Source organism: Petromyzon marinus, chromosome 18 (assembly GCF_048934315.1).
Source record: "Petromyzon marinus isolate PM22_M1 ecotype Great Lakes invasive population chromosome 18, UKy_Petmar_22M1.pri1.0, whole genome shotgun sequence".
In the NCBI taxonomy this organism is placed as follows: Eukaryota; Metazoa; Chordata; class Hyperoartia; order Petromyzontiformes; family Petromyzontidae; genus Petromyzon; species Petromyzon marinus.
Window position 1 is genome coordinate 2,112,467 of NC_133684.1, and position 288,358 is coordinate 2,400,824.

Sequence of the window (288,358 nt, forward strand, 5' to 3'; positions counted from 1 at the left end):
ATGCCAGGAGTAAACATTTAATCTGTAATGGTCGCTGGAATTTTAGAAATGCCACATCTTTCCAGGCTTAAGAACAGGCTGGCGCAAATGTGTTTGCCATGCCAACGTACGACAACGTACGGCATGCATTTTTGATTTTTCTTCTTTGTTTTGTTTTTAACGAGCTTAAATATTTCATCTCGTTATTTAAACCGTGAGAGTGGGAGGTTGGCAGTGGGGTGGGTGGGGTGTAGATGATGATGATAGATGGAGGCCGCAGAAGGCCAGCTCTATCAAACTCCACCCACATCGACTCCGTATATGGTCTCTCGCATCTGACTCCGGGAGGAGCCCGGACGGTAGAGGGCACTTGACAGAGGCAAAACAGAAGCACTGGTGTGGTACAACGCGAACGCGCCGACCCACGCGTGCTTCGCCCGCTCGCCAGACACCCACATACAACAACCGCCCAGCCCAGCCCTGCCTCTCACAACTCCAATGCCGTGATTGAGAACTGGGTGCGCGCCACACACTCACTGATCGTATGCGCGCCAGAACGAGAGGCGTCAGTTTTTTTATCTCTCTCTCTCTCCGTCTCTTTAAACCGCGGCCGCGGCGTTTGCGCTCGTAGACCCAAGCGCCAAGGCTCCGCCGTTCATTCCCACGGGCGGATTTTGGAGCGTTTACGCTGAAGGGCGCGGCAGGGCAGATGGGCTCCAGTGAATCTGCACTTCTGGAGGGAGGCACCTTGGAGGAGCTGGCCAACGTTCTGGGCAAGCCCACAACTCTCGCGGAGAGCCTGCTGAGTGCCGCTGAGAGTGCCGAGCGCTCCACGGGGGTTCTGTCAATTTCAGAACTCGGCCAACAACTTCATCACCATCATCAGCAGCAGCAACAGCAGCGGCAGGATGACGAGGAGGAGAGGTGCGTGGGCACGACCAGACGTCCAGGGGGAGACGAGCACGGCGACGCCGTGCAGCAGGTGGTGCATCTCATGAAGACGGAGCAGCGAGAGGACGACGAGGACGACGCGGACCGAGAGCAGCAGCACCACGACGAATGCGGCGGAGTCCCGGGCTCCTCGTCCATCAGCACCCCGTCCACCTACAGCAACGCCGCCTCCACCTACACACCCATGTCCAGCAGCACTCCGCTGGCCACGACCTCCAGCCTGCCGGCGATGGTGCGGCCGTGGAAGCTGGCGGAATATGACCACCACCACCACCAACAACAACAGCAGCACGTTCTTCATCAACACCTCCAGCAGCAGCATCACCACCACCACCACCGTCAGGAGGACGATCAGGAAGAGACGCAGAGCCAGGAGAACGGGGGCCAGCAGCAGCAGCTGCTCGGGAACCAGGGATTGTCCGGACAGCAAGACGCGGGTGGCCACGATGTGCCCGGCGCTTGCTCGGAGAGGCGCTACAAGAGCGAGCCGCTCTCCGTGTTCGTGCCCTCGGCAGGAGGCTACGGACCCCCCCCGGGGCCCAGCTCCGGGGCTGGGTCGGGACCCGGTCCTGGGTCGTTGGGCTCCCCGGACACGTGGTTCCCGCCGCTGATGGTCAACAGGGAGTCACACTACTCCCTCTTCGCCCCGCAGAGGAGTCGCATCGCAGAGGAGTTCTACCACCCGCAGGGCGCGCATCCCTTCCCGGGACTTGGCCGGTGGGTGATCTTTCACTTTCGTTAAGTTGGCGTGGGTCGGAGGACGCGCGCACACACACACACGTGCAGCGCGCGCGCGCAGGTAAATAAGAACAATCGAAGTGGTTTACAGGATGTCAGACGACGACAACATCAACAACAACATCAACAACAACAACAACATCAACAACAACAGCAACAGGCGTGATGTTGCCGCGTTCGCTGCGGGGCACCGTGACAAATCGAATCATAACCCAATGCCGTAAACAACACCGTGGCCTTGAACGGAATGTCTATAAGAGTACCGTGTGTAATAGGCTGAGCTTCGTCCATCTGGTTTTTTTCATAGCACGAGAGATAGCTTTTGTGTGTTGAGCTTTTGTTAATCTCATCGTGGCTTGAAGGGAATTATTGACCAATGGTCAAGAATGATTACGGATCGCGTCTCGGAGGCGGCACGCCTGTGGAGGAGATGGAGCGATAAAACGAGCGGCCTGCGAAAGGGCTGTGTCGGGATAATTACGCCGCAATATCGTTTAGATGTGGCGACGGTTTTTGGGGAAGCCTTTAATCCAGCAGTGGATTGACCATGGCTGATGATGATGATGAAGGGACGGGGTTGGGGGGAGATGCGACTGTCGGCGATGACAACCTTGAGCCATGACGCACGCGGACAAGCCACGTGTCATCATCGACTTGCGGAGCTGCATAGACGTGTGTGTGGGAGCGGTGGCGCAGTGGTTAGCGCGCTGCGCTCACGGAGAAAGAGGGCCACGTGAGCGGGCGAGTGATCTCCTCCCCGAGAACTGATGCAGCGATCGGCGCTGGGGAGACAAAGGCGGTCGGGCGAGATGATGACATCTGCTCATGCGCCCTTCCGCCCTTTAATATGGGCTCGCAAATATAACTTGTTGGCCCAACAGTTTTAAGGCTACACTGGATTTAAAAATAAGTCTGTAATTGTACATGGTTGAATAATATAGTTGGGCAAAGGTTCAAAAGAAAGGTCTACGATCGTTTTTGTTAAAACTAGGTGAGGGGTTGTTTATTTAAAGTCAGATACTAACTTTATTTAGGACGAGGTGACAGCTCATATGGAACCTGGTGAGAGGATTGTTTAGAAGAAAATGAAAACTCATTTGCATGGAGACCTTTGTCCAGTGTAATTCTTTTCACACTTGCTCCCTATTAAATGGAAACTAATCAGACAATGTTTTTTTTTCTTCATGTAACCTGCCACTGGAATGTTTTTTTATTGGGGTATACAATTACATATAAGTGCTGCCGTATTCAATTTGTACAGAATTTATTTTTGTTAACTATCAATTACGTGATTTAGTGGATTAGAGTACCGTGCCGCGATGAATATTGACAATAAAAATAATGGAACCGTTTTATTTCGGGGGGGGGGGGGGGAGGAAGGATAATTGCATTTGGAAAATTGTATCGCACAACCAGAGCCGTACTGTTTTGTTTTGTTTGGTGACGTTAGAAATCTCGTGAGCGACGCATGAGCCCACCGGTGACTTGACCCAGCCGTAGTTCGGTTCGGCCCCAGTCGGCCGCCCTGGTTATTGCGGCTGGTGTGTGAATACGGGATTTCTGCTGCACGGCGGTGGATGTTAACGTTCCGTTACGTGGCTGCGTCGTTGGTCCCAACATTTTCCAAAATGTAAACATTGTATTCGCACATTACCCTGTCGCAATTTCACAAAGTAGATTGCTCCACCCTGGCAGAATATATACGTCTAAAACATTGTGCCTTCGTGACAACCCAGCGCCATGAGAATGGGGCGAATATCAAATGTACTAAATTCTTGTAATTAAAAGTGTGTGATGTTGACTGGGTGGATGACATAGGCAAGAGACCATACAGATTCCTGTGATTTCCTGTTCCAATGAGCATTGAGGCATCGCTCATCAGCTTTACAGCTTAGGAAATTCTGCATTGTCGTGACAGGGGTCAGTTCACCCATAGGATAGCCACTGTTGACTTTCCTTACAGGGATACACATTCTACTGACCGACGGAGGGAGTCAACCCCTCAATAGGATTTGAACTCGCAATCTTCCCGTTTGCTCGACCGCTAAGCCACCTGGCCCGATATATAAATGTGTCTTATGCACTGTCCTATGATCCCAAAGACCCAGGTATAAATCCTTGCCACGCACAGTATATCAGATTTCCCTGGCATCCCCTAGGTTGACTAAAATAGCGACCATGACTACCTAGCATGGACATCTACACCAGCACTGGTCGTGTGCTGGTACTGGCAATGCCACTCTCTCTCTCTGGGTCTCCGATAGCCGCGTACTACGAACAGAGTTTGCCTAAATTGTCCGACTGAGAGTGCGATCTTTGTCTAATTATATAATATGTGGAGATAAAGTCTGTTGTTTTGTTTTCAGTAAAACGTATTTCCAGACCATCAGCAAATTTTCTGTATGTAACTCGACCTGTTTTTACTATCGTATATTTTGATCGTAGGTATATACATAGCCGTGGCCGCTGGTTGCTGCCTTTTTCTGCGATTATCATTTAATGTAAATTTCGTCATACTCTGGGATGGGGAGAGTGGTTATTGGGAGGGTTGTACGTGGATGAGAGCCAGAAAAGTGTTTACAGAGAAGGACGCTAAGGCACGCATCAGCGTGACATGAGGATTGTACATTAGTTTTGTAATAGTCCAACCAAAATTGGGATTTGGAGGGCGGATGGAGGAGCGGCCCAGCAGTTAACACGCTGCACTCTGAACCCTGATATCCACGGCCAGTAATATTTCGACTTGCAGAGCCACCCACTGCCTTGACCGTCCCGTACTAACCAACCAGTGTGGGCAAGTGGAGGTCAACCCCCCCCCCCCCCCCCCCATTGCCAACATGGTTAGGGAAGGCCTTCAAGGCATCGTGCTATTAACAGAGGGGCTGGAGCTTAACTATTGGTTCATCAATTGACGTGTGTGTACCAAATGTCGTAGAAAGAAAAGTCAGTGACATTAGGGGTGGTGTTCTTAGGAAACAAAACAATCTGATGGTATTCAAGTGAGTTAACAGTTTAATTTCAGTAACGCGCATTATAACCCAACCGACCCTTCAAATGCCTACGTGTGTGACGGTGCAATATTTATTTTTTCGCCCATGCGGTGTTCGCACACTCACTCTTTAACGGCAGCGGCACGGACTCTTTAATAATAATAATAAAATACAAAATACTGTACAGAGCGAAGGCAGTTGAATGTCGTTGTTATTGCTGTTGCTTTGTAAACGGAAGGCCGAGTTGGTATGTGTGTGTGTGTGTGCCCGCATCCGTATCAGCGCGCTCGGAGGATTTCCTCCGCTGTCGTTCTTCCAACTTTGACTGCGGTGGGCACTTGCCCGAAGCTTGCGCGTAAGCCGGTGGACGCTCCACCGCCGCAGCCTCTGCTCGTTGTGCCGATGGCGCCACTCTCTTCCTTCCCCGTCGCTGCGAGATACATTCGCGCACACAAAGTCCGCACGTATTTAGATGCGAGCCATTGCCAAGGGGTCGTGTTGCAGTCCACCGTAGGGGCCGAGGGGGCAGGCGGCGTCCTCAAAAAATGGCGTTTATGTGAAACTTTTACACGGAGCGCAAATATTGCGATAGCCGAGCCGTATCCAGAGCTTTCTGGCAAAGGGGAAACATAACAACACTGGGCAGCATATGCCACAGAGGCGGGGATGTCAGAACTTTGTGTTCGTACAGAACTCCCCCCCACCCACCCACCACCCTCGCTTATCTCGAAATCCAGTGGGGAACTTTTGTGGAGCACGTGTGAAACGCGTGGACATTTTTAAGGGGCCACTGGCGTTCGACCAGGACCGTGCATGCATACAGCTTTTCGTTAAAACGACGCGGAGACAACGTTGTGCAAAGGGCCCACTCGGCCGTTGTGCATTGTGCACTAACCGTCGGCAGTTCCTGAAGGACTGCATTGCGGCCCTCTTGCCTGGGGGTCACCATCGAAATTAGTCTGAGTCAATGCGACCGGCTGACATTCAGCGGCAAAAGACCGAGTGGCAACTCGACCGGCTCTGTCTTTATTAGGACTCATCAGTACGGTAGGGTCACCAGTGCTTACTGCTGCAAAGTGTCTGCCTCTGGGAATCATAGATGCAGAGTCTCTACTTTCGACACGAGGCCGAGTATGCATCAGAAAGCGAATAATTCCAAGACAAATATCCTCTATGGCTTCCTACTATCAACACCAGACTATAGAATTTGCAGCTTTGCCTTTCGTAATAATATGGAAAGACTGGAATTGGTTTGATTTAAATTTCCTTTGATCCTGGAAAGGCAGAGAGATCTAGAACTGAAATCATAAGTTAATGCGTGCTACCTGTGTGCAGTGCTCCGTTCAATCATGTTTCTTAAATTATGTTGACGCTTTGGGGAATTGCTATATGTTTGTGCGGGGCGCCATACAAAGAAATACGCGACGATGATAATTAATTCACCGAGCCACTGGTCCAACCTGTACCTTCACTTCACTCCACTGACCTTACCGACCATTGTTGTGAAGTATAATTAATCTAACAACCCCATCTGACATGCCACTGCTCCAGAGACCCTCATCCAGTGGGCCTGCCCATGCCATGTCGAGTGAACCCGAGAGGATATTTGCTCCGCTCGTCCACGTTGAGCCAGGCGCATTTCATCCGTACATCCTCCGCCTTTCGCAGGAGGCCGTGAGAGCACATTGGGAAGCCGATTCTACGAGAGATTCATAAACACACCTCAACCATAAACGTAATTCGATGAGCAGATAATAGTCAACGGTGATGGGCAAAATATTTGCATGTATCAAGTACACACCTGCATGCAGCAATATTCCGTATTCAACTCATCCAATAGTTGTGCCTACTGCGCGTGTAAGAAAAACCCAGCGTTCGCTTGGGCAATTTTGTAAACAAATAGAGCCCTGTGTTTGGGGAGGTAATTCCGCGTAATGTGAGTCGTCTTTCAGAGGATGTGCCGGGCTGGCTCTCCGAGCCTGCCAGACGTGAGCTACCACACACGCGAGTGTGTCTGCAGTAAAATGTTAAAATGCTCTCTCCACCGTTAAAAGATCCCAGGAGAGGACTACCGAGTGGCGGTCGGTGTCTTCCCGAGATTAACTGCTCGCAAAAACGTTGCGAATCCCCAAGGGTGCAGTAGCAGATGAGTCCTGCACTGTGAACTAATGTTTGTCTTGCGTACAATGAGGATATTAATTGTTACTGCTAAGCATGTGCGCATTGTAATTCACATGCACATGCTGATGTGGGGGTCAGTGGTTAGCGCACTGCACCATGAATACAGCGAACAGGAGTTTGATCCCGGCCACGGCTAATATCAATGGTGAGTCATATCGGAACCATTCCTGGCTCTCTCCCCCGCCTCACCAACCCACAGTGTCCATTGTTTGTAAAGTATAGTAACAAAAAATCCCTGCCTGACATAGTGTGGGAAAGACTTAATCCAATAATGGATTGACAAAAGTACGTCAATAGATATTTGTTAATTTAGCTTTTGTGGTGTGGGAAGAAGTGGTGCAATGGCTAACTCGCTGTTCTACAGCACCGGTTATCCTAAGTTCAGTTCCTGGCCATGGCTAACATCGGTGGAGCATGACATCGGAATCAGACCCGAGTGCCCGATTTGCCAACCCGCACCTAGCAGCGTGGTGAAGTATGGTCAAACAATCCCCATGGCTGGCCCGATGTCGGGAGGCCTTCATCCAGTGGTAGATTTGACAAAGTCCCGTAAATTATTATCATTATACTAAAGCGAATAATGATGCAAAATGAATATATTGCATTGTCTGTCTGAGATACCATTCTTTACGATTCCTTACTGTAGTTTAAAAAACGTAACATGCATTTTTTTCAGCGTGCACTTTGAATGGATCCTGACATTCCAATTATCTTCTATGGACTTGATAAATGAACTAGCCTCCCCAAACGGTTAAACAAGCTCTTAATTGAAAGCCACTAATCCATATTTTCCTTATTTCACCAAGGAACTCTTGGCTACGCACATCACTGCTTGGTTATTTAGCACAGCAGGCCACTGTGACATTAATTATACTTGCACAGAGTTGAAACATTTTCTTTTCAGACGATTTTTTTGCTCTGCGGAGGAATGGCAAGCAGAGGAAATTGATTTCACATTCCAGTGAGTGGAGTGCACCAATGTCGCGTGGGATCGAGTCTTATCCGTCTTTGGGTCGTCATTGCTGACATTTCAGCAACCGTTGGCGTCGTTTCCAGCCTCACGCGGTTTTCTGCCGCACTTGCCATGGATGGTACACTTTATAAGCTTTGTTTTTCTGTCATCGTCAGAGTGGGTTTCACCGTCACCGGAACGATATCTACGAATCTAAAATTGTACTAAAAACGTGCAGAAAAAAACTGAAGAAAACCACCCAAATATATATCTCTTTTTCGCATCTTGATTTCCTGCGTTTATTAAAGTTAAGAGGCGACACCACAATTTGATCACTCCACGAATCGCCACAACTTAGGGAATCAAGATTCACTTCAGCAATCAATACTGTGGATGGATATCACGGTGCCACGCAGAATCCCTAGAGGCGGCCGGGTCCGTGTGAATTAACGACGCACGACGGCAGACGCGAATCGCAGACGCGCGACCTGGCGTCCCACGTGCTGGAGGCCCAAGAATCGAATTGAATCGATGCATTATCATATACATAGCATTAGTAATTTATAATTCACAGCCTCCTCTGTTAAAACCCAACGCCTCTCCGACGCCGTGGCGGCCATTGGGTTTATTTGGCCACACATCACCACGCTGTTGGTCTTCCATTGGTAAAAGTGGAGGGTGGGATGGCGTTGGAGTGAGGGGGGCAACGGGCAGGAACAATTGGGACATCATCCGCCACTGATGTTAGCCGGGAAGTCGAACTCTGCTTGGCGAGTTTGCATCGCAGTGCGTTAACCGCTGCGCCGGCGTCCCTCCCCCCCCCGCACCCCCGGATTCATCGTCTCCCGCTTATTATTATTTAAGCAACAACATATTTTTTTATTTAAAGCTTTCGTGACTGCAGGGATTCATATTCGTGGTTCTTTCGGTAAAGTCATGTAGAAGGGAAACAATTAAATAAAAAAATATATAAAACAATAAAATTCTCACGACGTTTCGACTGCAACGCAAGCAATCATCATCAGGTGTGAAAACCACGACAAGAAAATTTGAAAAAGTGGCGGTTATTTTTTTACGTTAGCACCACGGAGAGCGATTTGACAGTTTGTTCAGATGGACGAGTCCATCTATGTTCGGAAAAGAGAAGGGGGGAGACGAAAAATAATGGATGCGATCTGAAAGCCACCGTAAGTGTGAACAATCAATTAAGACCCGAAATGGTTTATCATATCCTTCCAATGATTGCTAAGCCTGAATCCATCTTCTCGATTGAAATTGTCTCTGTGTTTGTATATGTGGATAGCCCCATGAACGAATCTCTCATGGTAGCCAGATGGCTTGCAAAGAACCTCTGTCTTGGAGAAGTCAATGTCATGTGAACCTACTGAATTATAACAGTGATCTGCCACGGCCGAGGTGTTGGTCCTACCGTGTTTCAGGTCTGCTTTGTGTTCACGAATGCGGTCCGAGACATGTCGTTTGGTTTCTCCAATGTAATTTTCTGGCTTAGCAATCATTGGAAGGATTTGATAAACCATTTCGGGTCTTAATTGATTGTTCACGCTTAAGGTGACTTTCAGACCGCATCCATTATTTTCGCCTCCCCCCTCCTCTTTTCCGAACATAGATGGGCTCGTCCACCTGAATAACTTCCAAATCGCTCTCCGTGGTGCTAACGTTAAAAAAACGCCAATTATTTCAAGTTTTCTTGCTGTGGTTTTCACACCTGATGATGATTGCTTGTGTTGCAGTCGAAACGTCATGATAATTTTATTGTTTTATATATATTTTAATTATTTTATTGTTTCCCTTCTACGTGACTTTACCGAAAGAACCAAGAATAACAGCATATTTGTTTATTCTACCAAATTTAACCCAAGCTATGGTACTAACATCGATATGGCATGCATGCCAATAAATAAGTCTTTGTGTTTTATATTCTGTTGGAGGGTGGCGGTGCTCGTCAGCTGCTTGGCTACAAATAGCAATGCACACGCAAAGTACCATATTTTTTATATATTTTTTGTCGATTGACTCGACAAAAGCTATGATGAGAACCGTTGCAAATGCATTTCGGTGGGTTTAAGTAACTCGCCATCGATTTTCAGTGGCATTTGCTTCATCAGCAACGTACGATGAATACATATTTGGCTATCGCTCGGTCTAGGGCACTGTAATGAGTCCTTGTCTGTCGGCGGAGGCAACTTCGGTCAGTAGCAGCTCCCCCGATGCCACCGAGTGCAACGATGCCTTCATGATCCGCGCGGCACTGCCGTGGCGAAACCGAGATGAAGCACAGATGCCTCGTTGAACTTTTGTTGACGCCTCGCGCGGTTCGATTGGATCCCCGTGGCTGCTCGCAATGGCTCTGGCAGAAGGGAACATCCAGCGGATTACAGCAATCACATTTTCAAAGATATCGCCCCGTGCTCAATACAGTGAAAAGACTTTCTGAATTGAGGTCAAATACATAATTTGGATTTTTTGTGTAAAGATCGAAACAATTTTAAAGGATCTATTGTCTGAAAATCAGACACGTATGATGTGCTGCTACAATGTGCCTTGATACAATTCTCCTCAGAGCAGCTGCCATAAACCCGCACTGGTCACATCTATTTAATTTTTTTTTGGCCCTCAGGATATTCCATTTGGAAATGCGGTGTTAAGCTTTGACCGTGTTCATAGGATTCAACGTTACTTTATCCATCTTGTGCTGCCCTCGCTGACAGTACATCACATTGATGCGGAGGCTGGGGGTGGAAATATCTGCTCAAAGTTCATTGTTGGTACATGATTGCGGCTGTTCAATGTTGCCTGCAGCTCTCCAGGCCCTGCTGCGGCCTTTTGAAATGATGGACATTGGCACGGTATCAGATGTTTATTTTAGCGGCCCGTCAACGCTTTTTCACCTGCAGAAAGCTGCCAGAAAGTCGTGCCGAATGAAATTCAAATTCTCACTCGAGTCTCGAACTGTTTCGTCTTGCCCGTCATGTTTGTAATAAGTAGGACCTCTAAATTTTGATTTAAAGCTTTCGTGACTGCAGGGATTCATATTCGTGGTTCTTTCGGTGACTTTACCGAAAGAACCACGGATAAGTAGGACCTCGTATACATTTTTGCGTGGGATGAGGTTTTTATTTTTTTGGGTGCGTCACCGCACACCCGCGGGAAATTCCACGGCAACGGAATTACAGCACGGGCCCAAAAACTTCGCCATCGCAAAAATGTAATTTGTGAGCTTCATTTGCACTTTAATGGCCCTCTAATTACTCTTACGCAGCACGCCGGTGCAGTGCATAAACGAACGCATGTCACCGGCGTGACAGACGTCCCCGTCTTCATTTCGTTACCGCAGCATTGCCCCCACAGACCTGTTGTCGTGCCGTCAGTCTGTGGCCTCTCTCCCCACAGATTCATCCAGCCCCTTCCCTCCCTGCGTTGTTCTTCTAATCCATGAATGGCCTCTGAATTATCTTCCGCCTGCCTTCGTCAGCTTCTCGTGCATTCTCTCCGTCTTTACTCCGTAGTTTACTTTGTCCGTCGCTGTCCCGCAGATAATTCTCTCTCGTCTCTCTTCACGGGCTCTTCTCACGACATCGCCCGAGCCATCCGCCCCCCCCTCCCCACCTTGATTTATGTGGATGTAACATCGGCGATCCCCTGACCATTATTTCTTCGCCGTTCGTACTGAGAGACTTTAAACATATAGGATATCTACTGACCGTAGATGTTTACTGTAAAACAGCTGAGAGTGAATAAACAGGCCTCGTGGGCTACCAGCGCAGTGCGAGTGGAGAGTTCATTTGAGCCATTTGGTTCGGCAAGAGATAAAAGTTATTGAAAGTACAACGAGCTAAAAAAAAAATCCATACTCATAACGAGACGATAAGACACGTCACGATGCATCTACGCATAATTTGAATTGATTAGAGCACTCATGATACGTGTATCGAATCACGATTGCTGGAATCCCCTATTTACAGCGTATGCCAATGCCATACCAATGTTGGACACCGGACAAAGAGTGGAAGGATAGCAGTGAGATGGGGAGACAGTATGAGGCAATGTACCGCACACAAGAGGAAGAGGAAACGAGAAACGCAGCGCCAACTCAACATTGCATTCAGGACAGATACGGTGCACAAGATGCACAGGGTGCCCGCGGGAGAAACCAAATTAACTAGACCGTGCGAATGGAAGACACAAGTACGGAGAACAACACAATCACAGACAACAACACAACACAAGTACAGACAACAACACAACACAATCACAGACAACAACACAACACAGACAACAACACAAGTACAGACAACAACACAACAGTACTAATGGTATGGCAGGAATAAGGCGACAACAGAAAACCCCACGACGTTTCTGAATCGCAATTGGCGACGCTTCCGTGATTATTAATCGCGCGCTTGGGGCGCGAGGTGTTGTTGTGCATCGTGACAATGGTGACGCGCCACAATGTGTGTGTACAATGTGTGTGTACAATGTGTGTGTGCACACCACAATGTGTGTGTACGCACACACATGTGTGTGTGTACACACACATGTGTGTACGTACACACATGTGTGTGTACACCACAATGTGCGTGTACAATGTGTGTGTGTACGCACACATGTGTGTGTACACAATGTGTGTGTACACAATGTGTGTGTACAATGTGTGTGTGTACACACACATGTGTGTGTACTGTGGTGTACACACACATATGTGTGTGTACACCACAGTGTGTGTACACCACAATGTGTGTGTACAATGTGTGTGTGTACACACACATGTGTGTGTACACCACAATGTGTGTGTACACCACAATGTGTGTGTACACCACAATGTGTGTACACTACAATGTGTGTGTACACAATGTGTGTGTACACTACAATGTGTGTGTACACCACAATGTGTGTGTACACCACAAGCACCACAATGTGTGTACACCACAATGTGTGTGTACAACACAATGTATGTGTACACCACAAACACCACAATGTGTGTACACCACAATGTGTGTGTACAACACAATGTGTGTGTAAACCACAAACACCACAATGTGTGTACACACAATGTGTGTGTACACCACAATGTGTGTGTACACCACAATGTGTGTGTACACAATGTGTGTGCACAATGTGTGTGTACACCACAATGTGTGTACACCACAATGTATGTGTACACACAATGTGTGTGTACAATGTGTGTGTACACCACAATGTGTGTGTACACCACAATGTGTGTGTGCACAATGTGTGTGTATACACTAAGCAGACTCAAGTCTGCTTATTACTTGGATTGGAGACTTGCTTTTGATGATCACCTATTGCTGAGTTGGACAGGAGATGGTAGTACAGGAATGGATTTTTGAATCCATCGGTGGTGAGTACGTTTTCTCCACATACTGTGGCTTCCTCCATTACAACGCCCAACTGAGAATGGGAAGCTCCTTTTCACAGATGACCTGTCGGGACAGGTCAGAACTTCACCACAACGAACAGTGCAAAAACACGGCGGGAGTCAAAATGGAAACGGCCAAACATCATAATTATTTCGGCTTAAAACTTTCGTGACTGCATGAATTCATATTCTTTGGTTCTTTCGGTAAAGTCACGTAGATAGAAGAAAATAATAATAATAAATAAAGTGAGTAAATAAAAATGAAATAATTAGCAAAGAAACAGGAACCAAAAAAACCCACGACGTTGCGATCGCCACACAAGCCATCGTCATCAGGGGAAAATAAATGAATGCAGGATGCTGCCGAGAAAGAGCATTGAGACTCCACGTTTCCCGGGCAAGTGAATAAACGGAGGCATTTATTGCCATTATTATTTAAAACATTGAGTATACGCACAGGGAGGGGAGAGTGAATGCGAGCACTGTGCCTCACGTTGGGTGGCCTGCAGGGAGGAGAGGCAGCAGTGAGCAGGGTGGCCGTGGTTCTGTAGCATTGAAAATCGACAACTAAAATGTTGCGCTGACGTCGTCTGTGGAAGAATAATCACGATTTTTTTAATTGCGGTGTGGACGCAATGGCAGACATTGCTCTGGGCAGGAAGTTCTGTGAGCTGCCGCGTTTTCCCTACGCAATTAGTCAAAGTATTTTTACGCTGTTGTGCCAGTCTTTATATCTATTGGCATCCAAAATGCGGACATCATCTTCGGAGGAGTGTCACTTATTGGCACTTTATGGCACCTCGCCACGCTCTTCGATCTCGACGTAATATCTTTTGAAACGTGAAGTCGATTTGGGGATGGTTGCAACGCTGCCTCTCTGCAAACTGTCTCCGTAACTCTTTCAAGAAAAACCGCAGCTGTACATTTTACAATTGTCTCTTTGTTTTTTATCATTTTACTTTGAGCAAATCTTCTCCATCGTGAAGGCTGCGATTGTAGTGGGAGGTGCCCTTAATGTAATGGTTTAACATTTTAAAGATTGTTTTTTTTTTGCTTCATCTTTGCGTGATTTAAAATGCGCCGTGAGTGTTCTCGCTCTGGGCCATTTCATCATCAGGTCCTGCACTTTGAATGATTAAATTAGATTCATAACTCTGTACTCTTACACGTAATATAGTTTTTGTTTTGAATTTAAAAGCTATTAAATGTCTTCGCTGTTGTACTAAAAAAAAAAAACATTTTAAATGTTTGTTTTGTTTCTCTTTTGGAATACATTGTTCGTTACATTGCTCATCGCCATCATTGTGATGGTCATCTTAATGACATCCTTCCGGTGTTGGTAAATCGAGTACCACTTGGTGAGGCTGCATCACACAGCAGAAAGTCAATGTCGGTAGTTCTGTGAATATGCTCCTCCCCACCATAGAAATGTGGAATTTGCCCCATTAACCACTAGCGTACGACTGTCAATGGGGATCGATCTATGCATTGTTCCACTGCTAATAGGAATAATTTACGTGCAATCTATGAAAAAATATCAACATCATCATCAGCCTTGGGCACAATGTATGCATTTTTTTACGTAAATGTTACATTTATTCTAATACAGGGAATACAACTGCATACAGTGGACAGAAACAAAATACAAACGATCTGAATGAGACAGTACAACTTAATAACAAATGGATTTCAGAAACTACTTTTTCATCCGAAATCACGCGAGTTTATCGCACACCGCGGGTGGTGCTGCTGCTGCTTCCCGCTGCTGGGGGAGGGTGACGTTATACGTGGCTGGGAGGGACGAGTGATTCTTTTTTATTTCGGAAGGTGAGCCTCGAAGGACACACTCAACATCCTGTCATGTAACAAAAATATATGTATTATAAGCGGGACATTTCTGGTTGCAAGACAGCGTGCAATTAACACGAACGTGACGTCTTAATAATTAACATTATTGTGGATGAGCGTTATTAATTAGATGTGCTTTCAAATGTTACTTAAATAAGTCCGCGCTGGCAGATGTCTTTAGCGTTCGTCGGCGGGGCAAGTCCAGGTTTTGAGAGAGGCCCTGTCGCCCTATGTAAAACTAGTTATAAGAATGGAAATAAAACAGGCGTTAAGATGTTAAAGCACCAAACTGAAACCTTTTTGCAAAGAACCATGTCTGCATTAACCACAGATACTTGTGGTGAAAATACAAACAATAAACATGCTATGGCAGTATATCCATCGTCTTTGAAACTGATTGGTCCGCACCAGAGACAGCTTTCTTTAGAGGCTAGTCTCAAACAGTGTTAGACCAGAGGACGCCAAAAGGCGAACAGCACAAAGACAATGCACTATCAGGGTAATGAGGGGTCGGGGTTAGCAGCTACATCATGGGACCTCCTTTGCCAGTGTCAAAATATAAGGATAGGTTTTCCCCTTTTTTGCCATGTGAACAAGGTGTTCCTGAAATCACATAAATAGCCATTAGTTTAGACACGAATCCCGGTGTCAATCCATGCGATATTTTACAAGCGACAAGTACGAATCTAAATTCTACATGCTGATATATTTCCAACCGACACAAGGCTTGCGACAGAGGAAGAACAATAAAGCTTATTTTAGTTCCGGCTGCTGCTGAACAATGGCTGTGGTGTTTTAAAAAGATGCGTAACCTTTCCTTTCATTATGCAAACCGTCAAGACATGGGTGTGCATGAAAGTGCACAACATTTCCCTGGGGAATAAAAATGGGATATTGATACGTTTTAAACTGATACATCTCCCTTTTAATTATAATTTTATTTTTATTATCATTAACATATACTTTAAGCAATTAAGGGTCAGTATCCCAAAGTTATCATCTTATTATTTGTCGTCGTAATTGTCATCGCCATTATTGATATCATCAGTCATCATCAGTGTAATAGTTGACATCCACATTGTCCTCATCATCATTATCAGTCATCGTCATGGTTGTCATAAGTGTTATACATAATGAGGATCATCAGCAGCTGCATTATCATGGTCACTGTCGTAATTGTCATCGTAATCAGCGTCATTGTCATCATCATCATCAGCCAGCTGCGGCTTTTATGCCAGCACTGATGCTTCATAAATATGCACGAGATGAGAATTGTGAATTGTCAAGGTCAGCGTAACTTGCGGGATAAACCAGTTCTTAAATTTCATCATTAACAAAAAGAGAGAGATGCATCCTCGCCACAGTCTGCGCTGTTTATTCGTTTCCGTCGCGTTTGCCGAGTTTCCCCGTCCTTTGGGACGTCCTCGTTGGTATTCAGCGGAGAGAGAGAGGTCGCTCCGAATTATTTACGCAAAAAAAAAGTGTCGTCGGCTCAAATTACTGCGAAACAGTCGCATCCACGTTCAAACATATCGATTGTAGAGTTGGTAAACGTATCAAAACCTCGTGGAAAAAAATATTTATACAGTTTTTTTTTTCATTGGCATTAACTCATGCAAATCTGCTTCAGGGCTGACTATTTTAGGATGACCAGGCGGATGTTACCTTTCCTCCGTATTCAAATTGCTGCCATACAGTGGTGTGAGTGCTCAAATATATCAATTGCAGAATTTGCAAAAAATAACAAAAATCTTTAATTTGCTATTTTTTTTTTCCATTGACGTTAACTCACGCGAATCTGATTTCGCGGCTGACTATTTATCTATCCCCGCCCGCATCATCAGGCGGATATTACCATCCCTCCGGATCCATCGGGATGCTGCTGCAGTGGCGTAACGGTTCGCACACTGGCATTGGAATCCAGAGGTCGCCTGTTTGATTCCATCTCAACAGTTGAAACAGTGGGGGGGGGAAGTTTCTTAAATGCCTCCGCCTCCGTGTCCACCCAGCGGTAAAAAAACCCCCAAAAAATGAGTTCTCCATAATGGTGCCAAATGACAGGTTACGCGTCGTGGGGTAATGGGTGGGGTACTTCCACTCCTTGCAAGACACCCGGCCAGTATGGGAGGGGAGAAAAAAAATTCCCTCTGGAGGAGCTCTTTGTCGAGCTCCCTCGAGTGAAGGCACTTCTGCCAGCAGTGGCGTGAGCCAGCAATTGCAGGGCTCCACTTTGCCTATATTTATAATACGACTTTTTATACCGTTGGTTGTCAATTGGGGCTTATAGCTCGAGAACCAAGAGTAGCCCAAGGGTGAGCCATGAAGAAAACATCAGCAAAGAGATGTGTATTTGTTTTTGTTGGGGGGGGGGGGAGGGGTGAGCACGACCTAACCTACAGTGTGGAAGATGAAACGACACGTTTCACCGCGTGACGTCAGCGTTTTGCGAACACTCTCGAATTGAAATATCAGTTTAACACGGAGCAGGCTTTAGTGACCAGTATAATTCATAATAGAGGTTTTTGGGTTAGATCGCGTAAGTATCAATGTCTCATAACCCTCCACCACCCCAAACAGCGAGTAAGGTTTGTCACGTAAACAAAACGTGCCAATTAATTTCTACGTAAGCCCACCACCGGTGTGTTGGAGAGTAGAATAATACATCCACAATATTTACAATTTGAGTACGAAATTTCGCCGGTAATTAGTAACTATTTGTCACGTTTTGTTTACGTAACAAACCTTGCTGGCTGTGTCGGGCGGTTGAGGGTTACGACACATTAATACTGACGCAATATAACCCAAAAGCCTTTATTATTTTTTATTAATTTAAATGTTTCAAATCACTGTCGTTACGCCATCGCTTAACGGAAAACAGTTTTCATCGCTGTACCACTTTCGGCGCTTTGAAATGCACGTTTGTTTATTTCTCCCATCGTTTCCCATTTTTAAAACACGAACCAAAAATAGTCCCGAGTGTGGGTCCCCTGTTTACACGGCGGCCTTCCTGTGTACTCTACAGTAGGCTGCCGTGGCAAACCGGTGCCCCCCCGAAGACACACAGCCAAAGGCCAGCCTTCATAATGTTACTTTAAACGCCAAGTGAAAAAGATGCGTGAGAAACCATTGAGATGGGGAATATCTCTTGCAGCCAGGGGTCGAATGATGTGGACGAAGGCTCTCGAGACACCGAGAGCTGGGTATAAAAATAAACGTTCATCTACAGCGACACATCTGAGACGGCTGCTATGCTTATCCAGATGAGACTCATATTTTTCTACTTATCTCAACGCTGATAAAAAAAAGTATTTGCCAATGTTTCATTCATTACTCCTCGCTATTGTATAACATATCTATCTATTGTCAGCTTTCAGGGGGAACATGCTGATAGACCATCATTACATTAATCCATTTTATATTCACTCCTGGACTAAAGGCCATGCTCTCGTGATCCCTCACAGTCCTGAGATGCCACAGAGCCACCTCGCTTCTCCGCGTGAGCTGATTTCATCGCTCCTTCTCTGTGACCATTGCCCTCTCAAGCCCGTTCCGTCCTCTGGCTGCCATTCTGTCACCAGTTCCGTCCATCGACCGTCATCCCCTCTAGAAACGCGTGCCACCCAAGCCCATTTAGTTTCACCACTGTCACCACGATGTCTTTCATTTGTAATTTTTTTTCCTGATCCACGTGTTCCTCTTACCGTCTCTCAGTGTAATTGGCAGCATACAATAGTCCGTGCCTATTTGAGTTCTCTTCAGCTTCTCTACTTATGTCACGGTAGTAGATAATACACACTGATTGAAAATGTTCTTCTTTAGGTACTCTGATATGTTTGCTTTTTTCCATCGTGTTCAGTTTTTGTTCAAAAGTACCGTACTCCAAACGGCTCGGTTCAACTTTTTTATTTAACCATATTGCTTTTGATCTGCAGTTATTAATTCTCATATACGGCATACATCGATATACAATGCAATCGTCCAATCTCTTACAACCCAATACAAAATACGTTTTTAATTATTAAGACGTTTATAATTATGGAACTGCTACACTGAGATTCATGAAAATGTTTTATAACTAAATGCAACAGAGGAAGAGTCGGGTGTTTGTGGTGATACGGGATGCATTTATTTTCATTGGGATTGGAGAAATGAAGGCGCAGAGATACACCATGACAATATTAACCATCTCAGATTAATTATTGGGCTACACAGTCCTTTTCATAAGCGATGGCAATGAACTACAGGTGGTGGATTGAAGGTCCTCGGAAAGAAGAAGGAGGGGCCTGCGTGGTGAGGCTGAAAATAAATGGGAGCAAAATGAAACTCCTTTAAAACAACATTCTTTGGGTGTTTCGGTAAAGTCGCGTAGATAGGTTCAAAGAAAATAACAGAAAACTACAACGTATCGATCGCAACACAAGCGGTCGTCTTTAGGAAAGGGGGTTAACCTCTTAAGGCAAACTGTTTATAAAGGTTTGAAATGGGCGTAGCCCAAATGTCAGCAGCATGTGCGGGGCAGCTAATGTTAATGTAAGTGATGGTAGTAATGGGCAACGGCGTCGCTGCTGGTGGGTTTCCACCAATTAAAGGGCTGCCAAGTAATCATTGCACCTCGCTTTACACACTCACACTGTTGACGGTGGAGGTTGCTGCTAGAGGTGATGGTACTCGTAGAGGGCCATGCCGGCACTGGTGGTGAGCTGCCACTAGTAAAGGGCTACTGCTCGTGGTGATGATAGTAGTGGGCAGCGATGGTCCTGGTGGTGGGCTTCCATCAATTAAAGGGCTGCCATGTCTGAAATGGAAACACTACAGCCAGTTATGACTTAAACTGGTTGATAACGTCCTTCCAGTGATCGCTGAGTTTGTACCCATCTTCTCGGTTGAAATTGTGTCTGTGTCTGTATATATGGATGGCTTCATGAACTAATCTTTGTTGATAGCCAGTGGGTTTGCAAAGTACCTTCGTCTTAGAGAAATCAGTTTCGTGTTAGCCCACCGCATTAAAACAATGATCAGCCATGGCCGAGGTATCCTTTACAACAAGTCCGCTGGACAAAAGGATTATTTGGAGGGACACAACTTACAATGAATCTTGATTTGAAGTTTTCGTGACTGCAGAATTCTATAATCTTTGGTTCTTTTGGTAAAGTCACGTAGTTAGATTTGTTTTATTTTATTTTATTTCTAACCGCTTGTGCTGAGATCGAAACGTCGTGATTTGTTTTATCTTATTTTTAACTACGTGACTTTACCAAAAGAACCAAAGAACTTGCAATGAGTTATGAACTAAGGAATGATGACTTTCTTACCGAGTGAAATTAAGTATTCCATTGTGCCACTTCCATTAAGCACATGAGCACACATTGACGGTAACAGTAATAGTTTAAAGAAAAGTAATTAGGCTCTGATGGGGCTCTTGCTTTTGTGATCGCACGGACAAGTTGGTAGATTGCGCTTTATTACTTCAGCAAGACCTGGCCACACTTGCATATCGTATTCAGTGTTGACGCCGCAGTAAGAGACACATTTCATCCGCGGAACCAGACGGCACAAGGCAGTGTTCCATCCTTAAACGCGTTCCCCGTTCTAGTCACGTGACGATTCACCAGTTAAAATCGCTTTGTACGCTCTGGCTGCGCCCGTCGAGTCGCGTGCGTAAGGATCCATTCTCGTCGAATCCTAAACCTCGTATGTAATGGGTTCACGTGGCCCGATGCAGCCCACTGGAGATGGCTGCATTCGACACAATAGAAAACAAAGAATTTGATTCGTTTATTGACCTGTGCACCTACCCCCCCTCCCCCCCGGCATGTTTGTGATGTTGGGGTGGGGGAGGTTGAACTGCGTGCACCGATCCTGCCATGAGGTGCAGTACCCTCGCCGTGCTTCACGCGTGTCCAGCACCCACGGGGGTTCAGAAATCTCACACTCTGCAACACGATTAGAGTGTGTACAGCTCTACCGATGCACTGGCTTCTGACGATGCTGGACGTTGACAAGAGACGGCGTGGCAGCAGAGTATTAGGCGTGAAGAAATTTGCCACGGCTCCTGGTTGCCGTGAAATTTGGAGTTGGGGCGCCACGGTGGCGAGATGTTAACTACCTCGCCTGGTATACAGGAGGTGGTGCTGTCGATCCCGACCCTGACGCCTGCTGTATATTTGGAGTTTGCACGTCCTCCCCGTGGTCGCGTTGATTTTTCTCCGGATCCTCCGGTTTTTCCCTCCGCATTTCGAAACATCGCACGTTTAGAGTATTTGGCTGTTATAAATTTCCACATGATATAAGCCACGTCGTTGAGCTTTCATTTGTGGCCAGGTGCAGTCTGAAAAAGGGCTATGTAGCCATGTGGGCTTTACCCGGTAAAATAAAAATACTTGAGTTTTTTTTATATGGCTTATTCTTTTTGGTGAATGTAGCTCCTCCAGTGGCATGCACCAGTCACAGACAACATACAGAGAGAAAGTGAATCGTTTCTCATACCACTCGACGCATTTATCGTGCGCGAGTAGTTAGAATGGACTCGCATGGTTGGATCGTTGCGTCGTTATAAATCTGCCTAGTTTGAGCGGTGGTTGTGGAGTAATTAACAGCACAGTGGTAAGAGTGGGGTTCAGGGGGGCTTGGTCTCGATCAAACACAAACACGGTCGATAAGGACGTGTTTGTCGCTTGGTTGCGCGGAAGGAGGCGAGGACGTGTTTTCGTCTTTTTTGTTGTTGTAAATAAGTGGTCACCGAGTCAGAGCGAGCAGCAAATCTCAATGGCGTCGGCGTGTGCGTGTCAAAGGCGCGAATGACCGTGAGGTGTCATATTTTAGATTTTGCTTTCTTTCTTCGTGAGCCAATCTGCAAACGGCCAATCGAGAGTTCACCGCATTTACAAAGTGCTAAATAGATATACGGAATTAGAATTTATCTCTGTCAAGCGCAGTGCCACTTGGGGAATTCATCCCTCGTGCAGTAAATGGGATCAGATTCTTTCTCTTGTCTGTATCACCAAACGCAGTTAAACTTTAGTGCTATCAATTGCTATTAAAGGCCATAAAACATTAATTATGTGATAACCTTTTTAAATAAGTAGGTTATCGTTTAATTTACTTTTATTTGCCGGAGGTATAAATCAGTGCACCTGACGTTTTACAAACTCAGGTGGAGCTGATTTCTGGTTAGGCCCCCATAGACCGTCGCGTCCTTTGGAATGTGCAGGGCCCACCGAGTTGAAGCGAGGCGTCTGAACCGAATGAAGCCGCATAGGCAATGTGCCACGTTGTGTTGGCTTAAGGCACTCAACATCACGGCGCCCTGACACCGTGTAGTTGTACGGGTCATGTGACCCGTGTGTTCGGGCCGTATCATGTTAAGTCATTAGGCGCAGATGTCTTTGGGGGCTTGGCTATATACAGCACTTGACTACATTTTATTAAATGCGCTCAGCACTTAGTTTAGTCAGATTTCTGCTTATGCAGCTAATAATGATGAGAATAAAATATATATCTGTAATCAAAAGTACGTAGAAATGCATGTGTTTTTCAATTACGTTTCGGAGTCAAAATGTGGGAACACTTGGTCCTCTGAACACAAGGAAGGCCCCACTCTTTTAATGAGAATACAAATATTTAATCTGCCTTATAAACTGCTCTTGTTAGGACGACCCACCCCAGGGATGAGGCCCGGGGGTAAAGGTGCTGCTGTTGCTGCTGCCTCGAGGAGAACCGCAGCAGCACGTGGCAGCTCCTAGTGGGCTGGTGCTGTCTTAACGACGCTTCTGAGTTTAAAAATTTTGTATTTAATATAAACACCCATCGCTTAATAAACGGCGGCGCTGACCTACCATGCCGTGACCTATAGTGAGGGAAAAAAAAGTATTTGATCCCCTGCTGATTTTGTACGTTTGCCCACTGACAAAGAAATTATTAGTCTATAATTTTAACGGTAGGTTTATTTGATCAGTGAGAGACAAAATAACAACAAAAAAATCCAGAACAACGTATTTCACCCCTCTGCAAAACATGACTTAGTACTTGGTGGCAAAACCCTTGTTGGCAATCACAGAGGTCAGACGTTTCTTGTAGTTGGCCACCAGGTTTGCACACATCTCAGGAGGGATTTTGTCCCACTCCTCTTTGCAGATCTTCTCGAAGTCATTAAGATTTCGAGGCTGACGTTTGGCAACTCGAACCTTCAGCTCCCTTCACGGATTTTCTATGGGATTAAGGTCTGGAGACTGGCTAGGTCACTCCAGGAACTTAATGTGCTTCTTCTTGAGCCACTCCTTTGTTGCCTTGGCCGTGTGTTTTGGGTCATTGTCATGCTGGAATACCCATCCACGACCCATTTTCAACGCCCTGGCTGAGGGAAGGAGGTTCTCACCCAAGATTTGACGGTACATGGCCCCGTCCATCGTCCCTTTGATGCGGTGAAGTTGTCCTGTCCCCTTAGCAGAAAAACACCCCCAAAGCATAATGTTTTCACCTCCATGTTTGACGGTGGGAATGGTGTTCTTGGGGTCATAGGCAGCATTCCTCCTCCTCCAAACACGGCGAGTTGAGTTGATGCCAAAGAGCTCCATTTTGGTCTCATCTGACCACAACACTTTCACCCAGTTGTCCTCTGAATCATTCAGATGTTCATTGGCAATCTTCAGACGGGCATGTATATGTGCTTTCTTGAGCAGGGGGACCTTGCGGGCGCTGCGGGATTTCAGTCCTTCACGGCGTAGTGTGTTACCAATTGTTTTCTTGGTGACTATGGTCCCAGCTGCCTTGAGATAATTGACAAGATCCTCCCGTGTAGTTCTGGGCTTATTCCTCACCGTTCTCATGATCATTGCAACTCCACGAGGTGAGATCTTGCATGGAGCCACAGGCCGAGGGAGATTGACAGTTATTTTGTGTTTCTTCCATTTGCTAATAATCGCACCAACTGTTGTCACCTTCTCACCAAGCTGCTTGGCAATGGTCTTGTAGCCCATTCCAGCCTTGTGTAGGTCTACAATCTTGTTCCTGACATCCTTGGAGAGCTCTTTGGTCTTTGCCATGGTGGAGAGTTTGGATTCTGATTGATTGATTGCTTCTGTGGACAGGTGTCTTTTATACAGATACCAAGCTGAGATTAGGAGCACTCCCTTTAAGAGTGTGCTCCTAATCTCAGCTCGTTACCTGTATAAAAGACACCTGGGAGCCAGAAATCTTTCTGATTTAGCGGGGGTCAAATACTTATTTCCCTCATTGAAATGCAAATCAATTTATAAAATTTTTGACATGCGTTTTTCTGGATTTTTTTGTTGTTATTCTGTCTCTCACTGTTCAAATGAACCTTCCATTAAAATTATAGACTGATCATTGCTTTGTCAGTGGGCAAACGTACAAAATCAGCAGGGGATCAAATATTTTTTTTCCCTCACTGTAGTTTCGAAAGTCTACTTTACAAATGTGTGCCGTCATGGGTCTGTGATGTGGATTTTAAAGATGTAAACATTTGCTCGCAAGATGTTTCTTTCCAAAGTCTCACTATTGTACCCTATTGTTTTTTACATAAATTATGCATTACTTCTGTGTTATTGTGTACCATGTAATGCACCGATTTATAATTGCCTTCAATAGAAAAGTTACCCATGTGTGCTCTTAAAAACACACACTTTGCTTCGGTTATTCCGCGCTCTCCAATTAACGCTGTATATTGTGCTACCCGTTATACGAGCTGTCACAATCAACTGTGCGCCCATTTAAAAAAGAAATTATGGTTGTTTCTCAGCAATATATATATATATATTTTTAGTATTATTTTGTCAATTCATGACTGAATAATAGGCCTCTTAACGCCACTGTGTCACTCATGGTCATCGTTTGGCCAAACTTCGCCGCACTGGCCGACACGAGTTGGTGAAGAGAAGCCCTGGGCCGAATCGGATATCGCTTAATGCTAACGTCAGCCGTGGCTGGGAAATGAACTCGGGTCGCCGGACTCCTTGCGTAATGGCGCTTAGATAGCAATTATTGAGATTTGAGCCAAGCCTCCGTTTACTTGCTCCACATTAGACCTCCCCGGTATGTATGGCTGCTTTCTCTGTCACAAGGGCAACAAAAGCTTTGCATGGAGTCAATAAGTCGGCGTCACCCATTTGATTATACAGTCGGGCTCCCTTTGTGGCACCAGACAAAAGCATCTCTGGAAATTAATGTTGATACGGCTGCGCGCCTTACATGGGGATCGTGTCTGCTGTGTTGGGGGAACTCAGCCAGCAAACTATTGCTTCCTGGATTCGAGCCACGGGTCTGTCTGGCGCGAAAAAGTATAAATCTGTGCGGTAGGTTTTATGGTCTCATCATGATCCGCAATATAAAAACTAAATAAATATATATATACACGATGCAATATATATATTTTTGAAAACCCCATCCGAGATTGAAATTTGTAATAAATAAAAATCGGGCTTAATTATTCACAAACGTCTTCTTGGTTCTTTCGGTAAAATCACGTAGAAGGGAAATAATAAAATAATAACAATGAAACATAATAAAATAAAATTCTCACGACGTTTCGGCCACAACACAAGTAGCCTTCCTCAGCTGAAGAGACAGAACTGTCGGGAAGACAGCGCTCCAATGAACCCTGCTAAGCTTTGCAGCATCTTTTAAGCTGGGTGGGAGGAGCAGAGCGCCTTGACAAAGGAGTTTACATATCAACAGAAAAATTTAGCATTGAAGTAGCTGTGTTAAAGTGTTGGATTCGCAGGACGTTAAAGTCAGAAATTAGCATGTAACTGGGAGATTAGCTTGATGTTAGTGTGAGGGATTAGCATGTAACTGGTCACGGAAGTAGCTATGTTAAAGTCAGAGTTTACATATCAACAGAGGCATTTAGCATATTGACGCTAAATAACTGCAACTACCCACCTATCATACAATAAACCGATGTGAAAGAACTAAATATAAACTACATCAATATAATCAATGCACTCAATATATTCTCCAATAAGCTGAGCTATTAACATAAAGTAACTGGGTATACACTACACTATATAATGAATACCATATAGTAAACTGATAAAAAACTAAAATATAAACTATATCAATATTATAAATAAACTCAATATATTCTCCAATCAGCTGAGCTACTCACAATAACTCATTATACATTACAATTCTATGTTGAAAAAAGTGTCGGTTTCTTTTTTCCTCAACGTTACATGCTAATCCCTCACACTACCATCATGCTAATCTCCCAGTTACATGATAATTTCTGACTTTAACATCCTGCTAATATCTCACATTAACACAGCTACTTCAATGCTAAATTCTTCTGTTGATATGTAAACTCCTTTGTCAAGGCGCTCTGCTCCTCCCACCCAGCTTAAAAGACGCTGCCAAGCTTGGCAGTGTTCAATGGAGCGCTGTCTTCCCGACAGTTCTGTTTCTTCACCTGAGGAAGGCTACTTGTGTTGTGGCCGAAACGTCGTGAGAATTTTATTTTATTATGTTTTATTTTTATTATTTTATTATTTCCCTTCTACGTGACTTTACCTAAAGAACCAAGAAGCTGAATCCCTGCAGTCACAAAAAGCTTTAAATCAAAATTTATTCACAAACGGTTTAGAGGGCCTGCAAATGTACATGTTCGCAGAGCCAAGGAGCGTTTTTTTTTTAATTCTGTAGAACTTGGTATGAAAAGCTATGTTGAATGAGGCATTGGGAAAAGCGTGGCGGTTTCTCATTACAAAGCTGCACCCGGCAAGGATGGCACGGTGCATCGCTGCTAGTGGATGTCTTTGGCGGTAGAATCACAAAAACATTTGATAAGGTAAAAAAAAATGTTGTTCCCGCTATTTCCTGTTTTTTGCCAACCTGAAGTCTCAACCGACCTGTGTGCCTCTCTGAATAAAACACAGTCCGGGTCATATGTTAAATTAAGTAGGGCCAGACACTTCAGATGAGGGAATTTAGCAGTTGGCCCCTTCGTGAGGCGTTTATAGCAATGCTCGCGATGTTTATGCATTAACTCCACATCTCATTCATTGACAATAATCTGCCCACAGCATTGGCTCGTATTACAAACGTTGTCTCATTGTTTGCCGAGCGAAAAAGTGGGACAGAAAAGCTAGCATTCTAATGTGTCTTTGAATAAACATATTTAAAAAAATAGGAATATTAAATACCAATTGTTACATTCGCTCAAATGGAATTGTTAATATTATCATTAGCCCGAGGGCCTTATAGATCTGAACTAGCTCTAGCTTTAAAACTAATTTCTTTAGAACTACTTTTTGTGGTAAGTTTGTTGTTTTTTCCCCGCACCTCCGATTAACACTCTTGGCTATGCACGGTGCAAAAGAAGTTCTACATACATACAAGATATATGTCGATACATTTTATGTATTTCACCAGGAAGGGCCCAATGAGCTGTTAGGCTTTATTTCACGGGCATCCTGCGATGGTAGAGATGTTGTACAGTGCAGATCTTTGTTACAATCATGGTCACATAGGTTGCGATACAAACCGCAAGTATCGGTACGTGCTTTACGTATTAGAGAGGGGCACCGATACCGGGCAGGCACTCGGCGAGAGGCCAGACAAAATGCGCTCGTTTCACCAAACCCGCACTCACCAGCTTGGTGAAGTATGGTGAAGTATTCGCCCGCCCGTGACCAACTGCCAAAACCATGGCCCGCATTTCCAGTTCCCAGCTCTGGATCCATCAGCCACTAGGGGTAATTCTTGACGTTTCTTCGCGTTAAACCTTTATGAGAGCTTCGCAAAATGTGCTGGCCATCTCACGGGAAATTAACTCACCCTTGGTTAACTTAATTTCAAACTGGAAACAGCGTCGATTGAATAGTCTGTTTGAAGCAACGCGATGTTGTCACCAGTTCCCCTCTTTTCATGTTTGCTTTAAATGTCTAATGCTGATCTTTATTTTTCATGTTAAATTTATTTGAAGTAAATATTTAATGCAATGTAAATGCACTTGAATTTAATTTACAAATATGAATATGTTACGTAGTTTGCAGCTTTAGCCTTTCGGGATTTCAAAATGGAGTGGAACTCTCTTATGCCGTGCTCTGTGATGGAGTGACTCGATAATTTTATTCAAAATGTGGTTGTTTGTTTTCTGGCTGCTCAGAGCCCACCAAAACAGAATTTGCCTTTTGTGCAACATTGCTGGGATGTTGTTGCACCTCTGGGAAGCTGGCTGGGTTCAAATACCTGACAAACCTTGGAATGTTTTTTTTTAAGCTTTCCAACTAAGGTTGAAAGCATTCATGCTTTAGCTCCGTCTGTCCATCTGGACGTGGGGAGGGGCCCAAGACAACTCTTTTAAAGGTAACCCACTATCAATGGCATCTCAGTCTCATGTTGTACTGCTATTAGGGACTTACCCGACATAAAACTGGCCACATTGTTTTCAAGGGTTGCCCAAAATGTCGGCACATAATCCAGTACTAGATACATTCAAAATGGCAAAGGAAGATTTTTATATTTTAGCTGACTGGCCTGGTGTCCTTATTTGAGATGCTAAGGTTTATTGAGGTTAAGAGCGAGAGACAAGGCCAGGCCATATCGGAGGGCAGTGCAGAAACATCCACTGTTGTACTGTATTTCTATGCTCCCACATCAATACTCCCTACCTTCACCAACCCACACTGACCAGCATGGTGAAGTATGGTCAAATGACCCGCACAGTGGGGGGGAGGCCCTCATCCAGCAGTTAATTGACACACGATCTGTCTACGAACATAGCGAGAGAGAGAGAGAGGGGCTTCAACAAAGTAAAGAGGGTGAGTGCTTCCCCACGCTGTACGGATTGTGTGGGTTAATGCGCCACAGTGGAGAGATGTTAACCACCTCGCCTGGTATGCAGGAGGTTGTGCTGTTGATCCCGACCCTGACGCCTGTATATATGTAATTTGCACGTTCTCCCCGTGGCCGCGTGGATTTTTTTCCGGGTCCTCCGTTTTTTCCCATGATTAAAAAAAATGAGTATTGGGCTGCTATACATTTCCACACGATGAGTCACTTAATTGGACTATAATTTGTGCCCAAGTCGCTTCTGAAAAGAGCTGTTTCGCTCAGTGGGCCTTACTTGTAAAACAACAATTTTAGGAAAAAAATTACATAGTGCATCTGGGTGAAGGTGGCAGAAACATCGATGTGGCAGCATAGAGTACAGATCAGCAACACATTATTTTCCTGTCCTCTTCTGCTCACAGAAGCCTATAACAACCCTTCTGTGCACCGTCATCGCCCATCCGAGCACCATTGAGACTCAGCACTGTTTAGCTTCTGAGATGTTATGACATCGGGCCCATTCCAGGTGATTTGGTCATATGTAACCAGTGCTGACAGCACATTGACAAAAAAGTGTAGGGACAGTGCGTGCATTTAAAAAAAAGAACACGTAAAAGTGAGTTTTTTCACCAAATTCTGCTCAATCCCAGCTTGGAGAATTAAAATACGTCAGATTCGAATGTTACACGACAAACAGTGTCGTAGCAGAGTGTGTGAGAAAATGCAAGCCTTTCCTGCGTAACGGATAAAAGGTCCACTTCGTTGATGTCTTTGGGGAGAGCCCTGTGAAATATCCCTTCTGCTGCTGTTCACAGACATGGAGCATGGTGTTCTGCAAGATTTGCAAATGGATACCAACATCTCATTACCTAATGCCTATAGCAGAATTGTAATAAATTGAAAAGAAATATAAAAAAACAGCAATGGGATCATTATTTGTTATTTAAGATACGGCATAGCCGGAAAATGAGAATCTCCGGTAATGTTTCTTAAATATTCTCTATAAATGTGATCTTCAGTAATAGTGCATGAAATGCTTTCAATTCACGTGAATGGGGGCCATTTAGAATGTTCACAATAAGTAGCGGCAAAAGGCATTACGATTTATTTTATGGCCTCCTTTATTATTATTATTTTCCCGTGCACATCACCAAAAAAGTGGTCTCAACTGTGCACTTTAATTGGGAGTATTAATGCGGCTTGAGGTATGTGTTGTCAAGACCATTTTTTTTCTCTTCCACCCCCCCACCCCCAACTGTGAACTTGCCTTACTAATACGCGACGCACATCGTTAAAACAATTCCTCAGCAGTGCACGGTAAAAAAAAATAACGTTATCGACGATAAAATATGTTCCGCTCGCGGTGTAAACGGCTGATTTAAAAAGATAGAGTTATTTTTTTCCCTTCTTCTTGCCGGAGGCGTGGTGTTGAAAGTCATCCGTTCGTTTCTCAGCTGTTGACGTTCAGTGGGAACGATGTGAATGGCAAAACTGCCGTTAATGTCAATGTGATGCGACGTTCATATGGAGAGGAGTCACCCAACCCTGCTCTTCAAAAGCAGTGTGACTTTGAGTCTCATTACCGACCGTGATAAAATCCAAGCTGTGGATAATCCGCTGGGGGGGGGGCTTTGAAATCATTCATAATTAATTGACTTCCATAAATTCTACGCACTAATCCATAGTATGGTTTTCAGATAAGGAGAAACATTTCGGTCGAATTACAGGCGCACTGGACACTGTCCTGGTGTAATGATTCACTCGCGCGACTCGCAATCCAGACTTCGCCGGTTCGGTTCCTTCTCCTAGCGCGGCGGCCGCAATGACGGGGCAAGTTGCTTCAATTCCCCTGCCTCTGTCCACCCGGCAGTGCAAATGGGCGCTCTGCAGTTAGTGTGTGAGCAGGTCACGTGTGGCGGGGTAAAACGTGGGCGCTTCCGTGACTTCTAAGACGTCTCGTCAGCTTGGAATAGTCGGCCGAATGTCCTATCGAGAGGTTCTCTCGGAGCGCCTGCTATTTGGGAGCCCTCCCGCCAGCAGTCACCACAAGAAATCGCAGGGCTTCACTTGACCAGTAGGCCCACCGAAATATTTTCCCTTCTGTTTCCCTCCCTTCCTCCAAGCCATCAGGTCCTCTTCCTGGCGCTCGGCAATCCTTTGAAAATACTTGGGTCAGTTGCAATGAATAGCAGGAAAAAAAGATATAGACTTGTGTGCGATTTAAGCAATGTCATGCACACTCTACTGGAATCCCCAAAAAGTGCAGTAACTACACTCCAGTCTCACTGCGTCACCCGACCCCAACTCAACGAGGTGAATCCTTGCATTTCAAAACTTTTTTTGTAGCGCCCCTGGGAACCTTATTTCACAACAGGGCCAAATAATTGCCGAGCATGTCTGCGTGATTTCTACTCCCGACGTGTTCCGTCGGGAGAGATCAGCTCTCTTGCAAAAACCATCGGCATGCCACGGTCTCCTGCTGCCCCCACCACTTCCACCCCCTGCCCCCCGACTCCTCGCCAGTCTCGCCCATCGCTTTCACTCCTAAATATAAAATCAACGCCTGTGGCTATTGCTCTGTTTCCAGAAGCCACTTTTCGCCTCGTCCCTTTCCCACCCGTGTCACATGACCCATCTCTCATTTATGAAAGAGTTACGTTGAGAAGGCATTTGTTCGTCGGTTCAAAGCGAAGAGACTTTGTGGGGAGTGCCTCTGTGTGGGGAATCGGTGCTTCAACCACCATTCTCTGCATTGCAGATTCTTCTCCACATTTGCATTCTCGAAAAAAATAATAATAATACCGCTTTATTTACTCTAAAAAGTTTAGCTGAATCTGAACTCGTTTTTTTTCTTAATTCAGAAAGTTTCTGCATCAGTACGATTGGCCATTTTTTTCTTCTAATTACGTATCTTACGGTGCAACTGGGCTTTGGCTCATTCCTGTCTCAACTTGGCTTGACATCCGTAATGATACCACGTTCCCACCGGTCATGAGGAGACAAAGGCAAGCCAGACATGCGGCCTCTTTCTCCATTTATCGCTCTGTCTGCCTTGCACATTACAACCGATGTCCACTCACAACATGTGCCTTGATGGTTTAATTAGACTAAAAGGAAAGTCATACTCTTAGTTCTTTCGGTAAAGTCACGTTGAAGGGAAACAATAAAATAATGAAATATATTTTATTATTACTGCAGTCACGAAAGCTTTAAATCAAAATTTAAAAGGAAAGTCCTTGTGTTCGGTTTTGTAAATGCCAAATATATTTGAGAGAGCTCATTGATGGACGACATTTATTTAACCTATTCAATCCTGACGAGCGTTTATGCACGTGTACGCACGAGCGTGTCCACGTGTGAGTGTGTGGGAATGTACGCGTGTGCCAGTGGGGAGCCGTGGCGCAGCCGTTCATGCACTGCAACTGTGAACCCAGCAACTTGAGTTTGATTCCTTGCAACGGCTAACATCAGCAGCAGACGGTGTCAGAACTTGTCCTGGGACGGCCCTAGGTTGACTTAGCCTCAATTTAGTAACCTGGTTCATTGTATAAACATCAGTACTGGGGAGACAACAGTCTATATGCTGTATATAAAGAAGATTTTTGTATTTGTTCGTACGTGTTTGTGCAGCTTGTAAAATGGTTGACGCTATAAATGTGGATGTCTGTGGACAAGATACATATAATGTGCAGCATAAGATACAATTATGAACATTTTATAGGCGCGATTGTGAGTCGTGAGTAAACACGTGCACAGGATAACTCCTCGTATCCTTAGTGATACAGGGGAACACAGTATTGAGGATACTATTATCTGCGGGGTTATCCGCGACCTCACATCTGGTTATCCGTGTGGTAAAGAAAATATTGATAACCCCGCGGATAACAGGGAAAATGTCCACAAGACTACTTTTGTTTCCTGAAAATTTGCGAGTATTATTGATCCGGGTTGCTATGCATTGTGGGTATAATTGTGGATAATCGGAATAAAAAGGGCCGCAGATAATAGGAGATTTCGCGGGCCATACGGCTGCCGTGGATAGTAGGAGACGCAGGTAATGGGAATACAATCTGGCCCACGGGGAAGAGAGGGGAGGCGTTCCGATCTTGCAGTGCGTCGTTACAGGTTTCACGCAGGCTTTCCATTGGCGGTGTTACGCACTCGCACGGATGACTTCTGTCCATTGCGTGCGCGTCTTTGCCATGTGGCGGGAGGCTACGAACGGTGTGGTGTTGCGGTTTGCTTTTTTTGGAGCCCGTTTAGAAAAACACTTAAAGGTGTTTTTTGCTTTTACAAATCGTGTATGCTAGGACAAAAATCCAGAGTATAAATAAATAGGGTCCCGCACATTGCACGTACAAAAATACAACGTGAAGACACAACAACACTGAAAATCATTCATTGCGTTACAGGATTTCAGCAGGAACACCTCTGCCAGCATCAAATGGAGCCAAGCGCAGGGGCACTAACAAATACGTCTGCCCTTCCAAACACCCAACGCGTGACTTGGTTTCCTAATTCCTAATTTGATGTTTGGACAGAAGTAAAATAAAATAAACTACTATCGCCGGCAAATGTTGGCATAACCGTTGCCTCATTCGCCTGGACTCTGCCGCACAGCTTAAGTAGAGCGCTGCTGCTGCTGCTGCCCTCACGGATTAAACGGTCGATTTCTTTGCCTTTGGCCAAATTGAAAATGGGTTGGACGGAGAGTAATGGGGATGTCCCAGTGCAGGTCAAGGAGGAGAGAAGTGGAAATAGACCAATCCCAGAAAAGGCAAAACATGTGGATTGGGCACATTCTCACCGGTGAGAAGAGCTCAACAATCCAAGTTCTGGAAGGAGGGATGATAGGCCAGTTCAGTGGCCAATAAACAGATCCAGAAAGACGATACTTGATGATTTGAAGGAAGGGGAGCGCTGGGTGGCGGTGAGGACTAGAGAGGGAAGAGATAATGAAATACTTATTTTCATGGGTGATACTGAGTCAGTGCTGTAAATGCCACATTCCGATGACCAGAATCACTCGAATCATATCGCAACCACTGTTGGCCTCCTACCAAGAGATTGGTCAGCACATTAATCTCAGTGCCCCTCTACGGAAGGGTGACGACAATGATGATGGATCCGCGTCGAATACAGCCCGGGTTTACACTCACAAGTGCATTTTTGACATGGAGGGGACATTTTGTCTTCTTGGCATTGAATGTAATAGTAGTAATAATTGCTATAAAGTAAGGCAATTATTATTTATAGCTGCTCGGTTCCTCTGTCTTGCATGATGGAAAACCACGTAAAACCATTTATTCGCTCTATCATTTTTCATGGCACAAAAGTATTGTGCCATGGTATCAACGTGCAGTGTGTAATGCCATTAATTTGCACGTGCTCCTGGCTCTCGTGGGCCTTGGTGTGGGATGGGATGCGCCTGCAATAGCGGACTCATGCAGATGATCATACGCAGAGCATGCTCTCAAAGTGACGCGCTGGCGAGCAGCCGTGCCACACAGCGGACGTGCCCGCACACACTCAGTCGTGCCACATGAACTCACACACGCACACACTCAGTCGTGCCACATGAACTCACACACGCACACACTCAGTCGTGCCACATGAACTCACACACGCACACACTCAGTCGTGCCACATGAACTCACACACGCACACACGCACACACTCAGTCGTGCCACATGAACTCACACACGCACACACTCAGTCGTGCCACATGAACTCGCTTTCACACACACGCACACACTCAGTCGTGCCACATGAACTCGCTCTCACACACACGCACACACTCAGTCGTGCCACATGAACTTGCTCTCACACACGCACACACTCAGTCGTGCCACACAAAGACAAAGTGACGCGCTTGCCAGCAGTCGTTTCACACGCACACACACACACGCACACACTCGCGCACACGCACACACACACACACGCGCACACACACACGCGCACACACACACGCACATACACGCACACACACGCACACACGCACACAAGCACACACGCACACACACGCACACACACACGCACACACTTGCACTCGCTCGCACAAAACAAAGACAAAGATCCCCGTGTAGTCCGGGCCGCCGGATTTGCAGCGCAGCTCTCCGTCCGCTGCACCACCGCTCCCCGCGCTCGCTCACACGCACACACAGTCGTGGCACGCACACTCACACGCACACACACACACAGTCGTGCCACGCACACTCACACGCACACACACACACAGTCGTGCCACGCGCACTCACACGCACACACACACACACAGTCGTGCCACGCACACTCACACGTACACACAGTCGTGCCACGCACACTCACGCATGCACACACGCGCACACTCTACGCATGCACACACACGCGCACTCACACACGCGCACACGCGCACTCACACACGCGCACTCACACACACGCACGCACAAGCGCACTCACACACACACACGCACTCACACGCGCGCACACACACGCACACACACGCGCACTCACACACTCCGATCTGCCCTCGCCTCCACCGTCAGGGACGGAGTCTCAAGACAGCCGGATCCCAATTACATTGCCCCTACCACAAATCTGGGGTGGGGGGGAGCAGTGCGAGGCGCATCTCATAGAGAAGAAGTTTCCAGTGGGACTGTCAAGACTCGCGCTTTGTGTTGCGCTTGTGAGCACACTGCGTACACACAAAGACAAAGATCCCCGTGTAGCCTGAACAGACTGTTGGGGCAAGTGCTGTTAGCGAGCACCTCAAGAAGGCCGGCACGGCACACGAGGGGGTGGGTGGCCAACGCCACGCCCGGCAGCCTTTGCCTCCCCCGTGGCGATGTTTACACACCGCACCAGGTACTAATTTGAGGCTGAGTCGACCTAGGGGAGGTCCATGACCGGTTCAGATAATCGTCACCGGTGTTGGCTGTAAGCGGGAATGGAACTATGGTGGCCGGGTTCTTAGACCGCATGCTAAGCGCTACGCTACGTCACTATTACTCCCCACAAGACAAAGATCCCCCATATAGCCTAAACAGACTGTTGGGGCAAGTGCTGTTAGCGAGCATATATACACACACACACATATACACACACTCGCAGTGCAATTATTCCTTTGACCAAATAATTGTATTACATGAAGGAAATTATTTTCTTACCGACTGGAGCTATGCTCTGTGCTGTGCGTGTCGTATATATTGCGCTGTGCGTGCGCGCGCGTGTGTATATAATACGGAGCAATCAAAATGTTGTGAGAAGAAAAGCATGCACTGGCTCACCCTCGTTAACGTAGCTTAGTTTTGTATATGGCTCTGTGTATTGCAATACACTTATGGCAAAGTCGTGTACGCAGTAAGTAATTAGTCTCCACATTAAATGCAAGGAAATAACTTAGGCAACTCATCTCGAAAACTTATTTTTAACCTTCTCTTACCCATTGTATGTGTTGTACGTGAGCTGCAATTTACATTGTGTGTATATATGTGTGTATATACACATATATACACACAAAGACAGTGATCCCATGAATACCCATTACAGACCTCTGAGATATTTGCTGTGTAAGCGAGCACCTATAAAGGGCCCCATAGAACAAGGTGATGGTGTGGTCAGCGCCATGGCAGGCCACCTTTGTTGGCCCAGTGCAGACGTTTCGAGGCTACACCAGGTGCTCATTTAAGGCGAGGTCAACCTGGGAGAGGCACAACACGGGGGCTAGATGCCACTTGCCACTGATGTCTGCCATGACATGGAATCTGACCGAGGTCGCCGGGTCTATCGCTCACCTTGCTGGCTGCCGCAGCATCGTGCACACATGCAACAACAACAACCACCGCCATTCATCAGTGAATGGTGGGGACGTCACCACGGCGCTTGTGCCAGGCTATGTGTACTTTAAGGAACATGAAGTGTTCCTCTGGCAGGATGTCATGGGACAGATCCAAAATGCCCTGAGTTGACTGAGATGACTTGCCGATGCACCACCTGTGCCCCCCTACTGTGCTAACTTTCCTGAGTTTTAACTGCTCAGCGCTCCGCTCGTTGTTGTGCGCACGCACACATGTTCTTGTAGTGCAGTTTGTGTGTTCATGGGAGTGGTGGCATAGTTGTTAGGGCATATCGCTACGTTGCCGGCGACCTGAATATGATTCCCAGCCACACCTAAAATCAGTGGCAGGTGATATCTGACACCCGTCCTGGCACCTCACCCTCACTTCTGCAACCTACACTGACCAGCGTAGTGAAGTATGGATAAATAATGTCCATGAACAACACGATTGGGGCACCATGGTGGCAAGATATTCACTACCTTGCCTGGTATACAGGAACCCATGGGTTCATCCCAAGCCTGACGCCTGCTGTATATGCAGAGTTTGCATGTCTCGCTCCGCGTGGTCGTGTGGATTTTTCTCCGAGTCAACATCACACGTTTCGAGTATTTGTCTGACACAATCAATCATTTGTGGCCAGGTCGCTTCTGAAAAAGAGCTATATAGTTCAGTGGACCTGGTAAAGTTAAAATGTTTTAGTTTAGATTGTTGAATGACGAAGGGCTGCAATGTATTATTGTTAGTTTTGCGATTATGTGAAGTAAATGGACTCGGATGTTTTCATCTTTGTTTATGTAAAGGTTTTGTGCGTACCTTTGATGTGACCAATGCGACCCACGAAGCCCAGAATTTTGACATGGTTAGATCTTGGTTCTTTCGGTAAAGTCACGTTGAAGGGAAACAATAAAATAAAAATAAAATATATATTTTATTATTTTATTGTTTCCCTTCAACGTGACTTTACCGAAAGAACCAAGACTATGAATCACTGCAGTCACGAAAGCTTTAAATCAAAATGGTTAGATCTCTCCCAGATCCAGTCGAGCCCTAGGACTGGTATTTTATTGGCAGAGTATAATAATCCGAAACACACGCTCACCATACGGACTGCATAAATAACATTTCATATCAAAGTCGTTTTCGGTACTGCTTGGGCAACCTCGGAACGTTTGAAATAATCACGAATTATTATTATTATTCTAATTTTAGCCAATATCAAAAATGCCTCGGATCCCTATTCGCCCGAGCAGGTGAAGAACACCTGAGTCTGAAACTGAGGAATGAGCGAAGGGAAGTTCTTCACCCAGATCTTGGGCCCCCTCGTGAATGCCACTCCAGAGACGCTGAGTTTACTCGATGGAACTTGAAATGAGACTCCCCCCCCTCCCTCCCTCCTCTCCCTCTTTCCCGCTTCCTTCCCCGAAGAGAAGGGATCTGACGCACCACGCACCACGTAACGCTACGGTCCTACACGTCCACGTTGGTTGTCTGTCCGAGCCGCCTATCTCCCGAGGCACCACTCACCTGTCGTGGAGTTGTACACCCCCCACCCCCCACCCCGTGGTGGGATCAATAAAAAATATTTACAACAACGAAAAATACCTCCGAAGTGACAGTAACAGCTGAACGGGAGCCACGATATTAAACTTGGTGTCCTGTGAGAGGAGTCCGCGGCATGTTAAGTGATCGACTGGGCCGCATGTATCACACTGGGCAATAAAACAAAGCATTAATTTCATCTCTAGCGTGATCAGAACACTTGTTTTGTATAAAGTTTATGGATTCATCACGTGGCCAAAGCATGATTTTAAAACTGTAAAACGCATTAACTTTCAAAATAGACTGCATGGAGTCTGTTAAGTTTGCCAGATATTGCTTGTTAAAGAGATGATCATATGTTTGTGGACTCATTTAATAGCATATAATTATTTATGCATTCCACATGGTGAGTGAGAGTTGTGGATTAGTAAGTTGTTCAAAAATTTGTAAGGTATGATTTCGGGTGTTTTACAAGTGCCAAAGTGAAACGTGTGAAATGTGCTCAATCTTATAAGGGCCTCCGTCCTCTAAGTTGACATGCCAGGCCTCTACTTTGAGCATTGTAATTGTCTGTATTTGCTGTCATGCAGCATTCAAACCGACAACACCCGTGCATTCCCAGGCAGTCTCACAGCCAAGTAGCGACCAGGCTCAAACATGCTTAGCTTTACCAGAGCTGATGAGATTGGATATTTTACTTTCGGACGGAGACCAGAGCAGCTGAAAGAAAACCCATGACTGTGATCAAAATAACTTACAAAATTAAATCCACACTGGGAAAAAAAAAAATCGGCAACATATTTTTGCTGCACTTGCTACAGCTTGGCGGATGGCACCCGGAGTGCCACAGTCTCTGCGCGACGCACTGGGTTGCCTACGTGGGGTGTGAAAGAAGTTCAACACAGAATCAGAATCGCAATATTTCTTTATACTGGAGGAATCTGATGAGCCATAAAGCTCTTTTTCACACATGTCCAGTTGGGGAAGGTCAGAATGTTACACCAACAAACAATTGAAAAACCACAGTAAGAGTGCAAACTATAGGAAAGGTAAAGAAATCACTCGTAAAATATAACGAGAAAAGAATATTGTTTTAAAAAGGGGGTAAAAACCCATCTGACGCATTCTTGTTCTGCTACCTGTGCCCTGGTTGTATTCCAGCAACAGCTACGAAGGGCTCATGGGGCAACCCGTTCCGGGTGGCCATGGCAACCAGAAGATCTGCGTGATCTGCTGCGACGAGGCTTCCGGCTGCCACTACGGCGTCATCACCTGCGGCAGCTGCAAGGTGTTCTTCAAGCGCGCCTCCGAAGGTGCGCTCACGCACCTCCTCTCGCGCAACTGCTGCACGGTTTGCCGTTGTACATCGCTCGTCGCGCGGAGCGTCGTCCGAGGGGCCGGTTTGTAATACCTAAGCAAATAAATCCAGAAAATGGACACTGCTGAAAAATCAACAAATTGTGTTTGAGGTGACATTCATGAGCATTAACGCTCCTGAAAGGAGTTGGCCAAACATCCCAACATAGGACCGCGGACCTTGGAAAAATTTTGGCTCTGGCTCTGGCTGCCTTCCCGCTTGTCCGTGGATCCCCACGCCTCCATTCAAAAACCTGTTCGCATTACAGATTCTACCGCTTTTTGAGATGAAAATTGCACGAATGACGGGATATGAAAATAATCCATTGTTAGTATTGAATTTCATTTCAAATATTTCTTTGCGACATATGTTCCTGATGTGGCTCGGAATAATATTTCGGAGAGTGGGAGTACAGAACCACTCTGCAGGGCTCATTTGGCTTCTTATTTCATGCGCCCAGAGAGGCCGCTCACCATTCTCCCCCCTCCTGACCCCCCCCCCCCCACCCCCACCTCAAGGTTTAAAGAATTGAGTGCTCAGCATTAACTTATTTCTCGGTTAATAGGTCTGGGGCTCTGAAATTACATTCCAAACTTCAAAACCCCTGATATTGCAGCTTATATACATTGTGAACATTTAACAAAGTAATGAACAATAATTAAGACATTCACCGCGAGATGAGAGCCTACCCCATGCTGTGTCGCTCATGGGGGTTGTTTTGGCTATATTTCACCATGCTGGTCAATGCACGGGGGCCCAAGAGTGGTTTAGCTATTGTTTGCTACCGATGTTATCTGTCGTCGGGAATGAAACTCAGGTCGCCAAGTTCATAGCACGGTGTGCTTTACAGTGATGACCTAATGGGATAAGATTGGGGGGTTGGATGGGATGGAGAGCAGTAGAGCTGTCTTTGGGCAGATAGTTCAAGATGATGACTGTGTGTGTGTGTGTTTTGTGTGTCAGTGTGATGCCCAAATTTGAATAAAATCCCACAGTCACTAAATTATTAAAGCTTCCTTCCTTGAATGCTCGTACCTGCGGTGAGCTTGAAGGAATCTTACAGGGAAGATGTCACGGTGCATCTCTTGGCATGTGGCTGATGATGATGTGAATCATTAAAGGATAATTGGATTAATTGTAATTTAGTATCCTAGGACATACGGTATCTTTCAGTGGATATGTCATCCGTTCTGTTGCCTCAAGGCTATGAGCAGATGTTCGCCTGTCCGCTTGCACCACGTGATTAAAAGAAGCGCCAGCCGGGACATCAGCCAACACAAAACTTGCGTAAAGCACTTTACTGGGCTGAAACTAAACATGTGATTTAAAGAAATATGCTCAATTTTAAGCGTCACGGGATCACAGTGTTATCTTGTTTTACAAGCGCGAGGGCATCACCGGTCTGGCATCAACTCACGAAGTTGTACAGCCCGTTCACCTGTGAAATGAAAAAAAAACAGCTATAACTTTGTGATGATGCTCGCAATCGATGATCAAGTTGTCTCACCCGGCATTGACATCTCGCACACACACGATGGAATAGGGCTCAATTTCCTTGTAGTGAGTGTCTCTGAACAATGATGTCGGCGTGTCTAGTTTAATAAAAACAAATTTTACGTGGCTGTTTTTGTGCAATTTTACAAACTGCAGTAGGGCCAGAGTGCGTGTCTCGTGAAAGAGTGTTTTTAGGCGCTGGTGGTTATGGAGAAAGCTAGGAGCCCACTTCACAGCGTTAAATTCACAACCCATGAAGCTGTAAAAATCACACACACTTACTTTTTATGATCTCTCACATTTTGTATCCCTCTCTGTAAGCACACACGCACAATGGACTGCCTTGGAATGCGGCGAGCGATGATGATACCAATTGTGAAAGGGAAGTGGCTGTAAGCATGCTATCATAATCATTGCGTGGTACACAACTTACAAGGCAGATTGCCCTGGTGTTTTATAACGCTTTTGCTGAACCAGAGTAAAGAGGCCACACAGCTGGGGTGGTGGTGGTGGTCATGAGGCCACCCATTTGCTGGTGGGGCAGTCCCAGAGAAAGTGGAGCGCCTGTCAGCACTGTGTTTCACACGGAGCGCGAGTCCCGCTCTCGTCAGCCCCCCTTTGTACCTGCCGTGCTCGGCGAGTGAAGCCCCGGTGGGCGTAGGGCAAGGCAGTGCAACCCCGAGAACTTCGCCACTAAGATAATTAATCGAGCATACGCCAACCATTTCGTAACACCTCGTCCAAGGGCACTCTACCGTCTAAAACGAATTGTAAAATCTTCAAAACGACAAGTGTTAATTAAACGCAAGCTTTGGAAAGGGGAGAACGTGTATTTAAAACTACAGATTGATACATTATGAAGCAAGCTTAATAGCATTTAAAAAATGTAGGATAAAAATTAAATGCTTATGCATGATGTGCTTTTAAAACATAGACGGTCCGTCCGACTGGCGAGCGAGTTCCATGGTGCGCTGGTGACGGCAGCGTGTGTGCATGCCTTCATCCAGCAGTGGATTGACCACGTCTGATGATGATGATGATGACATTGAAACAGAGTGCTCTTGTTATTGAAATGTTGGTATCCGATATCAAAATAATTAAGGAACCCAGTGAACTGTGCAGATATATGAAGAAGAAAACAATTCCCAGCATCAAAACAAAAATTGCCATTGTTATTATTGCCTCGTGATGTACTGGGACACACGTGCTTGCACAATTTATCTACGAAAATTGCACGATGTGATTGTTTTAATGTTCACAATGCAACTTGTCTTTATGGACGACACGTTTGCCACGGGGCGCGGGGAGGGGGTGGTGACACAGTGGCCAGAGAAGCGCTTCACTATGCGACTGGTTGATCACATTCATACCCCCCCCGCCCCCCAAGGCGAGCGGCGCGAGTGGCGAGTGAACACCAGAGCCTGTCCTGTGCCACCCCCTTTCACTCGCACCCACGGCTGCACGCTGGCCAGAGTGGGGAGGTATGGTCGCAAAGCGACAAAAGATTGGAGAGTAGTGCTGGTGGAAACGAGGCGATGCAAATGGCACCTCCGCCTCCTCACCTGCTCATCGTGTTGCAGCGCGCCACTCGTTTCCCGCCATTCGCCAATCGATGAATTGCCCCGATTTTATTACGTTTTGGGATTCGTATATATGTTAATGTCGCGTTTGGACTGCATTGCTTTGCGTTGAGAGTCTGGTATGTCCACTGTGTGTACGGGTACACCTTGTTAGTTTCATTATCCCTAATGCGGCATGCGGATTTCATTTACATTTGCGGTTGCGTTAATTGGAACGAACGTAAGGTATTTGATTCTCACTGGCGTGATTATACACGTCTTAACACGAGGGCAAGCATTGATTTTAGTAATTGCATCGAAGCGTCGTCCCGTGCCTCCTCTGGACGTGCAGCTGACTGGGTCACGATTCAGTCCCAGCGCTACCTCCGTTGTTGTCCATTATTCACGGCCTTCTTCCTGTTGCCCCCTTTAGTTGCTTGTCATTTTGCACAGGTTTGTTCACCAAGTTCGGCTAAATGTAACATTCGTAAATCATTTACATATCATCATCATGACCATCATCATCTTAAATAGCAGCCACAGCCATGATATCGATCCACTGCTGGATGATGGCCTTCCCGATCCATTTATGCAAGGCACGTGAAAAGTATATTTTTTACTCTTTGGTTTTATTCGGTCATTTTTTTGTTAATCATGAATGTATATTCTGCATAAATCGAGAGTCATGCTATCAGCATAATAATAACAATACGAACGATTTTCTTTTTGCTATTGGGCCCTCCTATATACCTCTGCGGCATCTCGGAGTGCTTAACATCACATCTCATCTCGACAAATTTGAAAAGGGGACTCCCCCAAGTGGCAGCTGTCCCTGTGGGCACAAGGTGACCCAGGACGTGGCCTCCAAACGGGCTGCAGTCTGCCAGTAGGGGGGCGATTATTGCCGCCGTGTGTATAATCCACACCGAGTAATTTTGCGGAATGATTTTTTTGACAAATGTGGACCGCGGACGGTGCAAGAAACGAATGTTCGTCGTAGAGGCGTGGGCCGTGCTGACGTAACGAGCAACCTGCCGTACGGCTCGCGAATCGCCTGAGGAGGAGCGGGGTGGGTGGGTGAGCATCTTCGTAGAATTCCCGGCAATGTTGACTCGGCGATTGAAAAAGGGTGGCTGACTTTTAAAATGCCTGCAGGCTACGGAAGGGCCGCTCGGAAGTATTTTCCTCAAGGTCCCTTGAACTGTGCCGAGGGCAGCTGGGAGAGGACTGGGGAGATGAGAGCAGAGCCAAGAGAACAGAATGTGATGGCTGTGGATGGTGGAGCACTTTTCACGCGTTGGCTTCGCGATGGTGTGGTGAGGCTTTTTTTTTGTTTCTGTGTTTGGATTGGCGTCATGTGGGTTTGAGATCATGGCACCATGACCCAGGGGTTCTTGCATTCCATGTGCTAACAACCTGTTAATCCCAACATGGCAGTAAATTTTGGTGACATTTTTTCTCCTATTTATTACGACTATGATTGTTATTCCTCCTTGGATTTACATTTTCTTGCGGCTTTTATGTGGGCACTGCTTTGTGCAACCAACTTACAGTAAATGTGTTGTGATTTTTTGCTAAAGGTTTAAAACTTTATTTATTTATATCTGAACTGGTCTGCCATTATATTAGTTTAATGTCTTAAGCATATGTGTATGCTTAAAAATGTTACGATGATGATGATGATCTGCCTTGTCAGTTGGCAACTAATACATGACTTTAATCATTGCAGTGGCAACTGATTCAATGAGTTTAACGAATTGAGTCGTTTTTATTTCCTTTAATTCCCAGGATCCTGTGTCATCCCTTCGCTGCCTTATCCCCCTTGATTAATGTGCAGCTCTCGCCCACAAAGCAACACTTGCCAGCGTTTTATTTACAACAATAATTTAGCACCGTCGGAAATTGCCGCCAATAATATTATAGCGCGAGGCTATCTCGAGCGTCTTCCGTTTTCACTGACGAGCGTAGTCTGCAGTAGGGGGCAACGCTCCTTTGTGGTTTTACCCAATTCGGTAATTTGTGAATTATTAACTGAAACATATTTTTGCGAGCGATCGTTTGAAGTTCGACTGTGGTTCTGGCACACATGGCCTACTCTGTTTTTTTTAGACGAATGCCACGCAATCTTTAACGGCCTCTGTGAAGCGCCCTCGGAGTGCTTAACATCGCATCTCAGATTGACAAATTTTAAAGGGGGATTCCCCCAAGTGGCAGCTGTCCCTGTGGGCACAAAGTGACCGTGGTGCCACCACACATGGCCTACTGTTTCTATAGACTAACGCCACGCAATCTTCAACGGCCGCTGTGAAGCGGACGGCGCACATTAATTGTAATTTGTACCCGCGGCATTAACCAGGGTGGCTTGCTGGGCTCGCACCGTGACCCCTACGCCTCGAGCCTAGGGGTCACGCCTCAACCGCGATGCCACCCGCGTCTCTGCTTGCGACGCCAGGAGTTAAATGATGCGACGTGTGGCTTTAACTCGCGGTTAATTTCAGTGCCACAGATGTCCCTCGTCTGGCATGTGACTGCTATCAGATCTCTTCAGGCGTTGATCTTTGGCTCTTCTTGCTGCGGTCGGTGGCTGTCTGAAGGGATGCTATGTTCTTGGGAATTGTGAAATGGCCTTGGAGACAAAGGTTCACTGCCACTCTCACTAACCCCAGGTCTGCGAGCTTGGAGCATCATTAGCGTTTGTCTGCCATAGGAGATGTCATGTCCGTGTGTTTGAGTGTGACAAAGCTCACAGGGAAGAGTTTTCACTCCGTGCTGTTGTCATGGCCTAATTTGCCAGTGGATTTGCCTATTAAAACAAGGTTTCCCAGTAAACATTTTATTTTGGAAGATCACAGTAATTTGGAAATGTTTTTTTTCTTTTCGATATGGACGCTGAACGTGCGTTTAAATGATACACAGCATCGGAAAATATCTATCACACGATACATCTTACATAGTACTGTACAGCACCATAAACTCTGCAAAATGAGTTAAAAGTCTGGCCACAGATAATATCGGTCGTAAGTTCGTTCGTTTCTCGGTCCGCGTGTCCTGGTGAGTGTCGCAGCATGTTGAGTAGTGGCGGTCCACACCTCCCGTTCCCTGGCGAGAGAACGCCTTGTATTGTGGGAGAAAAACATACGGCAAGTGGTAACATTTCCCTCTCATATGCGAAGGCTACATCAAATAATGTCCATCCGGATAGTTTTCTGTACACAGACAGGGTACCCAGCGAGTTTCCCTGATTTTTGTAGGAGGCGAATTGAAGAAGTTGAGGGTGCAGTATTGGTGAAAGACTGCAGTGGCTCCACAGCAGTCTGTATTTTGTGATCGTCCTGGAGGTTGTGGCTGGTTTATATATCTAGTACACACACGAGTGGTTTTCTGCACGTTTCATTCGATTTATCTAAACATTGCACCCGGATAATCCCTTGAGATGGAACATCGCATTTGCAAGGGTGTTCAGGGTATCGTAACGCACAGTATAACAATACGACCGCCCTGGTTTAATTTATGGACCCTTTTCAGTCCACTGCTGAATGAAGCCTTCTTCATTCCGTGTTGTTGGTCGGGTTGCACGATCATACTTCATGCTGCTCAGTACCAGGTCAGATATCATTCACTCTGACATAAGCCATGGCAGGGAATTGAACTTTGGGTTCATGGTGCAGTCCACCCATTTATACGATATCTTGAAAGTTGAGTACTATATTAGAAAAAAACGTTACCTGGCTGGCACGTGGCCAAGGAAGCGTTCTGGGTGGTGATGTTACCGCGCACATCTGCGGCGTGATGACGTTCCAGCGTGCTTACGTCACATCTCCTTCCACCCACCCTCCCTCCCTCCACCCACCCTTTTTCCACCCACCCACCCTCCCTCCACCCTCCCTCCACCCAACTCCCCTCCTTCCACCCACCTCCCCCTCCTTCCACCCCTCCCTCCACCCACCCCCCCTCCCTCCACCCACCCCCCCTCCCTCCACCCACCCATCCTCCTTCCACCCACCCCCCTCCCTCCACCCACCCTCCCACCCTCCACCCTCCCTCCCTCCACCCTCCCTCCACCCAGGACGTGTTGGAGTCCAACGCACGTGCGACACGGAGGGAGATAGGGGGGGAGGAAGGGATGGAGGGCAGGTGACAGGAGAGTGAGCAACGGGGAGAGAGATGGGGGAGGGAAGTGGGTGAGATAGAGTGGGGATGGGGAGGGATGCAGAGGAATGAAGAGGTTGGAGATGGGGCAGAGGAATATAGAAACAGACAACGTGAGAAAGCGAGGTAAATTGGGATATACAGGGACGAGGAGGCAAGAGAACCGTGGTGAGAGACGGCTCCATATAATATTACAAATTTTGCTGGCTGGGATGGACACATTGTCACGTCTGAAGGACGTGCGAGTTGCGAGTTTTCTTTAAACAAATAAAAAACGCGACTCTACTCGAGGAATGATTGAAGTGGTGACGATAAATACATATTTTAAACATTAATTACACATAGAATGCGCACATACACGTAAACCAAATGTGAAACTAATAACCTGTCATTCATAATGACTAGCATCCACGTGCAGCGCCTGTGGTTTGTAAATCACCTTGGGACAACACCAGCACCACAATAGCTGTGCAGGAGAGCACACAGACACATCGATATTTATTTCATGGCTTTGAGGAGGCCCTCGGGATGAAACTTTGATGAATTTGACGTGGCATGGCGCAGTTTGGTCTCTCTCACAGCCGCTGTCCCCGTGTTGACAACTTGGGTCTTTGGACGTGGGGAAATGGTGCGGTCGTTCTCAAGTGCTCTGGCCATGAAACCCCGGGGTGGCACTTCAGCTTCCGCAGAAGGTCAACCCCAACTGGAGATAAACACTCGAAACTGCGAGCCCCCTTAGGGGGCGGGAGGAATGGTGACCAATGCTGCCCAGCCAGCCAGCCAGCCCATCTTGCCATTCCGTGAATTGTTCGGATTCACGATGGGTCGTGCTTTTGACCGTAGAATCGATTTTATTTGTGGTCTCGTTCGTGCTGTGTTCCTCGTTTGCTCTCCTCTGAATTACCCGAGACATTTGTTCCATTGGAGCAAATGTAATATTTGCATCTTCAATTTCGTGAATTGTCAATACACCATTCTATCGCGTGCTGCTCGATGATTGTCGTGAGCATGATGAGTATCAGTTTTAATCGATAGATCATTTCATGCCTCGCGGCCACATAACGCTGCTAGCGTCCACTCACCCAGTGTTGGTGGAGCATTTAATTAAGGACAGGGAGTGGTGGGACTTGGCATAAATAAATAAAGCAATAGCTTAGGGCCCCAAGTAGCTCAAGGGGGGTCGTAAAATATGATGTACCAGATGTCAGCTGGAATACAAAGCCTAATTACCATTAAAGCATATTCTTGGTTTTTTCGGTAAAGTCACGTAGAAGGGAAAGAATAAAATAATGAAAATAAAATAATATAATAAAATTATCACGACGTTTCGGCCACAACGCAAGCAGCCGTGAGAATTATATTATCTTGTGTTTTCTTTTTATTATTTTATTATTTCCCTTCTACGTGACTTTACCAAAAGAACCAATAATATGATTTCCTGCAGTCACGAAACGCTTTAAATTTAAATTTAACATTAGAGCAATTAACAGAAAAATTGCGAATTTATTTATTTCGTCTCTTTGGACCTCTCTTCTCTTTTGTCTCAATTTATCTTATCTCCTTACGTCTCTCTATCTCTTGTCTATCTCTATTCAGTCATCTCACTGGGGACTTTATGAATTGACAGGGGGGTGTGGGGGGGTAGAGGCGGTGGGGGCACCCAAAATAGTGTCTGTGTAGGGCCCCCAATGGGCCAGCACTCCCGATTAATAGAGGCAGAGGCCCTTCCAAATCATTTCAGTTCAGCCACCACTTTCACTTTTAAAGGGAGCCTGCACAACGCAGCGTCTGGTCTCCCCCGCCGTTCTGCTCATATTTTACACATCGCTCTCTGCACTTGTGGATGTAGTCTAATGCAATGGAAACAATAATAATTCTCAGTCATCTTTATTAAATAGATTGTTCATTTTCAAGAGTTATTTTAATGAAGCATTTAAAAATAAAGATTAATGACAAAAAAATGTTCCGGAATTGATTAGTGTAATTTTCTCTTATTTTGAGTTGCATCAGTGATGATCGATGTCTCATTTTTCGATCCACCCTCCCTGTCTTACTTGACCGGTATTAAGATGGTGCTTGTGCCACGCGATAGCACAAGCTCTGTCTCATTGGTCTTCCACAGTCAGGTGATTAGAGGGGGTGTCTAGTCATGTTACGTTAGTTATGTCGCGTGATTGGCCACCGACACCTTTATAATACAAATTGTTTAAAAAACTAAACTTTTAATTTTACCAGGTAAGGCCCACTGAGCTATATGGCTCCTTTTCTGAAGCGACCTGGCCACAAATGATAGCTCAACGAAGTGGCTTATCACGTGGAATTGTATAGCCAATACCCTAAACACATGTTTCTAAATATGGAGAGCTAATCCAGAGGACCCAGAGAAAAATTCACGCGACCAGGAGGAGAACATCCAAACTCCAAATGTATATGGGCGTCAGGGTTGGGATCAAACCCACGACCGCCCGTAATTAACATCTCCCCACCACGGTTAGTGCACAGGGATGTAACCTAATACCGGTTTCCACTGGAGCCAATGCTTGGCTATGACTAGAGTACAGGTGGTTTCCCACTGGCTATTTTATGAACCGAATCGGAACCAAACCGTGATACGTTGGACTCGCAAAACATCTCAATCTGGCTCGGGGCCAAGCAGGGCCAGGGGCAGCGCCGAATAATTTCGCCACTGCACGTGACATTAGTCCGTGTAACCTGTCAGCAAGCGGTCACTTACCGCGTCGTCGCAGGTGTCTTAACTTGTCCGTTTGCGTGTGACTTTAACAGCATGACTCTCTTTTGCAGAGGAAAAACATTCTGACTCCTCCTGAGCCGTGCTGGGTTAGCATGGCCCCAGCCCGGCCCGGTTGTACAGTGGAAAATAGGTTTTAGGTACCTTTGATGAAGACTGCAAGGTGGGCGTGTTTTGCACTGCAGCCCGGCGGTCAAATACGCGTTGAGGGAAAAAAAAACCCTTGAATGTCTCAGATGGCTCCTCCGCTTCTGTTTGTACTCGGCAGCAGCGTTTTAATGTGAATTTACTTACTCAAGCAGCGAGCCCAAAGACCATGGGGTCACGTTGTCTCCAACGCGATACTATCCCTTCCTCTGCCCCTCCACTTCCCCTGCCTGATCTCTTGCCGCATCAGTGACTGCGCCACACACGGCAACTCGATATTCTCCCTTAAGAAAAGCAACTCCTGGTCTCCCGTGAGCTCTTTAAGAATCACTTCCCAAGGAAATCAAGCGAGCTATCTGCCTGACCCATCTGGATATTGTATCAGGGTAACAGCAAACTATCTCAACGTAGGTTATTCGATGTAGCCTTCGCAAGTTGGACGGCTTTGTTATCGCTTATTTTTATGGGACAATGCAGTGTATTCTGCCAGCAGATAGAGTATTAAAACTTTATAGATATTTTTTGCAGTCCCTTAGTCAAACCAACTGATTCATGAAGGCCCTCTCGCCCGAGCCGTGCCTCTCGTGAGGGTTGATTGACCATACTTCACCTCGCTGGTCAGATTGGCGACGTCAGGTGGAGGGTGGGGGACGGAGTGGGTGCGGGAGGGGGGGGCATGCGGTTGGGGTTATGGAGGGTACCCATTCGGGTGTCGCTCGTGTCGCTCGTCGCCGGATGCGAAGCCGTGGTAATCGAACTTCAATAACTCGTCGTGCTCCTTGGGCGTTGGTGAATTGGCAACGCTGGGTATTAATAAACACACGGGGCAGGGTACCCCTCACTGCTCTGCCATTGTCCCGTAACCCACATAAAATATTAAGGAGAGCCGAGAATTGTTGTCGTGTTATTAGATTACAGAGTGAGAGGGCCAAAACATTTGTGCCAGTCGGGATGGGAAAACGAAAAAAAAGGCCCGAATCAACATCCTCCTAACAGAATTCAAAAACGTAACTCGCTTTCGACTGCACGCACAGCGTGTAATTCTTGCTGATGCGCGTATCGCTTGGGAGTTTTTGTGCACTGTTTATTTCAGCGGCGTAGGTTTCACGGGCGAGATGCGTGCGTGCGTGCGTGCGCGCGCGATCCCTGCCCGCAAAACGTCCCTCAGGACCGTCGCGTCGCCGCGACGGGGGCGTTGTGGCGGCCGCCGCTGCGCTGTCCGCCTGCGCGTGTTTGGCGTGGCCCGCGTGCGCGCTTGCGCCGGTCTCGGCGCCTCGCGGCAGCCGGGCTCGGGCTTCTTCGTCCACGCGGCGCCTCGAGGCGGCGCTTTCCGATGGGGCCCGGCGGCTCCGGGGCTAGCGTCCCACGTCAGAGCGCAGGGCAGTCACCCAAGATCAAAGCAGCCGCAAAAGTCATCTTCTTCCGTGCGGCTCGAAGCAACAGTGACGATGGCTGCCCGAGTCCTGGGCTGGTGATCCGACGCATCGCTCCAGTGGAGAAGAGCGGTGCCGCCAGAGTACGGTCGCTTTGGGTGCCGATAGGCGAGGTGTGCGCCACGGCTTGAATCTATTGACACGGTCGCGATGACTCCTGTTGGTTATCATCCCAGCGTTTACTGGGGAGGTGGGTGCCCCTGCCATGCCGTGTGTGGATGCGGCGCAGAGTGGAGCATGTTCATCTTCTGTGCGGTCCGTTTGGTGGTTCAAGTTCAGTCACCGTGAATTAAAGGTTGAAAAAAGAGAATGCCTACATTTATTTTATTTGAATTCAGCCTCGGCTAAACCTGTGTGCGCCATCCATTACGGTACCAACTCGTAAAGCCCACACTGGCGTTGTGTGATAGATGGCTACTGAAGTGGCTGGGAGTTGTCCTGTGATTCAATCTTCCCTCGTGAATCACTCATATGACTTGATGCCGTGGCGAGGGAAGGAGATCCAGAGGGGACGTTTCTTCACCTCTGCAATTGACTCTTTGAGCACGGTTGTTGTGGAAATGGCATTAAAATCCTCAGTACATTTGCATGAAGTGGCTTTTCATTGAATGTGTCATTTCCACACGTGACCCGGTTTTGCATGCCTACAGGTTAAGAGATGGACACGCAATGCCGATAATCATTTTAATTCATATTTTGTCCAAATAAAATAAGCATTTCAAAATATCGCATGGCATAAGCGTATAAACATAAACATCACATGTATTCAAGAACAATACACGTTATGTATTAGCCCAATTCACAATTCACCTTGACTAGCTCAAAGCTAGGATCAGTTCACACATTGGTCTGTGACAAATAAAAAAAACTAACTCAATTATTCTGGTCACATATCGACTGCATAAAGGTCAGCAAATGTGACACATTACTAAGGGGGGCAGTGGATGCGATGCCCACAATTTCTGGCGTTGAAAACACTGGCCTGAGGTTAGCTTGCCGAAAGTGTATCTCGTTGATTAATGGATCTTGCTCCTTAAGTGAAGTGTACAGGACATTGACATATATTTATGCCCACAAATTAAATAAAAAAAATCTTCCTGGAGGCTCAGGCTTGTATATACTGGCATGCAAGCAGTTAGGTAAACCAAAAAACAATAAAAAAATACCATTATTGCGAGTGTTTGTTTTAAATTCATCGTTTAGCACAATTGGTCCGGCGGAGGTTGGATTCGTGCCGCGTCTGACGTCCTCACAAAAGCTTTTGCGGCCTATTGCTCTCACGACGGACGCACTGGCGGGCACGTGATGGTGCGGTGACGCCGACGATTTTTTTTAATGCCATCTCACACCAGATGTAAAGTTAAAAAAATATTTCCATTTGGACACAAAAATCAAGGCCGAGTTGAGCTGAAGTAGTAACTAATTGGCACGTTTTGTTTACGTGACAAACCTCACTAATTGGCTGTGTCAGGGTGGTGGCGGGTTTAACGACGCGTTTTTTTTCACGCGACCTAACCCAAACAAAAACCTTTGTTAGGGTCATCTGACTGGTGCAGTGGAGAAAGCCACATTGGACCCATATTTTAAAGGTTAGCTTCTTGGTCCAAATCCTCACTTTCACACCCAGTGCCCCGAGCTCATTTTCTCATAGAATGTGCCACGGAGAGCCATCCCTATGATTACACTGTGTAACAAAAAAATTGTTCCTGGGTAGTAAGTGTTATTTCCTAATTGCTTATGCCTCAAAAGTACATTAAACGGCTGTTTATTATTCCCCACAAACTAAGCTTTTTTGACCAGGACAGTGACATTTTCAAATTTAACTATTTTCAATGACAAAACGTGGTGTGCATTTGTGTCATTCCTTAACATAAAGTCCTGGTTTGTGGGGAATGATAGCCATTTTCTATACTTTTTTAGGCATAAGCAATTAAAAAAATAACACTTAGTACCCAGCAACAAGAAATGGTGTTACATAGTGTTACCAATCGCATAAAAGTGATGCCATCAGCAGCCAGAGACTCTTCGAGATACAGTTTATTTTACATTTTTTTACGACAGAGTAGGGAAGCTCTGCGATTGTTCCCTGGTGATGTCCACAGCTGTTGATAATCACACCAACGGATCCCAAACAACGGGGAACCAAACAAATGGGCCCATATTTGTGTACGTGCCAACGTCGTGGGGACCTTTCTGTTGACTGTGAACGCTTGAACTGGGGGACAAGTCATGTTAGAATCGGTCCTGCAATGCGAGACCAAGGAATGCATTGCTGCAATCGTGACTGATCAACTTCAAACCTATTGCAACATTTCGAAATTTGACTCAGAGCATTTGGACAGCCATAGCATAAAAGTTTCGCTCTCAACAGACATCTTGCCTAGAACGTTAGCCGTGCAGCCTCCTCCTGTGAGGCTATCTTCCAGTAAAACTGTCCTCGTTAAGCTCCCGCAGTCACTGTGGGTCGTACCTCCGGCATTCACGCGAGAAATCTCGCCTCATGGCGATGGTGGACGGCGCTTCAGATCCCTTGTAGGTCGAAGGTGCATCCTAAGTAAACTAAACTATTTTTTTAATTTCACCAGGTAAAGTCCCCTGAGCTACAAAGCTCTTTTTCAGAAAGCCACCTGGCCACAAATGATAACTGAAATAAGTGGCTTTTCCTGTGGAAATTTGTAGCCGCCAAATACTCTGAACGCATTTTTATGCTAAATGTGGAGGGCAAAACCCGAGGACCCGGAGACAGATTCACGCGACCACGGGGAGAACATGTCCAAATATACAGCAGCAGCAGCAGTCGTCTGGGCAGGAATACGAACCCACGACCTCCTGTATACCAGGCGAGGTAGTTAACATCTCCTAGCCACCGCGACGCCTATGTGGATGTCCGCGACAGGGCTTGTGGACGACTGTGTTCCCCAGGGCCGGAGTGAGACCAGTTTGAGGGCTGATGAAAAACACCACAAAACGCCAGATTTTCATCTTTTGACAATTTTTTTTTTATAACGACCCCACCTTGAGTCTTGACTTAAAGCTATCGTGACTGCAGAAATTCATATTCTTTGGTTCTTTCGGTAAAGTCACGTAGATAGCTTCATATTAATAATACGAGACTTTACCGAAAGACCCAAAGAATATGGACCCCACCTTGGCAGCGTTCCCCATTATCTGTAACGGAGACATTTGTCATTTTTGCCAAAAAATCGGATGAAAGGGCAAACTTTAGAACAGTGTAGATGGAGCCAAACAATTTCACATTGACCTACTTTTTATACAGAAATACACCTTATATTTCACAAATTTTATTGAAAAAAACTCGCCCTATACTAGTGACTCAAGGCTTGCCTTTCACCCATGTGGCTGTTGTGCCTGAACTTACTCGAAGCTATTAATTACTGAGAGGCACACAAGATAAATGTGCGGTATACATTAACATAACAATTAGGACCCTCCAGAAAAATAGTTACGAAGCCTCTGCGAGGATTCCGTGGTTAAATATTAAAATGTATTTTTTTTGCAGAATTATACAGGAAGCGGTCAAAACTGTTCAAAGGCATGCACAGATGTAGCTCATTAAAGCGATTACTATTCGTTGTTTCAGCCTGTGCTCATTCACTGTTGAATTGATTGTGCTGTAGTGTTCGGTGCGGTAAGCGCAATGGCTGGGAGTGGCGCTGCTTCGCGATCGGGGGAAAGATTTGAGTTAAAATCCTGGCAGGGGTTCGACCCAGCTTTGCATTGGAATTTTGTTTGCGAGAATTCAGCAAGGGGTTTCCTGTGAATGTATTGACCACTGCCATGGGAATGTGGAATTTCCGCCACTGGGTGAGGGCTTTAAACAGGTGATGAGTATCACCATTTATAAGAATAGGTTTTACCCTTTCTGGCAATAAAACAGTTGTGTTAAGATGTTACAGCAACAAACTGAAACCGTTTTCAAGGAATCATGTTCGCATCAACCACATATACTTGTGGTGAAGATGCAAACAAAAACACGTGCACTGGTAGTAAGTATGTCCTGATAGTGGCATTGTCTTTGTGCTGTTCATCTTTTGTCGTCCTCTGGTCTAACACTGTTTGAGACTAGGCTCTAAAGAAAGCTGTCTCTGCTGTGGACCATTAAGTTTCAAAGACAATGCATATACTATCAGAGCATGCTTTTTTGTTTGCATCTTCACCACAAGTATCTGTGGTTGATGCGAACATAATTCCTTGCAAACGGTTTCAGTTTGTTGTTGTAACATCTTAACACCTGCCAGAAAGGGTGAAACCTATTTTTATATTTTTATAGTGGCAAGGGAGGTCCCATGCAGTATCGCCATTTGCTTGTTTGTGTGAGGAACCACTTTGACTTTCATTAAATATAAGCAGAGCTCTGTTTTGTGTCACCGTAATGAAAAAAATGTATTGTTTAGTCCAGTCAGCCTATTGACTTTCCAGACCAATATTATCAAGCAGCATTTGTTTCAGCACGTAAACTCTGAATTGGTTTCGACTTTCTGGATCTCATCACCATAGTTCTGGCTTGTGAAACACATTCTGATAGATTCTAGATATTATTGGCAAGAGCGTTCTGTATATAATATGGCATGCATTCGATACAAAAATGTGTTTGTTTATGCATTTATTAATGAAGTTGCTGTTAAAAAAATATACAAGGCTAACATTAGCTTATTGTGAATTTCAAAAAAAGTATGCAAACCTAAGAATATTCTTTAAATGCCCCTCATGCAAAGTCAAATTGCTATGCAGATGACAGATTCTTCACGAGTTCACAATGTGCACATATGTGTGGGCGTTCGTGTCTGTGGCATAGGTCAAAACAACTATCTGTGCGCGGGGCGAAACGATTGCATCATCGACAAGATCAGAAGAAAGAACTGCCCCGCCTGTCGCCTCCGCAAGTGTTGCCAGGCGGGAATGGTGCTGGGAGGTACGACATCTTTATTGTTACTACTATCATCATCATCATCAACAGCCGTGATCAATCCACTGCTGGCTGAAGGCTTCCCCACGTCATCCCCATCCCTCACCGTCTTGCGATTCCACAAATCCATTGCCACTTCAGCGCATGAGCCCAATATAAATCGCTCATATCTCCGCTGTGGTCGTCCTTATCTTATATTAATTTATACAGCGCCTCGACCGAGGCGCTGAACAAAGAATTGACTATTTGTACAGCAGAGTTGTGTGATGAGATGAGTCGATGAGAAGGATGGTAGTACACGTGTGTACGTGGAACTTCTTTTTCACCGTACATAGCCAACTGCACTAATCAGAGGTGCGGGGGAAGCACAGCAACCTAAAGACAAAAATCAGTTCTAAAGGAATTCGTTTTCAACCTAGATTTAATAACCACCGTCTTTGTTCGATGGTTAGAAAAAAAGCCGCTGCTGCTGCTGCGAGGATGACCACCGGAATTTGCGTGACGGTGGTTCATGCTCGTTTGACGAATATGATTACGTGTGAAATAAACGACGATGAGAGTGACAATGAGCGGTTAACGACGAGTGAGTGTGATGAATGGGTAGGGAAGTTGGGAAGTGGGATGGACTTAGTGATGGGAACGGCGAAGTCTAAGGGGCTTTCCTTCCTCTGGCTACCCTTCCCCCCTCTCTCACCTATATAACCTCTTGCCACGGCAGCTCTCTCGCCGACTACAGCATTTTTTCTTGCTGTGGTTGTTCCACCTGATGAGGATTGCTTGTGTTGCGATCGGAACGTCGTGATTTGTTTTATTTTATTTCTACCTACGTGACTTTACCGAAAGAACCAAAGTGTAATACCTACAGTACGTATGTCAAACTTCTTCCGCACCGTACGTAGCCAACCGTGCTAAACGGAGTTGCGGGGGCAAGGACAACAAAATAAACACACAAAAAACTAGATTTACAAAGTGGATAGCTCCAGTGGCTTCCTAGTAAATGCAGAGTGCTTACCACAAATAATTTGCTCGAATCAATGCTTGTTCAGGGATATTGCTGCAATATGCACGGTATTTTGTGAGTGTGCCAAAAGGAGCGTCACGACATAAGGGTATGAGTGCTCTCTGTGACTGTCGCAGTGGCAAAGCATTCGCTAAATAAATGAATAAGGGTGAGAACTGCGCGAAGGATTTTGAAATGACAGAACCGCACTTGAAACGTCCTCGTGAGAGACACCATTTCGCGATGAACAAGAACCTCTCAAATGAGTTATTTAATGAGTTGTCGCTTGCCCACGACAGAACGTGTCCTGTGTGGGGGCATCAGGTGCGTGTTAATCGGCGGCTTCAATCCTTCGTCGGAGGGCCAACGTGCCTGTTCACGCAACAGCTTCGCGAGAGATTCAAGCTCTCGGAGCTATTAATAAGCAGCAAGGTAACTGAACACTTTGTGAACTCAAGGCATAGCCACAAGTGTGACCATGTGTGTCCTTACTCTTTGGGAGATAAAAGTGGGGGGAGGGGGAGGGTCAGGCATGGTACCAACCACACCCCCTCCCTTGGGCAGCCTTGGCCTTGATAGTCGCTCACTCGAACAACTTTCCAAAACAGTTCATTTTGTTAGCTGGCTAAATGTATAGGTGTTCGTGTGTGTTCGTGTTGGGGAGCGGTAGTGTAGCGGTTAGCGCGCTGCGATAGAAACCTGGCGACCCGAGTTCGATCCCTGATTATCTGAACCGGTCCTGGACCTCCCCTAGATCGACTCAGCTTCAAATGAGTACCTGGTGCGGTGTGCAAATTTCGCTACTGGGGAGACAAAGGCGGCCGGGCGTGGTGTTGGCCACCCACCCCTTCGTGTGCCGTGCCGGCCTGTATAGGTGCTCGCTCACAGCACTTGCCCCAACAGTCTGTTAAGGCAACACGGGGGATCTTTGTTCTTTGTTGTGTGCGAGTTTATGTGTGAGTCTTTGTGAGTACGTGAGCGAGATAGACTGTGTGTGTGTATGAGCGAGTGTGTGAGAGTTTGTGTTGAGTTCGTGCGCGAGTGTGTGAATGTGTGAGCTTGTGTGAGAGAGGGACTTTGGGAGTGTGTGCGTCTGGGGAGCGGTACCCGAGCAATCTGCGTTCGATTCCGGCTCACGGCTAACACCAGTGGCGATTATCTGAACCGGTCCTGGGCATCCCCTAGGTCGACTCAGCCTCAAATGAGTACCTGGTGTGGTGTATAAAAATATCGCCACTCGGCAGACAAAGGCGTTCGGGCGTGGTTCTGGCCACGCACCCCCTCGTGTGCCGTGCCGGCCTTCGTAGGTGCTCCTCACTATTAAACGTATGCCCTCGGGGTGCCCCTTGATAGGAAGGGGGAGCACACTGATTAAAACGACTACCAGAGCATCTCCTTCCTCAGTGTGCTGGCAAGGTCGTGGCAATGATCATCTTGCGAGGCATGTTGAGGAGAGTGTGTCCGTGAGGGCGTGTGCATCTGTGTGTGTGTGTGCATGCGTCTGTGAGGAGCGGTAGTGTAGCGGTTAGCACTGGGCTATTAACCTGCCGAGCCGAGTTCGATTCTGAACTGGGCCTTGGGCTTCCCCGCGGTCGGCTCATCCTCAAATGAGTACCTGGCGCGGTGTATAAACTCCCAACTCGGGAGACAAAGGCGGCCGGGTGTGGTGCTGGCCACCCACCCCTTCAAGAACCTTGCTTCAGACGGGCTCGTTAACAGCATTTACCCCAATAGTCTGTTAAGGCTATACAGGGGGTCTTTGCGAGAGTGTTTCTCTATGTGAATGCATGCGTGAGTGTGCGTCTGTGTGAGAGCGTGCGTGCGCCCATGTTGTTTCACGCGGTGCGATGCTTAGCTCTGCACCAACGCGCTGACACTCTTGAATCGTAATGCGTGCCCACTTTTGCTTTGCGAATGCCACCAACATAATTCAATTGGCATTTCCGTAAATTGAAATGAAATTACGGGGGCTCGGGCAGAAGACGTAAATCCCACTCGTACAAATAAACAAAAAAAACGCATCCGATGCTCAGCGACTGTATCATTAAGATGAATGTGACCGTGAAACAGCGAGCCCCACTGCTCTGCATTGTCATTGGAGCCTGCAGAGGTTGAGACTACTTTGAATGTATTTGTGTTGGTTATTGGGGGTGTGTGGGCTCATGCTGGGTCATGTAGCCCGCATGCCCAGCAACCGCATGCCTTAACAGCTTTTGTTCGGCCGAATGGACGGGGCTAAATTGGCGCAGCACGGGCTAGAGAGGTGATGGAGTGATGTGGTACAAGAGGACGTGGAGCTGAGTGGACTTGCCGATGATTGGTACCAGCGGTGTTAAGATCTGCCTTTGTGGAGGAGGCTCGTGAAGGACGCTACTGGGCAGTTGGAGGCAGTCGCCCTCCAGCAATAACGGAGGGCGGAGGAGCGACGCTCACAACAATGAGCGGAGCGCCAGCCGGCTAAAACACAGAAAGTTGGTGCAGTAGGGGGCACAGGTGGTGCATCGGTCAGTCATCTCAGTCGACGCATGGCACCTGGGTCTGTCCCGTGACCTCCTGCCAGTGGGCGTTCGACACTTCACATGGCCTTAAAGTGCATATGGCCTGGCACAATCGCCGTGGTGACGTCACCGCCACTAAGTGGCGAATGGCGGTTGTTGTTGTTTTGGGCTCATGCACTGCACTAGAAACCAGCCAACAACCTGGATTCACTTTCCCATCGTGGGTAAAAAAAAAGCATCTCATCCCACCCTGGGCTTCCCCTCGGTCGACTCAGCCATCAATGAGTACCGGCTGACGTGCGTGAACTCCAGCACTGGGGTGACAAAGGCTGTGGCGCTGGTCACATTGTCCCTTGTGTGCCATGCTTGCCTTAAGAGCTTGTTCTATAAAAGCACTTGTCCTAAAAGTCTCCAAGACCGTATGGGGATTTTTGTCTTTGTATTTTTTTTTGACAATTGCCATCTGTAGCATCGGAATATGTCTTGTGACCTCCTTATCAACAAACCCCAACTGCTCTGTCTCCCTGTGGTACACCCAGCCTGGCGCAGATGCTGTTGCAGATACCACCAGCACTTCGTGATAAATCGCCGGTTGTATGTGTGTGGCTGAGGAGTAGTGCTGTAGGTCAAAATCAGCCTTAAATGAGTGCCTGCTACGATCTTCATGGGTGCTCGCGAACAGCACCCGTGTAGGCCATCTCGGGGGATCTTTCGTCATTGTAGCGGTTAGGCCAATTTGCATTGATCCTGGTGATGGCCGATTGGCAAGACGTGTTTGGTGGGGTAGAGTGTGGGCATTCCCACCTCTTCCGAGAAGTAAACGCCCAAGAGAGGCTCTCTGGAGGGGCTCTCTGGAGGTGCTCTCCAGAGCTCCCTCGAGTGGAGGCCGTTCCATCAGCAGTGCCGTGAGGCAGAGATTTCATAGTTTCATTTATTTATTTGGTATAGCCCTGTGAGCCATTCGGCTCTTGAATCGGGTGCAACTGCAACAAACAAAAAAAACATAAACAAGAAAACATCTTAAAGTGACTTTGTGCAAACAGAAAATCCAGGAAAAAACATCAAAATATTCACAGGGTTTGTGAAAATTTAAAGATTTGGATCTGAGGCTGCTCTGGACACAAACTGGTATTCCCGCACGTTGACTCGGCATAATCCAGGTACCTGGTGCATCGTGTCCACTATTATATTGAGGAGAATGTTTTTTTCTTCACGTGATAATTTCACCTTGGAGTTTATACATGCTTCATTTTTTATGTTCATTGGGGGGAGACCACATCATTAATAATGCGACCTGTTGAAACGACGCACACCGCAATAGCATCGCGTTCGCATCATTAATATCCTGCCTTTTGTATTGAGCCATTCATTGTCTTCTTTATACGCTCGACTTGTGGCCAATGAAGACAGGCCTCCATCGTGGCACGTCAGATCGGTCGGATCTGTGTATTCTTTGTTTTTTGGTTATGGATACAGGCAGGTGGTCCTGAAGTTGGCATTTTAAATGACAATGTGATGATAAAAAATATATATTCGTTAGCACAGACATGGATTAATAGTATGGAACTACCTGTTGAGGAAACATATGCAACTAAATGCATGTTAAAGAAATGTGAAGAATGGTGGCGCAGTGGTTAGCACACGACATTCTGGACGAACCTGGCGATCTGAATTCGAGTCCCGGCCACGGCTAACATCAGTGGCGAGTGAGATCTGGACCGGTACTCGGCACCCCCCCACCACCTCCCAACGTTTCACCAACTCACAATGACCATCGTGGTGAAGTATGGTCACACGACGATGATGCCACCCTGCACATTCAAGCAATGACGTTAACACCCACATATTTGCATTCAGCTAAGAACAACTTAGCTGTGCTCTCCGAATGTTGAAATATACAACATAAAACAATTTAGCACCTCAGTAGTATGAAGTATACAACACTGGGAAATATAAATGTCTTTAAATGTAAGCGTGCCATCTTTATGAACCAATATTTCATAATGAACACGATGAGTGCATTAAATCCCTGTAGTTTGTTTAATTGACATCACCGTTAGCCGTGGTCGGTCCACTGCTCAGTGACTTTCTCACCACGCCGTTGCCACCCGCCACAGTCCTGCGACACCGCAATTCATCTCACTCCTGCTCATGAACTTACTTCTTTGCTCCACCTCTGCTGGTGATTGCCCTCGTGGGTGCAATCACTATCGTGTCACCAGGTCTCATCAATCAGGCATCCCTCTCTGTTTGCCATGATGCGTCCTGCCCAATCTTCACGTAGTGCCCTTAGCAAAACTCTCAATACATTCGTCAATGACACTGCCATAAAAGGTGACGTTTTGGGCAAATGGTCCTTCTTTAAAGCATCTTCATTTTATGTGCTGTGAAGACGGGCCATTGCCCAGCATGTAACCGATTGTATATTTTTCCTTTTGTGTTGAGGTATTTGTTACTTGTTGTTGTGCACCCACTGCCAATGCAGCATCGCCAAGTTATTTGTTGACTCTTAAAATATTGTCATGATGTGTAGCTGTTTTACGCTACCATTGTAAAGACGATGAAAGGCCATTTATTTTATTGTGTAAAATTTTTTTTGACAGGTTGAGGCCAAACCACCACAAATAGATTTCCAATAGAAACTTGATTGCAATGTGGCCACGGTTAAAGAAGAAAGAAAAAGCAAATCCAATAAAACGTTGAGAAAGGTAAATTGGCGTACACTCTCATGCAAAGCGATATGGGCATTTACAAGTAAACGCAATTATATTGGCGTGTGTGCCGCTTACCGGCAGCACTTTCGGAAAAAAAAACCACCAAGAATTTTTAAGCCTAAACTCAATTTGTCACTTGTGATCATCAGCAAACTGGGCTGCCAAAATGTAAAATACAGACGGATCTTACGCCGTGTATTTTGTCTATCGTTTGTTCTTTGTCTACAAAAGGAATGTAATAAAATAATCGCAAAATAACACCTTCACATATCCATCCCTCCGTCCACCACACGGCCTTCTGGGAGCGCATCGTTCCAGCAGCTTCGGTTCAATGCAAGCAAACGCTGGACTGGTTTCGACCTTCGGCAACTCGTCAGCAGTCGAGCTTGCTTGTACTAATGCTGGTGAGACTGCCAGATGTTATCGGCAGGGATCGACTCTTTAATATATGGGTCATTGCAAGTGATTTGTAGTTTTTCCCCTCCCAAAAACATTACCATAATTACTTGTGTAATTTTATCATTAAAACTCATGTCGGTTGGGAAGCAACAGGATAGACTTTTGAGCTTGTGCTAAGTCACCCCTGTCCACACTGTTTATGCGAATTTATGCACGGGGTGTTAAAGTAAAGTTGTATATCGTCCATAATTGATCAACCACAGTGCGAGTGTTTGGCATCTGGTTTGCCTGGCGGGTGAGTTTGTGGCAGAGATGTGAGATTTATTGAGCGTGAGTGGTTGGCAGGACATATTTGCAGAAATCTTTAAAGTCTTTGGTGAAGCAAAAATCCAAACAAAGGCGTCACAATTATTTATGCTAATGCCCCGAGCACCTGAAACAATGTGCGTCTTGGCTATTAACTTCAAGCACTCTGTTATTTTGCTACACAGAAGCCTGCCTTGGGTTTGGAATCCGCCAGCTGAACCAGTGCTGAACTAAGCACTTTGTGAAGCATGGCTTTTGGCAAAGATGGGGCCCAGGGGAGTCTTAAAGCACAATGAAACACTGTAGTCCATACCAGGAGAAGACTGTATTCAAATCGCATGGCCGATATGGACAAATGCATTCAATTTCAAGTTCAGGTTCCATTTTTTTATCGCCTTATTGAATTATTTGGGGATCTGCACGGCGCAGAGCTTTGGCTGCGTGTCTGCTGGACGGCCACTGGCGGACGCTGCAGAAGGGTGATTGAGCCTCGCGGCGAGCCCAAGGCATTTGGAGCGGTGTGGGGGCTAATCGCTGCCACTGCGTGCACTCTGCCAGCGGTCAGGATTGGACTTAGGGTTCGCAACATGTGGGTTAGGGTTAAAATTAGAATTTGTATCACGATTAAGGTTGCGATAAATGCCGATGTTCGAGAGTTGTGGTTAAATTTAGAGATTTAACGAGCTACGTTTGAGGTCATTGAAATGGAACTGTAAAAGGTTGTAGCTTGGTCGAGTTCGTGTCATTGTTTTGGTTACAATTAGCGTCAGGTTGCATATGGGGTTCACGTGGACTTTAGCGTTTGCCATTATTGTTCAGAGCCATTGCCTATTGATTGCTGGAAGAAGGCCTCGTGTATATACACGCGTATGTTGAACTTCTTTTGCACCGTGCGTAGCCAACCGTGCTAATTGGAGGTGCTCTCCCTTCGCCGTTGCCATCTCCTTCATGGCGTCGTTACCTCGTGCCACTGACTCCGTCTCCGCGGTGGTCGCAGGAGGAGCGCGCGTCGATCAGGGGACGCATGCAACTCGAGGGATATCACATTGACATTGAAGCAAAGGAAATGGGGGTGGGCAGATCGCATCAAAGCACGTTCGGACCCGCCCCGGCTGGACATCCGTGACCAAGAGCTTCGTAGCTCAGCGGATTCCTCTTGCAGTCTAAGTAAATATTCAGATTCCGACAAGACTGGTGGCAGTGGCGGCCAAGGGAGAGAACGCGAACGAGGGTACGGCCACCGTGGAGATGGAGTTGTGAGGCCCGGTGTACTTGCAGGCATCGGACGGATATGGAAACGGCGTTTGAAGATGGCACGAGGAGGACTTAATCCAGCAGTGGATAGACAATGGATGATGATGCGAAGCAGCGGCGGATCCACGGGATGGCGGTGAGGGCGGTGAGGGCAATCGCCCCCCCGCCTGCCCCTTCCCCCTTGAGACTCTGAGCACTGATATTTAATTGATATTCGCCATAGATAATACATTGAATGTTTTGTTGCCGTATGAATATAGGGCATTGCTTGAAAATTTGGGACTGCCGCCCCTTGGGGAGTTCCTAGATCCGCCTCTGGTGCTCGACGCACATGCTGTTACAAATTTTTCTGTTTTATTTACACGCACCCCGAGTCCAACTTTGCCAACTTTGTAACATTCCTCGTGCAGCTATTAAATATTTTCCAGCAGTTGCCATTGGTTGTTTATTAGCAGGACTGTGTGGTCACAAAGTCCCGGGATTTCAGTTAGGGCCCACTTGACTTTGTTAGATGACTAAGTTTAGAGCTTGTGTGTTAAGGCAAGATTTGAGTTTGGGCTAATTGTTAGATTTGATGTGAGCATTTAATTTTGGGAGGTAAGGTCGGGATTTGGATTGGAGGTATTTTTTTTTGAGTTCTGACGCCTAAAGATAAACCTATAAATAAATTTTAGTTTGGCTTTTATAACTGCAAATTGTGTTTACGTTTGGAACGTTCACGTGGCCCAGCGGAAGCGCATTCACCACTCGTTACGGAGCCGCATGGTTCAAATGCCGCGGCCGCCCTGATTAATACTACGGGTGTGTTTACCGTGAAAGAAAACGTCGTCTGATTCTCAGTGGACGGTTAAGGTCCTGCGATGTCAGTGCGCAAGATTAGGCTGCTGTGTGCCAGTGTCATACTCTAAAATTTGGTAGATATTTAAAAAATTACCGGCAATTTACTCAATTGTAATTTTCGTCGCAATGATCCCCCCCACTCCCGCTACAAAATCATAGCAGGATCCTCTTCAAAATGAGCGCTGAGACTCGGTGAGGCTTTCTTGAGCTAATAATCAATATGAACGTTCAATCTACAACTCTGGTAACGGTTACAATTTGGATAACTGTTAGGGTTAATGGTTATGGTAATTATGGGGGGGGCGGTACCCTTGGGGTTAGCAAGCTCAGTGACACTGCATGACATTGGGAAAGCTCTTATAAGTGCTCATCGTTACAGTAATAGATGTTATTAGTGGCAACGGCTACGTATGGTAGTTGTGACAGTGCCAGCAATAATTATAATTCTACTGACTGCGTGTGTCCAGCTAGGCCTCATCCAACAAGCGAGCACACGAAAAGTTCTTCTCCGTTTTCTCTCGCTAAGTCTTCCCAACCGTCAGCATTCCACACACGTCTGGCCCGTACTCGTGAGCCTCATCGCCATCCCGTCTTTGAACGCTGAAAATCTGACAGCATAATGAAATTATGACATCGTCTGTGATGTAAAAAAAAAAAAACCCATAACAACAACAACAAAAGCCTTCGAAACAAAACCAAAAAAGTCAAGCGGTAAATGAAGCTGTGAATACAAAAACATTCACAAATAAATAACTAAATAAATAATCGTAACGTTAGCGCGTCGTTGCCAGCACGGAGCCACAGTTACCGCATACTTTGTGCGGAGCGGCTGGGGCAGTTTGACCTGCATGAGAGTCATGCAATGGAAAGTACACTGTGTACCAAAGGCAATGATACAAGCCCCACTCACTTAACGGGTGGATAATGATCGGATAACACACGCACACGCACGCAGGGACACACACGTGGATGCATGGGCACGTTGTTGTGTGCAGTCGAGTATCCTTAAGATGTCATGGGCAATGGATGGTGACAGCTCCTGTGATGTCTATTAATACCGCAATCCTGAAAAAAAAGGCATGTATATTTAATACATTCAGCAGAAAAGGATTTCACATGTATGTGAAAAGGTGTTGTGTGTTTTTTCACATGTATGTGAAAAGGTGTGTTGTTTTTCTCACGCCACGTGCTTGCTGCTGTCATTGGCAGTGTGGATTGTTTTTGCTACTGCTGAATTTGCGTTGGGTTAGTTTTAATTAAAAAGTAAACAAGGGAGATTCGGAGCAAATTGTTATAATTGGGGTGCTTGTCCTCATAGTGGGCATTCTGAAAAATAAAAAACGTACATAGGGTAGAATAGAAAATAGGTGATACATCACAAGAAAGGAGATTACTGGATAATGAAAACATAGAATTCCCTGATTTTACAAAAAATGTAAAAACGCATCCAGACGTTGCGTTTTATAACACAAATCATTTTTCGACGAAAAATAATAAACGGAGACAGCCTAATGTGTTTCAGATGTATTGTTATTGTGAGCGCTTTATGTTCCATTCTTTTTTGTAAAACATTTCAAATTTTCGCAAAATGTAGAACGGGATTCACAAAGTAAACACGCAAACACAACGTGCGATGCTCCCTTGATCAGCCCCGCGTTGCCGTGTCTCTTATTAACTCGCTTACATTCACAACGGGCTACAGGAAAGCATTTGGCTTGCAATCGCTTGCTCTTTGCACGAACAAACACATTACGTTCTTAAAAATATCTAGTTAAATTTTATTGCCCGGATGATTTGTTGTTGTTTTTTTGCACGTGCGAGTAAAGGGGGGGGGGGGGAACTGTCAGTTTCGTGTTTTGCGGACACTTCCACGACCTCGGAACACCCGGGTTCGATCCCTGACCGAGTGCAGCTTCCGTTGCGATCCACATCTCGGTGGCCCCTCCTGAGTTGGCCGAGTCAAACACGAGCTGCTGATGTGACGGTCGTGTCGCTGTGAGCACCGCCACGGCGTCGTGTGGAAGGCCATCCTTCAAGGATGCTCAGCAACGCCACCTGCCCGTATTGTTCCGTTTCTTTATAGAACGCATACCAGAATTCGAATATGCAAATTTATGAAGATTATGAAAATGCGAAATCTTAATGGGTACGTTGAAATGTGGCTACGTGTGGCTTTACTTCACGAGCGAGTTATTTATTTAGGGTCAGCCCTGCAGCCACTGTGTGTGTACATGTGTATGTATGTCTCCATTCTTGTTTATTTTATAAAATTATTAATTTAACTATCTTGTCATGTAAGAGCGTGAATTCCGAATCCAAGTTCGCGAGTCCCAACGCATGAAGGTGAAAATGGCGATGGTGATGGTCGTGATGGTTAGTTTGGTGATGTTCATAAATTGATGGTCACCCTTATTGCCAGATCTGTATTTTAAAATAATGTTATGCTCTGCCACAAACCTACGAGCTTAGGTACCTAAGTTAAGTTCCTGGATATGGCTAATTATATCAGTAGCCATTGATATCCCAGCTGGTCTTGGGTGTCGCCCATCACCAAAACACTCACTGACAAGCGCGATGAAGTATGGTCAAACAACTCCCATGGCCAATACTGTGTTAAGGCCTTCAGTCAGCAGTTGATATGTTAAAGGGCTGTAATTTATCATTCTTAAAAAGTGAACTGTATCTTATTTTTAGGATGAATTTATTTATTTGACGTAAAAAAATGCACAAAAATAGCGGTAGATTTAACGGGTCATTTGGATACAGCTCCTAACGGTCCCGAGGTGTGGGAAACAAGCCGTGGAAGAACTGGTGTCTTATATGGCGAGTGCAGCACTCTCCGCTTTGCCGTGCAGAGATGCGTTTCCTGAGATCGTTATACTGCTATGTAGTGAAAAACTAGGCTCTTGGCAAAGGCGTCTATTCGTAAATGGATACAAATTTCTACAGTTCAATTAACGACCGCCTTTAACATTGTGGTTAAAAGCTCGTAAATAGAGGCATATGGGGTCTGATTGACAAATCGATAATCGACACAAACCTACAAAAAATCATTTTTTTTTTGGCGCTGGCCTTGTGCGATGTCTCTCGCCAAATAGTAGGGTAATATCACGAAGACAACGTGTTTTGGTTGGCCAGTTGACCAAAACGTAAATCCTGGCTCTTTTTATAATGACTGCGACGTTTTAACTCTCATAAAATTGGCTCAGGTATGATCTGAGTAATAGCACACCCAATCTGTGTAACCAAGAGTGTCCCTTTCAAATTGGAGGCATTCCTTGAAACTGGAATAAAATGTTCGACTTTGACGTCCGCAGGCGCGTCCTCATCCCAGGCGATGTTGGGGGTCTCTCGTGTGTCAGGCACCCTTGGAAGAAATTGAATACACTCGAGTATTTTTAGCAGCGGGCCAACATTATTATATAATTAACACACTCACGTGGGTTAGCTTTCAGAAAGCGTGTATCTTCTTCCCATTGTCGTCATGGGTTTCGTGTGTTTTTACGTTGTCGCTAATATCACCTGCGTCACGTGGCACGATAACACAAAACACATTAAAGCACAGAGCCAAGTAGAGAGAGAGAGAGAGAGAAAAAAAATCACAATGTCAACTTTTTTTTCTACGTCGGTGCCACCATCCCGCAGGGGGTCCTTCCTCCTCATTCTTCCGTTGAGTGGCAAAAAAAAAACTCGATGGCAGTTTTTGCAGCCTTAGTCATCCTTACCAATGATGACATCACAATGTTGTGTACGATGCCAAAAGAGGAAAAGACTACGAAATAAAGCGGGGAAATTGTTGTTGTTGTTGTTGTTGTGGTAAAGTTAGCGATACTGGCGTGGTGTAACGCTTCGTATGCTGGGCTTGCAATCCAGAGGTCACCGGTTCGATACAATGCCCCGGTGTGGCAGTTGAAACAATGGAGCAAACTACAACTAAACCTTTTATTTTACCAGGTAAGGCCCACCGAGCTATGTAGCTCTTTTTCAGAAGTGACTTGGCCACAAATAATAGCTCAGCGATGTGGCTTATCTTGCGGACATGCACATCTGATTAGCACAGTTGGCCACGTATGGTGCGAAATAAGTTCTACAAACATACATAAGAGCCACTCTCAGGGGGCAGCTACCTCCTCCAGCATTTGATGATCTGCGGCTGAAGAAGGGTCAACCTCCCCTTGCCCCGTTACGCCTTTGGGGTTGAGGGGTTTCCCCTTCCTCGAAGAAATGCTCAGCAAATCGGCAGATCGTTTGGAGTCGGGGAACAGATTTCTATTCTTCTCCTTCAGGTTGTTAATTGCAACGGTTACTGCAAGTTCCTCAACACGCATGTTGATTCTTAATGGGAGGGGCACCCCGAGAAAAATACACGCGACTACCGGGAGCACAGGCGTCAGGGTCGGGATCGAACCCACGACCTCCTGCATACCATGCGAGATTGTTAACATCTCCTAGCCACCGTGATAATGATGAGAGAGAGACACGCAAACTCCAAACATACAGCAGCAGCAGGCGTCAGGGTCGGGATCGAATCCACGACCTCCTGCAGACCAGGCGAGATTGTTAACATCTAGCCACCGCGGTGCCCCGAGCAAGTTTATTCAATCCACCACCTCCGCCTCTGTCCACCCAGCAGTATAAATGGGTACTCCACGGTTAGTCAATCGGCAGGTTGCGTGTAGCGTATATGTGCGTGCGTACGTTGAACTTATTTCATACCGTACGTAGCCAGCGTGAAAGAGTAGGCCAAAGTACCTTCAAGATGGGGTGCTTTAGAACGTCCTCTGTTGGAGGCCCTTCCATTCCATCGGCAGTGGCAAGCAATTGCTGGGCTCCACGTTTACCATTGCCGTCTTAAAAGTTACAAGTTCACTATAATTGGCCTAAAGTTCTTAAGAGAGAGAGAGAGAGCAGCCTTTGTTTTAGTTAGCGCTTTGATCTTTAATAAATAAATCTCTTGTTGCGATTTTTAAAATTCCATCTCACCACCAGTGCGTGAATTGTTGTGTTAATTGCACTGCAGAGTAGCATTTGTATTTCTGAAATGCATTTTATATGCATGCGTAATTTCCCATTACTTTAATACGTTCAAATTGTTTTCATTTGTATTACAATTACAGCGAAAGGAAGGTAACACTCCTGCTGCCTGTGTGAGATATGTTATTAAAACTTGAGCTGTTTTACAGAATTTCAATTCAAACCAGGTATTGGAATAATACATCTTTGCCCTCGAATGGTTAAAAATTTACAGCACCTCATCAGCTCCCAAGAAGTGAGTGTCGCGCTCGCATTGAAGGAACACACACTCGAGTCGAACACATGCAGCGGAGAGGCTACTTTAATCATTGCAAGAGATGCTCTTTAAAAAAGGAAATGCAGATAAAACGCTCGCTTGTTAGGATTTTACATTTACAGCCATCGTGAAGCAGTCTCAAGTCTCGTCAATTACGGTGCCCTTTTCATCACTAATTCCATGGGCTTTGTACTCTGAATTCGTAAAAAAAATGGTATCTTCATGCCATTAAAACTAAATTTACAATACTTCTTTTTCTGCTTGCAGCACGCTTAATGGCAGAAAAGAACCATCCTGTACCATTCCCCAGGACCTAAGCAGTCTTGTTTACAGATGTTGGAGCAGATTAATCATCCATCATAACTATATTCATCTTAAAAATGAAGGCATGGTGCATTTCCTCATCAGTTGTGTTTTCACCAGTAAATGCTTTTCATTACATTTTAAAAGCACTTGAGGGTTGCTTTGCTTTTCCACAGCTGATATAAAAATATATATAACTGCGGAACTATCAATCTTGATGCAGTGCTCGTAAATGTTTAATGCACTCAACATTAATAACAATCAGTCAAGTCTTCATCATCATCATCATCGGCAGCCGTGGGCTATTCACCGACGGGCAGAGGTCTCCTCCCCGACTTGTCTCAATCTCTCGGTATCTTGGGACGTAGCGATGATCCGCTGAGCACCGAAGGATGAGATGATTCCACTGCTCCGTCTCCGCAAGGCGATCGTTACATTGGATTTTTCCTCTCTCGCGTTTTGCCTTGAGCACATCTCTGCATTTTCATCAAGTTATTTAATCACGTCGTATAGTTGGTTTAATTAAAAACGTTAATAAAAAAAAGCAGTCAGCTAAGCCTTTATTTTACCAGGTAATTGCCGATTGAGAAAATAAGTGTTTTTCATTTGTAAAATGGTAGTAAAATGTACGAGCGAAGCACGTATCAACAAACGTTGCGTTTTATTTTTCAAGGAAGACAGCTGATGTTAACAATAATTAAAACTACTATCTTTCATAGCAATAATACCTACTATAATCGCCCAGGAATGTCTGTCCTTAACGCTCGTGACGCCACTCCACATCGACCAGCCCCCATAATTAATATTCATGAGCAGGTGACGTCATCCAAATGGACACCCCCCACCCCTAATTAATAATCATGAGCGGGTGACGTCACTCATAAAGGAGTACTCACCCCCCCTCACTAATAATCATGCGCAAGTGACGTCACTCCACACTGAACAACCCACTTCATGAATAATCATGAGCAGGTGACGTCCTCCAAATGGGCACCGCCTCCATTATCATTACCTACGATAATGAGCCAAGAATGTCTGTGTGCAACGCTCGTGACGTCACTCCACGTCGACCAGCCCCCCTCATTAATAATCATGAGCAGGCTACGTCACTCCACATGGAGCACTCTCCCCCCTCATTAATAATCATGAGTAGGTGACGTCACTCCACATCGAACAGCCCCCCTCATGAATAATCTATATAAGGTGACGTCCTCCAAATGGGCACCCCCCCCACCATTAATATTAATTAGCGGCTGACGTCACTCCACATGAGGGGGGGGGGGGCGAGGCGCCTCCTCCCCCCTCCTCGGCGTCAACTCACAACCCTCACTACAAAGGCAGAACCCTCACGTCACGTGGTCTCCGTAACGCTGTTGTTGAGACAAATATATAAAAAAAAGGACGTCATGATGACAAGGGATTATTACCTTTACATGAAATAGGTCTGTGTCACCCTTACAAATTGCACACGCATTGATGCAATGAATATATCACGTCGCGGTCTGATTTTCACTTTTTTAGATTTACTGCAATACACCCGTCCTTGGATGGGCCAAAGGCTAGCAAAAATAATCATTTACAGCCCTAAAACAATTCACTGCTGGATGAAGATCTCTGAATGCCTTGTCGGTCAAGGGAGATCTTGGGCCGTACTTCCACCGTGCCTGTCAGTTCGTCTTGGTGAAAGAGAAAGCGTGGGCGGGGAAGGGGCCGGTTGATATCACTCGCCACTGATGTTAGCCGTGGCTGAGAATCGAAGGCAAGTGGCTCGGGCAGTAATTAATCATCGGGTTCGTGATAGCAGCCTGGGTTGCCTGCGGGGGGGGGGGGGGGGTGGAAGCTGGGAGCTCTCTCACGCCGCTCTGGAAGAGACCTGTCCAGAGAAAAGGTGTCCGGGAAGCGACTTTATTGTGATTGGGCTTGGCTGGGGCGGTTTTGAGTGTGCGCGGGCGGTAGTCCAACAGAAGCCCTGGGTGGGATGCGTTAACCCGACGTGCCCAAGGGCTTTTTCTTTCCACGCTAGCTTGTTTGCCCGTCCTAGGACGGAAGCTTTAATATTTACGAAAAAAAAATTAGCAGGGTATAATTGTATCTTGTGTTAATTTAATGGCGGTGATTCTTGCACGAAAGTATGTCATCAAACACGTCACTGCAGTTCACTGTAGCACTGTATATAACTGACCTTCAATTTGTTCAAATTCACTGCTCTGATACTTTATTCTCTTCTGCTTTCGGTCGCTGGGGTTGAAATAATTTGGAAATCGAAACAATATCTGGAAAATCACCGAGAAATGTCTATTTTACCATAATGTAGAAGCATAAATTATAATTACCTTTTGTCTCAAGTGCTGAAGAAGTAAATAAAGACACCAAATCCACTTTGTTGCTGTGTAGAATTATTTATTAGATTCACTTTCCATAAAGAAACGTCAAACTTAAAGCGAATTTGCAAAAAAAATATTTCTGCTCGACCTTCTTCCGCGTGAATGTAAAAATCCACCCGCTCATGAATATTAATGATGGGGTGGGGGGTGTGGCATGTGGAGTGACGTCACGCGCGTTACACACAAACAGACATTCTTGGCTCATTATAGTCGTAATTCGTTGTGTTGTTGGTCTCTCCTTGGGTAGAGAGCACTGCCGTTCAGCTTGAATGACTCGAGTTGATGTTTTTGACAAACCACCGCTGCGAGGGCCTTCATCTTCTTCTTCTTTCGTGTGGCTGCTGATGTAGACGCGACAGCTACAATTTCACGTTCAGGTGCTTCGATGTCCACGTCCTGCGTAAAGGAGTGTATCATCGCTGCGATGCCTCCTTCGTTTTTGTGGATCGGCCGTTGCGTCATTGTGTGTTGTACGGTCTGTTCTGGGTCGCCACAGTTTTATAATTTTCCATTTGCGCATCAGGTATCGTCATAATGGTGAGCGCAGGTTGGATTAAAGAAGGTGAGTAGAGACGTGGGAGCATAGTACAATACAACAGTGCCTTTTGATGCACTCGCGTCTGCTGTCCACAACGTAGCGCCGCAGTTGCCCACAGCGCCCCGTTATGCATGGCTCAAGGTGACACCGAATAGACCCGCTCAGCAAATCGGTGGTTTCGGTTTTCTGTGCCTTTTTTTGTCGAACACTTAAAGTCTGCACCGCATTTAAAATAAAAGTTGTTGTCGGTTTTCCATTTTTTTGGCGTGAAAATTAAAATTGTTTCCCTGATGGTAGAGCCCCATTTCTTTACAGCAGTAAAGGTGGTAGGTTTCAGAGAATGACACGTTTTATTGCAGAGCCTGAAGTGCTTTACAAAGCCCAAGTTCTTTAATAGACTCTCCAGGCGTTGTAATGTGTTGGCAGAACAGGAAATGAATTTGGCTTCTGAAACTAATTATTCTCACAGTGTCTAAATGCATGGAGGTTTTAACTTGTAATTTATTTATTGATTATTAATAATCTTCCTTTCTGTGTACAGTACGGTTTTTAATATATATCTAATGTCCCAGCGAGCAAGTGAGCATGCAGTGAAAACTAAATTTTATTTTTTTACAAGGATAGTAATTGTGCATCTTGATAAAAACGAATTTAGGCCACGAGATGCAATTGCACACTATACCCCACCCATGTATTGTGCTTTCCTGCCAAGGTTGAAAGTGTTTGCTCTGTCTGTCTGTCTGTACCTGGTGCGGGCAGGAGTGTGGGGATGCACGATAACTCTCTTAAGTATGACCCGATACGAATATAAATTTACTCAAAGGGCGTGTGGCTATCGGGGACTTACCTGATGATAACGCTCTAAAGTATGACCTGATACGAATAGAAATTTACTCAAAGGGCATGTGGCTATCGGGGACTTACCTGATGATAACTCTCTTAAGTTTGACCCGATACGAATAGAAATTTACTCAAAGGTCGTGTGGCTATCGGGGACTTACCTGATGAGAACTCTCTTAAGTTTGACCCGATACGAATATAAATGTACTCAAAGGTCGTGTGGCTATCGGGGACTTACCTGATGATAACTCTCTTAAGTATGACCCGATACGAATAGAAATGTACTCAAAGGGCGTGTGGCTATCGGGGACTTACCTGATGATAACTCTCTTAAGTTTGACCCGATACGAATAGAAATTTACTCAAAGGTCGTGTGGCTATCGGGGACTTACCTGATGATAACTCTCTTAAGTTTGACCCGATACGAATAGAAATTTACTCAAAGGGCGTGTGGCTATCGGGGACTTACCTGATGATAACTCTCTTAAGCATGACCCGATACGAATAGAAATTTACTCAAAGGGCGTGTGGCTATCGGGGACTTACCTCATAGGAATTCGGGAAAATTGGTGAAAGGGTTGCGGAAAGTATCGAGAGGCAACCCAGCAGTACAGGACCCATCTCAGCATCCCGTGCAGCCTCGCAGGCAAAACCGCCGCCATCCGAGCTCCTTGGTCTCATCGTGGCCTACGGAATTTCTGCTTCCTGCACATCTGAGGCGAGTGCTGGCGCTCCTATCGCTAGTCGTATACTCCCAAGGGCAAAGGTTCGGACAGAGTTGCGGATGCCATGCATATGCATGAGTTTTCTCCCTTGTTTCTAATAGTGAAGGTCTTTAGGAGTCAGTGGGAGAGTGAATTAGCGATGTGGTAGCATAGCGGTTAAACCAAGCGGTCCGAGTTCAATTTCAGCTCATGGCCAAAAGCTGGTATGATGTGTGAGCAATGCCGCTATGGAGACAAGGGTGGCCAGGTGTGGTGCTAAACAGCACCTGCCCCAACGGTCTGCTCAGGCTATACGGTGGATCTTTGTCTTTGTGTTTGAATAATGTGTGCATATTGCCGAGGCAGTGCATAGCTCTCATTGTAATGCAGCGATGTATGAACAACGGTGACACGTAATATGAAGTGAAGGTGGGATCAAAGAATTAAGCGTCTTAGTACAAAGTCCAAAGTTTTGTCATCGACTCCAGCAGGCTTTGTAATGTGTTGGCAGCAGACGGAGGAAATGAAATTTTCCCTTTGAAAACAATCCTTTTCTCAATGTTTAAACAAATGAAAATTCTGATTATTATTTACCGAGCCATTCACTAATAATCTGTTTTGCCAAGCTGTTGCCTTTAACTTGCCTGGCTATGTGCGGAGTGTTTTTTATTATTATTATAAACAAATGAATAATTATCTTTACAATGAAGTATGTGAACGAAGCTAAATTGTTTGTTCGTTCATAGGATGGGCGGTAGTTGTGGATCGGTGTCAAACGTGGGCCGTGGCACTGCAGACTCTGCCCACCTCGTCCCGTGTACTCAAATACACGACGCTCTTTTGGAGTGCTCGCAGAGTGCCCCCATATGTCGGTGATGCAGCACGCGACGGTCGTGTCGAAGTGCAGCAGCACGCCAACACCACTGCACTGCTGTCCAAGAAGAGCGAAGCATTTGCGTTTCAGCCAGAGGCAACAAAATATTTGTATTTATATTTTGCATTTTTTTTTTAAATGTAACCCGGCGGTGATGGTGCACGTCTGGTAATCAGGCACCGTGGCGGCAGCAGCGAGGGTTGGTGTATCACCGCACAGATGTGAAACTCACTACCCCTGGGCATCGGTGAGGTGCCTTACTCTGGCTCACCAGGAGAAGTGGACTAATCGCCATCAGTTTCCATCTGTACGAGGATGGATCACTGTCGCCTCACAGACGTGGGTATTGTCCAGGTGCTCCAGCTTACTCCCACATATATAAATAATCATGAATTGGCTGAAAACATGAAAAAAATGAAAGACCAATGCAGGACCCTCCTGAAAAACGAATTGTACAACTCAGTGTGGCTTTCCTAGGTAAATAAGTAAAATAAAGAAAAATATATAACTGTATTAAAAATGCAAGATGCAGTTTGGTACGCAAGAGCACGCACCGGTGTTTAATGTTTGAAGCAGACTTTCTTTTTTAACGGGCTTGGAACTTCGCTTCGGTTTGATCAAGCTGCCATGAGGCTTGGTCTGAATGTAGTTCCGAAGGAAGTGTTTAATCACAATATGCTTACACATCTCATGTTTTCTCACATTGAGGCAATATGAGAAACTCGCGTGCTTTTTGGGCAATTGTGGAATTGCGAAACTAAAACAGGGAACAAATCTTAGACGCCGAGTTTGTTTTGATCGACGACTGTGGAGTACGCAGCCTAATAGTCACCGCAGGTGCTGCCCATAAAATTTTATTTGGAGAAAATAAGCACCGCAGCACGCGCGCATTTACGAATTTGTTATTTGAAAATAGAATCTTCTGGTTAGCCGAGACGTCTCCTTCAGTGTTATCAACTTGCTTCTCCGCCACCACACACTGTTGGGCCACATCATCCTTGCTTATAGATCATTACAAAAAATGCACCCATACGCTTCATCGGCGTGCCCAGTCCCGAAACTCGGGCCCTGCTATTTTACATGAATGTACGCATCGGTTAACAAGGACGCTCAAGAGCGCATGCTAAGGGTGCTGCGTATGAATGGGTGCAAAGGACGACGACGTGGCTTTTGAAAATGAATTTCCTTCACCAGGTGAGAGGTTCATTGCTCAAGACGCAGTATGGACCTTTGGGACGTAAGTTCAAGTTAATTTGTTTAATCAAGTGCAAACTCAGGAGTACAACATCTCATCTGCCAGAGTGGCTTGGCTGGGTCAACAAAATAACAAAAAGCTAAAATTAGTCAAATAGAGTACGGCAAATACAGCATGTAGCAATCGGGGCAAAAGGGACAGTGTCAAAAGAGAAACTAAAAACATTGCACAAACATAGACCAATGTGAAATAATTGCCTTCCCTGTAGCATCGCTCAGCTACGGTAGATTATTTTTGGACTGCAATTTAGTTACAGAAACATGAAACAGGTTGAAGGTGACGATTGTACTAATATGTAAACAAGGATATATAATGATGGCAAATGCAATTGCAAGGGAAGTTATCACACAAAGAGGCTTTATGTGAAGGTTGCGCAACGTATGTGCGGCTACGTATTCTCAAGCCAACCGGCTACCATGAGAGATTCGTTCATGAGGCCATCCACATATACAAGCACAGAGACAATTTTAACCGAGAAGATGGATTCTGGCTTAGTAACCATTGGAAAGATGTTTTAAACCGTTTCGGTTCTTAATTAATTGCATTTTACGGTGACCTTCAGACCACAGCTCTTTTTTACGACTTTGTTTCCATTCTTCGTGGTGACTTTACCGAAAGAACCAAGAAGATTAATCCCTGCAGTCACGAAAGCTTTAAATCGAAATCTTAGGGTGGTCAAAAGCAGGTGTATAGGTTGTCTGTGTTTAATTCTTCACAAAGGCCATCATTGAGGGTATCCGGCTGCCGCCTGATGATGCTAGTTGTAATTAATATCTGGCGAAACGTCGTACTCGGATTGTAAATGTTGTGGATTTACTCTCAAACAGACCGGCGTGCTGTACTAGTAACGAATTGGCATGTTCTATTTACGTGACAAACCTTACTAATTAGCTGTCATGGTGTTGGCGGGTTTAACGACACATTTATATTTATGCGATCCTACCCAAAAAAAACCTGTAATATCGATGATATTGGTTGCGAAAGCCTCCTCCGTGTTTAATTGAGGGGATATCTGAAGTGACAACTCCTGCTACTGGGGGCCTGCGAAATGCACCACAAGAGATCAATAAACATTGATACTCGACCGCAAATCATCATCATAACGATTCATTGAATTGCTAAGCTGGGGAGACGGGGGGGGGATTCTCCGGGCCTCATTATGTGGAGTTTGTAAAGCACACACACACACACAGATATATATCTGTGTGTGTGTTGTGCCTCACTCTCCTCGGGCTGTAAAGTTTGAAGTCCGAGAGTGCTCTAAACACAAGTTGTGCTTCCTCGAATCCTTGAAAAGGAAAGCGGTTGTTGCTGCGATTCTTTCTTCCTCTTCGCCTCACAAATTAAATAGTTTAAGGTCATTGCACCAAGGATGTTCTCTTAACGATGAATAACTTAAGTAGCGGGAATGAGTCATCACGGAACAATGTAAGTTTTTGTTCAACAACTTCGGGAGCAACAACAGCAGCGACCCTTTCAGTAACCATAACCATCTCTCTTTACTGAATCTACTGCCCTTGACTAAGCTCACATTACATGCAGGCGAATTAACTTCGGTGGGAAATTGCACTCGGGCAAGACTTAGGGCTTTCCAGCACCCCTCGCCCTGCCTCCTCCCACTGCTTACACCCACGAGGAAATTACCAAATAAAGTTGGCATCAATGAATCGTGAAATGAATGGAAACAGTTTGCGGCACGCGCTCCTCGGGCAACGCAAGGGTTAATTCCACAGCTGCCATATTGTGCTTCACTATTTGCATCCCTGGGTCATTTTGATCCCGACTTTATGAACGTAAAAATCAAATAAACTCTCTTTCGGAGGCCCGTTCCAATTTTTTTTTCCACGTCTAAACCCTCTACCGCTCTGTTTAATTTGTACTCGTCGTTGTCATCGGCTTCTTCCAGCCACTCGAGTGGAGAATGTGCGGGTTTATTTCATTGCAGACGTGTTTTTGAGAAGCTAGCGGGGGAAAGCCGACGCCGTCTGTGTGCTCAGCCATTGCCTACTCCGATCAGCCAAACTGTTTATATTGTAAAGGCATCATTTGTGAAATGAAAATAACTCGTCTTTTCATTACATTTTTTGCCGTTTATTTACCTCCGTAAGTTGTCTGATATAAAACAAAAAGATCCAGTCACAGTTTCATAGACTGCCCGGGAAAGAGAGTAGCACTTATTAGGGCCGGCACCGCTAACACACGCGACTGTGGTTTTTGCCAACACGACACGCGGCCACGTTTTCCCCCCCAGTGCCGATGTTGGCCACACACCGCAGCGCTCGGCATTCATTTCGGGCTGAGTTGACCTTGGGGAGGCGCAGGGCCCGTTTCAGATGCTGCTTGTCGCTGTCGTATTTACATGGTCAGCAATATGTCATTTGTGTAATTTATTTATACAGAAAAACAGCGTCGAGTGTAAAAATTCGTTGTGCAGGAGCGTCCTGCATTGAGTCATTGGGCCGGTTCCTTTTAAAGATGTATTTTTTTTGGATGTGGGAGGAAACTGGAGTAATAAGTCATAATTCACAGTCCTTTGTCAATCCACTGCTGGATGATGGTCTCCACACGCTGTGTCACTTTTAGGGGCTGTTTGACGATTCTTCGTCGTGCTCGTCAGCGCATGTTGGCACAATGGGTGGTGAGCAGAACCGGCTGATATATCATTCGCCGCTGATGTTAGTTGTGGCCAGGAATTAATCACAAGTTTGACGGATTCCATGCGCGGTTCGCCAACCACTGTACCACCCAACCACCACTGCTTTTATTATTTTTTTGTGTTTAGTTTGTTGTCCTTCCCCCGCACCTACAATTAGCACCGTTGACTTTGCACAGTGGGAAAGAAGTTCAACATGCATGCGTACGTACACACGCCAAAACTCTGGCATCCAGAGAAAACCTACTCGTGCAAGGGGGATACAGCTGAAAGGTCCGCACAGATTGGTTCACGAAACCACTCGCTGGTACCGCCATCTCCCAGCCACCGTGCAGACTCAACCTCGTGAGCGCGGGATCATGGGTGCACTCCACCACATCCCGATGTTTAACCTGGGTCACTGGAATTAAAATTACGTGTAATAACCAATGTGCCACCACTCCCTGTCTAATTTGTACCCAAAAGACACACACAACACATACGCGCCACCATATGCATATAAGGTTGTAAAAAAAACGGATTATTGTAATGATTGTTACATTAGTCACTGTGCTTCTTCAAACATCATCAAACCAGGAACACGGCTCAATAAACTCGCACTTGCACATTTCAAGTGCTGCAATATATTCCAGATTGCTTGACCAGATGGTGGGTTTTTCTTGTTCCAAACTTTATGATCAGTGATTTATGAACAGTCTGAGAGGCACTGTTGTGGTTGTAAAATCTTAAAGTCTGATCTCTATCTCTTAAAGGAAACGCATTTCACATCTCAATCACAGGGTTTGGTAAACATCTCACTGCCATTAAAAAGCAAAGTTTTACAAAGCCAGCCGGGCACACGTACGTGCATTAGACATTGAGGCATTCAGGTGGCCTCTTGCCCTGGTGTTTTCCAGCAATCGTCTGCTTGTTGAGGCAGATGATGTCCAGGGAAATCTGTAAGCCTCCCCCTGACATTAAAGGTACCGGTTTTTTTCAGTTGTATAATAATCCACGGCTCAATGGACATTGTAGTTGCGTGCAGCTCTTCCACTCTATGTCCCCATAATGCATCCTGGTCTTTGTTGTATGTTGGAGGTGGAAACCCTGACGTGCATCCACATACTCACACATGCATGCACATACTCACACATGCATCCACATACTCACACATGCATCCACATACTCACACATGCATCCACATACTCACACACGCATCCACATACACATGCATCCACATACTCACACATGCATCCACATAATCGCATGTGCATTCACATACTCACACATGCATCCACATACTCACACATGCATCCACATACTCACACACGCATCCACATACACATGCATCCACATACTCACACACGCATCCACATACACATGCATCCACATACTCACACACGCATCCACATACTCACACATGCATCCACATACTCACACATGCATCCACATACTCAAACACGCATCCAAATACACATGCATCCACATACTCACACATGCATGCACATACTCACACATGCATCCACATACTCACACACGCATCCACATACTCACACATGCATCCACATACTCACACATGCATCCACATAATCGCATGTGCATTTACATACTCACACATGCATCCACATACACGTGCATCCACATACTCACACATGCATCCACATACTCACACACGCATCCACATATTCACACATGCATGCACATACTCACACGTACATCCACTTACTCACACATGCATGCACATACTCACACATGCATCCACATACTCACACACGCATCCACATAATCACACATACATGCACATACTCACACATGCATCCACATAATCGCATGTGCATTCACATACTCACATATGCATCCACATACTCACACACGCATCCACATACACATGCATCCACATACTCACACACGCATCCACATACTCACACATGCATCCACATACTCACACATGCATGCACATAATCACATGTGCATGCACATACTCACACCTACATGCACATACTCACACATGCATCCACATACTCACACATGCATCCACATACTCACACATGCATCCGCATACTCACACGTGCATCCACATACTCACACATTCATCCACATACTCATACATGCATCCACATAATCACATGTGCATCCACATACTCACACATGCATCCACATACTCACACATGCATGCACATAATCACACGTGCATGCACATACTCACACATTCATCCACATACTCACACATGCATCCACATACTCACACGTGCATCCACATACTCACACGTGCATCCACATACTCACACGTGCATCCACATACTCACACATGCATCCACATACTCACACGTGCATGCACATACTCACACATGCATCCACATACTCACACGTGCATCCACATACTCACACATGCATCCACATACTCACACGTCCATCCACATACTCACACATGCATCCACATACTCACACGTGCATCCACATACTCACACATGCATCCACATACTCACACGTGCATCCACATACTCATGCATGCATGCACATTCGAGTTGGATGGTTACTACAGAGATCCGATGGGAATAATCTCAGATTCCTACGATTCCGACCTCCACAAATAAGCTTAATAATTTAATGAGCACTTCTATTGGTTCATTTGAATGGGATTGTAAAAGGGAGGTTACCATGTAAGATTTGTTCCGTATAATAATGGCACTCGATTGTGAACCCGACTTTGATAAGCTTCTGTGATGCTCAGCTAAGCAAAGCATTTACCGATTCCATTTGGCAAAATTCGGCAAAATTAGCTCTTCTGACCAATGCCGGGCAGGCAGAATAGCCGATTGAAATGCTTAGCCGATGCCTGGGTTGCAGAATTCACCCAATTCCACGCTAATTGTGGTGTGCATTTGGGCATGAGTGGACACTGTCATGGAGGCTGGCCCAGGCACGGCCCTTTGCCCACCGCCATGTCTGGCCTGGACGCACGGAGCGGCCAAATGTATCGCCAAGGATGCATATAGACACGTAGCTACCCCCGCGTATATGCTCAGCTATAGCCAAGGATACATTCGGACACGTAGCTGCCTCATGTTTCTGCTAGGCTAAAGCCAAAGATACATAGAGATACATAGTTACCCCCATTTATATGCTTGGCAATAGTCGAGGATGCATATAGACACGTAGCTGACCCGTGCATATGTTACGCTATAGTCAAGGATACATACAGACACATAGGTGTCCTGTAAATTGCAAGGCTATCGCCAAGGATATATATGTAGCAGCCCGTGTATATGTTAGGCATATAAGCGAAGGATACCTATACACATGGTTGCCTTGTATATATGCTAGGCTATGCACTGAGTTGCTCCATGTGTATGCTACATTTAGCTGGAATCGAGATAGAATTTGAATATTTATGCGATACATTTTAGTGGCGATTCCACTAGGCCGGCCTGGCTTTATGAGCCCTCCGTTCTTGTCTGAAAACTACACTGGCCACTCACACAGCCCAGCCCCTCCACGATTCCACAATTCTACCCATCCAATTATCCCACTTGCAAATGTGTTTCTAAGAATGAAATTGCAATTCTGTCCGAGGAATTGTGATAATCGCCCTAATCATATAGAGGGGTCTGTTTTGCAATCTTAGAGAAGAGAAGGCCATGATTGTGGATGAAGAACCCCAGAGATTTGTGTGGTACAACAGGCCAGGTAACTTCCACATAGGAGCCAATGAAAACATAATGCTTAATGATTGTTCTTAATGATCCTGAGCAGATAATTAGGGTCTCTAAAAATGCAAAGAATAATCCAAAGCCCTGGCCTCTTGATGGTATCATAGGCCTTGTCCAAATCAATGAAGCAAAGCTGTATGTCTTGTTGATATACTAGGTGCCTAAACACAAATATCCCCTGTATATACTTTAACAGACTGTTGGGGAAAGTGCTGTTAGCGAGCACATATGAAGGCTCGCACAGCACACGAGGGGTGGGTGGACAGCAACACCCACCAGCTGCCTTTGTCTCCCAAGTTGTGATGTTTACACATCACACCAGGTACTCATTTGAGGCTGAGTTGACCTAGGGAAGGCCCAGGACCGATTCAGATAATCGTCAACGGTGTCGGTGGCTGTGAGCGGGAATTGAGCTCAGGTCACTGGGTTCGTACCGCAGTATGCTAACCACTACACCACCATACCCCTATAATTGGTGCCCAAATACATACGCACACACGCACACACACGTAAACGCATAAGCGTGCACATAAATAGACAAACTCGGATCATGCACAGACGTTGTTTATGGGGCCATAATCTGATAGACGCTCATGCTGATAGCCCGTCCAAAGTTACTGACCTGGATGGCCCAGAAGATAATATTCAGGCTTGAGATGCTATGTAAACATAAATAGTCAATTGTGTATGCATTCTTCACCTATATTTGCCATGGTTTTACTTTCTTTCGCACAATATCATACAAGGTCAGTTCACCGCTGATGTTTATTCTAAACGTGCGATTGTCATTAATTACTTGCATGTGTTCTGATTTGCATGGATTAATTATCGAAAACGTAAATACATGCATATGACGCAAGTGCGAACACGTAATTAAATGAAAGCATTAATTTTGTTTCGCATATAAATAGGTCGCATATAATCACCTGGCATAAAGGAGCAGACAGCATAACAAAGTCCCATTCTAATCAATGATCTGAATCAGAAAAGTCCATTATATCTCTTCGCCCAGCATAACGTGCACAAGTGGCGATCGACACGCATCTACAGAATTCAGTAGCATGGCGAATGCGCTAGTTTACTCTATCAAGATTTTTTGCTCTCTTTAAGGCTCATCTGCTCATAATTTTAGCGCTGGCCGACCCGTGTGGCTTTTGGGATTCTTCGCAAGGAAACATGCTGTCCATATGAACATGCAGGTAAGCACGCCTTGCTTTGCATCCAGATAACGGCGCACGTGAACACAAGGTCAAAGACAAAGAAGCGTGTTTGTGTGATCGTTTGAAACCGGCGAGCCAAGTATCTGAACATGCTCTGGACCTCATTTGGTTCCATTTGGCTTTACAGTGAGTCCCGTACATGGTGAGGTGCGTAAACATCAGCGCTGGAGAGACATGTGATGCTGTCCTCACCCAGCACCCTCTGATGCACAAGTGCCAGCCTTAATAGGTGCTCCCTTACAGTCCTGACCTCAAGCAGTCTACATGGGCTAAACGTCGGAAATATATTTTTTATCGACCTAAAAGGACGCTTGTGCCCCTTCCCCGTGCTCGTACGCTTAAAAAATGATGTCATTTAACATGGGCCATCGCACAAGCAGGCCCTGCCACCGTGAGTTGGGTTGTTTGCTAACCTTGTGTTTGGGACAGGGCAGTGATCCTCCATTAGATTTTGTGTTAAAGTGGGAAGGTCGCTTCCTCAAACTCTCCACCGAGGTTTCAGTGTACAACATCCTTTCGTACAACAAATCGTCTAATTTCCCCTTGAAGAGAAACATTGTGTCTTTATTTTACTTACGTTTTTCTACATTTGCATCTTGTCAGAATAAGATTTTGTTTATATATACACCAGATATTCACAGACACTACAAATATTTCCATACATTTAGCTCCACGGACTCCCGTTGCTCGTGCTCTCCGCAAGCGCCAATTAATACCGCCGCTACGCACAAAGAGTTAGCGCCACTCAATACCACACGCGTCCCGCTTGCCCTAAGTCTCCTCGTTGCTGCAGTTGACCACGCTAGGCTGGTACACATTTTAGGCTGAGTCACCATAGGTGAGGTGCCATGCCCAGAAGTCTTTTGCTGCTGACGTTGCGCATTCATGGTAATAAATCACTGGCCACTCAGTCGGCTATTGCATCACGCTCAATTGGGGACAAATTACTTGGTTTGCCGGTGATGGGGATAATACAGGGCGCTTGCAGTTAATGTTCGAGTCTTAAATGTCGATTGAAAACTCATTTCTTTAGAACTGCTTTCCTTGTGTTTAGTTTGTGGTCATTCCCCCGCACCACCGATCAGCACGGTTGGCTACGCACGGTATGAAAGGCGTTCAACATACGTACGCTACATACGAGTCGAATCGAACAACGTCTGGATGAACCGAAGAATGAAATAGCCCTCGCGATGAGGTGACGTGACACCAGAGAAACGGATTGTGCGTCGCACACCACGTGGTTCCGACGTATTCGTTATGTTTGAATGTCAAAGGCGCTCAGTTTGAGAGACCACCACGCTGTGAATCCGTGATAAAACAACTTTACCGCACGGGGACTTTTCCATTGCCCTGTATTGTTGTCAGTGTTTATCGCAAGACTTAAAGAATATTCAGACTTTCGTCTGAGCTATCCCTGCTTTCTGAGTGAAAGCAGTTAACCTGTGGGCCACATTTTGTGGGAGCCTTTATTTTTTATTCAGATTCCCCCCACCCCACGTAAAAAGCATTCGACTTACGGATGTACCAAATTGAAGCTTTCTGTTCTTTGTGGAACAAATAAAAAAAGTCTGTCACTCATTCACTCGGTGACTCGCACGTACTGAGCACATTAATGTCATCCACTTCGTGGAGGTATCTTCTCTACTGAAATAATTTGAGAGGAGAGACGGCAGTTTCTGAGCCAGGTCGATAAAACTGTTCACGCGCTTGCTAGCGTGAAGACTTTATTGTACCGAGTCTCATCCCTCTAATCCTCCACGTGTCCGCTTTGAGGTGTGCGAGCTTCCCAATGGTACTCTCGGTGCTCGCTGCTCGCCAACGCCTTGAGTCGAATTGTTTCAAACGCTTCTTTCATGTGCTGTTGAAGATCACGCAAAGCTTTTGTTGTTCGGGGGTTGTTTTTGGCAAGCATTTTTGTATTCTTAGCTCACAAACGTTTGTGTTATGGTCGAAACGTCGTGAGAATTTTTATTGTCTTATATATATTTTATTATTTTATTGTTTCCCTTCAACGTGACTTTACCGAAAGAGCTTAGAATATGAATTACTGCAGTCACGAAATTTTTAAATCAAAAGCATGTTTGTCTTTCACAAAACCCCAAACATTCAATCGTGTGGTTCACACTGCTGTCCATTTATACACATTAAAAAAAAATGGACCATACCTTAATGAACCGCCTACAATATCATGACAGTGTTATGTCATTTCCTGTGGCTAAATCACTTGGAGTGTGGCCGATCTCTCCAGAAAGCTAAGCAGGCTTTTTCTTTAAATGCTGGGATGAGCGACCGCCGTGCATAAAGCAGGCAGGTGTTGGCTGCCGCTGCGTCTTAGTGGCGCGCGATGCTGCCTCGTCCACGCTTCCGCCGCGCCTTCGCTAACCCGGGCAGATCGGCACGGCCCCGTGTCCGGCAGTAGATGGACGCACTGGACCGAGAGCTTCGCACACCGGCGAGAATGCGGTCGGAGGAGAGTTTGACGACGTCTCCGCCAGCTCACGCCCGCTCGTGTCAAGCGACGCCGGCGTCATCGCCACCGCCGCTAATGCGACCGAGGGGGAGGGCGACTTCCGTTCTCTCATTACAACCGTGTGGGGCGTTGGACTGCGCTGACAGAAAATTCCTTTTGGTGTGAAATCTTGGGCGTCTTAGACTGCAAGGGAGAAGTTGAGTTAATTATGCTTAAAAGTGTTGATAACGGCCTAATTTATTGTGCTAATTAACTGTCTTTATTATGATACATTGTTGCTCTCTTTGGCGCTTTTACAGATGCTTGAAAATATTGCATCACAGCTTACAAAGTGTCAGGGCTACAGCTTGGGAGCTATGCCAATCGCATGTCTGCGAGAGCATTTGTACTTATTAACCAATTCACCGCTTTCATAATTAAAAAAAACATGTTGTGATACTGTATGAGCAATGTGATGCATCAGCACGCATGACAATACACTTAACACATTCATTCATGAACGCCGCTCTGAAAGGAGTACAAATCGTGCAATCGTTGACATTTAGGGCAATTGCCTTCCTTCAAAGCACGTCATCACCTTCATCGGCAAATGCAGACGTAGCAACACTAAACCAATAACACCATGAGTAGGAGCACTGCTACAATATCCGTGCTGTTCAACGCACAGCAAAAATCCCACACGACGCCCATCCTGCACTGCCGGTGACGGCTCAAGCTGGCAATTACTTTTAATAGATCGAGCGTTAAATGCTGTCGAGCTGTCAACCTGTAAACATCTCATCGGCGTGGTTTCCCCGCACTGTGACCGAGGCTTGTGGAATTGAGTGGCACCTTTGTTGTGCTTGGATGCTGAAAGCAAACGTGGAAAATTTCCAATGGAAAAAGAGAGCGCAGGGAGCGATGATGTACGACATCGTTGCAATGTCGATGCAAGGGGTGCCATGGTGGCTAGGAGATGTTAACTACCTCGCCTGGTATACAGGAGGGCGTGGGTTCGATCCCGACCCTGACGCCTGCTGCTGTATATTTGGAGTTTGCGCGTTCTCCCCTTGGTCGCGTGGATTTTTCTCCGGGTCCTACGTTTTTTCCCTCCACGTTTAGAATCGACGTCACACGGTCAGAGTATTTGGCTGCTTTAGATTTCCACATGATAAGCCACTTCGTTGAGCTTTCATTTGTGGCCAGGTTGCTTCTGAAAAAGAGCTATATAGCTCAGTGGGCGTTAGCTGGTAACATACATGTAGTTTTAGTTTTAAGTAGAGGTTAGAAAGCCCTGAGATTGAGCTTGCTCGCCTCAAGGGAGGGAATTCATAGTCAAGTCCATTTTATTTTGCCTTACACACGTGGCGACTTTCTGGCACAAATATGTCGCTCAAAGAGCCATCACATTAATACTCAAACATAAGCATCGACATTCTATGCAATTATTTAAAAATATATATATACGATACAATTATATATATACACACAGAGCATAGTTGAGAGGCATGATAAACAAAAGTTGCAAAAAAAGAGACATTTGTGGCCTAAGCGTCTGCCCAGTGCTCACACTTACTGCTGGCATTGGCCTCCTGGAGAGGCAGTTCTAGAGGGTCATTGTAGATGGTATTTGGTCTACTCTTCCATGCTGGTCAAACATCTGGGAAGAGGTGGGAGTACTGCCGCTTTACCCCACCTCACGCGACTTGCCCATGGACGAGGGTGTGGTGTGCACCCATTGTTTGTTTGTGTTTAGTTGGCTACGTACGGTGCAAAATAAGTTCAACGTGCGTGCACGCGTTAAACTGCTGGGTTGGACGAAGGCAAGGGGTGGATTTAAGAAGTTGCACCAGCGTTTTAACTGCCATGCTGAGAGATTAAATTGGTGAACTCTGAAAAAGCAAGTCCGGTGTGCTCACCTTAACGCCACAACAGCGTACTAAATAATGTTGAGTTGCTTTATTCAGTGAGTAAGAGAAAATAGTATTCTGATAAAAGTTTGGCACATGTGAGGATCTATTAAATTAGAGCTGGAGCATTTTTGGCCCAGACGCTCTTGTAGAGGTAGGGTGCGAGTCTCGGGGCTGTCCGACAGAAAGGTGCACCTACATGAACGAGAGAGACAAAATATATATGTGGAAGTTAAGCTCACGTGAATTTGGGGAACACTGCTTTGGCCCCCTCCGTTCACGTCAATACGGTAACGGCTGCCACACCCTTCAGAGCAAAGCGGAGACTCGGCGCAGCACAGACGATGTGAAGGTGGCACTGAACAGCGACAGCACGACGTGCGGTGCATTGTGGGATCCGCCGTATTACATTGATGGCAGTTGGCACGTGCCGGGGAAACCTGAAACGAGTGTCGGCAGTGGGGGTGCGCTCGTTTGTTTGACTGGATGGATGGGGGTTTCACTCGTGCATGGCTGTTATTGACGATTTATTTTATTTAAAGGGACAAAATAGGGGCTGCCCCGCTGCCACAGATTGATGGCATATTGATAATGAGATAAAATCGCACCCGGAGGTGGGTGGATGGTATAAGGGTCAGAGCACTGAACCGACACCGTTTAGTGGCTGGGTTTGAATGCAGGTCTCGGTGATTGAGCCGATTTGGATAAATCCCATCAGTGAGAATTACAAAACATTGGTTTGGCCGCCATGTGACAGACATTTGTTTGTCGCAGGGCATGTTGGGAAAGTGCCAACTGCAGTAAGTGGGCCTGTCTCTGACACGGAGTCATGCACTGCTGTCGGAGAGTTCCAAAGGGACACTTGGTCCCACGACATGGCACCGACGGCACAAGTGGAATACAACTGTGAAAAAGAAACAAAATATTTTTAAAAAATGTTACCCCCATATATTTTTTTTAAGGGGACAATGAAATCAGTTGACGTGCAGGTGCTATCGGTAGATTGTTACTGTACATCGCCGGATAGGGAGAGATGGTGACAACTTGTGTGGACGCCTTTCAGCCAGCAGTGGATTGACCCCGGCTGACGATGCTAATACATTGGGTTGCTTGTGTGTTGGGATGTACCTGAAATGCAGAGCCGAAAGAGGTGTGGGGTGGGATGACCCTCGTGACCCTTACCGTACCGTGCCATCCCCCCCGCCCCTTCACCCCCCACAGCGCACCGCTCAAAGAGGATGCGGATGAAGACGAGTGGCGGGGACGACGCTGCACGGCGCGGCGACGGCGGCGCCGGCTCCTCAACGCAGGCGTTAGTGCAGTGGGACCCGTCGGTGCGCGACGGGCGCCTCACGCCCTCCTCCTCCTCTTCCTCCTCCGGCCCCAGCGGAAGCAGCCTTTTCGGCAGCAACGTTTCGGGGCTCTCCTACTCGCCTTCCATCCTCTCGATCCTGCAGCTCATCGAGCCCGAGGTGGTGTACGCCGGGTTCGATAACAGCCGCCCCATGACGGCCAACTACCTGCTCACGAGCCTCAACCGGCTATGCGAGAGGCAGCTGGTGCCCGTCGTCAAGTGGGCCAAGGTGCTGCCCGGTACGTGGGGGGAAGGGGGGGGGGAGGAGGAGGGGGTAGAGGACATCTGCCGCACATTTGCTGTGCAGTCGTTTGTGTAATTTGTCTCATTTGCGCATTGCTGTTCGTGCTCCGTTGGTGTTCGGTGTTAACTCGGCGTCGCGGAAACTGCGATGTCACGTTCCCATCTCTTGCGCTTTTCCTCATCCAGGGGGCTAATATTGGCGGGGTTGAATAGTTTTGCCCCACTATGTAACCAAGAGAAAAGTGTGGCGGTTTATCCTGTGCGTTTCCCACTCCCGTGTGGCATGAGGACATTTTTAAGGTGAAGTTCTCATCTGGGTTTTGCAAATTTTCGTGAGATTTTACGTAAAAAATAAAACAATGGCGGTCACCCCACTTGCGGCAGTAGGGGATGACGATACCTTTTTTTTTGGAATATTGTGCTGAAAATGAGCAATCGGCAAGGTTGAGAATGATAACCCTTAGTGTCAGCAAGCATGCATAAAGAAGCTTTTTTTTTAAATAGTAATTTTAAAACTGTCGATGCAGTTGCTCACTCGGAGATGCCTGGGGGTGTTTTTGCAGCCACAAAAATTAGCCGCTGAAATATATGTGCAGTAATTATCTTGTTCCCACCACACCATCATGGTTTCATTGGCGAATCATCGTTTTGGAGATAGGTTCAGTGTCTGCTGGCCCTAATCCCCTCCCTGCATATGGAATTAAGAACCAGGTAACATCTTGATTCATACTCTTTGGGTCTTTTGGTAAAGTCACGTAAGTAGAAATAATAGATCACGACGTTTCGATCGCAACACGAGCAATCGTCTTCACCTGAACTTGACCAAAAGACCCAGGTAACAGTTTTCACCATGTAAAAAATAAAACGTGTCAGCATTTCAGTCGGTCACACAGTGGGTCTTCTGAGCACAGTGGGATTTCCTTGAAGCCGGGGGAAACACTGTGGACCGGTTTTGACTTTGGTGCCTCGTGAACAAAATGCTGCTGCTGGGCTGCTTGAAGTTAAAGGCAAAAAGGGGCCTCTTTTTTCCCATGAAGTGATGAAGGAGAAACCGGTTTGGCTGTTTTAACAAATCCCACTGGAAAACATTTGGACGATTGGCTATTGGACGAAAAATATTGTTTTATTTCATTTTATTATTGTATTCATTTCCCACCTTTTCATCTTGGCAGCACATAATACATGAGCTCCGTTTCTGTCTGTTATTATTTGTGACCTTTTTTACCTGCTTGTCACTTTTCTTCTCATTCACTTTATTTCCTTGGCCCAGTTGCATCTCTCAACAGCGCCATGAGTGAGCGTCACGTTTTCGAGACGAAGTATCCGTTCTTAACCTTTGCAGAGCAGCACGCCGTCCATTGTGTTTGAGAAGAGCCCGTGGAAGCGGATATCACCGATTGTCTCAGATCCAATATTAGCCACACATCACAAATGTTTGTCACATGGCCTTCAAACTGATATGCTTTTGATCATTCTCAGAGCTGGAATTTAGCGAAATTAAGTGAAAATCAAAGTTTCACTCCTTTGTTCATTGATGACCATTCTGAAATCACTAACTTACTCCATTGAGAAGCCGGTTTAATTTTAGGTGCTCTGCTCCTTGAACTGACCAGCCACCTCAGTGCATTGCTGTTGTAGCATGTTGTGTCATCCAATGCTCATAAAGTGATTGCGCTAAGGTACCTGATCTCAGACATAAGCATTGTCTGTAATGAGATTATTTTAGTTAGTTAATTTCACCATTATTTTTATTTGGTTTATTCAGCTTTGGTAACCTCAATACATGCAAAAATGTAATATTGTTTTACTTCCATCAATTGAGAGACCTGGTCGCTAATCTGCCAAAGTCATAGAATTTTAATTATGCTGCGCCGATAATTACTTCACAAAATGTAAGGCTGTCATTTGCGTTGGCAATTTGCGGTACGGCTGCCACATCAGCAAGCCGGCACTTATCACCAAAGAGCCGTGTCAGCACGCCCCGTGCTTTGTGTCCTAAAGAAAAGATTTACATAAAATGAGCACGGAAGACTAATGAATAAAATAATCTGCAGCGTACACTAACTCTTACACAAAATGGCCAGATCCCCCCCGCCCCCCCCCCCCCGTGGAAGGGGTGTCTTCCTGAATCTCACACCGATTATTTCCGTAAACGCTCGAAAAATGTACAATGCCACTTTTAGGTTGCGTTCACCGAATTGCGCTTAGCCCAGATTTTCTCTTTGAATGGCACAGCGAGAAATCACTCGATTGCTGGTGTGGCTGGTCGTGGTTATTGCTGCTCCGTGGGCCACCTATTTATTTGATTTTACCAGGTAAGGCCCACTGAGCTATGTAGCTCTTCTTTCAGAAGCGACCTGGCCACAAATGATAGCTCAACGAAGTGGCCAATCATGTAGAAAGTTACAGCAGCCATACTCTGAATGCATGTTTCTAAATCTGGAGGGAAAAACCGGAGAGAAATCCAAGTGACCACGGGGAGAACATGCAAACTCCAAATTTACAGTCATCAGGGTTGGGATAAAACCCACAATGTCCTGCATACCAGGCGAGATAGTTAACATCTCGCCACCCCTTATGTGCACGGCTGTGCTTGGCAACAGACTGGCCGAGGCAAGAGACAGGACAGCCGTATTGACGCATCATACATTGTGACCCCCTATGTCACACACGGAATGCTGCTGCAATGATATAATAATGAGCTCACTGGACTGGGTGATAACCAGGAATGTCCACCCAACAGTATAAATGTGTGGATACTTAAATATTTTCCAAGACATCTTGCCAGTGTGGAAGAGTGTCCGCCAACGTCCCTCCTGTGAGGAGCTCGCTAGACCTCCCTCCAGTGCAGACTCTTCCCGCGAGCAATGGCATCAGCAAGACATTTCAGAGCTGCGCATTTTAAGAAAGTCACATAAAGCGTTGTTTTATGGGGCAGGTTTCGTCCACTCCATCTTTATCGTAAATGTATCGGTATCGATCGTGATTTACCATCAGAAAGCGGAGCAACTGAATGTTCTTAACAATGGTGATGACTCTGGTTACCCCTATACACACTGACATGAGCCAACACGACGTTGAGGCTCGATGGCGAAGTGCTTCCTGATTAGATAGGCCCTGTGTAGAAGTTGCACAGTGCAGTGTGTGCAGCTTACTGCCGAAGCATCGAAACAAGAAGTACATATTTCACCCACATTTCAATTTACCTCGTCCATAATCGATTGGAGAATGACAGTGAATGATGCGCCATGGAGGATTGGAAAGCGGCTGTAAGGGTGGGTTTGGGATCGAGACTGAGATCGGATCCTCACCACCTGTGTAACTAGGCAGTGAGATGCCCAGAATATGAAACCGAGACATTCTGGGATGGCCTCTGAGTAGAGGGGCGGGCATCGCGTAGGCATCTAAATGCTGGCCCATCCCACCGGCCTGAGCGAGGGCCCATGTGGGGGAGGATTGTTCTCTCTTTCTGGGACCAAAGTTATCCTCCATCGAGCAAAGTTTGTGGTCCGTAGCACGAAGGCTGCACTCGTTAACCGCGCGCGCCTTAACGGAGCGACAGGGCGTGAAGAGCCACAGCACACAATAACAAACAGTAGCAGGTTGACCAAATTAAACACACACAACTGCGGGTGTATGATTAAATGCGTGTCTTATGGGATTGATTGGCATTTCTGAGAGCCGTTAAAAATTCACAAATTGCAGTTTTAGATTTGTTTTATTTGTTGCTGAATTAATATTTTTCAGAATTAACTGAAATGTTTCTATTGTAAAATGGGATGAAATAAGAAATATAATAATCATAATTTATAGCGCTTTGTCAATTCAGTTCTGGATAAATGCGTCTCCATGCCTTTCGGTCCTGAATCCCATTTGACCATATATAAAATGTATATGCTTACATATTAAAATATTAACATTTATACAATTTTTATATTTCATCTTGCTGGGTCAGTGTGGCTTGGAGAGGATTCAGTGAGGCGCCCGGCATCAGTTCAGATATCGGTCTCCACCGATATTGTCTACAGCCGGGATTCACACTCAGACGGTCAGGTCCATAGCTCAGTGTGCTAACCACTGCGCCACCATTCCACCCCGTAAATTAAGATCAACGATCTTCCCGTTTATGCCTGGATGTTATTGTAGGCTACCTGTGATGCATGCAGCTTACAGCTGGGCACAGGGCACTAAGTTACAGAAATCCATTTAACAAACAATCATCCGTCTGTACACGTATTACGGAGAGGTACTCTTTGACCTAAAGTCCCTTAACAATAAAATAACCAATTACATGCATGTTGTATGAGTAATTACTCCGCTGAACCATAAGGAACAGCAGTATGAAGTAGGTGATGAACATTGGCTTAGAAGAGGGAAAAAATAACTGGAATGCCAACGTAACTAAGTAAATGAGCCATTCACATATTTTTCATATTGGCCACGCCAGCTGTTACCAATACGAGTAATGAGAATTGCACTGAACATCATGAATAATTGACATCTGGCTCACGCCGCCTTTACTCCTGACACCTGTCGCACACACTCGATGGAAAACTCGAATGGTTTGTCCTGGAAAATGGGTGGAGAGATCAGGTTGACCCAGATGAGTTCACAAACTAACGGGACCCGTGGCCACTCTGGCATTCAGCGATGGGTTTTCACGAATGTACATTCCGTTGATGCCACTCTCCATTAATATGTCAGTGACATCAATTCATCGTGCAGTTTGTTATTCACGGTCGCTTGAGAGTACACGGAAGCAATACGTCTCTCGCTGCTGGCCGCGAGAAAATTGCAATAAAAATTTTGTAAACAAAATAACAGAATATCTATGCTTATGTCAGCACCACATCTCAAATAAGGAAAACAAAAACAGGCATGTGAACACACAGTTTTGTTTCATGCACGTATAAAAGGTAGCATTCATCATAGGATTTAAAATCTTGACAGGGCAGGATGCTGGGAATAGTTGTCAGATCTCGAAGAAAACTGCAAACCGAAAAATCAAACAGTTGGCTATTTTGTTCTGATGAGTCCCAATAACGATGAAACTAGTAAAAAGTTGTCTTTCATCTTCTGCTGCAAAAATGAAAGTGCTACATTCCCGGCTCTCTTAAGCCTGGCGGTCATCGCATGGTTGTGTGCAGAATATGTTCAGGGGAGTCACTATCAATTGGTCATCCTTTCGTTACGGCCTGCTGGGATTCCCGTCATGTTTTGCTGTTGAATACAGCACCTTTACTTTCATCTCATATTTTGTCGACAAGTACTCGAGGTACGTGTCCCGTGGCTATCCCATACGAGTTTGAATGTCCTTTAATAAGAAAAAGGGATGTTTTTTTTGTCTTTTTCCCACCAATTGTATTCCAATTGTGCTCTTGGAATCATGAGATAAAATAATAATATAAATCAATATGGAACGCTCACAGAGCAACACATTATACCCATAGTATTGATTGTAAAATGTGTATAATGCCTTGAAGGTCAACCAAAGACAAACATGCAAAGGTCTCCCGTATACCCTACATATGGCGTGCTATTAACAAGCACCAATTAAATCTGGCGGCACGGTAGCACGCGGGTGATTTGGCCAGCACCACGCCCGGCAGCCTCTGCCCCCCACAGTGCTGATGTGTACACACAGCACCATTCGCTTATTTAAGGCTGAGTCAGCCTAGAAGGAGGCCCAGGAGTGGTTCAGATATTCATCACCGATGTTGATCAATCCACACGTCCACAAACACAATGTCCCCCCCCCCTCCCCGCCACCATGAAAACATGGATATCACACAAACAACACAACCATCATGAGTGCAGACAGGTTTCTATTTAGGAGGTGTGTCATGAAACAAGAGTGTGTGGTGATACGTGTGCGATGTTGTGCTGTTGGTCTCCGCCCGCAGGTTTTAAGGAGCTGCACATTGACGACCAGATGACGCTGATTCAGTACTCATGGATGGGCCTTATGGCCTTTGCCATGGGCTGGAGGTCCTACAAGCTCGCCAATGGGCAGATGCTCTACTTCGCTCCCGACCTCATCTTCAACGAGTAAGTGTTGCCACACTCCAACGGCAGCTGGCCGTTGCCACCTAGTAGGTCTCTATTAGCCAGTTAGTGCTAGCTCACCGGTGCTACCTAGTAGGTCTCTATTAGCCAGCTAGTGCTAGCTCACCGGTGCTACCTAGTAGGTCTCTATTAGCCAGCTAGTGCTAGCTCACCGGTGCTACCTATTAGGTCTCTATTAGCCAGCTAATGCTAGCTCACCGGTGCTACTTAGTAGGCCTCTATTAGCCAGCTAGTCCTTGCTCACCGATGCTACCTATTAGGCCTCTATTAGTCAGCTAGTGCTAGCTCACCGGTGCTACCTAGTAGGCCTCTATTAGTCAGCAAGTCCTAACTCACCAGTGCTACCTAGTAGGCCTCTATTAGCCAGCTAGTCCTAGCTCACCGGTGCTACCTAGTAGGCCTCTATTAGCCAGCAAGTCCTAGCTCACCGGTGCTACCTAGTAGGCCTCTATTAGCCAGCAAGTCCTAACTCACCAGTGCTACCTAGTAGGCCTCTATTAGCCAGCTAGTCCTAGCTCACCGGTGCTACCTAGTAGGCCTCTATTAGCCAGCAAGTCCTAGCTCACCGGTGCTACCTAGTAGGCCTCTATTAGCCAGCTAGTCCTTGCTCACCGATGCTACCTACTAGGCCTCTATTAGTCAGCTAGTGCTAGCTCACCGGTACTACCTAGTAGGCCTCTATTAGCCAGCTAGTCCTAGCTCATTAGTGCTACATAGTAGGCCTCTATTAGCCAGCAAGTCCTAGCTCACCGGTGCTACCTAGTAGGCCTCTATTAGCCAGAGAGTCCTTGCTCACCGACGCTACCTACTAGGCCTCTATTAGCCAGCTAGTCCTGGCTCACCAGTGCTACCTAGTAGGCCTCTATTAGCCAGCTAGTCCTTGCTCACTGGTGCTGCTTAGTAGGCCTGAAATGATTCTCCTCCTGATGATTATTTTAATTTTGAAGATTTGGAGGTCCCACATCTTTTTTTAAAGATTATTTTAATTTGGTGCTTTGTCAAATGCCTAGACATTGAACATTAACTGTACATTAATTGAAAATCATGGTTTCCCACATACACGATCTAACGCCTCTTTTTGTAAGTGTAAGTGTCGCTACAACCTCGACAGCTGATGCAAACTCCTATGGATGCATGATTCTTCCTATAGTTCTCTTAAAACAACTATCACAGGGCAGATGACTCTAGATGAGAATTTACTACTTTAATGAGCCAAGAATGTCTGTGTGTCCCACGCGTGACGTCACTCCATGCTGGCCAGCCCTCCTCATTAATAATCATGAACAGGTGACGTCCCCCACATGGACCCCCCCCCCCCCCATTAATAATCATGAGCAGGTGACGTCACTCCACATCGAACAACCCCCCACATTAATGATCATGAAAAGGTGATGTTGTCAAAATGGACACCCCCCCCGCCATTAATATTAATTAGCGGGTGACGTCACTCCACATGGGGGGGGGGGGGGCGAGGCGCCTCCTCCCCCCTCCACGGCGTCAACTCACAACCCTCACTACAAAGGCAGAACCCTCACGTCACGCGATCTCAGTAACGCTGTTGTTGAGACATAGAAGTAAAAAGGACGTCATGATGAACACGGGATTACGGGATTTATAACCTTTAAATAAAATAAGTCTGTGTCACCGTGGCTTTACAAAGTGCACACGAATTGATGCATTGAATATCACGTCGCGGTCTGCTTTTTGCTTGCAAGTTTCAGATTTACTGAAATACACCCATCCTTGGACGGGCAAAAGGCTAGTTTGTGTAATATGCGATTGCAACAGTTAATAATCGATTGGTTTTGGCAGTTAATTGATGGTTGAGTAAAGGGAATAAGCTTTTATAGTGGATAATTAAACATCTTTAGACTTGATTTTTCATGTTTATAGTTTTCCTAAGGTCATGTTTTTTTTTCATTATTTAACTCTAACACCTTTCCCCAGGACTTACATTTTTTTCATTATTTTACTTGGAACTATTTTTATCGTACAGTATATTTTTATTGCTGGTTTGCTGCCATTTTTAGTCATTCTATTAATTTTTGTTTTCTAGAACGTCCAATTTTCGGGTCTCCATCACAAACAGATATTTTGTCGGACCTACGTTCAGCTTTGTGAAAATAAACAATTAATGTGTTCATTCACTCGTTGAGATTAACGGCCTGAGTTATGAAATTAATAATGGGATCACAGGAGAGAAAAGTAATTGGATGAATTCATGGGTTAATGGCGCTGTTAACGACTCGCTCAGAGAAAAGGTCTCAGACGGACTGATTTAGCAACACGGATGTAATGATAATACCATCTGGAATTGGATGACGCTCATGCGCATGCCAGCCATGCGTTTATAGTATCGACACAATCATTGCTAAACACTCGAACGTCTTGACAGTCACTGGGCGCCCTTTCCCGTGAGCACGTTTGTACCGCCACAGTTGTTGCTCGTTGGACGCGAGCGACGTTCACAGGGGACATCAGCGAGGGCCACTTTGAGCATCGCAGACAGACACGCTCACCTCGCCCCCCGTCCCCCCCGAGTATTCAAATCGGCCGTCAAAAAATATAATGTGTTTTGTGAGTCAACCGACTGTCTCTCGCACTTTAAAAGCGTAACACAGCCAATGTGGAGGGTTGATGAAGGGAAGATTTTTTTTCCATTGGCGCGTCACTGACATGTAGCACCCACATCAGGTGGTTCAATCTCCTCCCTTATATAAAAAGAAAAACTTTCACAAGTGTTTGTCGAAACAGGCAGTACAAGACGTCCTGATCATTTACAGGGGGAAAAGAGTGATTCATTATATTCGCGAAAGGGATTAAATGTTCACCGTACACAGTTATAACATCGGCTGCGGCTCCGTTGCCTTAGGTCAGATCAACGAGACATCAACCGCCGACTTGATTGGCACCGAGTTGCGCACCTCGGCCGAGCCCCCGTGCCACATTCACCCCAAGACATCTAAGGCCACCTTTTTAATTCGTTTGGCACCGCCAAATAAACTTTGACGCGACGCTGCCCGGAGATTACCGTGAAAAAAAAAAACGCGTGCACACTGTGGGTTTGCGCAGGGCGGTTGAAATTGTTGGGCAGATGTGGACTTTTATTATCGCCGACTGTGACGCAATTCTGTGAAACCGCGGGCGTGAGGCCCAACTCTTTTATTTTTTTGCAAGTTTTATGATTATGATTATTCACGATTGTGTTTACTCGTGCGACAGCATCATTGTTTCCACTGGCGGCTTCGTCGGTTTTCTGGCCATTCCCTTTTACTGCAGTTTGCATCGTAATATTAACAACAACAAAAGTGTCATTGCGTAGTATGGAGCGGCGGTTTTGTTTAAAAAATATATATAACGTAACATAGTCATGTAGCGAGCGTGCCTATTAAATTGTTAATGTGCAGGTCTTGGCAGAAATACCACTGTTTCCTGAAGCAGCAGTATTAAAATTGTACTTGTGTATGTGTGTATATATGTGTGAAGCGCTATGTGAACATCTCAAAAATTAACACAAGTTTGTAATTATTTGGAGGGAAATGACATTTAGCTCCTGGTAATTTTCCATTTGTTTCTGTGCCTTCGCTGGTTGCCAAGCAGCATGTGAATTAAAATGATGAACATTTTTTTTTTCATTTAGGTCACCGTGACACACACATGTGCACGAACCCTAATCTCCTCCAAAATCTCATTTAGTGGCCTTTTTTAGGAACATGGCTTAGAAGTCCACAACTTAAACAATTTACACAGCACGACTGAGCGGCTATCCATCCATCCATCTCTTGACATCCCCATAACTCAAGAGTTCATGCCCGTGACAGATGTCATCTTCAGCGTTGCCCGTGGAAAGTTTAATCCCGAAATCTGACATTGTCCCACCGACCGATTGACTTCCTCGTCCCCTATTCTCTTCCATGGGCAACTTGCAGAATCATCATAACCCCCAAAAAAAGAAACCTGTTATGGAGAATCATCTTCGTCATACTTCCAGCTGTTACCCTATTAGGATGCGTCCTGCATACGCCACCTCATCACACAACACATTAACTGTTGCTTCTTATCATCCTCACTCAGCATGTCCTTCATTATTCTTCTGATCACACCAGCTTACTCTTTGCATTATTCTGCATTATTCTGTAACTATGTACTATATATTGGGGGGGGGGGGGGGGGGCTAGGAAGATTGGGATCAATTGCAAAACAAAATTAGAAAGCAAACACAATGACTCGTGGAGTCGTTTATCTCCGTCGCTCTTTCCTAGAGTCACTGCCACTATCCTTTATTCAAACAGCCCAATGAGGTCTGATTGTTTCTCTTGCAAACTTACATCTGGGTCACCAAGGAGCTGCCAAGCTCTCTTGGAAGTTTGTCGAGGAGCTTGGCGGACGGTCAACCATTGGCATGTGGGCTACAACGCGGCACACAATGGACTGCTCTTGCCAGTCGACGTAAAGGGGACTTTTAAACACGCCCTTGATGGTAAACAGCTCTCACTTTCGTAATTTCGAACAAATGACCGTCGAACTGCAGCTTACTCCGGGCACACCCCGGTTGTCTCCCACCACGTGAAGCCAAGCACTCGTTAGTGGAATTGGCCAAGCATTCCATGAATTCAAGAAACAGCCCCCTCCCCCCCTCCCGGCCCCAGCCCTGAAATAAACGTCCTGAGACTTAGTGAGGCTCTCCTGGGCAAATGAAGGAATTAAGGAATCCATTGAATGATGCTTTGTTGGCAAGTATATTGAATATCAAGGTCATTGATCCCGCTGTGGATATTTACAACCTGGGGAGGCAAGTCCCAAGCAGCGGCGAGCTCTACTCACACGTTAACCCCATCAAGGCAGTGTACTGCTTGTGTGACCTTACTGCTGATGCGTGCACATCGTGCCGCTCCGCAACCGAATCTCCCTCACACCTACTCACAATGCTTGCGCCAGTTTCTAGGAATTAGGAACAACCAAGAGTTGGCGGATAAAAATTTGAGCCGTGTGTGTGTGTGTGCATGTAATTTTGATGACGCACTTATCCCCCTTTTAGTGTTAATATAGAGCCGCAAATTAACGGATTTGTGATGAGAAAAAAAATAATTGGGTTTTTTTTTAGCAGCTGCTGCATGCGCCGCGTATTAGCACGGTTGGCTACGTATGGTGCGAAAGAAGTCCCAACATATGTACGTACATTTCAAGCTTTTGCCACTGCTCTCCACTAAGGCGGATCCACGCACGCGGTATCGCTGCAATCCATAACGCATCTGCCATTGTCTTGGATTTGTTGAAGGACCTTAACATGCAACTATGACATCATCTATGCGAACTGTTGCTTCCATGCCGTACAAAATAAGAAGACTCATAGCGGAGGCACCAGTGCTCATGAAGGTTCGCCTTTTACTGCGCACGCCTCACGCTCGGACGATACGCTCGGGCCTTTTTCCATCACGTCCCACTGCGGTAACCCGAAACCCAAGAGGCAGGACTGCACAATGCAGCCGTCATGTCGTGTACTCGGGTACGTCTGGCCGGCGGCAAGGGTCTTAAACCGCGAGGCTGTGCGGACCAGGCGGTTTAACCCGCGCGGATGAAGTGGCACGTATAATGGCCGTGTGTGTTTTATAATGGCCGTGTGAGCCAGCCAGCGGGAACGGCCAGCAGCGATTAAACACGTGGGTCGCGCGGAAAGGTCACAGCGCTTCCCCGTGTTCGTGGTGGCTTGGCTGGACAAAACGTGATGCGCGTGGCTTTTGGTTGCAATTTTGCGGAGGCATCTCGGCGATTGCGGCGACGGGGTTGCTTCCGGAAGCAACCCCGTCGGCCGCGTGACACCATTTCGTCGGGACGGCACACCCGCTCCGCTCCTCCTCGGTTGCGCTGCCACGCGGTTTGAACGCGAGCGATCCATGCCCTTAATTCCGAACGCGCCGACGCGCGCGCCGCGTGCTCGCCCCGTGTTCCTCGTGCGAGCTCTCGCAAAATGTTGCCCCAATCGGGGGGGAGCGCGCGCTATGCCTTTTTTTTTCTTCTTAATTGCGCGTTGCCGCCGTGCCGCAAATATTGAAATAATTACAGCACGCCGTGCCGGGCATGCCGCCGAGGCCTCCCGGCCCCCCCCCCCCCCACGGGGGGCGGGGAGGCTGCCACGTGGCGCGGACCCCGGGTTACGGTTCCTTGGCGTCGGGCGAGAGCCGTTATAAATTGCAACATTTTCAAACGGGGTGCAAGCATCCGGGTCGACGTGACTTTTGGACGTTGGCTCACAGCACGCTCTCTCGCTCTCTCTCGCTCTCACTCGCCCGCCGGGGTCTGGCCACGCGGATCCTGGCGCGGAATCCCACCGGGACAATCTTTGGCAAAAAAAAAAAACCTGAAGCGGGGGGGGGGGAGGGCGGGCAGTCGTTCGGAAGCTAATAACAAAGCGAGTATATAAATTAGTAATTAAATAGTCAAATGAATAAAGGAACAAGCATCTTTGGAAAATGCATTGTAGTCGCTGCTTTAGATTTACTATGCTGCCCTTGGCTGTGGCGCGCACCACGTGAGCTTCCACAAGAGCTGCGGTAGAGATTTGGTAAAAAAAAAATGTTTACCGTGGGAGGCCCCCAATGTGAGGGGGATCTTCCTTCCACATCTGGGGGAAGGAACAGCGAATGGCATTTACTTTATATTATATCTCACAAAAATTGGGATGGGGGGGGGGGTCTCTCAATTCCCCCTCCCCTCCCCAATGTTGTCATCAGCACCTCGTCATGAGATGCAGAATCCATTCTGAAGTTTTGCAGAGCACTGTTCCGAGAGTGGCTACGGGAAGAGACTTTTTTCACATTAATCCTCCTGAAAACATTTAAAGTGACATGTTTTTTTCTCTCATATCCTTTACACAGTCGGTGGCAAATTTTCCCCACACGCCCTGCTATGAGATCGTTTGTTGCATGACGTTCAAAAATAGAATTTAGCTAAATTATACCGAATATAATGTTATGGTTTTTGTGTGTGCAATCAAGGACGACTGGGCTGAGAGAGTGAACTCGCTATACTCGAGAACCCAGAGTCACAGTGGTACGAGCTTTAGGGCTCTAATTTCTGAGACACCCAGCCACTTGGTAATTTCCTTCATGCAGGCATAACACAGCACTTGGGTTCAGTGTTTATTCTTGTACTTTAACAAAACATTGACTTCATAGGCTCCGACACGGGGAGATGAATATCGACATTGTGCACGGGCCGGGAGAGGGCGTCTCCACGCCGTTGCAGGTCATGGGGATTATTTGACCTTACTTCACCAGGCTGCTCCAGTGTGTGTTAGAATCCGAGGGCATGGGCGTAGAAGCATAGAGGTACAAGGCAACCATGGATTTTCGCTGCACTGCCCTCTGCTGCCCACCACATGGGATGCCCCTTAGCATCCGAGATATGACGATATTCAGCGCATCCTGGCGATTTTTTTCTCTCTCTCTTCGGCGAAGCTCACCACCACCATCACCACCACCACCACGAGACACTTCAAACCGTGCATTGAACGGCGCAGTACGCGCGGCAGTTTAACGCCACGCGTATCGCGCATGACACCCTCGCCGCATCAAGCAGCCCCTTCCGTAAATAACCGTTTTGCGCGAGCCTCCTTTTATAACGTTCGTCACCCCTGCTGCCCATTGCCAGGTGAGGTGAGGTGCTGTCGAGAAACCGGGAGGAATCCTGCGCCCACAGCGGTTGGCACCGCTGTGTGTGTGTGTGCGCACATCCATCCTGAGAGGGCGCAGCCTGGGATTCCCGCTCGAACGAGTGGCATGATCTATTATAGGCCCCTAAAACGCAGCCAGGCGCTCACAGTGCTCTGTAAAGGTAATGGAAGAGTTGCCCCTACAGCCGTGTATTCAATTACAGTAACTGCATTTGCTGGCGAGGGGAATTTCAGAGAGCCCCAGTGCATGTCAGTGGATCGTAGAGTGCCCTCTGGGTGAGTGACCCATTTCCAAGAATAAAAATAGAATTTTTAATGAAGAGGTAAGTAACCCAAGACACACGTTTTGCAAAAAAATGAACGTTTCAAGTAAGCTCTCGCTTGTTTTACAATTGGTTCATGCCGTCATTCATGTGGTTTTCCCCGTATCCATTTCCTTTAACCACTGTCGCATGCGGAACAATTAATATCGTGGGCGTTGTTTGGATTGCGCGTTTATAGTTGTTATTGCACAATAGCCATGTGGTTGTTTGTGTGAGGACGAGCACACACTTACTGCAGTGTAGGATGCTGCTTTTCTCGAGATATCTCATCGCTAAAATATGCCTGTTACTGTATATTAACGTTTTTTTTGTAACTACCTTCATTAGCTTAGCCTGGCAACAATTACACTGAGATTTCCCAGAATTAATGGCCAATCCTGCCAATAGGGCAGCGTGGGACTTCCCCCAATCAATAGACCTTAGCCCTGTCACCTAAATACTTTGCCATCCAACAGGGAATTTCCTGGCTGGTTGTATTTGTCGTGATTAGGGACACATCAAGCTCAGGCACTCTAATTTATCCTGGAATTTGTGAAGTAAAGTGACTATGCTGAGACCACCAAATCGTGCTGCTGGTCTGAGAAGCCCTTGCAGATTCCAGAGTACGAGCCTGACGATTTCTCATCTCATCCAGATTGAGTTTGCGTGTCTCAGAGGTGCTGACTGGGCACACGTTCATGCTACCCATGAGCCCCATAAACCTCCTGCTGCTGCAAAAATGTAAACTATTTCCAATCTGCCCAACTCATGCTTTTGCGATTTAGTTTTTGTTTGTATTTTACTTCATTCCTATTGCGTGTACTCATCATGTGTGCGTGGTTGCCTCGTGTCACGTCGTCTTGAAATGCGCCTGTATTTGGACACTTTGCAAATTCAGATTTGTATTTTATTATGCAGAGCTGCACTCTCTCAATTCCACTTTTGCACCGCTGGGTAGACGCTGCTCATTTGCCGTATTCGAGGACACAAAACACCTCCGTGTCGCCTGGCTCCACCTAAGGGGAAGTCTCGTGTCACCCCGACCTTGCAAATACCATTTGGTCTCCAGGCAACCTTGCATTCCTGCACTTTCCACGAGCAGTGTCGCTCTCGAACGAAAACCGCACGCTGTCTCTCCAACGCTGTGGATGCTGGTGAGGCTGAAAGTCCATCCGTGCCACGTGGGCTTGTGCCAGACCACACACTGGAATATGATCGCGCGTGAGGCTCTCCGACGTGTTCTCGGGCTGTGCAACGTGAACGCACGTCGGAGGGTTATACAGTGCAGCCACAAAAGCCCTGGCATTACCATTTTGCTTATTATTCCTACAACCAAATCACGCTGAACACGCCCGATCTTGTCAGATCTCCGGGGTTAAGCGGGATGATCCTGGTTTGTCGTTGAACGGGAGACCGCCTGGCAATATCAGGTGTTGGAGGTTTGGGCTGCGAGGTGGCCAGGAGATGGTGGTACGGCAATGGATTCTTGAATCCATCTGTGCTGTGCTCTGAGTGTTATCCTCCTCCCATGTGAACTCCCAAGGATCTGCCAAACATCCCAATGGACAGTCCTGCAGAAAAAGTAGCCTGGCACTCAGTGAGGCGTTCCTGTGTAAGATAAAAAAAAATAGTTTAGTCCAACACAAGGTGATTTTCTGCTGCATTATAAAAAAAGAGATTGATTCAGTCGACCACTTTAATCCATTAGCTGTAGCCTTGAGGGAAGCGGCGCACATCTGTTGATTTCTTCGGTGATTAAATGCGGGGGAGTTGGGGCCCATGGTGGAGAGAACAGCCATGCTGCCATCCGCACAGCGTTTCTCTTCCCCTCGTGGTTGCCCCTCTCTCTCTCTATGCTTGACCTTAACATCCTTGCCTCTTAGGTCACTGAGGCACGTGCACTCGCCCCAAACTCTCGAGCGAGCCACAGATGGATTTAATACGCGGCCGCACGCCTATCCTTGCCGTTTGTCTGTGTTTGTTGCAGTTGCATGCTTAATGATGATAATAATGTTAACCGTGCAACGATTCACCCACACAGTGATTTGATGAATTGTCAAGATTTGGGGTCACGATTTGATGCAAATGATTTTGTAAATTTTTTTGGTCTTGTTTTTGCCGTCTCGTTCGCATTGTCTCTCTCGTGTGTAAAGTCTCATTCTCTGCTTTAGCCTAAACCTCGCATTGGCATATAATTTCAAAATAATTATAATAATGTGTAAATAATCCATCCCGCGCGTACGATTCGATGTGTGCGTCTTGAGCGTAATGATAAATTACAATGGCTTGATATATCATTGCGTGGCTAATGCTTATGAAAGGTTGGTGCATGTGCATTCGCCACGTTGCTGTGTAGGTATCAAAATTTGGGGAGACACAAGAAACCGGGTGAAAGTCTCAGCCACAACATCTTCCCAATTGCCAGTCTACAGCCTTCATAGGTGCATGCTGACAGCACTTGCCCATCCGTCTCTCTAAGGCTGCACAGGGGAGCTTTGTCGTATGTGTTTTTCCTTTGGCATATCGCAGCACCCATGGCCATTTTTCAACAGCATTTTTTCCCCGGGAATCTGCTGCCATGTTCAGGGAGGGGTGTGTGTGTGGAGTGGTGGTGTAGCAGTTCGCATACAGCTCTAGAAACCCTGCGACCTGAATTCAATTCCCGGCCAAGGCTAACATCAGTGGCAGGGTCCTGGGCTTTCCCGAAGTTGGACTCAGCCTTAATAGGTGGTCACTCATCGCACTTGCCCTCAGGATGTTGAATGCTATACAGAGAATCTCTGTCTTTGCATCTTGTCTTTGTGTGCATTCACAGGCAGCGCATGCAGCAGTCGGCCATGTACGAGCTGTGCTTGGGCATGCAGCAGGTGTTCAAACAGTTTGGCCTCCTGCAGGTGACACAGGAAGAGTTCCTCTGCATGAAGGCGATCATGCTCCTCAACACAGGTGAGGGAACCTGGGGGCCATCTGCTGGCGGCACTCAATCGATGAGGAGTCTGGGACAATCGTCAGGCTCCTGGGATGAATAACGGGCATATAAGCACGTGCCATTACCTCCATCCTGTCAGGGTGCCATCGTTTGCACATCTCAGCTTTAGGCATGTCCGATGAATCACGAAAAGCCACGATGAGAACGTCGGGCATCGTAGGTGCAATGCTTGAAGCGTTTTTCTTTTTTTATGAAATATGCGACGGAAGGGTTATTCCATTGTGTGTTAGTAGACATCCAAAGATCAAAGAGATCTTCTGACCAAATGAGCATCGATGCATCGGTGCTCATCATCCTGCAGTGTACAGCCCTGCAGGAGCCAGTGGTAGAAATTCCTCATGTTCATGATGGTGGGTGGTGGAGGTGGGGGCGTCTACCCATAGGACAGCCACAGTTGACTCCCGCGCACAGATTTAGGGATGATGGGCTGAGTCGGGCCACGATGAGGATTTGAACTCGCAACCTCGCGAATTGCGAGCCGCTCGCTCTACAGCTAAGAAACCATTCTGCGTACTACACATTGCATTCCCGTGCGTTGAATGTACGTTATACACTACGTAACCGTATTATGGCGCATTTAAAACAGTACCAGAAACATTCCGCTCACGTCACGGATATCCCGAAGTTGCAAATCTCATTTGGCGGGCGATGCCACGTCACGATGCCAGCCAGCGTGCACACCACAATGACGTTGATTTAGTTGTCGTTTTCCTGGCACGCCGTAGCGCTCCATCACTCTGGCCGGCAACGCGCGCCGGCGCATCGCGTGGCCACCGCTTGTCACGTGCCCAGAGTTGCTGAGGCTGTGTAGCCGTGCGAGTGGTTGGTGGTGGTTGGTGGTGGTTGTGGTGGTTGGTGGTAAGTGGTGGCGGTGGTGGTAGGTGGTTGGTGGTGGTGGGTGGTGGTGGTTGTTGGTGGTTGGTGGTGGTGTTGGTGGTGGTTGGTGGTGTTGGTGGTGGTTGATGGTGGGTGACGGTTAGTGGTGGTGGTAGGTGGTGGTGGTAGCTGGTTGGTGGTGGTGGGTGGCGTTGGTGGTGGTTGGTGGTGAATGACGGTTGGTAGTGGTTGTTGGTGGTGGTAGGTTGTTGGTGGTGGGTGCCGGTTGGTAGTGGTGGTGGTGGTTAGTGGTTGGTGGTGGTGGGTGGTGGTGGTTAGTGGTTAGTGGTTGGTGGTGGTGAGTGGTGGTGGTTGGTGGTGGTAGGTAGTTTATTAGTGGTTGCTGGTGGTTATTGGTGGTTGGTGGTGGGTGGCGGTTGGTGGTGGTTGGTGGTGGTAGGTGGTTGGTGGTAGGTGGTTGGTGGTGGTGGTGGTAGGTGGTTGGTGGTGGTGGGTGGTGGTTGGTGGTTTTGGTGGTGGTTGGTGGTGGGTGACGGTTTGTGGTGGTGGTTGGTGGTGGTTGGTGGTGGTTGGTGGTGGTTGGTGGTGGTTGGTGGTGTGAGTGGTGATGTTGGTGGTAGATGGCGGTTGGTGGTTTGTGGTTGGTGGTAGTTGGTGATGTTGGTGGTGGGTGGTGGGTGGTGGTTGGTGGTGGTGGTGGTGGTTGGTAGTTGGTAGTTGGTGGTGGTAGGTGGTTGGTAGTGGTTGGTGGTGGTTGGTGGTGGTGGTTAGTGGTTGGTGGTGGTGGTTAGTGGTTGGTGGTGATGGTTAGTGGTTGGTGGTGGTTAGTGGTGGTTAGTAGTTGGTGGTGGTGGTTGGTGGTGGCGCAGATGGCTCAACGTGACGCGGCGCCCGTCCTGTGACGCAGTCCCCCAGGAGGGCCTCAAGACGCAGGCGTTCTTCAACGAGATGCGCATGAACTACATCCGAGAGCTCAACAAGGTGGTCATCAGCAAGAATAACACGGCCGACGGCTGGAAGAGATTCTACCAGCTCACCAAGATGCTCGACTCCATGCATGACGTAAGGGGTCGGTTTTGGAGTCGTGTTCGTTTTTTTCTACTCGTGCATCTCTCTGCGAGTGCGCACACGTCTGTGTGTTTGTGCGTCTGTGTGTTTGTGCGTCTGTGTGTTTGTGCGTCTGTGTGTTTGTGCGTCTGTGTGTTTGTGCGTCTGTGTGTTTGTGCGTCTGTGTGTTTGTGCGTCTGTGTGTTTGTGCGTCTGTGTGTTTGTGCGTCTGTGTGTTTGTGCGTCTGTGTGTTTGTGCGTCTGTGTGTTTGTGCGTCTGTGTGTTTGTGCGTCTGTGTGTTTGTGCGTCTGTGTGTTTGTGCGTCTGTGTGTTTGTGCGTCTGTGTGTTTGTGCGTCTGTGTGTTTGTGCGTCTGTGTGTTTGTGCGTCTGTGTGTTTGTGCGTCTGTGTGTTTGTGCGTCTGTGTGTTTGTGCATCTGTGTGTTTGTGCGTCTGTGTGTTTGTGCGTCTGTGTGTTTGTGCGTCTGTGTGTTTGTGCGTCTGTGTGTTTGTGCGTCTGTGTGTTTGTGCGTCTGTGTGTTTGTGCGTCTGTGTGTTTGTGCGTCTGTGTGTTTGTGCGTCTGTGTGTTTGTGCGTCTGTGTGTTTGTGCGTCTGTGTGTTTGTGCGTCTGTGTGTTTGTGCGTCTGTGTGTTTGTGCGTCTGTGTGTTTGTGCGTCTGTGTGTTTGTGCGTCTGTGTGTTTGTGCGTCTGTGTGTTTGTGCGTCTGTGTGTTTGTGCGTCTGTGTGTTTGTGCGTCTGTGTGTTTGCGTGCGTGTGTATCGGGGAGTGGTGGTATAGTGGTTAGCACACTGCGTGATAAACTTGGCGATCCGAGTTTGAATCCAGCTCATGACCAATAAAAGTGACAGCAAACATTTGAACCGGTCCTGGGCCTCCCCTCGGTTGACTTAACTTCAATATGAATGTCTGGAGCGGGATGTTTAAATATCAGAACTGAGGAGACAATGGTGTGGTGTTGGCCACCCACCCGCTCGTGTGCCATGCCGGCCTTCTTAGGTGCTCGCTAACAGCACTTGTTCCAACAGTCTGTTAAGGCTATACGGGGGATCTTTGTCTTTTTGCATGTGTGTGCCGGTGTGTGTGTGTGTGTGTGTTGTCCAGAAAAAACAACCCCCTACCTCCTCGTTGGTGCCGGACCGCCATTCCCCATATGGCATTTGTAACCACCACAGCGGCCAAATGGGGGCTCTGGATGGAGGTGAGGGGCTGGTAACCCCTCCACCTTCAATTAATTACCACAAAACCACATCTAAAATATCTAATTAAGCTTGTGCCGGAGCCCCCGAGGGGACAGGCGTCTATGACGTCTCCTGGCCAAACCCCATTTGGCAGAGCCAGGAGATTGATTCTCTACCCTCGGGGCTCCTCCAGAAACAACGAAAAACCACTGCGGGTGGCCATGTGGAATGTTAGAACGTTCACTTCAGAGGAGAGGCTGCCACTCCTTTGTCGGAAGCTGGACCGGTACCGCCTGGATCTCTGTGGTAATCAGGAGGTCTGGTGGACCGGCTCTTGCTCCTGCCACCATGAGGGGTGGACAGTCCTCTACTCAGGGCAGGAGACTGCCAAACAACAGGGAGTGGCTCTTCTTCTGAACATAATAATGAAGGGGGCGTGGGAACATGGCGGTGAGGTGTGGGAAGCGGTAAGCCCCAGGCTACTTTGGGCTCGCCGTCCCATCAACCGGAGCCAAGGAGTGGTGGTCGTGGTTACTTATGCCTCCACCGAAGACGAACATCCATGGAGGGATGCAGGCAAGGCCAATGAGTCAGATTCCTTCTATGACCTCCTGTAACAAGTGCTAGCTAAAGTGACCCCTCGGGATAGAGTCATCTTGTTGGGCGACTTCAATGCCCGAGTTGGTCATGATGCTGGCACCTGGTCTGGAGTGATTGGAAGGCATGGGCCAGATCAGCTCAATAACAACGGTAGGAGGCTGCTAGATTTTGTGCAGCCCATGGGCTTGTAATTACCAACACGCTGTTCTGGCATCAGCGCATCCACACAACATCATGGATGCATGCAGGGTCCAAGCAAGAACATCTGCTGGACTACATAGTGACGGAACAGCGCATGCGAGCCCATCTCCTTGACACCAGGACCTACTGTGGAGCTGATCTGCCCACTGACCATCGACTTGTCATCTGTAAGATGTGCCTGCCATTCTTCCACTCCGGTGGTGGGTGTACACCCAGGACCCCATTCAAACCCAAGGTGGCCTGGTCTCAGCTAGCTGATTAAAGTTACAAGCGGAAATGTCATCATTGCTTGCGGCTGGGGTTGGCATCGTCCCCCACTACAGATGTCGAGGGGAAAAGGGCGAGGTTTAGGACTGTGGCTCATGCAGCTGCAATGGCTGCTTTGGGTACGCGGTCCAGACCTCCCCAGAGACCCTGGCTGACAGAGGAGGTGTTCAGGCTGGCTGAGAAAAAGCGCAGGCCCACTCTCATTGTCTACAGCATCCCACGTCAAAGAATGAGGAGGCTTACCGCAGCCTTCGCTCAGAGGTTCGGAGAGCCGTGAGGTGCTGCAAGGATGGTTGGTGGTCGCGGGTTGCTGAGGACATGGAGTCTGCCTCAATGGCCCGCGATCACAAATCGCTGTTTAACGCCATCTAAAAAGTAACTTGCAGCTCCACACCTATTACCATCATTAGGGGAAAGAATGGTGATCCAATCTCCGACCCCCAGGAACAGGTTTACAGATTTTCTGAGTATTTCTGTGATGTTCTAGGGAAGAAAAACTCCTCAGCCTGGAAAACATCGTGGGACAAAGTGGGGATGACCCTGTTGAGGCTGCGGTGTCTCAAATATTGGAAGAAGAAGTCACCCCCTGTGAGTGGCTGGCTGAGGTGCCAGCTGTTGAGGAAGTACTGAAGGCGATCCAGAGACTGAGACCAGGAAAGGCACCGGGCAGAGATGATCTCCAAAGTGAAATGCTGAGGGAGGGTGGCGTTTGTGCACAGACTGCCCTACATGACATTATAACAACAGTCTGGACCACTGGACAGATTCCACACGGATTGTTACAGTACAGGGGTATCTCCCTCCTCAGTGTGTCGGGAATGGTCCTGGCAAGGATTATTCAACATCGCCTTGCCAGGCACGCTGAGGAGAGGCTTGCGGAGCCACAATGCGGTTTCAGGAAAGGGCGGTCCAGCACAGATGCCATATTTTCTGTCCGTCTGCTACAGCAGAGGTGTAGGGAATTCCAACAAAACCTACATCTCTGCTTTATTGACTTGGTAAAGGTGTATGATACCATCAGTAGGCCTGGGCTCTGGGTCATTCTTCATGCTTTCGGAGTCCCTGACCCTCTGCTCACAATCATTATGGACCTTCATGATGGTGCGTGGGCCCGGGTAAAACTACGTGGCTGGGAGTCGGAGCCATTGGAGTGTGACAGGGATGTCCTCTGGCTCCCACATTATTTAACATATTTTTCGACCACGTAGTTCGGGAAGCCTTCAATGGCTGTACCGGGGGAATTTCCATCTGGTACAGATACAATGGGAGGCTGATCGATGCCCGGATGCGGTCAAGGGATGGCTCCTTATTGGTAAACCACGTTATGTATGCCGATGATCTTGTAATTGCTGCTCACTCGGAGGAGTTGGAGGCGCTGCTGCTGAACCTGGAGCGTGCCACTAAGAGATGGCGCCTTACCATCAGCCCCACCAAAACTAAGCACCTGCCCGGGTATTTTGAACCATTGGACACTCTACCCCCACAACTCCCAATTGGTGATGGGGCAGTTGTGGAGAGAATGGAGAGTTTCCCATACCTGGGCAGTGTGCTCATGATCGGCTCCGGTTTGACAGCAGAGGTCTCACTCCGAATCAGTCGTGCGGCAATATCTTTTCATCGGTTACATAACGCTGTGTGGAAGCTACCTGGTCTGTCGCTCCGCACGAAGCTTCAGGTCTTCTGGGCCACGGTCATTCCCTCCCTTCTCTACGCTTGCTAAACGTGGACCCCGCTAATGGGAAATCTTTTCTGGTTAGAAACATTTCGGCTGTCCTGCCTACGATTCATTCTGGGTTTAACCAGGTTGGATTGTGTGAGGAGCTCACAAATCCTTGAAAGATCTGGACAAAGTCCCATCAGTGAGCTCTTTCGGCAGGCAAGGCTGCGTTGGCTGGGTCATGTCGTCCGCATGCCCAGCCACCGCATTCTTAAACAGCTTTTGTTCGGCCGGATAGAGGGGGCTAAACGGGTGCGGCACGGGCTAGAGACGAAATGGAGTGATGTGGTATAGGAGGATGTGGAGCTGAGTGGACTTGCCGATGACTGGTACCAGCAGTGTCAAGATTGGCCTCTGTGGAGGATGTTCGTGAAGGACGCTACTGGACAGTTGGAGGCAGTCGCCCTCCAACAACAACGGAGGGCAGAGGAGCGACGCTCACAACAACAAGTGGAGCGCCGGGTGGCTAAAGCACAGCAAGTTGGCACAGTAGGGGGCACAGGTGGTGCATCAGCCAGTCATCTCAGTCAGTCGACCCGTGGTACCTGGATCCGTCCCATGACCTCCTGCCAGCAGGCATTCGACACTTCACGTGGCCTCAACGTGCACATAGCCTGGCACAAGCGTCGTGCTGACGTCACCGCCACTTAGTGTTGAATGGCGGTTGTTGTTGTGTGTGTGTTGGTCTCTGTGTGAGTGGGGTCATGGTTAGTGCACTGCACTACAAACTCAGCGACCTGAGTTCAATTCCTGGCTATGACTAGCATCAGTGGCATGTGATAATGGGGTCTCTGTGTGTGTGTGTATATATATGTGTGTGTATATATGTGTGTGTATATGTTGTGAACAAGGTGCAGCACTGTCGTTGCTCATTAGAAAGCGTCTGCAAATACCTAAGGATGATGGTTCCACATTCATCAGCCCAAAAAATGCTGCAAAACACGGATCCTGGGCATTGTTTTGAAAACATTTGTACGTGGAATGTCTAAAAACACAAGCAAGGACGTAAGGCTTTAATGGAATTCAACAACATCCTTCAGCGCCTCTGATTCACCACTTAATCTGATCCTGCCCGCTGGATGCTCTTGTCCACCAAACTTTCATGGGCATTTCAATGGTCTATAAAACGCGCATTGAAACCCCCGCGCAATTGCTTGCAGAACGAGCTCATGCAATATGCTTTCTCTCGATCCCGTGGCAATCGCAGCAGGGCTACGAATCGGCAGCCGCCACTCGTCAATGTGATTGTTGTCGCGCTCTTCCTTTCAAATCCTTTCTGAAAACAATTTGCAGATTTCATTTAGGGGTCCTTAAATGGTCATTTCATCATTGTGAATTTGCCCACCAATTGCGCCACTGTCCATTATGGGTCGTCTTGGATGTGGGTATCTTATTAGAGTTCAGTTTGTTCCATTGGTAATGTTTAATCGGTGATTGATGCACAATTCATTTGTTATTAATTGCATCAATTCAATTTAGCCACCCTTTCCCAAGCTCGTTTATTTTTGCCCAGATATTTTTCATTCACAGCGAATTGGATCAAATTAGATTTCTATGCCGAAAAGGGAACTCAACGCACATCGCACCTCCGATTAGCACGGTTGGCTATGTACGGTGCGAAATAAGTTAATTGTACAACTTGCTGCGTCAATTCAGGCATCTTAACGAATGACCATAGCCTCCCCCGACTTGCCCTCACTGTTAGATGAATCGCCATCGCTCCAGGTTCATTGTTCAATGCAAAATATCTTATTTTCTTTCCCGTTTTTTCTTGTCCCATTTATATTGTCTGTCTCGTCTGCTTTTGTCTCATCGGTCATATCTCATTCGCTTCCATCAGTCCAAGTACAGTGTTACTGTGTAGGTATATCATTTGCATGAATGGTAGTTTGTCGATTCTTACACACACAATTTAATGCATGGATTGTGGGCTTATGAATTGAATGTATACAATTAAGCATCACGGGCCAAATAATATACACATACATGAATATACACATACATATTCAAACTTCAATTGTTATCTGTAATACATCATTCATGGTAATTTAACCCTTGCACTTTACTCACGAGGGACAAGATGAAGGCAGTGGAGTATAAAAACAAACAACATTTAAAAAGCCATCATCTAGAGTAGATGTCTTTTTTTGAATTTTGAAGTTTTTTTATTCCTAATTTTCTTTTGATTCATCAAAGTTGCAGCCATATAAATTTGTTTCTCCCAATTAATTGTTTGCAGGCCAAAGCTTAAAAAACCCGAGCCCACTTTTGTTGCAAGGGTCAAAGCATTATTCATATTCCCCACTCGCCGGCTCCCTTCAAAGTGATTTTGATCAAGCAAAACAGGCTGCAAGCGGTAAATCTTTACCCAACTTGTCATACTAAAGTTCAATGCCAGCCTCAGTCTATAAGGTCGCCTTCAAACAAATAGCTCTTTAACCTTTGGATTCATTAGCAAGCGATGCTACCTTCCCCAGCAGGGCAACCACCCTTGAAGTTTTGTAACCAGGAGCGAAGGAAATGTCACCACAACGTTGGGTGCTTTGATACACAATTTTGTTGCACACACACAAAGACAAAGATTCCCCGTATAGCCGTTAACAGGCTGTTGGGGCAAGTGCTGTTTGTGCACACCTATGAAGTCCGGCATGGCGCACGAGTGAGGAGTGTGGCCAGCACCACATCCCGCCGTTTTTGTCTCCCCAATACTGATGTTTACACACTGCACCAGTTACTCATTTCAGGCTAAATCTACCTAGAAGAGGCCCAGAACCACTTCAGATTTCCGTCATAGGTCGGCGGGTTCATAGCTCAGCTGCGTTATAACCGCTGCACCACCACTCCCCACACATCCACACACACGCACACTTGCACATGCGCAAGCAGTAACAAGAGCAATTGTCATTCACCATTGAGTGGTGGTCACATCACCACAATGCCAGACGAGGTGCACTTTGAGGCCACGTGAAGCGTCAAAGGCTCCCCGACAAGAAGTCACGGGAGAGACCCAGGAATTGTGGGTTAGCTCACTGCGAGTACGGCCAAATGCACCAATTGCAAACCCCAATGTTGTGCCAACTCGCTGTGTTTGAGCTTTCTGGCGCTCTGATCATTGATGTGAGCATCGCTCCCCTGCCTTAGTTTGCTGATAGAGGACGGCTGCTGCCAACTGCGCCAGTAGCGTCCTTCACGAGCGTCCTCCACAGAGACCGATCTTGAGACCACGGGTGCCAGCCATCAGCCAATCCACTCCTCTGTAATCCCTGCCGTCACCTTAGATCTTCATGTCCGTTGAGCCCCCTTTATCTGGCCGAACAAGCCGCTTGACTGTACGTTTTGTTTCTACCAGATGCAAATTCAATTGATGCAGCCGTGGAAGGCTTTTAAAAAAAAAAAGATGCTACATAGTGTAGGAGACAGAGGACATCACTGTTGCACTAAGGTGAACATGGAATGAGTCTAATTCATGGTTATGCAGCTTTACCTGGCCCTGCTTACCTTCAGGGAGTCCCAAAGCATGGATCACAACCAAAACACATTGTCTCTTGATTGTATCTTAGGTCTTAACTACGTCAATAAAGCAGAGATGTAGGTTCTGCTGAAGTCTTGACACCTCTGCTGTAGCAGACAGACAGAGAATTTGGCATACATGCAGGACCATCTCTGCTTTAAACGACACTGGGGCTCCAACACCGTGACCTTTGCATTCCGAAGCAAAGCGTTTTCAAATTATATTTGCCATGATATTTCCTGGCACACTGAGGAGGGAGATGCCCTGGTGTGGTACCCCCATCTTACAGAGGGGACCACCAGGGCATCCTCTCAAGCCTGAAGCAACCAGCATGTGGCCCAGCCAGCTGTAATATGATACAGATCAGCCTGTACAAAATCGCCACCCTGCCTCAACAGGAAGTCATATTTGCCCAGCGCTTTATCTGACCTCGGATCGCTCTTCGCACCTACTTTGCAAACAGCATATCAGATGTGCTGCTTCTGCGGCCGTCCGGAACGTTCTTCCTTTCCGATATTAGGAAGCTACTGGAGCTACGCACTTTTAAATAATCTAGATTGAAACTCATTTTGTTGAGAACTGCTTTTTCGTGTTTAGTTTGTTGACCTTCCCCCACACCTCCGATTAGCACGGTTGGCTATGTACGGTGCGACAGACGTTCAGCAGACGTACATACGAGCCACTCTCAGGGGGCAGCTACCTCCTCCAGAATTTGACGATCTGCGGTACAAGAAGGGTCAACCTCCCCTTGCCCCGTTAGGCCGTTTGGGTTGAGGGGCTTCGCCCTTCCTCGAAGAAATGCTCAGCAAAGTGGCAGACCTGATCTTTTGGAGTCAGAGAACAGATTTATATTCTTCTCCTTCAGGTCGTCAATTGCAATGGTTACTGAAAGTTACTCTTTTGACGGAATTAATTCGTGACGTCCCCGGAAATGCATGGCTGCCACTCGTTCTTGCAGCGACGAATGCCTCTCGGGACCTTCTTGAGCAGAGGCTGTGGTAAGCCTTTTCAGTCGTAAGGGGGTGGGATATTTCGTTGGCAACGTACGTACGTTGAACTTGTTCCGCACCGCACGTAGCCAGCCGCGCTAATCGGAGGTGCGGCAAGTAAGGCACCCGCCACTTTCGCTCACCTGGCAAGAACACATCCTCTGTCAGCTGGGATTTCTGAGAAGATCTTTGCTGGATACCTTGCGCAGACACGGCAGCTGTATGAGCCATGGTTCTGAACCTCGCCCGTTTCTTCTCAGATACATAAGGAGGGGGTGGGAAGCCAACCTCAGATGCAAGCTGCACACCACACACACACACATGCATTGCACACAAGGCGATATAAGAACATTTTGTAGACCACATTAATCATGTACGTTTATTGTAAGGCTGCCGCATGGTGTACATGGCATAGTACTTTGCACTTTATTATGCAACGGTCACCAACATCAGTACATGTCCCTCGTGTAGTGACACAGGCGCTCACACACCTGAGCTTCCCGGAGGAGTAGGTGCAGTCTGCACACGTGGCTTGTCTCTGGCTGTAACCACTTTCCTCATATTTGCAAAATGACTTCTTAAGGAATTGGCGGAGCACTGAATGGTCATTCCAGAACATGAGGCTGGGAGACTCATTAAGGGTTTTCGTGAGGAAACGCATTATTTGTATGTCATGCTAACATGATTTTATTGTATAAAAAGTTATCTTAGTGTCAACTTTGAACATTTTGTGCTCTTGAACCCATTAAATCACTTGATCGACTATTATGGTTGGCAAAATGAGAGTTTCTCATAAGCGATATCGATTGCGAAATTTTCCCCCACGCTTGCGCAGATTGGCATTCAATCACGAACATCCAGAATCCCACCGGAACCTCGTGACCCGCTCCTGTCAACGAGACCACAACGCCCGCAAACCCTCAGAGTCCTCCACTGGCTCATCATCCAATTCCGATTGAAATTCAAGCTTGTCCTCACCATCTTCAACATCCACCATGGACTTTCCCTTTGACATCTCTCCCCCTCCTCTGCTCTCAACTCACTCTTCTCCTCCTCCCCACGCACTCGACGACCGAGGCTTTCCGCCAAATCCTCCAGTCAGCGGGAGGTCACTCCTTCTCTGCTGCTGCCCATGTAGTCTGGAACTCCCTCCACCTGGCCATCTGTGCTGCCGACTCCCTGCCCCTGGTTCACGTAAAGCCTCCAGACCTTCCCTACTGCCTGTGCCTCGAATATCAACCCCTCGAATATCAACCCCTCGAATATCAACCCCTCGAATATCAACCCCTCGAATATCAACCCCTCGAATATCAACCCCTCGAATATAAACGCATCGATAGATGCGTGCATCTCCTTGTGTTTGGCGGTCCCTCGTGATGCGTCTGTCCTACTTTCTGTACATCATCTTGAGATGCAGCTGCATTGTTGAGATTCGATGTAAACTCCGAATTGTAGGTGTATTCCCAACATACGTGTGTGGTCTGTGTGTGGACAATACGGGTGTGCATATTTGGCGCGTGTTTTGCATGCGTGTGCGTGTTTAGCGCGTGTGTGTGTGTGCGCGTACATTTTTGACATGTGTGTAAATGTGCATGTTTGGGTCTTGCGCGTGTGCATCCATCTGTTGTTTGATGCGTGTCTATACGTCCGTGTTTGGTTTGTGTGTGTGCGCAGGTTTGCCTTTTGCACGTGTTTGATTTGTGCGTGTGCGTACGCACGTATGGTGTGTATGCGCGTGTTTGTCTTTGTGTGTTTGCTTTGTGTGCACCGTTTTTGTTTATGCGTGTCTGGATTGTGTATTCATGTGCGCGCGTGTTTGCTATGTGCGCGCGTCTGGCTTGTGCGCGCTCGCGTGTTGGTTCCTAGCCAGTGCTCGCTAACAGCACTTGCCCCAACAGTCCGTCAAGGCTATACAGGGTATCTTCGTCTTTGTCCCCAGCTGGTGGGCGGCATGCTGCAGTTCTGCTTCCACACCTTCGTGCAGTCGCAGACGCTGTCCGTGGAGTTCCCCGAGATGATGTCGGAGATGATCAACGCCCAGCTGCCCCGCGTGCTCGCCGGCATGGCCAAGCCGCTGCTCTTCCATGGCAAGCGAGTGTGACGGCACGTGGGCTGCCCCCGTTGCGCCGCCGCCGTCGTCGTCGTCGTCGTCGTCTTGCCCAACGAGCGGGGCTCCGACGGGGCCAACACGTAACCAGACGCTTGCCCCTTAAGGGCGACCTTGGAATTGGACCGCCACACACTTTGAGTTTTTTTTTTTTTCCGCCCGATTACAAATGATATTTTACGTGGGCGGAGTGTGTGTGGCCCGGTTCCTGAACTGGCTTACGGTGGCGGGGTTGTGGTTGCCCAGTGCACTAGCACAGCAGCTCTGGTTGACACCAGACAGCTCTGCCTCAACGATCCCACACAAAACTCTTACTTTTTTTTTACCTTATACAACTGCTTTCCTGTAGCCACGCCTGCGCCATTGGCCCACTGCGGCCGCCTCCAGAAGCCACATCTCGCAGCCAGCCCCGCTGACGTCACCCCTTACGGTTACCCCTCGACGGCCTCCATAGCCAATCCTCCTTCAGGTGTCCCCTTGAGCTGTCAATGTTTTGCTGGACAACGCCATCCTAGAGAAAAAACGCTCGCTGTGGGTCACCTTCCCCTCCCAGAACGGTCCCGCCTTCCGCGGCTGCTGTCGACGCAACGCTTTCGTCCGTTTGCCGCGTCTCGCGTTGCCGCGTTTCTGTGACCGCCGGGGAACGAGGCAGCTTGGATCACAAAAGTGGGCCATTCGGGGCTCAGCCTTGCGATTCCCCTTGGTAGCTTCGTCCAGCCGGCCCGGCGTTAAGCGACCCCCATTCCCCCTCCCCCCCCCACTGTGCATAAGCGAAGGCCGCGGGTTTTCACGCGGTTGTTCTCGGAGCCGGTCGCGATGTCACGGGGTCACCGTTGTAACCGGATTCGTCCTTGGTGCAGTCCCTCGCGTAGCCGTGTACCTTTTGTGAAATTACAATAATGGATATTAGTTTGGAAAAGCCTTACATATCACCTTGCATTGCATGTGATCATGGCTATGTTGTCAGCAAATTCTGAGATAGATAATATCTTCTCCAGTTTAACTCTCAGAAAATGTCTCCTAATGTCGTCGTGAATTTTCTTGGTGTGAGATTCTCTTCTATTCACTCCTCTTCTGCTTTGTGTTGTGTCGCTTTCTTCACGCAATCTCGCCATATCTGATCCATCTCTACAAATGGGTTCATTAAGTTCTATATATATTAGTAAGGCTTTGGATTTTCGGGCTTTGGGTGACTTATCAGTTTACAATTGCTTAAATGCATTTTCATATAAAACAAAAGCAAGGCATATTGTCTTTTTTTACGTGATCACTAGTAGAAATATGTTTATTTGCCTTTGAAGATCTGCATTGATTTCCTCCATTGGTTTCACGATTGTATCTGTTGTCTACTGCAGTGCTGTCATCAGGGGCAGAGCCAGGATTTTGACTTTGGGGAGGGCTGACTTCAATATTCTGAGATATCCAGTGAATGTTTTCCAATGGGCGCCACAAATGTATAAAACAAATGTATTGGATTTGAACGCGGAGTTTATTAATAGGTCGGAGCCGCTGATGTGGCTAATAAGTTCGAAAGGCTGCCGCTCAAGCAGCCTGCAGGGCAGCACACGAGGTGGCAGCCTGCAGAGTAGCACAAGGTGGCAGCCTGCAGGGCAGCACACGAGGTGGCAGCACACAAGGTGGCAGCACACAAGGTGGCAGCCTGCAGGGCAACACACAAGGTGGCAGCCTGCAGGGCAGCACACTAGGTGGCAGCCTGCAGGGCTGCACACGAGGTGACAGCCTGCAGGGCAGCACACAAGGTGGCAGCCTGCAGGGCAGCACACGAGGTGACAGCCTGCAGGGCAGCACACGAGGTGGCAGCCTGCAGGGCAGCACACAAGGTGGCAGCCTGCAGGGCAGCACAAGGTGGCAGCCTGCATTTTGCAGCAGCCGGATATCCGGTTATCCCGATTACCGACTTTCCCAAAATTTCAGGGGGGGCTGAGCCCCCCCCAGCCCCCCCTGTGGCTCTGCCCCTGGCTGTCTTGCATTCTAAGGGCTACTCTTTGTGATTTACTAGTTATTAAACCTTTTCACCCTTCCATACTCCCATTCGTTGTTGGAAGAACTTCACTTATATTCATATTCTTAGCTCTTTCGGTAAAGTCACGTTGAAGGGAAACAATAAAATAATAAAATATATATTAAACAATAAAAATTCTCACGACGTTTCGACCATAACACCTGATGATGACCGTTTGCGTTATGGTCGAAACGTTGTGAGAATTTTTATTGTTTTATATATTTTTTATTATTTTATTGTTTCCCTTCAACGTGACTTTACCGAAAGAGCTAAGAATATGAATTACTGCAGTCACGAAAGCTTTAAATCAAAACTTCACTTATCTTTGTTTTGTAAGTTAAGAACTCAATGAACTCGAGGAAATTATTGAAGAACTTAAAATAAGAGAAGTTGTGCTCCAGGTAAAAATTAACGAAACTAAATTCACAGACAACAAATTTGCCGAAACAAAATAAAATAATTGTTGGAGAAACACGACTGGAAAATGCAAGAAAATATCCATATCCAGGTAAAATTATCGACGTTATAAATTATGAAATAACAAGGGGGAATGAGAGCAGGTTGGGAGTGCATATGGATTATTGAATTTTATCATAAAGAGGAAACTATTAAATATGTTTATATCACCTGCTGTGATCAGAAACACGGACAAAGTAACTGGGACAGGAGCCGAAAAGTGAGCAAGGATGCATGGAGAGATGCATGTTGGGAACTATGCAGAGGAACAGACTGTCAAAAAGAGTCATCAGGATTGGCAGGACACGTCACTAGAAGGGACGATTGTGGGTGGTCGAGACTGGTGATGGAATGTTCGCCACGGTAGGGGTCTTGCCCGAGAGGGAGACCAACCACCGTGAGGCGAGAGCAATGAGGTTAGCTCATGTGCCGGAGTGTGAAGGATTGTGGCATCACGGGACCAAGGGGAGTTGCGAACACACGTGGAGGCTTTTGATTTAAAGCTTTCGTGACTGCAGGGATTCATCTTCTTGGTTCTTTCGGTAAAGCCACGTAGAAGGGAAATAGTAAAATAATAAAAATTAAACATAATAAAATAAAATTATCACGACGTTTCGGCCACAACACAAGTAGCCGTCTTCAGGTGGAGCACTGTCTTTCCGACAGTTCTGTTTCTTCACCTGAGGACGGCTGCTTGTGTTAATGGCTGAAACGTCGTGAGAATTTTATTTAATTATGTTTTATTTGTATTATTTTATTATTTCCCTTCTGCACGACTTTACCGAAAGAATCAAGAAGATGAACACGTAGAGGCCTTTAATGCAACAGTGGATAGAACGTGGCTGACGACTATGACAGTGATTTACCTTGCGTGTAGCCGTGGAAAGTAGTTAGGTAAAGTGTTTGGGGAGGCTGAGCTCATGGGTTCTCATGGCTCATGACGCGTCGGGACATGTATCAGACATGCACCAGACATGTATCAGCGCCGTGCTGTTGTTCCTGTGCCATTCCTGGGGCACTTAACCCGCTCAACGATTGTCCCGTTCCACAGCCAGTGTCCACCATCCTCCCACAGCCACCACACCGCCTTGCCCTGACACAGTGGTACAGTTAATGTGTTTATGTTGAACTTCTTTCGCGCCATACGTAGCCAACCGTGTTAATCGGAGATGCTGTCCATTGACCCATTGCGGAGTCGGCGTTCATCGCTGGGTTGTGCTGTTGTAAAGTGTGGGCTCAGTGTGGGGAAACTTGCTTCGTCCGGGCACTGCATGGCTCCAGTTCTGGTGCAGGACGAGCTGCACGGCACGGGTTCCCATCCCAGTTCTCCGTGAGCCATTCGGCTCCGTAGGCTCGGCCCCTCGCTACCGCTCCATGGCTATCGCAAAGGTCGAGGAGCGATCTAGAAAAAATGCACTTTGTGAAAAGCAGGCATGGGTTACAGTGAGGGAAAAAAGTATTTGATCCCCTGCTGATTTTGTACATTTGCCCACTGACAAAGAAATGATCAGTCTATAATTTTAATGGTAGGTTCATTTGAACAGTGAGAGACAGAATAGCAACAATAAAATCCAGAAAAACGCATGTCAAAAATGTTATAAATTGATTTGCATTTTAATGAGGGAAATAAGTATTTGACCCCTCTGCAAAACATGACTTAGTACTTGGTGGCAAAACCCTTGTTGGCAATCACAGAGGTCAGACGTTTCTTGTAGTTGGCCACCAGGTTTGCACACATCTCAGGACGGATTTTGTCCCACTCCTCTTTGCAGATCTTCTCCAAGTCATTAAGGTTTCGAGGCTGACGTTTGGCAACTCGAACCTTCAGCTCCCTCCACAGATGTTCTGTGGGATTAAGGTCTGGAGACTGGCTAGGCCACTCCAGGACCTTAATGTGCTTCTTCTTGAGCCACTCCTTTGTTGCCTTGGCCGTGTGTTTTGGGTCATTGTCATGCTGGAATACCCATCCACGACCCATTTTCAATGCCCTGGCTGAGGGAAGGAGGTTCTCACCCAAGATTTGACGGTACATGGCCCCGTCCATCGTCCCTTTGATGCGGTGAAGTTGTCCTGCCCGCTTAGCAGAAAAACACCCCCAAAGCATAATGTTTCCACCTTCATGTTTGACGGTGGGGATGGTGTCATTGGAGTCATAGGCAGCGTTCCTCCTCCTCCAAACACGGCGAGTTGAGTTGATGCCAAAGAGCTCCATTTTGGTCTCATCTGACCACAACACTTTCACCCAGTTGTCCTCTGAATCATTCAGATGTTCATTGGCAAACTTCAGACGGGCATGTATATGTGCTTTCTTGAGCAGGGGGACCTTGCGGGCGCTGCAGGATTTCAGTCCTTCACGGCGTAGTGTGTTACCAATTGTTCTCTTGGTGACTATGGTCCCAGCTGCCTTGAGATCATTGACAAAATCCTCCCGTGTAGTTCTGGGCTGATTCCTCACCGTTCTCATCATCATTGCAACTCCACGAGGTGAGATCTTGCATGGAGCCCCAGGCCGAGGGAGATTGACAGTTATTTTGTGTTTCTTCCATTTTTGAATAATCGCACCAATTGTTGTCACCTTCTCACCAAGCTGCTTGGCAATGGTCTTGTAGCCCATTCCAGCCTTGTGTAGGTCTACAATCTTTTCCCTGACATCCTTGGATAGCTCTTTGGTCTTTGCCATGGTGGAGAGTTTGGAATCTGATTGATTGATTGCTTCTGTGGACAGGTGTCTTTTATACAGGTAATAAGCTGAGATTAGGATCACTCCCTTTAAGAGTGTGTTCCTAATCTCAGCTCATTACCTGTATTAAAGACACCTGGGAGCCAGAAATCTTTCTGATTGAGAGGGGGTCAAAATACTTATTTCCCTCATTAAAATGCAAATCAATTTATAACATTTTTGACATGCGTTTTTCTAGATTTTGTTGTTATTCTGTCTCTCACTGTTCAAATAAACCTACCATTAAAATTATAGACTGATCATTTCTTTGTCAGTGGGCAAACGTACAAAATCAGCAGGGGATGAAATACTTTTTTCCCTCACTGTACGTTAGACTATTCTAAATAGAAATAAAAATTGTTACTTTTGTAATTTTCCACCAAGCATTTTTTGCACAAATACGACTGGAATCTGAATTGAACAGGTGACATCGCAGAGCGCGCGAATATTCAGTTTGTGTTGACCCCGTGACGCCGCGACTTGGTTATGATAAAAAAAAATGTGGTCGTGAACTCCCAGGCCTGTCTTCCAAGCTCACTGGGAGTCGGGTCATTCCGGTACCGTGGGGTAAACGTGCTGAGCCGGCAAGCCTGGTCCAAGCACCTGGCCGGTATGCTTCGGCGTGCTCCCTCCGCTTTTTGAGCCGGTGGTTTATTACGCTAGGTGAATCTGGTTTTGTTTACCACTGAACTGAGAGTCGGATAGCGTTATTGATTTTGTGTCTGGTCGAAAGACTTCATCAATACCTGACGCGCTTAACTAAGTGGAGGGCAGAATGCAGCACTAAGGTACCTGAGACACCAAGGTTAACGCGGTGTGCCGTGCGTCTGCTGTGGAAAACTCAACGAAGTGACTCGTGCCGTTCCTTGATCTTCTCTTCTGAGCATCCAGTCTCCATCTCATTCCTTTCACTTCTTTTTATTTTGCCAATTAATTTTTGCTCGTAAAATTAACAGGTGACGTTACGTTAATCTGAATTTGGACGCATTTTAAGATCATGTAATTAATGGGATATTTTTGTTTCATTTTTTGCCTTTTAGGAGTGTTTCTTTTTCCAATATACCAGTGGTTGTTATCATACATGATCTAGAAAGGCATAGCAACATCGACTAAAAGCACTTTTGCGACTTATTAAATAAATTATCTTAATAATTACAGTATGCAGTCGAGTCCCTTTCGCGATAAAAATCAAGGCTCACTGCTGCACACACAAGTCAGGGCACGTATGAAATCGCCAGAGGAATTGGTGCTAATGGTAACATTGTTTCCGGGGGAAAGTTTTTTTTTAGATGTATTCCATGGTAATTTATAGTCAGTTTAACACGTAAGCTTTCGCAACCAATATTATCCATAATAGAGGGGTTTTTTTTTGGGTTTGATCGCGTACATATAAATGTTTCGTTAAACCTGCCACCACCCGACACAGACAGTAAGGTTTGTCACCTAAACAGAACGTGCCAATTCGTTACTAGTACAGCACACCGGTGTGTTGGAGAATAAATCCATTGAATTTAAAATTTGAGTAGGACCTTTCACCAGTAATTACAACTAGTATCATCAGGTGATGATGATGCTAGTTAATGATTGTCGTCAAGTGTTTTTTTTTACATATCTTTTCAAATATATATTTTTTAAATATATAAATTGTATTCCCTTAATTTATTCGGCAAGTTATAAGAAATACGACTGCAAATATAGAGCCCAACTGACATCACCATTGTCCATTCCTCTCCGTGGTTTAAGTGCAGCCTCAGTTGTGCCTTTGCTTTTTATTGTTCACCTGTGCCGAGCCATACCCAGGCCAGGAGCAGGGGCATCAATTTTGGTGGCGCTCAATGCTGGCAATAAAACAAGGCGTCTATTCAAATGAATCTTTACAGCCTTCTCCACAGTCGCTGATTACACATGGCTCCTTTATGGAATGGGACAGCTGTTGGACGTAAACCGGGATTTATTACGTAATTCCACTCCGTTAGTATTTAACGCAACGGTTACTTATGAAGCAGTACACAGGCCATCGATCACGCCATCTCTGCGCCGCTGCGGCGAAGCGGTGGATTTCGGTAAAAGATTTTGAGAGCGCGGAATTAAGCTCTCCCGCGGAACTTTGGCCCTGTGCACCTTCTCCAAGGTTGTAGCGCGTGTCTATCAGGTTACGCCACATGTTGTCCGGAACGATGTCCTGCGCCTTGCTCCACGTAATCGAAGCTTCTTCAGGAAGCGGAGATGATCCCAGAGTGCGGAGCTGGAAGCCTGGAGCAAAACGTCAGACATGCACAACAACGCATGGCACAACAACGTATGGCACAACCTGAAAACGCATTGGAGAGCCGCACAGCACATTAGCGAGAACCTACGCAGTTGTCCGGTACAGCCGGTTCATCTGCCAGTTTTCTTCCACAGCGCCCACAATTATTATGGTCGGTGGCTGCACACCATTTCACCATCACAGCCAGGTCCCCTGTCTTGACAAACTGCGTGATGATGATGATGGTGTTGCGGTTTTTATTTGTCAGTACAAAATGTGTGAATTAGGTGTCGAAAACAACAGTCGCACCAACATGCAGTAATCTGGAGTTTCTCCACTGCAGATATTAAAAAGATCGTGACCTTCAATGTGGGTTTGGAATGCACCCATATGTTGTTGTTGAGGTGCCTTTCCTGAAGGTATTAGCATCTAAGGACACGTGTGTGACCCTATCAATTTGATGGCTTAACATTTTTGGATGTTTGATTTTGGCCTCGTGTCTTCGGTCACTTCGCTCGTTTTCTTTCGTTCCTCGAGTGTTTTGAGTTTCCCTCTTTTCGCTTTGTAAGTGTAAACAATGATGATACAACTTTGAAGTCTTGTAAGTCTTAAAAAAACGATATGAGACTTTGATCAAAACGTTACAGACCCGATTTGGGCAATGGGTGCAATGCTTGTGGTGTTTGGCAGGATTTTCTGAGGGTTGCAGCCCAGATAAAAAAAATTTCCGGCTGGCATAGGTGTTGGTTGGCCGGGCTTCATAATTTATTAAAATGTTTGCATTTCAGACACGGTGGAAAAAAAATTGTTTGGCTTTGTCGGATATTTCAGCTTAAAAGGTTAATCCCTCTCTGTGACTTTTCACACAGCTGTAAAACATTTTCTGCAAAGGGTTGAATGCCCCAATTGCCTGCACCAAATACTTAATACTCGAGGGTTTTGTTTTGCTGTCAAAAAACATCGTCTAATGTTCATCTGCTGCCAAGTAAAAACGAGAAGTTTTGTGTTCATATGAAATGTAAAAAAAACCCAGCGTGACAAATAATTTCTATCTGTCAAAATGACAACAAAGTATGTATTTTTCTCCTCTCTGTTTCATTTAGTGGAGCCCACAGTGTTTAATGTGGTCCCTGGCACGAATTGAAGAGTGAGCAAAGAATATACATTCATGCTGGCCAAATGCTTCGAGGCGTTAGCTCCTCCGCAATGCAGACTCCACTTGAGGGGGGTGGGGAGGGCCCGGCCCTCCCCTCCCTCACCATTTGCTGCCGGGAGGCATTTTAATGTTTTATGGGCCATAGCAGCCGGACATTAAACGCTTAAGTGGACAAGTTGAGTTGACCTGCTAGAATTTTTTTTTTTAACAAGCTCGAAGATGTAGTCCAATATCCGATCTATAAAGGGGATATTCACATTCTAAAATCGTATGCCTCTCATCCCCCCTCGCCCAGGTCAAGACGCTCAGTGGATGCCACCGACCCGAAACCCCATGCATCACCGCAGCCTCTCTTGAGGCAGTCATAGGAGCAAGGTGTTCCAACTTTGTTTTTTTTTATTATTTTCGTTGCCACACGAGGGCATTTCTTTTGTATCACTGCTGTCACCGGAATCGTCGCCCCGCATCCCCTGGACCTTTTGACGTGGGAAGTGGCAAACGGCCGCGGTCGTTTTTTCTCTTTTGAGCCCTGCGATGGTCGACGCCGGCGATGGTGGTGGTGTCGCCGTCTCCAGCGCATCGCGCTTGCTGCTAGTACCCCCACCCCGGGGAGCCCTTTCCCTGCCCAGTGCCTCGCTCTTATCAAGCAAGTGTATATGGCCTATGCGGTATTTGTGTGCGTGTGTGTGTGTGCACTCTGCCGATGAATGTACAGAGCCGAGGTTTAATCTGCTCTCATTAGCATGCATTTGTATAATAATTGAAAGCAATCATATTACATCATTGTTCATTCGCGAAGGTAAATTAGCACTTATTCAGTATATATATACACGCACATACACAGGGTGCACATTATCCCACAGTACAGTGTTTCAGCTCGTGGACTGTTTAGTACTCTTTGCTGTATATTGCCGATGTACCTTTCGTGTCGTTGGTATCCTGCGGGCTTTTCCAAACGTTGTAAATGCGATCCCCTTCCGAAAGGTATCGACCATACACGGGAGAGACTCTTCTGCTGTGTGTGTGTGTGTGCGGGCTCCTGTGTGTTTTTTATTCAGTGTTTCAGACGAGTGCAATTTTTTTAAGGCCCCTTCACGACCCCGAGTGAGAGTCGTGACAGCTAGGTGTTTTTTTGGGGAAGGTCACTCAAGACACGCGGTCACCTTGCATTACCTGATTCACACCACCCCCAGTGTAACGGACGGAGTGATCACACTCACAAGGGGGTGAAGGGTACTGAGAAAACGAGATGGCTTCACTTCAAACCGCGTGCGTGCGCACACACACACACAGTCCCCGGAAAAGTTCATGGGTACAAGATGTAAAATCTGCTCAGTGTGGCTTGGAGGGTGAACTCTGTTATGAACAGTGGTCTGGTTAGGATAAATGTTCCACAACAGCACAAGCCGATGTAGGCCACTGTGTTGTTTACTTTGCCTCTCAAGGGGCACTCTTGTGCGCTTTGGAATGAAGATAGCACCTGTGCTGGAACTCAGCCACTGGGGGTCTGTCGCGGGTTGTCGGACACCCCCCAAAATCTCATTTATGTCTTAAGAGGCACCCATAACACGTGTTGGACAAAGTCATGGTATTTTTGTGTCGTTTTTTTCTCCCTTCAGCAAGGTGGCATAAATGCCGAGTGGGCTGATGACAGGAGCCTTCAAGTGCACAGTAGTGCGCAAACAGTAGACTTGGTACAATACTGAGATCAGTAGCCAGAAGTTTTGTAGATTTTAGATAATGACAGTGCAGTAGAACTGCACTTATTTACAGCCATTTTCACCGTGATTCCAATTATCTGTGGCACCATGCTGTAACTAATAACCACCAGAAAAATGTTTGCATAGAGGACGCCACAAACTTAAAAAATGTGGCTGAGCCCCTTAAAATGTTGCCCCCCCCGCCCCCCTTGAGTGTGATTACAAACATAAAGTACATATAAAGTCGCTGTATATAATAATAATAGATAATAATAGATAATAATAGAACATACATTTCAAATGTTTACCCGTGGAAATCCTCCACCAGTCTTCAAGAGTTTTTGTTTCATCCGAATTCTGGGAGGTTTGGCCAAGTTAACTTTTGAGTGTTTTTATTTGTGATGTGTGGGAGGAAACTGGAGTGCTCAGAGAGAGCCCATGCATACTTGGAGACAACACTACAAAGATGAGGCCGAATCGTACTTGCTGCTCTGTCTTTTAAAGGCAACTTAGTTGCCCAGAGACTGGTGCCTGAATGTATTATTCCTGTATAGCAGTACCTTTACAACTGTGACACTCAAAGGTTAGCAGGTATTGGGAGATACTTTGTTCGCGAACTAAGTAGTACTCATTGCTTACAAAGGTACGACGTTGTCGCTTAATTTCTAGCGATAGGAATGATTATGAAACGAGGAATGTGTGTAAAGTAGGACTTCGAGAAAATACGCAACACTTGTATTTTCTGTCTGTGAATGAGATTGTCTATATATATTTTAAATCTTCTATGTAAAGCATTTATTTTTGGTTAAAAAAATGGAAATCGGCATTTTTTTGGTTTCTGGTATAAATTTTAAGTGTTTGCTACTTGTCTTCTGTCATCTTCATAAAGCTCTTAAGAAAATAATTAAAAAGACACGTGCGACTTATTTAAACACTTATCACGGTGAAGCTTTATGCATTTATTGCCAAAGCATTACATTTGTTGGAGGGCATTTGTGAACTTCATTTGAAAGTCTTTCGGTATTCTTACCCATCTGATGTTTGTTACAACACCTACGGACTATCACGTAACAACAGTTCTATCCGCCGTTCATTTGGTCGCTCTTCGCAAAAGCGTGCCACGTTTGGCGCTAAGATGTGATCGTCATTCAGCAAGCACTTCGACTCGTGTAAAATCTTCCCCCGGGCTAGCCCACACCAACACTCGCTGCATGCTCGCCTGCCCTCATGCTCACGTTGGCCTAACCCTGGCTGTCCAACTATCGTGGGGAAAATAATCCTCCATCCCCCCCCCCCCCCCCCCCCGTGCGCCCACATGGAATGGCTCAAATCTGCATGCCGCATGCTCTGCCGGCCGAGGACGTTCCAATCGATGAGGGAGATTCCAAACTGAGAATGGGGAGGACGAGATGTTTGGGCGGTCCGATAACAGCATCCGACTTCTAATCCGCTGCCACCTCTAACCCCGACCCAGAACCTCAACGGCGTTTTGCGTTTAACTGTGGTATGCAAACCGAACCAAGTTTATGCACCTTTGCGTAAATTTGAGTCTTGCCTTTCAAGAAAAAAAACAATTCCAAGGCTCTTAACGCATCGTTCTGAGATGGATTTATTGTGTTCGATATGCTTTGGATGTCTCAGTAATAGTGTCCTGTGTTTATTGTTCGCCTTTGTCTCGTGTTTATTAACGGAGGGGTTATTTGTGTTGCTCATAAACAGCAACTCTGTCAAGCTGCTGTTTTGTGCCTGCATACAGTAAACTATTTGTCAAAACTTCTAATTGTTGAATTTCTCTTTGTTGGTTTATTTTTAATGTATATATATATTTTCCCTGCTATGCGTGTGCGCGTGTTTTGTGTTCAGAAACAATGTTGGCTTTTGATTCTGCTTCAAAGTTATTTTTTCTTCATTTAATTATCGCTATAATTATCACCAAAATGCGAGAAGACCAGCTGTCAGGATGGATATTTAAAACCTAATTTATTAACCCCAACTGCTCTCGAAACAACAAATGATCTCATCCTAGATTTTACAACACCAGTCGCGCAACTCCGATAAGCACGGTTGGCGATGTACGGTGCGAAATAAGTTCAACGTGCGTAGTGACGGCGTCCAAGTTTACACGTGTATTTTTAATTTTTAATCCGCAAAACTCCCGTCTTTTCATGCGGCCTTATTTACGGCCACAATTTCGGCTTTTTGCAGAAAGTGGCGCTAAACTCGGCGTTCCTCATTTGGTGTGAGGCCATCTCTTTTTTTTAACCTAAATTAAAAACACCGACTTGGTCATTTTTCGAAAATAATGGCCATTGAGACTAGGTTTGGGTACATCGGCGGTGTAAGCTAATGAGTGCGCGCGCGCATGCATGGATATGCGTTAAAGAGCCGTCTCGCGCGTTCGTGGGTCCGTCTCGCGCGGACGATTAACCCACCTAAAACGGTAGCGCGAACAAAACCTGTGGAAGGCCGTGTCTTGGTCTCGTGGACTCTTCATCAAGGGCTCGAACAAATGGCGTTCGTCTGTGGCGTCGATCTCTTCCCCCCCCCCCCAGCCCCCACACCACCCGTTGGGGAAGAGGCGCGCAGAGGTCGCGGGATGTGTAATTTGGCCTCCCGCGTCTCTGCTCGTTCGTGAATTACATTCCGGTTGTCTTCACCCAAGTTCTCGACAACATAGCTCACGGCGCGAACCCTCGCTCATAAAGAAGTTAGACAAATATTGCTTTTTTTCCATTCTCCGTTTGTGAATTAAGTCTCCCGTACATTACTGTTTTTTTTGTGTATACATGTAGACTTGATTGCATTTTGTTTTTCATTTATACTCATTATCGGCTTCTGGTGGAGGGAAGACAGCCGCGAGAGGAGTGTCTGAGGTCTTTGTGCTGGGGCGAGGCTTTCTATTAACTCGCTCTCCATTACGGGCTGCTTTTCCCACGTGTACTCTTTTAAATATTTGAGTATAAATGAAGTCGTTACGCCTATGACTGAATCACCCGGAGCGTACCCAATCCCATCAGATCTTGAAAGCGCTAAAGCATTCGAAAGCGAATCCAGTTCTTAAAATCCATAGCAATGCATTACCAACCCAGAAGACAGAAGACCCAACACCAGCCAATCGGAATGATCTCTCTCGAAGACATCGCTCCCCGTTTTAATCAACCAAACTTGATTTCATATCGCACTATTCGTGCAAAAAAATGCAATATACAGTGCTTTACAGGCATGAACAATAAAAGTGAAATTGTATGCAAAAAATAATCACGTAACAAATTTCTAGCAAAGACATAATAAAAATAACACATTAAGAACATCCTAATTAAAAGCAAATTTTAAAAAGTTAGTTTTTAGATTTATTGTAAAAAGTGCTTAATGATTCTGAAGCCCTCAAATCCCCTGGCAGGCTGTTCCACAGGCGATGACCGTGCGCACTAGAAGCCGCTTCTCCGTAGCGCACTGCCAATCACGGCCGAGACGGCGGCACTGCAGAGCCAGTGCCGCGTTCTCCCCATTTGCTTTGTTCTCCTTCAGAATGTCCCAAAGGTTTGACGTGCATTCGACTCTCCGGAGCGTTTTTTGATGCAGAGAACACGGTCACCTGTTGATTGGCGAGAACACGGCAACGTGCACGTTGGTGAGGTGTGATGGATGGGTTTTTGGAGACCCCTCCCGATCTAATGCGGCCGATTTCAATTTTGAAAACGAGAGATCGGCATAGCACGTCATTCGGGACCACGCAAGTTGCATCTCTTCGGAAGAGCCGGCAGGTTAAGCAGCGGCTGCATGCTCCTGGTGTCGGGATGGGGATGGATTATCACGAGAGGAGAGATATTATTTAGCAATTTACTGTGACGAGTTGAAGCAATTCAGCATTTGGCAGCTGCAATATATAAAAACAAACCGTACAAACTCATCCGTACCAACCAAAACAGGCGATGTCACAATCTCATATCAGCTTAAGTGCTTTAGAAGACAACAGCCTTCCACTCTGTTCAGCCCGATACATAATAAAGTTTTAATATGTTTTAATTGTAAACTAATGCAGATGTTTTTTTTTAACATGTTCCAGATCTTTAGGAAAAATGGTATTTTATTTTTCAAGAGGGTATCCATGGTGTTGTTTATTTTATATTTTATTTTAAATATCCAACTTAGCCACTGTATAGGATCAGGGGACTTTGTGTGTTTTAAGTGGGATGAATGTTCTTGTCCACGGGCTCCAGCACCTTTGTGCGGCCAACGAGGGCACCCACGCATCCTGACTGCCGAATGAACAAAGCCAGCTGCTGAGAAAAGCATCCCGAAATGAATCCCGTCGCTGCGGTGCCGGGAAGGACGTGGCACCGGTAGGTGCATGTGGAGGAGGAGGGGGGAGGAGGAGGATGGTTCTCTGTTGTGAGCGTGCAGTCCGTGAATCGCAGGAAATCACACAATGAACTGGACCGAGATAAGAGGCCAAGACGTCATTGTCGTTGTCAACAGACAGCCTGCGACGCTCCCAAAAGGGCCAGGAGGCAAAGTTCAACAACGCGGCAGCAAACGAAAGAGGCAAGAATGTGTGGCCGTGACTGTGTCTGTCAGTGAATCGGTCCTCCGTTAACGGTCCCCACAACATCGGCATCCCCTACTGCCTACGCGCTGATGTCGATCCCTGCATCGCCTTAACCAGAGAGTAACCCCCACGCTATGAAAAAAGGGGATTGGTGGCGGGCGATGTGAGACACGATCCGAGGTGTGAAGAAGATAGGGTCTCGGTGACTGGGAGTGAGGTTATAGGAACGAGGGGAGGGAATTGGAGAGGGGACCGTGGGGATAAGAGGGGACGTCAGAGTTATGGGGGGGGGGGGAGCTGTGGATGAAGAGAGAACTCTGGGTAGAGTGGAGAGAGAGCTGTGGATGAAGAGAGAGCTCTGGGTAGAGTGGAGAGAGCTGTGGATGAAGAGAGAGCTCTGGGTAGAGTGGAGAGAGCTGTGGATGAAGAGGGAGCTCTGGGTAGAGTGGAGAGAGCTGTGGATGAAGAGAGAGCTCTGGGTAGAGTGGAGAGAGCTGTGGATGAAGAGAGAGCTCTGGGTAGAGTGGAGAGAGAGCTGTGGATGAAGAGAGAGCTCTGGGTAGAGTGGAGAGAGCTGTGGATGAAGAGAGAGCTCTGGGTAGAGTGGAGAGAGCTGTGGATGAAGAGGGAGCTCTGGGTGGAGTGGAGAGAGCTGTGGATGAAGAGAGAACTCTGGGTAGAGTGGAGAGAGAGCTGTGGATGAAGATAGAGCTCTGGGTAGAGTGGAGAGAGCTGTGGATGAAGAGGGAGCTCTGGGTAGAGTGGAGAGAGAGCTGTGGATGAAGAGGGAGCTCTGGGTAGAATGGAGAGAGCTGTGGATGAAGAGGGAGCTCCGGGTAGAGTGGAGAGAGAGCTGTGGATGAAGAGGGAGCTCTGGGTAGAGTGGAGAGAGCTGTGGATGAAGAGGGAGCTCTGGGTAGAGTGGAGAGAGCTGTGGATGAAGAGAGAGCTCTGGGTAGAGTGGAGAGAGCTGTGGATGAAGAGAGAGCTCTGGGTAGAGTGGAGAGAGAGCTGTGGATGAAGAGAGAGCTCTGGATAGAGTGGAGAGAGCTGTGGATGAAGAGAGAGCTCTGGGTAGAGTGGAGAGAGCTGTGGATGAAGAGGGAGCTCTGGGTGGAGTGGAGAGAGCTGTGGATGAAGAGAGAACTCTGGGTAGAGTGGAGAGAGAGCTGTGGATGAAGATAGAGCTCTGGGTAGAGTGGAGAGAGCTGTGGATGAAGAGGGAGCTCTGGGTAGAGTGGAGAGAGAGCTGTGGATGAAGAGGGAGCTCTGGGTAGAGTGGAGAGAGCTGTGGATGAAGAGAGAGCTCTGGGTAGATTGGAGAGAGCTGTGGATGAAGAGAGAGCTCTGGGTAGAGTGGAGAGAGCTGTGGATGAAGAGGGAGCTCTGGGTAGAGTGGAGAGAGCTGTGGATGAAGAGAGAGCTCTGGGTAGAGTGGAGAGAGCTGTGGATGAAGAGAGAGCTCTGGGTAGAGTGGAGAGAGAGCTGTGGATGAAGAGAGAGCTCTGGGTAGAGTGGAGAGAGCTGTGGATGAAGAGAGAGCTCTGGGTAGAGTGGAGAGAGCTGTGGATGAAGAGGGAGCTCTGGGTGGAGTGGAGAGAGCTGTGGATGAAGAGAGAACTCTGGGTAGAGTGGAGAGAGAGCTGTGGATGAAGATAGAGCTCTGGGTAGAGTGGAGAGAGCTGTGGATGAAGAGGGAGCTCTGGGTAGAGTGGAGAGAGAGCTGTGGATGAAGAGGGAGCTCTGGATAGAATGGAGAGAGCTGTGGATGAAGAGGGAGCTCCGGGTAGAGTGGAGAGAGAGCTGTGGATGAAGAGGGAGCTCTGGGTAGAGTGGAGAGAGCTGTGGATGAAGAGAGAGCTCTGGGTAGAGTGGAGAGAGCTGTGGATGAAGAGAGAGCTCTGGGTAGAGTGGAGAGAGAGCTGTGGATGAAGAGAGAGCTCTGGGTAGAGTGGAGAGAGCTGTGGATGAAGAGAGAGCTCTGGGTAGAGTGGAGAGAGCTGTGGATGAAGAGGGAGCTCTGGGTGGAGTGGAGAGAGCTGTGGATGAAGAGAGAACTCTGGGTAGAGTGGAGAGAGAGCTGTGGATGAAGATAGAGCTCTGGGTAGAGTGGAGAGAGCTGTGGATGAAGAGGGAGCTCTGGGTAGAGTGGAGAGAGAGCTGTGGATGAAGAGGGAGCTCTGGGTAGAGTGGAGAGAGAGAGCTGTGGATGAAGAGGGAGCTCTGGGTAGAATGGAGAGAGCTGTGGATGAAGAGGGAGCTCCGGGTAGAGTGGAGAGAGAGCTGTGGATGAAGAGGGAGCTCTGGGTAGAGAGGAGAAACACTGGATAAAGGAGGGAGCTGTGCGTGATGGAGACGGTGGAATAAAGGGACTGGCTCCCTTTCCCTTGCTGGTGAGGAGCGTGTCCGCTACGTCAGTAAACAAACGTGAATTGGGGTCTGTCTGTGCTCAATTGTGCGTTATTATGGTGCTCGACTGCGTTGGTGGTCCTCAGCCTGCTGTGTAAATTCTGCTTTCCTACGCAGTGTCTCCATAAGACAATCATTACTGACTTCCCCCGCAGCAGAATGTGGGGTTTTCTCTCTTCCCAAGCAATAATGTACGTCTGTAAATAAACGCACTTGTAAGAAAAGCCAGTTTAAGGACTTAGGGATCCCATGTCATTACAACATTTTGGGTCCTGTGTCTCGAAACATTAAGTCTCATAAAGTTACGTTGAATTACTTTGCCCCATACCAATCTGTGTGCACAACGTATCGGTTTGTCGAACGTTTCACTTAACAAGGCTCGCTGGAGTCGTGGTCTTGGCATCATCTTGTTGTGTGTCCCGAGATGAGTTACTGAGAGTTCCCAAACACTGAACCCGACGCCGTTATATATATATTTTTTTAATATACAGTAGGTAGTACAGGCCAGTGTGGGTGAGTGATCATACTCGTAGGTAGACACGTCTGAAGGAAGTGTCATTCGAAGCGCGCGTTTCCCGTTAACATCGGTTCGTGCTGTCCCGTGAAGTGGTGGAGCAGTGGCGTCGTGATTCACGCTGCAACAGTGGCGCCCTGAGCTCGCCATTCCTAGTCGTGGCTAAGATGAGTGGCAAATTATCAGAATCATAATCTTTATTTAGACTGCATGAGGAATCCGATGAGCTATGGAGCTTGTTTTCACAGATGTCCAGTAGGGATGGGTCAGAACGTTACAGCAGCAAACAACACAACACCACGATAGGAGTGCAAAGTGTTAGGACAGGTAAGCAATATCACTTTAAAAATATATATACAAATAAAACTCAACTTTTTATATATTTTTTTATCTTACCAGGTAATACTTACTGAGCTATTAGCTTATTTTTCAGAACCACGCTTGGTCACAAATGTTCGTTCAACAAAGTGGCTTGTCCAATGGAAATTTACAGCAGCAAAATAATCTAAAGGCGTGTTTCTAAATGTGGAGGGGAAGAACCGGAGGACCCGGAGAATAAAATCCACGCGACCACGGGGAGAGAGAGAGACACGCAAATTCCAAATATACAGCAGCAGGCGTCAGGGTCGGGGTCGAACCCAAATCCTCCAGCATACCAGGTGAGGTAGTTAACATCCCCTAGCCAAAAGGCGACCACGGGGAGAACACGAGCCTGCACTGCCCCTGCCGCCCCATCTTCACCCCCAACCTGCCTTGACCAGTGTGGTTAAGTGTGACCAGTTGCAGTGAGCTCCCATGCTCGCAAGGGTTTGGGAAGCCTTCATGCCGCGGTGTTCATGGCAGAGCGCGCTGTTCAACCCTCTTCTATACGTGAGTTAATAGCGTACCCGTGCGCATATCACTCAAAAGACATCGCAGTATTGGTGTGTTGGAGGATGTTTGTTGTGATTTTTCTTGCAACATGAGAACCACAAGTAATGCAGCACTGTGCAGGTCACAGCGATGCACCTCGAGTCAGAAGAAGAACAAAAACCCACTCCCCTTCCAGAAAAGAAATTCGTTTTTCTTATCAAGGCGTGCCCTGTGCCGGAGATCCGGATTTTTTTTTAATGCTGCGATTACTCATTCGGGACACAGTGAGATGGCTCAGTATGCAACATTTTTCTCAAATCGTCATCACACTCCGATGGACCTGTTGACGTCCTCGTGATAGCAACACGAGACTCCACGTGCGACGCAGGGATGGGGGCCGCTGCTGTGTGCGCGGTCGCCTTCCTGCGTGCAACGGCTGCGATGGTCGAGATGAGGCGAAACCCTCCGCATAATCTGGGAACTCGTAAAGTTGCAGTGAGCCACAATATTTGTGGGCGCTGCGGCGGCTGTAGCATTGGGAGAGCGGTGGTGTAGCGGTTAGCGCGCTGCGCTACGAACCGCGGCGACCCGAGTGCGATTCCCGCTCACGACCAACACCAGGAACGATTGTCTGAACCGGCCCTGGGCCTCCCCCCTAGGTCGATTCAGCCTCAAATAAATACCTGGTTTCGGTGTGTGAACATCGCCACTGGGGAAACAAAGGCGGTCGGGCGTGGTGCTAGCCATCCACCTCTTCGTGTCCCGTGTTAGTCATCACCCCAATGGTCTGTGAAGGCTATACACGGTGGATCTTTGTCTTTGTAGCAATTGTGAGGTTAGGACTTCAAATCCCTGTGGCACTCGCGACCCCACCCCGCCACCATTCACCAATTGACTCCCCATTCACACACAAAGCAGCACGCGCCAGGATGATTGTTCGACACGTCCCACGTGACGTGCTGAGCAATTAACGCTGCCCGCGTTGAATAGAGCCGGTTCAAATTAAGATTGAGATCTCACTGTACGTGTGTGTGGGTGGGCACATATATTCCACGTGACGCAGACAGCGTTAATCACGTCCTTCAACAATCATCGGGCGCGTGCAGCGTGGAAAGAGTTAACGTGTACTTGAATGGGAGGAATAATTTGGTATACGGGGGCACCTCGTGGTGGGGTCGCGGGGACTTTGGTTTGGGACAACTCCGAGCCCTGGTGAATAGCCAGCTACCGCTGCCACGTGGAAAGATTGGGCTGTTTTTTTTCCCTCTGTTGCCAATGCATATTAACTCGGCAAGCCGCGATGCATGGATTCGTAAGCTAAATTGTAATATTTCGCTCGCGATACACGAGCATTGAATCGTGCATAAATAATCGATTATTTACATTTCATGCAAATGCTATGCTCACGTGGCATTTAGGTCATTTGTCGACAGCAACTTTTGATGAGGGTGAAGTTCTGATGCATTTGATCGCAGCACGTGGCAGCACTTTGCCGTGTACGCATCGCTAATATAATCAACTTTATCATAAACACTGCCGTTAACGCTTGCTTGGATAGACTAAGATTATAATTTATTTTAGACTCACATTGAAGGCTCTTTCACTGCACTGACCTGATAATTTTTCCGAGATCCCTTGCGGATACAGATAGGATTTTTTTTTTACAAGGCCACCCACTTGGATTGGCGTCGGTATTGCAACCGCAATAACCGCTTCATTAGGTGTGCTATTAGTATGCATCTGCGTGGGTCTGGTGTGTATGTGTACGCCAGTGTTTGTGCGGTATGCTACTCATTCAAGATGTGAAGGGTAATGTGAAAATTCCAAGGCCATCCTATTTTATGGGACTCGGAAACTGATAGTCGCGTCAATTACTGCCCGAGGAAAGCCTCGATGAGAATAATTTTATTTTTCAGGAAGGTCCTGCAAATGAGCTCCAAAGACTAAATTACACCCTTTGTAAGACATAGTTTCCATGTGAACGAATAAAAGACATAAATCACAAAATACGTGAAATCTTAATGGATCGAACCTAGTTAAATTCGTGTTGTCTCAAGGGTTTTTTTCAGGCGAGTCCAGCATTGGAATGTTTTAGGTTTTATTTGATCTCTCCTAAAGTTGGAGGAAACTGGAGGAGCCAGAGAAAACCCGACATGCATCGGAGGAAGTGACACTCAGTCCTGTCCAAAATATAGGGGTTTTTTGGGGTTAGATCGCGTAAATATAAATGTGTCGTTAAACCCGCCACCACCCGACACAGCCAATTAGTAAGGTTTGTCACGTAAACAGAACGTGCCAATACGTTGCTAGCACAGCACACTGGTGTGTTTGAGAGTAAATCCACAACATTTACAATCTGAGTGGATTTACTCTCCAAGAAACCGGCGTGCTGTACTAGTAACGAATTGGCATGTTCTGTTTACGTGACAAACCTTACTAATTGGCTGTATCGGGTGGTGGCCGGTTTAATGACATATATATTTACGTGATCTAACCCAAAAAAACCTATATTTGTGGATGATATTGTTTGCGAAAGCATACGTGTTAAACTGACTCAGTACTGTGATCTCCTGGACATCTCGCAGCCTGAACCCTACAACATCTGTCAATCCCCTGGATGGTTGTCCATCCTATTAGCATAAAATTCAACATTTGCGCTGTGAGTACTTCCAATAATATAAAAAGTACATATCTTAAACAGTTAATTCCCTCGTAGTAATGATACTGCTGACAAATATAATATACCCGCAATCGACTGCACCAGTGTTAACCATGTTGAAGTCTGCTTAACATCCAAGATCTAAGGAGATCAAGCACATGTTGGATGATTTGGTAGAAATAACCACATTTTAAGATTAACATTCGGGCTTAAAAGTATGGTTATAGATAGGATACATTTGAAGGATTACAGTAAAGGCAAAAATGTTAAAACCACTTATGTATATTTTAAAGGAAATGCATATGAACTACTGTGACTTGTCCATTGAATTATAAACAAAAAAACGTGTTCCAAAATGTAACATTTGGTTTTATTTAAAGCTGTAATTTGTTATATAATTTACCCCATGGTCTATCAATTATGAGAGTCGTAATGAATTTTGTTGATAGACTTTCAATGTTCTTGGTTCTTTCGGTAAAGTCACGTAGAAGGGAAACAATAAAATAATAAAAATATAAAACAATAAAATTCTCACGACGTTTCGACTGCAACACAAGCAATCATCATCAGGTGTGAAAACCACAGCAAGAACATTTGAAAAAAGAAGTGGCGTTTTTTTTTACGTTAGCACCACGGAGAGCGATTTGGCAGTTATTCTGATGGACGAGTCCATCTATGTTCGGAAAAGAGGAGGGGGGAGACGAAAATAATGGATGCTCTCTGAAGGCCACCGTAAGCGTGAACAATCAATTAAGACCCGAAATGGTTTATCAAATCCTTCCAATGATTGCTAAGCCAGAATCCATCTTCTCGGTTGAAATTGTCTCTTTGTTTGTATATGTGGATATCCTCATGAACGAATCTCTCATGGTAGCCAGATGGCTTGCAAAGAACCTCTGTCTTGGAGAAGTCAATGTCATGTGAGCCTACTGAATTATAACAATGATCTGCCACGGCCGAGGTGTTGGTCCTACCGTGTTTTAGGTCTGCTTTGTGTTCACAAATGCGGTCCGAGACATGTCGTTTAGTTTCTCCAATGTAACTACTACCACAGAGGCAACTTAGTTTGTAGATGCCAGGGTACTGTTTTTCGGAATCACATCTTTTACAGACGGAACCAGATCACGGATTTTATGTTATGTGTTGAATCGGACCTGGATCTTGTGTTTATTCAAGATTTTGGAGATGTTTTTGTGATCCTGGCAATGTAGGGTAAAGTAATGGTTTTGAAAGGCTCCTCAAGAGGGTCCTTCTTCATGGTTGGAGTGATAGCTTTGTGGATTGTGTAGTCGGAGTAACCATTAGCCTTAAGAGCTTGGTGTATGTGCTTGAGTTCACTGGCTATGTGTTCCTGGTCGGATATGCATTGGGCTCTATGGTGCAGAGTCTTGATGAGGGCATTCTTCTGGGATGGATGGTGGTGGGAATCCGGTTTCAGGTAAGCATCCGTATGGGTAGCTTACCTGTAGACAGAGTGGCTCATTGAAACATCAGGTCTCTTTTTTGATAGGACATCCAAAAAAGGTAGCTTGCCATCTTTTTCCACTTCTATGGTAAATCTGATGGCTGGGTGTATGGAATTGATGTGGTCGAGGAATTGGTCTAGAGCAGGCCGGCCATGTGGCCAGATGACAAAAGTGTCATCCACGTACTTCTTCCATAAGGTTGGGCGCAGAGTGGCAGTCTGGATGGCGTCAGTCTCAAATTTATCCATGAAAATGTTGGCTACAACCGGAGATAGGGGGGAGCCCATTTGAAGTGCCCTCAGTTTGTTTTTAGAAAGTTCCATTCCAAGTGAAGTATGTATTTGTTAAGCAGTGTCTCACCAGGGGGGGGGGGTACCTCAGTGTTTAGTCCTTGATGAACCAAGTCTTCAATGATTGCGATGGTGTCAGGTACAGGAACTTTGGTGAATAAGGAAAATACATCAAAACTGACAAGCAGGTCGTCTGGGGACAGGAAATACCCGTGATTGTCGATACCAGGTGAGTAGAATTTTGTACCGCAGAGGTGGTTTTTCTAGTGAAAGCCCGCAGGATTTCAGACAGAAAACGAGCCAGTTTGTAGGTGGGGGAGTTGATAGTAGAGACGATGAAACGAAGGGGTGTATCTACTTTATGTACTTTTGGTAAGCCGTATAATCTTGGTGGCCTGGCAGCAGAAGGTTTCAACGAGAACTGTTTGGTTTGATCAATTAATGCGGTTGAATCAGAAATGATTTTGTTGGTTTGTATGACGAGGCTGTTGGTGTGATCTCTTTTTATTTTTGTAAAGCTGCCATCGTTGAGTGATTCTTGAATTTTGTTGTTATATTCTATTTTATCCATGATGACAGTGGCATTGCCCTTGTCAGCTGAGAGGATGACAATGTCATCCCTCTTTTTAATTTATATAATTCAAAACGCTCATCTTTGCTGAGGTTGCTAGCTGGCATCTTAACGTTTTTGAGGGTTTTAGCGATTTCAGATCTTGCTACGTCTGCAGCGATGTGACCCAGGCCCTTGAGAGTCACGTCTACTTGGGCAATGATATCATTAACTGGTATGTGTTTAGGTATGACTGCAAAGTTTAGCCCTTTAGCTAAAACGGATTTCAGACCATCGGAAATAGAACTGTTACTTTCAATAGTTGTTTTTGGATATAAATCTCTTTGAAAATGCTGCAATCAACATTAATCAACCAATGTTTATTTCCTGTGCTGATGTAAAAAGTCAACCAAACTAATAGTTTTTCCCTCGTAAATAACCTGGCAGACGAGTATTTTTCATCGCAGTGGGAACACGTCATTAAAAATAATTAATGGACCCTACACTGCCAGGCGAAGACTAAACATAATAACAGTTACACCATTGGAACCTCCTTTGCCAGTAGCATAATATGATAATTGTATTTTTGACCCTTTTATCTGGCAACAAACTGACACCTTTTTTTACTTTGCTACTGGCAAAGGAGGTTCCAATGTTGTAAATGCTTACCCCGAGCTCTTATACTCTGATGGTGCATTGTCTTTGAGCTGTGCGCCATTTGGCGTCATCTGGTCCAACACCAAGTGAGACTAGGCTCTAAGGAAAGCTGTCTCGGGTGTAGACCAATTAATTTCAAGGACAGTGCACACATTATAAGAGTTATGTTTTTTGTTTGCATTCCGACCGCAGGTATTGTTGTCAATGCAAACATCACTCCTTGTAAAAAAAGGTGTCAGTTTTGTTGCCAGATAAAAGGGTAAAAAATACAATTATTTTAATAAACAGTGTAATGTTCTGAATTCGTCCCAATATTCTGTGTTATTTCGGGTGGGTCGTAGACCATCACATCCAATTATAAATAGATCTAAATATTAACATTCAATGCCTCGCCGAGAGAAATCACATATGGTTAAACACCACTCGATTAGCCCCAAGTACTACTGAACAAAAACATGATAACAATGTGACCGGGTGGTTCATGGGTCATAGAACTGACATCTCGGGTTCGAATTCAGCCATCCAGGGCCCGTGGGTTCTGTAGTGTAGTCAGATGATTGTTTCAGTCCAGTCACCAACGAATGAACGAAAGAATATCAAATTATATTTCGGTATGCACTTAATTTAGCGAAATTCCAGCTCTTCCAATTAAAATGTCAGGTTGACCGTCATCTGACGAACATATAGCAGCAGAGTGTGTGGAAAAGTGTTGCCCTATACCGTGTGCATCAAAGGTCACTTGAAGGGATCTCAGACGTGGCTTTGTGATATCCACTTATGTGGGCCATTATATTACCGATGGTTGCACTGTGGGGTACCGAGTGGATACTTGGTTTTATGACATGATGCCAATAGCACAATTGTCATAAAACTTTGGGGAAATTACTTTCTTTTGGTTAAAGCAAAAAGCCCTGTTTGTCAGAGAGTCCATTCGGTACAGTTTTGTTTTATTTACCCCAGGAGACGTGAACAGAGCCAGTGACACAGAAACACCACGACGGCCCTGTGTTTGTGGATGTTTCAACATCAGGGCCCTCAGCAGCAGCCTCTGATGAGGCCTTCGGTGGCCTTCATAATGACACATTATGCACGTCGATCCCACGTACAGATCGATACTCCACTCACTTCTAATGACCCTCTCTTTACTTTCTTCTCAGCAAGTGGTCGAATTATGTGAAATTGACGGCAGGTCGGGTGTGATAGGTTAAAGTGATGTGGTACTTCCACCTCTCAGCATGGAAGAGTAGGCCAAGAAGCCCTCTACGAAGGGGCTCCACTCGAGCTCCCTCTAGTGGAGACCCCTTCTGCCAACAGTGGCAGGAGCAAGCAAATGCCGGGGCTGCTTCTTGATACCAAACACAAATTATATCCACAGAGCTCCGAGGCAGCCCGTGATGTTTATGAGGTAAATATGAGGTAAATAATACTTTAAATATCCCTTTGTTTAGTCATGAGAGTACATTGTGTCTGCATTTGTTTACTTGGCCAGGACTGCGACGAGTAATTTGCTGTCCTCATAGCAAATCACGAATCATCCTCCACGGCGCCCCCAACTCTGGCAGAGGGGCAGGTGGAGTTTTACTGCGTCGAAGGCGCTTTGCATGGAGCGCTAATGGAGGACCATCTGCGTATACCAAATATTACGAGAACGTAGGAATAGGTTTTTCCCCTTTTTTTCTGGCAACAAAACTGAAACCTTTTACGATAAATCATGACTGCATTAACCACAATGCTTGTGGTCAGAATGCAAACAAACATACTCTCATAATATATTGGCATTGTCCTTGAAACTGATTGGTCCACACCAGAGACAGCTTTCTTTTGAGCCTCGTCTCAAACGGTGTTAGACCAGAGGACGCCAAAAGGCGTACAGCCCAAAGACACTGCCGCTATCAGGGTAATGAGGGCTCGGGGTGAGCATCTATATCATGGGACCTCCTTTGCCAGTACCAAAATATAAGAATAGATTTTTCCCCATTTTTTTGCCAGTAAAAAGGTGAAAATCCTATTCTTATATTTTGGTACTGGCAAAGGAGGTCTCGTGATGATTACGAGAACGATTAAGCAAAAATGGAAAAACCAACAAAGATCTACTTTGTTTACAATTTGCCCAACTTTCCATGGGCTGTGGCCTCTAGCAGTAATCACAAACACATACCAAAGCGATGAGTTTTAACTCACACAAGACGGTGCTATCACATGTAAAGGTCCAGCCCGGCAATCGAAAGAGAGACCCTCTCGGAGGGGGTATTTGGCCTACTCTTACACCCGGTGGCTAGAAGTCTTGGAAAAAGTGGGATAACCCACACTTTAGGGGCAGTCCATAAATGACGTCACGCAATTTTGGACGATTTTTGGCCCCCACCCCGTCGTCACACGGCATCACAAAAAGTCAGACCCCCCCACTTCAAATATGACGTCACAAAGCTCTGCCCCCCCCCCCCCCCCACAAATACATATATATGAAACATGCTTCAAATCGCTTTAAACTATTGTCATTGTAGTGCGTATGTAATGTGCCGCTGCACTCTGATGTTGTAGGAAAAAACATTTATTAACAATTCTATTTAATTAAGTAGAACGTGTTGTCTATATTTATTTAAAGTTGCGCATTTTGATGTGACGTCACATTTCTCAACCCCCCCCCCCCCTCGTCACACATCGTCACAAATGTCTGACCCCCCCCCCCAGGTGCGTGACGTCATTTATGGACGGCCCCTTAGCCCACCTCACACGACCTGCCGATTGAATGTGTGGTGGTGGGCCTATTTTAACTACTGGGTGAAAGCAGGCCAGAGGATTTCAGAAACTCGCCCCATTGTTTCAATTGCCACGCCGGGAGGTCGAATGGAATCGGCGACCTCCTGGAAAGCTGCAAGTCCATTGTGCGAACCATTTACACTGGGGGCAGCATCCCCTTGTGGTTCAGAGCTATTCCCAATTCGAGAGGACAACACTGTCAGTTTGAATAACATACCTGGGGTGCCGTTCCTGCCTACTAACACGAACACCAAGTCGACAACACAGTTGCCTGTTGGGGTAATCTGCTAACGCCAGGTGTTCGTCATTGGCACCGTACGCTACTCCAACACCCGTTGGGTATTTGGCATGAACGGGCAGATTTATTTAAAGCAGGTGAGAGGCTACCGGGATCAAACGTCTGCCTTTTCTTGAGCGAGATCCGAGTCACATATCGTACAAGTTAAATGTGCACTCATGGTACAAAGCATCCACCATCGTAAACTTAACGTAAATGCGTGGAGAGACGATGAGTACACGTGGCATAAAATCTTACCGTTTATAAAAGTATTGATCACCCAATAATGCACTTACACGTCACTGTTCTACTGAATGAAGGCCTCATCACGTCATGGCAGCCATAGGGAATGTTTGACCATACTTCACCACTCTTGTCATGGTGGGTTGTGAAAGGGACGGAGAGGGTGGTGACAAGTCAAAATGTAACTCTAAAGGTGCAGCCCTGCAATTTCTCGCGCGCGCAACCGCTGATGGAAAGTCCTCTACAAGACGGAGCTCTCTCGAGTGCCCACCTGGAGGGGATTTGGTCTACTCTTCCACGCCGGTGGTGCCAGGACCACCAGTTCATAAATGTACTCACCACTGACATCAATCATGTCCAATAAAATTCATGGAGCGCTCAGGCCTGTACCGCCGCTCCGAGTTTTACACAGCAGCAATATATATTGTATTAATATATAACTGCATTTCTCGGAGTGATACACATGTCGGCTGTGGTGTTGGGGCACATCTCAACATCAACACCAGCTCACGCACAGTCGCCACCAGTCAGTCACCTGCATTCAGGTGATGTGTGGGTTACGTAATTCCAAGGGTGTGGGTTAATGTTTTTTCTTCTGATTATTATCATTTTTATGTTGCCGATGAACCCCGGCGAAGCTCACTTCCCATTCAAGTTCAGGTCAACCCCGCCACTCTCCCTCCCGCTCTCCTCTCCTGTGGCACGGACATCTCCCGCGCCCGGCGGGTTCCCGGAGGAGCCGTGAGAGAGAGAGAGACTGTGTGTGTGCGTGTGTGCGTGTGTGTCAGTGAACGCCACCAACCCCGGCATGCGGCGGCATCACCACCTTCATCAGCAGCAGCAAGGGGAACTCGCTTCGGTGTGGCCGCTGCACCGCGCCCCAACACGCCTGGCCGCGTCCCGTCCAGCCCTGCCGGGTGGTGGCGGCGGCGGCGGCGGCGGTGACTCGAGCCACGTGGAATGCGCCGTCGGTGCCATTTGATGGGGCTGCTTGAACACGAATCACCGTGCCCAGGTCACGCCGACCCGCCAGCCGCGCTGCTATGTACCAGCTTCGTGAAATGGCGCAAGGGGGTTCCTTTTTTTTACTTCTCTCCCTCCCTCTCTCTCTGTTTTAATTTACGACGTTATAGATTTCTTTGAGTTCGAGGATTTTTTTTTATTATTCGTGAGATTGTTTTTATTTTATTCTGAGCGTCGTTCTTTAGCGGTTTAGCCGCCGCAGCCATCACTGCCGCTCACCGCCCTCTCCAAACCCCCAACTCGGCTGTAAATCCTCCCTGGGGGCCTCGGATGACCAGATGCCTTCTTTATTTCAATCGCAGAACTCCGAAAGTTAAACGTGATATTATTACACTCGGTCACGGTAACTCGGTCACACGCAGAGCCAGGCATCGCCCCCTCCCGAACCAACGCCTCTCGACTGCACCAGCGTGTAGTCAAATGCGGGCATATTATTTTATTATTTTTGTCGGCAGTGTCATTTGCGACGAGGGCATTCACTGTGGAGGTATGCGCGCCTCTTGGTGTTGTCCAGTATTATGCAAGCGCTCACAGGGGAGGGAGGATTTGCATTTTTATTTTATTTTCATAGATGAAGCGAGACAGAGGCGTCTCGGCCGCCTGGCCGCTTGTTCGTTCACAACGCACATGGCCCGCCAGTTAATGAGTGACCCGGATGTGGCAGCCGCACCAACGCTGTTCATAATTCTCGGGGACCAAATCCATTCTTCGGTCGGCAATCCCTGCTGCCAAAACAAACACTTCACCTAATGCTGCGCGCACTTCACCGCGGACACAACGTCTTCACAAACGGCCGGGGGCACCGAGAAGCAAACGGCCAGAAAGCGGCATGAGTCAGTGCGGCGTGACAACTTAAACTGCAGAGTACAAATAGGGCCAAGTGGGCTTTGAAATTTAGCAGACGCGTGGCATCAAATGGGAAATTTGGCAACTGTGTTGCCAAATTTGCCAAATCATCGTGGGCACCGGTGATTTGTAGCCTCTTATACCTGTTCCTCCGTGAATTAAGGACCCTGTAATTCTACTGCAATCGATATTTAGTGCTTATAGTATGCATGATTTAGGTTTCAATTAATATTGGGCAATATTTTTATTGAGTATTTTTTTCTCAAATACCTGTGCTGGTTTGGCTAGCGGCTCACCATTATAATGCTCTGCATATGACAAATACTGGCAACCATGTACATGGAAGCAATAATTTAATACTTTCTGGATATTGTCAAGAATTACGCCAGATTGGGAAAACATAACAATGACACACGCACAGCACAGCAGGGTACAATTACGCAGCTGTAGCAAGGTCTCACGATTGATCCATCCACTAACTCTTTTCCCTCTCTCTTCCCACCCCCCTCTGTTCATTCTCTTTCTATCCTCACTCCCTCTATGCTCTCTCATTCTAACTCACTCTGCCTATCATCACTCTGTATCTGCTCACTCCCTCCCTGCTTACTCCCTCCCCCTGCTCACTCTGTATCTGTTGTCTGCTCACTCCCTCTCTGCTTACTCGCTCCCCCTGCTCACTCTGTATCTGTTCTCTGCTCACTCCCTCTCTGCTTACTCCCTCCCCCTGCTCACTCTGTATCTGTTCTCTGCTCACTCCCTCCATGATTAGTCCCTCCCCCTGCTCACTCTGTATCTGTTCTCTGCTCACTCCCTCTCTGCTTACTCGCTCCCCCTGCTCACTCTGTATCTGTTCTCTGCTCACTCCCTCCCTGCTTACTCGCTCCCCCTGCTCACTCTGTATCTGTTCTCTGCTCACTCCCTCCCTGCTTCCTCCCCCTGCTCACTCTGTATCTGTTCTCTGCTCACTCCCTCCATGATTAGTCCCTCCCCCTGCTCACTCTGTATCTGTTCTCTGCTCACTCCCTCCCTGCTTACTCCCTCCCCCTGCTCACTCTGTATCTGTTCTCTGCTCACTCCCTCCCTGCTTCCTCCCTCTGCTCACTCTGTATCTGCTCTCTGCTCACCCCATCTCTCTTGGGCGTTTGAGTCGGCATGATTAGACATGAGCGCAAGTGACCAATAATTATCCCCCGGAAATAGCTTTAACATTTATTTTACAAAAAAATGATATGTTAAAGAATGGATTTCTTAACTGCACTGAATATAACGATATTTTGGCATTAATCGTGTAAGAAGTATTTCAAAACAATACAACTCAGTTTTTTTGTAATGACCTACTGAAAATAAAATTTGTATTTCGTATTATTACATACTTTCACCTTTCAATAAAATAACACAAAATTTTGGTAATCTCTAAAGAAAATCAGAGGTCGTTTTTTAACCACAATTTCCCGCAAATTATTGCACCATTGTTTTCATGTAATGCCCTGTTACTTTGCGTATGCTGCGCTCTTGCAGTTTTTGCAAAATGTTTCGAGTTTAGTTCTTGTGACAACAGATTGAAGGGGCTGCAGTAATCCAGGTAATGAATCAAATTAAATAAAAGCATTATTTCAATAATGAAATACACGATTATCTTATCGCGTATTATCTATGGCATATGGATCGGAAAGATGAATACGAATGAAGGGGCGGTGACAGACGTTCAGAAGTGCGCAATGAATCACGTGGAGATCCATGCTCGGTATTCAACTGACAGAAAGACAGGAATTAGAGAAGGCGTGCGGGTTAAAGACGTGTTTGACTGTTGAGATAAGCAAGTGGGGCTTGGGCAGGAGACGTCGTGAAGAAGGGGGTGAGATTAACTGCCGAGGAAGCGAAAGGCGCTCAGGATGATACCCACCATGATGAAATCAGCTCGTGGGGAGGTGCTGAGTGGATGTTTGCATTGTGGGAAAGGTGAGGGATTGCGCCCACTTGGGGAAGCCTTCATCCAGCAGTGCATTGATCGTGACTATTGAGGACTCATAGTTAAAAAATAATAATTTACAGCCCTTTGTCAATCCACCATTGCACGAAGGCCTCCCCGCGTCGTGTCAGTCGGGGGTTGATTAACTCTGCTCGTCCACAGCTGTCAGTGCAGACTGGTGAAGGAAGGAAGGCAGGGGGCAGGATCGCTTCTGATGTCAGACGAGATCGGTAATCAAACTCAGGGAGGCAGGTTACGAGTGGAGGTGCCCTAAACAACTGCGCTACCGATCCCTTTCTGAGTTTGTTTGACTATTCAGTTAATTCAATAAATTTTGATTTAAAGCTTTCGTGACTGCAGGGATTCATATTATTGGTTCTTTCGGTAAAGTCACGTAGAAGGGAAACAATAAAATAATAAAAATATAAAACAATAAGATTATCACGACGTTTCGACTGCAACACAAGCAATCATCATCTTGCTGTGGTTTTCACACCTGATGATGATTGCTTGTGTTGCAGTCGAAACGTCGTGATAATTTTATTGTTTTATATTTGTATTATTTTATTGTTTCCCTTCTACGTGACTTTACCGAAAGAACCAATAATATAATTCAATATATGTTAAATCATGGCATGATCACATAGTTTCATGTTGTACAAAGAGACAAACGATGGGAAATATATTCAATAAAAATATATTCAATAAAATATATTCAACATCTATTCAATATCTATATATCTATTCAATAGACAATGGCACCACTTTTCGAAACATTTCCGACAACGTTGCTTCAATTCTCTGCAATGCTTTTTCTTTTTTACTTTCAGAATAAATGCACAACGTATACACATTTCTGGGAATAACGTGATGTTTTTTTGTACCCTCCACCACGTGGGCGTAAGCCAGTACGCACACCATTAAAGGCCATCGCCGAATAATGATGCATGTGTCCCACCGTCAATCCACGAAGCTGCAGTTGTATAACAAATGCCCGAGTGCAAGTGTGTGCCACGGTACTTAACGTGAATACGTTTGACGTTTGGGCCACAGCACATGCAACACACGTCAGCACACGCACATATTTATATGAAAGTAATTCTGTGCGAGCACAAATGCATTCACGTGATGTAGTCGCTCATGCTCCTGTGTGCAATTTACAACACGAGTGTCAACAGCAGTCATTATTCAATTACTGCAACTACAGCATGACTTGTGATCATCGGGATTGACATCACTTCGGTTACATGTGAAAAGTTTATTTAAATAAAATACGGGGGGCCACATATTTCGGAGATCAGAACCCTTGGCTTGCAGCGTTGAGATCCTAGGTTCGAATCCTGGCAGCCACCCATGATTCGACCGAGTCAATGGTTTCCTTCCCAATCGTTCAATTTTAACTTTGGGGTTGCGCTTCATTTGGATGAATCCTATCTCTGCGGATAAATATACGTGTGTGTTTGTGAACATAAGGCAGATCTGCAACACGGGAGGACCAATACTTCGGCCGTGACTGATCATTGTTTTAATGCGGTGGGCTCACACGAAATTGATTCCTCTAAGACGAAGGTACTTTGCAAGCCCACTGGCTATCAACAAATATTCGTTCATGAAGCCATACATATATATGTAGACACAGACACAATTTCAACCGAGAAGATAGGTACAAACTGAGAAATCATTGGAAGGACGTTATTAACCAGTTTAAGTCATAACTGGCTGTGATGTCTCCATCCTACCATCCGATGTTAGTAGTTATTTTCGACTCTGATTTTACATTAACAGGTTAAATGTCTCACACTAACACAGCCACCGTCACTCGTGTCCTCGATGTGGCGGTGGCTCTGAGATCTTACATTGACATGCTAATATGTGATTTTACATTAACAGGTTAAATGTCTCAGACTAACACAGCCGCCGTCGCTCATGTCCACGATGTGGCGGTGGCTCTGAGATCTTACATTGACATGCTAATCTCTGAATTTACATTAACAGGTTAAATGTCTCACACTAACACAGCCACCGTCGCTCGTGTCCTCGATGTGGCGGTGGCTCTGAGATCTTACATTGACATGCTAATCTCTGATTTGACATTAACAGGTTAAATGTCTGACACTAACACAGCCACCGTCGCTCGTGTCCTCGATGTGGCGGTGGCTCTGAGATCTTACATTGACATGCTAATCTCTGATTTTACATTAACAGGTTAAATGTCTCACACTAACACAGCCACCGTCGCTCGTGTCCTCGATGTGGCGGTGGCTCTGCGATCTTACATTGACATGCTAATCTCTCACAATACAATGGCCACCTCCGCGCCTTTGTCATCGTGGAGGTAGCTCTCCGACCTTACATGCAAATTTCTCACATTAACATCACTAGCCCCGCCCACTTCGTTTATGACCCTTGGGCTACACCCATTTAAAACCTTTAAAACAGCCTGCCTCAGCAGTTTTCCTGCTCTTTGTTCTCCTGATGACGATTGCTTGTGTTGTGATCGAAACGTCGTAGTTTTTTTGTTATTTTATTTGAACCTATCTACGTGACTTTACCGAAAGACCCAATAATATATGTATAATGAGTTTGAATGTCATTGGATGATTTCATGTCAGAGGGCATGGTACAGTGCGACCTTTCCTTGTGTAAAGAATAAAGAGGACACTTGCATCGCTTTTTCAGAAGTCGTTTTTAAAGTGCGCACTGCTCTGAATACTCCTCGAAGAGGAGCATTCATCTCGTGGTTCGATTCTGGCAAGACGGCTGGGATGAAGTACGTGAAGGGGAAAAGAACAAAAGTAAAAACAGATGCTGGTATGTCCCTACGGCATCATTCTCCTGAGTGATCTCACTCTCAGTGAAACACGAGGTATCTGGCTGTGTGCAATGCACAATCGCCTCCACCACTGCAGAAACATTTAACATTTGGAAAATAATTCCTGTTACGAGACAACAACCACAGGCAGTGTCACGGTCAGATTGCTTCAAGGATCCATGTAACCAAGTTAAGTTAACCTTGCTCTTGATTAATTGTGACATTTACACTCCCTCGGGCCACGTGACGTGAACATTTCATGACATTTTACATTGAGGGCCTTGTTGCTTTTTTGCTTGCAATTACTGTAGGCAGTAAAACAAAAGGCTTAATTGGGTCGCATGTACTCTGTTAAAAATATTGCATTACTTCTGCGAGCAAACCTCAATTGCTTCAGCACCATTCCATTAATAATGGACGGCAACTATTTCCTTCCAACAAAATTAAAATTTTGACCGCTAAAAGTTGAACGGCGGCCCTGATGCACGTGCTTCACTCGCGTTCACCAATGTGGGCGCCGCTCGAATGCGTTGCCGAGGGGGCATGCAATGATACACCTCTTCCACCACGAGATGAATTGAGTCGATTTGGGATCACGATTCGAGAGTAGAGTGTGACCACGAAATTCCGAGCTAATCAGGGGTGTTGTGACCCAGAATATATATGTTATTTCCATATACAGACCGGACAGCATACTTAACCGCATTTATATAACTTACAATCTGTTTTGATTTAAAGCTTTCGTGACTGCAGGGATTCATATTCTTGGTTCTTTCGGTAAAGTCACGTAGAAAGGAAACAATAAAATAATAAAAATATAAAATATATTGTTTTATATTTTATTGTTTCCCTTCTACGTGACTTTACCGAAAGAACCAAGAATATGAATATTACAATCTGTTATTTATATTGCCTTCTTACGTTGTGAAAATACAAACAACTGCGTATAAAATCACGGTAAGGAAGACCAACGGAGCCACCGAAAATCAGAAGACAATTTTGGAACAGTCCAGTGCTGCTGCAGTGTGTAAGTTACTCTACAGCACGCTACTCAACCGGGACTGCCTGGCGCATAATGTTTCTGCGCAGCTCACAACAAATCGACATTGCTCGGGCACGCTGACCAATGTTTGAGCTCGAGGAGTGCGATGTTTTATATTTAGGGGGAGTCCCACAACTCGTTATATCTGCCCGCGTTATTTAAAGCAATATTTAGAAGGTGCGTGCACAATCTGGAGTAGATGTGGAGGTGGGGGGGCATGCTCAAATGAATCAGGAGCAACACCCGTATTCACACAATTTGCAATCCAATTAATTCTCACGCGCCAAGATTCGATGCGTGTATAATAAGCGTAAAAAAAACAATGATTGCGAATCAATCGTTACCACACCTATTATTACACGCGGAGTTTAGTTTTAACCACACTTTAGCCGATAATACTTTGCCAACCTCCATCATCACCACCGCCACCACCAAAGGTGCGGTTGTGTATGTATGTTTAACTGCTTTCACGCGTACGCAGCCGACGGTGCTAATTGGAGGTGCGTGTGGTTGAGTGCTTGTGTTTGGGCGAACTTGAAACCAGGTAAAGGGTCGCCCTGGTCTGTTGCGTTTCGTTTGTTGTCCTTACCCACCTGCCGATTAGCATGGTTAGTTACGTACGGTGCGAAAGAAGGCAAACGTACAGGGACTCCTCCACTTACGAACATTCGACTTACGAACTTTCAGAGATACGAACAAACCCGTCCGTATGTCCAGTTGGCTGTTCGGACCGAAAGCCGTAAGTTCAATCGCCGCGCAATAGATGGCGGTGGTGGCATCTACATCTGCAGAACATGAAGAACCAGTGGCATCTACATCTATAGGACATTTCCAACTTTTAAATCCATTCCGTTTATATTGTACATGCCGTACAACATGTTTGTAATCGACGGGAGTAAAGTTGAACTTACGGACAAATCGACTTTGCGAACAGACCTCTGGAACCTAACTCGTTCGTAAGTCGAGGAGTCCCTGTCTCTCCAGACATACGTACAGCCAACACGACCGGGAGACAGCCGCTAGAGGAAGTTGCTGGCCACGCTGCCATCCCACAAGTGCACAAGCGCCACCCAGTGGGGGACCACAACGAGAAGCCAATCAGGTCCCCGAGAACACTGCGCTTACATTGTGGTGGTTGTGGTGGTTGTGGTGGTTGTGGTGGCTGTGGTGGTGGTTGTGGTGGTGGTTGTGGTGGTGGTTGTTGTGGTGGTGGGGGGGAGCGAGGGAGGGGCGGGCATAAGCAGCAACTCTGCACAACTATTTCTAAACAACATCGGAATGCAACTGTAATTTTTAAATATATTATGAATGTTCGCATGCGCTGTATTATTTAATCATATTTATTTTAAGAGTGCATTTCATGCGCACTGCCCTCGTACATAGATGGAGGCTTTAACAATAAACATTTGGACGATTTCCCCCCCTGTATTTTGTTCAACAATTAAAGTGTGTCATTTTACTACGCATTTTACTCCAAGCAAATACATTTTCGGTTCGAACAGGATATGTGTGTGGGGGGAGGTTTTCCTCCGAAGAGTAACCACACTCTCCGAAAAAATGTCAGAAAAAACATTGCTTGGACTATCCACTTTCAGAATCGATGCACAACATGCATTTCTGAAAAAAAAGTTTTAAAATAACAGGTTTTTTTTAAATTAGCATTTCTGGAAGGACCTTCACGTCGTCTACCCTATTACACTGTGGGTGTGTGCAAGTCTACATCGCCGACTGCCACCACATAAAGGTTTATGTATCACTGTCAATAAATCATCCGTCGAGTAAGAAATTGCCCCTGAGTAAAGTCTGCGGCATACTCCTTAGGCTACAAAACGTGCACACGTTTTCCATGCAAGAGCAGAAACCCAGTACAAGTATTCTCCGTGATGCATTCACTCACGCCCGTGTGACAATGACAACAATGAGGGGCACGACAGTCATTTATTTAAAGTCGTATTTCAAGCACGGCACGGTGGGATGCGTACGAAAGAAGTTCAACGTGCATACGTAGTGCATACATTAAGAGGCGACAGCATTCGAGTTACATGTGAAAAGTATATTTTAATATAAAACATGTGGGAGCCAGGTTCAGTTCAGTTCAATTTATTTGGTATAGCCCTGTGAGCCATTCGGCTCTTGAATCGGGTGCAACCGCAACAAACAAACACATGAACAGGTGGCTCCAAGCTCTCGAGCACTGAGCTGGCACCGATGACATATCCTGGGTTTGAATCTTGGCAGCGAACCATGATTAAACTGGGCTCTCCAGTGTAGCGAGTTCATGATCTCAGCTCAGTCACCAATGACTGCACACACAAAGAACACATCTTAGATTGATTTTTGCCTTGGTTAAATCTCAGCTCTGCGGCTGAAAACGTTTCTATCGGTTTGATATCACGGGACAATCTCATAGTAGAGCATTTGGGAAAGTGCGATTTTCAATGTGTCGAGGATAAAAAATAAAAGAACGCTTGAAAGACGTGAAATATATCTTTGCAAGCCATCTTCTGACGCACGGGTTAAACACTGCAGTATTTACAAACGGTTTCATCTCAAGACATTGCACCGATAGAGAAAGTTAAATAAATGCGGGGGGGGGGGGGAGTGGGTGGACGCACCAACAGAGTAAAATAGATGCTCGTGTCTCCCTGTACTCCCATCCCATCTTAACAAACACGCACGCACTGGTGAATAATGGTCCAACAGCCCCCATGACTCACGCAGCATGGGAGGCGCTCAAACCAGCAGAGGACTGTAAACCTACCGGCGTTCCTGCAGTATTCTTACTTAGAGTACTCCCATTCTCATCCAACATCAATTGCCTGCCCGCTTCCAAAGCATAATCACCTGCACCACTACACACACACAGACAGATTATTAATCAATTCCTCTCACGACTCCATAAACGTACGCAGTATCACAATCACATTGTTTAAAAAATTCAGGTAACAATGAGTGTTTTATGCAGTGACGTCGTTCATGCCCACTGCATCTCACAATGCTGCACACTGGAGGTTCGGTGATATATTTCGATGTTTTCAGCCAATTAATGAGTGTTTATACACGAGAGGAAACCCCATTCGTGCGAGGGAGCAACACCGTATCCCATAGAGGCGGGACAGATGATTTTAGTCCGCACTTTAATGTACTACTGCCTTCTAGCAGGCCAGACTATGGGAGCTCAATGCACACGAGAAGGGAGTTTCACAACATTTTGTGTGTGATCCACGAACGCTCGACCCTAGTGCTGGAATATCGGCCTCGTGCATATCCACGGCCCTTGCTCTTGATACATTATGAGCGTGACATTTACACCCGCTGTGGTACGCAGTCGTCATTTTACGGATCGACGGGTATAGTTCATGAATGGAAATGTTTTGCATTGACAGACATGTTGCGTTTCGCTTGCACGACTGTGGTTCATAAACGTCGGCTTAATTGGATTCCTTTGCATTGTAAAATAACAAAAAACCGTGTCAATCTCGTGAACCAACATTTCTTCAGCAACGACGTGAAATGAGTAGAAAAAAATGTCTTTACAAAATATATAAAGAATTGCATCCGGTCCACAATATTGAATGACAGCCTTATCGCAAGCCCCTACAATGTATGTACCACAGCGGGCACAGATGGAACACACTGCCTTAGCAAGAAAAAAAAAACGATTAATCTCTTCCTCAACTTGATGAATTGCCTCAATTCGCTGTCAGTTGAAGAACATTATTTTTTGGCCAATGAGGTGCATGCAGAACCTATTAGCAGGTGCTGGGCTGCCATGAACCAGCTACACGTACGGATGATTTGGAAGGCAATCAATTTTACCTTCATCGTGCCAGCGGTGTCTCACGTCATGAGATGTATACAGTTGGAGCTCTATAAAAATAGTACAATTTGTATTTGAAGCCAGCCCATGGAAGCAGATACCAGAGTTATCACTGAGGTCCCAGCCCATCGAAGCAGATACCAGAGTTATCACTGAGGTCCCAGCCCATGGAAGCAGATGCCAGAGTTATCACTGAGGTCCCAGCCTATGGAAGCAGATACCAGAGTTATCACTGAGGTCCCAGGCCATGGAAGCAGATGCCAGAGTTATCACTGAGGTCCCAGCCCATGGAAGCAGATACCAGAGTTATCACTGAGGTCCCAGCCCATGGAAGCAGATACCAGAGTTATCACTGAGGTCCCAGGCCATGGAAGCAGATGCCAGAGTTATCACTGAGGTCCCAGCCCATGGAAGCAGATACCAGAGTTATCACTGAGGTCCCAGCCTATGGAAGCAGATACCAGAGTAATCACTGAGGCCCCAGCCCATGGAAGCAGATGCCAGAGTTATCACTGAGGTCCCAGCCTATGGAAGCAGATGCCAGAGTTATCACTGAGGTCCCAGGCCATGGAAGCAGATGCCAGAGTTATCACCGAGGTCTCAGGCCATGGAAGCAGATGCCAGAGTTATCACTGAGGTCCCAGGCCATGGAAGCAGATGCCAGAGTTATCACTGAGGTCCCAGCCCATGGAAGCAGATACCAGAGTTATCACCGAGGTCCCAGCCTATGGAAGCAGATGCCAGAGTTATCACTGAGGTCCCAGCCTATGGAAGCAGATGCCAGAGTTATCACTGAGGTCCCAGCCCATGGAAGCAGATGCCAGAGTTATCACTGAGGTCCCTTCAAGTGACCTCTGGTCAACACAGTAGAGCAGCACTTCCCCACATGCCATGCGACATGACAGTCATGGGCATCACACATCACTCTAAAATGTAATATTTTTCATTCTCAAGAGTTGGAATTGACAGTAGTTTCACCACTACCACGGACCCTCTCATCTCCGGAGAGCTTGTGGCTCCGACAGTGGAACGCACAACTGCGAGCAACATCGGTGGCTATTAACCCTTTCCCGTTCCGATAACGAATGTGTAAGTCATCAGTTTTTCTTCCAATTCCGTTCCGATGACGTACATGTGCATCATCAAAACGAAACCGGAAGGAAATAAATCACTGTATCGGTACCGAGGCTCCCACAAGGCCATGCGGGAGGGCATGTGGCACAGTATAGCGCCAACTATCGTAGCGTGCGGTTGTGTCGCTAGAGTTCTCTGCGGTGAGTACAATGTCTTTAGAAACAACGGCGCTATGTCCCTCTAAATAAGATTAACGCCGAGCCGCTTGCACGTTCCAAGATTCAGAGATGAACGGGACAGCCACCCTGCAACTCACAGACGTCTCGGCATGGGAAGGCGCTATGTAAATAGAAGATCAAGATCAGGAAGACCACGGGCAAATCTGACAATGCCTGAACCGCCTCCGGACAGGTGTCAGCCGCTGCAAAGCAAACCCTGGGAGGTGGGGCCGTCTCGACCAGGCTCGGAACACGAACTGCGTCTGCGGTGAAGGGGCAGACGAAGCCTCCTCGCTCATCCAATCCAGTGTCGTCTGTTAGAGAGGTGCCGTGCCCAGCTGATGATATAAGCACCATTGCGCGGCACTGCGCTCGTAAAAATGGTCGTCATTTATCTAAGCTGGAATGATGGACACAACAAATGAAGTGTCAGACCAAGTAAAAATACGATGGGTTTTTTCGTGCGGTCGTTGACGAACAGGCCGAGTCCATCAACTCGCTTTACTTGAGGACCCGGTTTGATCACAGGTGGCTGCCTGGATTCAAACCAAGGATTCTCACCAGCGGAGCACTCTGATCTACGAGTCACCCCTGGAACACGACAAATTCTTGCACGCATAATTTGACGCATGCACGTGCATCATAAGCAAAATAATACATTGTAATCACACCTAATCGCGTGAAGATGCGCAGGTTTAGGCACATCCGATTAGCACGGTTGGCTACGTACGGTGCGAAAGAAATTCAACTTACGCATTCAAGCGCCTGACTGAGAGGCAGCCCCCTGTGGGTGTTTGGCCATGCCTGCCATCTCACGTGCGAAATCGCCACCCAGTGGGGGGGGGGGGGAACGTCTCGCCAATCAGGTCGCAGAACACAATGACGACATTAACCCCCGCCGCTCTGGTCTTCACGCCCGATAGGCTTTACTCCCCGATTTAAGATGTATACGGGAGGTCTTCACAATTCCAGCAAATTTCCTGATGACGCTGGTTGTAATCACCAGCGAAACGTCGTACTCAAATTGTCAATGTTGTGGGTTTACTCTCACACGCACCGGTGTGCTCAAGTACGTTTTGTTCACGTGACAAACCTTACGAGTTGGCCGTGTCGGATGGTCGTGGGTTAATGACGCGTTTATATTTACGCGATCTAATCAAACAAAAACCTTTATTATGGATATTGGTCGCGAAAGCTCACGTGTTAAACAGAAAACTGCTTGCGTTTTGGGGAGAATTACCAGCAACTAAATACCAGCAATTCAAAAACATCACAATAATTTTATATATTGCAATGATACATTAGTTGTATACACACCATCCCTGTATGTAGATGGATGTTTTTAAATGAAGGGCAATTTGAAAACGAAGAAAGTCTTATTGCTACTACGGTGATTACTAAACTATTTTTTATTTTACCAGATTAGGCCCACAGAGCTATGTAGCTCTTTTTCAGAAGCGACCTGACCACAAATAATAGCTCAATGAATGGGCTTATCATGTGGACATTTATAGCAGCCACGGACTCTTACACGCATCTTTCTAAATGTGGAGGGAAAAATCAGAGGACCCGGAGAAAAATCCATGTGACCATGGGGAGAACATGCAAACTCCTAATATACAGGCATCAGTCGGGATCGAACCAACGACCTCCTGCATAACAGGTGAGGTAGTTAACATCTCGCCACCGTGGCGCCTGAATGTCCACTCGGTCTACTAAACAGTTCGTCTGATCCATACTGCTTCCATCACCACGCTGCAGGCTACGACGCTTCTCTTTTTGCTTATTTCGTCACGCTGCTCCGCTTTGGAACTGCCATCGTCTTATTCCCAAAGCTCTTATAACCTTAATCAATTAAAGAAACGTAGAACTATTATCGATTACACCTTCAAGAGCGTTCTTTGTTGCTGGCTGCTTGGTTGCTTGGTTGCTTAGGGCCCGTGCTCAGTCGTCGCGATTTAAAACCAAGTTGTGCACATGTCAGCACTTTTCCACGACCACACACCAGTTTCCCTGATCGTAGTAGCTCAGCAGCACTCGCGCGCCGTCCAGCCGAGCGCACAGAGCCTCGAGTTCACCCTCGCGGAACACGTGGTAGTACCGGTGGTAAACGGGCGCCTCCTCGCACGCCCGCTCGGGCTGTCCCGGGGTCTCGCCCTGCCGCCTGTGGTGCCAGGGCACGAGCACGTCCTGCGCGCGGAAGGGCGTGCGGTTCGTGTGCACGGGCAGGTGGCCGCGAGTCGGCATCCCCGGAGCCCTGCGAGGCTCCGGTGGCGCAGGGGCGGGCTCCGCGGGCCGGCTGGACTCAGCGACGTCATCACACGGGGATTTCACGCCGTTTGTGGGAGTGGAACTCGTCCCTTTCTCGTCGTCCGCCGTCTCCCCGACTCCAACCACAGGCTGCGGCCCAGTGCCGCCTCCCACCATCTCCCCGTGCTTGGGCTTGAGGTACTTGGATCGCGCTTGGCGGTACTTCTGCTCCAGCGCCCACACGTAAACGAGGGCTCTCCCTCCAGGCCTAAGGATTCGCAGAAGCTCCCGCAAGGCTTTAAGTCTTCGCTCCTACAGAGGGGCATGACAACAAAGACGCCCCGGTGAGTCCTATAGAGAGCAGAGGCAAGGGATGTCATGGAGCATTTATTAACTGTGGACCCCGTACCACACCCTTCATCTAGCCAGTGCCGATGTTTACAAACTGAACCTGGTACTCGTTTAAGCAAGTTAACCCTGCGAAAGCCCATAAACAGCTTCAGATGCCACTTGCTACTTGAGCAGAAAGTGACCAGGAATATTAATTCAGGTAATCAAGGAAACATATAGTGCATTGCGCAAACCACTGGTCACCGCTCCCCACAATTATAAAGATTGCCCAGATTATTGGCACTGCTCCACGCACATCATTAAAAATCAAACGGTAAATATATTAACAGTCCAAAATAAAACAAAAACGTGATTGTTTACCAATCACAATAAAACAGGTGTCTACAGCCAGCCACACAGCGGGTGGTCGTTTATTAACAACAACCCTAACAGCTACTCCCGTTGATAAATGACAAGAGACCCGGCGTCGATCGCCATGCGTATTAGCGGTGTCTCGTCTCCTTCCGAGGTGCGCGACGGATGAGCGTCGGCGCTGTGGCGCGCACCTCCGTGGAGAGGTGGTGGATGATGGCGATGGAGAGGCAGGCGTCGCACGCCCCCGTGCGGACGGGCAAGGCGAGGGCGTCGCACACCAGCGCCTGGAAGCCGCGCTGCTCGCAGATCCCCACCAGCCCGGCGCTGCGGTCGCAGCCAAACTGAGCACGGGCGGTCGGCGACGGACAAAGAGAACGAAGACAAAGATCCCCGGCATGGGGTTAACGGACTGTGGGGGCAAGTGCTGTGAGCGAGCAGCTATCAAGGAAAGCACCGAGAACACAAGCACACATATGCATGCACACCGTAGGTGACATTGTAAAAATATGCACTTAAGCACCAAGGAGACAGTACAACATTCAAGCACCCACGTGCACACACACGCAGGTGACGACAACATTAATACGCCCACACGCAGGATGAAATAAAATTTTAAAAAAAACCCACACATACAAATTCAAGAATTGATTATACATTTTTTGTACATTATTTTTCAAGTCTATGCTCCCTGCATTCAACAACCTGTGCTTACCGGTGTGGTGAAGTATGATTAAAGAACCCTATAATAATAATGACAACTTCTATAGCGCTGTAATATGGCAAGGAAAGCCATTACAAGGGCACTCATCCAGCAGTTGACTGACAAATAGGCTGGACGTGTAATATTGACACCGCTACACTGTCACACAATGACTCAATCTTGGATATGACACAAGGTTATATTGTCAACCACAAATGACATAACCATGCCGAACTTTCCAATCGAACAACGTTTAATCCCAATCGGTGCAGGAGTTGAATTACAACCCTAAAAGTGGACAGAAACAGAAGCAGATTTCCTGAGAACAAATTTGTACGAGGTGGGATAATAAATCAGGCAAGGCATGCATGTACAGTTCTACAGTTGTGCGATTGTCCTGCATTCAGTGCAAGTTCACTCCTTTAATCAGCAGTTGTCTACCCCACACGTCGCCAAACAATTTTCATTGCACAGACGATAATCCATTGTCATTAAAGCCATTCAGGACTACTCCTTCAAAAAAACCCCTACAAACCAGCTCCACCTCGACACTCAATGTGAAGCATCGGTGAAAAAAAGAGAAACTCTGAAACTGAGCACAACTGGGACATCTCCCAACTTGCTCACCAATCCTTCTGAGGGTGCTCAGGTCGCGCACTAAAGCAAGGCTGGGGGACGTTTTCCGGACTAGTGCTCGACTACCGCTTTCAAATCCGTTACAGCGGACCGCATTAACACAACCGAGCTTCATCCAATAGCTGGAAAAACAATGTGCGCGTCGACCAGGCATACAGAGGCCCTGCCAGTGACAGAAGTACCTGAGCGTGAGCTAAAATTATTAACGCGGTGTTGTTGCCAAATCAAAAATGTTCCCACACCTGTAGTGCCCGATTAGTGCCGCCGAGATGCTTGGAGTGTGGGATAAATATCGCTTATGGGCCGTATCGTAGCGGTAGGCTTCCTGCCAACTGAGTGTGGTGTACTCACACTGCTGGGTGGACACAGCAGGGGGGGGGGGGGGGGGGATTTAATAAACTTGCGAATTGTTACAACTGCCACAATGGGAGATCCAACCAGCGACCTCTGAATTGCGAGTCCAGTGTGATAACCGTTGAAGCACGGCAGCATCCATCCCCCTCCAGTACCCAATCGGTGCATTTAAGACGCTTGAAGCGAGGTATAAATCTAGTCTGTGGGACCGTTCGAAGCGGCAAGCGTTGCGTGGCCGCGGGCCGCGTGAACCCAAGTCGAGGGGGGCCGTGTCCGGCGGGTGACCGGCGAGTTCCCCACACCTGCCCCGGTCACGCCACGACGGACTCACCACGTACGATCCCTCGGCGAGGCCCAGGTACTTCCCGTTGCCGCAGCCGACGTCGCAGACGAGCGCGCCGGGCCGCAGGCCGCGCACGAAGGCGGCGACGCGAGGCCAGGGCGAGTGGCGGGTGCTGCTGAAGTGGTCCGCGATCTGCTCGTACACGCGGTGCACGTGCTCCGTCTCCAGCCGCTGCGCCGCGTCGCCCTCCTCCTCCTCCTCCTCCTCGTCGTCGTCGTCGTCGTCCTCCGCGTCTACCGAGCGGCCAGGATGCGAGAACGCCGCCACCTGTACGCGCTCAGTCGCGACCGCTCGCGACACCCGGTCGGGTCCGCGGCTCTCTTCCGAGGGGCCCAAGTGTGTCGCGCTGGAGGTGGTCAAGCCTGCGGTGCTGGGCAGCGGTTCGTTGATAGGACTGCGCGAGGAGGGAGTTTGCAGGTTCTGTTGTCCAGCTTGGCTGTCGCAGACCGAAGGGTAACCTAAGGTAGTGAAGAGAAAAATTATTATATTTACTTTTTTGTCCTGGCAGCAATTTACACTGAAAAGATCATGCAGATAAAACTCTGTTCCAATTTACACTTAGGGATAACCAAGTAGCAGTGAAACAATGCACAAAATTCATCAAATGCTTAATTTTTGTCTGGTCCATGCTGGTCTGCGACCAGGAAAAATATGGCCACGCCCGGCACGCCACTCGACGACTATGGGTACCAGTCATGTTCCCACACTAGTCTAGCGGCGACCTGGAAAAAAAAACATCCAGTTGGAGATGAATGCCTAAATAAGACGAAGCTCACGGCAGCGGCACGGCTCCCTCCGGACGGTGCGGAACGTGAAAGACGTCCGCACCCCACGCTGGGCCAGCGTGGGGCCCTGCGGCCCCTCCGCGCCATCCCCGGGCGGCGGCGGCGGCGGCGCCGGCACCACGTCGAACTTGCGGGGCGTGATGCTGCGAAAGGTAAAGGCGGCGGGGATGTCACAGGCGGAGGCGCGCCGCGCGTGCCGGAAGCCCACCGCGGCACACACAAGGTGTCGCTGCTCTGCCGTAACCCACGCACGCACGCCGAGCGGCGCCCTCCTCCCCCCCTCCCTGTCAAGTTGCAGCGCGTCTGCCAAATGATGCGCGCCGATGCTGTCTGGCATATAAGCGGGAGGTTTTGGGTTACCCAAAGAAAAATGTTTAAGAAGTGAAAATAGCTGCAAGCATTTGCTTATGCATTCCAGAATTGCTTTAAATTAACTTTTTTAAATATATATTTTTATATATAAGAAAAAAAACGGAGAAATAAGACGTACAAGCTATTAGCGTGCTAAACTTGGTCCTCGTGGAAAAACAAACGGTTTCATGAAGATAGCAGATGTGTTTGGGCAGCCCACCCCTGAATATAAGTCCAGTATTTTGAGGACCGAGTGTTCATTATCTCTACAGGTGTAAAAGTGCATCGTGTAGTACATTTTTACACGTGTATTGAACCATACGTGTAAGAAACTATTCGGATTTCTTCATCTAGTACGTAATTTATTTGTGACTTCTGCCGCTGACAACTGCAAAGTTAAAAAAGAATAGATTCTTCAATCAAAACATGGGAACAAATTGTGAACATCGAATTGTAAAGCAGTTCAAGATTTAATGGTCTCCTAGACATTGTAACTTTATCAATCAAGTCTCACTCTCTTTGCTCTTGAATAGCATCTGTGGATTGTAACGATTAGCACAAACTGATGGAGTGGCTTTGCTGTCAAAGAAGCATGTTCAGCTATTGAGGCAGGAATTCCCTTTTGGGAAGCTTCATAATTCAACAAGCAAACCCAGCTTTAGGTCGATGGTTCACTTTGTCTAAGCTTTGCAAGCATCTTCTCTTGAGAGTGAAATATTACTCTTTGAGTAAGCATGTAATGGTGCATCGATTAAAATCGATCTCTGCGTTCACATTCGGAAAATCACGCGAGCGAGAATCTATGATTGATGGAAATTTCTGTGCAAATGATAAGTTCGTTACATTTAGGCTAATGGAGCAAGCACAATTGTATAAAGGAGGCAGAAAAGAAGTAAAAATTATTATATGATACCTACAAACAAGATTCCACTCATGTCCTCGAATTCATAACATCGTCGATGGACAAGAGGTGAGTGAATTGTTACGGTTTTGTGTGCTGCAGAGCGACCAGGACATCCGGAGGTTGTGGGTTCGATCCCAACTCTGACGCCTGTATGTTTGGAGCTTGTAACATGTTCTCCCCGTGGTCACGTGAATTTTCTCCGGATCCTCCAGTTTTTTCCTCCACATTTAGTAACATGCATTTACATCATTGAGATTATTTTGCTGCTATAAATTTCCACGTGAAAAACCACTTTGATAAGCCACATGTGATAAGCCACTCTTAAAAATTAGCTAATACCTCAGTGGGCTATACCTGGTAAGATGAAAATGTTTCAGTTTTATTTGCATATCTTTCCTATACTTTGCACTCCTATCGTGTTTATGTCTTGTTTGTTGTTGTAACGTTCTAACCCGTTCCGACTGGAGATCTGTGAAAATTCCCCCAGTATAAATATTCTGATTATGATGATCTGCTACTGCACAGCAGCATTAACAAGAGAATCCATCGCTTCCTGGAGCTGCGGCCTGTGCTGAGTGGCCAGTGCCACGGCCAGGCGGGCGACACGTAACCCAGGGTTCGAATGCGAGCCGGCGTGGACTTGGTGGCGCGGAGGGTGGTACCCGTGGCTCCAGAGGTAGCGCGACTCGCCCGCCATCACCAGCAGGCTGCGGCGAGGAAGCAGCACAGAAGCGTGGCTGCCATCGGGGTGCCGGAACTCCATCACCGTCTGCGGCGCGGTCACGGGTTACCGGGGAACAACACGGCGGTCTTTCGTCACGAGTCACAACGGCGGCATAGCACGACGAGAGAGTTTCTTCCAATGGATTGTTGGATATTGTATCAGAATAGATGCGGTGCGGTGATTCATATACTGCACTGTGAACCCGACCACCTGAGTTCGATTCTGGACCACAGATCACATCGGTGGCGAGTGATATCCGAACCAGAAATGGGCCCAACCCCACTTTCACCATCCCACGCTGCCCTGCACAGTGCGGTTTCATCAAACAGCCCTCCCATAACTGATATGGTGAGAGAAGGCTTTAAGCCATTCGATGACAGGCTGTAAATGATAAATATTGTTAGTTATTTTCTTTTTAAATGATGAATGCCTGTGATGCTAATTCCCTGAAAATATATTGATGTACTTGAGTGGCGTTTGATTTGTGCCAAGTCTTACCGAGGCTCCCAGGCTCAGAGACATGATGCCGTCCTCAAAGGCAGAATGTGTGTCAATGTGCGGGGGGATCCCTGCATGGGGTGAACAAAACAATAACGCAAACATTCAAGCGAAGCATTTAAAAGGAGTGTGCTTTACCACACCAAATAGTGAGACGTAAATACTGGCATGAGTAGTCACACCGCCTGCTCCGTGTTGTGTTTGTGTCCGTAGCCTTCATCTCATTTATGTTTTGTTCCTCTGTGGCATTTCTCGTGCCATATTTAAAGTTAATCTGGTCTAGATGCAGATATCCAACGTTTCGAAATGCAATTTGCATGCATGACGCTACATAAAGTGATAACTATTACGGTCTAAAATTATTTTTTATTCTAAATGTATATTATATACTTTCCACTGATAACAGGGCAGTTGAATGAATGTATGTATGGTACCGATATTACTATCGGTGGGGCGGAGCGGTGGCACAGTGATTAGTGCACTGCGCTATGAACCTGGAAACGTGGGATCATATCACGAGCAACACCTCACCATCACACACCTCCCCTTCACCAACCCATAGCGACTCGCATGAAGTATATTGCAAATGATCCCCATGTCCAAAGTTACATGTGGGAATCCTTCATCCAGGACTGCATATTAATGTTAAGATTGAATTACGATGGGTAGTGTTAATAGTTAGACACAAACCTTGACCGGGCTGGTACTGGTTTACTGTCAGCTGATTGGGCCGATGCTGAATGTAACCGGCCGATAGGCACTTGTCAACGAGTTCATCACACATAGTTGGAACACCTGGGGACAAAGAACGAACATACTTCAGCATCATCATTAAATAGACTGCCATTTGGCTGAAAAGCATATTATACAGCAATGCTCTAGGGGAGGCGGTGAGGGTAGGCAGCAGACTGTGACTTTTGACAATGTGAGTTAGGCAATGTTTTCAACACCAATACTTTTGACACGTTTGTAAACACTAGCCTACAATGACGAAAGACTCCAACAGGTTAAATATTTACGCTCTATCTTAACAACAACCTGCGACACACAACAAGCAGGTCATTTCACAAATCTGTCTGTAAATTATGAGCTGGTGAATTCCCCCCCCCACCCCCCGAAATTAAGAGGATCCTCACCTCTATCCAGCGGCTTATCCTTGTCAACATTGTTGTTATCGTAGCGGAATTCATATCCAAAGTGCTGGACGCACCTATGCTTAAGAGACTGCTGGGCTGAACAAGCCACACATAAACAAGAGGAAAACAAATGTTAATTTTTTTTTTAATAAATTCAGTGTCGCACTGGATTCACATACGCTACTTTTGTAACAACTACACTAAAATTAAATGGCCCATTTTTTTTATGTATGCTTAACTTCTTTCGCACCATACGTAGCCAACCGTGCTAATCGGAGGTGCAGGGATGAGCAACAAACTAAACACAAAAAGCGGTTGTAGAGAAATTAGTTTTCAGTCAAGATTTAAAAGTGCAAAGCTCCGGTGGCTTCCTAATATCGGGAGGAAGAGTGTTCCAGACGACCTCTGAAAGCACGCGATGCGGCTTTGTTCGATGGCTAGCCAAAAGCCGCTGCGTGGATATGGCATCCTCACGCCATGATCGTGATTTGACCGTACTTCTGTGACGTGGCACGCGGCAACTACTGCAAGGGAAGTTAGGTTTTCATTCATGCTGACACTGGGATGGCTGCAATGATTGAGCATTATCTCGTGCTTGGAACAACTATTGATTAGATGCATGCGCAGTGTTCAGTTAGGTGTGACTGGGCTGTCATAGGCTTAACTTGCATGTTTGGGGAGGTGGATTACCACTCATTGAGAAGCAGAACCACCACTTCGTTCATGATTCGTGGGCCGAGCACTTGTGGCGGGAATAATAACTCAACCCCCAGCAGGTCATTATAATTGCTTTCTCACTATTGGTCAATTTGGCATGCTTTTCAAATCAAGAAGCTGCTTGTTGAAATCGTGGGCAAAGTTGTAATTTATGTGGGATGGAGCAGCTCTCCCATTGGCAAGTGGCTGGGTATAAAAGGTGAGCTCTGAGCAGAGGACCTGGGGACATCAACAAATTATCTGGAATGGAGGCATGCTGTGTAACCACTTGGTGGCACTGCAGTAGTGGGGGCTGAAGGTGAGCAGAGTTGACTCAACAGGCCATTGGGAACTGCCAAGCTTTAGCCTGTGAGTAGAATCTTATACTGTGGTTCAATAGTGTAGTTTAACATGCTGTACATCGCGATCCTTGGAGTAATCGATTCCCTGTGGTTTATTGGCCGTCAAGACTGCAGTATGATCAAGGGTAGGATCAGGGTTGAGAAAGCTGGCCCGAGTACTACCCTGTGGCAAGGAGGAATTCCTGCTACTGAACTCGAAATGGAACCTGTCTGTGTGGGGTGAAACATTGGTGTGCTCTACTACTGGATGGTGTCGTGTTTTTGTTTCTGGCATTCAGTGGATTCTGATGAGGGGGGGGCGCCATCTGGTGGACTGGCTGTGGTGCGTGAGGCCCACGTGACCAGTGGAAGCCCTTGTGTCGGGGTTCTGGTTGGAGAGAAGTGAGCACTAGGACTCCACACAGATGTCCAGAACCTACAAGTCAAACTAAGGGTGGGGTGAAATGTTGTGTTGTGTGTGTATGTAAAACCCCAGTTTGTCTAATTGCTTTAGCTAGAGGGGACTTTCCCATATCTGGGAGACTCCCAAACGGCCCTGGTGTCTAGTGGTGGCTGACAACCTTTGTTTCGAAGTGTGTGGGTTCAGAAATACACTAGGGCATAGGCGCAAGTATGCCCGGGTGTAATTTCTCCTGAGTAGTTTGGCTTAATTCTCTTGTGCTCGCTGGAAAACTTTCCTACCTGTTAAACTCTGATTGGCCTGCCTATAAAATAGACCCCTACAATGTGCAATTCACAAGTGAAAAGCTAGCATTGTGCCATTGTGATTCCATCCATCATGCATGCACATGTCACCAAGTTGGGTCACAAATGATGCCGGCTACCGGCTACAAATCTTTGTGACGCAACTTCACCACGTTGGCTGGTGCCAGTTGAAATATTACATGCCATGGTTGGCTGTGAGCAGGAGCTAAAGTTGGTAATTGCTGTGCAACCGCTCCAACCCACACGTAAAGACCTCAAGTCGCAAACCTGTTGGCTGCTGTCTGCTCCAGTCAAGGCAGCTCAGCAGCTGGTCCTCGTACTCGGATGAAACGCAGTCTGGGATGAGCTTCAGGCCTGGTGGCAGGGCCTCTGTGCAGCTTTCCTGAATGGGAACTGAGGCAAGATGAGAATGCTCTTTAACGTGCATCTAATTCATCGCACTTGAGCAAAAATAAAACCATATCCAAGTTTAATAATAGGGTTTTTCCCCTTTTTTCTGGCAACAAAACTGAAACCTTTTTACATGGATTCATGTCTGCATTAACCACAATAACTGCAGTCAAAATGCAAACAAAAAACATACTATGATAATATATGCATTGTCCTTGAAACTGATTGGTCCACACCAAGGGACGGCTTTCTTTTGAGCCTCGACCCAATTGGTGCTCGACCAGATGACGCCAAAAGGTGTACAGCTCAAAGACAATGCATTATCAAAGTAATGAGGGCTCGGGGTGAGCATCTACATCATTAGACCTCCTTTGCCAGTACCAAAATATAATAGGGTTTTGCATTTTGACTGCAGGTATTGTGGTTATTGCAGACATGAATCCTTGTAAAAAGGTTTCAGTTTTGTTGCCAGAAAAAAGGGGAAAAACCCTATTATTATATTTTGGTACTGGCAAAGGAGATCTAATGATGTAGATGCTCACCCCGAGCCCTCATTACTTTGATAGTGCATTGCCTTTGAGCTGTATGCCTTTTGGCGTCATCTGGTCGAGCACCAATTGGGTCGAGGCTCAAAAGAAAGCCGTCCCTTGGTGTGGACCAATCAGTTTCAAGGACAATGCATATATTATCAGTGTTTTTTTGTTTGCATTTTGACTGCAGGTATTGTAGTTAATGCAGACATGAATCCTTGTAAAAAGGATTCACTTTTGTTGCCAGAAAAAAGGGGAAAAACCCTATTATTATATTTTGGTACTGGCAAAGGAGGTCTAATGACATATCCAAGTCGTTTGGAGAATGGGTGAGATGGGGTTGAAGGATAAGGACTAGAGGATGAGCTCCAAGTTCCATGATAGAAACGACACCAAACATTAGTGGGGTGCTGCAATGTCACTGGCTAAGAACAACCTCGTCCCAGGGTAGTGTAGTGGGCTCTAGTGACGTCGGAGACGGATCTTTAAAGGCGACACTTCATTCAATACAAATACTCGGCAGTACAGTCCCAGTCTCACACAGGGCAACGGCCCCTCTAACTACTGCCTGGGGAGGGAGGTTCTGCCTCGGCGCTAACGTGCCCTGGCACGGGGCTACAGCTCTGGGTCCTCCGGCTACGGGTGCCCTCAGGGAGGCTGCACTGACCCGACCCAGCCAAGGTGCGGTTTCCGACCACTGGCCCACTCGGACCCGGCCTGTACAAGGACGTTGGGCCGGGGGTTCCCAGGGTCTCACTACTGGGCCACACAGTCCCGGCCCTTACAAGGGCAGCAGGGCTAGGGGTCCCAGGGTACTAACTAGCTGGTCTTCTGTCTTGGACTGGCCCCGGACCCTTCCCAGGGTCTGGCTTTTATACCCAGCACCGGTGCGTCAGCCCTGGCTCCGCCTACCTTCCAGAATTCCAGAGGGGGCTCCGGGGGATCCCAGGACACCCCGCAGCCCCCTCCTGCTTTCGGGCTAGGGATATAACGACTGCCCCTGCAGGTAAGTGTACACAGCCCATCAACATCGCTACAGTAGCATGTGAGGAAGCCAAACATTCTGAGTTGTGCAAACGCTAACATTCACAACTGAACTTTTAGCTTGAATAAAGTCACTTATCTTTATTTCACACTAAAAAGCTTTTTCAAATGTCTCCATTTGTCAACAAAAATCAATCCTCTGTAGGATGACCTCCCCAAGCCAATATCTTTGTCCTGCATTGTAATAATCCACCTGCATACAAGCTGATTTGATGGCTCCAGATCCTCTGTGAGTATCTTCTCTGAAATGTTCTGTTGGCTGCCAATATATTTACTTTACTGAATATCTGCAATAGGTGTTTATCTCTGTCTAACTAATAGCCAATTTTATCCAGTTGCTTTTGCTTTTTTGCTATAACTTTCAAACCCCTGTGCACCAAACGATTACCCTATGCCTCAACGCCCATTCCATGGTCATTAGGGTTACCATTTAGACTCCATACAATTGGTGTGAGTATGAAGTAAACATATGAGTTATGGTTTGGACCCTGTGGTGGGGCTAAGGTTGTATATGATGACTGGATGAGAACCTAATCTTGATTTTTTAAAGAACAAAAATATGGGCTTAGGGAGGACGTGTCATTCGAATGGATGATTGCCAGTGGTAAAGGATAATAGTGGCAGCGACGGTTAGAATGTGCTTGAGAGGACCTCCACCATGGAAATTAAGCAGTGACCTTGGCTCATGGTGGAATATTACACCGTGGTGGTGAGATGTTAACTCCCTTGCCTGGTATGCGCAAGGCCGTGGGTTATATTCCAACCCTGGTGGCCTATTTGGAGTTTGCATGTTCTCCCCATGGTCGCGTGAAATTTTCTCCAGATCCTTTGGGTTTCCCCTCCATATTTAGAAGCATGCGTTCTGGCAACTGCTATAAATTCCCACGTGATAAGCCACGTCGTTGGGTTAGGTCGCTTCTGAAAAAATAATGAATAGCTTGGTGGACATTATCTGGTTAAAAAAAAAACTTTAATTTAGATGGTGAGACGACTTAAGTCTTCCATTCAGCTGTGGACTGATCATGGTGGATGACGATGCTGAATGCTAGGAATCAACCCCATATCTGTCAACCCCTTATCAGTGCCTAGCTTATTACAGACCAACTCAGACCTTATTGGTCACCCCGTGCCCCCGATGAATCTCAACGTTCATCCTACAAAGTCCCGCACTGAAACGGCTGTACGCCGTACGGACCCGAGAACTCAAATTTCCCCCGTGCAAGAAAACGGGGTTTAAACCGTGTGGGTCGACGGCTATGCAAACCCACCTCTCTCCACGTGGCACAGGTGGAGTGTGACGGGGGTGGTCGCGACGGCCGACGAGACCGAGCAGCCGTCGAGCTTGCGCCGTGCCCCCTCCGCCTCGTGCACGCGGGAGAAGGAGGCGAAGGCGTACGGCCGCCCCCGCGGCGTCTCCAGCGCCTCCAGGTGGCCCTGCGCGCCCATCAGCTCCAGCAGCGTCGTGCGGGCCACGCCGTTCCCCAGGCCCCCGTTGGCGATCAACAGGTGCTGCCCGGTGTGTGTGGAAGAGCGCCGCACAGATACCATGCGTCACATTTGCATGTTTGTATAACGCGCCTCCCCTAGCACTACCTTCTCCCCGTGGGTGCCCTTCGGCAGGGGGGACACCCCCGTGGCAGATGTACCCCTGTGTGGCAAAAGGTGAAAGCGGAACCCAAACCTGCGTGTGGGAGAGGGCAGTGGGGGGGGGTGATGGATTTTACGCGGCTCTGCCGATGAAGTTTGAGAAATCGATCAAATTTCGACCAGCACTGCGGCACGCGTGGCCCCACTCCTTGTCGATTCGTGTCACAGGTTATTTTAAATATGGTGTGGACGGTGGGGGCTGAACGGCGAGCTTCTCCGTCCTTGACAGAATGTGTTCAAATGTACGATGTGCTGCGCATGATTTTTTGGGGGTGGGCATGGAAACAAATGTATAACATTAATATCGCACTCCAAAGGTTAAGTAACATTACAAGTTCAGATTATATGGTTCTTTCGGTAAAGTCACGTAGATCGAAAAAATAAAATAGTAAAAATGAAAATAAAGTGAAAATAATAAAAAATATCACGACGTTTCGATCGCAACACAAGCGGCCATAATCAGGAACAGGTGATCATGACGACCGCTTGTGTTGCGATCGAAACGTCAAATTTATATTATTTTTATTCACTTTGTTTTCATTTTTATTATTTGTTCATTATTATTTTTTCTATCTACGTGACTTTACCGAAACCATAGCATATGAATGCATGCAGTTACAAGTCAAAAATTAACATTACAAGTTGTAAATGGGTTCAATTTGGTCATGGAAATATGTGTGTGTGTAAATAACCCCGATTTGACTGGGGCTATCCCACCGCTGAATTAATCCACGACTTCCAAGCCATAACGCATGCACAACGCATTTGGTTTCGACATCCAGTGTCTCATCGTCAGCCGCACTGCGCGTTGAGTCGGGACAAATCCTATTGGCACTCCTAGATAGGGGGGGGGGTCCCCCTACCCGCTCTATCTCTCCGACGTGTCGCTTCGAGATCATTAGTAGCCCAAGGGTTATTGCTTTGTTTTATTTATCACGTGGAGTGACTGCCCCCAGCTTGTTTGGCTCAGAGGGCGGCGAATTCGAGTCCCGCGGGGTCCGCGCGCCGCCCTCCACACGGACCCTGACACGGCCGCCTCGTTCGGGAGCCTCCCTGGAAGCCTTGCGCGTGCGTCCCGCGAGTTTATATTTCCCTCGTACAGTAGCTCTGAGCATTCGTGTAGCGTAACGACGGCACGACGTGCAGATAAATATAACCCTAGCTGATGAGTCCGTCTCGTCAGACCTGCGTGGCGTGGTCTACGGTCTGGACGCCGTCCAGCCTCAGCAGCGTGAGGTGAGCCTTGCGCCGCCGCCTCTCCCCCTTCCTGTCGGCCTTCGTCTCGCGGACCTTCCTCCCCCCTCGCTCGTGCCCCGCTCCCTCTGCGCGTCCCCGGGGACTCGGAGGCGCCGCCGCCGCCTCCATCGCAGCACCGTTCCACGTGGCCCTGACGATGGCTCTGTGGGAGGATCGATTCGTATTGTAACGCAGGAATCGATTCCAACGTAAACTTCCACCCCTCCCCCCCGCTGACCCCCGCCTAGCGTCGCGAGAGTCGATCCTCGCAGTCCGAATCGATTTGTCGAGTCCGCTTACCGTGTTCAGAGGTACAGCGAGTTGAGTCGATTCTAATTTAAGTTCGCACGCCCAATGAGAATCGTAATCGTGCACGAGCCCAATGTTCGTGCCGCGCTCGATTGGCAGCAGAGGGCATCGTGACAGTGCAGCCCCGCCGCGTTGGCTGGCGTGGTGAAGTATGGTCGACCCAACAACCACGATCAATTGCTGACAAATGTCCCTCTCTGATCATATCCGCATTCAAATCGACGATGTTCCACTTCGCTCACAGCCACTCGCTGCAGTTTTCTGCTCCCCCATTTGACCGCAGGAGTGATGGGAAATCCGCACGAACCTTCATCCCGTGGCCACGAGCGGACACCTCCACACACAACAATAATAATAATCATTCATACGGCGGATGTTCATCAAGGATCTCAAAAGCGCTGTACAAGGACGCAGCAGCAGCAGCTACTCTGCATAAAAAAAGCTATAAATCTTAAAGAATCATTTACTAAATGAACTCAAATGTTAATAAGCGGAAGCGTATAAATAGGTTTTAAGGCGCATTTTAAAAGTGTCCACGGACTCGGAGAGATTCCTGGTGTCACGTGGAAGAGCGTTCCATAGCCTGGGGGCTGCACGGGGAAAATATATCGGTGACCCGTAGACCGAAACGTCGACCTGGGAATGCACGGAGATTTGCATCACGCCCCAGACCTCTAGGTTGCAGCATGGCAATGATTGTAGGCTGGGGCAAGATGGTTCGCTGCTTTGTAAGTTGACAATAGGATTTTAAACTGTTCTATGTTGAAGGCCAACTCGGGTTGTTGTAACACGACGTGAGGATTGTGTTCTGGTTATTGCAGTACCCCCACGGAAGGGGAGGAACTGCTCGTTACGAAGCGTCGGGGTCGGCAGGCGGCGCACAACCTCGCTGAGACGAGCAGGGCTCGACTTGGTGGGTGTAGTGGAGGGCAAACGACACATTTGTTCAAGGACTCTACATTAGAAGGATTAATTTGTAAAAAAAAATGTTTTTTTTTACAATTGTATATAAAAGCCTTCATGCTGGTGAACGCACGGCTTGTTAAAGACTAATTCTGTAGAGTTGTATTTATCGCGTTGATCTTTTAAGTGCTCAAAATGGATAGATGTGCGTTCACGTGGATTATTACGAACGTACATTTGCGTGCAGCCGTTGATTACAGCGTCATTTTCATTGTAAAATACGTGGCGTGGGATTGCCTCGGGGTGCGTCTCTCGTGCGATGATGTCTAGCACCACGCCCGGCCGTCCTTGGCCGTCTCCAGTACTGTATCGATGTTTTACAGATCGTACCAGGTATTAATTTCAGACCAAGTCGACCAATGAGCGTTTGGAATTTGGGAGTAAAAACCAAAGCGCAGCGATAAAAAAAAAACACATCAGAAAGTTCGCGAACGAGAGGGAGGCATGTATCTCGCTCGCGTTGGCGAGAAAACCAGACGAACCCGCCGCCAGGCATTGGCCCAGCCTCCCTGCGGGAGATGCTTGCTACGTGGTGTTTTTTTATCTCAATTGTATAATTCGCGGGGGAATATTTCAAGTTCGCCAAATTTGACTTAATATTGCATTACGACGCCATTGGATATTTCACTTCCGCTTTTGAACCAGACGGCGCCTCCGTGTTATGGTTAATACACCCGCAGCACTAACCAGGGTGACCGCTGGTTTCGAACCGCCAATCCCTGCAACATGCCGGCGAACGCGCTACCGCTGCTATGCCGTTTCGCACTCATAGCTCCGCACAGATGGATTGCAAGACTCGATTTCTGTACTGCGAGCCCTTAGCCAGCTCGCAATCCCTCATGTACAGCGTCAGGATGATGCAGTCGCGTGGAAAAAAATAAAATATTGCTCCTGCTACCATCGCTGATGCTGTTGTATTACACTGCATAGTTACGCACACAAAAAATTGCAGAAATTGCCAATGACAGCAAGGGGGATCTCACCTGGTCCACCTGTTCCGATGAGCTTTATAGGTCATTGGAGTCTTCCAGGATAAATAAATATTTTGAAAATTAATATTCTGATTCTGAATAGTCTTGTGCGCGCGACCCACCCACCCTGGACTATTCGGTGTGTACACCTTTATGATAATTAATATGTAAATTTGGATTTAAAGCTTTCGTGACTGCATGGATTCATAATCTTTCGTGACTGCAGGGATTCATAGAGCCCAATGCATATCCGACCAGGAACATATAGCCAGTGAACTCAAGCACGTACACCAAGCTCTTAAGGCTAATGGTTACTCCGACTATACAATCCGCAAAGCTATCACTCAAACCATGAAGAAGGACCCTCTTGAGGAGCCTTTCAAAACCATCACTTTACCCTACATTTCGGGGATCACAAAAAATATCTCCAAAATCTTGAATAAACACAAGATCCAGGTCCGTTTCAACACATTACATAAAATCCGTGATCTTGTTCCGTCTGCAAAATATGTGATTCCGGACATACAGTACCCTGGTGTCTACAAACTAAGTTGCCTCTGTGGTAGTAGTGACATTGGAGAAACCAAACGACATGTCTCGGACCGCATTCGTGAACACAAAGCAGACCTTAAACACGGTAGGACCAACACCTCGGCCGTGGCAGATCACTGTTATAATTCAGTAGGTTTACATGACATTGACTTCTCCAAGACAGAGGTTCTTTGCAAGCCATCTGGCTACCATGAGAGATTCGTTCATGAGGCTATCCACATATACAAACACAGAGACAATTTCCACCGAGAAGATGGATTCTGGTTTAGCAATCATTGGAAGGATTTGATCAACCATTTCGGGTCTTAATTGATTGATCACGCTTTCAGAACGCATCCATTATTTTTCGTCTCCCCCCTTCTCTTTTCCGAACATAGATGGGCTCGTCCATCTGAACAAACTGTCAAATCTTTCTCCGTGGTGCTAACGTTAAAAATAACCGCCACTCTTTTCAAATTTTCTTGTTGTGGTTTTCACACCTGATGATGATTGCTTGTGTTGCAGTCGAAACGTCAGGAGAATTTTATTGTTTTATATTTGTATTATTTTATTGTTTCCCTTCCACGTGACTTTACCGAAAGAACCAAGAATATGAATAATGAATGCGTAATTAATATTATATTTATCATTGTTTATCACAAGTGTCTTAGAGTTGCGCTCGTTTATACTACAGTGAGGGAAAAAAAGTATTTGATTCCCTGCTGATTTTGTACGTTTGTCCACTGACAAAGAAATGATCAGTCTATAATTTTAATAGCAGGTTTATTTGAACAGTGAGAGACAGAATAACAACAACAAAATCCAAAAAACGCATGTCAAAAATGTTATAAATTGATGTGTATTTTAATGAGGGAAATAAGTATTTGACTTCCTCTCAATCAGAAAGATTTCTGGCTCCCAGGTGTCTTTTATATAGGTAACGAGCTGAGATTAGGAGCACACTCTTAAAGGGAGTGCTCCTAATCTCAGCTTGGTACCTGTATAAAAGACACCTGTCCACAGACGCAAACAATCAATCAGATTCCAAACTCTCCACCATGGCCAAGACCAATTAGCTCTCGAAGGATGTCAGGGACAAGATTGTAGACCTACACAAGGCTGGAATGGGCTACAAGACCATTGCCAAGCAGCTTGGTGAGAAGGTGACAACAGTTGGTGCGATTATTTGCAAATGGAAGAAACACAAAAGAACTGTCAATCTCCCTCGGCCTGGGGCTCCATGCAAGATCTCACCTCGTGGAGTTGCAATGATCATGAGAACGGTGAGGAATCAGCCCAGAACTACACGGGAGGATCTTGTCAATTATCTCAAGGCAGCTGGGACCATAGTCACCAAGAAAACAATTGGTAACCTACTATGCCGTGAAGGACTGAAATCCTGCAGCGCCCCAAGGTCCCCCTGCTCAAGAAAGCACATATACATGCCCGTCCGAGGTTTGCCAATTAACATCTGAATGATTCAGAGGACAACTGGGTGAAAGTGTTGTGGTCAGATGAGACCAAAATGGAGCTATTTGGCATCAACTCAACTCGCCGTGTTTGGAGGAGGAAGAATGCTGCCTATTACCCCAAGAACACCATCCCCACCGTCAAACATGGAGGTGAAAACATGCTTTGGGGGTGTTTTTCTGCTCAGGGGACAGGACAACTTCACCGCATCAAAGGGACGATGGACGGGGCCATGCACCGTCAAATCTTGGGTGAGAACCTCCTTCTCTCAGCCAGGGCATTGAAAATGGGTCGTGGATGGGTATTCCAGCATGACAATGACCCAAAACACACGGCCAAGGCAACAAAGGAGTGGCTCAAGAAGAAGCACATTAAGGTCCTGGAGTGGCCTAGCCAGTCTCCAGACCTTAATCCGATAGAAAATCTGTGGAGGGAGCTGAAGGGTCGAGTTTCCAAACGTCAGCCTCGAAACCTTAATGACTTGGAGAAGATCTGCAAAGAGGAGTGGGACAAAATCCCTCCTGAGATGTGTGCAAACCTGGTGGCCAACTACAAGAAACGTCTGACCTCTATGATTGCCAACAATTGTTTTGCTACTAAGTACTAAGTCATGTTTTGCAGAGGGGTTAAATACTTATTTCCCTCATTAAAATGCAAATCAATTTATAACATTTTTGAAATGCGTTTTTTCTGGATTTTTTGTTGTTATTCTGTCTCTCACTGTTCAAATAAACATACCGTTAAAATTATAGAGTGATCATTTCTTTGTCAGTGGGCAAACGTACAAAATCAGCAGGAGATCAAATACTTTTTTCCCTCACTGTATATATTGTTCTCATTTAAAATGGCCTTCGTTCCTATCAGCAGAGTCACGGTCTAGGAAGGGAGGTTTTCATTCCCTCGCCCAGAAATGCATTCGTGATATCGCGCCTGAGACCTTGAAGGGGCATCGGCCCTTTGACCGAAATAAGTTGGTTAATGTTGAGCCTATCGAGAAGTAGCAAACGCCATACATGGATATAACATCCGGCCTCCTAGTCTAAATTCTTAGGTTCTACATCGTCCCACGGTCTGGTTGCATTAACGGTAATTAATATCGATGAGAAGAGGCGTGATTTCAAGGTTTGAAATTTACATTTTTTATATTTAACTCTACGTTCTCAAGTCCGTCTATGCGAAGGGCATGGGGCTCCCAGTGGCTACCTCACGAAGAGGACCCACTGACAACAAGATTATTATTCTGATATATTACTGTAGAATCATTGTTTCTTGCTATATTGTTCGGTCTGCGTGGTGCACAGACTTTGCATTTGCAGACTGGTAGAGGACCATCTGTTTTTTATATTTTCAGTTTACCATTAACTTCTTGGAGAACTTTCGTGCTAACGCCAGTGCGTTTCCATAGTTTGTGAAGGCAATATAATTTGCATATTTTTTTTAAAGATCCTAATGTGAGTTTGTTTTGAAATATATCTTCAGGAGTGCAACACACACACGTGGGCACATTGTTACGCATGGCATGAGTGCGTAATCTATTAGTCTCTGATTTTGTGAGTCTGACACAAGACGTAGGTACGAGTCTGACTCATCGCCTGAGAGGTGAAAGGTCAAAGTGGTGCAGGAACCTTGGTGCCCGACACCGGAGACACCCCGAGGGGCCCTGCCGGCCGGAGTGACGGGCATCTGCCGTGTACGCCAGCGAGGGCACGACCAGCGGTCGACTTCGAGCCTCATGGGCGGTTGGGGCTCCCGTGCAGCACGCGCGCGCACGCACCGAAGGAGCGAAATGCATCCTCGCTGGCAGCCTTGAGACGGTGAATGCAGAGGCGTGGACAGCCGCGGACTGTCTCGGTGGTTGCAAGCCAAGAGGGGCGAGAGACTGACGGGAGGTGTGGGTGCTCGCCCATGGACGGCGCATCTAGCGATTGCCTTGTTGTTGTAACAGATCTTTCACAATTATTACATCACTTATTCACGTCACTGAAAAGGGGATGAGTTCATTTTGGAGGGCGCTCATACGTTAGCTGATTATTCACCTAGACATTCATCTTTTTTTTTCATCATACATTGGTTCGTACGGTTGTGTAGGTCGCGTGTTTTCCGTGTACACTGTAGAAGAGGAATGGTGCAGAGTTGACGTGATTATGACACTAGTTGATGCTTTAATCTATCCAATACTCGGGACACTCGGTCCACGACAAATCCGAGTGGTGTATTGCTGTTTCGTGAGTCGTATTGTTTAAAAGCCTGAACTGCTGGACGGATCCATGAACCTGGTGACCATTGTGGAGAATTTCTTATTATAATTGATGTCAGAAAACCCCTAGACACGAACTTGCGAGTCATTTATTTATATAATATGACCCTCCGCATACAACATGACCGCAGAGTCTCGCCTATTGAGCTCGTTCAGCAAACCCTGCGGTGCAGGCTCCTCCCTTCGGGTTTCCGAAAGCTTCTGCAGTGGTGGTGGGGGTGGTAGTGTAGCGGGTAGTGTAGCGGGTAGTTTAACGACGCTGCGCTACGGACCTGGTGACCCGAGTTCGATTCCCGCTCACGGCCAACACCAGGCGACGATTGTCTGAAACCGGTCCTGGGCCTCCCCTAGATCGACTCTGCCTCAAATGAGTACCTTGTGCGATGTGTAAATATCGCCACTGGGGATACAAAAGCGGTCGGGCATGGTGCTGGCCACCCCCCCCCCCCCACCCCTCGTGTGCCGTGCCGGCCTTCATCGGTGCTCGCTAACAGTACTTGCCCCTACAGTCTGTTACAGGCTACACGGGGGATTACTCTTTGGTTTTTTCGGTAAAGTCACGTAGAAATAATAAAAATAAAATGATATAATAGCATACGACGTTTCGATTGCAACACAAGCAATCATCATCAGGTACAGAAGAGCTAAATTTAAGAGAGAGAGGAAACACATAACCGCAGATATATATACAAACCTTAAGTAGAGGGAATTAACAGACACACCAGGGGACACAGAGAGAGACGGAGCAACACTAAATCAAACAGGGTTTAGCAAAATTTGGAAACAATATAAAGCAACACAGACGGTCGGTTAAAACACAATTAACGCATGGTCTTGTAGATTACGCTATTTCAAAGATTGCTAAATTGTAAGCGTTACTTCTTAAATTGTAAGCTTTACTTCTTCACTGTGTGCCCGCCTCTCCCCATATGTCTCTTTGCGGTCTGTATTCTCTCTTAAATTTCACACTTAACTTACAATTTAGCAATCTTTGAAATAGCGTAATCTACAAGACCATGCGTTAATTGTGTTTTAACCGAGCGTCTGTGTTGCTTTATATAGTTTCCAAATTTTGCTAAACCGTGTTTGATTTAGTGTTGCTCCTTCCCTCTCTGTGTCCCCTGGTGTGTCTGTTAATTCCCTCTACTTAAGGTCTGTATATATATCTGCGGTTATGTGTTTCCTCTCTCTCTTAAATTTAGCTCTTCTGTACCTGATGATGACTGCTTGTGTTGCAATCGAAACGTCGTATGCTATAATATAATTTTATTTTTTATATTATTTCTACGTGACTTTACCGAAAAAAACAAAGAGTAATTCCTGCAGTCACGAAAGCAACCAATCAAGTTTTTACACGGGGGATCTTTGTCTTTGGTGGGGGGAGGGGGGGTGGTCAGCAGGGATGGGGGGGGGGCGCTTTCGGTGATTTCCCGAAACCCGTTCGCGTCACTTCCCCGCCGCGGGGCGCACTGCGATCCTGTGCAGTGCGCTCGCTCATGGCACGGCACCTGTCTGTGCGGACACGACGTTTGAACGCCGATTCGGATGCAATATTGAAGACGGGGGGGGGAGGGGGGGGGAGGGGGGGGAGGGGGGGGGGCCCTACTGCGGTGTCCACGACTCGGCGGTGTACATCCCGTACGCACTGAAAATGAATGATGAACATTTTGGCGTGAAACTGCTGCGTAACGTAACCCCTAAAACCAACGCGTGGATCGTATAGCATGGTCTGCGATAGCATACGTTACTGGCTTGTGCACAGGAGCCTACACACGCAAGCGACTACGTGTGCGTGCTTTCTCGTTAGGGTATAGCATAATAATAATAATGCACGACTGTGACAACGTCACTTCTCTGCACTTGCGAAGGGGGCTGGAGACGGCCTTCGGCAGCGATGCGCTCTGGCTGCATGACGTGGATTCTTGAATTCCGAGCGAATTCGGCGAAATGAAGTGGAGGGTGACGTCGCTCGTGTGATGCGCTGTGCATGGAGCGGGCAGCGTCGCTTAGATTACCCATGGGGCGTTACTTTGCAAATAGTCACGAGGCTAAGGGGCCGTCCATAAATGACGTCACGCACATAGGGGGTGGGGGGTTTGAGAGATGTGACGTCACATCAAAATGCGCAACTTTAAATAAATGTAGACAACACGTTCTACTTAATTAAATAGACTTTTTAATAAATGTTTTCTCCTACAACATCAACGTGCAGCGCCACATTAAATACGCACTACAATGACAATAGTTTAAAGCGATTTGAACCATGTTTAATTTGGGGGGAGGGGGGGGCAGAGCTTTGTGACGTCATATTTGAGGGGGGGTCTGACTTTTTGTGACGATGGGGGGGGGGGGGGTCAAAAATCTCCAAAATCGCGTGACGTAATTTATGGACGGCCCCTGATCTATTGAGTTATAGTGCAGCGTGAACAATACTGTTGTTTTATTTATAGATCGTGACGCAGTAGTTACAGCCTTGTGGCCGCAATAACAAGAGTGCCCAGTGCATGTTCCGGCGAGACATTTAGGACAGCGCTTCGAACTCGGGGCCACAGAGAGAAGTTCGATTCCTGACCATGGCAAACGTCAGTGGTGAGGGATATCTGTACTGGATCTGGTCCGATATGACCTCTTATCCACCAATACTGACAAACCGCACGGTAAAATAACCCCCGTCACCAACAAGGGCGTTTTGAAGTCCTTCATTCATCAGTGGATTGGCAGAGTCCTGGGGATGTATTACTCTTACATTTGAATGCGAGGGGATGACGCTAAAACTGAACGCAGAGTCGTTAATGAGGGACGTATTTGCTCTCCTGCTACTGACAACCATTTCCCTGGAGTTGGTGATCTCACGCAATCGTGTTCTCATCTCTTCGTGATCCACCAGAATACAGTAATCAGCCGCCGGTCACCACCTGTAAGAATCCAGTCCAATGCCTAACCTTAGTCAAGACTTATTAAGTTTTTAACGCCTCAAAAAAAATCAATTAGCTCCTTAATGACATGGTCCTGCCCGACAACTGCGTGACGTCACACGCCATGGCTGATGATCGGCACAGAGCGTTTAGAATAAGTGAGAAATCATCTAAGAAATGAAAAGATTACACTATGTAACACAATTTTTGTTCCTGGGTATTGTGTTATTTTTTAATTGCTAATGGCTATTATTCCACGCAAACTTTGCTTTTGTGACCAAGACTTTACGTGAAGGAATTACACAAATGCACCACGTTTTCTCTCTGAAAATACGTACATTTCAAAATATCACTGTCCTGGTCACAAAAGCAGTTTGTGGGGAATAATAGCCATTTTCTGAACTTTTGAGGCATAAACAATTAGGAAGTAACATTTACTACCCAGGAACAAAATATGTTTTGTTACACAGTGTTGTTTATAAACAAGATGACGTTATCACGTGTGTAGTGGGTGCTGGCGGCTTGCCAACAGGGTCCCAAGTCCGCACGGCCGCAGTGGAGCACCATGCGGCCTGCGTGTGGCCTCCACACCTTTACAAAGTTGCCTTTAGAGTATTTCGATTATTTTGCTGCTGTAAATGTCCACACGATGAGCCACTTTGAGCTATCATTTGTGGCCAGGTCGAGTCTGAAAAATAAGTTAATAGTTTAATACCATATTCTTGGTTCTTTCGGTAAAGTCACGTCGAAGGGAAACAATTAAATAATACAAATATAAAACAATAAAATATGAATATGAATCCCTGCAGTCACGATAGCTTTAAATCAAAATTTAGCTTAATACCGGTTAAAGATAAAAAAAATATTTTACTTTTATTTGTATATACTTAGTGATTTAATCTGGGATTGAAGCTTTCGTGACTGCAGGAATAAATATACTCATTGGTTCTTTCGGTAAAGTCACGTATGTAGAAATAAAATAAAAGTGAAATAATATTTAAATTTTATTTAATTTTTATTTTATTTCTACATACGTGACATTACCGAAATAACCAATGAGTACTTAGTGATTTGTTTTACAATTCCCGTATTTTGCACTCCTGTCGTGTTGTTTGTTTTGTTGTCGTAACGTTCTGAACCCATTCCCTACTGGAACATCTGTGAAAAAGAGCTTCATAGCTCGTCGGATTTCTCCAAGTATAAATAAATAATCTGATTCCGGCCCGGCGGCAGCGGCCTCTCCGTGCTGGGCGGCAATGAGCGTCCCAGTACCCAGGTGGCACCGTTGTCCACAACTCCTCGCGGTGGCGTGAGGTGGCCTCCCCCTGCATGCCCTGCTGTGTGGCCCATTGGAGCGGGCGCTGCGGGATGTGTGGCGGACTAAGCATTGGCACGGATGGCTCCATCAGATTCGCAGTCTTTATTTTGAAACCGGTAACGGGAACAAAGAACATAAAACGAGCAACAATACAACCCAGAATTGTTTGCTTTAGTCAGCTGACGTATAAAGAGTGCATTTATGATCAAATGTCATGATGTAAGGTGATGTGAGATGCTGAGGTATTACATGCTAGACAAATTAAAATATTCTAATATAAATCTACGTTCGTGTGAATCTATAGAATCTGTAGGAGTGTGAATCTGGATTATTTATATAACAATAATGGATGTAGCTATATTTTGAATCTATAGTGGTCAGATCTATGCCATGTACAAATGATTTCAACTCTAAAAAGGCACCCATACTACAGGACAGTCCTCAGATAATGGGACATGAACCAAGTTATGAAGTTTGACAAATGCAATTTATGTATTGATGCATTATACAGTGAACATTATAACATAAGGATCCATCAGCTGACATGTCAAAAGTGCATTTATAATTAAACGTCATGTTACAGATGGTACAATCAAAGGTGCGAACTATAAAAGAACAGGACTAAATGTTTCATTTTCACCGGTAAATCTGTCACTTCATCAGATTATTCCAGGAATTGAAACTTTTAAGAATACTGTGCTTATAATCATACGGCACGTTGGGTCGTTAAATAAAAGATGGCCGCACTACAATTGCGGTATTCAAGACTGAAATAAAATAACAAAACGCGAAACCTTAGATCGTAATCAACACATATTGGCAATCCGCTCAAAACAACGAGACAATATACCTTTCAAATTGGTAAACAGGCACTTGAGCAATGGCGTGGGTAGTGTGGGTCATATTGTCTATGTTTAATCAACAACCACATTCAGACAGACGTATACAATTTTCTTTTGACTATTACTATACACAGACACATACAAAACTAACATGGAATGGTATGTATGCAGTTGCAACCGTTGGCATACTCTCTTCTTAGACGTGACATTCATGTGGGCCCTCGTGTGTGTTGCCACATCCAACAAATGAACTCAAACACACATCACTGGTCCGAGATCCGAAAATAACCATCACAGGCTTAACTATTTGGATGAAGATTTGTAAAAGTTCTATGAATATTTACGCAGCTTAAATATATGTACGAGTGCAGTAACGATAGCATGAACAGTTTTTTTTTTGTCAACATCACACATCTGGCGCTGATGACCACACGAGATTTTGAAGAAGGCAATAGTTGCAGGTCCACCCTGACCATGGCCAACTCGACTGAAGACCGCTCATGAATTGTGTCCGTTAATTCTTCAGGTGGCGCGTGCGTGGGGCACGCGACTACCCTCCCCGCAGACGGCCCTGCATGGTGATGGTGGAGTGTTGCTGAATCCCGTACGACTCCAGCTTCTGATCGTCCTCCAGGGTGTGGCTGCCGAAGGTGAGGATCTGCTGGTTGACCGCTATGCCCGCCTTCTGATGGACCTTCTGCTTCAGTGAGAGCACCGAGTTGGAGAGCTTCACCTCTATCGTCAACGTTTTGTTCGCGAGCGTCTTCACGAAGACGTCGACGGCCTGCGTGGAATATGAAATGAAAAGTTAAAACAATGCCATCGCGTTACAAATGCCATCTTCACTTAGGCTATGCACAGTTTTCTTTGTATTGCAGGCAGAGAGGCTGTGGTTAATTTAGAATGTCCATTCGTAGAATGGTGGCATAGGTGCTCTACCACCTGCTGGCTGGCTCCACAATGAATGTTACAGTGAACAGAAGAAACCATTATCAGGCCATACTATTAAAGCAACGTAATGTGACGCAACGTGACACTTATACACATCGAATCAGACTCACGATAGCTGCATTAATTAACTACCAGAGGGGATTAGTTTATAATGTCAGTGTTCTCGGTCACTTCTGTAACTGAACGGGGTAGCTTGCAGTCAGGGGCGGCCCTAGACAAGTTGCCAGCAACTGGCACATTAGGAGAACCATGCAATCGGCATCCCCCAAATCCCAAGGGCAGATCTACGCTGAGGTTTTTGGTAAACTGGGAAACGTTTTGCCCATATTTTCCACTTCATGTTTTTAAGCGTATTCTTTTAAACAGAGGCGTAATAATTCGGTTTGTCCGTCCAACGAATAAATTCTCAAATGTTGATAAATTAATTATAATTCATATTGCCTCTGTGCAATGCACGGGAACTTGAAATAATGACATCATTATTATTTTACTTGAATGTTTTTTTGTTTACTCGAATTTGGTGCCCCACTTAACGTGGCACCCGAGGTAACCACCTGGGTCGCTATATGGATGGGCCCTCCCTGCTTGCACTCAAGAGTAGTGAACGAGCTGTGTTTATCCGTAGCCTGCAAGAGGCTTTTGAAAGTCAAATTCGGCCCTCGGCAAGGAAAATATTCCTCAGCCCAACCCGAGGTCAAGGCTAGCTGAAACAGAAAAGCATTTACAAAGTCACTGTTCTAAATTTGTTTTAGCATTTTCTCACACCGGCCAGAGGTCGCGTTGGCGATTCCGAGTGCTTACGTTATCCACGTGAAGCAGGTTGACGGTGGAATTCTGCTTCAAGCCGCACTTGGCGAGGGTCGTCCCGTCCTGCAGCGCGGTGCCCCCGTAAGCGAGGCGCTGCTGAGCGGGCGACACCTTCCACTTGCTCTGGATCCTGGCTTTCAGCTCCAGCACCGTCTCGGACAGCTTCACCATCAGCCTCAGGGACTTTCCCTCCAGGTCCTTCACGACGACCTGCACAACCTGCGTTGGGGAGCGGGGGGTGACGGGAGATTGCACGGCATTTATTTTCAACGAAGGATGATACGCATGTGAATCGTCTACAGCTATCCACTTAAAGTGCTGTACATTACAATGCGTTGGCGATTATTTTTTTACTCGGCAAGTGGGGCTCAGGCTTAGCAGCTTTTTGACTACCCCGTGAGAATACAGTTAAAAGAAAACAAGTATTAAAACATTCAGATTGCACTGTAATGTTTTCACCAACGATGCATCGTGTAGAAATATGTCAATGAACATTAAACGTTAAAAACAAGTCACGTTTCAGCTTGCATTTGCCATCTATGTTGCTTTCTGTTTGATGTACATTATAACAGCACAGTTTCATTCACCGCCTGTACGTGTTCACAAATCTGCATGCACGCAAATATTGTTGCGATGTTACCGTCGGCCTTCAGCCATTGGCAAAAATATTGTCAACTTTACAAAGTTGCGCGGTGCGAATATCAGAAGTGTATCCGGTAGGTCGGTGGCATTGTGTGGTTGCGCCTGGTGCAGCTACACCACTGCTGTTGCGCGTGCCTGCCTGCCAGAGTGAGTGCGTGCCACTCACCTCGTTTGGGTTCAGCATCGCGAGAAACGTCGTCTTCATTTTGCTGCTGGGCGCCTCCTCGACGCCAACGACCGTGATCCTCTCCGGATCCCAGACGCAGTCCTCCTCCAGCTCGCTGGTCACCATCCCGCAGCCCCGCGGCACCCAGGCGGTGTCGTAGCCCTCGTCGTGCCAGGTGAGACGCAGGGGGTGGTCTTGGCCGTCGATTTTCTTCACGCGCCCCACGTTCACCCTGAGCTTCAGAATCACTTTGGTGTTCTCGGGCTTCCCAATCGGATACCGCCTCGCCTTCTCGATGTCGCGGCTCACGTAGACGCCGGGCCCCAGCATGCCGCGTGCGGACCGCCTGAACCCCTGCGTGAGGATGCCGTGTGCCCCCTGCACGTCGGTGCCGTGGTACATGATGTAGCGCCGGTCATCCTTGGGGCTCTCTCCTCCCTGCAGGTAGCAGGGGCCATTGCGGTCGCCGATGGTCTCGGAGCAGTCCATCGTCGTGGAGCGGTGAAGGCGAGAGGATCTGTAGGCGGTGCTGAAAAACGCAGCGCGATTTCGGGGATGGTGAAAACGCAGCCTCGCAATTAAAACCACGAGCAGACGAAATGGCACTTCGTTAATTCGTCATCATAGGCTACGTTCGTATTTGTCGAGCAACCTCGTGTGGCAAAGTTACAAACAGGTGGAGCCTATTGTTGCAAAAGTTAATGTAATATATACACCTACAGCTATTTTGTTAAACCACTGCTGGATGAGGAGTTCTCCAATCCTCGACGGTTTTGGGGGTTATTTGACCATACTTCACCAACGCTCGTCAGTACGGGTTGGCGAAGGTTCACAGCAGAGACGCGGTGACATAGAAATGTCGTTCAACAATCGTACTGCACTGCCGTCCAGTCGCTTCGCTCGTAGCCACAGCGAGAGGTTAACGGGACGCGGTGTACCAGGTGCAGCAGGAGGCCGTGCAGGTCACTGAGCGTAGCAACTCGACTCAAGTCGGAGCATCCTGAGTCGAGCTCCACAGTAGTTTAGTTCATTTATTTGGTATAGCCCTGTGAGCCATTCGGCTCTTGAATCGGGTGCAACCGCAACAAACAAAAACATGAACAAGAAACATCTTGAAGTGACTACGCGCAACAGAAAAATCCAGGGAAAAACAGCAAAGTCTTCCAGAAAAAGCACCGAATGTCAACGCTGTGTGCAAAAATCCCAGTGGGATGCAAGTCAAACAACAACAACAACAACAACCATAAGACAATGTAGATTAAAGTTATCAGTCTAACTCTGTACTACAACAAACAAAAACGGCTACTCCAAAACGTTTTCGAAATCACCAAAATAAAGCTAAAAAAAAATGTAACAGTGATCATAGGAACTGTGATTCAAATGTAACAATAAACGATAGCAGCATCGCACAACCCACAACCTATTGTTGTTGTTGTTGCTGCACTGCACGCAGCCGGGCTGCGCTCGACGCAAGAGGCAGCATCGGCAGAGAGCGCAGCGACCGCGGGGATCTCACCTGCTCCACTTGACTCGTCCCGCAAGAGAAGAAGAGGAGGCTGCGTGTGTCCCTGCCGTTGCGCGCTGCCCTCCTTATAAAGTCGCGCACAGCGCCTCCCCCTCCAAGCGCAGAGCCCCGGGGCTGGGGAATTCCCGCAGAGCCTCTCCGACTGAGTTCAATCCGCACAGCGGTGTCGACTCCTCCCTTTCGGGTTTCCGAAACCTGCCGCTGTTTGTGACCGTGGTGCTGGAGGTTTGACAGCAGAGGTCCTACTCCGAATCAGTCGAGCGGCACTATCTCTCCATCATCGGCTGCGCGATGCGGCGTGGAAGCTCCCTCGTCTGTCGCGCCGCAAGAAACTTCGGGTCTTCTCGACCACAGTCATGCCCTCACTTTTCTGTGCTTGAAACATTCAGGCTGGCATGCCTGTGATCCATGCTGGGTTTAACCAGGGCGGGGAGTGGGGGGGGCGGGGAGTGGGGGGGGGCGAGGAGTGGGGTAGCGAGGAGTGAGGGGGGGAGAGTGAGGAGCAGGGACGAGAAGTGGGGGGGCGAGGAGTGGGGGGGGCGAGGAGTGGGGGGGGAGGAGTGGGGGGGCGAGGAGTGGGGGGAGGAGGAGTGGGGGGGGCGAGGAATGGGGGGTGCGAGGAGTGGGGGGGGGGCGAGGAGTTTGGGGGGGGCGAGGAGTTGGGGGGAGGAGTGGGGGGGCGAGGAGAGGGGGGAGGAGTGGGGGGGAGGAGGAGTGGGGGGAGGAGTGGGGGGGGGCGAGGAGTGGGGGGCCGAGGAGTGGGGGGGAGGAGTGGGGGGGCGAGGAGTGGGGGGAGGAGGAGTGGCGGGGCGAGGAATGGGGGGGGCGAGGAGTGGGGGGGGGGCGAGGAGTGGGGGGGGCGAGGAGTGGGGGGAGGAGGAGTGGGGGGGGGCGAGGAGTTTGGGGGGGGAGGAGTTGGGAGGAGGAGTGGGGGGGCGAGGAGTGGGAGGGGGGGCGAGGAGATGGGGGAGGAGTGGGGGGGGGAGGAGTGGGGGGAGGAGTGGGGGGGGGAGGAGTGGGGGGAGGAGTGGGGGGGGCGAGGAGTGGGGGGCCGAGGAGTGGGGGGGGAGGAGTGGGGGGAGGAGGAGTGGGGGGGGCGAGGAATGGGGGGGGCGAGGAGTGGGAGGGGGGGCGAGGAGTGGGGGGGGGAGTGGGAGGGGCAAGGAGAGGGGGGAGGAGTGGGGCGGGGAGTGGGGGGAGGAGTGGGGGGGTGCGAGGAGTGGGGGGGGGGGGCGAGGAGTGGGGGGGAGGAGTTGGGGGGAGGAGTGGGGGGGCGAGGAGTGGGAGGGGGGCGAGGAGTGGGGGGGGCGAGGAATGGGGGGGACGAGGAGTGGGGGGGGGGCGAGGAGTGGGGGGGACGAGGAGTGGGGGGGGCGAATAGTGGGGGGAGGGGAGAGCGAGGAGGGGGGACGAGGACTGGGGGGGGGAGGACTGGGGGGGGAGGAGTGGGGGGGCGAGGAGTGGGGGGGGGGCGAGGAGTGGGGGGGGCGAGGAGTGGGGGGCCGAGGAGTGGGTGGGGAGGGGTGGGGTGCGAGGAGTCGAGGGGGCGAGGAGTGGGGGGGGAGGAGTGGGGGGGGGCGAGGAATGGGGGGGCGAGGAGTGGGGGGGGCGCGGAGTGGGGGGGGCGAGGAGTTTGGGGGGGCGAGGAGTGGGGAGGAGGAGTTGGGGGGAGGAGTGGGGGGGCGAGGAGTGGGAGGGGGGACAAGGAGTGGGGCGGGAGTGGGGGGGGCCGAGGAGTGGGGGGGGAGTGGGGGGGGCGAGGAGAGGGGGGAGGAGTGGGGGGGCGATGAGTGGGGGGGGGGAGTGGGTGGGGCGAGGAGTGGGGGGGGGAGTGGGTGGGGCGAGGAGTGGGGGGAGGAGTGGGGGGGCGAGGAGTGGGGGGGGATTGGGGGGGGCGAGGAGTGGGGGGAGGAGTGGGGGGGAGGAGTGGGGCGGGAGGAGTGGGGGGAGGAGTGGGGGGGGGAGTGGGTGGGGCGAGGAGTGGGGGGGGATTGGGGGGGGCGAGGAGTGGGGGGAGGAGGAGTGGGGGGGGCGAGGAATGGGGGGGGCGAGGAGTGGGAGGGGGGGCGAGGAGTGGGGGGGGAGTGGGAGGGGCAAGGAGAGGGGGGAGGAGTGGGGGGGGGAGTGGGGGGAGGAGTGGGGGGGTGCGAGGAGTGGGGGGGGGCGAGGAGTGGGGGGGAGGAGTTGGGGGGAGGAGTGGGGGGGCGAGGAGTGGGAGGGGGGCGAGGAGTGGGGGGGGCGAGGAATGGGGGGGACGAGGAGTGGGGGGGGGGGCGAGGAGTGGGGGGGACGAGGAGTGGGGGGGGCGAATAGTGGGGGGAGGGGAGAGCGAGGAGGGGGGACGAGGACTGGGGGGGGGGGAGGACTGGGGGGGGAGGAGTGGGGGGGCGAGGAGTGGGGGGGGGGGGCGAGGAGTGGGGGGGGCGAGGAGTGGGGGGCCGAGGAGTGGGTGGGGAGGGGTGGGGTGCGAGGAGTCGGGGGGGCGAGGAGTGGGGGGGGAGGAGTGGGGGGGGGGCGAGGAATGGGGGGGCGAGGAGTGGGGGGGGCGCGGAGTGGGGGGGGCGAGGAGTTTGGGGGGGCGAGGAGTGGGGAGGAGGAGTTGGGGGGAGGAGTGGGGGGGCGAGGAGTGGGAGGGGGGACGAGGAGTGGGGCGGGAGTGGGGGGGGGCGAGGAGTGGGGGGGGAGTGGGGGGGGCGAGGAGAGGGGGGAGGAGTGGGGGGGCGATGAGTGGGGGGGGAGTGGGTGGGGCGAGGAGTGGGGGGGGGGAGTGGGTGGGGCGAGGAGTGGGGGGAGGAGTGGGGGGGCGAGGAGTGGGGGGGGATTGGGGGGGGCGAGGAGTGGGGGGAGGAGTGGGGGGGAGGAGTGGGGCGGGAGGAGTGGGGGGAGGAGTGGGGGGGGGAGTGGGTGGGGCGAGGAGTGGGGGGGGATTGGGGGGGGCGAGGAGTTGGGGGGGGCGAGGAGTGGGAGGAGTGGGGGGGGCGAGGAGTGGGTGGGGGAGGAGTGGGGGAGTGGGTGGGGGGAGTGGGGGAGGCGAGGAGTGGGGGGGGGCGAGGAGTTGGGGGGGGCGAGGAGTGGGAGGAGTGGGGGGGGTGTTTCGGTGGTTTCCCGACACCCGCCGCGTCTTCACCGCTGTGCCGCACTTGATGAACACAACACAACACGCTCTCGCTGTCACACCGGTCCGCACCGACGCAATGTTTGGAGACGTTTTGTCATCGATGTCTCTCTGTTCGGACGAGCAATTGGTCGTCATTAATCTCCACCGGTATCCCTGAGCCAGTGGTGGATATTCCACATTCCTATGCTCGGGCCAGTACGTCCGCAGCACCCTTTGAGATCCGTGATTTCAGTGGGGTTGCCACAAGTGCTGGTTTTCTCCAAAAGGTCTTCTTAGTCTCTCCACCACTCCGTGGCTGAACCTAAACACAAACATGTAGTAGGGTCATAGCATCGGCTGCGATAGCCCAAGTTGTGAGTCGCCTGCAACATAACCTGCACACCCAAGCAACCGCGTGTGTGCATGCACTCCTATCGTTGTTCTTCCGCGCACCTCCGATTAGCGCGGTTGGCTACGTACGGTGCGAGATTAAGTTACACCTACGTGTACGGTTTTATAATTGACGATGTATGGCAGTGGACACGTAGCTTCTCTGCACTTGCGAAGGGGGCTGGAGACGGCCTTCGGCAGCGATGCGCTCTGGCTGCGTGACGTGGATTCTTGAATTCCGAGCGAATTCGGCGAAATGAAGTCGAGGGTGACATCGCTCGTGTGATGCGCTGTGCATGGAGCGGGCAGCGTCGCTTAGATTACCCATGGGGCGTTACTTTGCAAATAGTCACGAGGCTAAGGGGCAGTCCATAAACGAGGGCAGCGTGAACAATACTGTCGTCTTATTTATAGATCGTGACGCAGTAGTTACAGCCAGCCTTGTGGACACAATCACAAGAGTGCCCAGTGCATGTTCCGGCGAGACCTTTAGGACTGCGCTTCGAACTCGGGCCCACAGAGGGAAGTTCGATTCCTGACCATGGCCAGCGTCAGTGGTGAGGGATATCTGTACTGGATCTGGTCCGACACGACCTCTTATCCACCAACACTCACAAACCGCACGGTAAAACAACCCCCGTCACCAACAAAGGCGCTTTGAAGTCCTTCATTCATCAGTGGATTAGCAGAGTCCTGGGGATGTATTACTCTTACATTTGAATGCGAGGGGATGACCCTAAAACTGAACGCAGAGTCGTTAATGAGGGGCGTATTTACTCTCCTGATACTGACAACCATTTCCCTGGAGTTGGTGATCTCACGCAATCGTGTTCTCATCTCTTCGTGATCCACCAACCCATCTCAACTAGAATACAGTAATCAGCCGCCGGTTACCACCTTTAAGAATCCAGTCCAATGTGTTATTTTTTAATTGCTAATGGCTATTATTCCACGCAAACTTTGCTTTTGTGACCAAGACTTTATGTGAAGGAATTACACAAATGCACCACGTTTTCTCACTGAAAATAAGTACATTTCAAAATATCACTGTCCTGGTCACAAAAGCAGTTTGTGGGGAATAATAGCCATTTTCTGAACTTTTGAGGCATAAACAATTAGGAAGTAACATTTACTACCCAGGAACAAAATATGTTTTGTTACACAGTGTTGTTTATAAACAAGATGACGTTATCACGTGTGTAGTGGGTGCTGGCGGCTTGCCAACAGGGTCCCAAGTCCGCACGGCCGCAGTGGAGCACCATGCCGGCTGCGTGTGGCCTCCACACCTTTACAAAGTTGCCTTGAGAGTGTTTCGATTATTTTGCTGCTGTAAATGTCCACACGATGAGCCACTTTGAGCTATAATTTGTGGCCAGGTCGAGTCTGAAAATAAGTTAATAGTTTAATACCGGTTAAAGATTAAAAATATATATTTTACTTTTATTTGTATATACTTAGTGATTTAATCTGGGATTGAAGCTTTCGTGACTGCAGGAATTACTATACTCATTGGTTCTTTTGGTAAAGTCACGTATGTAGAAATAAAATAAAAATTAAGTAATATTTTAATTTCATTTAATTTTTATTTTATTTCTACATACGTGACATTACCGAAATAACCAATGAGTACTTAGTGATTTGTTTTACAATTCCCGTATTTTGCACTCCTGTCGTGTAGTTTGTTTTGTTGTCGTAACGTTCTGAACCCATTCCCTACTGGAACATCTGTGAAAAAGAGCTTCACAGCTCGTCGGATTTCTCCAAGTATAAATAAATATTCTGATTCCGGCCCGGCGGCAGCGGCCTCTCCGTGCTGGGCGGCAATGAGCGTCCCAGTACCCAGGTGGCACCGTTGTCCACAACTCCTCGCGGTGGCGTGAGGTGGCCTCCCCCTGCATGCCCTGCTGTGTGGCCCATTGGAGCGGGCGCTGCGGGATGTGTGGCGGACTAAGCATTGGCACGGATGGCTCCATCAGATTCGCAGTCTTTATTTTGAAACCGGTAACGGGAACAAAGAAAATAAAACGAGCAACAATACAACCCAGAATTGTTTCCTTTAGTCAGCTGACGTATAAAGAGTGCATTTATAATCAAATGTCATGATGTAAGGTGATGTGAGATGCTGAGGTATTACATGCTAGACAAATTAAAATATTCTAATATAAATCTACGTTCGTGTGAATCTATATAATCTGTAGGAGTGTGAATGTGGATTATTTATATAACAATAATGGATGTGGTTATATTTTGAATCTATAGTGGTCAGATCTATGCCATGTACAAATGATTTCAACTCTAAAAAGGCACCCATACTACAGGACAGTTCTCAGATAATGGGACATGAACCAAGTTATGAAGCTTGACAAAGGCAATTTATGTATCGATGCATTATACAGTGAACAATATAACAAAAGGATCCATCAGCTGACATATCAAAAGTGCATTTATAATTAAACGTCATGTTACAGATGGTAAAATCAAAGGTGCGAACTTTAAAAGAACAGGACTAAATGTTTCATTTTCACCGGTAAATCTATCACTTTATCAGATTATTCCAGGAATTTAAACTTTTAAGAATACTGTGCTTATAATCATACGGCACGTTGGGTCGTTAAATAAAAGATGGCAGCACTACAATTGCGGTATTCAAGACTGAAATAAAATAACAAAACGCGAAACCTTAGATCGTAATCAACATATATTGGCAATCCGCTCAAAACAACGAGACAATATACCTTTCAAATTAGTAAACAGGCACTTGAGCAATGGCGTGGGTAGTGTGGGTCATATTGTCTATGTTTAATCAACAACCACATTCAGACAGACGTATACAATTTTCTTTTGACTATTACTATACACAGACACATACAAAACTAACATGGAATGGTATGTATGCAGTTGCAACCGTTGGCATACTCTCTTCTTAGACGTGACATTCATGTGGGCCCTCGTGTGTGTTGCCACATCCAACAAATAAACTCAAACACACATCACTGGTCCGAGATCCGAAAATAACCATCACAGGCTTAACTATTTGGATGAAGATTTGTAAAAGTTCTATGAATATTTACGCAGCTTAAATATATGTACGAGTGCAGTAACGATAGCATGAACAGTTTTTTTTTGTCAACATCACACATCTGGTGCTGATGACCACATGCAAGCGGAGATTTTGATGAAGGCAGTAGTTGCAGGTCCACCCTGACCATGGCCAACTCGACTGAAGACCGCTCATGAATTGTGTCCGTTAATTCTTCAGGTGGCGCGTGCGTGGGGCACGCGACTACCCTCCCCGCAGACGGCCCTGCATGGTGATGGTGGAGTGTTGCTGAATCCCGTACGACTCCAGCTTCTGATCGTCCTCTAGGGTGTAGTTGCTGAAGGTGAGGATCTGCTGGTTGACCGCTATGCCCGCCTTCTGATGGACCTTCTGCTTCAGTGAGAGCACCGAGTTGGAGAGCTTCACCTCTATCGTCAACGTTTTGTTCGCGAGCGTCTTCACGAAGACGTCAACGGCCTGCGTGGGATATGAAATGAAAAGTTAAAACAATGCCATCGCGTTACAAATGCCATCTTCACTTAGGCTATGCACAGTTTTTTTTTTACTGCAGGCAGAGAGGCTGTGGTTAATTTAGAATGTCCATTCGTAGAATAGTGGCATAGGTGCTCTACCACCTGCTGGCTGGCTCCACAATGAATGTTACAGTGAACAGAAGAAACCATTATCAGGCCATACTATTGAAGCAATGTAATGTGACGCAACGTGACACTTATACACATCGAATCCGACTCAAGATAGCTGCATTAATTAACTACCAGAGGGGATTAGTTTATAATGTCAGTGTTCTCGGTCACCTCTGTAACTGAACGGGGTAGCTTGCAGTCAGGGGCGGCCCTAGACAAGTTGCCAGCAACTGGCACATTTGGAGAACCATGCAATCGGCATCCCCCAAATCCCAAGGGCAGATCTACGCTGAGGTTTTTGGTAAACTGGGAAACGTTTTGCCCATATTTTCCACTTCATGTTTTTAAGCGTATTCTTTTAAACAGAGGCATAATAATTCGGTTTGTCCATCCAACCAATAAATTCTCAAATGTTGATAAATTAATTATAATTCATATTCCCTCTGTGCAATGCACGGGAATTTGAAATAATGACATCATTATTATTTAATTGGAATGTTTTTATGTTTACTCGAATTTGGTGCCCCACTTAACGTGGCACCCGAGGAAACCGCCTGGGTCGCCTATATGGATGGGCCCTCCCTGCTTGCACTCAAGAGTAGTGAACGAGCTGTGTTATCCGTGGCCTGCAAGAGGCTTTTGAAAGTCAAATTCGGCCCTCGGTAAGGAAAATGTTCCTCAGCCCAACCCGAGGTCAAGGCTAGCTGAAACAGAAACGCATTTACAAAGTCACTGTTCTAAATTTGTCTTAGCATTTTCTCACACCGGCCAGAGGTCGCGTTGGCGATTCCGAGTGCTTACGTTATCCACGTGAAGCAGGTTGACGGTGGAATTCTGCTTCAAGCCGCACTTGGCGAGGGTCGTCCCGTCCTGCAGCGCGGTGCCCCCGTAAGCGAGGCGCTGCTGAGCGGGCGACACCTTCCACTTGCTCTGGATCCTGGCTTTCAGCTCCAGCACCGACTCGGACAGCTTCACCATCAGCCTCAGGGAATTTCCCTCCAGGTCCTTCACGACGATCTGCACGACCTGCGTTGGGGAGCGGGTGGTGACGGGAGAGTGCACGGCATTTATTTTCAACGAAGGATGATACGCATGTGAAGAGTCTACAGCTATCCACTTAAAGTGCTGTACATTACAAAGCGTTGGCGATTTTCTTACTCGGCAAGTGGGGCTCAGGCTTGGCAGCTTTTTGACTACCCCGTGAGAATACAGTTAAAAGAAAACAAGTATTAAAACATTCAGATTGCACTGTAATGTTTTCACCAACGATGTATCGTGTAGAAATATGTAAATGAATATTAAACGTAAAAAGCAAGTCACGTTTCAGCTTGCATTTGCCATCTATGTTGCGTTCTGTTTGATGTACAGTATAACAGCACAGTTTCATTCACCGCCTGTACGTGTTCACAAATATGCATGCACGCAAATATTGATGCGATGTTACCGTCGGCCTTCAGCCATTGGCAAAAATATTGTCAACTTCACAAAGTTGCCCGGTGCGAATGTAAGAAGTGTATCCGGTAGGTCGGTGGCATTGTGTGGTTGCGCCTGGTGCAGCTACACCACTGCTGTTGCGCGTGCCTGCCTGCCTGAGTGAGTGCGTGCCACTCACGTCGTTTGGGTTCAGCATCGCGAGAAACGTCGTCTTCATTTTGCTGCTGGGCGCCTCCTCGACGCCAACGACCGTGATCCTCTCCGGATCCCAGACGCAGTCCTCCTCCAGCTCGCTGGTCACCATCCCGCAGCCCCGCGGCACCCAGGCGGTGTCGTAGCCCTCGTCGTGCCAGGTGAGACGCAGGGGGTGGTCTTGGCCGTCGATTTTCTTCACGCGCCCCACGTTCACCCTGAGCTTCAGAATCACTTTGGTGTTCTCGGGCTTCCCAATCGGATACCGCCTCGCCTTCTCGATGTCGCGGCTCACGTAGACGCCGGGCCCCAGCATGCCGCGTGCGGACCGCCTGAACCCCTGCGTGAGGATGCCGTGTGCCCCCTGCACGTCGGTGCCGTGGTACATGATGTAACGCCGGTCATCCTTGGGGCTCTCTCCTCCCTTCAGGGAGCAGGGGCCATTGCGGTCGCCGATGGTCTCGGAGCAGTCCATCGTCGTGGAGCGGTGAAGGCGAGAGGATCTGTAGGCGGTGCTGAAAAACGCAGCGCGATTTCGGGGATGGTGAAAACGCAGCCTCGCAATTAAAACCACGAGCAGACGAAATGGCACTTCGTTAATTCGTCATCATAGGCTACGTTCGTATTTGTCGAGCAACCTCGTGTGGCAAAGTTACAAACAGGTGGAGCCTATTGTTGCAAAAGTTAATGTAATATATACACCTACAGCTATTTTGTTAAACCACTGCTGGATGAGGAGTTCTCCAATCCTTGGCGGTCGTGGGGGTTATTTGACCATACTTCAACGCTCGTCAGTACGGGTTGGCGAAGGTTCACAGCAGAGACGCGGTGACATAGAAATGTCGTTCAACAATCGTACTGCACTGCCGTCCAGTAGCTTCGCTCGTAGCCACAGCGAGAGGTTAACGGGACGCGGTGTACCAGGTGCAGCAGGAGGCCGTGTAGGTCACTGGGCGTAGCAACTCGACTCAAGTCGGAGCATCCTGAGTCGAGCTCCACAGTAGTTCAGTTCATTTATTTGGTATAGCCCTGTGAGCCATTCGGCTCTTGAATCGGGTGCAACCGCAACAAACAAAAACATGGACAAGAAACATCTTGAAGTGACTACGCGCAACAGAAAAATCCAGGGAAAAACAGCAAAGTCTTCCAGAAAAAGCACCGAATGTCAACGCTGTGTGCAAAAATCCCAGTGGGATGCAAGTCAATCAACAACAACAACCATAAGACAATGTAGATTAAAGTTATCAGTCTAACTCTGTACAACAACAAACAAAAACGGCTAATCCAAATTTTTTTCGAAATCACCAAAATAAACTATAAAAAAATGTTAGCGGAACTGTGATTCAAATGTAACAATAAACGATAGCAGCATCGCACAACCCACAACCTATTGTTGTTGTTGTTGCACTGCACGCAGCCGGGCTGCGCTCGACGCAAGAGGCAGCATCGGCAGAGAGCGCAGCGACCGCGGGGATCTCACCTGCTCCACTTGACTCGTCCCGCAAGAGAAGAAGAGGAGGCTGAGTGTGTCCCTGCCGTTGCGCGCTGCCCTCCTTATAGAGTCGCGCACAGCGCCTCCCCCTCCAAGCGCAGAGCCCCGGGGCTGGGGAATTCCCGCAGAGCCTCTCTGACTGAGTTCAATCCGCACAGCGGTGTCGACTCCTCCCTTTCGGGTTTCCGAAACCTGCCGCTGTTTGTGACCGTGGTGCTGGAGGTTTGACAGCAGAGGTCCTACTCCGAATCAGTCGAGCGGCACTATCTCTCCATCATCGGCTGCGCGATGCTGCGTGGAAGCTCCCTCGTCTGTCGCGCCGCAAGAAACTTCGGGTCTTCTCGACCACAGTCATGCCCTCACTTTTCTGTGCTTGAAACATTCTGGCTGGCATGCCTGTGATCCATGCTGGGTTTAACCAGGGCGGGGAGTGGGGGGGGGCGAGGAGTGCGGGGGAGAGCGAAGAGGGGGGACGAGAAGTGGGGGGGGGCGAGGAGTGGTGGGGGGGGGAGCGAGGAGTGGGGGGGAGAGCGAGGAGGGGGGACGAGAAGTTGGGGGGCGAGGAGTGGGGGAGGGCGAGGAGTGGGGGGGGAGGAGTGGGGGGAGGGGAGAGCGAGGATTGGGGGGGGGGCGAGGAGTGGGGGGACGAGGAGTGGGGGGTGGGCGAGGAGTGGAGGAGTGAGGGGAGGGGAGAGCGAGGAGGGGGGACTAGGAGTGGGGGGGTGCGAGGAGTGGGGTGGGGGCGAGGAGTGGGGGGGGCGAGGAGTGGGGGGGGCGAGGAGTGGGGGGGCGAGGAGTGGAGGGGTGAGGAGTGGGGGGGGAGGAGTGGGGGGTCGAGGAGTGGGGGGGGGGGGAGGAGTGGAGGGGGCAAGGAGTGGGGGGGGGGGAGGAGTGTGGGGGGGGGAGGAGTGGGGGGAGGAGTGGGGGGGGCGAGGAGTGGATGGCGGAGGAGTGGGGGGGGAGGAGTGTGGGGGGGGGCGAGGAGAGGGGGGACGAGTGGGGGGGGGAGTGGGGGGGGGGCGAGCAGTGGGGGAAGGAGGAGTGGGGGGGGAGGAGTGGGGGGGGCGAGGAGTGGGTGGGGGAGGAGTGGGGGAGTGGGGGGGGGAGTGGGGGAGGCGAGGAGTGGGGGGGGGCGGAGGAGTGGGGGGGGCGAGGAGTGGGGGGCGGGCGAGGAGTGGGGGGGGGGCGAGGAGTTGGGGGCGGCGAGGAGTGGGAGGAGTGGGGGGGGGGGGGTGTTTCGGTGGTTTCCCGACACCCGCCGCGTCATCACCGCTCTGCCGCACTTGATGAACACAACACAACATGCTCTCGCTGTCACACCGGTCCGCACCGACGCAATGTTTGGAGACGTTTTGTCATCGATGTCTCTCTGTTCGGACGAGCAATTGGTCGTCATTAATCTCCACCGGTATCCCTGAGCCAGTGGTGGATATTCCACATTCCTATGCTCGGGCCAGTACGTCCGCAGCACTTCCTCCCGTGACGTTCCTGTAAAATAGTGCACCCTTTGAGATCCGTGATTTCAGTGGGGTTGCCACAAGTGCTGCTTTTCTCCAGAAGGTCTTCTTAGTCTCTCCACCACTCCGTGGCTGAACCTAAACACAAACATGTAGTAGGGTCATAGCATCGGCTGCGATAGCCCAAGTTGTGAGTCGCCTGCAACATACCCTGCACACCCAAGCAACAAAGAAATGATCAGTCTATAATTTTAATGGCAGGTTTATTTGAACAGTGAGAGACAGAATAACAACAACAAAATCCTGAGATGTGTGCAAACCTGGTGGCCAACTACAAGAAACGTCTGACCTCTGTGATTGCCAACAAGGGTTTTGCCACCAAGTACTAAGTCATGTTTGGCAGAGGGGTCAAATACTTATTTCCCTCATTAAAATGCAAATCAATTTATAACATTTTGACATGCGTTTTTCTGGAGGTCAGACGTTTCTTGTAGTTGGCCACCAGGTTTGCACACATCTCAGGATTTTGTTGTTGTTATTCTGTCTCTCACCGTTCAAATACACTTACCATTAAAATCATGGACTGATCATTTCTTTGTCAGTGGGCAAACGTACAAAATCAGCAGGGGATCAAATACTTGTTTCCCTCGCTGTAGCTTCTCTGCACTTGCGAAGGGGGCTGGAGACGGCCTTCGGCAGCGATGCGCTCTGGCTGCGTGACGTGGATTCTTGAATTCCGAGCGAATTCGGCGAAATGAAGTCGAGGGTGACGTCGCTCGTGTGATGCGCTGTGCATGGAGCGGGCAGCGTCAACTTCGAGTACACATGGGGCGTTACTTTGCAAATAGCCACGAGGCTAATCTATTGAGTAATAGGGCAGCGTGAACAATACTGTCGTCTTATTTATAGATCGTGACGCAGTAGTTACAGCCTTGTGGCCGCAATAACAAGAGTGCCCAGTGCATGTTCCCGCGAGCCCTTTAGGACTGCGCTTCGAACTCGGGGCCACAGAGGGAAGTTCGATTCCTGACCATGGCCAACGTCAGTGGTGAGGGATATCTGTACTGGATCTGGTCCGACACGACCTCTTATCCACCAATACTGACAAACCGCACGGTAAAATAACCCCCGTCACCAACAAAGGCGTTTTTTAAGGTCATAATTTAGCAGTTGATTGGCAAAAACCTGATCATGTATTACCCAGATTTTGATTGAGGGGATAACACCAAAACAGAACGCAAAGTCGTATTTGCTCTCCTGCTACTGACAACCATTTCCCTGGAGTTGGTGATCTCACGCATTCGTGTTCTCATCTCTTCGTGATCCACCAACCCACCGCACCAAGTACTTGGACTATCATCCAGGAATCAGCCGCCATGTAAAAAAAGTGCAATGTTTGATTCTCGTCATGACGTTTTATTTTAATAAAACTTCGTTTCAGAACATTAACTTTATTTTCATTAACATATGACATACTGTACGAGTGCTGTGGTATGTTATACACGTCGTGAATCCGCCTGTTTTACACGTGGGTTTAACGTGGTTATACCAATACCGCCTCGTTCGCTGGTGTGATACACTGTCGGGAGAAGGCAGTGCAAGCAAAATTCATTGTCGTACTGTACTATGCTCCAACGTCTATGGTCCCCACCTTGACCGAACCCGCACTGACCAGCCTGGCGAAGTTCATGGTCTTGCAACCTCCACGACCCATAATGGCGTGCAGTGGGCGCGCATCCAGCCGTGGAATTATCAAAGCGACTCGACCCGTGGCGCATCGCAAAGGCTCTCATTCCACGTGGCGCACGGGCTTGCATCGTGCACGTCTCGTGGCGTTCCGTGTTGTTGTGTTTGCTGGAACTGACGTCGCCTGGCTCGCGGTTAATAATCAACCGACTGCTGTTCATGAACTGACCACAAAACAAGTGTCAGACGCGAGGAGCTGCCACGTGCCTATCCCGTCGGCTAATTTCATAGCGCATACCTTCTGTAGTGGCTTCTGACCTATAAATACAGTGTATATATAATCGCATATTTTATTAGATTCAAGGTAAAGTGAAAACACTCTTGGTATGGGAAATGCTGTGTGTATACTGTTGCAAACTCAAAATAATAATAATTCGCGTCGTTGTGGAAAATATGAATGGGTTCAATGAGCAATGTCTTCTTCATATTACCGTCTCCAGGTAAAAACAAAAGTATTTCTTAAACAGTCCATCCATAGGCTTGTAAGATGGGCAGCTACCGGCATTGATTCAAGTCTGACTGCTGATGAGACACTGCATGTCGAAACCGGGTTATACTTGCACGATGCGTATTTGAATCAATGCCGCTGAAATTGTGCCCTCCCAGACGGCCGTCCGTTTGATGGGTTGGAGAATAAAAATGTGTTTACGTTTTCTTATGCCGAGAGACGGAGATGTGACGGCAGCATTGTCTCCCAGCGCTCGTGCGGGGGAGCAGTGGCGCAGTGGTTAGCGCACAGTGTCATGATGCCGACCACGTGGGTTCAATCTGGGTCACGAGTGACATTTGAATCGATCCTACACCATCGCCCTCTTTCCCCTCCCCCCAACAAAGACAACGATTCCTCCCATAGCCTTTAACTGACTAGGGGCAAGTGATGTTAGCGAGCACCTAATGAAGGCAGGAATAATACACGAGGGGGTGAGTGGCCAGCACCACGCCCGACCGCCTTTGTCTCCCCAGTGGAAATGTTTACACACCGCACCAGGTACTAATTTTAGGCTGAGTCGACCTAGGGGAGACTCAGGACTGGTTCAGATAATCGCCACTGGCGTTGGCCGTGAGTGGAAATCGAACCCGGGTCACCGGGTCACCGGGTTCGTAGCACAGCGCGCTAACCGCTACACTATCGCTTCCCCCACCGCACCCTCATGCAAGTTCACCAACCCGCGCAAAGTCGGTGACGTATGGTCAAACAACGTACATGGCCGAGAAAATTTGGAGAGCCCTTCCAACAGCAGATTGACCAACAGGCTGTGCATACTATAGATTGTTTCTATTGTTTTTCCATTTATGTAAAGGTTGTGGAACCCTTTTTTATTAACTAGGTTTTTTTTCAAACAGCCACATAACCAAACCTTTTGCAATGTGACATGTTTTGTGTGAAACGTATGGCGCTTTAAAGTGTTTTTTTTTGTAATTGCTCCTTCACGTCATATACAGGACTGTTGATTTATACCGAGTCGGTGCCGGGCACCTCTCACCTTTATCAACCAACGCTGGCCACCGTGGTGAAGTATGGTCAAACGGTGTCCATGACCAACACGTTGTTGAAAAGGGCTGTAGATTTATACATTTTTTTATTGCAGGTACATCCAGCTGTCGATAGACAATAACGCATGATCAGTTGCGAGCTTTCACTTGCGAGCCTGCCCCACATGTGCATTAAGATTGAATTGAGCCCTTGCATGGAGTTGAATTCTTCAATGTTGTTTTTTAATCTCTAAAGTGGTGGTTGTGCCAGACTTTGGGAAATTGCACTCTGCACTTCACGCCAAGAGACAGGCGCTGCATTGCGCGATTTACTCGAGGTTCAGTGAACTCGGTTGCCCCGCAAACCTGGACGTTTGGCATGCTCACAAGCACGGAGCCTGGAGTCAGAAGCACTACTCCCATTACAAATCCATTGGGGATACTGCGTTTGGCAGCGGCAGCACAATTAATAAAAACACACCAAACAGCTTTGTTATATCCACCACCTTGAAAAGGAAATGATATGAGGCGACGTTTCAGGCAAACGCCCTTGTGAGTTGCTGCCAAGAAGGGTCGTTTCCCAAAAGGTCACTTATTTATTTACTCTCTTCTTTTAGTGCAGTGTTGTCATTAACGATTTGTTGAGTTTTTGTTTTAATGCAGGACATCTCTGGGCAGTCAAAGCCATTATTGGCGCCTCACATGTTCCTCCTGGTGTTCCACTTGTGTGGACTCTGCATTCCTGGTCCTCTTTCTCCACTCATTCAAATACCCGACTGAAGCCATTTCCACGTCCACTCGATACCATCCTTCATATCCTCGCCACTTTAAACCACTTTCCTGTTGGCCAGGTACTTCCAGGTTCATCATCTTCGTCCCATTGATGAGTTTCCTCTCTTCCTACGACAGCCATCTAAATCGACTTTCTTTTAACGTCACTTAGAGACGGGTGATCTATTTTGATGTTAACCAAGCAGGGAATGCATGTAAGGCATATTCGTAAACATGAAACCACACGAAGTTTCCTTAAAGTAGAAATATATTTATTGTTTATATATTTGCGAGAGACAAGTGAACAATATAGTCGAACAATGTGTAAATAGCATAGGCAGTGTTTAAATTCGCAGTTCAATTAAATATGCAATAACGGAAAAGGAAATTTGGGAATCTGTGGATCTGGCTAAGTCGTTACACTGCATATCATGATCCCTCGACACAAAAACTCACACCACGGTGGGTGCAGGTTGAGAAGTCGTGTCAACTCGAAAACAATCGAGGCTAAGGTCCCATTCATCTCAAACGTGAGCCCATGTGCGTGATTTTTCTGGCTTTAGGATTGCCCTCCGCGCAGGCGGGCTTGCAATTGGATGGTGCTTTGTGCCCTGATGTTGTAGGAACGCAGTGTGCGTTCGCCTTCCAGCTGCTGGCTCTCGAAGGTGAGAATCTGCTCCCTGGGGGGCACCCCCTCCTCCCGATGGATTTTCACCTTCAGCTGCTGTACCCGGTCCGAGAGGCTCATGTCGTACGTTCGGGTGCTCCCTTGAAAGTTCACCACGAAGATCTGGACGGTCTGCAGTGAGGACAAAGTGGTACTATTAACACAAAAAAGCGACCAGGACACACGACAATTGAGCACGCACGAAAACCTGCGTACACACGCCTACTTCCACAGGCAATCCTGTGTCAGCCGTTGAAATTACACAGCACGTGGTTGAACAATGTGCATCCAAATGTGATTTATGTATGGGCACTGGTTCAATACTCGTATCAGTAATAACATATATGTCTCATTCACAACATCCCTTACTGAAGCACATTACTTGACACGTACTTTGGATGGCTTCCCAATCTTTGACCGTAGAGTGGCGATTTGTCCAACAGGCGCCTCCTCGATGCCAATGACCTTGACTCTCTCCGGATCCCACACGCAGTCCTCCTCCAGCTGGCTGGTCACCATCCCGCACCCTGCGGGCACCCAGGCGGTGTCGTAGCCCTCGTCGTGCCAGGTGAGACGCAGGGGGTGGTTCTGGCTGTCGATCTTCTTGACCTTGCCCACATCCACCTCCAGCTTTAGGATGACCTTCAGGTGATCCTCCGTGTCCAGCGGGTACCGTCTGGCCTTGTCTATGTTGCGGCTCACGTACACGCCACGGCCCAGCATGCCGCCGGCAGACTGTCTGAAGCCCTCGGAGCAGATGGCTTTGGCCGAGGCCACGTTGGTGCCGTGGTACATGGTGTAGACGCGGTCGTCCGTGGGGGTAATGTCCGCTTGGAGCGACCACGTGGGCGCGATGGTTTCCGAGGAAATTGTCTCGGGATTCATGATGGAGGAGAGAATGTAAGAAACTCGTGCACTGTTGTAAACAAAAGCAAAAGGCGTAGATATGTCAGAGCTGCCTGCAAATGCAATACAATTTCGCAGTCTGCACTCACAGAATGTCCACATGTGAGTGCAGCTCAAGATGCACGACAAATATAGGGGGCACGTGGGGGGAGGGCTCCGAATGGAGGATGAGTTCCTTTTGAACTTGTCATGATTTTTGCAAGCGGCAGGGGGAAGCGGAGAGAATATGGAAAGGCGGCAAACATCCTTGTTCAAATATTGTTTTCGAGGCCTAAATGTTATAATACTACAGTACAGCCCTTTGTCAATACAGTCGCGGGTGGGTAACTCACCGTACAGTGCAGGTAATTTAGCATACGTCACACTCGTGTAGAAGAACGGCCGATTCCTACCCACTGCCACTCAGCACACGAAGTCGGCTATCACTATCCCAGTCTCACACGTTCGCTTGTGCTGATGTTACACTCACTCACACGATCGCTGATCTCTCTCTCTCTCTCCTTGTCTCTATATAATGTTCTAGATTGAACACTCATGTCTGAGTTTAGTTTGTTGTCTTACCCACGCACCTCCGATTAGCACGGTTGGCTACGTACGAGGTTCAACATACAAATTTGAGATGTATTTTAAAACCAGTTTAATTACAAAATGACACTGCAAGAAGCAAGTTTCAAACCAAAATGAAATGTCTGTGTTATGTTTTACATGGTTTGTCATTGCTCACGTAACATTTCCGTAAATAATAAAGGACTGTACATATATGAATATATAGCACATCCTTGCACCGGATAGACCTGATAATTCCTTAAACGGAAGCGTCGGTGTGCTTAAACAAGAGGCTTTAGTTGCACACGTGCACCTATAACTCGGAACCTACGTTCACCCGACAAACAAAAGAACAGAGGCTCTCCAATTACCACTCACCTGCAGTTGTGAGACTTCTACAGTCCGCCGTGGGTCACAACCCTCGTCGTAGCAGATGTGAGGATTTATTTACCCGATTGTATCCTTGCCTCCGAGGCGGCCAGGTGTTTGTTCGGAAGGTTGATGTCGGATGTTTACGACGCGCTACTCGCGAGCTGGTCTTTATACTCGTCGGTCACGTCACCCAGCTGTTCGTGAATTCCCCGAAAAGGTGACGACGGACTTCAATGCGGGGCGTCTGATTAGCCGCGTAACTTCCGAAACCCCACGAGTTCGTTCGTTCCTCGACTTTTGCCGCCGATGAAGAAAGCGCTTCTTGGCAAATACGGCGGCGTCAGGCGATGAGGGCGTGGCGGCGTTTGACGATTTCGCCCCCGGTGCTGCTACGTGCTCCCTTGCTGTGCCCTCTCCGTTCCGTCGTAATGCGCGCTGCTGACGGCCTACTGTGTTGAGTGCGATATTGGCACGTAGAAAAATAAAGTTTGGTTTGCAGTGCCCCGCTCGCTGGTATAAGGAGCTCTGCACGAACCGTCAGCGGTGACGTCCATACAAACAAAAGCTCAACACATAGTCGTCAATAACACTGTCCTAAAAACATTAAAAAAATATATAAGAACAGACGACCTTTCTGGCAAAGTGGCGCTTATTCGTTGGGGATACATAGTTTGTCAGTTTAACACGTAGGCTTTCGCGACCAATATTATTCATAAAGGTTTTTGGATTAGATCGCGTTATTTAACAGGTCCCTGCAGGGTGGGCTGGTAGGACAAGTCTCTGCGCTGTCTATTGCTGATTTTACACCCAACAGCACGAGATTTCACTTCGTTAAAGTATTGAAAGGGGACGGACGGACGGACACATTAATCTATTGCAGGCTGGTACACTCAGTTTACAATTTCGTTCCTACCAGTATAAATGTGTCGTACCCCTCCACCCCCCGACACGGCTAAACAGTAAAACATGTGTAACGTTTACAAAGGACAAATAGTTCACTACTTTAGTCCACCGGTGTGTTGAAGAGTGAATCAACATCATTTAAAATTTGAGTACGACGATGTAATTGCCAGCGAAACGTCGTACTCAACTTTTAAGTGATGTTTATTCACTCTTCAACACACCGGTGGGCTAAAGTAGTGAACGATTCGTCTTTTGTAAACGTGACACTTTTTTACTGTTTGGCCGTGTCGGGTGGTGGAGGGTTACGACACATTTATAAATAACGCGATCTAACCCAAAAACCTTTATTATGAATACGTAGTTTGTGCCTATTTATCACTGCCGACGTAACCTTCACATGAAAGTTAAATTCAAGTATATGACAACCAGGCAAGAATCCATTGGGGTCGGAGCGGTGGTGCAGAGTTGAGCGTACGGCACTATGAACCCAGCGACCTCAGCACGAAATCCCAGCAATGGCTTACGCACGTGGCGAGTGGTGTCCACTTCACCAACCCGAAATGACCATTGTGATAAATGATGGTCAACCCCCCCCACCTTCAACCGAAATGGTATGGGGAGGCCTTCATCCAGCAGCGGATTGAACTTAAATGAAAAGAGAGCAACACTCGCCCCCCCCCCCTTCTCCGCATCTCCCCAATGCTGATGTTACTCCAGTGCAATTATTTAAGGCCGAGTCAACCTAGGGGGGCGGGGGGTGTAGACACACCTCGCCACACGGGACTCGTTGCTCTTCTCTACTGCAATTAGACGCGCGTCCTTCACGCGCGTCATTGCCGGCGTTCTGGCCATACGGCGTCGATCTTTGTGCACTCCGGATGATGTTGACATTGTCATGCCGGCAGCATCACGCGCTTGCTGACAGCGCCGTGGTGCGAACTGAACGTTTCGGGTCCCGTAAGCCCAGGTTGGTGGATTTTTTTCAGTTTTCAGTGGAATTTTCAGTTTATTTATTTGGTACAGCCCTGTGAGCCATTCGGCTCTTGAATCGGGTGCAACCGCAACAGACAAAAAAAACATGAACAAGAAACATCTTAAAGTGACAACGCGCAACAGAAAAATCCAGGAAAAAACCGCAAAGTCTTCCATAAAAAGCACTTGGCACGGGGCACGCCGAATAGGTCCTTCCTGCCAGTAGGCAAGTGCGCTGTAGGATTACTCATCCATCAGTCGGATTGCTCAATCAACCATCTTCGCTGTTAATGAACTGCTTTCTTATTCGTGTTAAACGATGCAGAATACATGGCGTCGTCTTTGTGTTCTGATTGCCTTCGTTGCTGCTTTTGCCACGTTGGTGACTCGGGTTGCTCTTGCAAACGACTCGTGCTGGTGTCTTGAGTTCGCATGGGGTTACACAAAATAAACATGATACTGTACTTGAAATGTATTCATCGCTTTATCTCTATGGCCTATGTACGCTGAATGGTCATTACCTTTCTTTGAAATGTCGCCTATTATATATTTTTTCCTTTTAAGGCGGAGTTGACCAATTTGTTGATTTTTTTTCTTTGGCTATTTGTGCTTGTGCACCGCTGCCAATACAGTATCGCCAAATAATGTTTACCTATGATTGGTGTTGGCTGTTTTCAGCGATTTGATCCATACACCGCATCCATCTCCAAGTAGGAACCACAATTGTACCATTAGAGTCAACATGATACATGGAGAGCATTGGCAATGATGGTTTATTTCATATTTGGGAATCCCTCGATATACAGAACAGATGCGTCCATTAAAAGTTATCCGTAAAACGAAATTCCGTTTATCGAACCTCGTTTTCCCACTGACTTCAATCTACTGCACACATCTATGAAAAAAGAGCTTTATAGGTCATTGGATTTCTCCAGGATAAATAAACATTGTGATCTAAAACCAGGATTCCAAACATTCCATTAATGCGAATTGAACGCAACGTATGTCGAAGTTCGTTCTTCCCACAATTTATAAGTTTACGTTACGTAGCGAAATTCATGCCATTGAGTTGCCGTTATAGCGAGGGATGACAACATTTTAGGCACGTGTCATTGTGGTTAAAGTGCCGCACTCACAAACACCGACTGGGGTTGAAAGTTAAAAATTGTCTCCATGGTACGGTTACATAAATAGACTTTTGCAGTAAGTTCACAGGGGCAGGTCTGCAAAGGTCATGTTCCCGCCATGGGAATGTGGAATACTCCCCACCGGCTCAGCGGAACCCGTGCAGTGAGGCGTGAGAGCGAGCGCGTGTTGTGTTCAGAAAGTGCGCGCGTAGCGGTGATGACGTGGCGGGTTTCGGGAAACCACCGAAAGCGAAATCCCTCCTCGCCCCACCACTCTCCTCCTCGTCCCCCCCCCACCTCCAGCACCACAGTCACAACTAACAGCAGCAGCGGCAAGTTTCGGAAACCCGAAAGGGAGGGCTGGCAGCTGGGAGGAGCCGACACCGCTGTGCGGATTGAACTCAGTCGGAGAGGCTCTGCGGGAATTCCCCAACCCCGGGGCTCTGCGCTTGGAGGGGGAGGCGCTGTGCGCGACTTTATAAGGAGGGCAGCGCGCAACGGCAGGGACACACGCAGCCTCCTCTTCTTCTCTTGCGGGACGAGTCAAGTGGAGCAGGTGAGATCCCCGCGGTCGCTGCGCTCTCTGCCGATGCTGCCTCTTGCGTCGAGCGCAGCCCGGCTGCGTGCAGTGCAACAACAACAACAATAGGTTGTGGGTTGTGCGATGCTGCTCTCGTTTATTGTTACATTTGAATCACAGTTCCGCTAACATTTTTTTTATAGTTTTATTTTGGTGATTTCGAAAATGTTTTGGATTAGCCGTATTTGTTTGTTGTAGTACAGAGTTAGACTGATAACTTTAATCTACATTGTCTTATGGTTGTTGTTGTTTGACTTGCATCCCACTGGGATTTTTGCACACAGCGTTGACATTCGGTGCTTTTTCTGGAAGACTTTGATGTTTTTCCCTGGATTTTTTGTTGTTGCGCGTAGTCACTTCAAGATGTTTCTTGTTCATGTTTTGTTTGTTGCGGTTGCACCCGATTCAAGAGCCGAATGGCTCACAGGGCTATACCAAATAAATGAACTGAATTACTGTGGAGCTCGACTCAGGATGCTCCGACTTGAGTCGAGTTGCTACGCCCAGTGACCTGCACGGCCTCCTGCTGCACCTGGTACACCGCGTCCCGTTAACCTCTCGCTGTGGCTACGAGCGAAGCTACTGGACGGCAGTGCAGTACGATTGTTGAACGACATTTCTATCTCACCGCGTCTCTGCTGTGAACCTTCGCCAACCCGTACTGACGAGCGTTGAAGTATGGTCAAATGACCGACCGCCGAGGATTGGAGAACTCCTCATCCAGCAGTGGTTTAACAAAATAGCTGTAGGTGTATATATTACATTAACTTTTGCAACAATAGGCTCCACCTGTTTGTAACTTTGCCACACGAGGTTGCTCGACAAATACGAACGTAGCCTATGATGACGAATTAACGAAGTGCCATTTCGCCTGCTCGTGGTTTTAATTGCGAGGCTGCGTTTTCACCATCCCCGAAATCGCGCTGCGTTTTTCAGCACCGCCTACAGATCCTCTCGCCTTCACCGCTCCACGACGATGGACTGCTCCGAGACCATTGGCGACCGCAATGGCCCCTGCTACCTGCATGGAGGAGAGAGCCCCAAGGATGACCGGCGCTACATCATGTACCACGGCACCGACGTGCAGGGGGCACACGGCATCCTCACGCAGGGGTTCAGGCGGTCCGCACGCGGCATGCTGGGGCCCGGCGTCTACGTGAGCCGCGACATCGAGAAGGCGAGGCGGTATCCGATTGGGAAGCCCGAGAACACCAAAGTGATTCTGAAGCTCAGGGTGAACGTGGGGCGCGTGAAGAAAATCGACGGCCAAGACCACCCCCTGCGTCTCACTTGGCACGACGAGGGCTACGACACCGCCTGGGTGCCGCGGGGCTGCGGGATGGTGACCAGCGAGCTGGAGGAGGACTGCGTCTGGGATCCGGAGAGGATCACGGTCGTTGGCGTCGAGGAGGCGCCCAGCAGCAAAATGAAGACGACGTTTCTCGCGATGCTGAACCCAAACGAGGTGAGTGGCACGCACTCACTCTGGCAGGCAGGCACGCGCAACAGCAGTGGTGTAGCTGCACCAGGCGCAACCACACAATGCCACCGACCTACCGGATACACTTCTTACATTCGCACCGGGCAATTTTGTGAAGTTGACAATATTTTTGCCAATGGCTGAAGGCCGACGGTAACATCGCATCAATATTTGCGTGCATGCATATTTGTGAACACGTACAGGCGGTGAATGCAACTGTGCTGTTATACTGTACATCAAACAGAACGCAACATAGATGGCAAATGCAAGCTGAAACGTGACTTGTTTTTTACGTTTAATGTTCATTTACATATTTCTACACGATACATCGTTGGTGAAAACATTACAGTGCAATCTGAATGTTTTAATACTTGTTTTCTTTTAACTTTATTCTCACGGGGTAGTCAAAAAGCTGCCAAGCCTGAGCCCCACTTGCCGACTAAAAAAAAAATCGCCAACGCATTGTAATGTACAGCACTCTAAGTGGATAGCTGTAGACTCTTCACATGCGTACCATCCTTCTTTGAAAATAAATGCCGTGCACTCTCCCGTCACCCCCGCTCCCCAACGCAGTTCGTGCAGATCGTCGTGAAGGACCTGGAGGGAAAGTCCCTGAGGCTGATGGCGAATCTGTCCGAGTCGGTGCTGGAGCTGAAAGCCAGGATCCAGAGCAAGTGGAAGGTGTCGCCCGCTCAGCAGCGCCTCGCTTACGGGGGCACCGCGCTGCAGGACGGGACGACCCTCGCCAAGTGCGGCTTGAAGCAGAATTCCACCGTCAACCTGCTTCACGTGGATAACGTAAGCACTCGGAATCGCCAACGCGACCTCTGGCCGGTGTGAGAAAATGCTAAAACAAATTTAGAACGGTGACTTTGTGAATGCTTTTCTGTTTCAGCTAGCCTTGACCTCGGGTTGGGCTGAGGAACATTTTCCTTACCTAGGGCCGAATTTGACTTTCACAGGCCTCTTGCAGGCCACAGATAAACACAGCTCGTTCACTACTCTTGAGTGCAAGGCACCCCGTGTAGTAACAGAAGTGACCGAGAACACTGAAATTAGAAACACGTTGCTCACAATCCCCTCTGGTGCCCAAATAATGCAGCTAGCATGCAGTCGGATTCACTATGCATATTATAGTGTCACGTTGTTGCATTATATTTAAAAGCATTAACAGTACGGCCTGACAATGGCTTCATCTATTGACTGTAACATTAATTGTGGTGCCAGCCAGCCAACAGCACCTATGCCACCATTCACTTTGGGGGAATTCTAAATTAACAACAGCCTGTATGCCTGCAATTAAAACTCAGCGCATAGCCTAAGTGTTCTATTTAAGACCGGAACCAGGTGTATTGTTTCACTATTTTGGAAAATCGCCCGATGATGCTGGATGTAATTACCAGCGAAACGTCATACTACTCAAATTGTAAATGTTGTCGATTTACTCTCCAATACACCGGTGGGCTGAAGTAGTAACTAATTGGCGTTTTGTCTACATGACAAATCCCATATTAATTGGCTGTGTCGGGTGATGGAGGGATACGACACATTTGACTTACGCGATCTAACCCAAAAACCTTTGTTATAAATAATATTGTTCCCAAAAGCTTACGTGTTAAACTAGCCTAAGTGAAGATGGCATTTGTAACGCGATGGCATTGTTTTAACTTTTCATTTCATATTCCACGCAGGCCGTTGACGTCTTCGTGAAGACGCTCGCGAACAAAACGTTGACGATAGAGGTGAAGCTCTCCAACTCGGTGCTCTCACTGAAGCAGAAGGTCCATCAGAAGGCGGGCATAGCAGTCAACCAGCAGATCCTCACCTTCGGCAGCCACACCCTGGAGGACGATCAGAAGCTGGAGTCGTACGGGATTCAGCAACACTCCACCATCACCATGCAGGGCCGTCTGCGGGGAGGGTAGTCGCGTGCCCCACGCACGCGCCACCTGAAGAATTAACGGACACAATTCATGAGCGGTCTTCAGTCGAGTTGGCCATGGTCAGGGTGGACCTGCAACTACTGCCTTCTTCAAAATCTCCGCTTGTGTGTGGTCATCAGCGCCAGATGTACGATGCTGACAAAAAAAATGTTCATGCTATCGTTACTGCACTTATAAATACATTTAATCTGCAAAAAATATTAGATTCGAAGCTTTCGTGACTGTAGGAATTACTGTTTGGTTCTTTCGGTAAAGTCACGTAGAAATAAATTGTATGTGTGTCTCCGTGTCTATGTTTTGTCTCTCAAATTTACCAATCTTTGGAAGAACGTAATCAACCAGGTGGGGTGTTGACTGTTGTGTTGTCCGACTCTCTGTGTTGTATTGCATTATATCTCTAAGTTTACTAGGTTTGTTTTCTCATTCATTTGTACCTGATGATGGTTGTTTGTGTTGCAATCGAAACGTATCCTATTATTTAATTTAATTTCTTTCTACGTGACTTTACATAAATATGAATAGACTTTTACAAATTCTCATCCAAATAGTCATTAAGCCTATGATGGTTATTTTGGGATCTCGGACCAGTGATGTGTGTTGTTGGGTGTGGCTGCACACACGAGGGCCCACGCGAACTTCGTCTAAGAAGAGAGTATGCAAACGGTTGCAGTTGCATACGTAACATTCCATGTTAGTTTTGTATTTGTCTGTATATAGTAATAGTCTAAAGAAAATTGTATGTGTCTGAATGTGGTTGTTGATTAAACATAGACAATATGACCCACACTGCCCACGCCATTGCTCAAGTGCCTGTTTACCCATTTGAAAGGTATATTGTCTCGTTGTTTTGAGCTGATTGCCAATACTTGTTGAGATTACGATAGAAGGTTTCGCGTTTTGTAATTTTATTTCAGTCTTGAATACCGCAAGTGTAGTGCGGCCATCTTTTATTTAACGACCCAACGTGCCGTATGATTATAAGCACAGTATTCTTAAAAGTTTAAATTCCTGGAATAATCTTATAAAGTGATAGATTTACCGGTGAAAATGAAACATTTAGTCCTGTTCTTTTATAGTTCGCACCTTTGATTTTACCATCTGTAACATGACGTTTAATTATAAATGCACTTTTGACATGTCAGCTGATGGATCCTTTTGTTATATTGTTCACTGTATAATGCATCAATACATAAATTGCATTTGTCAAGCTTCATAACTTGGTTCATGTTGTCCCATTATCTGAGGACTGTCCTGTAGTATGGGTGCCTTTTTGGAGTTTAAATAATTTGTACATGGCATAGATCTGACCACTATAGATTCAAAATAATCACATCCATTATTGTTATATAAATAATCCAGATTCACACTCCTACAGATTCCATAGATTCACATGAACGTAGATTTATATTAGAATATTTTCATTTGTTTAGCATTTAATACCTCAGCATCTCACAGCACCTTACATCACATAACAATCATTCAACGGGGGCCACCAGTGGCAGCTGCCCTTGTGTTTAAGGTGACTCAGATATAGTCAGCAAAGGGGGTATTAGTCTATCAGTAGGGGGCATTGTTTGCTACGTGCAATCAAAATTTAGTCATTTGCGGTTGATTAGAAGAAAGTAAAATTTGGACCATGATGGTGGCATACAACGGCCTACTTTTATCAAAATACATCATGAGCCTTTAGCATTCGCTGCGCGTGCTTTATAGTCGATGTTAACAAAGGGAGTCAGATAAGAACAAAATGCTTTGACAAAAGTTGTACACCGAGTGACGTTACGAGACAATTTCAGAGAATTCGATTGGAGAAACAAAAACGTTTTAACGGAGACATTTTTAACCATCTCAGATTTGCTGACGACACCACACAGTCTTCATAGCGTCCGATGGAAATGACCTGCAGGTTAAATTTTGATTTGAAGCTTTCGTGACTGCAGGGATTCATATTCTTGGTTCTTTCGGTAAAGTCACACCTGGTGATGATTGCTTGTGTTGCAGTCGAAACGTCGTGATAATTTTTATTGTTTTGTATTTTTATTACATTATTTTATTGTTTCCCTTCTACGTGACTTTACCGAAAGAACCAATAATATGACCTGCAGGTTGTTATAAGAGCTGAATGAATAAAGCTACAAAGTTGGATTCAGCACAAATATGAGTAAACCAAATGTCACGTCCAAGTTGGCTAAATAACTGGGGGGGGGGGGGGGGGGGGGGAATAGTACTAGATCTCAAATGAATTTATGTTTCAATATAAACGAACTCTGGCCACTGGTGGCCTTTAGTACTGTCCCGAACGTGCAGCCCACCGACACTCCACAAAGTGTGAAAATACCCCATCAGCATCGTGCTGCTGTCAAACTCCAATGGTTTCGAATGTGCGGAGGCCCTCGCACTGTGGTCTCCACTCCTTCAACGGAGGAGGAATAGCAAAACAACACCAACTGTCTCCTGAATCCCTCTCGTCGTGCGCAGTCGACCTGAACGCTGGCTGGCCTCTTAGCTCCTAAACATATTGCTGCCGTACGCGGGAATGTAACCCACACGTGGCGATGGCTGGCCTAATGGTTGTGGGAATTATTATTTTTTCAATGAGGTTTAGCACTTTTACCATTTTTTCACACACTTTTATTGAACTTGCCCTGTTGTCTGTTTACATTCTTTCAAATCTTCGTGGCTTAACATCTTCGGATCTACGAAGCCTAACGAGCTTAGCGTCTCTCATACGTTACAGTACTTCATTGTCGCAAACATGACAATTAAACGCGTTATACGTATCGCGTTGTTCTAAATGTCATTTCACTACTTTGCAATCGGGGTGATCGTTATTCTAATTGTAACAGCCGTGTTTCGTGCCGCGTGCCATCAACCTTTCATCAAGTAGACTGTTGCATAGCAATGCGCATGCTTTCATTTTTTATAGGGTCAAGGGTTCACATAGGCAAGCCATCAATTTCACCTCTACAGGGTAATAAAATAGGAACCACTTTGTGTGAAGTGGTCAATAGTTATACATGGTCCCTGCCATGGGAATGTGGAATTAAAAAAGAGGCGTTGGAAAGCTTTAATTTAGCATAACATTCACTTGAAAATATTCAACGTCTAACTAAAACTGGAGATGTTCAGAATATTATATTGAAATTATCTTATAATTATAAAATATTAAAAGTAATTATAACTATAAAAAATGCTTGAAACTTTGTAGTAGAACGAAGCAAAATCGTGCGTACAATTATAACAATCATATACTCATTGCACAGAATGAAAAGCCCTGGTAGAATCATGAAAATCAAATTGTTTAATAACAATCATTACAAATTTTTTCTAAATGTATGCTTTTCCATTCTCCCATGGGTGCGATTGTGGCCATGCAATGGAGAAGCAAAATGCTCCTTCATGGAATAAATAACAGGTGACCTTAGTAAATTTAAATAATCAAATAGTTAATAATGAAAATTAATCAAAATTAGTGTTGTTATAACAATTCTATATTTATTTAAAGTTGTGCATTTTGATGTGACGTCACATTTCTCAACCCCCCCCCCCTCGTCACAAATGTCTGACCCCCCCCCTCACAGATGCGTGACGTCATTTATGGACGGCCCCTTTCGTACTGTACGTAGCCAAACGAGCGAGACTCTGACTCAGCTAAGGGTTTTACTGTTGTGTCAGCTTCCAACTTTTTTCTCTCTCACCCAACTGAGGCCAGCTACGTACCTCAATTCTCACTCCACGTTTGTACGCTGCAAAAATCTAGAAGCCGTCTTCTCATTGACCCGATTCTGTTTGCGTGCGGTAATATGTTCATGAGCTAAATCGCAATGTCGAGTTCTGCCGGCCACGACGAGAGGGCTTCTTGGAGAGAGTTCCGTGTAGTTTTGCAATCCCTCCTCCGTTGAAGGAGTGTAAAGACTCCGGTGGGCAGGCTGTGGTCCATCGTGTGGATTTGCATGGCCACAATCGCACCCAACGTGCATGAACATTCACTACCATTGCGCTGCTGCCACCATGTGGCATTAAGTCAGAGTTGCAGGTGCTGAGGACTACTTCAGGCTGTAGGGCCATGGCTGGGGGGTGCTGGGGGTGGAGATCTGTCGCCTTACTTCAAAGTTTGGACCGGACTTATGAAAGTCTAGCAAAGGATCAGTCTCACATTACCGCGATATGCTCGAGGTGCCCCTTTTGCATGCATACAGACTTACACGTATTGTAGCCTTTCGTTAAAAGCCATTAATTTTTTTTTTTAGTCTTTAAATATACAGTTCACTGTTTCACGATTGCGATAAAGACAAAGATCCCCCGTGTAGCCTGTAACAGACTGTAGGGGCAAGTGCTGTTAGCGAGCACCTATGAAGGCCGGCACGGCACACGAGGGGGTGGGTGGCCAGCACCACGGCAGGCCGCCTTTGTCTCCGCAGTGGCGATGTTTACACACCGCACCAGGTACTCATTTGAGGCCGAGTCGACGTAGGGGAGGCCCAGGACCGGTTCAGATAATCATCACCGCTGTTGGCCGTGAACGGGAATCGAACCCGTTGCGCAGCGCGCTAACCGCTACACTACCGCTCCCCGGCGACACAACAACAACAACCGCCATTCACCACTTGGTGGCGGTGACATCACCACGGCGCTTGTGCCAGGCTGGGTGCACGTTAAGGCCACGTGAAGTGTCGAACGCCCGCTGGCACGAGGTCACGGGACAGACCAAGGTGCCACAGGGTGACTGATTGAGATGACTGAGACGACTGGCTGATGCACCACCTGTGCCCCGTACCGTGCCTACTTGCTCTGTTTTAGCCACCCGGCACTCCGCTCGTTGTTGTGAGCGTCGCTCCTCCGCCCTCCGTTGTTGTTGGAGGGCGACTACCTCCAACTGTCCAGTAGCGTCCTTCACAAGCCTCATCCACAGAGGCCGATCATGACACCGCTGGTACGAGTCATCGGCAAGTCCACTCAGCTCCACGTCCTCCTGTACCACATCACTCCATCTCTTCTCTAGCCCGTGCCGCGCCCGTTTAGACCCCTCTATTCGGCCGAACAAAAGCTGTTTAGTTTAACACGTAGGCTTTCGCGACCAATATTATTCATAATAACGGTTTTTGGGTTAGATCGCGTTTATTTATAAATGTGTCGTAACCCTCCACCACCCGACACGGCCAATCAGCAAAAAAGTGTCACGTTGACAAAAGACAAATAATTCACTACTTTAGCCCACCGGTGTGTTGAAGAGTGAATCCACATTTACAGTTTGAGTACGACGTTTCGCTGGTAAATACATCCAGCATCATCAGGCAATTCGCCAGAATGGTAAAGCCCTCGCTTGCTCCCGGTTTTATATAGAGCAGCAGGGTGACGTCATCACTTAACTCATATCAGGTGCAGTGATTAGAGGCGGAGGGGGGGGTATTGTAATTATATAATCGATTAGTAATCAGTCATTGGTTATGATTAGTAATGAGTTGTAGATTAGTAATTCTTTAAATCAAAATGTAATGTGTTTAGGCATCCGGTGGCTGGGCATGCGGGCTACATGGCCCAGCCAACGCAGCCTTGCCTGCCGGAGGAGCTCACCGATGGGACCTTGCCCAAATTTTTCAAGGATTTGTGAGCTCCCCACACAATCCAGCCTGCTTAAACCCAGGATGGATCGTAGGCAGGCCAGCCTAATTGTTTCTAACCGGCGAAGATGTTCCATTAGGGGGGGTCCACATTTCGCAAGCAAAGACCGTGGCCAAGAAGGCCCGAAGCTCCGTGTGGAGAGTCAGACCAGATAGCTTCGACACAGCATTATGCAGCCAATGAAAAGATAATGCCGCCCGACTAATTCTGAGTGAGACCTCTGCTGTCAAACCGGAGCTGGTAATGTGCACACTTCTCAGATATGGAAAACTCTACACTTTCTCTACAACTGCCCCATCACCAATTGAGAGTTGTGGAGGTTGAGTATCTGATGGTACAAAATACCCAAGCAGGTGCTCAGTTTTGGTGGGGCTGATGGTGAGGGCCCACCTCTTGGTGGCACGCTCTAGGTTCAGCAGCAGCGCCTCAAACTTCTAAGTGAGCAGCAATCACCACATCATCAGCAAACATAAGATTGTTGACCAATACGGAGCCATCCTTTGACCGCACCCATTAACCTCCCACTGTATCTGTACCAGATGGAAATTTCTCCGGTACAGCCATCAAAGGCTTCACGAACTACGTGGCCGAAATGGATGTTTAATGTGGGAGCCAGAGGACATTCCTGTCACACCCCAAGGTGAACAGGGAATGGTTTCGACTCCCGGCCACGTAGTTTTACCCGGGCATGCTCACCATCATGAATGTCCTTCATGATTGTAAGCAGAGAGTCAGGGACTCTGAAAGCACAAACAACCCACAGCCCAGGCCTACTGATGGTATCCGTAGGCCTTTGCCAGGTCAATAAAGCAAAGATGTAGGTATTGTTGGAATTCCCTTCACCTCTGCTGTAGTAGACGGACAGAAAATATGGCATCTATGCAGGACTGCCCACATTGGGGCTCCGCAAGCCTCTCCTCAGCGTGCCTGGCAAGGCGATGTTGAATAATCCTTGCTCTCGGACCTTTCCCGGCACATTGAGGAGGGAGATGCCACTGCACAGTGTACACACACACACCCAGGTGACTACACTCGTTGAGACACGGAGACACAGACATGGAGAGAGACGAGGAACCATCCTTTTCCGTAAGTGAGCAGCCACGTGGCGAGCCACTGTACACCTACAGCACAATTAATAAAACGTTATTTTGGGATGTAAAATTATGCATAACTCATTGTAAGTGTAACTTCGGAATGTGCCACGAAAGTTGCTCTGAATGCTCACCTCTAACTGCAAACGTAGTGGACTGTACATGGCTTAAGCAAAACCAAACATTTTACAAATGCATGCCTTAATTGCGTTTCCTGTTTTCTGTGCAATCGGTTTCATACTCTTTGATTCTTTCGGTAAAGTCACGTAGGTAAAATAAATTTTTAAATAAAAGAAAACAACTAAATTAAATCACGACGTTTCGGAGGCAACACAAGCTTCCGTCTTCAGGTGGAACAGTCACAGCAAGATCGCTGCATCAAGTGGTGAGCTCTGAGACTCTCGAGCTTATATACAGGTTAAGGTGGGGGGGAGGGAGCCAAGCAGGGGGCGATGGACGACGATGGCCTGCGGGGCTAAGTGCACTATTAAACTAAACAATTAAACTAAACTATTAAACTAAACTAGTATAGTAAACGATTAAACTAAACTATTAAACTAAGCTATTAATATTAAACTATTTATTTTACGCAATGTAACTTCCTCATGGCACATTAATGTACCGCTTTCGATCATTTCGGTTCATTGTGGTTATTATAATTGCTGATGATTAGATAATTATCATTGCATAAAGTACATAGTTATTGCAACTACAGTCAGTTAACTATACAAATTATATAAACAACGTTAATTAGAATATGCTCTAAAGAACACTTCGGAGCAATTAAATAAATCTCAACCTTTTTTTTAGATTTGAAGCTTTCACGACTGCAAGGATTCCTACTCTTTGGTTTTTCGGTAAAGTCACGTAGGTAACATAAAATGAAAACAACTGAATTTAATCACTATTTAGTTTAAATCACTATTTAGTTGTTTTCATTTTATGTTACCTACGTGACTTTACCGAAAAACCAAAGAGTATAAATCTCAACCATTGCATAAAATATTTTTTTGTTAATACCATTATACGAATGGCAGGCCAAATGTTAGGCGTAGTTTAGAGCTCAATTCTACTTCATAAACATTCGTTGCTGGTTGGGTGACCGTTAAACAATTGAGGATTAAAGATTGTAGTCGCGTGATAATGCGCGTTTGTACCAACGCTGACGATGTAGCAATAGCAAGCCACTCGCCACCAGTTGGATGAAGTTGCTGTTTCGGCTGCCAACGGGATGCTTGATCGGAGGAGGTGAAGACGCTAGTGTGGCGTACGCTTGCAAACGCTCCTCGTGGCACTATGCAGGGACCTCGCGCAGACATTTTTTTTCAATGGGGATTGCATTTGTGTCGAGCGTGGTGGTTGGGGTGGGGGGGGGTTGTACGTCATCGAACTATTATCAGGAACGGCATCATTTCAGAGAAACACTGCTTCACGTTCGCGATAAGCACGGGCGCGTGCAGGGCGTGTCTTTACACGGCACATGTACAAGCCCCTTTGTGCATCCACTGTTGGACGAGGATGCCTCCACACTCCGCGGTGGCTCGCGTGGGGTCATACGACCATACTTCACCCACGATAGAGTTGTTGAAGGCGGGGAGCGTAGACGTGGTAGCAAGTGAAGAGAGGAAGTTGGTTTTGCTGCACTGCAACCTCTTTGTGCCTGGTGGTTGCTCCTGCGAGAGCTGTCCAGGCTCAGCATCTGCTTGGCTTTCCAATATTTGATGAAGTCTTGTGCATTCTGGGTGATTTGTTTGTAGGCCATATCTCTGTGGAACTTCCCTTCCGTCACTTTCGAAGAGGTGTCATGCAATGGCATCGGATGCAAATGATGCCACTGCGAGTATTGATTTTTAAAATTTCAAATGTAAATGTGCACAGTATGGTGGGCGGGGGGCAAGGAAGTAGTCCATGATGGATGGGGGTAGTTGCTGTGCCTGTGTCGTGTCAGTGAATCGGAGACGAGGTTCGTGGAGGCATATTCTTTATTCAACACACTTGATCTCGCCTGCACACTCTCTACAGCCACTAGCTAATGTACGACGCTAGCCGTCTAACACCGTCGGCGCTGACGGAGACAGCCAACGACTCTCTAGCAACGCAACGTCGAGCGAAGACGGCAGCGACAAGAAGTTGAGCGTGAATAATATTGTGAACGACCTTTGGTTCTTTTGGTGAAGTCACGTTGGTAGAAAAATTATAAATCACGACGTTTCGATAGCAACACAAGCCATCGTCCTCAGGTGAAACAATACAGCAGGCGGGCTTGCTGAGGCAAGTGGAAATGTAGCGAGATGGCTACTGCCACCAGAGGTTATATACGTGTGTGGTGGATACACCCAAGGGTAAGTGGGCGGGGGCAGGGATTTAATTTGTAAGTAAATGTAAGGCTAGCAAACAGAAGGCGAGCAAACGTCAGCTAATCCGAGGGGGGTCGGAGGGGCTGCCATAAACACATTCCTGCGGAGGGGGCTGGTAGGAAATGTTGAAGTAATTATGAAGTAATTATGTGCGGAAATATTTAAGCCAAACTTGTTAGGGTCGTGCGCAGAAGAAAGCAAAATGAAAAGTGAGCAGAATTATTAAACGACGCCAGAAAGTTGCAGTGTAAAAGAGGTCGCACCAGAAAGTGCAGTGTTATAATCCCCTGCCTCCTGTGAATTAATCCCGGTTGGGCTTCCAGTCCATATAAGGGCACCACGGGGTGACCAGCCCCACCCCACCCAGCCCCACCCCTCCCGCCCCCCACCCAGCCCCAACCAGCCCCTCCCTTCCCCACCCAGCCCCTACCTACTCTCCCCTCTCCACCCAGCCCCACCCCTCCCACGTGGACAGACATCCACAGACATACACAATTAATCCCCTGCCTCCTGTGAATTAATCCCGGTTGGGCTTCCAGTCCACTACGTTTCCTACCAGTAATAGTTTATGTTTATGCAAAGTCGCTAGGCAGACGTTGGCAGGTCAAGAGTGCACTCCACGGCTGCCAATACATGATCGCGACTCAGAGGGGACTGGGGGAAGTTTAGTGAAACACCAGGCAGGGGAAAGTTTGGGGATTCCCCTGCCTTTTCTACTGTAGCCAACATTATGGGAGGGAATGCAGAGTATATTTTAATTAGGGTTTTTTACCCAAAGGGACAAAACGTTCAAATATTTACTTCTCAGATCTATTGTTGTGATTTCAACCGAATTAATGAAACCTTAATTAAATACATGCCTCTTGAACCGAACACTTCATGGCTTAACCTAACACCAAAAACCCCGAGAATCTGCAAGACCACCCTCTTCCATGTCCCTCTTGGGTATACATGCTGTTATCGCCTTTCAGCACTTGCACATTTGTTACGAAATAAGGAATAAGACGACAGACTCCCGCATCACATTTATGATTTCATTTCAATTTGACACGAGACGAACCCCCCCCCCCCCCTTCATAAGATCCATCGCTTTGAGGCTGAATGGACTCTCTCCCTGCATCCACATTGAAAGAACGACGACTTGCTCTATCCTCCTCCCCCTTGCCCAACTCAAGCCAACTATCTACCAACGCGCATCAGTTCTCACTGCAGTTTAACTTTTCTGTTTGGATCGAGCGAGCACGTTGTGCATGTTGCAGTGGTGAAATCTAGAAGGGGTCTTATTTACCCAATAATTAACATCCAGTATTGTTACACTTGCCAACGTGTGAGATTCAATCAGAGTTGCAGGTGGCTGATTATGGTTCAGGCTGCCCTACCATTAGGGGAATATCTGTGACGGTTACGTCATGCTTTGGACCGTACTCGTGAAAGCAAAGCAAATGAGATCATGTTCTTGGGTCTTTCGGTAAAGTCACGTAGATAGGTTCAAAGAAAATGATCAAAAATATTTTTTTCCCTTTTTCCTGAAGACGACCGCTTGCGTTGCGATCGAAACGTCGTAGTTTTTTTTGTTATTTTTGTTATTTTCTTTGAACCTATATCCGTGACTTTACCGAAAGACCCAAGAATATGAATTCCTGCAGTCCCGAAGTCAATTGAGATCAGTCTTACACTTCACCGATATGCCCTAGGTGCCCTTATCCCTGTATACAAAGTATACATACTGTTACAATTTTTATTTATTTTACGAGGTAAGACCCACCGAGCTCAACAGCTCTTTATCAGAAGCAACCTGGCCACATTATGGCGCTACGAAGCCGCTTATCACGTGGCAATTTACAGCAGCTAGATACCCGAAACGCACACGTTTCTCAATGTGGAGGGAAAAGTGGAGGAACCAGAAAAAAAAACATCCATGCGACCACGGAGAGATACAAGTAAACTCCAAATATCCATGCGTTCAGGTCGGGACCCACAAACTCCCGCATACCAGGCCAGGGAGTTAACAACGCGCCACGTCTTGTAGCCTTGCCTGAATATCCATGTTTTTTTCAGTCCTTGATTAAACTTTGTCAGGGTTATCTCAACCCGTGTTTAATTGTAAATGGCTAAATTAGCTCACAGCCAATACCAGTGACAATTATTTGAACCGGTCCTGGGCCTCATGAGTATCTGGTGTGGTGTGTAAACATCGCCACTGGAGAGACAAAGGCGGTCGGGCATGGCTTAACCTGACACAAAAACACCCGAGTGAAAATCTGAAATTTGAAATGGCTAAATGATAATTTTCGTGTACACGTGTATGAGATTGCTGCATTGGAACATAAGCTACAACACAATTAAGACGCAAGACAGATCTTGTAAATTATGGTTCATATTCAACAAAATCAAAACGATCACGTGTCTTTTTCATGTTGGCGTTCTGAAAATTTAAACGCAAAAAATGTAGAAATCGATTTAAAATTTCCACCACTGTATCTGAAAGCGATTATATACAATTCATTTCAGATTATTCATCAAACTAGTGGGCCTGTGGCCACATTTGAGGTATTAAATTGCTCCCTGTTGTACTTATTTGATTACAGTTGTATTATATCATGCTTTCACTTCCTTACTTCAACAGCGAGAAAAAAATCTTGACTTAAAGCTTTCGTGACTGCAATTCATATTCTTTGGGTCTTTCAGTAAAGTCACGTAGATAGGTTCAAACATTAAAAAGTTAATTTATTAATGATTAATCAAAATTTTATTTTTAAAAATCCTTTATTTGATACATTTTTGAATCTATCTTCGTGACATTACCGAAAGACCCAAATAATATTTAAACAGCGAGGTTTATGGGTTGACAGCCTCACCCACCCCTCTAGGCCCCACGCCTTCCCATGTAGGCCCCCTCCTCCTCCTCCTCCAGAAGCACGTTTTGGCTTTTGTCACGGATTTTTTAAGGCAGTGCCACTTTCCCTGTTCCCCGCCAAGCTGGTCTGAGCGAGATAGCGTGAGTGTGGTCGTGGTACGGGTTGCAGAAAGGTGGGGGGTGGGGGGGATAAGTGGGTAGAGTCTATTTTATTGTAAAAAATATAATGTTGTGGTACATCGGTGCGTATTTTTAAGTTCTACGTATACCAATTGCTGCTGGCATACGCTGGTTTGCAAGGAAGATGAGCAATTTACTTAAATGTTACATATATTGAAATATTTGTCAATGAAAACAATCCTGCTAAATCGTGTATTAATGAATATACACCATTCAGCAAGATGGTCAAACACAATTGTAAATATTAAACTAGTTCCCAGAAAGAAAGAAAACCACACGTATATGATGGAGATATTCCCTTTGTTTTCTTGGTCACAGTTTTTGCATTCGTAACATTCGTCATCAGTTGGTAACTCTCATTGTCACCACATTATGCAATACTGCCACTCTGAAAACTACAGCCAGTCGGTACGGCCCTAATGCTATCCCTCGCAGAACCCCATTATTTATCCCCTTTATCCATACAAGATTACCAAGCACGTCCCTTACCACGCACACTACTGCACCTCTTTAGCCCTCAAAACCAATTCTGGTTGACAGCCAGCCCTATTTTTCACAGAAGCAGTATTCAGCAATACTATTTGAACATACATTGCGTTTAAATGCAAGACCATCTCAGGATGATGTACAAGGCAACCATATGAAGGTAAACAGTATGCACAAAATTCACATCGAACAAAATAACAAAAAAATAAACCACGACTTGGGCAGATGGAGCAGCGGCCATGAGTACGTCACGCAGACGCCATGCGACGCAACCACACGTTTCTCAATGTGGAGGGAAAAGTGGAGGAACCAGAAAAAAAAACATCCATGCGACCACGGAGAGATACAAGTAAACTCCAAATATCCATGCGTTCAGGTCGGGACCCACAAACTCCCGCATACCAGGCCAGGGAGTTAACAACGCGCCACGTCTTGTAGCCTTGCCTGAATATCCATGTGTTTTTTTCAGTCCTTGATTAAACTTTGTCAGGGTTATCTCAACCCGTGTTTAATTGTAAATGGCTAAATTAGCTCACAGCCAATACCAGTGACAATTATTTGAACCGGTCCTGGGCCTCATGAGTATCTGGTGTGGTGTGTAAACATCGCCACTGGAGAGACAAAGGCGGTCGGGCATGGCTTAACCTGACACAAAAACACCCGAGTGAAAATCTGAAATTTGAAATGGCTAAATGATAATTTTCGTGTACACGTGTATGAGATTGCTGCATTGGAACATAAGCTACAACACAATTAAGACGCAAGACAGATCTTGTAAATTATGGTTCATATTCAACAAAATCAAAACGATCACGTGTCTTTTTCATGTTGGCGTTCTGAAAATTTAAACGCAAAAAATGTAGAAATCGATTTAAAATTTCCACCACTGTATCTGAAAGCGATTATATACAATTCATTTCAGATTATTCATCAAACTAGTGGGCCTGTGGCCACATTTGAGGTATTAAATTGCTCCCTGTTGTACTTATTTGATTACAGTTGTATTATATCATGCTTTCACTTCCTTACTTCAACAGCGAGAAAAAAATCTTGACTTAAAGCTTTCGTGACTGCAATTCATATTCTTTGGGTCTTTCAGTAAAGTCACGTAGATAGGTTCAAACATTAAAAAGTTAATTTATTAATGATTAATCAAAATTTTATTTTAAAAAATCCTTTATTTGATACATTTTTGAATCTATCTTCGTGACATTACCGAAAGACCCAAATAATATTTAAACAGCGAGGTTTATGGGTTGACAGCCTCACCCACCCCTCTAGGCCCCACGCCTTCCCATGTAGGCCCCCTCCTCCTCCTCCAGAAGCACGTTTTGGCTTTTGTCACGGATTTTTTAAGGCAGTGCCACTTTCCCTGTTCCCCGCCAAGCTGGTCTGAGCGAGATAGCGTGAGTGTGGTCGTGGTACGGGTTGCAGAAAGGTGGGGGGGGTGGGGGGGATAAGTGGGTAGAGTCTATTTTATTGTAAAAAATATAATGTTGTGGTACATCGGTGCGTATTTTTAAGTTCTACGTATACCAATTGCTGCTGGCATACGCTGGTTTGCAAGGAAGATGAGCAATTTACTTAAATGTTACATATATTGAAATATTTGTCAATGAAAACAATCCTGCTAAATCGTGTATTAATGAATATACACCATTCAGAAAGATGGTCAAACACAATTGTAAATATTAAACTAGTTCCCAGAAAGAAAGAAAACCCCACGTATATGATGGAGATATTCCCTTTGTTTTCTTGGTCACAGTTTTTGCATTCGTGACATTCGTCATCAGTTGGTAACTCTCATTGTCACCGCATTACGCAATACTGCCACTCTGAAAACTACAGCCAGTCGGTACGGCCCTAATGCTATCCCTCGCAGAACCCGATTATTTATCCCCTTTATCCATACAAGATTACCAAGCACGTCCCTTACCACGCACACTACTGCACCTCTTTAGCCCTCAAAACCAATTCTGGTTGACAGCCAGCCCTATTTTTCACAGAAGCAGTATTCAGCAATACTATTTGAACATACATTGCGTTTAAATGCAAGACCATCTCAGGATGATGTACAAGGCAACCATATGAAGGTAAACAGTATGCACAAAATTCACATCGAACAAAATAACAAAAAAATAAACCACGACTTGGGCAGATGGAGCAGCGGCCATGAGTACGTCACGCAGACGGCATGCGACGCAACCCGTATTCCCACACTCGTGATGAACGTACTGTGAATTTGTTTATGATATACTTTTACTTGTGATTCCTAGACAACACAACCCGAGTCTTCGGGGTGAGGCACAGTCCTTGTTGAATGAAACACCCAAACACGTGGAACATTCTCACGCATTTGATGGATGCAAATTCAATGCTACATTTGGCAGTGGTGCGTAAGTTAAATTAACTCACGTTTGTCAAGAACGTGATCTTAAAATGGCCCTTCTTCATAGCACATAAATAGAGAAGCAAGAGAGACAGTAGATACAAGTTGAAGACTGTTCTATATACCACGGGGCCTGATGAGAATAAAACACCCACACTCAATGTGACATTTCCACACTGATTGAAGGCAATTGAATAATGTATGTAGATATATCGCAAGTTACCCATTTAAGTAATTTGCATGAAATCGATTAAAAAACTAATACAAATCCGGGGCACATGTTAACAGATAAAACAGAAGGATACATTGACAACATTGTAGGCCAGTGTTTCAGATCATGCGAGTGCACGCTGGTAGTGGAGAAGGTCTGCAGGGTAGGATTCACTGTGTGCCACCTGCAGAAGCAGCCAAGACCCAGATTGGATTACAAGAGGCTGGTTATCGGACGGAACTTACTCGATAATCCCTGATATACAAGTAGAAACGTGCGGATTAAATAACGCTGGGTGCGTCGTTGGGTTGGAGGTTGTGGGCATTTTAGCAGTAGCCCCACACCTGTGAAATCAAGTTTGAAGTTGTGGGTAGAGACAGTGGCCGATTGGCTAGAACCTACCGGAGGTTTCCAAACTTGGATAGAGTTCCATGGGGTGGGGGGCTCATTAGAAGCATAACATGGTTAAGGTTAAGAGGCAGAGTCTCCTTAAACATGATTAAGGGGCACAGAGTGAGCCCAGTCTGGGGTTTGAACTCCATCAACATGGAACGTTGGGCCAATGTTGGGCCAACGTTGATCCATCGGTTAGAGCCACACGCCAATGTTGGCCTCCCATTTAATGTTTTTTTGGGAAGAGGGAAGCTCTGCATTGAGCCAATATTTAGAAGTGTACTCTTGTGTAGTAGTGGATTGAGCATCTACATCATTAAACCTCCTTTGCCAGTAACAAATTATAATAATAGGGGTTTTCCCCTTTTTTCTGGCAACAAAACTGAAACCTTTTTACGATGATTCATGTCTGCATTAACCACAATACCTGCAGTCAAAATGCAAACAAAATACATACTATGATAATATATGCATTGTCCTTGAAACTTATTGGTCCACACCAAGGGACGGCTTTCTTATGAGCCTCGACCCAATTGGTGCTCGACCTTTTGGCATTTAGTACATTTTTCTTTATAATCATATATTTTCAAGCATAGTGTTAGGTAAAAAAAATTAGGCTTGTATATTGCGGACTGTAAATTAAGCTTCGTTTGGACAACATATTTACCTCCTCCATCCACCAAAATGCGACTGATTTGTATCTGAATATGGAAGACTGGTGAATGTGGAAGAATGCATCGTTGTTAGGACACAAGCAATTGATAATAGGATTCCGTGTTAAAAAATTACGCAAAATCCATCATCCTCTGGAGGCGTTGGCACCCGTCCAATGACCTTCACTCTGTTCGGGTTCCAGATGCAATCTTCCTCCAGCCCACTGGGTACCATCCCACAGTTGGGTGGCACCCACGCGGTGTTGTAGCCTGCATCATGCCACGTCTTCTGCAAAGGGTGGCCTTGTGTGTCGATCTTCTTCACTCTTCCCACACGCACCTCGAGCCGCAGAACCACCCTCTCGTGACGCTGTAGGTTTAACGGGTACCTACTGGCCTTTTGAATGTCCCGGCTCATGTACACACCGGGGCCCAGCATGCCATCAGTGGACCGTTTGAAGCCCTCCGCGAGGATGGCTCTGGCCCCATCCTCGCTGGTGCCGTGGAACATGGTGTACACGGTGTTGTTCTGCGGGGTTGCACCTCCTGCAAGCTGCATGTCTGTACAGTAGACCCTCTCGCGAAAGATCTACCGGCATAGAAAGCACGATCATACATTTGTATAACTGTAAACAAGTCACGTGAAACGTATTTGTTTAAAAGTTCTATATGACTTTAATGGTGATAATAACAATACACAGCTCTTTATCAAGACACTGCTGGGATGAAGGCCTCACCACACGGTGTCCTACCCCTCCTGTGAAGATTTCCTGACTTGTTTGGGAAGTTGGGATTGTGGCCTTGGATGTGACATATTGGACTAATTTATTTGTTGTAATTACTTTTTTGTTGTTTGTGCACATCTTAATATGTGTATTCGTTTGTGCACATATTAATTTGTTTATTGATTTTGGATTTTGCTTGGTAGTTAGGTTTAATTTGCTTGGTAGTGGCTGTATATGGGATTTGGTCCTTATAGGTAGAATTATTCATGCTATTAGCAAGCGCTGGCTCCCTTCCTCTGCTCTGGCGACGGTGTCAGGGCGGAGGTGGTCCATGACGCTCGGGGTGGTCGAGCTTCACCTGGAGTTGGGGTGTTGCAAATGTAGCCCAAAGCGGGTGGTAAACGCCACTAAGGCTAAACGTGCTTTATTTTAAGGGTGTGAGTGTTCGGGAACGGTGTAGGCTTAGGTGTGCCCGGATAGAGGGGTCCCGTTTCTGGTGGTGCTCTAAAGATATGCTACTGCGTGAGAAACTGGCAGGGTGGCGTATCTAAAAATTAAGGCAGACCAAACCCTATTGAATTGTCTCAGATGCGCATGGTCTTGATTGCTCCCGCTATACTTGACCCACAATATAGGCGGGAGTGACCTGGCTGACCGAAAATAGAATGGTGACGCCCATAAAAGTGAACCTGTGAACAGCAGACAAGACCCAAAGCGCCGCCACGTGCTCCATCTTCCATAACTGCCCTCGGATTAAATATTCTGCTGTTTTCCAGTTACGTCTCTCCAAAAGATATCTCCATTTGGTTTGAGGAATTCTATTCTTGACCACAGTTATTTTCTGTTTGTGAAACATAGACCCCCCCCCCCCCCTTTAAAGGAGCATCTGCACCAGTCTTAAACATTCAGGTAGTCCGATGTGGTTAAACCCGGCTGGATTGTGTGAGGAGCTCACAGATCTTTCAGTCCCATCAGGTCACGTAACCCGCATGCCCAGCTATCTTATGCCAAGGGGGCTAAATGGGCGCTGCATGGGCTAGAGAAGAGATAGGGTTGATGCAGTCCAGAAGCATGTGGAGCTGATTGGACTTGCTGATGACTCGTATCAGCGGTGTCAATATCGGCCCACAACAATATTTTATCTACCGTGTGGATAAACAGTTTGAGGTGGATGAGTGGGGAGCACATCGGGCAGTCATTTCAGTCAATACCTAATACCTGGGTTTGTCCCGTGAACTCCTGCAAGCAGCGATCCTTCGGCACTTAATGTGGCCCTTAAAGTGCACCTCGCCAGGCATGCGCTGTGGTTATGTCTCCGCCACCTAGTGGTGGCTGTTGTTCTGGACATGCCTTGTAGGAACGATACCCGTTATCTTTGCGAACTTAGTTTGTTTCAATCTAGGTTCTGTGCTTTGTTTTCAGTTCAAACGTCATTTCCGAAAAAGGTACCATTTTCGTTGGTTTCACTTAATTAATTTGGTTGTTATATTTGTTTACTCTTGCCCAATTTATTTAATTTTAATTATTGTTATGATATGCTGATAGCAACTGCAGCCAATTGTATACGTTATTTGGATACATTAAATGTTAATATTCTATAAACAAAGCAATATAGAGCAACGTAATGCAGATCGTTGCAATTGTAAATTTATTTTAAATCTAAAATTAATGACTGCAATATGTAAGGATGACCTTCTTTCGCATCATACGTAAATTACAGTACAATAATACAGGGAACTAAAGTTATTTTAGCTCGAGAAACAAATGGCAGTCACTAATTTCTGCATCGGTTTAACTTAATTTCTACTTAATAAACACCCAATACGTGTTGGGTGACTTTTGAGGGGCACCGTGGTGGCGATGTTAACTACCTCGCCTGGTATACAGGAGGTCGTGGATTCGACCCTGACGCTTGCTGCTGTATATTTGGCGTTTGCGTGTCTTTTTCGTCTGTGGTCGCGTTAATTTTTCTCCAGCCCCTCCAGGGTTTCCCTCCTCATTTATAAACGTGCGTTTACAGCATTTGGCTGCTATAAATGTTCACCACGATAAACGACTTCGTTGGGTGATATAATTTGTGATAGCCAGGTCGCTTCTAGAACAATAACTATAGAGCTCTGTGGGCCTTGCTTGGTTTAAAAAAAAACAAGTGTTCTAGTTTTTAGAGTGCTGTATTAAAGGGTTTAATATATTTTTAAATAAACACGTTTTTGTACCAACTTTGGCAAACGAATAGCAAAACACTCACCAGTTGGATGTAGTTGCTGCTTCAGCTGTCAACAGACGCTTGTGCAGAGGAGAATATGAGGAAGCTGGTGCAGTTTCAGTGCTTATATGCAGGGACCTGGCACGGAACGACATTAAACAGTGCAACCAGTAGGGGGGAAAACAAGTATTTTTAGCTACGAGATAAAAATGGCAGTCACAATTTTCTCAACTTCATTTCTACTTCATAGACATTCAATGCTGTTTGGGTGACTGAGGGGCACCATAGGTTCGATCCCGACCCTGACGCCTGCTATATATTTGGAGTTTGCGTGTCTCTCTCCTCGTGGTTGCGTGGATTTTTCTCGCGGCTCCTCCGGTTTTTCCCTCCACATTTTAGAAACGTGCGTTTACAGTATTTGGCTGCTATAAATGTCCACGTGATAAGTCTTCTTTTAGGCTATATATATTATTTGTGGTCAGGTCCCGTCTGAAAAAGAGCTATGTAGCTCAGTTGGCCTTGATAAGATAAAAAAGTTGTAGTTTTTTGGAGTACTGTTTAATATATTTTTAAATACACACGTTATTACCAACTTCGAGACTTGAAAAGCAAAACACTCGAAAAGCAAAACACTCACCAGTTGGGATGTAGTTGCTGCTTCAGCTGCAGAGGAGAATATGAGGAAGCTGGTGCAGTTGCAGTGCTTATATGCCGGAAACGTTGCGGGGCGGGGATTGGTTGTAACTTCACGGAACGGCAAGAAAAGCGTCATTTCCAAACACTCCGGCAGAAGCGTAACAACCCTGGCAGGGGCAGGGGATTTCGGGAAATTCCGCAGAATTCCTATTGAAAAGCCATTGTTGAAACTGTGTGGTGTTTTTAAAAAAATTCCCATTGCATGTTTGGCTACGCTCTGGTAAACGCAGCATGAATGTTACAAATATAACCACACAAGATATCTCCTTTACATACGTAATGTCGATTAAAAAACACCTTTTAACATTTATTGTACTGTCAAACTACGTTGCCTTCTGGGAGTGCACAATATCGATAAGACGGGATTGGGACAGTGCTGCTTACATTGTGTACTCCCAGAAGTCCTTACAATTTATGGGAATTGTCAAGCGTACTTGTTTATGTGGAGGAACAGATATACAAAGGAGACGTGATGTTTGCTTATGTATTTTGTTAGTCATTCTCCACGACAACACTAATGATGATTTTTTTGTTGAGTTTTGTGTGAAGTCACAAAACGCATTTACCCCGGGATCATGCTCAATAGAAAAAGTCCAATAGAAAAACGGAAGTTGGCTACGTTATTTTATTACTAGAGAATTACCATAAAAGCTATAATTGACCTTTATGTTTAAACAAGTATGTTCAATATGTAGGGTATTGCAATGTGTTCTCCGTGGGTATGTGGGTCATCTCTGGCCAAACTCTGGTTTCCTCCAAACACAATACTGAAAAAAAAATATAACAGTCCCCACATATCTGAAACAGTTGCCTCTCTGTGATTAAGTCTAGAGACTCGTTTGAGTTATTTCCTGAAGAAATAACGAATCCGATTAAGGGTGGAGTTGCACTTGCCGGCGGCACTAGACATGAGCAAACCAAGCAAAAGGCCGAGAGGCCTCAAGAAGATCACGGGGTTCCAGATTCGTGACCAACACAATTTGTGGGTGCGTCAAAGATCATCTTAAAATTCGCATCCCAATAAGCACAACAAGCGAAATCACGAAACATTAACAATGATATTTCACATACTAAAGTGGCGAGACTTTGCGCATGTTGTTATTGTTGTCGTCTGTTTTCCCGGTTGTCGTCCAGTCGTGCCTATCGGCGTTCATGCCATGAGGAAAACGACAGTCCGATTGTCACTCGCGCAGTGCGACGACACCTCGCGTTCGTCGAGAACGGGGAGGCATGGCCCTCCGGTGGCTCGATGAGTGAAAAATAAATATTTCGAAGCTGAAAATTGTGTTTCCTGGGTAAACGAGGGTCATGTTAAAATGCGATCTTTGTAACTGTGTAGAGGTGTTAACTACGCGCTGTTGTGTAACCTGCATTGCCACCAGGGCAGTGCAGCATTACCCCTGGGTACAACGGTTGGGGTCAGTCGAGGTGAAACGGATCGTGGCCAGGGTTTGGTGCGACCCAATCAGACGGTTCCACGTGGGAATGTATGATTGGTTCTACCTGGCCACGAAGGAGTATAAGACAGGTGACCCAACGGACCTCGGGGAGTTCTCTCCCTGCACGAAGATAGAAGACTGGGCTGAAGCCTAGCTAGTACCCTGGACCAGCCTTCCAGCCCTTCTAAGGGCTAAGGCTCGGCATACCCAGTGGTCAGGACCCACCGGGCCAGCGGTGGGTCAGATAGCCTCCCCTAGGTCCTAGCCGGAGGACTAGGATAGCGGTAGACGTGTGAGTCCCGCCAGGTCCGGAGGCTGTGTACCTCCTTAGGTATCAAGGAGGTTAGCGGTAGACGTGTGAGTCCCGCCAGGTCCGGAGGCTGTACCTTCCTAGGGTATCGGGTGAGGGGACCGAATACCCCTCTGTGTGTGTTAAGCGTTGTATAAGGAAATAATACAATAAACAGAGTGTGCCTCCTAAAGAAGTCCGCTCGTCCTTACAACACTACAACTGTACGCGTGTTAATAATCTTGGTTCTTTCGGTAAAGTCACGTAGAAGGGACACGATAAAATAATAAAAATATAAAACAATAAAATTCTCACGACGTTTTGACTGCAACACAAGCAATCGTCATTTTTTTTCTTGCTGTGGTTTTCACACCTGATGATGATTGCTTGTGTTGCAGTCGAAACGTCGTGAGAATTTTATTGTTTTATATTTTAATTATTTTATTGTTTCCCTTCTACGTGACTTTACCGAAAGAACCAAGAATATGAATCCCTGCAGTCACGAAAGCTTTAAATAAAAATTTGTATGCGTGTTCTTTCTGTCCCTCAGTGATCTTGTTGGGGAGACTGTTCCCCGTCTACCCGTTCTCCTGTGCCCCACCATTCTCCGACTCTCCCCCCCCCCTCGCGGCTGCCCCTTGTGGCATGATTTAAATGTCTATACTAACCACTTTACAAATACACCGCTGTGCCCTTCTCGTACCCGCCAGTCACGAGCTGTGCAGTGGCGAGAGTACCCACGCGCGGGCAAAATATACGCTCGTGCGCAAACACAAGACACCACAACGTGCGGGCTCACCGGGTTAACGTACGCGGCAAGCGCGCACACGTGGGTGGAATTACACACCCCGTGAGCAAACACAGGACACCACACCAGGCACCCCCTCCCTCCCCGTACTCACAGAGACAACACGACACGGTTTAATGTCTACTGGTGGTTCATTCTCTGTTTAACTAGAATTATTCTACTCGTGTTAGTGCGGGTCAGCTAGGCAGGTCTGTCCTATCCCCTAGCTGTTTAGGGCTCAATTTGCCTAGTCTCTCCATACTCACCCCCCTACGGGATTTTCTCCTCGGACTTACCTCTCCACTCTGTACTTACGCTCCGATCTCGAAGTGTCGGAAGCCGTGGAAAGGCGAGGCTGCGCGTGGCTTTGGCTGGGAAACTGGACCCGGCTGCTCTGCGACCCGTCTCACGGACGTTCAAGTAGCAGGAGGATGACGACTCCTCGATCCCTCACTCCAGTTGACCCCGAGCGCAAAGAGAGCGAACTTCCCAATTCCATCCCTTTTTATGCTTCAACTTCAAAGCCTACGCGCCGCCGATCCGCTGGCCCCTCATCCAATCAGGAGCCTCGGATTTCCCGCCCCCTGGCCAATCGGATTATCCCCCCTCTCCGACGCCCCGCCCCCCATTGTTTAACCGATGTGTGCAAGTTCGCGGTCACTCCACACATCGTTTACTGACCTTAAAGGTCAATCTGCGCCGCCCCGCCCCCCGCCTGCCTGCCGTTGCGTGGGCTTGGGCATTTCCTCAATGCGGTTCTCAGTGAGTTCGCCGTGGCCGTACAATTTTAAGTTAATCCACGGCGCCGCAGTGTCATTCGGCCTGGGAGGGGTTCTGCCAATTACCTGGCCCTGAGAAACCGTGGAGCACCCTCACGAGGGGGTCTCTCGGGTAAAAACTCAGGGGCAGGTGACCCCCCCCCCCCCCCCCCACGAGGCCCTACGTGAGTGCACGTGTGTGTGTTAATGTGGGGGGTGGTGGTAGGGAAAGCGCTGTGATGGAAGCCGGGCGGCTTCTCTGCCGCAGCAGCAGCGCAGCGGCAGCCCCGGCGGAGCGGCTTCGCTGTCGTGACATCACAATCTCACGCGCTCGGCGTGAACTCGCCGCACTCGGTGTGCTGTGCTTCCCCACGAGGCTTGGGTGTTGGTCGCTTTTGCCAATTTTGCCAACTTTATCGACGACGCAAGTTTCACGCGGTGCATTTTATTTCTCGATCGTTGGCAACTGTTACTTGGAGCTTTCAACTCGCCGCACTCGAAATCGTGAACAGCTGAAGCTGGGATTTAAACGTCGGATCTTAGCATTGCCAGCTCCGTGTCTTTAATCATCAAGGCATCAATCCACTTGTAGGATACTTATTATTCCTTGTGAATCTCGCATTGTGGCGTATGGGTGTAAAACATATAAAACGGAGTACTCTTGCTATGAAGTTCAAAGTTTTATTTTCATCAACAATGATCAATACAAATCGAACTACGAGAAATGATTACAGTAAAAAAACCTGTTTTTAACGCATTGGGATTGGACACTGCATGCCACACGTGAGCAACAAGAATGAAGCAAAAGTGACTCGTGCAGGTAATTCGCGTTTGTAAATAAAATAAAATGAAAACGCGCAAAAGCACCAATGTGTGTAGGGATGGAGGGAGGAGGGTTGCGCGCTAGGGGCCTGCAGTCCGCGGCGGTGTTGGGACGCACAGATACAATCGAATCCTGAGTTACAGACAGACGGCATCGCTGGAGGAAGGCAACGTGAGAATGGTGACGACCGGGCGCGTGTACTGCTCAAAGCTGCCGTTTTCGTTTCGTGGCCATGAATATTTCGTCTATTCATTGGGTGATGATTGTGCGGGCGGCGTGGATGGAACTGGAGGCGCGCTGGGCCGCCCTCCACACCCCGTCGCCGACTTCTTGCGGGCCGGGGGGAGTGGGGGGGGGCGCCACTTTTGTCTGTCTCGATGTCTGGACGTCTCTGCTCCCCTACAGATGGCGCGCGCTTCGTTGGGCAGCAGGAGAGACACTGCCGCCGCTGATGATGCTGATGCTGCTGCTGGTGATGATGCTGATGATGATGCTGCCGCTGATTATGCTGCTGCTGGGATCTTTTGACTTGGGCGTTGGATACCCAAACGGTGTAAACTTCCTGGTCGGTGTCAAAGGCATTTTTTTGTTTAAAAACAAATACTGTACTGTATATAAAATCACCGTAGTTCAGCGTGTTTTATTCAAGTCACGTGGCATAGGTGTTGTAACTCAATGCGCTCTAGAAATGTCCTAGGATTAAAATGAAATGTAAAAGGCTGGATATGTTACAGGCACCCGTATAAATCTTCCCTGCTGCTGCTGCGCTCTTGATCAGTGCGTGGTAAGTTATAAACTTGACGTCGCGATTTATTTCACAGAGCAGTGAAAACATTTGAATGAGAGCTCGCATAGACACACACCCCCTCGGCCCCCAGGGTATTCAAAACCCAGTCAAAATACTATCCGTTGTTTAAAAACTTGATTTGGTTAAATAGTTTTTAAAAATTTCATTCACAAGAACATCAAAAATGTAGATTTAACAATGAATATAATTACTTTTAAAAAAAGTCTAATTATATGTTAAGATTTTGTTTTCAAGCAGATGATATCTGAATAAGAAAATAATTATTTTCTTAATGAAAAATTAGCACAATTTTAACAATGTAAAGTTTTGTTTTTCACAGCATAGATATGTGTGTTTTGTGTGTACATGTACGTGCAGATGGGAGTAAAGACAAACATGCCCCCGATAGCTTTTACAGACTTTGGGGCAGGTGCTGTTAGCGAGCACCTGTGAAGGCAGCCAACGCGGCACACGAGGGGATGGGCGGCTCGCACCACGCCACTTCACCTGTGTCTCCCCAGCGGGGATGTTTGCACGCATCACCAGGTTCTCAATTAAGGCTGAGCCAACCTACGAGAGGCCCGGCACCAGTTCAGATATCCATCAACGATAATGGCCGTGAGCGGGAATCGAACTCTGACCACCGGGTTCGTAGTGCAGTGCGCGTACCGCTGTGCTACTGCTGTGTTTTGTCACACGCGTATACGCGACGCGTAGTGGCTCACTGACTCGGTCTTAAATGAGTACCTGGTGCAGTCTGTAAACATCCACCCTGGGGAGGAGAATGGTGGCTGGACGTGATGCTCGCCGCAACAACTCGATGTGCACGGAGCAGGCCTTAATAGGTGCTCTCCAACTACACTTGCTGTAACAGTTTAGTTGGACTCCAAGGGGGATCTGCCATGTGTCAAAGGATGTCCGTGATTTAATTTGTTTGCTTTCTGTGTGTATGTATAGATTTGTATGTGTAGATGTGTGTGTGTGTGAATCTGTGTACTGCACGTGTCTGTGAGTGTACGTATTTTATGCACAGTATAATTGCGCCCTCTTCAGTTGCACAACGGTGTATCTAGACTTTCACATGACTATTCTTGCTCCATGCTGCTTGCACATCCTCCAGGGATTAGCGACCTGTAGGGGGGAAAAGTAAATCCTGTTACATTTGTACTGCCCAATCAACATCAGACATGGTCTATCTACTTTTGGATGAAGGCCTCCCAAAAGCCTGTCACCATCCCCCATGATCCTGGGATGCCACAATCTATCTTTCTCCTCAACATTAGACGACCCCCATTGTTCTGTCTCCCCCGGTGGTCGGCCTCTCGAATGCATTCTCTCCTTGAAGCTGCCATTCTGTCGCCATGCTTGTCCGTGTTTTTGTTTTACCCACCCCCTCAGGTGTATGTTGAACATCTTTTATACCGTACGTGGCCAACCGCGCTAATCGGAGGTGCGGGGAAACGACAACAAAGCAAACTACAAAAAGCAGTTCTAAAGAAATGAGTTTTGAACTTTAATCTGAAAGTGCAAAGCTCCAGTGGCTTCCTAATATCGGCAAGAAGAGCGTTCCAGATGACCGCAGAAGCGCTTCTGAAAGCGAGCGATGCGGTGACCATCTTTGTTCGATGGCGAGACAAACGCTGCTGCGAGGATGATCGAAGTTTGTGTGATTGTGGTTCATTTGTGGCAAGCGCTTTGCACGTAATGAGTGGTGACCACTTTAAACTTTTGTAATGTACCAGAGATGTTATGTCGCTTCAATAAGGCACGTACTAATTTCAGTTATAAAAATAAAATAATAATAAAAAATTGTAAAACATGTAGGTCAATGGACTTCTACCTCCCCTTCAACATTAATTTTCAGTGGGTGCCCCAAAGTATATTGTTTGCCAAGTCGCTGAGCGACAGCCCGCCTGACCCTCGCCCCCAGAGTCCTACCTATGCTCGGCACATTCACACTGACATTTGCGCAAGCGAGCGTGGGGTTAGAGACGCAATCGCGGGGAGATTCGAGATGTCATCCAAAAACACGTGACCTTGTGTTGATCACCGTCGGTGATAGCGGGCATGAAATGGGGGCACACAAGAGGCAGGCATTGAGAGAGTGGAAGGTGCTTACGTGGGCTGAGGCTTCGGATCGGCGACGGGCTCCGGCTGCGCATGCTCTGTGTGTGGGGAAACACGTCCGCACAGCCCCTGTCAGCACGCACGGCGAGCCTCCCATCGACACGTAATGCACAGCCCTTTGACCATACTTCACCACGCTGGTCAGTACAATTTGGTTCGAGGGGGGGCTTAGGACCGGTACCAATATAACTCGCCACTGATGTTGGCCGTGGCCGGCAATTGAACTCCGTTTGCCGGGTTCGTGGAGCATTGCTAACGAGTGTGCCACCACTCCACCGACTTATTCCAAGCAGAAAACAAGCTAGCAAGCCAGTGTAGTCGGGGAGCCTCCCATCCTGTATGGGGGAATTTCGCTGAACAGACGTCAAGGTAAAGAGCAAAAGTGTAGCCATACATTCGCTCACGCCACTGCTGGCAGAAGGGCCTCCCATCAGAGGAGGCCCTGGAGAGGCCATCTCGAGTGTGTGTGTGTATATAGTCTACTCTTCCGCTCTGGCCAGGTGAGTAGCAATATTTTTACACCATCACACGCGACTTGCCGGTCGAGTCACTGTGGTGTTCCCATTTATACGGCTGGGTGGACGGGGTAGGGGGGGGGGATTTATAAACGTGTCCCAATGTTTCAGCTGCCGCACCGGGAGATCGATCCGGCGACCTCTGGACTGCAAGACCAGCGCGCGCTACTCATTACACCACGTTAGTTAGCATCCTTCAATGTCTTCCTATACTGAGATGTGCAAAAGAGCGGGGTATGCCGGTATATCGCCATACCCGGTGCGGACTCAGGGAGTGCGAGCGGACCGGACTCGAGTTCCTGCTGCGGGAGCGTCGGCCAGAGGTCTGCGGAGCAAAGTGAGAGAGAAATCCATCGAGGGAACGGAACAACCCAAAGGGAGAACTCTGTCTCCGCACGGCGAGCCGCGGAGCAGCAGCGGAGGCGGCGGCGGTGGCGGCGTTGGCGGAGCGCCGTGCGCCCGCTACCCACCAGTGCACCGCGGCGTGTCACCACCTCCCCCTTGGCCACGATGTTGCCCCCTTCCATGAGCGCCGGCCACACGTGGCAGGCCACCAGCGGCGCCGAGAACTCCGAGTCGTAGCTGCGCCGGTACCTGCAGGGGAAAGGAGGGGAACGGCAACGCTTGTACGCACGTACGTATGTTGAACTTATTGCGTAGCGCGCGTAGCCAACCGTGCTAACGACGAAGCTTACGGCAGACCTAGATGCTGCTGGTGGGGGGTGGACTCAAGAGGTGGTTGGGTTTCCGTCAACGTTCTGGACCGGTTTCGATTTTACTTGTCACTGCTCTGGCCGGGAACCGAACTCTTGGTTCGGGATTCATAAAATGCTGCACGAACCTCTATATCACTGCACCACCGCTCCCCCCTTTATTTGGTCAATAGCATTCTAGACATAAAGTAATCGGGACCACTGAAGTTCTGTCACTCATTCTGTTTAGCATTAAACGTTGGTTCATAGTTTAACGTTGACTTTGTTGTGCCTCCCCCGCCTACTTGAACTTGTATGTCACCCCATGGTGGCGGGATGTTAACTACCTCGCCTGGTGTGCAGGTGCTCGTGGGTCCGATCCCGACCCTGACGCCTGCTGCTGCTGCTGCTGTATGTTTGGAGTTCGCGGTGTCTCTCGCCCCGTGGTTGTGTGAACATTTCTCCGGCTCCTCCGGGTTTTCCATGCACATTTTAGAATCAACATCACCCATTTTGATTGATTTGGCTGCTATAAATGTCCACACGATAAGCCACTTTGTTGAGTTATCACTTGTGATGGCCAGGTCGCTTCTTGACAAAAGAGCTGCAAGTGGGGCCCTTAACTGGTAAAATAAAAAGTAGTTTAGTTTCAGTTTAGGCACGCCTCTGTAATCCAGAGCCGTTTTGGGAGAGGTAAGGGTTGGTGGGTCACGCAGAGATTTTGTGGAACTCAAAATAAACGACGGGGGGGTTGTGGGGGGCTGCTGGGAGACTCCAGTAGGGCAACAAGTGGGTTTGTGTACCCATCTGTGCCATCTGTGTGGACCCTTGAGTATGTGTACACCCTGGTATCACTGCTGGGTTTTCTCTCATTCTGATAGCCTACAAAGTTTCAGTAAATAATCAAATATCATCATTGTGGGTAAAGGACCACATGGAATAACCATTAGCAAGGTATCACAAGCAGGCCTTCGCCGAAAAGCGCATTTGCTCTCGGGCTTTGCAGAATAAACATTAATTTGTCATTGCATTGAGCTCTATTTAAATCGTAAACGTACACAGTACTGGGTTTGTAACGTTTCCCATCTGTGCCATCTGCGCCGACCCTTGAGTTCAAACGAGCACCGTGGCTCCGGCGCGATGGGGGAGGGGGGGCCACTCACTTGCGCTCGTTGTAGAGCTCCCCCTCGACGGCGAGAGCCACGTCCAGCGTGGGCTCCAGCGCCTGCATCTCGAAGGCGACGCGGCACAGCTCACGCACGAAGCCCGCCAGCAGCGCAAACTCCACCTCGGGCGGGAAGGAGATGCGCGGATCGGCGTGCAGCTCCCGAATGACGTCCTTGCGGGAGAATGTGGAAGGGCAAAGCGGCCAGAGGAGATTTTAATGGGATGGGCGGGGGAAAAATCGCTCTACGCATCTCCAATTTAGCGCGGTTGGCGACGTACGGTGCGAAATAAGTTTATCGTACATGCCAATTGCATTACAAATCATGCCTTTTCCAATCACACGACTCGTATGTTTATTATTATTTTTATGGCCAAATATCCTATTGCACTATTTTTTTCATATAAAAGTGGTAATGGCCGACAAAAAACCTTTATTCATATTCACTTGCTTTCTCTCCGAGGAAATTGTTGGGATTGGTTCATTGTCACCATTAGGCTGTGTCACGCTACCCACACCACAGTGATCGGGGAGGTCTTGTACACACAGATCACAGCAGGCTGAAACTGGAATACAGATGTCTCATTGTAAGACTTTTGAGTCGGTGGTCTCAACGACAAGGACATTCTTACATGTGGCATGGTGACATCGTCTGACATGCGAGGCACAATGAGGGGACACGCTCTATGGTCACGACTGTGCCTTCGCCATCTAGAAGTCGTCTTTCACGCTGTGTCTGAATGCAGCAACGCCTCGCCCACCGTGGATTTGCCCACCACGGCCTTTGCCAGAAACCTAACTCCAGCAGTTGGCGAGGGATTGCTGTACTCTTAAACGAATGATTAGCGGGACAGGATGCGGTCCTCTGAAAACAGGGCCGCAGCCCTGTCACGGTGCACTAGGGGCGGCGGTGGGGATTTGCGAGCCGACGTACGGCCACGCTGCTCTGCACATCGTAGAGGTCCAGGTTGCGGACGATGTAGTCCAGCACGGCTTCCTCCATGCTCTCGGGCCCCGTGTGCGTCGACGCGAGCGCCTTGCGCGTGCGCAATCGCAGCTCGCGGAAGGCGGCCTTGGCTGCACGGAACGACTCCTGTGGACGGGGGCGGGGGGGGACAAAAAAAAAGATTCCCCGTGCAGCCTTTAACAGACTGTTGGGGCAGGCCCTGTTGGCAGGCAAGGCGCACGATGGGGTGGTTTGGACAGCGCCCGGCCACCTTTGTCTCCCCCACTGCATCGGATACTCATTAAATAAGTCTTAGTCAACCAACGAGGTGAGGACCAGGGGCGGTTTGACGCCACTGCTGGCCGTGGGAAGGGATCGAACTTGCGTCGCCGGGTTTGTATCGCGATGCGCTAACCACTTTGTCGCTGCTGCCTACGCAATGAAGAGTTTTGGGAAGACGTTTTGATAAGTGAATACAGAATTTGCAAAGTGTGACGGTTACATCGGGAGAGTTGATAGGAATGCACGGAGTTTGTGTTCTCATCTCAAAGCATGCGGGGTTTTGCCTGTGTAAAGTTACCAAACATCTGTTTTCCCAAAACGTACCAGAGCAGGACCGTCTTAAAAATAATTCACGTGATATCTGAAACATCTGACATTACATCAATCTTGCAAAAACGGCAAGTGGTACAACTAATGATGATGATGACTGATGACAGTGAGAACTGACGATGGTGGAGATTCATGGTTCAATCTGCGTCACCTTTTCCTGTATGTACGTACGTAGCCAATAGTGCTAAGCGGAGGTGCGGGGGAAGGGCGACAAACTTAACACAAAAAGCCGTTCAAGGGAGGAGAGCAGAGGAGGAGGTGGGGGACAGAGCACGGTTGGCTACCACCAAGGCTAATTGCACATCCGATTTGATCACGGTTGGCCACTTCCGGTGCAACAGAAGTCCAGCACACACGAGACACAGAGCAGCGCACGCACCACGGTGGCGATGAAGATGATGCGCTGCACGGTCTCCACGTCATCGTGGTAACGCAGCAGCAGGCTCTGCGCGTCCAGCCGGTCGCCCGCGTAGATGGAGTTGAATCGGGCCACGAGGCGGGTTTGTCGCGACGCGTTGGTGAGGCGCGCGCGCGTCGGCGTGCAGCTGCGAATCGGGGAGCAGCTCCGGATGGGCGAGGAGCAGCGGACCGGCGAGGAGCAGCGGATGGGGGACGCGCTGCGGCGAGGCGAAGGGCTGCGGCCGCGGCACGGCGTCGAGAGCCATCCCCTGAAGTGGCGGCGACAACAAAGGGTGGGCACAAAAGGGTGGTTTCTGGTTTTTTTGGTGATGTTCACATTTTGTTGCGTTCCTACTGAGGTTAAAAAAAATGCATGCGTGAACTAGTTTTGTCCGTTCGTTAGCTTCTTTGCTAACTAAGGGCACTATGATGCTCATGTAGATGATCTAGTGTGAACCAAACTGTTGCTTTTAGTGACTTACCCATTTGAAAACCACCCATATTGATTAAAGGTTTGCCCAAAAACTTGAAGCCAAGATCCAGAGTAAACAGGACTATTTGAAAAAAATACAATCCCGTTTGTCTCTAACAGCTAACCACTATGAAATACTTCCAAGGACAGCCCCATTTCATAAAGCATTACGTAATCCATACATTTTCTAATTCGCTGCAAATGGAATTTCTCTTTTGTGTGAATTTCATCTCATTGCATTTTTTTTTTGTTGCTTGGGTCAGAACACGCGAGGACATTTGAAGGCGCTGTCTGACCCGGTGGACGCGGCCTGTCACTCATTCGGTGTCGATAAAGCGAGGGGCGCCATACGAGAATAACACCACCAATGGTTGCTCCTTTTGGGCAGAATTTTACCCCACAATGGCAAGACGGAATGTCCACCACCGAGGGTGATTAATGGCGCCCCATTGCTCGTTATCTCGCAGGGAGACAATTTTACTTTGGTCATGACATTTATTATTTTGATGCAGCTTTTTTTTTTAAACTAGGCTATGCACGTGAACTGTCACACTTAGTCCACCCAAGACTCCCACGTGCCTTTCTTGCCTCCATCAACATTCGGTTATCACACCCCCACCTCATTTTTTTAAAGGATTATGGGTTCAACGCATTGACCCAAAGTGATAGGGAATTGCTGGGAAGCAGCTGGTGTTCAGCACTGAACGATAGCGAACACCTGGAGCTCTACAACTGTGAATCAACGGGCAGCTTTGCACTTTGTACCAAAGTGTAAAAACGTTTTGTTTTAATCTGACACCTGTGCAACCAGGTAAGGGTGCAGCCCTGCAATTGCTTTCTCACACCTCTTCTAGTGGAAAGGCCTCCACTAGAGTGCACTCTCGACATCTACTCGAGAGGGTTTGTTCTAGGGGTATTTTAGCCTTCTCTTCCTTACCACACAGCTCGCTGGTAATAGCGAGCTGGTAATAGCGAGCTGCGTGGTAGTTTCAAAGCGATTGGTTTCGAGGTTTTAGATGTGTCAAAAGTCTGTTCAGATCTCCAGACTTAACAGAAATAAGTGGCCTATCAGATCCCTTTAAAAAGGACGAATGGACAATGATGTCTAATTAATCTGTATTCATGTCCAAGTATATGAAGTGCATTGGGACGAACAGATAAATGTACATTTCCCAGCCAGGCATAGCAATCTGTCATTGTGCTTCTCCTTAGCTCTGTCTTGCCAATCCCCACTCATGTCCAGCCACTGCATGTTCACATGTGGGGAGAACAAGTGCTAATTGAATCAACATTTTTAATGTAAGGTCATAGTCTCGGTTTTAGTCAACAAGAACCTGTGGCTTTTTAGTCAAGTTTTAGTCTGTGGATGTCATTTTTTCATTATCTTCGTCTCCTTCACTAAAGCAGTCAAATATTTAGTCCACTCTTAGTTATATGTTGGTCAGATCAACCATTCAGTGAACGCAGTGATTTTTAAAAATGTTTTTTTCTGAATGCGCTGATTACGAAATGTCTTTATTTAGACTAGTTTATTCCGTCTCATCGTATTTCGCTTCGGTCTCTTTTGGGCGTGGCAATCATCGTCATGCTTGACGGTTTTCGTCCACTCAGTTATTGTTGATTGGAAGAAAAAGACACGCTTCGGTGACAAAATATTTTCTCAAATCATTTCGTGAACATGACCGACAGTGGGGGCAGAGCGTGAGGAGCCAGAGAGAGAGAGAAGGGGGAGCGCGATGGACGCAGCGCGCTGCACGTACGACATGCGCTCCAGCAGGCGAGCCTTCTCCTGCTGCAGCGTCGCCATCTCGGCCTGCAGGTACCGCGCCTGCCTCTCGCTGTCCTCGCGCTCGCGACGGTTCACCTCGGCCTCCTCGCGCGCCGCTTGCAGGCTGACGCACGCACACACACGCACGCGCGCACACACACGCACCCACACGCACGCACACACGTCCATGGTAAATTAGGGGTGTGGTTACACTTTGGATATTGGGGTTGTCCTCCGGGCAAATGTTTCCAAGGGATTATTGCCTAGAGATGCAGTGACCCATAATTTGCTAATTGTATAATTAAATACTGGTGCCACGCTTATACGTAGTACTGACAAACTTTAACTACCATATCATGTTCATATTAAATCTATTCAACCACTGGTTACTGACTCAGTACTGAGCCTCCTGTGTGTGCCCTCCTCCGTGTTCATTGGTTCCATCATCTGCATAATCAGGATTTTATCTCCTTGTTGAAAGGAGAAAAACGTGAACTCAAAGGTACCCCGATTTTTGTCAAAGATATATCGCGAGTTTATCTTGGCCATCGCTAAAAATGCCGGGGGTATCCAGATACCCATGATACCCAGCATATATTTTTCTGTCGGAAAGCCTGGACCTGTGCATGTGTTAACAGTGGATGTGATTGAGAGTTCAGTGTTTTGAGTGAGCATTTGGTACAGACGAAGCCTCCAGTAACCAACAGAGCCGCATTTTCCCATCCGTCAGTGTGAGCCGAGAGGCCCTTACTCGGCCCTCAGCTGAAGGATCTCCTCCTCAGAAGCCAGGAGGGTGGTAGCCGACTTGGTCTTTGCATCTTCGAGGTCATAGGTCGTCTCTTGCAACCTAGAGGAAATCGAGCGATGCTTCTGTCAAAAGGTGAATGATTTAATTTGCCATGCAACTTGATTCTCTTCTTTTTCAGTTACGACTCCACAATGTCACGTTCATATTTGTTTTACCAACTTCGTTAGCCATGTGCCGAATTCTTGATATGTCGATTCGTGTCGATTCTTAAAGAATCACGATATGGGCATTGAATAACGGGTATAATAAATGATGTTTGTTTAATTCGTGACAATTTTACGGCATGTATGTGCCCATGCTAAAGGTACATTATGCATTAAACACATTTGGACAAATTTTATGGTAAAACACAGTTGACGAATATTTGTCTATTTAATGAATTGTATTTACATTTACATGGCATCTACCATAAAACCTGAATGCATTTTAATTGTTTTACATATAGGCGACAACCAGTGTAATACATGCCTAAATAAGGGCAATAACACTCAAACGTCCACACAGATAGATTCACAAACCCACTCACTGCCCTGCTGTGTTTCTGGCCATATTGCAGCCCCCCGTGGGTTTTGAGAGTTTTTTTTAAACCTGTGTGTGATCTACCAACCAGTGTTGTTATTTTTTTGAACAAAGTTAGTGACGAAAATATTCGTAAACAGTGTTTCTTTTTTAGTTCAATGATTGACCGAGTGGACGAAAATCATCATAGAGACGGAAGCTAAAAAGTTATTTCGTAATGTTATTAGAGATAGCAACGCTATATTCACTTATGACCGATTGACTTGTGATTATTAACCCTTTCCAATGACAGACGTGTACGGACGGAAGAAAAAATAAAATAACTTTATCGGTATGTTAGGTCGGAAGATGTACCGGGCTCTCACAAATGCGGCACAGTTTGGCGCCAGCTACCATAGAGTGCGGTTGTGTCACTACAGTTCTCTGAAGTTCTCTGCGGTGAGTACAGTGTCTTTAAAACCAACGGTGCTACGCCTCTCTAAATAAAACTAACGCTGAGCCGCTTGCTCGTTTCGAGATTCAGCGGTGAACGGGACCCCCCCCCCCCACCCTACAACTTGCAGACGTCTCGGAACGGGAAAGGGTTAACACTGCCGCCAACCCTTGCGTACAAAGCACGGGATCACGGTGCATGCGCCACCACGCCCCGGATGGCACAAAGCGGAAGCTCACCGGTGCTTGGCGTTGCTCAGCGCCTGGTGCGTGGACTGCAGCTCCGACTCCAGTGACCCGACCTCCCGCATGTGACGCGTGCTCAGGTCTTGCAGCTGTCGCTCCTTCTCTGCTGCCTCCTGAGCATGAGACACCCGCCGGTGGTTAGAGTCGGTGGCGAGATGTTAACTCCCTCGCCCGGTATGCAGGAGGTCGTGGGTCCGATCCTGATCCGGACGCCTGGTGTATATTTGTAGTTTATATTTTCTGCTCATGGTCGCGTGGATTTTTCTCCGAGTCCACTGGTTTTTTTCCCTCCACATTTATAGGCAAGTGTTTAGAGTATTTGGCTGTGATAAAATTTGCACGTGATAAGCCACTTCACTGAGCTTCTGAAAGAGATCTACATAGCTCAGTGCACCTTACCTGGTAAAATGAAAAAAGAGTTTCAAATAGTAAAAATGTAATTGTTCGAACATATTGTAATCACGCCATTCTTATAGCATGCTGCTGTCCTGAAGGCGCGAAGTTTTGATAGGTGGGGAGGCAGCAAGCCCTGGAGATTTGCCGAGTTATGATGCGTCAATTCATAACATGAATTGTGTGTATACGAATCAACTGTTTACAATATATGCAAATTGTATGCAAATATAACTAATGTTAGGCTAATGCTGCGAGCGCTGGACAAACGAGGCAGAATTTGAAACTACGAACAAGATGGTGAAAAGGAAACAATAATTTTATAATTGAATCAAATAATAACCCCAAAACGTGGCGTGGCATTGCCATGATAACCCATGTGGCCTCATCCACCCAATCACAGTGATATTGCATTTGCAACAATTTCTAAAGTATTTCAAACAAAGTTGCAAACCCACATGAAACTTGTTACCCCAGTAATTCAGCCCGTGTTGAAGGAAACTACATGGCCCACAACGCCACGCTTAGTAAACATACGGCAGGATGATTGCACCATATTTACCCTCCCCTGCCATTCATCCTCTATCCTTGGCTCATTCACAATCACCCCCAGCTGTGTTCAAGGCTGTGTGCTGTCGGCAGCTGACAGGGCCCGTTACCCGGATGAGGGTGAGGCTTGTGTCGGGCGACACACACGGGGAGACGGTGAAGCTGCTGCTCAGCCACGGCAGGAAGCGGGACTTGATGGTCTCCGCACCAGCTGTGGGCCCACCTAGGGGAGAGATCCACGCAGCACGGTCACGAATATTCCGTGTTGACGTCTTGGCAGCCCTGTAGCATTGGGGGAGGGGGGGGGGGGCTTATACCCCAGGCTGAAATCTAAACAATGACCCCCTCCCTTCTTGAATTCTAATAGTCAAGTATGAAGTGGTTGGCCTAAGAGAGAGAGGCTCAATGTTGTCTCCACACTGTTCTGCATGGAGGTGGGATCACCACAAGCTAGGATCCAACATGCTGTGCGACTGGTCTGCTGGCAATGTATATGTTGTGTGCACTATGAACACGGCGTGTGTGGCTGGCTAACCATTGATAAGTTCTGTCGATGTACAGACAATAGTGCATGCGCTAACGACTTTGCCATGTCTGTTCCTCTCACCACAGTTCATCTTACTATTGTCACCAAATCTAAACTTGCACCGTCGATTGAATAAAGAAACATCGAGCAAAGACAAGGGTGAATAGTGTAATTTAAAAAAATCCATGGTTTGCATCAATAAGTGAATTATGGCCGGGATATCTTCATTTATATATGCCGACGTGGGTGCTCGCTATGGCAGAGGGCGGTGGCTGCGTGCTCGTTGGCCGCATTGCCACTGGCTCGCTGGACTCTTGAGTAACGTACCCCTGTTGGCCGTGCTGCTCATGATGTTAAACAGCTGGTTTTGCACCTTCGAAGTCATCTCGATGAGCTCACAGCAGCGGCTCAGGTTCTCGTTGCAGGTGTTCAGCTGCACGCACAGCGCACACACACACACAGCGCATCGGGCACACCGGATCACATCATTGGGCACGGCACGCCAGGTCATCCTGCTGCGCGACCGCCGCTCGCTGCTCGGCACCAAGTCGCACAAAACGCTTGCTCTGGTTTTATTCCGAGGTGTAAGTCAGCAAGGGTGTGACGGGGCCGCTAGGCAACCGGGCATTTGCTCGGCGAGCCAGATCTGGAGTTGAGCACGGCTTGTCTTAAACCTTCGGTTACAATTGTCCGTTGGCGAATTGAAGTCGCGTGGAGTAAAAACTGGCTGAACGCCCGGAAGGGCTTAGCAAGCACATGCCCAGTTCACTGGAGCTCCAGTCCAAGCTGTCAGTCAGTGAAATGTGTTTTGCATTTAGACAACCCTGTGTGGGTATTTGCCATATATGCAGTAAATGTAACCAAACACACACCACGTCTCTCATTAACACTGCCTGATAACGTAAATTTGTTATCATGTTCTGCTCGGCTCCTTTCACAGCTCCAGGCATGCGGCATCCTCATGCCTAGGCACCACGGTGGAGAGGGAGCAAGCAGCCGCCACTTTAAAAACACTCCAAAAACTGGCAACGACCTTCGAAATTAAATTTGCAATTAGCAACGTGCCCATGAAGTGGAAACGCAAGGTTATTTATTTACTTATTTTTGTAGCGGCTTGGCGATGAGTGGATGGTTTGGGTATAGTTTGTGCTGGACAGGTTCCCGTTTGGTGTTTTTTGTGGTTGGTGGGCAGTGAAGGTGGGTTGGTGATGTGTAGGTAGCTAGGTTGTTATGTTTGACGGTGGATGGGTTGGTAGTGGATTCTTGAGATTACTGTTGGTGAGTAGGTCGATTGTTGTTGCTGGTGATGGTGGTACGTTGTTGTTGCTTGGCGGAGAGGTGGTGTGTACTGGTTAGTGGATGGCTAGGTGTGTACGTTTAGTCTTTCGTGGGTGGGAAAGTGGGTTGATGGATATCTTGATTTGTATCTTGATTTGAAGATTTCGTGACTGCATGAATCCATACTCTTTGGTTCTTTTGGTAAAGTCACGTAAGTAGAAAAATGATAGATCACCACTCTAGTTTGGTGGGATACTGCTTGGTTTGGTAGGTGGGTGGGTTGATGATGGGTGAGTGGTTTGGTGGCTGGCTGATGGTGGGTTGGAGGTACTGTGTTTGGTGGGTGGGTGGGTTGATGGATGTTGTTAGTTTGTAGCTTGATGGCATATTGCTTGGTTGGTGGGTGGGTCGATGATGTGTGAGTATGTTGGTTTGGTGGCTGGCTGAGAGGGGGGGGGGGGTTGTGGCGCTGTGTGTACAACATCGTCTATCAGGGCTAGGGGTCGAGAGTTCAGCATTCCCGCTTGTTGGGACACGTCTGCACTCTGCACACACATACACACACACAGGCACACACGCACACACGCACATACACGCACACACGCACATACACACATACACACACGCGCACACACATACACACACGTACACACACACGCACGCACACACACGCACGCACACACATACACGCACACACATACACGCACACACACACATACACGCACACACATACACGCACACACACATACACACATACACACACACGCATGCACACACACGCACGCACACACGCACACACACGCACACACGCACACACGCACACACACACACATACACGCACACCCATACACACACATACACACACACATACACACACACATACACGCACACGGGCTGGTTGGCTGGGAGGGGAAGGCGGCCGATCCCGCGTGTCCGCACCAGCGCCCCGTGCTGCGGAATGTTTTTATTCTTTTCCTTGCCGACTCTGCCAGTAGCTCGGGGCAACTAGCGTCCGTAGTGACTGTTGCCGTTGCAACAGGCGGCCACGTCCTTTAAAGTGTAAATAAAGGTGGCCTTTATATAAAAAAGCAATGCATCGCTGCATTTTCTTTAATCGCTTCCTGGCGCTGTTGCCACGGGTTCACGGATCAAACTTCGTGGAATCCCAGCCGCGTTCGTGTCCCTCCTGGGAAACCAACTTGAGTTCGTCGCACTGTCGACAAACAAGTTAGCCAACACCTCAACTTGTCCATCGAGATCAATCGCCGTCAATTCGATTACAATTGTACATTTTAAATCTATACTCGAGAGAGCTCCGTCAATGGTTTAAAGATGTTGATGATGCTAAAGTGTATCCTGTTTGGAATGTATTGGATATTTCTACTTGTGTGTGGAATTTCAAACGCCGGGGAAAATACATTAATCCCAAATGCACATTACTTTTTAAACGTAGGTCTGGGCTCATTTAGGATAAGGTGTGTAGTTTATGGAGATGTAGCCGTAACATTTTAGGAAAGTATTAGAAGATGATACAATCAACAGGAGTTATGAAAATAGACATTGGCGCGAAATAACATGCCTTGAAATTGTTATCGATAATTTTACATGACATTTTCACGCGATAATGTTTCAGTAAACGAGTCATGATGTTTTATCAACCCTTGTCACTACTTTAGAATGGTATCTGTTTCCTACAGAGGACTGCAATTCCCAAGTCATCAATTGAACAACAGTGTATATGTAAAAAAACCGTAATGCCAGGCTCGAGTTGTAGTGTTTTGTGGATTCATAGTGCAAACAAACAATACGTGATATAACCCTGCAAAGACTTTGTGGCTAGCAGGTTTTACACGGTCCTATTAGAATTTACTTCGGGCTGTAAAAATAATTGAATGATATTCATAGGCTATTTGCGGGCTCACAGACAGTGAAGTGTGCACTCTGAACATCGAATATAATTACACATCTCTTACCCATACACGTAAAACACCACGATACGTAACACATAAAGTACAATCTTTGAGAAACTATACTGTGGATCTTCACCAATGATCACCGTGCGTTAAGTTGGGCCACTGTTAGAAACGTCACCGTGTATTTATGCTCACATTTTATTTCTACCAACTTTATATTTATACACACACTTTATATTTATACGCACTTTATATTTATACACACACTTTATATTTATACAAGCTTTATATTTATACTCACTTTATTTATACACGCTTTATACACACACTTTATATTTAAACACACACTTTATATTTATACACACTTTATATTTATACACACTTTATTTATACACACACTTTATATTTACACACACACTTTATATTTATACACACTTTATATTTACACACGCACTTTATTTATACACACACTTTATATTTATACACACACTTTATATTTATACACACACTTTATATTCATACACTTTATATTTATACACACACACACTTTATATTTATACACACTTTATATTTATACACACACACTTTATATGTATATGCAAACTTTACATTTGAAGGAAAACAAACCACCACTGTGCAGTGGCGATATACGCAACTTGACAATGCAACTTACAGCTGTCACTACAACAGCGTTGTATATCAAGTCACGTTTATTTTGTTTAGCAGGAGGGAAAGTCGAGATAGACCAGGATAATCTCATTTGCAAGAAATTTAGACTCGACTTTTGCCATATAAAAGGCATATATATATTCCTTATACAATCAATCACTGCATACATTTGGCTGGTATTGAGTGCGTCAAAAATCGTCATACTCATAACTGCTATGGAGGCACAGTCTTTAAAAATATGGACCCATAGAAGTCATGAGCTGAGAGGGACTTCTCATCCATCGCATGCATGCAGTATATACGTGCGTGTGTGTGTATATATAGACACCAAGCCAATACTCTTAAGAGCTCACGTGGAAGTCGTCTTGCCAGGAGTCCAGCCTGTCCTGCAGGGCTCCGTACGCACCGCTGTTGGCGAGGCGCCGCAGTGACTCCGCCATGGCTCGCGTGCTCGTGGTGCTGCCCGCGACTGTGACGGGGATCGCCCTCTACTCCGGCTTTTCTGCTCTTCCAAACCCAAGGCGGCGGGGGGGGGGGCGGAGAGAGGGGGGGTGGCCTGAGAGAGGGGGGGAGGGTGGCTTGAGAGAGGGGGGGTGGCCGGAACGTCCTGCCGTGGCCCCCACACGGCCCACCCCGCCCTCGGGACGGGACGGACCCCCCCCCCCTCTCCACCCAAGCCGCTCGACTCTTCCCCACGTTGTGAATAGTCGCGGGTCCCCACCCCCGCCACCTCCACCTGTGAAGGAGCCGCGTGGCGCTGCCCCAGTGCAGGTTGGTGATTCGCGCACGTGGTTTGGTGTTTTGGAGGCGCTGAGGAGGTGTTTGGGGTGCTAGGGTGTCACAGTACCTTGGTTGCCAACGTAGACGTTATTGTACTTAGGCGATGTAATGGTAAGTTAAGCCAATGTCTGTTTATTCAATTAGCACTGCTTTTCTGCTGTAGGGGAACATACTCAATATTATTTCCAAGTATATATTTCTTTATTTTGCAGTTCGTACTATAGATTGAATAAATACAATATTTTTGGTCCAATGAACAGCAGTAAATAGAAAAAAAACAGATTTGGAAATCAAATAATTGTGTGTCTCTGTGTACGTGTACTTCGTGTGTGTGTGTTTATATGTACATGTGTGAAAGGAGTGATTTTTATAATTTTCAGTGGTGGGGATAATTATAATATACGCTCTCACCGACTCACGCTAACCAGCGTGGTGAAGTATAGTCAAACAAACCCCCAAGGACAACATGATGTGTAGAGGCCTCTTCTTTGGTTCTTTCGGTAAAGTCACCACGTAGAATGAGAATAAAATAATAAATTGATAAAATAAAATAACACAATAATATTCTCATGACGTTTCGGCCACAACACAAGCGGCCTTCATCAGGTGAAGGGGACGAGACTGTCTGGAGGACAGCACTGTTATTTTATTATTTTATTTTATCAATTTATTATTTTATTCTCATTCTACGTGACTTTACCGAAAGAACCAAAGAAGGTGTAGAGACCTGTATCAATTAACAGATTGGCAAATAAACTGAAAATATAGCAGTTGAACACATGACATGTATTGTTGCGTTAGACGTGTATCGGCACGTTCAAATTAAATACTGCAATGCATTTTATCTTGGGAAGCTTCACTTAGTTCCAAGTTGTTTTTTCTTTCTGGAGGGCCCTACTACACTGAGATGTTTGGCCAAATTCCATTAATGAGTGTTTGGCTTCTTGTAGCAGGAAACCGTAAAACCTGGAGTAAAACCCACCACCAATAAGAGGGGGTGACACGTAACATTTGCCATCTAAGATTTGATAATCCACCACTGCTGTGCTTTCATCTCCTGGCTACATCGCAGCCAACCCGAACCCCACAGCGTCTGGTGTCCCCAAAGCAGTTTTCCAAGTACCAAACTAACCAGGTTCAACCCAGCCATTGGCAATTAAAATTATGTTATCGAGGCGGGGATAAATGTTATCCCCTGACCGGGATGAGGACTGAAAGCACATTTCAGGGAGTGAAAAAAAAATCAGTTGGGGAAACTCTCCCATCAAATCGCATGCTGCATGCGTGTTGATCTTTGTGTCTTAGGGTATATAAACTGTGTATATGTGCTGGTATGTGTATGTAACGTTGTGTACACGTGCGAGTGTGTCTATGTAAGTAAGTGCTTGCTAAGAGCACTTGCCCCAAGGGTAAACGGGGCCAGCACAGCACAGAGGCTCCCTATGAGCGTGCGTGTGTGTGTACATGACTTAAAACAGATTGTGTGTAATGCGTGCGCTTTATGTTAAGTATGTGTGTTGCTCTCCGTGTGTGTAAGTGTGCATGCGATAGTGGGGAGCGATAGTGTAGCGGTTAGCGCGCTGCGCTACGAACCCAGCCACACGGGTTCGATTCCTGCTCACGGCCAACACCAGTGACGATTATCTAAACCGGTCTCAGGCCTCCCCTAGGTCGACTCAGCATCAAATGAGTACCTGGTGCGATGTGTAAACATTGCCAACATTCTGTCCAGGCTATACGGGGGATCTTTGTCTTAGGTGCTCGCTAACAGTACTTGCCCCTACAGTCTGTTAAGGCTATATGTGGGATCTTTGTCTTTGTGCGATAATGTGTGTGCACGCGTGTGCTTTTGTTTGCGTGTGTGTTGGGATGTCATAATCCACGTGCGAGCGTGTCATGGTGATGTGCGACGCTACGCATGCGCACAACGGTGGGTGAGGGCAAACAAATCAATGGGGTCGTGCGCTCACAATAGCCACCCCCGGGGGAGCTTCCGCAGATTTCTATTTGAGAGGGCTTTGTTGAGACTTGATGGTTGTTGGGAATTCCATTGCATGTCCGGTCACACTCTTGCACACGCAACCGTGTGTAAGCAACGCAGTTATAAATACAAGTGCTCGGGTAACCACGGCATATGTGGCTTTGATTTCCACACTGGTGGTAAGTGATTTAATTAATTGGGTATTCTCACAGTATTCATGTGATCATACTCTTGAAGGGCATCTGCTAGAAGGGGCTTTCTCGAGCTCCCTTTAGTGGAGAGCCTTCCACCATCAGTGGCGTGAATAAGAAATTGCAGGGCTGCATCTTTATCTTGTTTTTTTAAGTTGTGATGGTGATATTATTACAGAGATTACTTACGTGTTAATATTAAAAGTATCTACCGCCCCCCATGGGCGAGTATGCACAGTCACTAAATTAAATTGCTAGGGCGCGTTCTCATTACATTAACAGTTGCAATATCCTTGTATGTCTCGGGGAGAAACGGAAGATATTACTACAACGGCTCGTTTATTACTCATACCGTATCCATTGACCATGCGGCCTATATAATTTCCAATCGGAGTATATTAAATAATTGTAATGTGTCTCGTGTATCTGGGTACTCTCGTGTTATTTTTAAAAATACAAAAATACGGAAAACATACAGTCTTGAGACATTGAGACTTTCCTAAAGAAAATAAGAATACGATTATGGGTGTTGCGCTAAGCGGTGGCACTAGGAATAAGCAAACCATGCAAACGCTCAGGGTCTCGAGAAGGAACCCTGGATTCAAGAAAAAATTGTGCATCCAATATCAGCTTAAATTGAATTCCTAATAAAGATAACACACCGATTAAAATAAAGCCAATTAACCTTGCTCATCACTTTATTATCTGCATTTCTCTTTAATCACCACGTTTCTATGAATGTCAATATTTATTTAATCTGACTCCAGCTATAAATCTTGTCTGTATCTCGCCATCTCACTTGGGCTTTATAAATTGAAAGAGGGGCCAGAAAACACAATTTCTGCTTAGGGCCCCCAATGGATGAGTTCCACCACTGGTTGCGCTCTCACTTCACACTTGTAAATATCTTGTAAATCACCAAATCTCCTTTACCGAAGTTCTGACCATGTTTTTAAGGAGGCCATCCTGATCCAGACAGATGAGTCTTTGGAGACCTCGGTCATAAATTGTAAATTTGCATTTGGCCATGGCAGGAGTGGTGGACAATGACGCCTGCCTGCCCTTGAGGTGCACAATGGCGATGAGTGGTTCTTTCATTGGTGGGGGGTCTTCTTTGGAAGGAATGTGGCTTAAAACGGTGCAATATACTTTAAACAAGCCCTATTAAAATGCAAGATGCACAGCAGTTACTTCCAAAAATAGTGCGTCTGTGGTATGCTGGGATAGTCAATCGTTTTTTAAGAACATAAGAATGATTTTTTTTTTTTATTGGATCTAGCATTGTTTAATTAACTTGACATACTATAGATACATTCCAGTCAACTTGTTTATCAAACTATTGTTGCTGAATCAAATATAATATTCAGATGAGTGAAACACCCTGATTTATGCATTAAAAACTGGAGTTTATAAAAAAAAATCCTGCAATTTTTTTTACCTCAACCTCTACATTTCTAAATTCTAGGTCATGGGCCAGCCTTTCATCCCTCTGTGGTACAATGAGAGGTCAACAGGGGTTATCCTATGGAAAACTGGCACAACGCTAAATTAATGTGGAATTTCCACCACTGGCCTAGGGTTGTGAATGTAAATGATCATTGCCACAATACTGATGCGGGCAAGGATACTCTTGAAATTTGACGATTGCTCTACCAAAACCTTTTATACATTTATATTTATGTCAGGTCACTGGGGCATGATGATGAGGATCATTAAAGTATGATTGTCAAAATAGTGTTTTTGGCATTATAATCACAATTGAAAATCGGTTTGCAAAGATGGCCTCCGGATAAATAAGAGTAAAACAACGGCGAGGTATGACCAGCTCCCTAAATAACTGTGGACATATTTTGATTTAGCTCTTTCGGTAAAGTCACGTTGAAGGGAAACAATAAAATAATAAAATATGTATAAAGCAATAAAAATTCTCACGACGTTTCGACCATAACACAAACGGTCGTCATCAGGTGTGGCGGTTTGCATACATTTATTTATTTTTAAACGGTGTATTTATTTATTTATTACAAAAACGACAGCGCCAACGCGCAGCGATTTGGCAGTTTATTTAGAAGGACGAGTCCATCTATGTTCTGAAAAGAGGAGGGGGGAGACGAAAAATTAATGTATGCTGTCTGAAAGCCACTGTAAGCGTGAACAATCAATTAAGACCTGAAATTGTTTATCAAATCTTTCCAATGATCGCTAAGCCAGAATCCATCTTCTCGGTTGAAATTGTCTCTGTGCTTGTATATGTGGATAGCCTCATGAACGAATCTCTCATGGTCGCCAGATGGCTTACAAAGAACCTCTGTCTTGGAAAAGTCAATGTCATGTGAGCCTACTGAATTATAACAATGATCTGCCACGGCCGAGGTGGCCACATGGCCGGCCTGCTCTAGACCAATTCCTTGACCACATCAATTCCATACACCCAGCCATCAGATTTACCATGGAAGTCGAAAAAGATGGCAAGCTACCTTTTTGGATGTCCTAATTAAAACGAGACCTGATGGTTCAATGAGCCACTCTGTCTACAGGAAAGCAACCCATACGGATGCTTATCTGAAACCGGATTCCCACCACCATCCATCACAGAAGAATTCTCTCATCAAGACTCTGTATCATAGAGCCCAATGCATATCCGACCAGGAACACATAGGCAGTGAACTCAAGCACGTACACCAAGCTCTTAAGGCTAATGGTTACTCCGACTATACAATCCGCAAAGCTATCACTCAAACCATGAAGAAGGACCCTCTTGAGGAGCCTTTCAAAACCATCACTTTACCCTACATTGCGGGGATCACAAAAACGATCTCCAAAATCTTGAACAAACACAAGATCCAGGTCCGTTTCAACACATTACATAAAATCCGTGATCTGGTTCCGTCTGTAAAAGATGTGATTCCGGACATACAGTACCCTGGTGTCTACAAACTAAGTTTCCTCTGTGGTAGTAGTTACATTGGAGAAACCAAACGCCATGTCTCGGACCGCATTCGTGAACACAAAGCAGACCTTAAACACGGTAGGACCAACACCTCGGCCGTGGCAGATCATTGTTATAATTCAGTAGGCTCACATGACATTGACTTTTCCAAGACAGAGGTTCTTTGTAAGCCATCTGGCTACCATGAGAGATTCGTTCATGAGGCTATCCACATATACAAGCACAGAGACAATTTCAACCGAGAAGATGGATTCTGGCTTAGCAATCATTGGAAAGATTTGATAAACCATTTCAGGTCTTAATTGATTGTTCACGCTTATAGTGGCTTTCAGACAGCATACATTAATTTTTCGTCTCCCCCCTCCTCTTTTCAGAACATAGATGGACTAGTCCTTCTAAATAAACTGCCAAATCGCTGCGCGTTGGCGCTGTCGTTTTTTATTATAAATAAATAAGTACACCGTTTAAAAATAAATACATTTATGCAAACCGACACACCTGATGACGACCGTTTGTGTTATGGTCGAAACGTCGTGAGAATTTTTATATTTATATATATATTTTATTGTTACCCTTCAACGTGACTTTACCGAAAGAGCTAAGAATATGAACTGTGGATATCTGTTGAAAGTCGACTGGAAAACACATCACTGTATATTTCCAATAAACATGCAACATTTGGGGCCAACGTGAGCATGTGGTTGGAACCGTTGGACCAACGGTGAGCCCGACGTTCCATGTTTACTGGGTAGCTAGGACAGCTGTACACGGGATTTGAATGATTAAATGAAGGCAGACAATAAGGGGGTTCTGTTAGAAAACTGAACTTGATCATGAACGGCACCACGCCAATGTTTAACCCCTTCATAACGTGTACACGCAGGATATCTACATCCCGCTTTGACACTTAATTCCGCAACATGGAAATTAACGAAGGACATCTAATGCAAGCTGAAAAGTGCGCGAATAAGCAAAGAGAGATGCATACATGGAAATACAATGAGAGACGAAAAGCGAACCTGTCAATCCATTATCAGTGCCTAACTTATTACAGACCAATTCAGACCTTATTGGTCACCCCGTGCCCCTCATAAATCTCAACGTTCATCCTACAAAGTCCCATCACAAAGGAGAAATACAAACAAATAACACAATTGTTTCTGTTTTAAACCATTTCGGTTCTTAATTGATTGTATTTTACGGTGACCTTCAGACCGCAACCCTTTTGCTGGCATTGCCTCTTAATACTTCTCACACCACATACAGATGCTTACTTGAAACCGGATTCCCACCACCATCCATCCCAGAAGAACTCCCCCATCAAGACTCTATACCATAGAGCCCAATGCATTTCCGACCAGGAACACATTGCCAGTGAACTCAAGCACATACACCAGGCTCTCAGGGCTAATGGTTACTCCGACTACACAATCCGAAAAGCCATCACTCCAGTCATGAAGAAGGATCCTCTTGAGGAGACACTCAAAACCATCACCTTACCCTACATTGCAGGGGTCACTAAAAATATCTCTAAAAGCCTGAATAAACACAAGATCCAGGTCCGATTCAACACAGTACATAAAATCCGTGATCTGGTTCCATCTGTAAAAGATGCTGTTCCAGACATACAGTACCCAGGCGTTTACAAACTAAAGTGCCTCTGTGGTAGCAACTACATTGGAGAAACCAAACGACATATCTCGGACCGCATCCGCGAACATAAAGCAGACTTGAAACACGGTAGGATGAACTCTTCTGCCGTGGCAGATCACTGTTATAATTCAGTGAGTTCACATGACATTGACTTCTCCAAGACGGAATTTCTTTGCAAGCCAACCGGCTACCATGAGAGATTCGTTCATGAGGCCATCCACATATACAAGCACAGAGACAATTTCAACCGAGAAGATGGATTCTGGCCTAGTAACCATTGGAAAGATGTTTTAAACCATTTCGGTTCTTAATTAATTGTATTTTACGGTGACCGTCAGACCGCAGCTCTTTCGCTGGTATTGCCTCTTAATACCTCTCACACCACGGTTAATGGTATGGTTTATAACATGGAGTATAACAGCGCATTGTGGCTGTTTCTCTCTTCCCCCTCCTCCGTTCCGAGCATGGATTGACTCGTCCGTCTGAACGTCGCTGTCCGTGGTGCTGGCGTTGAGGGGAAGAAAAAACCGCCATTTTTCGCCATATGGCATTGTGATATATATAACGACTTATTGTTGGTGGCTCAGCTGATTGGAGAGTATATAGAGTTTATTGATAACATTGAGGTAGCTTATATTTTAGTTTTTTATTGGTTTACTATATGGTATTCATTATATAGTGTAGTGTATACCCAGTTGCTTTATGATTAATAGCTCAGCTTATTGAAGAATATATTAAGTACATTTATTATATTGATTTAATATAGACAGTTTTTTTCACATCGGTTTACTGTATGCTAGTTGGGTAGTTGGAGGCCTTTAGAGTCCATATACTAAATGCCTCTGTTGATATGTAAACTTTGACTTTAACACAGCTATTTCTGTCACAAGCTAATCCCTCAGCTATTTCAATGCTAAATTATCCTGCATTGATATGTAAACTCCTTTGTCAAGGCGCTTCATGCCTCTCACCGAGCTTAAAAGACGCTACGAATCTTAGCAGTGCTCATTGAAGCACTGTCGTCCCGACAGTTCTGTTCTTTCACCTGAAGAAGGCTACTTGTGTTGCGGCTGAAACGTCGTGAGAATTTTATTGTCTTATTTTATTTTATTATTTTATTCTCATTCTACGTGACTTTACCGAAAGAACCAAAGAAGATGAATCCTTACAGTCACGAAAGCTTTAAATCGAAATCATAGGAACTGTGACCGAATTTTCACAATAAACGACATAAACAACATGTACCACCAAACCCTGCAGCCATAGCTGGCTGCATGAGTCACTCCACAACAGCAGGAGCATCAGTCGGAGTATCAAAAAATTCAATGCACCTCTAAGATCAGCACACTAAATCAAAACATCAAAACACAGATCATACTTTGCAGCGGTCATCCGTAGCGAAACATTTTATTTTATACATTTATTTTATAATTAAATGTGACGTCACATTTCTCAACCCCCCCCCCCCTCGTCATACATCGTCACAAAAATCTTAACCCCCCCCCCAGGTGCGTGACGTCATTTATGGACGGTCCCTAAGAGGGAGTTAAACTGGACACGTGCTGCTGTGCTAAGAGCAGGGGCGGAGCCACAGGGGGGGTTTAAATTTTGGGAAAATCGGTCATCGGGATAACCGGATATCTGGCTGCAGCAAAATGCTGCAGGCTGCCACCTTGTGCTGCCCTGCAGGCTGCTTGAGCGGCAGCCTTTTGAACTTATCGAACTTATTAGACACATCAGCGGCTCCGACCTATTAATAAACTCCGCGTTCAAATCCAATAAATGTGTTTTATACATTTGTGGCGCCCATTGGAAAACATTCACTGGATATCTCAGAATATTGAAGTCAGCCCCCCCAAAGTCAAAATCCTGGCTCCCCCCCTGGCTAAGAGGGGGTTAAACTGGACACGTGGTGCAGGGCTAAGAGGGTTAAACTGGGCACGTGCTGCAGGGCTAAGGGTTAAACTGAGCACGTGCTGCAGGGCTAAGAGGGGTTAAACTGGGCACGTGCTGCAGGGCTAAGAGGGGGTTAAACTGAGCACGTGGTGCAGGGCTAAGAGGGGGTTAAACTGGGCACGTGCTGCAGGGCTAAGGGGGTTAAACTGGGCACGTGCTGCAGGGCTAAGAGGGGGTTAAACTGAGCACGTGGTGCAGGGCTAAGAGGGGTTAAACTGAGCACGTGCTGCAGGGCTAAGAGGGTTAAACTGGACACGTGGTGCAGGGCTAAGAGGGGGTTAAACTGAGCACGTGGTGCAGGGCTAAGAGGGGTTAAACTGGACACGTGCTGCAGGGTTAAGAGGGGTTAAACTGGACACGTGGTGCAGGGTTAAGAGGGGTTAAACTGGACACGTGGTGCAGGGTTAAGAGGGTTAAACTGGACACGTGCTGCAGGGCTAAGAGGGGGTTAAACTGGACACGTGGTGCAGGGCTAAGAGGGTTAAACTGGACACGTATTGCAGGGCTAAGGGGGGGTTAAACTGGGCACGTGCTGCAGGGTTAAGAGGGGTTAAACTGGACACGTGGTGCAGGGTTAAGAGGGGTTAAACTGGACACGTGGTGCAGGGTTAAGAGGGTTAAACTGGACACGTGCTGCAGGGCTAAGAGGGGGTTAAACTGGACACGTGGTGCAGGGCTAAGAGGGTTAAACTGGACACGTATTGCAGGGCTAAGGGGGGGTTAAACTGGAGGATAAAACCTCTCATCTGGCACCGGCGCTCGTACCCAGAGTGCCTCACGTTCACCATGGCGTCCGGTCAAGTGAGTGGTGTTGTCAGCGTCCGCGCGAATCTCTCTCCTCCGTCTCTTCCTCCCCCGTCTCTCTCTCTCTGTTTCTCTCTCTCTCGCGCCTCTCATCATCAAATCCCGACTAAACTAAAATACGAACGGGAACAAAAAGCGTGGCGCTTTCCCGCCGGGCTCAGCTTCGCCACTGTAAACGACTGCCTCTCTTGCCGCCCGCCTTAAAAGGCACTCGGTGTTGGTGGTGGTGGTGGCCAGTTGCTCCGAGGCTATTAATGGGGCAAAGCGAGCCACTGCCCCGCTACAAATAGCCCCGGCTCACAGTCCGTCTTGTAACGTCGTCACCACTCTTTATTTTGTGGTTAATTCAACTGTGCACGGTGCAGGGTGGAGTGGGCAGTACAGCAAGTAGGTCGTGGTGGTGGTGGTGTTGTTGAGATGTTAACCCCCTCGCGTGGTGTGCAGGGAGCCCGTGGGTTCGATCCCGACCACACACGCCCGCTGCTGCTGCTGTTTGTTTGTGGTTGGCGGTGTCTCTCTCTCTGGGGTTGTGTTCACGTTGTCTCCGGCTCCCATCCCCCTCCACATGCAGAATCGACATCACGCGTTTAGAGTATTTGGCTGCTTATGAATGTCCACACGAAGACAGTGGGCACACTTAGTTGAGCTCTCGTTTGTGGCCAGGTCGCTTCTGGATGAATAAAAACCGATATCGCCTTACCTGGTAAAATAAAAATATATATATAGTTTAGACTTAAAGCTTTCGTGACTGCAGTAATTCATTTTCTTTGGGTCTTTCGGTAAAGTCACGTAGATGGGTTCAAAGAAAAGACCCAAAGAATATATAGTTTAGTTTCAGTTTAGGCGCGCGCCTGCAATCCAGAGCCGTTTTGGGAGAGGCGAGGGTTGGTGGGTCACGCAGAGATTTTGCGGAACTCAATAAACGGGGGTAGAGGAGGTAGCAGAGAGACTCCAGTAGGGCAGGGTTTGTGTACCCTTCTGTGCCATCTGTGTAGACCCTTGAGTATGCGTACACCCTGGTATCCCTGCTGGGTTTTTTACTCATTCCGATATCCTACAAAGTTGAAATATCTGATCAGATATCATGAGTGGGGAAAGGACGACGTGGAATAATAGGTTAGCAAGATCGCAACAAGCATCTCCTCACTGAAAAATGCATTTAAAACCAGGCTTTGTAGAATTAGCATACATTGTTATTGCACTTAGTTATATTTACATCATAAACGTATACGGTACTTAGGAATAGGTTTTACCCTTTTAACTGGCACAAAAACTGACACCTTTATTCAAGGCATCATGTTTGCAATAACCACAACACAAGCAGTCAAAATGCAAACAAAAAAGACAACTGATAATAATATGCACTGTCCTTGAATTTGATTGGTCCACACCCGAGACGGCTTTTCTTAGAGCCTAGTCTCCATTGGTGTTGGACCAGAAGACGCCAAAAGGCGTACAACTCAAAAACAGCGCACTATCAGAGTATTGAGGGCTCGGGATGAGCATTTACATTATGAAACCTCCTTTGCCAGAAACAAGATATAGGAATAGGTTTTACCCTTTTAACTGGCACAAAAACTGACACCTTTATAGCCAGTTAAAAGGGTAAAATCTATTCCTATATCTTGTTACTGGCAACGGAGGTCTCATAAAGTATACGGTACTTGTTTGTAAAGTTTCCCTTTTAGTTATAACGGCACTCCTACGTATGAGGTCACGAGTTAAAATTATGGTTCGCAACTTAAAACGTAAAAACAATATGGTTCTACAATCCAGGTATTCTATTTGTAAAATACCGTATCATCTCCAGTTGTAATATGGTTTAAGATTAATGGTTTATAAGCAAATAACCCCTTGTGATCTGATGAATTGTCACGATTCATATCCCTAATTCTTTTACTATCTTAGGTTGATTTAGCTTCTGTCATTGTAGCAGAGGTTACATGAACTTATCACAACATATGACTCTAAAATAAGTGATTCGTACATGCACATTCTGATCTTAACAAGTGAATCGTCATATTATTTACGAAACCCCTAATATAAAGTACATTCTCTTCCACATGTCTTTTTTTGTATTGAGGTGAACTTTGTTATTACTCTTGTTCCAGAATGATGGGAGCGGAGGTAGGCTGTCGATGCGGGAAAAGGCGGTGGAGCGACGCAAGGTGAACAAAGAACACAACAGCAACTTCCGCGCTGGCTACGTGCCCGTGGATGAGGGCAGGCTGCACCGCACGGGCCTCCGAGGTCGCAAGCGCTCGCTCGCCATCTGCCTGGTCGTGCTCCTCTTCCTGCTGGCCATCGCAAACCTCATCGTAAGTTCTGCACCACTGAGCGCCGTTTGTGCAAATAAATCTGTGGTTTTTTTCTTTTTCAACATTTCTGTCCCGCGAAGGCTCTTGGGAGTGGCCGGCCACGCTATGGCCCGCCGTTCGACTTGCTTCACGAATGAAAGATCCACGGACTCCTGTACTTGCGAAAATTCGACTTACGAACTTTCAGAGATACGAACAAACCTGTCTGTATGTCCAGTTGCAGCTGTTCACGATGCTATTGCCTGTTACAAGTTGATTTATGAAGGGAAGAAGAGAACAAATGTACAGACATCTCTTGGTAAGTTTATCAAGAGAATTGAAAGGAAACAAGAGCACCAAACGGAATTAGAATGTACCTGAAACACGAGGAATGGCTTTAAAAGTTGTATAATGTCCTGTAGATGTAGATGCCACTGGTCCTTCATGTTCTGCAGATGTAGATGCCACTGGTTTTTCATGTGCTCTAGATGTAGTTGTCACTGGTTCTTCACGTAGCATCTACATGAAATACGCACAGGTTTATTCATATCTGAAAGTTCCTAAGTAGAGGAGTTCCTGTAGTGTGCTCCATTCTCATCAAGTTTTTAAAATATATGTTTTAATGTATGTATTGTGAGCTTACTTTATATTTATAAATCAATGCATTCTTACATCCCTACATGTAACCCGGATAGCAGCTACATTTATGCATACCTACCACTGTAGATAACACGAGTTTTTCCTACGTGCCTCACCTGGGCATTATGTTGTAGACCACGCTGATCATCTGGAACGTGATTCGGCTGGGCCCGGAGGGCTGTGACAGCATGGAGTTTCACAACACTGGGCTGCTGCGCTTCAAGCAGGTGTCAGACATGGGCATCGTGTGCCCCTACAATAGCGCCGTTGGTGGCCGCAGTAACGAAGACCTGGTCATCACTGGCAACACCAAGCCGGTGAGAGTAGTGCTTTGCATTGTGGACCTTGTAAACCCATCTTCCATTCTGGGTTTTTCTCTCTTACTAATTGTGTATTAGGAGTTAATTGTCTTGTAAACATGAGTGTATATCGCATGTATAAACCACTGGTAACAACGATCTAAGTACTGGATATTAAGCGCTGAATTCTAGTTTTAAATTGCTGATGTCCTTTTACTTTGCCAGAAAGAGACTCCTTTAAATTGAATTTTACTCATCAAGAATTTAGAACTGTGCGTATCTTTACTCGGTGATCACATTGACAATCCTGTTAAATATTTAAATTATAATCCAGTCGTTCACAGGTGTAACAATTCACTGCTCTTGTTTTGTAAGCCATTGCTCAATATTAGCAATGTATTAATTTTCTATTCACTGTCAAATAGCACTGATAGTTTACTTACTTATTTCACTTCTACAGCACCTCAGAGACAATCCTCTAATCCTGATCTTAGTGCACTGGTAGATATAAATAAGCTACCCAGCGTTACTCCAACTTTCATAGCTAAAACAAGGACATCATCTTGGTCTACAGGTAACCGTTACACTTCTGGAAGGTAATTAAGCACGAAACTACATGTTTGCACTTGCAGGTTATCATGCAGAGAAAGCAAAGCAGCGTGACGGTGGACGCAGACAAGACATCGGTTGTCAGCAAGTTGGGCCTGGAGGTGACCGATCCACGCACCAAGAAGACTTACTTCAGCACGGACTACAACAAGCACGAGTTCCACCTGCCCAAGGGCGTCAAGATTCTGCACGTGCAGCGTGCCTCCACTGAGCGGGTATGTTGGCTGAGTTGCATATCGCATCATCGTCATCATCATTATTGGCTGCTATGTGGCCCAACTAGGCCGAGCAATTTTTTGGTGAAAATGTGTCAGGATTTGGTTCCCACGGTAATCGTAAATGCAGAAAATTTATCAACCGATTGAGATATGAATAACACGACATGGGTAGGCCTTCATCTAGCAGTGGATTGACAAAGAGGTGTAAGTAATTTTTTCACGACGTACATTTTTTTTTTATTTGGAGGCATCTAATTTACTCCCTTTGCAATTTGGTAAATTGTCATGATCCACGGTTGGAAATTATTAAACAGTATATATTTTTCCCCATTGTGTCTCGGGGTTAATGGGAACCAGTGATGGAGAAAAGTATACGAATTGAAGAGAATGCATTCTAAAACGTGATTCTATGCACGTATGGCCCCTGTAAGAATAAATTATAGTCGTTGAACTAATGCTTTGCTTCATGCCTGGTTATGTCATGATTATCCCAATATATTATTAAAACACATTTTAACTAAATTCTACACGATCACACATTGTTGGGTATTCCATTGGCCAAGAACCCAATTTTTTATACATTTTAACAAAAAAAATGTTTTTAGATGGATTGCCTTTTTAAATCAATAAAACATCTTCAAAATGAAATACAGATGTTTAAAAAAAAATACAACATGCTGTGACCACTGCCACATCCAGGTGACAAGCAACCACACTTCAGACCTGGTGCTGAAGTCGCAGCAGGCAATAGTCCGTGGCAATGAAGGTGTTTACATTAATGGCGTGCGTTTGGCGTTCCACGTGAAGGGAGACATTCATCTGCAGCCGGTGAGACCAGAGTTTCTTTTTACACCCCAAACACACATAAGTGAGGAATTTCCCAAAATTGTTTTTGGCTGCCTGCAAATAGCTGTCTAAACGTATATGTGCTGCAGTGAAATATTGTCTTTGACGCTTTGTTTGCATAGGGAACAGTATTACATTTAGAGATGTTAATGTGGCATTAATTCTATATTGGATTTGTGCAGAGCGTTGAGGGTGGTTGACAAGACCCGGCGGTAGCACATGTTACTTTTTGGAGAGTTTCACAGTTTTATTCTAGTGGGGGTGCCCTGATTATCACTGAGGTGTCTATTAACCACAAAAAATATGCGCCGTCTGCTTGACAGTGGAAGGCCATTGCTGGCGTTAAGATCCACATTTTTTTTAATTACCTGTAAATGAGTCGGTTGGGATTATACATTGACCCGCCACTTTTAAAGCTTGGTAGGGCCCTCCTAAAAAAGAGTCATGACACTCATTGAGTAGATTTAAGAGTCATCATCTTTGTCGCTTTTTGTCTCTCCACTGATTGCCTTTATTTCCAGCTGTTGTCCCTACTCTCTTGACTGAAATATTACTGCTTGCTTTTATCTGCCCCCATTGCTACATCTGCCCCTTCCTCTCTCCCGTGCCATGGCCTCCCGCCTCGCTGGCCCCAACCTTCGTGCCGACCCACCCGCGCTTTGGCCCGGCAGACGGAATCGCTCGTGCTGGATGGCGGCGTGACCCTGAACCCCGCGCGTTTGCCGCGCGCCAGTTCCGACGTGGGCGCGCTGCTGCGCGGCGCGGAGGCCGAGCGCTACAAGCTGTGCGTGTGCGCCGACGGGCTGCTCTTCCGCGTGCGCGTTACCTCGGAGAGCACTGGCTGCCTCGTGACCAACACCCCCTGCGGGCTCGCGAGCTAAAGCGTTTGCTCTGCAACGGTACCGGCGGGCGGGCGTGCGTGCGTCTGTGTGTACTTACGTACGCCTCCTTTCAGAGATTCGGCTTGCACCCACAAGGGATGGATCCCTTAATAAGGGCCATTACGTGAGAGATATATATATGTATAGTATAGACATCTATGGCCATATAGGGATTAACTGGACTGAGGCAAGAACTCGTGCCATGTGGCCCATCACCATACGCATCCTCCTTTACCGTTCCGGGATGCTGCCATGATGTAATGGTGAGCACACTGGACTTGAAATACAGAGATTGCTGATCCAATTTTGGGCCTCCCAGCAAGTCAGTTGATACAATGGCCCAGTTTTATTAAATGTCCCCGCCTCTGCCCATTTGGATCAGCAGGTCCATTGTGGTGGCCACTGTGGAAGAGTAGGCAAAGATACCCTCTTGAGGGGTGCTATAGTTATCATTTTAGTGGAAACCCTTGCGCCAGCAGGGGCGAGAGCCAGGGCTGCACCAACTTTTATACCGCTTAAATTTATTTGAAAACTTTTGTGCACGATTGTTATTGTTTTAATAATGGATAGTCCATTTTATTTGGTTGTTCCACGATGTCCATGCCTCTTATTTGGCCTGTGTCTCTATATGTGGCTCTTTCCAAATACATCCAGACTCATGGATTGTTGCTGTTTCAAGTGAGTTTATGTCCTGGTGAGGATTAGTTGGTGTTTATGGTTGCCAAAGGTAATATCCATAGCCACCTGTAATGGAAATCTAGTCATATTGGATCATAGTACTTTGAAAGCAAACTTCTGAAGTTATTACAATCACGCAAGTTTTTTCACATTTTTACAATTATTGATCCCCAAAAGTAGATACTATAGAGCTGATTTTTAAAATCTTAACCATGAAATCACATCCTTCACATAAGCAATCATTTGCAACCCATCATCAGTATGCTGTTGGATTAATGCCTCCACCAAGCCATGTGGGTCATGGGAATTGTTTGACCATAGTTTGGGTTTGTAAAAGGGTGTCCCAGGACCGGTTCAAATATTGCTCACCAATAAATATTTGCAATGACCAGGAATCCTATTTTGGTGGCTGGGTTCATAGTGCAATGCACGAACCACTGCAACACCACTCTACCGCTCCTTTGCATCATAATTTTACTACATTGGATTGACTTATTTTTTATCGGACTTTTGTGTGCATTGTGGAAATCGTGAGGCCATGACTCGCCTAACATTTCTTTATTGGCCTATTTGATGGGGACAGTTTACCTCATAGTATTGAAAGTATTTTTGCACATTTAATTAATTGTAATATCAATGAATGCACATTTATACAAAATCAGCTTATGTATAGCAGTCAGTACCGCCGTTCTAAACACTGCAGTTGTTGCCGACTGGTCCTAGTTTTGTGTACTTCCGTCAAACAGAGACGCCACTGAATCTCCGACGTTACAAATCCTTTTGTACAGAAGGCCATGTGTGAAATTTACGTCACTAATATGTATGTTTCAAGTATTTCTGTTTAACTCGGTGGAACAGTCAGCTGCCTACACTATTCTAGAAAGTTTGACCTTTTACACTATTAAGTGGACTTTATAGTATTTAAACTTACCTGTAGAGGGCGATGGTGCCATATGTCAGAACATATTGAAGTGGCTGATGGTACTTTGAGAAGTTCTTGAACACTAAATGTCCGACAGTGTTTCGGTAAAAAAAAATATATGCCATTCATGTTGTGAAGATAGAGCTTACGTTCTATATGTTTTAGGATTCGAAAATATAATTGTTATTTGAAGAAAGGATAAGTTATATGCTTGAGTGTTGGCGAGGATCTCTGTAAACACACCAATGCCAAGTATAACCACCACGCAACACCATGCACAGCATTCGTCCTGAAGTATTTCAATCCTTTACTCGATGGGTTTGAGGCCATGTATTATTTTCTGTGTGAATTCCTGGCTGCACCAGTGGCAGGGAAATTCTCTGCACAATGGAGATATTTTCAAAACACATCCTGAAGGTTTTTGTAACGACTTGTGCCAGATTTCACAGATTGACATTTAATTTAATTTGCACGTTTTTTTACGCAGTATTGCATGTCTGCCTTAAGTTATAAACAGCGTGTATTTGTGTGTATATACGTATGCTTTTTAATTGACGTCTTGTTTGGTATTTATGGTGTATTGCTTAAGGGACACTATGGGTCTTTGTGGAGGAAACACGAACCCAGTTGCATGCAAGTGTCGTTAATCTATGAATTGTTTACACTCAGGTTTCCAAAACGTCATGCCTTGTGCCCTCCCACGCCCACCTGACTATGTTCAGGCTTTATTCGAAGGCAAATTAATTGCACATCGCAAGGTTCACACAAGTAAACACAAACCTTTCCTCAATTTGAAGATCGGGACGGCTCCTGAGAAAGCCAGGTGACTCGCTTGTTAAAGCACGCGCGTGGAGGACCTTATTTTGAGGAGCGAATTGTACTTTGAAATACCCTTTTGGTGCGTCACATTAACACACCTCAGTAGCCACTGCTGAAATGCGTGACTTGAGGCAATTAAAAATATAAAGAGTGTTGCCAGGTCAAAAATATTCCCTGTTTTAGTATCTCAGTGCAGATAAGCGTTGTGTTCCAGATCAAGTTCACCACCCCTCTAGTAGAGTACAATGAGTAAACAACGCCTTCTCGATAAAGACCCATGGTCTACTCTATGCAGATATCGGCTGTTGTGTGTGCATTTCAGAGATTTAAAAAACATACTTAAATATTACAGCTTACGACGTTTTAAAAAGTAATGGCTTATTAAACTGGAAACATGATTGAAAACACACTGTTACCCTGTTAGAGTTCTGTGGATTTTTGTTTCTGCTGCCTTAAGATTTATATTTTACCGTTACACGATGTATTCACAATGCCTTTTATCATGTGCGGTGGAAAGCACAAGCATCCTGTCGGGATCTCCGTCACGGGCTATTTAAGTGGAAACATGTTCAACCTGCATGGGGGACGTATGCGAGCGATCTGTTGGTTGTTACTCTTGTCCGAAGGCACTCAATAATTGCGTTCAAATCGTATGTTAATATCACAAGCGTACAATAAAAGGAGGAATTCCGACTGCCGTTGTATGACGCTGTTTTCACTTGCAGTGTTTCTTTTTTTAGTGCAGTTGCTGTAAACAAAATGCGCTGATCTTATCTTAACGTAATTTTTACTGCGCATTATCCAAGGCGCTTTACACAATCATCGAGAGTAGGTATGAATGTCTAGTGGAGATAGGGTGGATGAAAGAGATGAGAGGAAGCTCAGGGGGCAAATCTGTGAAGATGCGTGAATTCGGTGAAAGCGAAATTTATGACAGGAAATGATGAATGGATTGAATGAATGAATGGGGGAACGAGTGATATCCGTGTAATGAGAATATGAAGAGGGCGCGGTAACCAGTGGCGCTTATAAGGGGGAGATTAAGGGGTCGTGGGTTGAGCTCGTGGTAACAATAAGTGAGTTTTGAGTGCGGAACGGAAACTAGTGAGCGAAGGTGACTGCTGAATGTGGAGGGGAGGGGGGTCCAGTGAAGGGGTGTGCGAGAAGAGAGCGATAGCGTGAATTAAGGAGAAGGAGGAACGGCGAGAGAAGGCAAAGATTGAGAAGACGACATAGACCGATACAAGAGTGGCAACATACGGTGGGGCAAGTCCATGACGGGATTTGTGGACCAGGGTGAGGAATGTGAACAGGCGGTGCCCTCTTTTCAGCCAAGGCAATGAGATCATTGCAGCGTGCATCTATTGCTGGACGTGTTTGTTGTTGAGGCAACAATAACATGTAGCTTCGTGGTGTCATGTATGCCGACTACCAATATTAAAACAGAAAATTGAAACATTGTAATGTATCTTCAATGTCCCTGTTAATGACTGTGACCCAGCACTGCAATGAAAATCCACACATTCGCACTGACAGCGATTTGTAATTTAGTGTTATTGTTATCGTTTCACAAACAAAAACAACCTAATCCTTCAGGTGGTTTATTTCTACAATGCAAGGAGTATGTTATGTTTCGTGAAGGGAAGTTAGCATTCCTCTGATGTTTTTGGCACCACATAACATTCAATCCCAGCCTCGGAGAACATTTTTGTTTTGCCTTCCACGGACATCTGAAGCGCTAAAGCCCAAAACTGTATCGCGTGTTTACTTGCCCATTGATGTCCTTAATGTCCACATATCAGCTGTCCATTTTCTGTGTTGTCCAAAGGTTTAACTCGAGTGCCTTTGGCATCCATTGGAAACAACTCTTAAGTTAAGTAACGTCAATCGTTAATGTTGAAACCTATCTTAATGTTTCACAGGCTGTCGAAATATTTTTGGTGAGTGTCTGTGCACAGTTTACGGAACGTATTGTACTTCCCCGTCAAGTTGCATTTGTTGAAATGTGATAATGGCCCGTCTTTAATACAATCCTTAAAGACTTAGTTGATTAAAAAATGTCCGAGGTTTTAATCAAACAATGTAAAATATATTGTCCACGGGAAATTTTAATCGTTTAAGATGTGCGTTTGATAATCGGCATATTTTCTTTCTTTGTGTGGAAGTTTCCATTATGTGTTTAGGTATTTAAAAAAATAATTTTATCAAATAAGTTTCGTAGGTGAGCACATTTGACCTGTTTTCTCTAAGCTTCAGTACTGCAAAGTAACAACTATTGTAGTTTGAACATTTAATGATCTCACAACTACACATTCTTGGTTCTTTCGGCAAAGTCACGTTTCCCTCTTACGTGACTTTGCCGAAAGAACCAAGAATATGAATCCTTGCAGTCGCAAAAGCTTTAAATCAAGATTTCACATCGGTTTCCTCCTCTGCTTTTATCATTTTTTTTAAACTTTGAACATCACGTTTTTTGTGTCACGTGTTCACAATAAAAAAACAGGTTCAAATGGTAAAGGTTCAGCGTTCATATTAAGAGAGTTAGGTGATGTGTAACGAAATGCATGGGGCTGCTGGCTTTTGATGATAGCTGCTTGATCTTTTGTCGTTCCCGTTCGCTCTGTTACTGTCTCACTCAGCTGTTGATGAATAATCCACGTGAATGAATGCATTCATGCGTCAGTGAAATTCCAAAGCCCTATCGTGAATAGTAGTAAATCTTCAGCACCGTGAGCTTTGAACTGGGACTTTGGCCGAGAGATGTGGGTCCCCTTTTCTGCAGTACATAACCACTTGCAAAGTCTAAGTGTCCTTCACTGCTTATGAGTAAAAGCATCCGTTGAGCTCAGAATAAATGTAAGAGACACACACACTCCAAATACTTTTTTTTAAATCAAATTAACTTTAGTTTTACAGACACTTTTGAGTTATCGTTTATTGGAAGATACTGTTGACGATGCTAATTAGATAGAAGTCTGCAGTGAAGAAAATCAACTCCAAACTCGTGCTTATTGCTTCCACAAGCCACGTTCTGAATGGTAATTGTATGTTGTCCTGCATGCACTCGTGCTAAACTTTCCAACTTAACGGGAAAAGTTGATACTTTTTACAAGGGGTGTTATGCACTCTGGAATGGCCGTGTTACACCTGTGCCAAGTCATGAGTTGGAGAGCCATTTTAGAATGCTCCATTCCAGACAAGGGTAAGACGCGAGTTCAGCTAATTGAGCATGAGACAGATTTATACTACACATGGCATGGTTAGTATGTATATGCACAGTATTGCTTGTATACATGAATGTGTATTTTGTAGACAAGTAATTTCTGCCATTGCTATGTTGCAATGATAATACAATTATAGTTAAAGAAGTGTCTTAAATGTGGTTGCGCATCCAGGCGCTTTATGACATGTGTATTGATTTGGACTTCGAAAATAAATGTACTGTGGTTTCAGAGCATAGGGAACGAGCAGTTGGAATGATGATATGGTAGTTTTTCAAATTTAGGCACATCATCGAAAATATATGATTTGGTGCTCGATGTTTAAACTATCAAAGTAGTTGTGCTGGGTAGATCCCCATGTCTTGTTGGTACATCCTCCTCGATATCACTAACATTCCATGACAACATTCAACACCATCACAGTCATGTATGTTAAACTTATTTCGTACCGTACGTAGCCAACCGTGTCAATCGAAGGTGCGGGGGAAGGACAACAAACCAAACGCAAAAAAGCAGTCCTAAATAAATCAGTTTGTCAATCTAGATTATCTAAAAGTGCATAGCTCCAGTGGCTTCCTAATGTCGGATGGAAGAGCGTTCCAGACGGCCGCAGAAGCACCGTCTGTAAGCGCGCGACGCAGCTCCTGCGGCCGTCATCCGCGCCTCCGGTTAGCACGGCGCGGCTACGCGCGGCGCGAAATAAGTTCTACGTGCACACGCACAATCACTTGGGCTGACGAGGAGGAGTCCCCTTCACTCGCAGCGCGATGCATCTCGTGCCGCTGCCACCTGCCGCCGCCGCCGCTGTCCTCCTCCTCGTGCTGCAAGCGTGCGCGGCGCCCGTGCCCGCGTGCCCGCTCGCCTGCACGTGCACGCGGTCCCCGGCCGCTGCCGACGTCCTCGCGGTGAACTGCAGCGGCGTGGGCCTCTCCTCCTCCTCCCTCGCCGGGATCGACGCCGCCACCGCCGTGGGCACGCTCGACCTGAGCCGCAACGGCGTTGCCCGCGTGGACCTCGTCCTCCTCGGCGGTCTCGCTGGGCTCGAGGTGCTCGACCTCGGCGGCAATGGGGTCGTGGAACTGCGGAGTGGCTCTCGGGGTGGTTGGCGACTGACGCCCTGGGGACGTGGGTTTTCTGGTGGTGGTGGTGGTGGTGGGCAGCTCCTGAAAAACCTGAAGGTGCTCCTTCTGAACGACAACAAGCTTGAGAACATACCCGCAGGTTTGTGTTGTTATTATTATTATTATTTTAAAGAAATAGTTTATTACGCTTTTGTCGGTGACGTTCAAAGGACCGTGCCAGTGTCAACACGAAGAACAGCGGATGAAACGAGTTGGTAAACATTGTGAGATGTCAGCAGGCACAATCATTTGACGTTGTGCTTCTAAACGCAGCTTATTACGCGTTATGTGTATGCATAATCATTCGCATTGCCTCGTACTACAGCATAGTTTATAACTTTTTACAGTTAACATTTCCATAGCCCACTTAAAATTCTCAACTCTTATCACGAGTAGCTTGCCTTCCTGGGATGATGTTTTCGCCTTGATGGAGCAATGGCTCAGGGATTTCCTTGGCAGTATTTGCTTACACAATCTCTCGTGTACGATGAAAAAAACTCGGCATACTAGCACCTTGCAGCCCATATAAAATATAAATTATATATGTACACTATGCCTGCCATTGATAAAGTCACTCGGAATACACGTGATTTAGTCAGATCTCAAGGTAAGCAGGGGTTGAGCCTGGATCGTGCTTGGATAGGTGACCACCAAGCACAACGCAGTTGCTCTGGGACTACGTGGTCTGCAGCATGGGAGGGCTTTGCAGGAAAGTCATTAGTTGTACTGTGATTCTATGGTTTCACGTTTAAGCTCTCTACCTTCAGCATCTCACACAACCCAATACTGCGAATTCAAACAGAGGCCCCCATTCAGCAGTGGGCTGGAAATGGCTGTACACTCGGGCTATAACATTGGGCTATAACAATGGGATATAACATCGGGGCTATAATATTGGGATATAACAATGTTTTCCCTTTTGCGACTGGATGATTTGCCACGATTCGAGATAGTCGTTTGATCAAAGGATTGTATTCGTTTGTTTTACATTGTCGTGCCATGTGGCCCCTTTAGTGCCTTCGCGTGTTACGCGAGCTAGAGGTATAAGTGCAGAAAATTTGTAGTGGAAAAAAATGATAGGATGCATTTTAATAGCTGGATCGTTGCATTGTTACACCCCCCCCCCATAACCAGGGTGCGATTTGATGGGGGCTTGGGGAGGTTGGGGATTGTCATTAACCACTTGATGGGAATTTCTCGTCAGCTTCAGAGTAGACAGAGCAGCAAGGACTATGTATATTTAACTGCTTTCGTACCGTACGTAGCCAACCGTGCTAATCGGAGGTGCCCGTTAATGTTGGTAATGTAATCATGGAGGTAGAGCAGTAGCGTTGTGGCTTGCAAGCTACACTAGGAACCTGGTGGGGGTGGCCCAGATTCAATTTACTGACCAGAGTGATATCTGACCTGGTCCTGCTCCCCCCCATCCCCCCTGTTCACAAAACCAGCATGGTGAAGTATGGTCAAACAAACCCCCATGGCTAGAGTGGTGTGGGGGAGTCATTCAACCAGCAGTGGACTGACAAAGGGCAACCCGATTGTAATTGATGAGTAACACACACGCGGACTTGCGCTACAGCACGGCCGTTTTATGTACCGTTGTTATTCATTCACCAATTGAATGTTTTAGTTGGTTTGCTTGGACTCTGTTATCTTTCACCCATAATCTGAGGTATGCGAATTCACTCTAGTATCTTCTGACATCATTGGGAGTTTTATTGTCTTTTTGCCTTTGGAGGCATTTTGCAATGCATTTATTGTGCCCCTTTAACTTGCTTGAGAGGTATTTATTGCCTAAGGGGCTCGCATAGTGTTGTGGTTTTAATGGTGATGTTTTTCTTGCCTTTTTTTCTTTTGCCACTGTTAAGTTTTCACCACATCCACGTGAAATCATGAGCGGAACTTGGACTAAACTGCAGTTTATGGTTAAGCCAAGAAACACAACAAAAAACTCGTTTGATACAGAGAAAAAAAAATACGTTGGAATGTAATGCAAAGGAAATTTAATTCCCTTTAAAATGTGAGTGAAAGGAGAAAGTGCCACTCGTGTATTTTGCCTGTGCTCTACAAAGTCCTCGTTTATAGACAGGTATGGGAATATATAACGTACAGCAAGGGAAGGTTCGTGAGTCTTTTGGAACAGACCCCATAAATCATACCTCTCTGTTTGGGGCCCCGTGGGTTATTTCAGTCCTCATGGGCAATCTGTTGGAATTCATCCCAACCTCAAAATCAGATGAACCCTCATATATTGCAGCGGGCCTTGAGGTACACTCGTATTGAGACACTATACATTTTTATTCTGTAAACGTGAATGTATTTTTTTGGCTTGTTAAAAGAATAACATAAATAGCCTTGAGACTCAGCGAGCCATTCCTGTATAAAACATTTTTTTTGTTGAAGTATAGTTATTGATATATCTGGCTATGTAGGATGGTGGTTTGTGTGTGCAGCTTGTATGAGTAAGGTTGTAAGTTCAAATCCAGGTTGGAGTTACATTCAACACTTCATCCCTCACATCCGATCAACGCGGTTGGCTAGGTACGGTGTGAAAGAAGTTCCACATACATACGTCCCTCTGGGTTCCATTTACTGTAATTAGTACCGCTCTGTAGAAGTCCTATAGAGTGACACACACCCATTATAGGAATGTGAAATTTGCATCACCGAGCCAAGTTCGTATAGAAGTAGGCACGCACCAAGCAATGTTAATTTCAACAGGAATCCAACATTAATTTTAAGGATAATTACGTAACATTACTGCAATTTTTTTCTTTGAACAAATCACCCAGAATGCACCTGATCCTGTCAGGTCTAGGAAGCTGAGCAGGATTTGAGCCTGGATAGTGTTTGGATGGGTGACAGCCATGCATAGAACAATTCGTTGTCGGAACAATTGATTTGTCGAAGAAGCAGTGGAACAAAATCTGCTGTTGTACTGTACTATGCTCCAACGTATATGCTGCCCGCATTCACAAATCAGCACTGGCCGGCATGTTGATATATACTATACTCTACCAGGTAAGGCCCACTGAGCTATGTAGCTCTTTTTCTGAAGCGACCTGGCCACAATTGATCACTCAACGAAGTGGCTCATCATCACCACGTGGAAATTTATAGCAGCCAAATACTCGAAACGCATGCTTATAGATGTGGGGGGAAACTGAAGGACCCAGAAAAAAATCTACGCGACCACGGGGAAAAACATGCAAACTTCAAATATATAGTCGTCATGGTCCAGATCGAACCCACGACTTCCTGTGAACCAGGTGAGATAGTTAACATCTCGACACCATGGCGCCCCTATATGGTCAAACAACCCCCATGACCTGCACGGCCTGGGTTAGGCCCCTCATCCAGCAGTGGAGCAACAAAAACATCACACCAAAGTGCATTACATTGTAGTATCACGTGACTGTGTCTAGTTATCAGGGAGCTGACGTCACTGGAGAGGTTGAGCCTGGCGCATAACGAGATCGTGGCCGTGCGGAGCGACGTTCTTCAAACCCTGAGCTCCCTCCGTCACCTGGAGCTGCAGGGGAACAGCATCTCCCTTGTGGAAGGTGGCGCCTTCCGGGGCCTCAGCGCCCTCACGGTAAGCAGACACTCGCCCAGGCACCTCGGTTAACACCGTCCGTGGGCTCCTTCGCCACCCACCGAAATGTTTGTCTCAAGCGAAACAAATTTAACCAATTTTGCGGAGGTCGCCAGGTGACGCAGCATAGGTCAGAGTGCTGAAATGAAACCACCGAGATGTGGAATTTGGATCGAGGCAGCCGGGACCTTTGAGTAATCCGCGTTCTCAAGAGCAGGGAGTTGATGATCTCAGTCCGCTCATGCAGTGACTGCATAAACAAAAACCAGTGAAATTATTTTTTAACTGAATTTGGCAAAAATTCCAGCACTGAGAATTCGATATATATCTATTTGACTGTCATGCCAAGAACATTACTCTCAGTGACCGTGTGGAGCAGAGGTCACTTGAAGGGATTTCAGAGGTAGCTCTGTAATATCCGCTTTCGCGGGACGTTCTCCAACACGAAGGGTCGCACTGCTTAGCGAGATATCCGGATGGAAGCCGGGTTTCATGACGTGAGACCGATAACACAATCGGGACAATATTTAGGTGGGGGGGGGGGGATAAAAAAAAATAATCGCTTGCTTTATTAATAGCGGTTACATTTCAACCACGCCATTAAGTCACGTCAGCAAATTACGTTTAATTCAAAACTCCTGCAGAAAGCAGTGCACCATCTTGTGTCAGAGAAGATGCCACCTGAGGAGTGCTTCCGAGGTGTGCTCAGCTTCCTCTTATCCACACAACGTGGTTGGTACACTTCTCACTTGGCAATCAAAAGTTCAGTTCTAAGAGCTGGCGATATGACACATTACATGAAAACAAAGACTAAATGTAATACGACGGTTGTTTATTGTCATTGGCGACTGGGCTGAGACCATCGCCTCGCTGCACTTGAGAACCTGCGATTAATCTCGGGGCGGATGAAATTCAGATTTAAGCGCAGACTTTCAACTGTGCCAGCTCAGTTTTCTGACATAGGGATTTGGATGCCCCCTGGCCATGTTTTCTCCTTGAAGTTCTTACTTAACGCTCATGCTGGAAGCCTGCGCCTGAGCAATTTGTGTGTGTGTGTCTTGTTTAAATGTTATAATTGCTCTCTGCCTAAACTACGGTTGGTGCGAAAGAAGTTCAGCATACACATATACATTAGGGTACTTTAGTTTTGGCTATCTAACCAGGACACTGCATCTAAGGTGGACCATAAGAGTGACCAACGTAGAAGTAATAAAACATTTACACATAGAAGAAGACAACCTGATGATGCAGTCGGTGTCGTATTATCCAAGTAGCAACAGTAGCTACAAATGCCACGGGCCCCGCATTTTCAAGGGCCCCGCGCTAAATGCTTTCAAGCTATGAATTCCGGTTCAGTGATTCTGCCCTTGCTCTATTACTATAGTACTATACCGACTTCAACTTTTATGAACAACTGGGCGTTTAAGGTGAGCGATTTGTCGTATTATCTGGCTGTATAGCAAATAAAAAAAATACAATTACTTTACTATGCAAGTAAAACATTGGTGTTTTAATATTAATGTTTTTTTTTTAATATATATTTAGGGTCCCTTTATGATATATGCTACAGGCCGCGCACTAGCTTCATCCGGCACTGGATGCAGACAGTGATGAGAAGGAAACTGTCACTATTTGGATAAATCTGTAGGATGGACAACATCAGTAAAATTAAAGTGTGTTGTTGTTTGGAAAAATTAAAGGGACTGGAAAGAGAGGAAGACCGGACAGAGAATGGCTTGACGACACAAGGGATTGGTGCCAGAAAGATGTGGCCACTATTATTTGGGTCTTTTGGTAAAGTCACGTAGATGGGTTCAAAGAAAATAACAACAAATAACTGAAAACTACGACGTTTCGATCGCAACACAAGCGTTCGTCATCAGGAAGTCACGTAGATAGGTTCCTGATGACGAACGCTTGTGTTGCGATCGAAACGTCGTAGTTTTCTGTTGTTATTTTTTTTACCTATCTACGTGACTTTACCGAAATACCCAAAGAATATGAATTCCTGCAATCACGAAAGCTTTAAGTCAAAATGTGGCCATTACTTGAGTATATTGGCACAAGACAGAGGAAAGTGGAAACAAATGACAAAATGTGCAGTGGAAAGCTACTGGCTATCTGCCCATGGATCGTGAGGATCATGAACCCATGAGGAATTCCTCTTGAGTTCTAAGACTCAGAACACATGTGATCATTCAAATTGTCAGCGTTGGCATCACAGACTTTGTAACCGTTTTCATCTTCACCTCTGCCGTCACAACTGCCACCATCATTCAGCACCGGTATCGTTACTGACACAGTTGATCATTTTCAGGATAAGATATGAACATTTCACATTCACTATAAATGTGGCACGAACAAAACAATGTTTTATCCAACTAGTTTAACACGTAGGCTTTCGCGACCAATATTATTCAGAATAAAGGTTTTTGGGTTAGATCGCGTTATTTATAAATGTGTCGTAGCCCTCCATCACCCGACACGGCCAATCAGCAAAAAAAGTGTCACGTTGACAAAAGACAAATAGTTCACTACTTTAGCCCACCGGTGTGTTGAAGAGTGAATCCACAACATTTACAGTGTGAGTACGACGTTTCGCTGGTAATTACATCCAGCAAGTGAGGACTTTACCATTCTGGCGAATTGCCCGATGATGCTGGATGTAATTACCAGCGAAACGTCGTACTCAAACTGTAAATGTTGTGGATTCACTCTACAACACACCGGTGGGCTAAAGTAGTGAACTATTTGTCTTTTGTCAACGTGACACTTTTTTTGCTGATTGGCGGTGTCGGGTAGTGGAGGGTTACGACACATTTATAAATAACGCGATCTAATCCAAAAACCTTTAATGTGAATTTTACCCAACTAGTTTGTAATGTCCTGATTTGAAGCTTTCGTGACTGCAGGAATCCATACTCTTTGGTTCTTTCGGTAAAGTCACGTAGGTATAAAACAGTCTGCCTCAGCAGCAGACCATGCTTTCCCACCTGATGATGGACGCTTGTGTTGCGCCCAAAACGTCGTGATTTATTTTATTTTATACCTACGTGACTTTACCGAAAGAACCAAAGAGTATAGATTGTAATATACTATTTCTTCAGTAATGTGAATCTACAAAATAAACTTACCATTAGGTTGACATGTTCTGGTGTCTTAGTGCAAAAACGTATTGTTACCCTTCAGAAGTAAGCAGTATTTGATGTTGCCACCTATGCTTGTCCAATGATAATAAAGAAATGTCCTTAACATGAATATTGAATCAGTATACAGCTAAAGCCTAGAGTAAAATGACCTCACGCTCCCCCTGCAAATTTCAGCCACTGCATGTAAAACAAGTCTTAAACATGTACATGAAAGTCAATGTTCGCACGAAAAAATAATACAATTGATGCATAGTCATTTTATACAATCAAGGCTCAATTCGTATGCAATTTCGTCTCCTGAAATGAGCGACTTTGTGTTATTTCAGTGGACACTATTTCCCCCACCCCACTTAAAACATGTGGCTCGGCGTGCCACAGCCCACTATAGGCTTGGCATTTAAACAAACCGCTCAAACTTTGATGGGCAGGAGCTGAACCTCGGTGACAACTCGCTCTCCACTTTAACACCGGACCCCTTGGCGGACCTCGAAGACGCGATCGGCAGGGCCAGCCTCTCCCTGGATCT

At 46.8% G+C, this 288,358-nt stretch overlaps 9 protein-coding genes and 1 long non-coding RNA gene across 16 annotated transcripts in view; 4 read left to right on the forward strand and 6 right to left on the reverse strand.

Annotated features, from left to right (window-relative positions):
• Nucleotides 1-320: 320 nt before the first annotated feature.
• LOC103091784 (mineralocorticoid receptor) lies at nucleotides 321-132,300 on the forward strand. 3 transcript variants are annotated; one of them, XM_076067781.1, is made up of 9 exons: nucleotides 321-1,647; nucleotides 39,343-39,494; nucleotides 55,886-56,002; nucleotides 90,338-90,709; nucleotides 96,617-96,761; nucleotides 107,569-107,699; nucleotides 109,487-109,641; nucleotides 120,051-120,198; nucleotides 129,116-132,300. In XM_076067781.1, exons 1-9 carry the CDS (start codon nucleotides 689-691, stop codon nucleotides 129,175-129,177), a joined length of 2,241 nt encoding a protein of 746 aa, XP_075923896.1. In that variant the 5' UTR covers nucleotides 321-688; the 3' UTR covers nucleotides 129,178-132,300. The 3 variants fall into 3 exon arrangements, with proteins under 3 accessions (XP_075923896.1, XP_075923897.1, XP_032812358.2); XM_076067782.1 differs by having other exon boundaries at nucleotides 120,096-120,198; XM_032956467.2 differs by having other exon boundaries at nucleotides 120,051-132,300.
• Nucleotides 132,301-133,641: 1,341 nt separating this feature from the next.
• On the reverse strand, nucleotides 133,642-148,632 carry LOC142925070 (uncharacterized). Its single transcript, XR_012942169.1, has 2 exons — nucleotides 148,549-148,632; nucleotides 133,642-134,115 (listed from the first exon to the last, which is right to left on the reverse strand). It is a non-coding gene; the product is annotated as an uncharacterized LOC142925070 (long non-coding RNA).
• An 8,725-nt stretch (nucleotides 148,633-157,357) lies between these two features.
• ALKBH8 (alkB homolog 8, tRNA methyltransferase) lies at nucleotides 157,358-176,743 on the reverse strand. 3 transcript variants are annotated; one of them, XM_032956468.2, is made up of 11 exons: nucleotides 176,496-176,743; nucleotides 174,932-175,172; nucleotides 171,967-172,092; nucleotides 169,937-170,032; nucleotides 169,491-169,595; nucleotides 168,801-168,871; nucleotides 168,190-168,347; nucleotides 166,315-166,466; nucleotides 165,527-165,996; nucleotides 163,697-163,846; nucleotides 157,358-163,112 (listed from the first exon to the last, which is right to left on the reverse strand). In XM_032956468.2, the coding sequence occupies exons 1-11, from the start codon at nucleotides 176,673-176,675 to the stop codon at nucleotides 162,531-162,533; spliced, it is 2,331 nt and encodes a 776-aa protein (XP_032812359.2). In that variant the 5' UTR covers nucleotides 176,676-176,743; the 3' UTR covers nucleotides 157,358-162,530. The 3 variants fall into 3 exon arrangements, with proteins under 3 accessions (XP_032812359.2, XP_032812361.2, XP_032812362.2); XM_032956470.2 differs by having other exon boundaries at nucleotides 168,241-168,347; nucleotides 176,496-176,742; XM_032956471.2 differs by lacking the exon at nucleotides 169,937-170,032.
• A 10,624-nt stretch (nucleotides 176,744-187,367) lies between these two features.
• LOC142925072 (polyubiquitin-like) lies at nucleotides 187,368-192,560 on the reverse strand. The gene is made up of 4 exons (XM_076067791.1): nucleotides 192,205-192,560; nucleotides 190,689-191,217; nucleotides 189,875-190,099; nucleotides 187,368-188,906 (listed from the first exon to the last, which is right to left on the reverse strand). Exons 2-4 carry the CDS (start codon nucleotides 191,175-191,177, stop codon nucleotides 188,673-188,675), a joined length of 948 nt encoding a protein of 315 aa, XP_075923906.1. The 5' UTR covers nucleotides 191,178-191,217; nucleotides 192,205-192,560; the 3' UTR covers nucleotides 187,368-188,672.
• Nucleotides 192,561-197,672: 5,112 nt separating this feature from the next.
• Nucleotides 197,673-202,877, reverse strand: LOC116943455 (polyubiquitin-like). The gene is made up of 4 exons (XM_032956245.2): nucleotides 202,491-202,877; nucleotides 200,997-201,525; nucleotides 200,186-200,410; nucleotides 197,673-199,217 (listed from the first exon to the last, which is right to left on the reverse strand). The coding sequence occupies exons 2-4, from the start codon at nucleotides 201,483-201,485 to the stop codon at nucleotides 198,984-198,986; spliced, it is 948 nt and encodes a 315-aa protein (XP_032812136.2). The 5' UTR covers nucleotides 201,486-201,525; nucleotides 202,491-202,877; the 3' UTR covers nucleotides 197,673-198,983.
• Nucleotides 202,878-208,199: 5,322 nt separating this feature from the next.
• On the reverse strand, nucleotides 208,200-210,802 carry LOC116943556 (uncharacterized). Of its 2 annotated transcripts, none has more exons than XM_076067792.1 (3): nucleotides 210,520-210,802; nucleotides 209,010-209,532; nucleotides 208,200-208,748 (listed from the first exon to the last, which is right to left on the reverse strand). In XM_076067792.1, the coding sequence occupies exons 2-3, from the start codon at nucleotides 209,499-209,501 to the stop codon at nucleotides 208,509-208,511; spliced, it is 732 nt and encodes a 243-aa protein (XP_075923907.1). In that variant the 5' UTR covers nucleotides 209,502-209,532; nucleotides 210,520-210,802; the 3' UTR covers nucleotides 208,200-208,508. The 2 variants fall into 2 exon arrangements, with proteins under 2 accessions (XP_075923907.1, XP_032812376.2); XM_032956485.2 differs by having other exon boundaries at nucleotides 210,447-210,790.
• Nucleotides 210,803-213,812: 3,010 nt separating this feature from the next.
• LOC116943552 (uncharacterized) lies at nucleotides 213,813-218,661 on the forward strand. 2 transcript variants are annotated; one of them, XM_076067790.1, is made up of 4 exons: nucleotides 213,813-213,998; nucleotides 214,971-215,487; nucleotides 216,076-216,300; nucleotides 217,194-218,661. In XM_076067790.1, the coding sequence occupies exons 2-4, from the start codon at nucleotides 214,999-215,001 to the stop codon at nucleotides 217,425-217,427; spliced, it is 948 nt and encodes a 315-aa protein (XP_075923905.1). In that variant the 5' UTR covers nucleotides 213,813-213,998; nucleotides 214,971-214,998; the 3' UTR covers nucleotides 217,428-218,661. The 2 variants fall into 2 exon arrangements, with proteins under 2 accessions (XP_075923905.1, XP_032812370.2); XM_032956479.2 differs by having other exon boundaries at nucleotides 213,816-213,998; nucleotides 214,959-215,487.
• Nucleotides 218,662-241,251: 22,590 nt separating this feature from the next.
• Nucleotides 241,252-258,782, reverse strand: LOC116943548 (mitochondria-eating protein-like). The gene is made up of 13 exons (XM_032956475.2): nucleotides 258,577-258,782; nucleotides 254,691-254,796; nucleotides 253,948-254,060; nucleotides 252,890-253,008; nucleotides 251,642-251,737; nucleotides 250,883-251,014; nucleotides 248,631-248,919; nucleotides 247,628-247,786; nucleotides 246,692-246,867; nucleotides 245,307-245,430; nucleotides 245,093-245,161; nucleotides 244,314-244,359; nucleotides 241,252-243,325 (listed from the first exon to the last, which is right to left on the reverse strand). The coding sequence occupies exons 1-13, from the start codon at nucleotides 258,661-258,663 to the stop codon at nucleotides 243,318-243,320; spliced, it is 1,524 nt and encodes a 507-aa protein (XP_032812366.2). The 5' UTR covers nucleotides 258,664-258,782; the 3' UTR covers nucleotides 241,252-243,317.
• Nucleotides 258,783-268,432: 9,650 nt separating this feature from the next.
• Nucleotides 268,433-277,439, forward strand: SGCB (sarcoglycan beta). The gene is made up of 6 exons (XM_032956483.2): nucleotides 268,433-268,535; nucleotides 270,650-270,856; nucleotides 271,609-271,791; nucleotides 272,406-272,597; nucleotides 273,300-273,428; nucleotides 274,118-277,439. The coding sequence occupies exons 1-6, from the start codon at nucleotides 268,521-268,523 to the stop codon at nucleotides 274,325-274,327; spliced, it is 936 nt and encodes a 311-aa protein (XP_032812374.1). The 5' UTR covers nucleotides 268,433-268,520; the 3' UTR covers nucleotides 274,328-277,439.
• A 1,647-nt stretch (nucleotides 277,440-279,086) lies between these two features.
• Nucleotides 279,087-288,358, forward strand: part of LOC142925071 (uncharacterized) — a 22,381-nt gene continuing 13,109 nt past the window's right edge. Inside the window, exons 1-4 of the mRNA XM_076067787.1 lie at nucleotides 279,087-279,784; nucleotides 280,731-281,188; nucleotides 284,514-284,683; nucleotides 288,261-288,358. The exon at nucleotides 288,261-288,358 is cut by the window's right edge and continues 215 nt beyond it. Of these exons, the coding sequence (XP_075923902.1) occupies nucleotides 280,735-281,188; nucleotides 284,514-284,683; nucleotides 288,261-288,358 (722 nt within the window). The 5' untranslated portion in view covers nucleotides 279,087-279,784; nucleotides 280,731-280,734. The remainder of the gene's footprint in view (nucleotides 279,785-280,730; nucleotides 281,189-284,513; nucleotides 284,684-288,260) is intronic.

Bases quoted from the DNA above. Each gene is read 5' to 3' on its own strand.
- LOC103091784 (XM_076067781.1), top strand. From the start codon at position 689: ATGGGCTCCAGTGAATCTGCACTTCTGGAGGGAGGCACCTTGGAGGAG. The intron at 56,003-90,337 runs GTACGACATCTT...CACCCCCCACAG, and splicing joins GGCGGGAATGGTGCTGGGAG to CGCACCGCTCAAAGAGGATG. The intron at 90,710-96,616 runs GTACGTGGGGGG...CTCCGCCCGCAG, and splicing joins GTGGGCCAAGGTGCTGCCCG to GTTTTAAGGAGCTGCACATT.
- ALKBH8 (XM_032956468.2), bottom strand. From the start codon at position 176,675: ATGGAGGCGGCGGCGGCGCCTCCGAGTCCCCGGGGACGCGCAGAGGGA. The intron at 168,348-168,800 runs GTAAGACTTGGC...ACCGCGCCGCAG, and splicing joins CTCTGAGCCTGGGAGCCTCG to ACGGTGATGGAGTTCCGGCA. The intron at 163,847-165,526 runs GTGAGTCCGTCG...GCCCGTGCTCAG, and splicing joins TCGCCGAGGGATCGTACGTG to TTTGGCTGCGACCGCAGCGC.
- LOC142925072 (XM_076067791.1), bottom strand. From the start codon at position 191,177: ATGGACTGCTCCGAGACCATCGGCGACCGCAATGGCCCCTGCTACCTG. The intron at 190,100-190,688 runs GTGAGTGGCACG...TCCCCAACGCAG, and splicing joins CGATGCTGAACCCAAACGAG to GTTGTGCAGGTCGTCGTGAA. The intron at 188,907-189,874 runs GTAAGCACTCGG...TATTCCACGCAG, and splicing joins ACCTGCTTCACGTGGATAAC to GCCGTCGACGTCTTCGTGAA.
- LOC116943455 (XM_032956245.2), bottom strand. From the start codon at position 201,485: ATGGACTGCTCCGAGACCATCGGCGACCGCAATGGCCCCTGCTCCCTG. The intron at 200,411-200,996 runs GTGAGTGGCACG...TCCCCAACGCAG, and splicing joins CGATGCTGAACCCAAACGAC to GTCGTGCAGATCGTCGTGAA. The intron at 199,218-200,185 runs GTAAGCACTCGG...TATCCCACGCAG, and splicing joins ACCTGCTTCACGTGGATAAC to GCCGTTGACGTCTTCGTGAA.
- LOC116943556 (XM_076067792.1), bottom strand. From the start codon at position 209,501: ATGAATCCCGAGACAATTTCCTCGGAAACCATCGCGCCCACGTGGTCG. The intron at 208,749-209,009 runs GTACGTGTCAAG...TCCTCACTGCAG, and splicing joins AGATTGGGAAGCCATCCAAA to ACCGTCCAGATCTTCGTGGT.
- LOC116943552 (XM_076067790.1), top strand. From the start codon at position 214,999: ATGGACTGCTCCGAGACCATTGGCGACCGCAATGGCCCCTGCTACCTG. The intron at 215,488-216,075 runs GTGAGTGGCACG...TCCCCAACGCAG, and splicing joins CGATGCTGAACCCAAACGAG to TTCGTGCAGATCGTCGTGAA. The intron at 216,301-217,193 runs GTAAGCACTCGG...TATTCCACGCAG, and splicing joins ACCTGCTTCACGTGGATAAC to GCCGTTGACGTCTTCGTGAA.
- LOC116943548 (XM_032956475.2), bottom strand. From the start codon at position 258,663: ATGGCGGAGTCACTGCGGCGCCTCGCCAACAGCGGTGCGTACGGAGCC. The intron at 246,868-247,627 runs GTACGTCGGCTC...TTCTCCCGCAAG, and splicing joins ATGTGCAGAGCAGCGTGGCC to GACGTCATTCGGGAGCTGCA. The intron at 245,162-245,306 runs GTGGGTAGCGGG...TTTGCTCCGCAG, and splicing joins TGACACGCCGCGGTGCACTG to ACCTCTGGCCGACGCTCCCG.
- SGCB (XM_032956483.2), top strand. The intron at 270,857-271,608 runs GTAAGTTCTGCA...ATTATGTTGTAG, and splicing joins TGGCCATCGCAAACCTCATC to ACCACGCTGATCATCTGGAA. The intron at 272,598-273,299 runs GTATGTTGGCTG...TGCCACATCCAG, and splicing joins AGCGTGCCTCCACTGAGCGG to GTGACAAGCAACCACACTTC.